Source organism: Mesoplodon densirostris, chromosome 1, assembly GCF_025265405.1.
Source record: "Mesoplodon densirostris isolate mMesDen1 chromosome 1, mMesDen1 primary haplotype, whole genome shotgun sequence".
Lineage (NCBI taxonomy): Eukaryota > Metazoa > Chordata > Mammalia > Artiodactyla > Ziphiidae > Mesoplodon > Mesoplodon densirostris.
Window position 1 is genome coordinate 22,210,926 of NC_082661.1, and position 288,358 is coordinate 22,499,283.

Consider the following 288,358-nt stretch of genomic DNA (forward strand, 5'->3'; position numbering starts at 1 on the left):
GTAGAGAGCAGTGTTATTGACTAAACAATAGTAAAAGATAATTAAGGAACTGGTTTGAATGTGGAAAGAAAGATATTGGTAAGGCAAAAATGGAAAACATTGAAAGAGAATGTGATTCTAGGTAGGAAATATGCACATAATTGAAATAACATACGATGGAACCTAGATTTGGGCAAATGAAATCAAAAGGGATAAGGAGTGTAATGCAGTTAGAGATCAAGGCGGCACACAAAAATAGATCCAGCGGATATTAGAGAATGGAGAATGTTAAAGGCAAGAAGATCCTCTTCTCAGTAGACTGAGGCTCACACTTCCATTTTTAGCCTTGGCTTCTGTGACTATATACATCTAAATGACTCCAAATCTTATACATCCTCAGTCCTAATCTCTCTCTAAATGTTCAACATCATATTTAAAACTATTTTCTTTATCTCTTTACCTCACTTTTCAATAGCTATCCCAAACTTAATCCATTTCTCAAACTGATCATGTTATTTCTGACCAGGGATAGTATTCAAAATATTCACAATCAATATAACACAGGTTCATTTGTGTTCAACTAAGCAGAATGGACAACAGTAAGAAACAACTCACCAGTGTCAGTTGTAACAGACCATTGTGTACCAGCTGAGTAGCAAACTCTTTTCCTACTATTTTCCTTTGAAAGTCCTTGTTTACACAGTATCATTTGACTGTGCCATTATTGAGTCTCCCAAGGTAGAAACATTGGAACTATCCTCTTTTTATTCTCACATCCATCATCAAATCTTGCTGAATCTATGGCAATTTGTCTTTTTTTAATTCTTCTTCTCCATTCCCATAGTGTTTAGTCCAGACCTTAATTATATCTTAAACTATTTCACTAGTCTTTTATCTGGTCTCCAAACACATAATCGTCCACACTTACTTTACTGCTACTAAAAGGTCTTCTTTCCACTTCCTTGCCCAGCAGATGACCACTCACTAGGCAAGAACCAAATTCAATGTATTTTGATGTCCTTCTAAATACTCCTTATTCTGGTTCAGCCTTCTAGTTTGTTTAAAACTCTTTCAGCCATCTCTGGGACACATTAAAATTATATGTCCACATCTATCTTCCCAAAATAGATCCTCTGACTCAAAAAGTGTGACTTATTATCACATACCTGGTTACTGAGTAAATACTGATTTATTTTTCAACAGGAAGGAAGGAGGAAATAGGAGGCAGAGAGCAAACATGTTGGATATGGGTAATCCTGAACCTGGAATTTTGTGGCTGAAGCCACCAACATGGTGTCAAGACTTAAGGACAGTTTGAGAGGAGCTACAATAGAAGAGTGGTGAGGGTTACCGGAGTTGAAAAGGCAGAATTGTGAAGGTAGGACATTCCTGTCAACATATTGCTAGAATCTCAAAGAGATTAAAACTAAAAGAGGAGTTGAGAGGAATATCACAGTCCAAGAAAGATATCATACAGGAAGTTTAGAGACAATACATCCAAGTAGTAGACAGCAACACTGAAGATGGAAAAAAGGCTCATTTTAGCATATGGAAAGGGATACTGATCTGCATTGTTAGGATGAACAAGTTTGATACCCAAGAGTCCTGGCATCTGAGTTTTGTAGTTCGAGAGAAGCACATGCTTCATTATTTTACATGTAGAAACAATCTTTACTCATCCCCTATTACAGTCTCTAGTTATCCCCTATTATACACCTATTTAGAGAGTTCTGTTATAACTCAATTTTAGAGACAACAAAAAAATACTCCTACAAGAAAAAAATATTGCATTGCCTTATTTTCTGCTTCATATGTTAAGAAGAATGAATTTCATTGCTTGAATTCATTGGGGTAGGTATACTGGAACAATGAATTAAGTCATTTGGAACAGTTGTGCACAGAATAAGGCATATCTTAAGAAAGCAGGCTCTGGAGTCAGTCTTTTTCTGTCACTTACCATCTCTGTAATTTTGGGTATGTCATTTTCTTGGCTTTCTAATTTGAAAATGGGGATAACTAATTAATCTGTGGTGATGTTATGAGAATTGAATAAGTAAGAGAAACTGGCATGTAGAAAGTACTCAATAACTATCCTTATTGGGTATGTTGGCAACTATAACAATGTCTACACATTTGGCTGGAGAGATAACAGATACCTAGGCAGGTCATCAGGACCCACTGCCTGTTTTGTTCACAGGCATTTCTGGAAGAACTCAACGAACTTTGCAAAGGTAGGAGGAGGCAGACATTCTAAATTCAGAGCTCACTCACATCCCTACTCTTCTCTTTTTTGGAATTGATCAAGATTGTGTTTTCTAAAACTATAAAATATAAGCTCTACATATAAAAGAAAAATTACTGTTACCCTTTATTGCCATGCACATTTAGACAGAAGCAAAAGTCATGTTCCCTGGAACATTCTCGTCCCTAGGATTTTTTTCCCTTCCTTACTGAGAAGATGCCTGCTGCTGAGGATGATGCAAGGCCCTTCTGCATTTTTTCTGTACCCAAATAACAGCATTTGAAACGATTATCTGGGGGGAAAATTCAGTGCTGAAAAACTTACCTGAGGAAATAAATATCTGATTTGAATTAGTTCTGACTTACTGGAAGAATGAATTCATACTCACTTTCTATAATGAGAAGCAAGTTAACCCACCCTTACTGACTTCATTCTCATACTTCATAAGTGCTCTTTAAGGGAAGGTTTTATATATCTTATTCAGAAACTATAGGTTAACAAACCTTCCTGAAAGTTATCATTGAAACTCTGAGATTCCTCATGTCTTATCAGGCTGGTGCACATACGGCATTATAATAATAACAACTCAGATTAACTGGCTGTGGCCTCAGCTCTAATGCTCAGGATTGTCCTCTTACTCCCAATTCCTACTTTCTGTCCAAGAAATTCTGAACACTCAAGGATGATATTTAGCATGTACTCACAAACAAGTCAACTCCTCTTGGAACCTGCTGCTGATGCATGCCCTTCAGTCTCCTCCAGGCACGTTTTGAGTTCCACTGTGCCCAGAGATGATGCTCTTTTTGCTAGGTGTTTACCAGAAATTACCACGTCCTCTGACTGCTGCTAAATGAAGACATGAGGTCCTTTGAGATACTTAAATTGTAAGGCATATTAAGGTGAGAAAGAACAATTTCTACATCCTCTTTGGTTGCATTGTTAGAGGTAAATTCAAGGACTGAATTGTTCTCTACCACACTACAGATATTTTAGTAAAATAATGTTTGCTTTCCTGTCTTTACTTTTTAAACACCTGTTCTATATCTAAGTTAGAATAGAATCCACTGGGGATTGGATAAAATTAGTGAACAAACTCCACCTGTGCTCAAAATCGTCACACAATTAAGACTCTGTTTCTGAGTTATTGTTCCCTTAGAACAAGGAGCCCCTGCAGAGCCATGAAAATAAACTCATGGCAGCTCCATGTAACAAACTAGGGAAGAACATCTGAATCTCTCTAAGACTTCCACTGCTTTTATTTCACCCCATTAACCTTATTATTGCTCTCTTAAATATGGGACTAGTGAGGTCAGTTAACTTGAGAGAAGTACCAAAGAAGGAAACTTTTTGTGATTAATTATCAAATGGTTCATTCAGCCAAGTTTGGAAATAGACCATAAGCCTAGGACATAGATCTAATCTAGCTGCCATCTTATAGACTAACCAACTCATCAAGATGGAAACCAGAAAAGACAGTAGCTCCTCAGTTCCAAAACTGTATGGTATTTTAATACAATACAAATTCTTTTGATTTGTCATATCAGTGTCTCTGCCATACGGCAAGTTTTGCTTCAGGTGGGAGGACAAAGTGTCACCCCCTGAGAATAAAGCAAACATTTGAGTAACATAGAATCAAGTACTCAGTTGGTTACAATGAATTTTCATTCTATGGAAATGCACTAGAATTTGGAGTAGTCATGGAAGTTTTTTATAGTGCAGACGGGAGCAGGGTTTTAAAGTAGGCATCAAATTTAAATAGACAGGAGGCAGGGATATACATGCTAAGAGAAGAAAATGACATTTTCATATTCTAAAAATATCTGTTGGTTCAGATTTCCTTGGTAAGAATTCATTATTGGTGATATATGTCAGGTAACAATAAAAGTAGGTTAAAATGGGAGTCCATGAGGACTAACATGGAAAAGCCTACCCTTGTCAAATAATGGGGAAAACAGCTTCAGTATTAAGAGCAATGATCTATAAAATAAGAGTTCTCTGTCTGTCATTTGGGCTTTAATGATTTCTCCACATTTTGTACCTTCTTGTTCCAACTATAGACATAGGTTTCCTCTCATGTCACTGAACAATTTCTAAATAAGTAATAGTTGATTTACTAAGATCTTAAAGTGTAAAGCAAAGCTTTCCAAATTTTAAACCCACTTGGCTTTGCTTCATAGAGTAACTGAAGCCTATTATCTTTTAGTTAACATTTTTCACCTAAAGTATCTTACTTTAATAGCCCTGATTCTTTGGCAAAACTAAAGAAAAACAGTTTAATACATTCTTTATTTTGCAACCCAATAAACTCACTAATACATTGCAAGAACACATCATTGTTGGACTAAAACCAACAATATAATTAGGCTGGTTTACCCATGGGCTTCTAATCACAGAACAGTCATTCATAAGATGTGACACTGGAAATTTTTAATAATCAAAACAGTTTCCGGGGCAGACCTTCAAGATGCTGGAGGAGTAAGATGAGGAGATCACCTTCCTCCCCACAAATACATCAGAAATACATCTACATGTAGAAAAACTCCTACAGAATACCTAATGAACTCTGGCAGAAGACCTCAGATTTCCCCGAAGGCAAGAAACACCCCATGTACCTGGGTAGGGCAAAAGAAAAAAGAAAAACCAGAGATAAAAGAAGAGGGACGGGACCTGCACCTTGGGGAGGGAGCTGTGAAGGAGGAAAGGTTTCCACACACTAGGAAGCCCCTTCACTGGTGGAAATGGGGGGTGGCGGTGGTGGGGAAGCTTTGGGGCCAAGGGTGAGAGCACAGCAACAAGGGGGCAGAGGGCAAAGCAGAGAGATTCTCCCACAGAGGATTGCTGCTGACCAGCACTCAACAGCCTGAGGGGCTTGCCTGCTCACCCGCCGGGGCAGGTGGGATTGGGAGCTGAGGCTCGGGCTTTGAAGGTCAGATCCCAGGGAGAGGACTGGGGATGGCTGCGTGAACACAGCCTGAAGGGAGCTAGTGTGCCACAGCTAGGCGGGATGGAGTCCAGGAAAACGTATGGACTTGCCTAAGAGGCAAGAGACCATTGTTTTGGGGTGTGCAAGGAGAGGGGATTCAGAGCATCGCCTAAAGGAGTTCCAGAGACAGGCGGAAGCCACGGCTATCAGCACGGACACCAGAGATGGGCATGAAACACTAAAGCTGCTGCTGCAGCCACCAAGAAGCCTGTGTGCAAACACAAGTCACTATCCACACCTCCCCTCCCGGGAGCCTGTGCAGCACACACGGCCAGGGTCCCATGATCCAGGGACAGCTTCCCCAGAAGAACACACGGTGTACCTCAGGCTGTTACAACGTCACATCGGTCTCTGCCGCTACAGCCTCACCCTGCATTCCTTACCCCTCTCTCTCCCCAGCCTTCGTGAGCCAGAGCCCCCTAATTAGCTGCTACTTTAACCCCATCCTGCCTGTGCAGGAACAGACGCCCTCAGGCGACCTACACACAGAGGCAGGGCGAAATCCAAAGCTGAAACCAAGGAGCTGTGCGAACAAAGAAGAGAAAGGGAAGTTTCTCCCAGTAGCCTCAGGAACAGCGGATTAAATCTCCACATTCAACTTGATGTATCCTGCATCTCTGGAATACATAAACAGACAACAAACCATCCCAAAATTAAGGAAGTGGACTTTAGGAGCAACTGTAGACTTGGGGTTTGCTTTCTTCGTTTAATTTTTTTCTGGTTTTATGTTTCTTGATTTAGTATTTAGTTTATTATCATTGGTAGATTTGTTTATTGATTTAGTTGCTCTCTTAACTTTTATTTTTATATATAGATACAGATATTTTTTCCTTTTTCTCTTTTTGTGAGTGTGTATATGTATGCTTCTTTGCATGAATTTGCCTGTATAGCATTGTTTTTACCATTTCTCCTAGGGTTCTGTTTGTATGATATTTTTTCTTTTTTAAAAAATTATTTTCAATTTTTTAATTTTTTATTTTAATAACTTTATTTTTCTTCCTTTCTTTCTTTCTTTTCTCCCTTTTCTTCTGAGCCATGTGGCTGACAGGGTGATGGTGCACCGGCTGGGTTTCAGGCCTGTGCCTCTGAGGTGGGAGAGCCAAGTTCAGGACATTGGTCCACCAGAGACCTCCCAGCTCCACATAATATCAAATGGCGAAAGCTCTCCCAGAGATCTCCATCTCAATGCTAAGAACCAGCTCCACTCAATGACCAGCAAGCTACAGTGCTGGGCACCCTATGCCAAACAACTAGCAACAAAGGAACAAAATCCCACCCATTAGCAGAGAGGCTGCCTAAAATCAAAATAAGGTTGCAGGCACCCCAAAACACACCACAAGACACGGTCTCGCCCAGCAGAAAAACAACATCCAGCCTCATCCACCAAATCACAGGCACCAGTACCCTCCACCAGGAAGCTTACACAACCCACTGAACCAACCAACCTTAGCCACTGGGGGCAGACAACAAAAATAATGGGAACTACAAAACTGCAGGCTGCAAAAAGGAGACTCCAAACACAGTAAGATAAGCAAAATGAGAAGACAGAGAAACACACAGCAGATGAAGGAACAAGGTAAAAACCCATCAGACCAAACAAATGAAGAGGAAATGGGCAGTCTACCTGAAAGAGAACTCGATTAATGATAGTAAAGATGATCCAAAATCTTGGAAAAAGAATGGAGAAAATACAATAAATATCTAAAAAGGACCTAGAAGAACTAAAGAGCAAACAAACAATGATGAACAACACAATAAATGAAATAAAAAATTCTCTAGAAGGAATCAATAGCAGAATAATTGAGGCAGAAGAATGGATAAGGGACCTAGAAGATAAAATAGTGGAAATAACTACCACAGAGCAGAATAAAGAAAAAAGAATGAAAAGAATTGAGGACAGTCTCAGAGACCTCTGAGACAACATTAAATGCACCAACGTTCGAATTATAGGGGTCTCAGAAGAAGAGAAAAAGAAAGGGATTGAGAATATATTTGAAGAGATTATAGTTGAAAACTTCCCTAATATGGGAAAGGAAATATCATTCAAGTCCAGGAAGCACAGAGAGTCCCACACAGAATAAATCCAAAGAGAAATATGCCAAGACACATATTAATCAAACTATCAACAATAAAACACAAAGAAAAAATATTAAAAGCAGCAAGGGAAAAGCAACAAATAACATACAAGGGAATCCCCATAAGGATAACAGCTGATCTTTATTTATTTATTTATTTATTTTTGTGATATGTGGGCCTCTCACTGTTGTGACCTCTCCCATTGCGGAGCACAGGCTCCGGACGTGCAGGCTCAATGGCCATGGCTCACAGGCCCAGCCACTCCACGGCAGGTGGGAGCTCCCCAGACCGGGGCACGAATCCATGTTTCCTGCATCAGCAGGCGGACTCTCAACCACTGCGCCAGCAGGGAAACCCTGACAGCTGATCTTTCAGCAGAAACTCTGCAAGCCAGAAGGGAGTGGCACGACATATTTAAAGTAATGAAAGGGAAAAACCTATGAACAAGATTACTCTACCCAGCAAGGATCTCATTCAGATTTGATGGAGAAATTAAAACCTTTACAGACAAGCAAAACCTAAGAGAATTCAGCACCACCAAACCACCTTTACAACAAATGCTGAAGGAACTTCTGTAGGCAGGAAATACAAGAGAAGGAAAAGACCTACAATAACAAACTCAAAACAATTAGGAAAATGGCAATGGGAACATACATATCGGTAATTACCTTAAATGTAAATGGAATAAATGCTCCAACCAAAAGACATAGACTGGCTGAATGGATAAAAAACAGGATCCATATATATGCTGTCTACAAGAGACCCACTTCAGACCTAGGGACCCATATAGACTGAAAGTGAGGGGATAGAAAAAGATATTCCATGCTAATAGAAATCAAAAGAAAGCTGGAGTAGCAATTCTCATATCAGACAAAATGGACTTTAAAACTAAGACTATTACAAGAGACAAAGAAGGACACTACATAATGATCAAGGGATCAATCCAAGAAGAAGATATAACAATTGTAAATATTTATGCATGCAACATAGGAGCACCTCAATACATAAGGCAAATACTAACAGCCATAAAATGGGAATGAACAGTAACACAATCATACTAGGGGACTTTAACACTCCACTTTCACCAATGGAAAGATCATCCAAAATGAAAATAAGTAAGGAAACACAAGCTTTAAATGATACATTAAACAAGATGGACTTAAATGATATCTATAGGACATCCATCGAAAACCCCCAGAATACACTTTCTGCTCAAGTGCTCATGGAACATTCTCCAGGACAGATCATACTTTGGGTCACTAATCAAGCCTTGGTAAATTTAAGAAAATTGAAATCATATCAAGTATTTTTTCCAACCACAACGCTATGAGACTAGATATCAATTACAGGAAAAATTCTGTAAAAAATACAAATAAATGGAGGTTAAACAATACACCACTAAATAACAAAGAGATCACTGAAGAAATCAAAGAGGAAATCAAAAAATACTTAGAAAAAAATGACAATGAAAACACAATGGCCCAAAACCTGTGGGATGCAGCAAAAGCAGTTCTAAGAAGGCAGTATATAGCAATACAAGCCTATCTCAAGAAACAAGAAATATCTCAAACAAACAACCTAACATTACACCCAAAGCAATTAGAGAAAGAAGAACAAAAAAAACGCAAAGTTAGCCCAAGGAAAGAAATCATAAACATCAGATCAGAAAAAAATGAAAAAGAAATGAAGGAAACAATAGCAAAGATCAATAAAATTAAAGCCGGTTCTTTTCAGAAGATAAATAAAATTCATAAACCATTAGCCAGAGTCATCATGAAAAAAAGGGAGAAGGCTCAAATCAACCAAATTAGAAACAAAAAAGAAGTAACAACTGACACCACAGAAATACAAAGGATCATGAGAGATTACTACAAGTAACTATATGCCAATAAAAAGGACAGCCTGGAAGAAATGGACCAATTCCTAGAAAAGCACAACCATCCAAGACTGAATCAGGAAGAAATAGAAAATATAAACAGACCAATCACAAGCACTGAAATTGAGGTTGTGATTAAGAAACGTCCAACAAACAAAAGCCTAGGACCAGATGGCTTCACAGGAGAATTCTCCCAAACATTTAGAGAAGACCTAACACCTATCCTTCTCAAACTCTTCCAAAATATAGAAGAGGGAGGAACACTCCCAAACTCATTCTACGAGACCACCATCACCCTGATACCAAAACCAGACAAACATGTCAAAAAGAAAGAAAACTACAGGCCAATATCACTGATGAACATAGACGCAAAAATCCTCAAAATACTAGCAAACAGAATCCAACAGCACATTAAAAGGATTATACACCATGATCAAGTGGGGTTTATCACAGGAATGCAAGGATTCTTCAATATATGCAAATCAATCAATGTGATACACCATATTAACACACTGAAGGATAAAATCCATATGATCATCTCAATAGATGCAGAAAAATCTTCCAACAAAATTCAATGCCCATTTATGATCAAAACCCTCCAGAAAGTAGGCAAAGAGGGAACTTATTTCAACATAATGAAGGCCATATATGACAAACCTATGGCCCACATCATTCTCAATGGTGAAAAACTGAAAGCGTGTCCTCTAAGATCAGGAACAAGACAAGGTTGTCCACTCTCACCACTATTATTCAAAATAGTTTTGGAAGTTTTACCCACAGCAATCAGAGAAGAAAAAGAAATAAAAAGAATCAAAATTGGAAAAAAAGAAGTAAAACTGTCACTGTTTGCAGATGACATGATACTATACATAGAGGATGCTACCAGAAAACTACTAGAGCTAATCAATGAATTTGGTAAAGTAGCAGGATACAAAATTAATGCACAGAAATCTCTTGTATTTCTATACACTAATGATGAAAAATCTGAAAGAGAAATTAAGGAAACACTCCCTTTTACCATTGCAACAAAAAGAATAAAACACCTAGGAATAAACCTACCTAAGGTGACAAAAGACCTGTATGAAGAAAACTATAAGACACTGATGAAAGAAATTAAAGATGATACAAATAGATGGAGAGGTATACTATGTTCTTGGATTGGAAGAATCCACATTGTGAAAATGACTATACTATCCAAAGCAATCTACAGATTCAATGAAATCCCTATCAAACTACCAATGGCATTTTTCACAGAACTAGAACAAAAAATTTCACAATTTGTATGGAAACACAGAAGACACCGAAGAGCCAAAGCAATCTTGAGAAAGAAAAATGGAGCTGGAGGAATCAGGCTCCCAGATTTCAGTTTATACATCAAAGCTACAGTAATCAAGACAGCATGGTACTGGCACAAAAAACAGAAATATAGATCAATAGAACAGCATAGAAAGCCCAGAGATAAATCCACACACATATGCTCACCTTATTTTTGATAAAGTTGGCAAGAATATACAATGGAGAAAAGACAGCCTCTTCAATAAGTTGTGCTGTGAAAACTGGATATGTAAAAGATTGAAATTAGCACACTCCCTAGCACCAAACTCAAACATAAGCTCAAAATGGATTGAAGACCTAAATGTAAGGCCAGACACTATAAAACTCTTAGGGGAAAACATAGGCAGAACACTCTATGACATAAATCACAGCAAGATCCTTTTCCACCTGCCTCCTAGAGAAAAGGAAATAAAAACAAAAATAAACAAATGGGACCTAATGAAACCTAAAAGCTTTACACAAGAAAGAAAAACATAAACAAGATGAAAAGACAACCCTCAGAATGGGAGAATATATTTGCAAATGAAGCAACTGACAAAGGATTAATCTCCAAATTTTACAAGCAGCTCATGCACCTCAATGTCAGAAAAACAAAGAACCGAATCCAAAAATGGGCAGAAGAACTAAATTGACATTTCTCCAAAGAAGACATACAGATTTCCAACCAACACATGAAAGCATGCTCAACATCACTAATCGTTAGAGAAATTCAAATCAAAACTATACTGAGGTATCACCTCACACTAGTCAGAATGGCCATCATCAAAAAATCTGCAAACAATAAATGCTGGAGAGGGTGTGGAGAAAAGGGAACCCTCTTGCACTCTTGGTGGGAATGTAAATTGATATAGCCACTATGGAGAACAGTATGGAGGTTCCTTAAAAAACTAAAAATAGAAATACTATAAGAGCCAGCAATCCCACTAGTGGGCATATACCCTGAGAAAACCATAATTCAAAAAGAGACATGTACCACAGTGTTCATTGCAGCTCTATTTACAATAGCCAGAACATGGAAACAACCTAAGTTTCCATAGAAAGATGAATTGATAAAGAAGATGTGGCACATATATACAGTGGAATATTACTCAGCCATAAAAAGAAACAAAATTGAGTTATTTGTAGTGAGGTGGATGGACCTAGAGTCTGTCATACAGAGTGAAGTCAGTCAGAAAGAGAAAAACAAATACTGTATGATAACACATATATATGGAATCTAAGAAAAAAAAAAGTGGTTCTGAAGAACCTAGGGGCAGGACAGGAATAAAGACACAGACATAGAGAATGGACTTGAGTACACAGGGAGTGGGAAGTGTAAGCTGGGACGAAGTGAGAGAGTGGTATGGACATATATACCAAATGTAAAATAGATAGCTAGTGGGAAGCACCCACATAGCACAGGGAGATCAGCTAGGTGCTTTGTGACCACCTAGAGGGGTGGGATATGGAGGGTGGGAGGGAGATGCAAGAGGGAGGGGATATGGGGATATATGTATATATATAGCTGATTCACTTTGTTATAAAGCAGAAAGTAACACAGCATTGTAAAGCAATTATACTCCAATAAAGATGTTTAAAAAAAGAAAAAAACAGTTTCTGTTAAAGAACAGAACTTTCGGAATGGACCTTATACTGACTGTCATTATTATTATTTTTTTTTTACAGGCAGAAAACGTTTGGTAAAATATAGTGATTCCTAAAGTAAAGACAGAATTATATGACATATCTGTATAAAAATAAGCATGAATTTTGCCCTTTTTATTAATTATTCCATTAAATACTCTCACTGTTTTATTTTATAATGTCACTTATAATAATATAAGTCATGGGGAACTGACTGCTTTCCATTAACAGTCTCCTTTAATTTTTAGTTGTTAATTATTATTTTTATATATTAAGAAGGGAAGGTAGTGAGGTTTAGTGAACTTGATAGGTATCGTGGGTGAAGATCTGCCACTCTTGGGTACTTACATAGATGAATTCAGCTGCAATAGTGGCCTGAAAGAGACTCAGCAGTTGAAGCAGGAGGTCCAGATGAGCATGCTGTAGAAGATCCCATCTTACAATAGTAACCAGAGCTGGCAGAAGAACATCAAGTACTAATGGGTGTAGAACTATCTGCACAACATGATGGAAAGGCCCCCAAAGTGGGTGTTTATCTACTACATGTTTGTAATAAAGAGATTTACATTTCTGGCCCTCCATCTTAAACAATTAGTAAAAATCCAAAAAGATATATGAAACAAAGTTTTTCAGAAACTGAATGATAGACAGTGCAATATTATGATTCCTACATGAAAATGAAACATGAGGCCAACCTTAGGATTGCCCAGTTAACTGCTTAGAGGCAGTTTCCAAACTGAAGTAGAGGAGAGGGGAATCTAAACAGATCCATGTAATCTTTCTCAGTTTAGAAGACACAGTTTGGAGTTTAGAGAGTCCAGAGTAGCTAGAATACGTGGGGCAGACTATTCTAGAGGGAGGAATCTTTTGGAAAGAAAGTTCTGGTGATCTGAAGGCCCTCCCTGAATGCTTGAATGAGTACTGAATTTCAAATTTGTGAGAGGAAATAACCACAAGAACAGAATGCATAGAACTATTCTCAGGACTCAGGTAGGGCTCGGTATAGTTGATGATTCTACCAACCAGAGTGTGAAGACCTCATGGTAAATGGACATTAGGTAAAATCATCAGAGAAATACTGAATTAATTGTGGAAGAAAGTTAGCCCTAAATAAAGAGTGATCTTAACAAACCTTAAAAAAATTAAAAGCAGGTCTTAGAAGGGCCAAACTGATTCCAAGTAGCTTAGCTTTTGACAACAAAAGTCAACTTTAATGGGATACAACAAAACCTAATACTCACTATAAAATTTTAAGATGCCCATCATCCAATCAAAAATTACTAGTTATGCAAAAAATCTGGAAAATATAATTTTAATTATGAAAAATAGTCATTCAATTGAAATTGATACAGAATTAATAAAGATGATGAAATTAAGTGACATCAGTAATAAAAACAGCAATTATAAATATGCTCCATATACTCAAGAGAGCAGAGGGAACCTTGAAAACATGATAGAGTGAGAAAGGACAAATGCAAAAGAGATCAAAAGGAAACTCTTTGTGGTAAAATGTGTATTAAATATATATTGGATAAGAATAATAAAAGATAGACCTTATAATGGAAAGCCTTAAAAAGACACCCTGAATCTAAAACTTCAAGACATAGCAGTGGGAATTATAAAACTTAAGCACAGGAAAAAAAAAACAAAAAAAGGAAATGAACAAAGCACCAGTAACTAGTAAGACAATAGTATATGATAAAACATACATGAAATTGGAATGTAAGAAAATTAGGGGAAGACAGTAAAAATATTTGTAGAAACAGAAATCATCTAATGATGAACTATATTATAAACTGAATGGCTGTCAAACTAATATTAACTGCAGACCAAATTCAGCATGTAGCCTGCTTTGTATGACTCCTGAGCTATAAATCAATTTTGCATTTTAAAAAGTTGAAGAAAGAAAAAAATATGTGACAGAGTTGCTATGGGGACACAAAACCTAAAATAGTTACTATGTGATCCTTTACAAAAAGTTTGTTAATCACTGAGATAAACTCTCAACCAAAGAACAAAATGAAGTACAGGCCAAATTAATACAAAGAAACAATGCCAAGTACACCCATAATCAAATTATTTTTTAAAAAATACAAAAGACAATCTTCAGACAGTCAAAGTGTTATGTACAGAGGACTAAAGGCATGATAGCAGAATGCTTTTCAAAAATGGTACAAGTCAAAAGAAATATTTTTAATGTACTGCTAATGGAAAAACAAAACAAAAACTGTCAAACTATCAACCTAACATTCTATATCCAATGGAAATTTCTTTCAAAGATAAAGTAAAATGTTTTAAAGAAAAAAAAATTGAGAGAATGTATTGCCAGCATGTCTGCACTACAAGAAATGTTAAATGAAGCTGACACAGAAGAAAACAAGAACAGACAAAATATGGGTCTACAGAAACACATGAAGAACACTGGAAATACTCAATGCATAGATAAATATAAAATATTTTTTCTCATTATCAAGCTCTTTAAAAGGTAGTTAAACATTAAAGAAAATGTGTTACAAAACTTATAGCATGTGTAATATAGTGTATGATAATGTCACAAAGTATGGGAAGGATAAATGTAAATGTTCTGCTATTGTTTCTTACATTATAAGTGAAGATGTATAGTATTTTTGACTATAGACTATGATGATTTAAATTGTATGTTGTAATTGTGTATACCACAATGTGTGTATACACACAGTGTGTGTGTGTTTTTGTATAATATGGCTAAGAAAACAAATTGTGTATATGGAATTATATAATTTTAAAAAACACTTAAATACAACAGAAAATAGTAGAAGATGGAAAAAAGAAAGAATATATGGGACAAAAAGAAAGATTTAGATATAACCCATATTGATTACAGTTAAATATAAAATACAAAAATTACCAATAACAGGAGTGAAACAGAGGTATCACTACAGATCCTACAGGTGCTAATAGGATAATAAGAAAATATTTAAAAATATTAAAGTTTCCTTCAGAAGTACTGAAAATCTGAATAGTATCATATTTATATTCAACACACAGATACAGAGATATATAGATGGAGATGTTAAATAAATTGAATTTGAATTTTTATCTCAATACTTTCCAACAAAGAAAACTTCAGGCCTATGGCCTCTCTTGCAAATCCAATCCTATACAAATTCTTCCATCAAATGGAAGTGAGAAAAATTTCTAATTTATTGTGTGGGGTTAGCCTCCCCTGATACCAAGTGAGACATTATTACAATAAAGAAAATCACACAAAAATGTCCCTCATAAACATAAAAGCAAAAATTCCCAATGAAATGGTAGCAAATTAAGTCCAGCAATAAACAAACAAACAAACAAAAAAAACATTATGACTGTACTGTTTACTCTGAAAGTGTAAGTTTGGTTTAATATCTAAAAAATAATGTAGCTCACCATACCAACATTATAAAAGAAGAAAAAAAAACATGTGATCATTTAAAACAATGATGTAAAACATTTGAAAAAACTTAACATCCATGGTCATGACCAAATGTTTCAGCAAACTGAGAAAAGCAGGACACTTCTCCCCTGTGATAAAGAACATCAACAAAACATCTATAGCTACATCTTATTTAATTGTGAAAAACAATATTTTCTCCCAAGATTCACAACAAGGAAAGGATATTCACTCTCTCCTATTCACCATCATCCAGGAGGATCCAGCATCTCAATAATGAAAGAAAAATAATTAAAAATTCAATAATTTGTAAGTAAGAAATATAACTCTTGAAGATAATACAATGGTCTAAGATATTCCAAAGGATCCTACAAAAATATTGGATCTAATATGTCAGTTTAGTAAGGTTAAAGGGAACAAGATCAACAGAAAAAAAATATGTTGTATTTCTATCTACTAGCAATAGCAATTGGAAATTAAAAGTTAGAATTTATAATATTACTAAAAACATTAAATACTTAGGTATATATCTCAGCAAGTATTTATAAGATTTGTATGCTGAAAACACAAATCACTGATCAAAAAAATAAGACCTAGATAAATGAATTTATATTCTGTGATCATGGATTGTAAAACTCAGTATTGTTAAGATATCAATTCTCCTAAATCTGATCCATAGATCCAATCCAATCATGGTCAAAATTCCAGCAGGATTTTGGTAGATGTGGAAAAGCTATTTCTAAAATTTATATGGAAAGGCAAACGCTCTTGAACAGTAGGAATAATTTTTCATAGGAAGAACAGAGTCGAAGAATTCAATTTACTTACAATCTATGTGATTTCTGAAATGCCCCCAAATGATCTCAGCACTGAGGACTTTGAAGATCTAGAGGGTTCTAAGCCAGGATAAGGATCTGCATGGTAGGACTTAGGTACTTAGGTTGAAGGGCCACATTCATTAGAGGTGCAGCACTGATCCTGGATTGTGTGCATCTGCTATGGCCCTAGGCAAGGTCAGGGTTTACCTGTGTCTTTCTGGTCCCCAATTCTTTCACTCTTGTTTAAATAGACATTCCTGGCTCCAAGTCTAGACACTGTAATCTCCTTGCTACTTGCCAATTAAACTGTGCTTATTTGGGTTATTCTTTTTGCCTTTCCACACACCTCTCACAGGTGGCAGCTTTCTACCATCCTTCAAGACATAGCTCAAGTATCATTTTCTTTGTGAAGCCATTCCAGTCTCATATCCATATAAGTTATCTTTACTTTATCCCCCCTTCTACACCAGGTATCACATGGAATTCTTTCTCTTCCATCTCTCCTCTGTCTCTTTCTTTTCTATTTCGCTTTTTTTTTTTTTTTTTTAGAAAAGTGAAGTTCTCAACAATTTTCAAGACAGGGTTATTGCTGTTATTCAAGCATCTAGCTTAGGCCCTAACACACTCGACATCCATTAAAAATAATTATTACAACAGTTAATCCTCAGATATTTAAGTACTCTGTTAACTGCTTTACATGCATCTTTTAAAAACTACCACACACTCTTAAGGTAGGAAACAATAATAAAACCTATCTCATAAATAAGTAAACTGAGGCATGGAATAAGGTAACTTACCCCAATTCACACCACTAGTAAGCATCATAGATGATTCTGAGTCTGTTGAACTCAAGAATTCTTATCAATTAAGCTAAATTATTTTACATATAATTCTGACACCTAACACCACTTTCAGCCCATAGTTGGCACTCAGTAGATGCTAGTAGATTAACCAAATGAGCACAGAGCAGGGCTTAGTGATAACAATTACAAACAGGAATGCCACTAGTAGAAATTATTTGTTATTACAATAGTGCAAGCTTCAGCCTCTATATATAGCTATTATTTGAGAGGCAGTGATGGACAGAGATTGGTAATTTTTTATTTCTTTCACATACACAGCAAACTTCCCCACCCTCGGACTTTAACTTTCTCTCTAAGCTTCTGGTGAGGTCCTAGGACTAGGACTCAGTTAATGAGTTTCAGAGCAATACAGCTATGAAGTCCAAGGGACAAAAGATAAAAACAATTGCAAAAGAAACTTATCCCCCCTGTGTGTCCTAGACCTGGATCTATATACCTTATTAGCAACTAATGAGCATTTCACGTTCTCCAATTTCCCTCTACTAATGGCCTGCTTCAGAGACAATTCAGAAAAATAGAAAAAACCACAATGCAGAATATTCTCATGCCTCAAACAGCTTTTGTATCACGAGGGAAATTTAGCTTCATGATTAGGAACAGAATTGAGATAATACAACAATCTCAAAGGATCTGAGATACAAAAATCTCAGAGATATTTTTCTCATCTTACTTTTTGACAAACATAAATACATTCCCAGTTTACCAGGTTTAAGACAGCTAGACAAGATGCTTAATCATTTCCCTTGTGTATGTTAAGTGTCATAAACCATTTATGAACATGAGAAATGAAGAATTATCATTTTTTTAAAATCAAGCCTCGACTTCCCCACAACAGCTTTGTTTTTTACTCTTAGATATATCTCATATGGACTAAAAGCTACTGAAATACCATCTTCTATGATGGTCATCACAAGAACTTTAATGTAACAACCACCTTTGGTAGCAAGCAACAGCTGGCAATTTATTTATGCTGCATCACTTATTACACTTAATAGCAACCCTATAGGTCTTGGCATAACTGCAGTTTAGTAAAACTATGTGGTAAATGCATGGATACTAGTCTTTGAAATGAATTACTTACTCAGACCTAATAATTAGCAGCATAAACTATGCTGAACTTATACAGAAAAAACACGATTGTGTTGTTAGCAAGATGTACCAATGAATCACCATATTGCCTACTTTCTACTAACTTTTATTCCTTCCTAACACTTAAACTCTCCATAAGCATCATTTATTATTCTTATATACTTTACAATGCACTTTTTTACATTAATACTGACTTTGCATTTGGTCTTCGGTTAGGGAAGAAGCTGTTTTTTACTTGTATTAAGTTCAGGATACCCTAGGGGATTTTTAAAAGCTGAGATAGCATAAAGATTTCCTTCTAAGAGCTGGCAACAGGTTTGTGCAATAAGACACAGGCACATTAAACAATAGAAGGATAATTACAAAGCAAATGTCAATAAAACAAAATAAGGCACTCTAAATTGAATACATAAGTGGGTCAATTAATTATGCCTTTCCTCTATCCTTGTAGTTTTTTTCTACCATTAAGTTACTCCATTCAAGCAGAGGGCGTAACAACCTGTAGAGACACATATGACTTAGTTCAATAATAACTATTTCATTGTTTCTTTTATTCTATCTGTTCAGTAAGTCATTATTAAAATAAATCCTTAGTAAGTTGAAACTCAGGGTAATTTATCTCATTCGCATCTCACTCATAGCTCTAGAGATTCATGTATAGTGATGGGGCTAATGTTTCTGTCATGCTTAGTGATTCTTTGGATACGTATTATTTTTAATATAAGATCATAATAATGAACTTGAAGACAACCTCTGGGTATCAAGAGACATTCACAGACTCATAGGCAAGGGTAATGAAGGGACTGTTTCCATAATGAATATTCTGTACTAGGGTTTAATTACCAAGGCAGGAACCTGGACTTTGATGCTTTTTTAATAGAGGGTAGAATACTTTTCTAATTTAGCATCTTTCATTTTAAAAACTCATTAGCCACAACATTCCACAGTATAAAGTCTCATCCAAGTAAGATAACGTGTAGAGATATTCAAACTACATTCTCAGTGGAAGCCCTTCTCAGAATATGCTACATTTTTCCTTGCCAATATTTCTCTTACCCAATAGATGGTGCCTGGGCCCAATTTGTTCTGTCCTCACCATGCAGTAATATACTAGCCTGCAAACAGAGAACTCTGTATCACTTTACTTGGTACTAGGATTATTTGGTTTGCCGCCAACTCTGAGATATCAAATTCGACTGAGAAAGAGTTCAAGCTGAGTCTATTGCCTCAAGGATCCAGAGATTTTATTACTCGGCTTACAAGTCTCTAGGACTTCAGGATTTGACATGATGACTGAAGGCAATATGATATAGCACCCTCCAAAATAAGAGTTCCAATACCCTGTTTTCTACTACACACACACACACGCATACACGTACGTACACAATTGTAGAACCTCTTTCTGATTTTATTTTAAAAAGATATGCAGTATATACAGAAGATGGAGTACATGGGTTACTGTCAAGACAAGATAAATAAAGGAGGAGGGAGGAAGAGTGGGAAGAAAAGGAGAGAAGGAAGAGGAGCAAGAGTAGGAAGAATAAGAAAAATTACTTATCAGGAGCAGTCATTAAAGTCTCAGTTAAAGTACTACCAAGTGTCTTTGCTACATGAACCTTGCTCGTATTAGTTCTCCAGATAAAATTCATAGGAAACACTTCATTAAGGATGAATTTCATTCTTTCTACTTCATTCACTTTTTCATTGGTTTTATTCATATTGTCATGATAGATACATATATACATACACACACATATATAAAAGAAAACATATTTCCACTCTATTAGAGTCATTTTAATGTTTCTTAAACATATTATTTGAATATTTGGTTATAAAAATGGATAAGTGCTGCTTGGAAAGATTTCTACAAAATGAAAAAAAGGCAGGGGTATATTTATAATTATAGAAACATGCACAATATGTCTTAAATACTCAAGAGAGGTATAATTTAATCATTTTCTGTGATAAAGAGTTAATGGGAATAATTGTCCCTTTAATATTAAAATTCACTAGTTTTTTTGTTTGTTTGTTTGTTTTGCGGTACGCGAGCCTCTCACTGTTGTGGCCTCTCCCGTTGCGGAGCACAGGCTCAGCGGCCATGGCTCACGGGCCCAGCCGCTCCGTGGCATGTGGGATCCTCCCGGACCGGGGCACGAACCCGTGTCCCCTGCATCGGCAGGCGGACTCTCAACCACTGCGCCACCAGGTAAGCCCTAAAATACACTCGTTCTTTAATGGAGATGTATTGCAAAATGTATCTGGAGGTTATACTTTTAAACGGCCAGATTCAAAGCGGCTATAAAATGACTTTTGAAGACTTGGCTCAATTGAATCTCATTCAACCAATCCATTTCCCTCAAAATAGTATTTTCTAAGTGAATAAGGGAGGGGGGTGGGGACCTGTTACAATAAGTCACCTAATCCAGCAATAGTCCATTGTCAACACACAACTATTCCCTACAGTAATGTCTGAAGGGTTTTGGTGAAACTGGTTTTAAACTGATTAAATATTTAATGAAGCACACTGATCTCAGTACTCCTTTCCCCCCACCAATCTTTTATGTAGCTTTAATCCCTATTTTCTCTCAGGAGTAATGACCATTCTGACTACCTATTTATCTTCCATTATAAAGTATAAAGAAAGGAGTTTGTTGAGTGATTAAGCATGGAATGGATTTGATTCATATAAACTAGGCAACATCAAGGGAGTAGTTGAGGGCATAAAAATGCATTTGTGCTTCAACTCAGGTGATGAAATAGGCATTATTCTAAAGAAGAGCCGACAATATAAGGTGCAGCATAAGGAAACTGGAAAGCAGTTGTATGGACTGTATGAGTCTCATCTATGGAGAAGACTAGCACTTCCTTCTGCCAGAAATAGAACTGCAGTTTGGGGGCATATCTTCCTGATATCACACCATTCAATAGTGAGATCCTATCACAAATCAAATCCCAATGGCCCAGATGACTGCACTGGTAATTAAACTGGGGGAAAAATAAAAATTCTAAACAGTGCTATACACTAATAACATGATCTGAATCAACATCTTCCATCAAGATTTCTTAAAATCCAGCCACGACCAAGTTAAGTTTTGTTATTGCTTCCTGTACTATTAACTCCTGGTTTTTCTCTACATTACTTTATACACATTCTATAGAAAATGAGAGAACTCTGTCCAATGTGAGAGGATAATTAAAATTTCTAAGAGAGCTCTCTAAAATAGAACCAGGAGGCCAATAAAGAAGTGTGCCTTACACACATCTCAGCTTTGATGGAAGTGGAACTTTTGACCACATATGGTCCTAATGCAGTCATCCAGAACATCTGCCAGAAACTCAAGATACTTATTACACTCTTACCCTAAAATAACTTATCAAAACCCTACCCTAAAATAATTCGTGATTCCTTTAGGATAAATATCTCCTGACTCACGTTAGTCAGTCAATTCTTACGAAGCAACTTTTTTTTCCTTCCAGTTTTATTGAGATATAATTGACATAAAGCACTACATAATATTAAGGTGTACAGCATAATGATCTGACTTCCATACATCATGAAATGATTACCCCAATAAGTTTAGTGGACAGTCATCATCTCGTATAGGTACAAAAATCAAAGAAACTGAAAAAAATAATTTTTCCTTATGATGAGAACTCTTAGGGTTTACTTACTTAGCAATTTTCATAGAAAACATAAGAGCAGTGTTAATTATATTCATCATGTTGTATTTTACATCCCTAGTAATTATATCTTATAGCTGAGAGTTCATACATTTTGACCTGCCTTCATCCAATTCCCTCTCCCCACCACCCCACCACCTCTGGTAACCACAAATCTATTTTCCTAAGAGTTTGTTTTGGAAGGGCAATTGACCTACAGTACTATGTTACCTCCTGTTACACAACAGAGTGATTCAATATTTCTATACATTACAGAATGTTCACCAGGATAAGTCTAGTTACGATTTATCACCATACAAAGACATTGTATAATTACTGACTATATTCCCCACACTTTATATTTCATATCTGCATCTCATTTACTTTGCAACTGGAAGTTTGGACCTCTTAATCTCCCTCACCTATTTTTCTCCTCCTTCTTCCCCTCTCCTCTCTTTGTCAATCACCTATTTGTTATCTGTCTCTATGACTGTTTCTGTTTTTTGTTTGTTCATTTGCTTTTGTTTTTTTTTTAGAGTCCACATATATGTAAAATCATACAGTATTTGTCTTTCTCTGTCTGACTTATTTCATTTAGCTTAATACCCTCTCTAGGCCCATCCATGATGTCACAAATTGCACGATTTCTTTTTTTTATGGCTGAGTACTATTCCATCATATATGCATACCATACCTTCTTCATCCATTTATCTATTGATAGCACTTAAATTGCTTCCATCTCTTGGTTATTGAAAATAATGCTGCAATGAACATAGGGGTGCATTTATCCTTTTTAATTAGTGTTTTTATTAATACCCAGAAGTGGAATTGCTAGATCATATGGTAGTTCTATTTTTAATTTTTTGAGGAACCGCCATACTGTTTTCCATAGTGGCTACACTAACATACATTCCCATCAACAGTGCACAAGTGTTCCCTTTTCTCCACATCCTCGCCAACACTTATTATTTGTTGTCTATTTGATAATAGCCATTCTGACAGGTGTGAGGTGATAAATATTTCACAGTGTTTTTGATTTGCATTCCCCTAATGATTAGTGATGTAGAGCATCTTTTCATGTTCCTGTTGGCCATTTGTGTATCTTCTTTGGAAAAATGTCTCCTCAGATCCTCTGCTCATTTTTTAATTGGGTTGTCTGTTTTTCGTGTTGAGTTGTATGAGTTCTTTGTACATTTTGGGTTATTAATGTCTTATTGGATAAATTGTTTGTAAATATTTTCTCCCACTCAGTAGGTGGCCTTTTCATGTTGTTGATAGTTTCCTTCACTGTGCAAAAGCCTTTTAGTTTAATGTAGCCCTTTATGTTTACTTTTACTTTTGTTTCCCTCATCAGGCAGCTTTTAAGGATCTCATGGCTTTTGGTCTTCATGAGCTTCTGACCACTCTCTTCCCCAGAACACCCTTTCCAGTTTTACTGGAATCTGTGTCTCCTGAATTTCAGTTTTTAAGACCCCAAATAAACTATTTTCTTACTTGCAACCTCTCGTGGTGTTTTTTGGTTGACACCACCATGGCATTGTAGCAGACACATAAGAAAGGGAAGCAACAAATGAGAAAGAGAGATGGACCAAAGGCAGAAGAAATCTGTGAATACCACATTCCAAGCATTTTAGATGCCATGCCTTCCTGTCTTAAATAGTTATTTCCTGATATTCCATGTGTAAATTCTTTTGTAAACTTAAATCCTGTTTGAACTAGTGCCACAGTTCGGTGAAGAGAATGTTTAGAAATATCTGAAAGGCATTTCTAAATGGATGTTGAGAAATTTCCAGAAATGACTGAGGCACATTCTAATGTAAGAGAGGGCTAATGTGTAGCAAGAAAGCTGATGGGCACTGGGAGATGCTGTGAGTTCGACAATAAAGAATTAATAGGATCTCTTTTTTTTCCCAAAACTCCTTGAGGACAGGAACTGTTTCAATCATCATTGCATCTCAAACCTAGTACAGAACTTAACATGGAGAAGGCACCAACAAATAACTGTTGATGAATTAATGCCCATGTATTAACTTAACACATTTATATTTATATTATTCCACAATATGAAATATCTTACTTCACTTTAATTTTTTTTGTAGATAATAGATGTAATAAATATCTCTACTCAAACTGTGTCTTCATTCCCTTCTGAGATGTTTATTGGGATAAAAATGATACTTCTTAATATTCCATGAATTCTGGCAAAAATGTGATAATAATCTAAGAATGAAAGAGGTAAAACTATATCAAATGGGCAGGGAAAAAATGAGGCTGAATCAATGAAATTAGCTGGGGCTGAATTTCCAGTGTTAGAAATAAACACAGCCAATACCCTTGGATACCTACCTGAAAGGGCTCTTATATAGCCCTCAATTACTGTCTTATCTTTGGAAATGTAAAAGGAGTGAAGAAAATTTCTCTCAAGGAGAGGACTCTGTATGGTTGGAAAAGCTGTCCAATATAATTCTATATTGGGTAGGACCTGTGCTTCCAGGAAGTAAATACTGGTAGGTAGCAACAGAGGCTCATCAAACTGCCTTCTGTGTCAGCTGGTTCTGGACACTGTGGATCAATGCTTTTGTTTGGAGGAGTATGCAAACTTCTGGCAGAGCTGAACTCAGGATAACAAAGAAGTGCCTAATCCATGCCCACGTTCTAATTTCTGGGTCTTCCCCAACACATCATTTGAATATTTTCAGAAAAATTTTTACAAGTTATAGACAACTAGCTTAAAAATATTACTTTGAGGCAGTTGACAGATTGTTGGTCCACATCTATGTTTGATCTTTCCAAGAGTATACAGTAAAGAGTATACAGTAGTTTTCACTAAGTGAACAATGTCTAAATGAATTGACAACGAATGGACACAAGTTTTAACAGACTTATGGCAAATGAACCAGTCAATGATGGTTTGTTCCAAAAGTGCTTATTCAGAGCTCTGTAAGGAATATAGAGGTATCTCCTAGCTCAGACCTGCTTCATACTAGTCCTCCTCTCCCTCATGTGGGGACCTAAATTGACCTTGTTCTTGGCCCCCTCTACCTCTTCTCCCAGACACCAAAAATAGAACCTATTTAATCCAGAAATATTTTTCATCAGTTTTCTTTCTTAATTATCTTTGTTACCAAGAAATAGTCAAAATAAAAAGAGAACTATATTAGGGTCAAAGTTAGTTGCTACTATTTTATACCTAAGAGTGGCAGATTGAGGAGGTTCCATCAAAGGAGGAGGGAAGAATGTGGGTATAAATGAAACTATCTATTTGCAGTTGTAATATAGAAGATATTATTGAGTCACAAAAGAATTAAGTTAATTTTAAAGACATAGCAAAGCATGGCCAAGGGAAATGAATCATTCAGATAACAAGGTGCAGCTGCCACTGCATTAAAAGTGAGTTAAAGAGAACTTAAAAGGTTTACCTCACGGTAATTAGCATTGGTGATTTATTTATAAGTACTCAAAGCACTTCATTTTTTCTGATTCCACTGAGGGATCAGCCACAGTGAGAATCAAAATAACTTACAGTCAGAATGGCTTGAATTCAAAAGGGTTGCCAGCCCACAGCTCTAGAGGGAGGTCCTGTGGGCTTTCAGACACTGGAGTACAACAAGGTCTGGACACTATGAAGGAGAGGCAAAGGTGGCTACCGGCCACTATAAGTAGAAGAGTGGGGGATTGAGCTTATGGATTGACCATTTGACAAATAATGTGGGTATATTTTAATATTTCAAATACAAGGACAGCCATGGGGAGGCATTCTGACTGTGATCTGTCCCCTAGGATCATAATACACATGTTCATTTAACAGAGGAAACAGTGAGCCAGATAAGGCTTCTCAGGCATTTCACAGGTAACAGAGAAAACAAAATCTGGTTTCTTTCTTGATAGAGGTGTTTATATTGTATATCATGGCAAGAGAGAGGACTAACGAAAGACTGCAGATTTACATGACCTGAGAACATAAAAAAAATGGAGTCATCATTAACTGAACAAGTTTGCAGAGGGAAGGCTTACAAGGACAAGATGTGAGGTGGTGATAAGCATTTGCTTTGATAGACTACACATGAGATGTCTACTAACATTTAACTGAAAATGTAGAGTAGAACATTAGGTATAAGGCTCTAGAGTTATAGTAAGGAGTCTGGATTAAAGGCAGAAATTTGGGAGTAATCATAAAGTCACAAAATTAACTGAGAATATCTAGGGTGAATGGATATGTAGAAAAGAGAAGAGTCCCAATTACTGAATCCTAAAGTATTTGAATACATGGATAAATATAGAGCAATCAGCAAAGATTAAACAGAAATCAGAGACAAGAAGAAACAAGGCTTGTGGTGACTTGGAAGACAAGTATAAAAATGTTTCATGGAGGACTGATTGGGTCATAAACTGCTGACTGCTGATAGAGTGACTATATAATTTATTATCCAAATGCTCAAATGAATCGGAGAGTTTAAGTGGAAGTAATAAATCATTAAAACAACACAATAGACACAAATTAGGATTGTCTCAGGAAAAATGGAATGTATAGTTAAACTATTCATAGATCAACTTAGATGTGCTGAAAGCTGATCGTTATGTTCAGCAAAGTAAAGATCATTAGAGACTGTGATAAGAGTAATTTCAGAGGATTGGTGGGGATTGAAGAATGCTCAAGAGAAAACGGGGAGGCAGAAATGGAAGGGCAGTGACTACAGACAACTCAACAAATCAAGGAAAGGAGAACAGTGATAGATGGGGATTGGAGAAGAGAGTCCTCTGTGTGTGTGTGCGTGCCTGCATGAATATATGTGCTTTTATGTGGGGTTCTTTTATTTAACAGGATAAAGAATAAGCCATTATTCCTAGTTTCCAAGTGGACATGTGCTGCAACCATGCCAAAACAATCCGTGTCCAGGACAGGGAGCAGCCAAATGAAAAACCAGCATTGGCTTCACATGGCTGGCAGGCTGTATTTTATACATGGATGCTTTCATGCTCTGAGCTTGTGCAGGGCCATTGGGAATATTTTGTTGCTTACCTCTAGTAGTAAAGTTTAGTACCTTGATAATATTAAACTTCCCAGTCTTTTCAGGACCTAAAATGCTATTAGTCTGACCTGAGTGCTTACCCCAGAAGCACTAAGCCTCACCAGCATGACAAATGAAATAAATTAGGAAATGCTGGCCTGACAATATCCCCTAAATTCTACATACCAGACCGTATTAGGTATGCAAGGGAAGCAGTATAGTCAAGAGCAAAACTAGACTGCAGTTAAACTGTATAGGTTTGGACCCTGCCTCTAACCAGTTAGCCGTGTAAACTTAAGTGGGTTTCCAAATCTTTCTGATTCAGTTTTCTAAACAGAAAAATTGAAATATAACAACAACAGTACCCTACCTGTTCTTGTGAGCAATAAAAGAGTTAACATCCATAAAGCGTTTGCAAAAATAATAAATGCTCAATTAGACTAAGCTACAATAATTTGAATGTTGAACTGAGCAATAGGGTCTCAGTCTTTATTATCAAAGAGCAAATAGGTTCTAATTTCTAGAAACAGTTCAAAAGCTCCAGAAAGAACACCAGAAGAACAGTGCAATATAAGAGGTAAGAGCCCAGGCGCTGCAGTCAGAGAATCTGCAGCAAATACTGGCTCTATTCTCAGTTGTGAGACTTAACTACTCAATTTCCTCTTCAATAATTTGAAGTAAGTGTCTAAACTCTATAGTGTTGTTGAAGATTACATGAAAAATGTCTTGTATAGGGGTGTAATTATTTGATATTAAATCATGTGTTTTTGTTTTCAATTATTTTTTTTAACCTTATATTCTTCCCTCCCCCCCTTCTTCCATCCAAGCATATGTGAGACCATAAGATGTGGATTATCTTCAGGGTATACAAAAAACCCAAAGAACCAGGAGTCAAATAACAACTTTGAATCTGCTAGTGATACTTAGGTAAATCTGTAGTCATGACTTTTTAAGAGGTGCTTGATAACAAATATGTTATTCTTTATCCTCTACATTCTGATTCTATTTATTTCCTTTAATCTTAATTTCAAATTTTGGCTTTAAATATAAAGAGCCAGTGCATCAAAACACAGAGTTTATACAACTACTAAGTGAGAAACAAAATTCATAATAACTTAAGGACCAATTTCTAAGCCAAAGGCATTAATTTTAAGGAGTTAAAGGGAAAAAGAATCAGGAAAAAGTGATCAGGGTTTAGAAGCTTGTGTTCTCTAAACAGTAGACTTCACACTGTGAAGTAGTTACTTCACACATACACATACTTCCCAAGATGATAGAAACCAGATAGAAATATCATTAAGGTTTAGGGCATCACAAAACAGAACTGCAGGAGATAGTCCCTTATAGAGAAACCTTATGTGCTACATTGTCTGAGTAGCAGAATGTCAAAGTCTGAAGGAGCTATCTAGGCAGGGGGATATGGCACCTTCCCATATAGTCTTGCTCAAATTCTGCATCTGCAAAGACTAGGCAGAGTGGTTTGGCACTGGGGATGGAGGCGAAGGGTGGGGAAATGGACTTGAATGTACCATATGACAGAAGTATGGGTAGAAGCTGTCTCTGAGACCATTCCACTTAGGAAGCAACTAGTTAATGTTTATTTTTAGCAGCAGAGACTTTACTCCTAAGAATATATTTCTAGTCATCTAATGACATCTACGTGGTCCAAACAGAAATACTGCCTTCGGAATCATGGGTGTGATTCATACTATGCAATGCATTACTCTTTGGCAATGCTGAGCTAAGGCAAGCAGTGTGAACAACCACAAACTCATTGAATCACAATATAATAATTTAATTCTTTATGCATTCAACAGCATTATGCTCCCACTGTGCAAATATCGGAATTTTGTTAGGCATGAAAGATATAGGGAAGAATAAAATTTTATTCTCACTGTTAAGACAGAGAGCCCAACAGGTCAACAAGTCAGAACTTAACTTTTTCTGGGCCCTAGACCCTTCCTAGAATCTGAAGAAACTACAGGCTCTCTCACTAGAAGATGCCTCATTTATATTTGCCCTGGAACTCTAGCACATTTCAGGGGATTTCCTATTAAGGAAAATAAAATATTTTGTAAAAGTTTGGCCATAAAAATATGCTTTGAGAATAATGAGGTGGTGTCCCTAATACTCCTTAGGAATAAGAAAGTGTTCCCTAGAGATATCTCCTAAAGTGAGTCTTAAAGTATAGGTAAGAGTTAGCTGGATGAGGAAGGGTATAAGGAACATGCTTAGCAGATAGAGCTATAATGAACAAAGACACAGAATCTAGCAACAGCACAGCAGGCCAATTAAGCTGGTGAAATAAATATAGGCTAGGGATGGGGGAGAAGGAAGTCAAGTCACAGTTAACTTGTTTGTTATGTAAAAATATATAGTTCAAATTATTTTTATCAGTTCAGAATTTTGATCTAGTGAAATTTATACAGAATTCTAGTTTATGAAACAGATTTTTAAAAAATAGAGTTTCTGTTGTTGAATTGGTGTGTGCTTCAGGGAAACACCGTATTTATCACATAAAATTGCTATCTATGGAGGGATGGGGTTAACTTATTTTTTTTAATACATCACACTGTTGACCTTGTGGCATGGATTTGAAGGAAATGATTGCAAATAGAAACTAGGAGGCTCTGGTTGTAGTTTAGTCCAAAAGAGGTAAGGACCTGGAGTATCTCTATCCTTTACCCATTTTTTTTAAGTGAAAAACTAAGTCAGACAGTACATCTTTCCTTCAGTATTTAAAATCTTATATTTCCTGTAAAATGTCCATCTTCAAGTCTTTAATAGCTCAAATCTGTAGAAGCCTAAATATGAATATCTGAGTCCTCAGATTAGCTGTATAAAGGCCACTGTTGAAGGCCAAAATTTGGCTGTTTTCCATGACAGGAGACCCTAATATGAAAATCTGTTAATTTAACTTCTAGCTTAAGATAATACCAATTTTAAGTGAGATTGGAAGAAGAAAATAATAAATTTATAGTCATTATATTTAATGGCAAGAACTAGGTTTAATAACACTTCTAATCAAGTAATAAGAATGTTGTAACAAATTTTAAATTATACTTTCCTGATCAGTAAAGTTTGTTTCACTCTTTGAAAAATCTGTTTCATGTATCTGGTCTATAACCTGCTGGATTAAGGAATCCAAGTTCACATTACCAGCTCACCATATCTTCAGTCATATTCAAGCATATCTAAATCCCAGTAATGAACCCAACCTAGACTCAAACTGCAGCTTCCCCTGTCTCACGACCCCATCCCCACACTCATCTTGATATAGCCCTTACATAATATAGTACATTCAATGATATTGTTGAATTGAGAAGTTGGCTCCTTAAATAGTTGATTAATAAATCCATCATATTGAGATTCCAATCTCAAATCATGTTAATGATTACTGGAATACTTCATTTCATGTAATATATGCATGACACATTCTTGAAATTCACATAAATTGGTTTTCTGAATACAAAATATTTTTAATGAACTCTGAAGAAGGTTGTGGCACATCCTTTGGGGAAATAAATTCATTCTTCCTAAGTTATATAATTCATAAATTATTTTTATAGGACACTTTCTTTTTTCACTGAAGCCAACCCACTGAGATCATTTGGTCAAAAGAACAGGATGTCATGTACCCACACATTCCCATTTACAGTTGAGAGAAGATTGAAATTTGGGTTTATTAAAAGTGGGTTCCTGGAAAGACATTACTAGACACCTCATTTTTTACAACACTTACTTCTACTTTATTCACTTCAACAGTCTACACAATGATTCCTTCAAAACTACAAAGTTAAAATAGTCCCTGGATGTTAAGTAGTAGATCTACTGTAAACTACTACTATTTTTTCTGTCATTTTGTATGTGCATTAGAAAGATATGTTAATTGGAATGTATCCAGAGATTGTGACAAAACTGACAGGAAACTCTCTCCTACATGGAATAATTAATGGAATAAAAAGTATTTAGCTTAGGGAAGAAAAAGTTCAGTACAGGCGTAATAGCTCTTTAAGAATATCTGAAAGGTTATTTAATGGGAAAAAGGAGCAAGCTTATTCTAACCCTCCAGAAACTAGACTCACATGTAAGAATTAGAAAAAAAAGGAAAATTAGAACTTCAAAAAAATTTGTTCTAAATGTGAAAAGGCTGCTTCTCGAAGTAATGAGTTTGTAATTAATGGAAATGTTCCAAAACAGCTGGTTAGTCATCTCTCCAGCATCCCTTAGATAAGGAAATGCATCTTTAAGTGCTCCTGATAAATTCCAGCTCTACAAGTCTCTGTATGTAGCAGATTGTAACAATGTCCGTAGTATGTCATAGTTTCCTTTATCAAGGCATGAAGTCTAGTTCCCATTACAGACTAACTCTGGACTTGGTCATATGACTTGTTTGGTCAGTGAGATTTCCAAGCAGAGTCTTGGAAAGAACTTGAGCAGTCAGGCTGGTCCTCTCTTGCTGCTTTTGGAAAACTCTACTGTGTAAACAAGGTCATGCAACCCTGCTAGATGCTGCTGTTAATGCATGGAAGAAATGAGCCACTCCAGCTCAACACCCCCACTACCACCATCATGACAAGTCATACTCCAGCTAAACTGGCATCTGGATGTAAATGCATGATTGAACCCAGGATACCACCACCATCTCAGAGAAGCCCAGACAAAATTTCCAATCTACCAAATCTAGAGCTAAAAAATTAGTTACCACCAGCATCCACAGTTTTTTGTAATGCTGCAATTTTTTAAAATTGATCACTATATACAAAGAAAACTAATCATATAGGGAAATATGTAGTACTTGAGTAAGTGGTGCAGACAAAAAAAAGTAATAATCTTCAGAATGGAGGAGGTCATGGAGTCTTGTGGTTGTCAGGGATTTCTTGAAGAGGAAAGACCATAAATCAGAGCTTGAAGAAAGGGCAGAGCATGAATAAAGGGATAATTAGAAGGTACACAGTGTGGAATATTATGAAGAATATTGGCCCAGTTAGGGTCCTTCGATTACAAGAAGAGAAAGTAACTTTGGTTAAAGTAAAGAGAAAGAGGAATATATTGGAAGGATATGAAGGTTAGGAAAAAGACAATGGAGAATCTGAACAAACAGTCCCTTAAAAGGGAAATGCAATAATAGGACAACTATGAGGATCTGAGTGGCAAGGACTGAAGTACATTCTCTTAAGAATACAATTCATGGTATATATTACCTTCAACCTGTTCTTCCAAAATCTGTCCTTGTGTAACTGCTCAAGATTCAAACTCTTAGGAGAGAAGTTCTGACTTGCCTAGGATGTTCACTCATTCACCTTTGCCTAGAGGAGGAAAGGCATCTCAACTGATAATGCAATGAGAGCCATGTATAATGGAGAAGTGGCTCCAAAGGAAATTCAGGAGATTGTTATCAAAGTAAGGAGAAAGAGGTACTCAAGAAGCAACTCAACTGGAGTCCACTACATGTGATTGTTACAGGTTAATAATAGTTAAATTATAATAATGGCTAATGCCCAATGCCACTTTACGTTGAAATATTAACTCAACCCTAGGAGGAATGGTACTAATATCAAACTTATTTTACAGATATGGAAAGGGAGGCTATGTGATTTATCCAAAGTCACAGAACTATCAAGTGGGCAGAGCTGGGACACTACTCCTGGCTGCCTGACTCCAGATTCTACAATGATAGACTTCTATTCTGCCTCTCAAACGTGAAAAAACTTGTTCAAGGAAGTAAAATAGATCAGTAAGTCTGGAGGAAAGGTAAATGAGAAAAGAAGAGGTATAAATGCAGCATACAATTCCACATACACAAATTATATATCCACAAATTAGTCTATTTACGGAAAAGATTTTTTAAAACATTATTTTAGAGGTCAGAAGCAAATCAACAACCTCTATTTCACAAAATTCTGTAAAATTAAATACACACATGCATGCACACTCACTACACGTAATTGGGAGTATGGGGTCTGTTCTTTTAAATGTCTACTATCTTCTCATTGAAAATATAGAGAATTCATTTATTACATATTACCAAAATACTTCATTCCATGTTTATTCATATATTAGAACTCCTATAAAGAAGGTGAGATTACTAAAACAGTGTCATTTTATGTATCTCATCAAAATATTGAAGAGTCAAATAATTAGAAGCTTAGTCAAGCATAATACATGGTTAGCAGGTGATGGTGTAATCAATCAAATACCACCCTACCTTTGTGCTTGCATATCAAGACACTGTGCTTGCAAATAGAGTGGATAGAACTGATCAGTCTTGATATAGGCAAAGAAAACAAAGCCTTTAAAGAGGGAGACTTCACAATGTGGCAGTCATACCAACACAGCAAATGACTGCAGTAATAATTAGAATTAGTCAGTCTAAGATCTATGTTACACAGTGTAAGAATTTCTTATATCAAATAAGAAATTTTTACTGGATTGGACTCCAAAAATGGACAAATGTACAATAGCAGAGCTGATGTAAAAACTAGTTTTTCACCAACCATTAAACAAGATCAATGACCTATTGTCTCAGTCTTGCTAGCAGTGAGTTTTCTTTATAGTTTGTGACCTGCATTTTGGACATTCTACTACCAAAGTCAAGGTTTGAATGAAATAGCTAATTTTCACACAAACAACATTGACATGTTTGTCACTAATTGAAAAGTGTAACATTATGTCAAAATGACTTTGTCCTTTAACTCAAAGACTACTCCAACTTTCTGAATTTTCAATATATTCACTTAATGAGTAGTATCTATATTCAGCTTAATGCTTTTAGAGCCAAAACATAGTAGAGACTTGGATGATCTTTATTAAATCCCCACTTAAGATGAATTACCACAAAGCCCTTTGTGTCAAAACACACTTTCAAACTCATTTCCCATAGGAGTGCAAATCTTTTCATTCTCCCCCTCCTTTACCCACATGCACCACCATGAGCATAGTCAGCAGAAGTCCACAAAGTAAAACTGTTAGAGAATTTTAGAGAAGATGGGGTTGGGATGATTTATGGAGAGTGAGTAGCATTAAGTTACATTTTTTTCTCTTTTACAAAATTATAGAAAGCTTATCCATAAAAATAAATGTGGAGAATGGATAAATGCAATCATAATGATCACTTTAATGTCTCTAATATTATTTTGTTCTAGGAAAAGTCTTCAGGTTGGGGAGAAATGCCAGGCCTTGTTAATAAAGAAAACAAATTATGGGGAAAATATTCAACTGAAAGAGAGATGACAGAGAGACCATCTAATCTCGATGTATTTTCTATAATGCTTATGAGGCAAAGTGTGTAATTTCTCTTCCACAGTTTTAAGCCAAAGTTCCTGTAGTATTAGGATCTAGTCCGAGGAATAGCAAAAAAAAAAAAAAAAAAGAAAGGGAGGCTGAGTTAGAACTTAAGCTTGAGAAGTCAGAGGAAGAGAAGAGTATAAGTTTTGAAATAAATTTTATTGAAAAACAGACATTAATGAAAATAAAACAGGCTAAAAAAAGTCAAGAAAAAGATGGGGAGAGGTAAGACTAGAAATAAGCTGTTACATTTGGATAAATACACACTGAACTGTTCACAAGAAGGTTCATAAAGCCACTGAGCTAATTAACAAATATGAGAGAAATTTTTGTAAATGCTCAAACTTTAAAATCAGAGTATTTGTAAGGTATTTTGGAAATTGGGGGAAAAGAGAGAGAAAAATCATTTATACCAAAAAGAATTGTTACACAGAAGAAATATTTATGTCTTTATTCAACACTCATTAAACCATACCTCAGCAGTTTATTAAAATCAACTGAAAAACAGAGATAAAGAGAACACGGTAAAATGAGCCAGCACGAAAAACAACACCCATCTCCCACAAGGGGGAAACAATAAGAATGATGCCTGAATTCTCAAATGAAACAATAGAAGCTAAAAGATAATAGAATAATTTCTTTAAAAGAACTGGATGTATGGTGGCAGGGTGGTCAAACTAGAATTCTATATCGAGCAAAAATATTGTAAGAAAATCAAATAATATTTCAGAGTAACAAAACCTCAGATAATCCATCACCAGCTGATGTAAACTATACAAGACATGCTAAAGCAAGTTTGTTAAGCTGAAGAGAAATAAAATTGAAAGGGATCTACAAGAAGGAATAAGATAACTGAAAATGGTAAATACTTGGTTAAATATACTATTCTCTTCTCTTTCCTTAAAGTTTTTAAAAGACAATTGACACTTTAAAAAATTAGAAGGATGTACTTCTGGATTTACAACATATGGAGAAGTAAAATGTGTGAAAATGCCATAGAAGATGGAAGGAGGATGTAAGGTGAATTGTACTGTTGTAAGGTTATTCTATAACATGGGGAGTGGTATAACATCAATTCAAGATAGACTGAATAAATTAAGAATACATGTTGTAACCACCAAAGCCATAAAAATAACAGCATGAAAAGAGATATAGGCAAAATGCTGATAAAGTAGGTAAACAGCTAGAAATAATTAATGTGAAAGAATATGGGAAAGGAGAATCAAAGAAATCAAGAGGAATAGGGACAGAGAACAAATAGCAAGATGGTGTGAATCTCAAATATACCAAAAATTATATTAAATATAAATAGAGTATTTACTAAAATTAAAAGGGAGAGATTTTATGAATGAATTGAATGTGACGATCCAACTACATGCTATATATAAGTGATGCACTTTTCATGTAAAAGCATAATAAGGTTTGAAGTCAGAGGATGGGGAAGTGTGTTCTATGTAAACACTAAGGAGTATTATGAGATAAAGAGTGACAATTCAAAAATAACGAAGTAGAAAATCAAGAATACAATCTTAAATGTTGACATAATTAATATGAGCTTCAAAACAAAAGTAGAAAGAACTAAATGAGAGAAATAGACAAATTCATAATTACAGTTGGAGTATAAAATGTTACACCACCTCGGAGAACCTTTTGGCAATTTCTTACAAAGTTAAATACACACTTACTCTATGATCCAATTATTCCACTCCTAGGGATTTAAACACAGAAATGTAAACTTATGTTGGTGACATATGCTGTACATATTTACTGCCCCCAGGTTCGAGTGAGGAGGAACACACCTGAGTCTTGGTGCAAGCACAATGCAACCATGAGGAAAGCATCCTGAGAATGAAATCAGTACACAGAGACAAGTATACCTTGGGGGGAAAAATAATTCAGAAAAAAAAGGAAACTGGCATCTTGACTGAGTGAAACCTGAATCCCACCCTACCTCTAGCCTTGTTTAAGCAATTCTGAGATTGTTTCCTTTTCTGTTTTCTTTTTAATTAATTTTTATCGGAGTATAGTTGGTCTACAATGTTGTGTTAATTTCTGCTGTTCAACCATAATTCTTTTAGAAAACCAGAAATATTCAAGGCTTTCCTTAGATGTGCTTTCCTCATTCATGAAATAAATGTTTGAATAATCAGATCTTCACAAAGATATCCCCTAAAACATTAAATCCATAATTCCACACAACACTGTCCAGTACCTGAATTATCCTCTTGTTGCCTTCAAAGAACTCTCATATCCCTATATAAAGAGACAAAGTAATTTATGAGATGGGATTGTTTAGTCATAGAACTGCTTAATAGCAACTCCATGGTCATATATTTATCATTAGATCAGATTAATTATATCCTTTCCAAATAAAGTTTACTTTTTTATTCAACCTAAGGACCAACCTAGATTGATCACCTAGATTATAGTTGCAAGAAAGCAACTCATATGACAGGTGATAGAATGTCCCCAACTTTCTTGGAAATGCCAGTTACGATGGTGTCTGGATGATCTCTGGAAACATATGCAGTATTAGAATAAGCAGAACCAGTTGCCTTCCTTACTAAATGATAGAATAAAAAAGTAAAGAGGGCATAAATCTCCCTTATTTATGAGCTTCCATCATTTTCTCAGTTTCTAATATCCTGTGATACTTTTATTTACTGATTTACAATGCATGAAAGGTGAAACTAACTTAATACATACTTCATGTGTACATGTGCACTTCTATACACACATTGCATGTATTGGACACGTCCATAAATTTGCTCCCTTTCATATCTATACTGAGGAATAGAATTTTTAAGCAAGAGCTCAGATGAAAGAAAAGCCTAAGTGGTCACAATACAACTTGTCTATTTGGAGGAGACTTAATTTTTTATTCCCAAGAAAATGTAGATCTCCTTTATATAGGGAAAAAACACCCAAATGCAAACCTCCCTATTTGTTATCATGATAACAAACAATGGTGTCCTTACACATAAATAAAATAATTATTTTCCCGTGTGAGGTCACATCAAAAGCACGGGAGAGTTCTGCTGATCCAAAAATATTTTCCCAAATGCCAACTACACCACATAAAATATCCAAAGAAGGATAGAAATTCCCATTCATCAGGAAGTTAGAACCTTTAAAATATAAGCAGATCCCCCTGTGAGGAGAACAACCATATCACTGCTGAAATTTACATGTTAGGAAAATACTTGGAGCCAGAATAGTTCCTTAGGACGTGTTATAATTGTAGGGGGCTTAGTAAAAGAGCACTGCATAGAAACAAAAATATTGCCTTTGCAATCATGTAACCCTAAATTAAGATCTCACATTAACCTTTTTATGAGTTTGTGACCTTGAAAGTCATTTAACCTTTTTGAGCCTTGAAGGGATGCTGTCAGGGTTGGATAAAATTTAAAACACCTATCGGAGTCTATGACAATCAACAGTCAATAATTATTCAGAGAGAGCGGCAAGGCTTTGAGGACCTAAAGGGAAGAAAGGAAGCAGCCCTGGAGAAAGAAGAGCACAAAGAATAGGAGAGGCTGGAACGTGAAGAGAGAAAGACCAAACACACCCAGTGATAAGTTCCACTTATTTCCTACTGTTGCCAAGGCCACCCCTGAATGAAACGCGAGTGCCCAGAGTGAGCCTGCAAGACCTTGTCAGCCCTGCACTCTCTAGCTCACTCACTCACATTCACAGGTCACAGTATGCTAACAACCTTCATTTTAATTTTCAATTGGTTGCTAATATTTGGGATTTACTGTGCTGGACCCTATCAGGTATTGTTAAGGCAAAATGTCATTTAGTGACAGTGATGGGACCATGAGTTTCCACTGATAAAACAGAAAGAAGTGTAAGAATTAATTTTCCATGAAATGGAGGATAATTGTTATCTACAAGTTGATCAGAATGTGGTTTAGGAGACTGTCATTGGCTAAACATAAAGCAGAGAGCACACACTCTAATCCATTATCAAAGTCATTCAAGGTCAGACAGTCACTAGTTCTTTTAAAAACAAAATTTTAAAATAAGATTTTAAAAAAAGTAAGAACATAAAGTCAATGTGTCTAAAAAACATTATTTGGGAATATTAGATAATAGCCCAATGATGAAGACTTTTGATGTTATTTTTAGGTAAACATGAGTCAAAGTACAACATCCATTACTTAGTATCTTTTCAGTCTAGAAAAAGTTGCTGAACTCTAACTGTCAACAAACTCAGGCAAAATGGAGGTCACTGTAGTTTTAAATCTTAAAGGACCATTGTGGAAATCAAATTTTAAAATGCAGGTAAAATATTATAGTGCATGCAGAAATACAAAAGATCATGAGAGATTCCTACAAGCAACTCTATGCAAATAAAATGGATAACCTGGAAGAAATGGACAATTCTTAGAAATGCACAACCTGCCAAGACTGAATCAGGAAGAAATAGAATATATGAATAGACCAATCACAAGCACTGAAATTGAAACTGTGATTAAAAATCTTCCAAAAAAAAAAAGCCCAGGACCAGATGGCTTCACAGGCGAATTCTATCAAAATTTAGAGAAGAGCTAACACCCATCCTTCTCAAACTCTTCCAAACAATTTCAGAGAAGGAACACTCCCAAACTCATTCTACGAGGCCACCATCACCTTGATACCAAAACCAGGCAAGGATGTCACAAAGAAAGAAAACTACAGGCCAATATCACTGATGAACATAGATGCAAAAATCCTCAACAAAATACTAGCAAACAGAATCCAACAGCACATTAAAAGGATCATACACCATGATCAAGTGGGGTTTATTCCAGGAATGCAAGGATTCTTCAATATACACAAATCAATCAATGTGATACACCATATTGACAAGTTGAAGGAGAAAAACCATATGATCATCTCAATAGATGCAGAGAAAGCTTTCGACAAAATTCAACACCCATTTATGATAAAAACCCTGCAGAAAGTAGGCATAGAGGGAACTTTCCTCAACATAATAAAGGCCATATATGACAAACCCACAGCCAGCATCGTCCTCAATCGTGAAAAACTGAAACCATTTCCACTAAGATCAGGAACAAGACAAGGCTGCCCACTCTCACCACTCTTATTCAACTTAGTTTTGGAAGTTTTAGCCACAGCAATCAGAGAAGAAAAGGAAATAAAAGGAATCCAAATTGGAAAAGAAGAAGTAAAGCTGTCACTGTTTGCAGATGACATGATACTATACATAGAGAATCCTAAAGATGCTACCAGAAAACTACTAGAGCTAATCCATGAATTTGGTAAAGTAACAGGATACAAAATTAATGCACAGAAATGTCTGGCATTCCTGTACACTAATGATGAAAAATCTGAAAATGAAATCAAGAAAACACTCCCATTTACCATTTCAACAAAAAGAATAAAATATCTAGGAATAAACCTACCTAAGGAGACAAAAGACCTGTATGCAGAAAATTATAAGACACTGAGGAAATAAATTAAAGATGATACAAATAGATGGAGAGATATACCATGCTCCTGGATTGGAAGAATCAATATTGTGAAAATGACTCTACTACCCAAAGCAATCTACAGATTCAATGCAATCCCTATCAAACTACCACTGGCATTTTTCACAGAACTAGAACAAAAAATTTCAAAATTTGGTTGGAGAAACAAAAGACCCCGCATAGCCAAAGCAATCTTGAGAACGAAAAACGGAGCTGGAGGAATCAGGCTCCCTGACTTCAGACTATACTACAAAGCTACAGTAATCAAGACAGTGTGGTACTGGCACAAAAACAGAAAGATAGATCAATGGAACAGGATACAAAGCCCAGAGATAAACCCACGCACATATGGTCAACTTATCTTTGATAAAGGAGGCAGGAATGTACAGTGGAGAAAGGACAGCCTCTTCAATAAGTGGTGCTGGGAAAACTGGACAGGGACATGTAAAAGTATGAGATTAGATCATTCCCTAACACCATACACAAAAATAAGCTCAAAATGGATTAAAGACCTAAATGTAAGGCCAGACACTATCAAACTCTTAGAGGAAAACATAGGCAGAACACTCTATGACATAAATCACAGCAAGATCCTTTTTGACCCACCTCCTAGAGAAATGGAAATAAAACCAAAAATAAACAAATGGGACCTAATGAAACTTCAAAGCTTTTGCACAGCAAAGGAAACCATAAACAAGACCAAAAGACAACCCTCAGAATGGGAGAAAATATTTGCAAATGAAGCAACTGACAAAGGATTAATCTCCAAAATTTATAAACAGCTCATGCAGCTCAATAGCAAAAAAACAAACAACCCAATCCAAAAATGGGCAGAAGACCTAAATAGGCATTTCTCCAAAGAAGATATACAGACTGCCAACAAACACATGAAAGAATGCTCAACATCATTAATCATTAGAGAAATGCAAATCAAAACTACAATGAGATATCATCTCACACCAGTCAGAATGGCCATCATCAAGAAATCTAGAAACAATAAATGCTGGAGAGGGTGTGGAGAAAAGGGAACCCTCTTGCTCTGCTGGTGGGAATGTGAATTGGTACAGCCACTATGGAGAACAGTATGGAGGTTCCTTAAAAAACTAAAACTAGAACTACCATATGATCCAGCAATCCCACTACTAGGCATATACCCTGAGAAAACCATAATTCAAAAAGAGACATGTACCAAAATGTTCATTGCAGCTCTATTCACAATAGCCCGGAGATGGAAACAACCTAAATGTCCATCAGCGGATGAATGGATAAAGAAGATGTGGCACATATATACAATGGAATATTACTCAGCCATAAAAAGAAAGGAAACTGAGCTATTTGTAATGAGGTGGATAGACCTAGAGTCTGTCATACAGAGTGAAGTAAGTCAGAGAGAGAAAGACAAATACTGTATGCTAACACATATATATGGAATTTTAAAAAAAATGTCATGAAGAACCTAGGGGTAAAACAGGAATAAAGACACAGACCTACTAGAGAATGGACTTGAGGATATGGGGAGGGGGAAGGGTAAGCTGTGACAAAACTAAAGAGAGGCATGGACATATATACACTACCAAACATAAGGTAGATAGATAGTGGGAAGCAGCCGCAGAGCACAGGGAGATCAGCTCGGTGCTTTGTGACCGCCTGGAGGGGTGGGATGGGGAGGGTGGGAGAGAGGGAGATGCATGAGGGAAGGGATGTGGGAACAGATGTATATGTATGACTGATTCACTTTGTTATAAAGCAGAAACTAATAAAAAAAAAGGGAAAAAATATTATAGTGCACTGACTACACACATTAAATGCTTAGTAATTGATAACTGTTGTTATTCTCACTTGCCTATCAGTGCTGAATACTGATAAGCATAAATATAACATTTAAATTGCATAAAGACAAGCATAAATATAACAATATGTACTAAGCTCAGACTAGGAACAAAAATAAACCACCTTTCTTTTTTTCAGTCTACGGTCTTACCCATGTAGCATCTATTAATGAAAGTTTAGTCCATTCTCATAAGTTGTCATTCATAAGCCTAATTTAAAACAAATATTTGAATGTTTTCTTCCTTCATATTAACTTTGAGAAATGTTCTCCCAAAATTGACATTTTATTTATAAAAATACACAGAGGAAATGTGTTTAAAATTAGCATTCTAAGACCTCATTTCACTTGCTGAATAGCCTGACAATTACCATTGCTTCTTGAGAAGCATGATTATTCCCAAGTTGTTCATACATCTAAACAGATAAAATTGCCATAAAATCAGAGAACATACCCTAGTCAAGGGTATGAAGATAAAAGATCTCTCCTGGGAGAGATGATTATTGAGCAGTGTTGCTGGCTGTATAACGATATGCTTTAAATCTTAGAAAATGATCCCCCAAACTTATGTTTACTAACTACAATAAAATACAAGAAACTCCAGGGTTCCATTTACCTAGTAAGATACAAAACAAATGAGTGGAAAAAAATGTCTTCTGTCCAGGATTGTCAGAAACTACATATGGAGTGAGAAATGAGAAGGCCAGCTAGAGAATTTAACAAAAAACTGTTTGAACAGTTAAAGAAAACACACAGAATCAGAATTGTTGTCTTATTTTAAATAATGTTATTTTGTTTTTGTACAAATGATAAATAATGATTATAAATATTTGAAAAGTTCAAAAAGAATTTAAAGAATTAAAATATCATTATTACACCGAAAAATTGCATACTCTAACACTTTCAACATTATTACAGACATTTCTTGTACTCAAGCCCCATGTAGATGCATGTATATAATTTTAAACACAGAGAACTATGCCATATATGCTATGCTGTGATCAGTTTTTTAAAAAATAATAGTCATCATGAACATGTATTTATGTCAACAAATAGAGCTTTATACAATAATTTTAAATGACAGGATCATATTCCCTTGTATTTATATTCATTAATACTGGGTAGTGATTTTAAAAGATTGTAGAGGTAGTACAGCCCCATATTTGCAAAATGTAGCTATATCTAAATCAAGTAAACATAATTTCACATAGAAAATATGTGCATTAAAGTTACTTTTTTAACTCTTCTCCATTTTCCAAATTTCTACAATTTATATATATGTATAATAAAAAAATAACCAATATTTTTTCTAGCCCCATTGTCAGTAGTGGAACTTGGGGAGCATGATTATTGCTGTCCTGATATAGCCACTCTGCAGTACACTTAACACTGTCATTTCATCCCAGCTAACAAACAAATCTAAACTCAAGTGTTTTCAACTCTGAGTCAGGATCAAAAAAGGTGCCCATCTTGGTCAAGTCTTCTAACCACAGATATTGAATATTTCAAAGATGCTCCCTTTCTGATTTCCTTCCATATATTAATGACATAAAACAATATTTTTAATGTAAAGTAGATGTCCAAAACCTTTAGAATGTTGCCTCCAAAGAGCCCAAATAAAATCCATGGGAAATAAAAGATGTCCACCCTAAACAGGAAATTCCTTAATGTACAGACTCTTAAAACACCATTGTTTCTTGATGATCTCATCCATACGTTGCATGAATACCTACTAAAAATTTCTCCAGATCATCCCTCAAGGTTAACTCTGTAGTCTTTGAATTGTATCTTTTAAAATTATCATCAGGTATAAGATACCCCTGAAAATGACAGAGTATAGGAACATACATGATTCAACATGAATCAAGACTTCAGATATACTTTGCTGGACTCAAAGTGAAGTCCTTTTTCTCCTTATATTATCCATTATTCAATAAGATTTTGTATTACTATTTAATTATTTATTCATACTAACTAATCTTAACTATTTTTCCCTTGGTACAATAAATTCCCATTTAGATTACTTATATTACTGTGTTTTTAGGAGTTAGGGCACAATTCTCATTATTCTCCTCACCCATTCAATTCACAGTACAGTTTTACAATTTTATCTCCTTCCATCACATAAATAACATTATCAATTAATCATGATGAAACAGGAATCTCTCATCAATATGCTGCTTAATAATACCCTACTGAAAAAAAATCCCTATCCCCTCACTAGATGACATTTACTACTACTTTTATACTAACAGCAGACATTTTGAGAGAAATTAAGTGTTATCACATTGGAGAATTTTAAGTATACTGACATATGAACATGACCAACACAGGGCACATCCAGGAATCATCTCAATATGATGATGCACTGGAAACTCAAGATGCATTTAGTAAACTATTTAGAAAGGTAAGTTATTTTATACTAACATTAAGCATTTCTAAGTAGAATATTTGACATAGACAGAACATTGAAATTACCAAATCCAACATCCTCCCTTATTCACCACAGGCAAAAATGAAACAAATCAACTGTAGAAACATTCAGTCTGAATTAAAATGAGTATCAGAGTTGCTATGGGAGAGCACTGTATTCATGTATACTAATCTGCATGATCTTCTCATGATAATAACACTTCTGCATTGAGACCTGAGGTCTCTATTCCCTCTCCTTGAGAACAACTGAACAAGTCTGTGATTATGACAGATATTAAGTGGAGCTACTTCCAAGATAAAGTTAGAAAATGTGATAAAACCTCCTCTCTCCCTCTTTCTCCTTCCCTCCATCCCCCTTTTCCCTCCTCTGCCCCGCACCCTGGGTGTGGGTATGAGGGTAGGTGTCTTTGGAGCTCTGAGCTGCCATGTAATGAGACACTATCTTGAAGCTGCCATCCTGGAAAGAAGGTGCAGGGTCCACAATGAGATAAAGATGTGCAAACAAACCCAGAAGTTCTAGCCCCTAGCAGTTCAAGTACTCCCTGCCCAGGCACCAGACATGAGTGTGAGTGAGCATGCAAATGACTAGAGCCCCTGGCCTTTGAGACACTCTATTGAATCTAAGTGGAATAAAAAGTCTAAGCTCTGCCCAAAATGCAGATGTGCAGGCAAATTAAATGTGTTCACTAACTATGGGTTTATTAAAAAGTCTTTGATGCCAGACCAGAGAGGTCTTTACAATGGGTTGAATGTTTATGATTTTCAAGAACCATCCCAAATTACATAATTGGGGCTATTTTGTGAAAAGTTGCTTCCTGACTTCTTTTGCAGATAAAGAATTCTACAATCTATCATTAGATCCTAAAGAAATTCATAGAAAACACACCCTGCTTTCCTAATCAGATAGAGTTATAGGAAGGAGATACAATGCCTAGTTCCTACATCTCAGTTGGTGCTTGTTATCTAGAAGACACAGTGTGTTGCTGGGAAATAGAGAGACTAGATTAACAGAGACTGGTTGCTTTCTCCACTGGATTGATATATGACCATGAGTAGATGCATAACCCACTTGAACCTCAGTTTCCTCACCAGAAACGTGAGGATAAATGCACTTGCTTGGTTTTCTTTCCAGGATTATTGTCAAAATACTTTTAAACCTCTACATTCACATAAAATGCAAAATTTATAATTACATAAGATTTTTTGTTTTAATTAGCTCAAAGAAATGTGATTCTTATTAAAGTTATTTCTGTAACTCCAGTCACCAAATAAGTAATCATTTCTAACTGTAAATAACAGAAACTGCATTTCCTAATATCTAAGAAATGTTGGACTCATAGTCCATAGTACTTGGTTATGACAAAAAGAATATATTTGTTTTCCTATGATCTCTTGAAAAAGCCTATTTTTATTACCTGCTGAGTTTCACTGTTGATTTACATACTGAAGTTCCCTTACAACACCTGCAAAAGTAATTATGGAAGCCATCTGGAACAAGAGCACAGGGGCACAACTGGCACCATAATAGATGGTGTGTCAGAGGCACAGTATTAACAAACCCACTCTCATTAAGGGAGGGAGGAAAGTGATTTACCTAAAGGAATCACAATTGTGCATTACAAGGCACAATGGAATCATATAAGGATCCACTGCTAAAACAGGAAAAGTTTCATCTCTTTTGCTTTATTGAGTCACCAACCTGGGGCCCTTAGTTCATTCATCATGGGGAGCAGTTCAATCTAATGGACTGCATGCGACTGTGCTGGATGATAACTCATTAAGTCACCTTGCAGAAATTAACTCGTGTCTTCAGAATCCTGGAGCCATTGAAAAAATACGTAATTTCACCACCAGCTGACCCCAAAATGTCACAGTATTATTTGTGAAAGACAGTGAAATATTAATAAGCTAGACCTTGTGGTTGGGAAAGTAAAGAAAAACAAAAATCCAAAATTCAGAATCTTCCCAAACATGTTCTAGCTACTAAATTCCACTTATGAGGGTACTTTTACCATGCAATCATCAATTTCAAAGTAGCCTTCCATATTTTCTTTCCTATCAGAATCCTCTTATTTGATTAATTGCTTCACAAAACTTTGCTGTCGTTTTCCCTGAGCACTGTGAGAAAACAGTAGGAGTAGCTACTTTCTTACATTAGAAATATATCTTGATTTAAGGTGGTGACAGCCTTGCTCAGACAGCTAAAAATACTATCAAAGCTGCATCTCAAGTCATCTCAAGCCTGGATCCCCTCCACCTGGTAGAGAGAACTGTAGATGAAAGACTTTGGGCTGAGGCAGACTTTATCCCTACTTCTGGTTCACATCATGTGCTCAGATGGCTGAATTATTGGCTCAATTTATTCTTTAGAAACGTTGTAGTCTTAATTTTCATTAACATTTGACTTGGGGCTGCCCCCAAACCTAGCTTTGCTTTCCTGACTTCAGAACTGCTTCTTTCTTATGACCTCTTACAACCAGAGGATTCTGTAGAACTTCCTTGATCCCCCAAACCCAATGCACACCTATGACACAGAGTAATTCAGGATAAGACCTAAATGTTGTTAATTTCATGGTCCAGTTGTCCATTTGGTATGGGAAAGAAATCACAAACTATCATAACACTGAATCATGGAATGTGTAATGAAAGGTGAATGATTTAGAGAGACTACAGTGAAGACCCAAGACCTGTAATGTGTCTTTACTCAGAGTTTGTAAGCTCAAATACCCACAGAGACCATAAATGTAGCACAAAATAATGACATTACAGAGAGGTTGAAGACCAAAAGAAACATCTGACAGAAGTAGCCTTTTAAAACACAATCTGGGCCAATAAAAGTGTCATTCAAAACATGTCTGTGAGTCACACGTGTGCTTTATATTCCTCAGTGTGGTTAGTATCAAGGAAGGTCACACAGTGACGCAGCAAGCTCAGTCCAGATAGAATGCTGGCACCTGCTTCAGTTTCTTCCTTTAGCACTTTCTAGATCACCATGACTAGAACCAATGATGTCTCTATCTGTAGGCTCAGAACTCTACTATATGTGGGACACCTCTGGGATGCAGGAAGAGAGGACTTTAGTATCTTTAGCTATCCTTCTTGTACTCCTCCCCAAATCCACTGCATCTTGCTTAAGTTCCAGACTTCTTTCTGTTTGGCCTGACTGACCATCATGCAGGAACCAGGGCTGACCCTAGGACTCCTAATTCTTCCCAGAGACAACACTTGCCCTTCAATATATGTCTTTCAGTTCCTCATATTTTTCTCCAGTCTGCACCAAATCCTTAACCTGCTTCTGCACCCCAGCCCTTAAAATTATACCCTGAACTCTCTCCCACCTAACCTGGCCCATTAACCCTATTTCTTAAGAAGAGCTTCTTATTGGTACTTATAGAAGTTTTACCCAACCACTGTCCTCATAATGTATACAAAACTTTCTTATACTCCTTAAACAAAGAGAAGGATTTAGTGCAAACTTTCCTGTGAAAAGCATCTCTCAACCAATAGGTTCCATAGACTGATTTAGAAAACATTTCTGTGTGATCTGGTTGCAGGTGAGAAAATGCTCCATGAGTCTTATTTGAAGCTCTGAGTAATATACCAGAATGCATTTTTGGTATTTTAATTGCACTAGACAAAGCTTAAAAATTTTTTATTACTTTTTCTGCCAATGATTTTTTCTTAGACACCAACATGCTATACACTCAACATTCTATTATGTGCTGCAAAGCATATAGAAGAAAAGTGATTCACAGTCTTGCACTCAAAGAGCACCTGTGGAACTCTTTAAATGTAGTTGAGGCCACAAGACAAATAGCCATGAAACAATAGCACAGAATATATGGCAGAATGTAATCACAATGTTTAGCACTATTGAGTTTCTACTGAATTAACTGTGCTGCGTAAGTGATTTCCCAGTCTCAAGACTGCTTATTGTAACACTTCTATCGAATTCTCAGCCCAAGGTCATACAATTGGCAAATGGCACAACAAAGGATGTCTGACTCAAAAGCTGGTGTCATTTCTGCTAAGCCAATGAATTGATTCTTCTCTGTCCATTAATAATCTTGAGTATATTTTAATAATAGAAAGAACAGGGCCACATCATCAGGGATTCCGATTCAGATGAAGATGGAGCATGGGTAAGTTTTCAAAGGGCCACAAGCTATTATGATAAGCCAAGGTGGAGAATCACTGCACTAAACCTTATAACCAGTAGATGGCCCAAACTCTAAAAGGTGATTATTGTCAGAAGAGTTTTCAGAAGGTAGCAATTTACAGTAGGTGAGCTGAAATGAGACAATTTGCCTCTAAAACCAGTTTTGGGGCTTCCCTGGTGGCGCAGCGGTTGAGAATCTGCCTGCTAACGCAGGGGACACGGATTCGAGCCCCGGTCTGGGAGGATCCCACATGCCGTGGAGCAACTAGGCCCGTGAGCCACAACTACTGAGCCTGCGCATCTGGAGCCTGTGCTCCACAACAAGAGAGGCCGTGATAGTGAGAGGCCCGTGCGCTGTGATGAAGAGTGGCTCCCGCTTTCCACAACTAGAGAAAGCCCTCGCACAGAAACAAAGACCCAACACACAAAAATAAATTAATTAATTTAAAAAAAAAAAGAAAAAGAGAAATGGTCACATAATTACCATTAAAAAAAAAAAGAAAAAAAAACAGTTTTGCCATCCAGAAAAGCTTAACTTTCACTTAAACTACTTCAAAGTCACAAAATTAGTTCCATCATTCTTCATCAGGCTCTGTTTTATTTAAAAAAGACAACTGTCCTGAATAATAGGGATACATCTCAGCCTACAACTGGTTTTTATATATAACGTCTTATTTGAATATGACAACAACCTGAAGATGAGGAAAGGGTGTGGCACAGGTAAGACATTTCATGTACCAAGGAGAAAACTGAAACCCAGTGTGGTTACATAACTTACTGAAGGTCACACAACTAGCTAGTGATGCAAACCAGTTCTCACTTCATTATACAACTCTGGATTAGTAGATTCACACCATTATAACCTCAAGTTACCAAGCGTCCTCAGCAAATTGATGTATTTGATCAATAATTCAAGAAACTACTTTTTGAACAGGGCACAGGATGTATTTAAATTAATCACTTATCTAAGGGACACCATAAAAGCTCTTATAACAGATACAACTCAACCCACATTATCTTAAATAGCCCTCCAAGTGAATTATTTAGACCACAGGACACCTTTGCCCATTAGCTTTTGGTGAAATGCAAATAAACACATTTCTTTCCAAGTTACTTGCTCAGAACATTAATATATATATATATTTTCCCAAATGTAATGTACTTAATACATTTCAATCCCTAACTACATGAAGACATCAGAAATCTTCATTTCAGCAAAGGAAAAGTCCCAAATTGGCTTGTTGCTCTCGACAAAACTACACTTTTGGGACTATGTTTTCAACATGTCATTTTAGGATTTAAAAAAAAAAAAAAACTACAGAGAAACACTTCACAGATGGTTACAGAGCAGAAAGAGAAGCTAAAATAAGTGCCTAGTGGTATTATCAATGAAAAGCAGATGTTTGCAGGTGAGCTGGGATCTGAGATTTAAATTCCCAAAGTAACATGATCTTCTGCAGTGGAGAAAAGACTGATGTTACCAGACACACTTGTAGAATCACTGAACACCAAAGAACAAATTAAACATGAGCATCGGCTCCAATCTGTGTGAGGAAGCAAAGAGAAACCCGAAAATTTCTCTTTGTTCATCATTAATGATTTAACATTTCTAGAAAATCTGATAAATGGGAATTCTAGTACTAGAATATTCAAAGAAAATCTTCCAAAAGGGGAATTATATTAGTAATTGGGAAGTGGAGGAAAACATCCCCGTGCTGGAGTCTGTGATATATATTTCTTATTAAAAATCACAATATTTGGTCTTCATCCCACTTTTTGGCACAGAACTCCTAAAAACCCTTAGAATGTAAGTGATGAGAGGGATACAAAGGTATCTTTTGTTATGTTAATGAGGAGACTTTTGGAAAGCCCCTAGGTAACCTCAGGATGGGGGTGGGGGGGTACTGGTTGTCAGCGAAACCAATCCTTGAGTGGAGAGTTAGAACTTTCAGTCCCACCCCTTGACCTCCAGGGAGGGCAGAGAGGGGACAGGAGTTGGAGATTGAGTTTAACCACTAGGGTCTGATGATTTAATTAGTCATGCCTGTATCATAAAGCTTCCATAAAAACCCAAAAGGATGGCACTCAGAATGCTTCTGGGTTGACACATGGAAATGTGAGGTATGCCTCACATATGCCTAGAAAGGGCATGGAAGTTCTTTGTTCCTTGCCTGTAACATCCTATGTATTTCTGCCATTTGGTTGTTCCTGAGTTATGTCCTTTAATAATGAATAGGTAATTGGTTTATTCTAGTGAATAAACTGTATTCCTGAATCCTGTGAGCCATTCTAGAAAATTAACTAAACCCAAGGAGGGAATCGTGGGAATCTCTGATTTATAACCATTAGGTCAAAGGCACAGATGACAACTTGGACTTGCCATTGGAACTGGGAGTGTGTGTGTTGGGGTTAACACTGGGAAGTGTTATAGGATTGAACCCTTAACCTGTGGGATTTGATACTGTCTTCAGGAAAGAATTGAGTTGAATTGTAGGACAACTACCTGGCATCTGAGAATTGTTTTTTGGTGTATATACCACACACAGTGTAATTGGTGATCAGATTAGAGCCAGAGCAATCTCTCCACATCCTTAGAGCCACACTTTCCATGTGGTCTGTCATCCTCAAGTGGGCTGGTCAGAGCTTCTTCACATGGGCCTTCTTCTCAGGACCACAAGAGGGTACAAGGCTTTTGAGGCCCAGGTTTTGGTCACATAACATCACTTTGGCCAAATTGTCTTGGTCAAATCAAGCTACAACTTTGCTTTTTAATGGAAGACCTACAAAGTCACATTGAAAAGAAAGCACACAGGGGAACGTCTTACTTATCATTACAGTCCACCACAGTCCCATCAATTGTAATGTCTGAATTATCCATAACATGACAAGCAAATTGTCCACCTCTTCCCTTACTGCTCTATGTGCTCACTTCCTAAAGCTGCTTCCCTGCTTATAGATGACAGCCCTGCTAAATTGAAAAGGATCACTTGAAGCAGCAACTCAAATTATTTCAGAGTGATCAAATGATGTCCTTAATCTCTTGAATAAGATCTAACCAGAATAATTTAAAAATCATTCAAAAAAGCCACTCCACAAATTCAGCATGGAGATTCACAGCTTCACAGATGAAAATAACTGGGTCAATCATGAGATGGCTTTGTATCAGTCAGGGCTTAATCATGGAAGTAGAGCAACTTTATTATGGGCATAAGAGATGGATAATGGTTATTAGATATGATTAAACATAGGAGGAGATGGCAAAGTAAAGTCTAAAAGGGCGGTTCAGTGGATCAGGAAAAGAATCACTAACCAGTCTACCTGAAACACTAACTTGGGTGGATAAGTTGAAACCTGTAGGGAAATCTTCGAAGCCAAACATATCTAGGAGGGGGAATGGGATGGTGGTGGGATTCATGGAGATGAACACAGGGAGATAATGCCTTCCTATGGCTCATGACTCTGTGAATCTTCAGCTGTCCATCGGCTGATAGGCTGGGGCCACTGCTAGTCTGCAAAAGCAGCTGTTGGGGAGACAGAATGAACACGGAGAGGAGGAAAATTAGGAGAAGCTGGTACCTGCAGAGGAGTTCATCATTACCTCCTCACATACCTAACTGTAATGACCTCCCAAGAGTATTGACTTCCTGCACTGCTGCTTTTCAAATCTTGTGTAACTTCCTTTTTATCGCCCAACTTGAACACAAAACCATATAGAGAAAAGTATTCAGAAGAGTGTAGCACTTAGTCTTAAACAAGCTGATACAGCACAGTCTTGCACACATTTTTCAAAGTCATATTTCTATAATAATATAAATATATATGATTTTCGTAACCAGAAAAAAAGGATCCAAATTTAAGGATTAATGTCTCTTCCAGAACAACACAAAGATTTTACATGGTTGTTCATTCCATGTTTGCTCCTCTTTTTTTTTTTTTTTTTTTTTTGCGGTATGCGGGCCTCTCACTGTTGTGGCCTCCCCCATTGCGGAGCACAGGCTCCGGACGCGCAGGCTCCGGACGTGCAGGCTCAGCGGCCATGGCTCACGGGCCCAGCCACTCCGCGGCATATGGGATCCTCCCAGACCGGGACACGAACCCGTATCCCCTGAATCGGCAGGCGGACTCTCAACCACTTGCGCCACCAGGGAGGCCCATGTTTGCTCCTCTTGTATTATCTCTAAGGCTTCAATATTTTCTTTTTTCTCTGCAGATGACCAAGTTTTCTTCTCATTAGAGTAGTTGTGATGGTTAAATTTTATATGTCAACGTGATTGGGCCATAGTGCCCAGGTATTTGGCCAAACATTGTTTTGGATATTTCTGTGAAGGCGATTTTTAGATGAAGTTAACATTTATTTTTTTTCTTTTTGGATTTTATTTTTTATACAGCAGGTTCCTATTAGTTATCTATTTTATACATATTAGTGTATATATGTCAATCCCAATCTCCCAATTCACTCCACTGCCACCACCACCCCACTTTCTCCCCTTGGTGTCCATATGTTTGTTCTCTACATTTGTGTCTCTATTTCTGCCTTGCAAACTGGTTCATCTGGATAAAGAAGACGTGGCACATATATACAGTGGAATATTACTCAGCCATAAAAAGGAACAAAATTGGGTCATTTGTAGAGATGTGGATGGATCTAGAGACTGTCATACAGAGTGAAGTAAGAGAAAAACAAATATTGTGTATTAACACATATATGTGGAATCTAGAAAAATGGTACAGATGAACAGGTTAACATTTAAATATGTGAACTTTGAGTAAAACATATTACCCTCCATGATATGGGTGGGCCCCATCCAATCAGTTGAAAACCTTAATCAAACAAAGACTAACCTCCCCTGGACAGAAGGAATTCTGCCCGCACACTGCCTTTGTAATTGAACTATGGCTTTTTCTCAGTTCTCCAGCCTCCCAGCACACAGCCTCCCTACAGATTTTGGACTTAGCAAGCCTCCACAATTGCATGAGCTAATTCCTTAAAATAAATAAATAGATAAACAAATCTCTCTCTCTACACCCCTCCCCCACCTTGTTGGTTCTGTTTCTCTGAAGAACACTGACTAAATCGGTAGCCCTCTTGTTCCTTATTCTAAACTCCTTATAAATCATTGTCACTCATTTCATACTGTTCTGACAACCAATCTTCAGTGCTGACTGTGACCAAAAGGCTCTAGATCTGAGTTGTCCAATAGGGTGGCTACTAGTCACATGTGTGGTTCTTTAAATGTCAATCTAAGTAAGTTAAAATGAATACAATTATAAATTCATGTCTTCCCTCACACTAGTCACATTCCCAGTGACCAATGAACAGAGACACACTCAGGTTTGCATGCCCCCTAAGCCTTCACTGTTTGTGACCCCCATTCTGTGCAGCTATCATTCATCTCCTAAACAGTGTCAGCCTCTATGATGCATGAGACACTGTGTTAACAAACAGTCCTTACTTCAACATAAGGAACAGAGATAGGATAATGAGATATAATGCCAGGTAACACATCTGTACTCTTCCTAAAACAGTTTTATTTACTTAGAGAGTAGAAAGTATGACTTAAAATCATGTTTTGCCAATAGTCAAGCATTTTTTCCAAGAAGCAATCTCCAAGTGGAAAACTAATTTTAATTATTTATAATTGCCAACTCTCTGCCTTGGAGGAAATCATTCAAATTTTGCTCCAAGTATCTTTCCATCATTTCAACAGCAAACACTAAGTCAGATTAAGGAGAAAAACCTACAAATAAATAAGCAAATAACAAAACTATTTTATGACATGTATAACTTAGATTTTTTCTATTCTCTATCTTCAATTAAATTGTGCTTAAAGATTTTTCTTTTCTTTTCTTTTCGTTACAGCATTGACTAAATGCCCCCAACCCCTTCATTGTTCAAGGATCAACTGTAAAATGAGATCTCATTTCAAGGGTGAGGACATACATTGTGAAATAAATATCATTATCCCTATTTTCTAGGTGAAGATGCTGAGTCTTAAAGAAGTTACATATGTCACCCAATTTCATACAGCTTGTCATCATTCAAACCCAGGTAACCTCACACTATACAGCCTCAACCAAGACCGATTAAAATGCAATGTAATTTACATAAATTAGCAATTATCATATACTTAAACTCAAAAGCGGGCATTATTTGTTTAATAATGGTAAGTTAAAACTTATTCTTGGGCCTCCCTGGTGGCGCAAGTGGTTGAGAGTCCGCCTGCCGATGCAGGGGATACGGGTTCGTGCCCCGGTCTGGGAGGATCCCATATGCCGCGGAGCGGCTGGGCCCGTGAGCCATGGCCGCTGAGCCTGCGCATCCGGAGCCTGCGCGTCCGGAGCCTGTGCTCCGCGACGGGGGAGGCCACAACAGTGAGAGGCCCGCATACCGCAAAAAAAAAAAAAAAAAAAAAAAAAAAAAAAAAACTTATTCTTAACTGTCACAAATGTTATATATTTTGTATTTGATTTGTAATGCAATTTTAATGATATAGTCAGTGATCTAAAACATATTTATCAGATGATATTTAAAATGTAAAATATAAGTAATACTTAAGGGTCTACATATTACTATTATGCTACTTAGTGTAACTACCCTTATCTGCTATGTAAACATACCCCCGAATCATTCTAGCTTAACACAATAAAATGCATTAATAAGCCATGATTCGATAGCCACAAGCTCTTGAAATGTGGCTAATCCAAACTGAAATGTGCCCTAAGTATAAAATGCACGTCAGGGGCTTCCCTGGTGGCACAGTGGTTGAGAGTCTGCCTGCTAGTGCGGGGGACGCGGGTTCGGGCCCTGGTCTGGGAGGATCCCGCGTGCCACGGAGCGGCTGGGCCTGTGAGCCACAATTACTGAGCCTGTGCGTCTGGAGCCTGTGCTCCGCAGCGGGAGAGGCCGCGATAGTGAGAGGCCCGCGCACTGCAATGAAGAGTGGCCCCCACTTGCCAAAACTAGAGAAAGCTCTCACACAGAAATGAAGACCCAACACAGCCAAAAATAAATAAATTAATTAATTTTAAAAATGCACGTCAGATTTCAAAGACCAAGTAAGAAAAATGGGTGTAAAATATCTCACTAATACGTTTTTTGGTAATATTGATTACACGTTGTAATGGTAATGCTTTACACATACAGTGTTAAATAACATATATAATTAAAATATTTTTTAAAATAACCCATGAATCCCAGAATCCCCAATGAGTCTCCCATGTTTTTCACTGTTGCCTCCCTTTCCATAGCCCTAACAGGGATTCAGATTTCATCTGTCTTCAAGTTCTTCCCTCCTTTATATTCTTGTACAGGATCCTCTACTTTTAGTAAACAAAAAGGGTAAGGGAGATAGGAAAGGCATAGAAGTGGACTATATTACTTCTGTCTACTTGCCATGGACCAGGAGTTAGTCTCTTGGTCACATCCAATGGAACGGGTCTAAGGAATATGGACTACTATGTGGATGTCAATGAGTGTCTGTCATGATTATAAAAGGTACTTATAAGTCAAAAAGTTTGGATAACACTCACCCATTAAAGCAGGAATTTGTTTCCTAAGACCCATTTTAGTTTTTCCATGATGCTTTTTTCTCACAGAGATATGGAAAGTTTAAAATGAGCTCCTATGTCAACCCTTCATTTGGATATTGCTCATGTATTCCCTAGAGCAATCACTGAAGTCCAAACTATGGCTAAAGTCCACAGTAAAGAAATCAGAGTTAAGAATTTTCCCTTAATTTTCTATTCTCAAAGCTGACTTACTCTTTGATCTCAATGGAGTTTTTGCTTTGTTTGAAGTTATTGATTAGACTCCTGGATATGCAATGCAAATACATTTGTATGTTCCAAAGCTAGGGTTCAGAGGATAAGTACAATATTATCATTGATAATGTGGGCACAGATGAAGACAATGATAACTAGTAATCATGAGTACTAAGTCTGAGATGATTACCATATATTTCTCCCAAACTGTCTCAATCCCTTGTAACAGTTTTCCTCATCTGTACATCATCTTAATAAGGCTTACAAGAATTAAATATTATCACTGCTTTTTTTTTGTAATTTCCCAAATATCCTCCACTCTGTACTATTTTTGGAGTCTCCCTTCTCAAGACTGTTACAGAGAATATTTGAGAATGAACAGAATGATCTAGGACTTTAAATTCACAAAAATGACAGCCATTTGTAATCAGCCCCACACAGTCACTGTGTCCCCAAGATAAAAAATGCATTTGCTCCTCCAAATAGAAACATATGGAGCAGAGACTTACCTATTTTTTCAAGTCTAAGCCTGAGTTAATGATGATAAGAGTGAATGAAAATAAAAGTGATAGAAAGTAAGGGGTGGTTAGATCTGCCAACAGAAACTGATTATTCACCCATGTCATTCAAAGTTCTCTTCCAGTCTTAATTCTTTAACCCTTTCTGAATTCTAGACAGAATTGGGTAAGCACCTACTATTTACATGGTGCTTTACAGGAAACTCTCCAGGAATGACTAAGGAAGAGACGGCACCACTGTCATTGTCATTATTATCTTAGCAAACATTTATTGTATAATTACTGTGTGCCAGGCAACACACTAAACCTTCACATGTATTAATTCATTTAATGCTCACTGTAAGCCTATAAACCTACAAGGTATTATACTAGTCAGGACTCTTCCAGTTTGTGAGAAACTCCAACTCAATGTAGCTTAAGATAAGAAAGTGGTTGTATCAATAGTTAGCAGATAATGGCAGTTCAGAATACTGAAAGACGACATTCAGTCTGATACTCAGAATACTTATGTATTCTATTTTTCTCTCTCATTCTCTCCCTTTAGATCAGGCATCTTTCTTTTCTTACAAGAACATGACTCCTCTTCGTGGCAGGGATGACAGTCATCTATAGCTACAAGAGGTAAGTACCCCTACTTATTCTAGCTGAGAAGCACCAAGGAAGAACACTAATTGGCTTGCCTTGGGTCACATGTTCATTTTTAAACCAATATCATAGTTTGGGGGAAGACCTTTTCTGGTTGGCCTATCCTGGTTCCCATGGCAAGCCTTGAGGTCCAGGGTAAGTCCCTTTACTGTTGACCACTACGTCAGAATCATCTGGAAAAATATTAAAAGTGTTAAACAAGGGCTTCCCTGGTGGTGCAGTGGTTGAGAATCTGCCTGCCAATGCAGGGGACATGGGTTCGAGCCCTGGTCTGGGAGGATCCCACATGCCACAGAGCGGCTGGGCCCGTGAGGCACAACTACTGAGCATGCGCGTCTGGAGCCTGTGCTCCACAACGAGAGGCCACGATACTGAGAGACCCGCGCACCGCGATGAAGAGTGGCCCCCACTTGCCACAACTAGAGAAAGCCCTCGCACAGACACGAAGACCCAACACAGCCATAAATAAATAAGTGTTAGAAAAAGCATATGTCCATTACAGCTAGGCTTTATTGTTTCACTATATTACATTTGAAGAAATGAAGCTTAGAGAGGTTAGGTTATTTGCCTAACATCATCCCTGTATAAGTTTTGGGGCAGATTTGACCCATTTAAAAACCCATGCTGTAAATTAATATGCTGAACTGTATTTCCAAATTCTGACTTGGAGCTAGGTATACTGGGAAGACTATCAACGCAGTGTGTGTGTGTGTGTGTGTGTGTGTATGCCACACTCTTCACTTTAATTCTGGCTGTATACAATATACCATAAGGATTTAAGATATATTTTTGAAGAAAGAAACTTAGGTGTATTTAAAGAAGGTTTGGAATTGGCTAACCAGAAAGAGGAAAGCACTACTTTTAAAACATCATTAATATATTTAAAAGACAATCAGGGTTTTCTTTGTTTTAGTCATTCTGAATCTTGACATCTAGTTGAGAGAACTTATGAGTTAAAGAGAGTTCAAGTTCAGGCTCAGTACAAGTAATGTACATTCTGTAGGTTATCTAAACCTTCTACCCCACCTATTTTATGCAGTTATTCAAGATTAAATTTATGAAGCAAATCTCAACATTTTGAAAAGTTAAAAATATCCCCCAGATGATAGTATTACTATTTTGTATTATTTATGCCATCTATGCAGAAAGCATGTCATTGTAGTCTATGGATACTTTTCTAAAAATCTAAAATATTACAGCACTTCTATGAGCTGGCAAAGTTTACTCCAGCTAATTTACGCCTCAATTCCTCTTTTGCTAAGTTGTCATTGCTGCTGCTGTCATCCTCCTCCTGTCCTCCTCTACCACCTTCTCCTACTTCTTCTATTCTTCCTCTTATTATTAAAATTTCATGAGGTTGTCTATGGTGTCTAATCCTCTGGGTAAAACTCTCAGATTAAATCCTCTATGCTCAGTGAATGGTTTTGTTTACATCCAAATTTAAAAGTTTCCTTCTGATTAGATCTGTTGACAAAGGTATTCTACTGGTTTTCTCCACACTAGCCATGAATGCGTATTCGTCTTTACTTTCTCTACCAAGTCTTTTTCTCTACAACTTAAACAATTCTTTTCACTTTTCCTTACAAGAAATCTCTTTTTCCCTGTAATATCTTCAGTCAGCCACAGGTTTACTCCAGATGAAATTTGGGTATTGATTTATAGTAAGCCTTCATCCATTGCCCTAAGGAGATGAGACAATAATGCCATTATTTTCTGATAATTGGTTTAGAAAGTCAACCCCAAGTGCTGCAGGGTAAAACAATGGGATTTATGCTGCACCTCATTTATTGCGACAGTTGTAAGATTCCATGTCTGATTATACATTTGGTGCCGTTAAGATGCAGGCAGATGGTAGAGAAAAGGAAAGACATGTTATTGTCAAAGCAACTCTCACAGCAACTCAAAAATCGTTTAATTTTGCCTGAGATTGCTGGTCATGCAGCAGATTATGCATGTTTTTCCATGTCTTATCCTATAATGGAATAAGTGAATAAAAGCAGTGACATGTGGAACCCTGCATTTCCACTAGCTCCCATCCTTGAGATCACTGAATGACCTTCGGTATTGGATCATTGTCTTCTTTGGATAGACATTAATCCTAAGGGGACCAGAGCACTGAAATGAGAGGCAGAGGGATCCCCATTTCCTCATTGTCTTTCACCAAATTTCTCTCTTTGAACTCAATATCAAGAGAGAAATAAGAGGAGAGATGAGCAAATTACAAAGACAGTTCCTTAGTGGATAAACCAAGATATAGTGATAAGAAAGTATTATAAAATTATGTGTTAACCACCATGGCACTAGAGTCAGAAATGTTTAATAATGGTTGCATTTATGGGTAAGACTGCGGGTGGGACGCAGTGGTATGAAAAAACATTGCTTTTAATTATGAACTACGGCATGTCCACACACATACACACACGCACACACACGTTTGCTATACGTATGCATGCTATTAATAAAAAATATATTAATAATGGTTTAAAATATGGTTGTGGACCAAAGTGACTGAATTTGACATGAAATATGAACTAAGTCTAAAAATAATGAAACCATCTTCCACATACAAACCATATAATACCACTTCGGGGAGGAAAAAAAAGACATGGTTGATGATTTAGGCAAGAAGCTGTTAAACTTTCCAACAAGTATCTATCACAGATAGAGGAAAAATAGTGATTATTCCATGGGAACGGACAGAGAGGTTGGAAGGCAGAGATGCATAGTAGTAGAGCAAAAACAGACACAAAGGCAAAGACACAGTAGGAAGTCAATGCATACAGAATGTTTAGCTCTTTGACTCTCTAGTAAAAATAAAGAGAAGAGGCTAATAAATTCTTTATTTCAAGAACCAGGAATCAGAGAGTCCTGTCACAAATTTTGCTTCTCTACTATGATTTCTCGGCTTCCACAAAAAGGTGTGTGTGTGAGTGTGTTTGGAAAAATATCTATGGGGATGCGTGTAGTGTGAATGTGAAAGTGGCTCAGAGGAGCTACTGAGCAACCCCCTATATCCGCTAACTTTTAAGACTATATTTATTAAAAAATGAGAATTTTTCACTCTTGTTTTGTAAAAAGATTTTATGCCTGGCTTAAAGGGATTTAGAACATGTTTATGGGCTCTTTTGTTGCATGTTTCTTATTAAATGAAAAAATAAAAATAATGCAGTACTAGTCAGTTTGAACTCCGGGAGCAAAACACATCTCACAGGTGTTAGAGCACTTATAAAAGTGAGAATTATTAACAAGGTGCTTCAGTTTTCTATTGGCTTGGAACTAATAAGAAGATTATATTATCCACCAGGAGAAAGTTTTCATTTTACACCTTTTGCAGAACTGATGATATTCACAAGGCTGTTTGTATGACTTGATATTTTCAAGTTTCCTGATGCCTGTGGATCTGAGCGCTGTAGTCTGAGGCTCTTTTTAGAGCACACAAGGTTGTGGCTGCTTTTCTGATGCATTTATTTATAAGACATACTCAGCTTATTTGAAATAGTTAAGGAGAACTTGCCTTTGTACCAGCTCTCTGGCTGAGAGCTATAGCTGGTTCCATTCATCCCAACCCAGCAGTAGCTCTGTTTGTGGGAGTGGGTGGCGTGGGTCATATGAGGGTGGGCAAGGATTGTCAGTTACTCCTTCAAAACTAAAACCTTATTAAACCTAGAAAGAATTTTTTTTCTATTTCTATCCCGTTTAAAACTCCTATAGCAACAGGCACAAAGTGGGCTATTGGTTGTGAAGATTTTGTGAACCTCAGAAGCAAGGTTAGCAAAGCTTCTAAACAAAGCAAAGTTTTCTAAAGGAAACTCCACTGGATTTGATTCAATGCATCTTGGGTCAAGCTGAGGAATCTCGGTGTTTAACCATCATCTGAGGTAAATCTGGGAGCTGGGATCTACTTTTTGAGAAATACTATTGTTAATACTTAGAATGATTTTCTAGTATCTGCACTCATTTGCTGGTCAGCCCCTGCTCTTTGAGTCCACTCACTCCCACTCCCCATCCAGCCCTTTACAAAAATTTCTCTTGGCCTTTTGCATGAGGATAAACTGCCCTCAAAGGGAAAGGGTACCCTACAAGACTGAAATGCCTGTCCTGTGTGATAGTGATACAAAAAATAGGTCCAAAGAAAAAAAAAGATTATCTCATTGTATTTACAATAGTCTGTGAAGAAATGCTTGACCTTCTCCTTTTTATAGTTGTGGAAACTGATGTATAGGAAGCTCAAGTTACTGGGTCAAGGTCCCACAGTTAAGAGGAAGGGGAGAGGCACTGACAGAGGGACCGTAGAGAAAGTTGTATAATATTACAGGAGGGCAGGTTGCAGAAGTCATCATGGGCTGGAGGTCTTTGATTCTCAGTTTGAGGGGTCCATCTCTAGGTAACAACAGATGGATCATTAGTTCTTCAGAGATATCTGTCAAAAACTTGTCTGTGCTACATGCAGCGTGGTTTTGAAAACAAAATTAACAAAAACTTAGTTTTATTTACAAAATCATAAGTGAAAGCCATTCAAGGTATAAAAATCTAAAATATGAGGTCCTAGTCTTTTATTTACTGACTGACAGGTTATGCCTAGCTTATTTGTTTGTGTATGTATGTGAGACAGAGTAAGGGAGAGTTGGGGGAAGGGAGAGAAACTTATAGCAAACAAATTTGGTTCATATTAAAGCAAAGAAAATCTGAGTTGGAGTGTATCAAAAGCTGCCATCTGACATAACACCTAAATAATTATATCTGCTGTCTGTACCTCTCTTCTGAAAGGACACAGGTACATTACAAGTTTCTCAGATCACGTGAAAAAACTGCAAGTCATTTTTTTTTTTTTTTTCCCAGTACGCGGGCCTCTCACTGCTGTGGCCTCTCCTGTTGCGGAGCACAGGCTCCGGATGCGCAGGCTCAGCGGCCATGGCTCATGGACCCAGCCGCTCTGCGGCATGTGGGATCTTCCCAAACCGGGGCACGAACCCGTGTGCCCTGCATCGGCAGGCGGACTCTCAACCACTGCACCACCAAGGAAGCCCTGCAAGTCATTCTTATTTCAAGTCTTGGTCACTCTCCAACACATCTTTACTCTATCTCTAAAAATCAATTTGCATTTCACGCTGTGGGGTTGGCTTACTGTCTTCAATAAATAGAACAATGAGGGTGCTTCATCCAGCACCTCAGCTGTAAAATATGAATCACATTTTAATCCATTAAGATGAACAGGAAAAAAAAAAAGTGCTTTACAAATTTCAAGTTTAACCTATATTTAATTTTGGCCAGTACAAAATTCCTAGGTAGTTATGTTTAAACTGCTTTACACTAATGGTTCTTAAGGGTCTTAAGTAATGTTTTAGAAGGAGTATAGTTGTATTTTATAAAACCAGGTTATTGATTGTCTAAGGACAATTGAAGATGAGATTTAAAAGTGAGAGGGTCTTTGTGGCAGCATATAATGAGACTTATCTCCTATAGCTGCAGGGCAGAAAAAAAGATGTTCTGGTTTAAAGAGGAGAAAGCTTCCACCAGAGGAGAAGAAGACAAACCTTAAGGTTTGGCTCTTGCCCAGGCACTATAAGCTACTTCTGTGGAGAGACTAGTAGACAAAGAAAGAAGTCATTCATCCGGGTGGGGCAATTAACCTCAATCAAGAGAAAGATGAGGGGTTGCTGTTACACAATGGGGACAGGGAAGAAGAGTTTAGATTTCTGTCGTATGATGAAGCAGGAAAGCTCAACGTTTCCATGTAGCTGTTCTTGGCACTCCCCTATCCCATTTTTATGGTAAATTGACAAGTGCAGTGGCCATGATCTGAGAAGGACGTGGTTATCAGGGGTTCTCCCACCTCAGTGGGAAGGATCTGATCACCCAACCAGGTAAGCCACTTAGAGCAGCAGAGGCACCAACACGAGTGAGGGAAATCTAAATGTGCAGAAGGAAAATTCAGTGGCAGTGCTAGTCCCCAAACCAGTCCTAGCCAGAGGGGTAAAGTCTGTCTCAATAACCATTCTCTTGAAAATTTCCCCAGGAAGAGTCTGACGAGCATCCTAGAGAAGCAGTTTTCAATGGAATTTAGGGGTGCAGAGGGGGAATGTAGTAGAGGTTGTACGTTGCCCATAACTCCTATAGTATCAATTCACTTACTTTCTCAGCTGCCAGGATGATTACCTGCTGAAAGTTCAGGTAAGTCCTCCTCAAGAAGTGCTGGGAACTGACTCACCTGAGGTTAGACTCTTTTCCCCCCAGAGGAATCCCCTGTCAATTATTGGCCGATGTGCCCGATTTTCCTCCGTTTGGAAGGTCTTTGAAAAACCATCCCAATGTCCGTGTCCCTGCGGGAATGGCTGAGGCCTCTGTTGCATCTACATTCCATCCACCTCAGTTCTCTCCTCACTCCTTTACAGGTATGGTATCTTGAAAGACTTCCCAATAAACCTCCTGCAAGCAAATTTCAGCCTCAGGGGCTATTTCCTTTGTCAACCCAATCTATGATACTTCCTTTGATTTTTATTTTTCCTTTGTTTAAAAAAAAAAAAAGTTTCCACTTTCTACTCAGTTTTGGAAATTGAACACCTGAAAAACCATATTCAACACCTCCCTCCCCCTCAGTTTTGGCCAACTTCATCCAACCTATAAATGAGCCTGATCAGTTTACTTAGAAAATCTTTCTGAAAACTACCTGTTCTCCAATATCCTAGTAGGAGCTATCATTATCTTTCTTTGGGAACTTTTATTTTTATTTTTATTTTATTTTTTTTTTTTTTTGCGGTACACGGGCCTCTCACCGTTGCGGCCTCTCCCGTTGCAGAGCACAGGCTCTGGACACGCAGGCTCAGTGGTCATGGCTCACGGGCCCAGCCGCTCTGCGGCATGTGGGATCTTCCCGGACCGGGGCACGAACCCGTGTCCCCTGCATCGGCAGGCGGACTCTCAACCACTGCGCCACCAGGGAAGCCCCTATCTTTCTTTATTGCTTGAAATGTTTCTCCTCCTCTTACCCTTTTAAATTCCTCCTTCACGCTGTGGCGAGTGCTCTTTCCAACAGACAATGGATGAGACACTAACCCTTAACCTGACCTAGAGACCCTGGTTGTGCCAGCTCTGCCAGCAATACGGGCCTCTGCTCAGCTCTTACCTTCATGTCCTCTGACTTGCCAGGTTTCTTTGAGTTTTGGACCTTTGCACATGCTGCCCCCTCTGCATGGCATTCTCCCTCCAACCAAGTATATGTAAACCTTGAAAGTCTCAGTCTTCTCCCCCATAAAAAGGGACTAATCTGCTATTTATCGGGGCTATTTAAAGATGAAATTAAAAAGCATATACCTGACATATGTTAGTTTTAAAACATTTATTCTGGAATTTTAAGTTTTGTCCTTTAATCTTTTCCTTGTCATTTTTGAGAGCCTCAATGTTAAAGGCAAACTTTAAAGGAATGATTTATATCAGTTAAATTCATAACACACCTTGCTGTGAAGCACTTTCAGTCAAATTATTAATTGCTGTCAAGTTAATAATATCCCCTAGAATTTTGTGTTTTTTTCAAATATAGATGTTGGCCTGCTATAATTTTCAAAACAACTACTTCACTTGACAATCTGTTTAAAGAGCAGATAAAAGCCGTTAATGAAATTTACACACTTTCAGGGGCCCTGAAGAAAAAGGAAGATTCCAAATAAATGAGCAAACAAAAGAACATTAATTAGCATCTAATTAGTAATAGCAGATTGCAGTGCTCAATGATTTTAAAATAAATGGAAACTCTGTAAACGTATGTATAAGAGAACAGCTAAGTTCTCCTTGAGGTAAGATTAATGTCACTGTAATATATAAACTCTCAAAAAAAACCCTGTTTTTGTTAAAGAAAACAAAGTTTCATTTTATAAGTAACCTCAGAATCAAGACATAATCAACTTGTTACAGCAAGAAGGAAGGACATTTAAAGGACTACATAAGCCTGTAAAATGTAAAAGTACAGTGTGGTTCTGAACATAAAAAACACGTATTTAAACCAGCAGCAATGATGTTATTTAAAAATATTTAAATAGAATATTCTATTAAGGGGCTTCCCTGGTGGCGCAGTGGTTGAGAGTCCACCTGCCAATGCAGGGGACACGGGTTCGTGCCCCGGTTTGGGAAGATCCCACATGCCGCGGAGCGGCTGGGTCCGTGCGCCATGGCCGCTGAGCCTGCGCATCCGGAGCCTGTGCTCCGCAACGGGAGAGGCCACAGCAGTGAGAAGCCCGCGTACCACCAAAAAAAAAAAAAAAAAAAAAAAAAAAAGAATATTCTAATAAAATATCAACACTGTCAAAAAATTAAGAGAGATATATATTTGATTTTGATCATTAGAAATCATTGATTTTGATATCAGAGCTAAATTTAAAAAATGCACCTTTAAGGAATAAATTCAATGTTCAGCAGCATAAAAAGTTCCCCTTGGGAGAGCCCTTAAAATTTTCAGCTCTGCATGATATGAATCGCCCTAGCAAACAACACTCTTCTTTTAGTAGGAAGGAGTCATCAAAATAGATGGCAATGACAAAGATAAAGGGATCTGAGCCAGCAGTTTTGAGCCCTGTCATAGTCCCTTCAACTGAGGGCCTGGACTTTGCACTCAGGAAGATCTGGGCCAAATCCCTCCATTTTTCCTTGTTGGCTGTATAATTTAGCCTGGTTACCTGCCACTTCTAAGCCCCAGTTTCCTCATCTGTTAAATAAAGGTAATAATACATGCTCATGGTATTGTTGTAAGGATGTAATAAGTACATAAAATGGAGAGCCAGATTTAAAGCCAAGCAGTGTGACTCCAGGGGTTTTACTCCTTTTTTTCTGGTTTTATTGAGATATAATTAGCATGCAATATTGTGTAAGTCTCAGGTATACAAGATGATGATTTGATACACCTATATATTACAAAATGATTACAAAAATAAAGGGAGTTAACACCTCCATACCTGACATAATTATCTTTTTGTGTGTGTGTGAGAACGTTTAAGATTTACTAACTTGGCAACTTTCAAGTATATGATATTTTTCACTATAGTCACCATGTTCTACATTAGATCCCCAGAACTTACTCATAACTGAAGTTTGTACCCTTTGACCTACATCTCCCCATTTCCGCCACCACCCAAGCCCCTGGCAACCACCGGGTACTGTTCATTTCTATAAGTTGAGCTTTAATAGATTCCACATACAAATGATATCATGGAGTATTTGTTCTTCTCTTTCTGGTTTATTTAGTTTTGCATAATGTCCTCCAAGCTTAATCATGTTATTACAGAAAACAGGATTTTCTTCTTTTTATGACTGAATATTATTCCATTGCACGGGTGTATGAGTGTTGTGTGTGTGTATCACATTTATTCATTTTTCATTCATCTGTTGATGGACACTGAGGTTGTCATGTCTTGAATATTCTGACTAATGTGGCAATGAACATGGAAGTACAGATATCTCTTCAAGATAGTGATTCTGTTCTTTTCAGATATATACCTAGAAGTGGGACTGCAGGATCATATGGTTGTTCTATTTTTTAATTTTTTGAGGAAACGTCATACTGCTTTCCACAGTGGCTTTACTAATCTACATTCCCTCCAATAGTGCACAAGTGTTCTTTTTTCTCCACATCCTCACCAGCTCACTTGTCTTTTTGATGATAGCCATTTTAACAGGCATGAGGTAATAGTTCATTGTGGTTTGGATTTGCATTTTCCCACGGTCCACACCCTTGACCCTTACCATAAACTTACAAGTCCTGCTACATATTAAGTGGGCCTAACACCCAGGAACTGCAGGATAGATGCAGGTACTAGTATTTAAAACATACTTGTTTCAAATCTTTGAATACTTGTCCAAAATTGGTCAAGATGATAAGTATTGGGCTGGCCAAAAAGTTCGTTTGGTGTTTTCCATAAGATGCTTCTAATAGTGCTTAGTGGTCTTTAACTTCATTCGAAACAATTTTGTTAGAATGTATTGTGACAGCTGTCATAACACTGAGCATTTTAAAAAATATATCAAAATTGGTGAATTATTGTGTAGCCATTTTAATATTGAAGATGGAAGAAAAAAAGCAACATTTTCCGCATATTATGATTTATTATTTCAAGAAAGGTAAAAACACAACTGAAACACAAAAAAAGATTTGTGCAGTGTATGGAGGCTAATTGCTTTGATGTTTGGGTTCCACATAAGGTAAGTGAAAAAAACTTTCCTGACCATATTTCTGCATGTGATTCTCTACTTAAATGTAATGAAAATATTCTGTTTTTTTTAAAAAATTGTGATGTGTGATGAAAAGATGCTGTACCATAATGTGGAACAGAAGAGGTCATGGGGCAAGCGAAATGAACCACCACCAATGACAGCAAAGGCTGGTCTTCATCCAAAGAAATGATGTTGTGCATATGGTGGGATTGGAAGGGAGTCCTCTATTATGAGCTCCTTCCGGAAAACCAAACGATTAATTCCAACAAGTACTGCTCCCAATTAGACCCACTGAAAACGGCACTTGATGAAAAGCGTCTAGAATTAGTCAACAGAAAACGCATAATCTTCCATCAGGATAACACAAGATGACATGTTTCTTTAATGACCAGGCAAAAACTGTTACAGCTTGGCTGGGAGGTTCTGATTCATCTGCCATATTCAACAGACATTTCACCTTCAGATTTCCATTTATTTTGGTCTTTACCAAATTCTCTTAATGGAAAAAAATTTCAATTCCCTGGAAGAATATAAAAGTCACCTGGAACAGTTCTTTGATCAAAAAGATAAAAGGTTTTGGGACGATGGAACTTGAAGTTGCCTGAAAAATAGCAGAAGGTAGTAGAACAAAATGGTGAATATGTTGTTCAATAAAGTTCTTGGTGAAAATGAAAAATGTGTCTTTTATTTTTACTTAAAAACCAAAGGGACTTTTTGGCCAACCCAATAATTGAGCTTGGTCATAATATGTCATACTCAAAGACTGAAAAATAGTCTGGGAAAGAATCAGGTAATCCTGGGAGTGAAGAGAGGGGAAGAGAGGAGAACAAAGCATGAGTAAGAGATAGAATAAGGAATCCAGTTGCTTAGGGCACTTATGAAGTCAGTATGTTATATGTCTGTGTTATTCTTTTAAAATTTAAATAATCAGACAATAAAATGCAGGGCTCTTAAGATCTGAAGACCTCATTCTAATGAGGAATTGGTTGCAATGGGGTATGGGGGAAATTCCTAGGGGGTGGAGATGTTCTATACATTGTTTTTCATAGTGATTACCTGGGATGTGTACAGCTGATACAACTCATTAAAATGAGTGAGGATAAGAATATTAAGTACTTCATACGCTTTCAATGAATAAGCTAATACATGCAAACCATTCATAACAATAGCTAGGATATAGCAAGTAATCAATGACATCCGTTATTATTATTCTCCATATGCTAGTATTGAGTAGCATTCTGAGTGTACAAAGGTGAAAAATTAAGCTTAAGATCGGGACAAGGGGTTAGATCAAAGAGAGACCCATGGGTCAAAACAAGGAGTTTGTATTATGGTCAGATAGCAGCAGGGAGTGTTTTCATTGGAGCATGACATACACAGATTTTCTGTCACTTGGCCTCACCCTAGCAGCAGTGTGGAGGATAGTTTGCAAAGTGATAGACAAACATGGAGTAAGTCATTCAAAACATCTTGGGCATTGCTTTCCTCATCTGTAAAATAAAGATAATACTAAGTGCCTAATATAATTCACAAAGATGGAATTGACAGAGAAAATGATGGAATGTATAAGAAAGGATGTTGACAAATATTAAGTTCTCTGGAGAACAAGGGTCAAAATTTTGGATGTGTGATGACATCCGGATGCACCAGATTTGCTTACAGATTATGAGCAAGTAGCTCTGATCCAAAGGAAAATATTCAGTAGTAAATAAGCCTAACACTTCCCATTTTCAGCTGCCTATTGGTTCCACTGGTGAAACATGATGGAGGAGAACAATTATATAGCTGTGACTATATTAGCATATTCTAGGCACAAAAAGAATAAAAGAGAAAGGAGAGGAAAAGTTTACCCTGTGCAAGCACTGACAGCTTGCAGGACATTCCAGAACTTTGCAGAACTGTGTAAACTATTGCCTAAATAACTTATAATAATGACTGTAGAAGGAAAACTTGCCCCAGGAGAGGCTCTGAAAATGCCCAGCTAGCCCTTTGCCACTGGTTTCGGTGGCTGTTATTTCTTCTTAACAATTCTTGCTCTGGTGTTGATCATGTTTCAAAGAAACAAAGTGAAGTGAAGATTTCTGTAGTTATAGCCTGAAGTAACTCAATTATCAGTAATTTTAACTTTCATCTTTCTTTAACTAAATGGAAAACTTCTCCATTGCCAAATATATTATCTCTTGCCAATTAAGTCATTAACAGAGGCTCCAGGGCTGAATTCTCCATTGAAAGAAACAGCTTTCTGACAATTCACTTTTGGATTGAGCACTGATAAGCCTCACCTAAATTTAAGCCAGGCAAACTGAGCAGTTTGAAAGCAAGTCTGAAAAACAAGAATATTGGGTATAGATTTGTGCTGTCCTAGACAGTAACTAGTAGCCAACTATGCCTAGCTGGTACTTGAAATATGACTAGTCCAAGTTGGAATGTGTTGTAAGTGTAAATACAAATTGAATTCTGTAACTTAGTACAAAACTTAGGATATGAAATATCTCAATTTCAGTATTGATTATATGTTGAAATAATATTTTAGATATATTCAGTTAAAATGTATTATTAAAATTGACCTGTTTCTATTTATTTTACCTTAAAAAGTAGCCACGTCTTAATGTGGATGCTAGAAAATATTAAATTACATATGTACAAATGCATTTGTGATTCATGTATTTCCTTTATATAGTGCTAGTACAGACCTTCTATGGTTATATGAGATATGAAATTAAAAGTCACTACAGGGCATTACATAATGATAAAGGGGCCAATCCAACAAGAGGATATGACATTTGTAAATGTTTACGCATCCAACATAGATGCACATAAATATATGAAATAAATACTAACAGAACTAAAGGGAGAAACAGATAACAATATAATAGGGGACTTTAATAACCCATTTCCATAAATGAATAAATCATCCAGACAGAAAAATCGTAAGAAACATTAGCCTTGAAGGACACATTACACCAGATAAACTTAACAGGTATATACAGATCATTCCATCCAAAATCAACAGAAAACACCTTCATCTCAAGTGCACATGGAACATTCTATAGGATAGATCATATGTTATGCAACAAAACAGTCTCAACATATTTAACAAGACTGAAATCATGTCAAACATCTTTTCTGACATCAGTGGAATGAAACAAAGTAAAATACAAGAAGAGAACTGGAATATTCACAACTATCTGGAAATCAAACAATATGTTACTGAAAAACCAATTGATAAAAAAAATCAGAGAAAAATTGAAAAAAATTGAGACAAAAAATGGAAATGCAACATACCAAAACTTACGGGATGCAGCAAAATCAGCTCTAATGGGGAAGTTCATAGCAATAAATGTCTACCTCAAAAAACAAAAATCTCAAATAGAAACATAACTTTATGACTTAAGGAACTAGAAAAAGAACAAATGAATCCCTAAGTTAGTAGAAGAAAGGAAATAACAAAGATCAGAGTAGAAATAAATAAAATAGAGACTAAGAAGACAATAGAAAAGATCAATGAAACAAAGAGCTGGTTCTTTGAAAAGATAAAACTGACAAACCTTTAGCTAGGCTCACCAAGAAAAAAAAGAGAGAGGATTCAAATAAAATAAAAAATAAAAAAAGGTGATGTTATAACTGATACCCCAGAGATACAAAGGATCAGTAGACTATTATGAATGATTGTATGCCAACCATTAGGACAACTGGTAAGAAATGGATAAATTTCAAGAAACATACATCCTTCTATGACTGAATCATGAAGAGGCAGAAAATGTGAAGACTGATTACTAGTAAGAAGACTGAATCAGTAATCAACAACCTCCCAACAAACAGAAGTCCAAGAAGAGATAGCTTTATTGGTAATTCTACCAAATATTCAAAGAAAAATTAATATCAATACTTCTCAAACTCTTCCTAACACTAGAAGTGGAGGAAACACCTCCAAACTAATTTTACAAGGTCAGCATTACACTGATACCAAAAGCAGACAAGGACACCACAAGAAAATTTAAAGCCAATATCCCTGATGAACGTAGATGCAAAAGTCCTCAAGATATCAGCAAACTAAATTCAACAACACATTAAAAGGATAATTCACCATAATCAAGTGGGGTTTATTCCAGGGATGCAAGCATGGTTCAACATCTTCAAATCAATCCATGTGGATGACAAAATAAAGGATAAAAGTCATATGATTATTTCAATAGATGCAGAAAAAGCTTTTGAAAAAATTCAACATTCACTTATGACAAAAACTTTCAACAAATAGATATAAAGGGACATGATAAAGGCCATATAGGAAAGCCCATAGTAATATCATACTAAATGGTGAAAAGCTGAAGGCTTTTCCTCTAAAATCAGGAACAAGACAAAGATGCTCATTCTTGCCACTTTTATTCAACACAGTATTTGAAGTTCTAGCTAGACCAATTAGGCAATGGAAACAAAAGCATCTAAACTGGAAAGGAAGAAGTAAAACTGTCACTATTTGCAGATGACATGATATTTAGAAAACCCGAAAGGTGCCACCCCAAAACTGTTAGAATAAATTAATTCAGTAAAGCTGCAGGATACAAAGTCAATATATAGAAATCTATTGCATTTCTATACACCAAGAACAAACTTATCAGAAAGAAAATTTAAGAAAACAATTCCATTTACAACTGCATAAAAACAAAATATCTAGGAATAAATTTAACCAAGGACATAAAAAAACAGTATACTGAGAACTACAAGGCACTGATGAAATATACTGAAGAAGTCAGAAATAAATAGAAATATTTTCTGTGCTCATGGATTAGAAGAATATAAAAATGTCCATACTACCCCAAACAGTCTACAGACTCAATGCAATCCATATCAAAATTCTAATGGCATTTTCACAGAAACAGAACAAACAATCCTAAAACTTTTACAGAACCACAAAAGACACTGAATAGCCAAGGCAATCTTGATAAAGAAGAACAAAGATGGAGCAATCAGGCCCCCTGATTTCAAGGTATATTACAAAGTTGTAGTATTGGAAACAGTATGGTAGTGGAATTAAAAACAGACACAGAAATCAATGGAACAGAATAGAGAGCCCCCAAATAAACCCGCATATATGGTCAGTTAATTTACAACAAAGGAGTCAAAAGTATACAATGGGGAAAGGATAATGCAAATCAAAACCACAATGAGATATCATCCCACACCTGTCAGAATGACTACCATGAAAAGGACAAGCACAAGTGTTGGCAAGGATTTGGAGAAAAGGGGAATCTTGTGCTCTAGTGGTGGGAATGTAAATTGGTACTGCTACTATGGATAACAGTATGGAGGTTCCTCAAAAAATTAAAAATAGAATTATCATAAGATCCAGCAATTCCACTTCTGAGTATTTAACTGAGGAAAGCCAAAGCACCCTCTCAAAAAGATATATGCACGCTCATGCTCATTTCATCATTATTTAAAATAGCCAAGATATGGAAACAAACAAAATGCCCATAAATGAATAAAAGGATTTTTTAAATGTGGTACACACCCACAGACACACACACACACATATGTACGCCCACACATGATAGATTATTATTCAGCCATAAAATGAATGAAATATTGCCATTTGAGACAACAGAGATGGACCTCAAGGCCTTTATGCTAAGTGAAGTAAGTCAGATAAAGAAAGACAAACACCATAAATCCAACCTCAAAGATACAGAAAATAGACTGGGATTGGTGAGGGAGGGGGCGAGGGGGGGGGCAAAATGTATGAAAAAAAGGTCCAAGGTCCAAACTCCCAGTTATAAAACAAAGTCAAGAGATATAATGTGCAGCATGGTGACTATATATTGTTAATAATACTGTGCTGCATATTTGAAAGTTGCTGAGAGTAGGTCTTCAAGTTATCACAAGAAAAATAAATTCTGTAACCATGCATGGTGATGGATATTGACTAGACTTATGGTGATCATCTCACAGTATACACAAAGAACAAATCTTTTTGTTGCACACATGAAACTAAAATGTTGTATATCAAATATACCTCAATAAAAAAGAAACTTTTTTTTTTTAAAAAAAGAGAATGGTTTCCTATGGCCAAAGGAAGAATGCAATTTGAGAAGGTACAAATGGTCAATTGTTTTAAAAGTTGTGGGTTGTACTACTTCATCATGGAGAGTGTTGACACAGAACATTTTTGTCAGAGTATATTCTGCTACAGAGTCAGCAGTTTGGGGCTTAAACTCATTAGCTGCTTCCTCTGTCAAATGAGAGTATGAAAAAGAAGAAAAAAGGCAGTACATACATGGATATATATCAGGCTGGTGTAGGATGAGTCAAGGGCAAACTATAAGAAAAGATTTTAGAGCAAAGGACACTGGCAGGAAGATTCTGGCAGGTGGCCTGATTGCTGACAAAATTCTGAGTTTAGGGACATCGACTAGAAATTAAAAGTCTGATGGGGGTGGCATATCTAAATGAGCAAAACCAAAAACGTCAGAGAATACTGTGGTTTTTACTGCTCAGGGCACACGATACATGAATGCTCATTCTTGAGCAGAGCCTCTTTACTTTAACTCCATTTCATTCTCCCTGTTTCAAGTGCATATTTTTTTGCATTTTTAATGAATTTTTATTGGAGTATAATTGCTTTACAATGTTGTGTTAGTTTCTACTGTACAGAAAAATGAATCAGCTATACATATACATATATCCCCTCTTTTTTGGATTTCCTTCCCATCTAGGTCACCACAGTGCATCAATCAGAGTTTCAGGGGGTGGTGGTGGTGTGATGAACTGGGAGATTGGGGTTGACATGTGTACACTAATATGTATAAAGATAACCAATAAGAACCTGCTGTATAAAAAATAAATAAAATTCAAAAAAAGCAGTTTTAAGTGGGCATTTTTATATGTAAAATAGATCATGCCATGCATAAAATCAGGTACCTTGATTTTTTCACTCAATATCATACTCTGAACATTTTCATACATTAAATTGCTTTCAAACTGCCATTTTAATGAGTTATACAATCATTTATATAACATTTTTATTATTATTGGGCATTTGTATTATTTCCTAACATTTATTACTGCAGAAAATATCACTGTGGCCAGCAATATCGAGCCTCCATTGCCTTTGTAAAAAGTGAGCAAGTACCACTCTTTGTGGATTAAATGAGATAGTTAATATTGCAGAGGGCATAACAGGTAGTAGAAATTTCATGAAGTTTTCCTTTTCTCCTTCCTTATAGGGAAGCATCTGTCATTTAAGAGCTGGGGGGACTTAAAGGAAGCCTTTAATTTACCTTAATTCTGGAGAGCAACAGCTTATTTGAGGTGATCTCTGAAGAATCAGCAGCCTTTCTTGGTAACTGGTCCTAAGGATTTTATGTTTCCTGCCTCGCTGCATCCATTTCTCATCCTACTTCCATTCTTTTTTTTTTTTTTCTTTTTTCAATTAGAGTGTATTGATCAAGAGTACAGATGCCAGAGTCATACACCCTGGGTTCAAATTTCAATGCCACCATTTACTAACTACAGGATAGCAGTCACATCTGAAGGATAGTAAGGGCTAACAAGTGCTCAATCAATGTTTGCTTGAAAGATAAATAAGTTTATACTTATGCAAGGAGCTAAGTCTAAGATTTACGAACTAGTCTATGGCCTAGCTCATAAACTGGTCATCTCTAGCATGGATTATTGCAATAATCCTCTCATAAGCCTCAGCTGATTTGTAGGGATTAAATGAGCTAAGACATTTACAGATTTTAGCATAGGACTCAACACAGAGTGCTCATTATCAGCTAGTTAATACAGTGATGATCTAATATGCAAAACACAATCATTTATTATAACAAATTATTACGGACTGAATAATATATCTAAGGCAGGGAATAGGTGCTGCGGGAGGTACTGGGTGGAGCCTCTGCTATTCAGACACAAACAGTAGATTTGGGGAGAGGGTTAGGGCCAAGAAAAGAAATTCCCAATAATTAAATGGATCATTTCAAACGAAGCAGATCTTTGATACAGTCCTGACATTGAGTCACATTTTAAGAGAACTCATTATGACAATCAAAAATGACTTCAAATTAATTTAAATCAAGCTTGTAGTCTCCTTATAAATACCAAGGCGAGTTATTGAAACCACTCAGAAAATTTCTTTATTTTTTCAAATCTCTCTCATATGTAAGTTTCCACACTCGTTGTGGAATATCCTCAATATATTCTCTTTTCCTCTATCTCTTCTGGGGAGAAAATATCTTTTTAACTTAGCACCAGACAGGCAGGCTCTTATGTTTTCTCCCTGCATCATCTCTGGCAGAGCCACTGGTCATTTGTATCAACTTAAGCTCCTGCCCTTTTTAAAAAAAAAAAAAAAAAATCTTTATTGGAGTATAATTGCTTTACAATGGTGTGTTAGTTTCTGCTTTATAACAAAATGAATCAGCTATACATATACATATATCCCCAAATCCCCTCCCTCTTGCATCTCCTTCCTACCCTCCCTAACCCACCCCTCTAGGTGGTCATAAAGCACTGAGCTGATCTCCCTGTGCTATGCAGCTTCTTCCCACTAGCTATCTATTTTACATTCAGTAGTGTATATATGTCCATGCCACTCTCTCACTCCGTCCCAGCTTACCCTTCCTCCTCCCCATGACCTCAAGTCCATTCTCTACGTCTGCATGTTTATTCCTGTCCTGCCCCTAGGTTCTTCAGAACCTTTTTTTTTCTTAACTCCCAGATTCTGCACTATAAAAGAAGATCCAGGATCTGACACAGAAATCAATAATTGCTCCATTAGAGAAGGAATCACAAAGGGGAGGGAGGAGTTCAAACACTTATAAATAAGTGAAAAGTATAAAAATGCTACAAAGTAAGTACACATAATAGCTAGGGAAAATATCCTGCATGCTGAGGCTGCGTGGAGGTGACGAGCATTCTGTGAGTGTGAAGTAGGGGTGGATAAGGCAGGAGACTAAGGTTAATCATTCACACCCCCAGCTAAGAAAAGAGGGGCTGGGGCTGGGTTCCCTTCAGGGAGGGTCATGTTTTCTAGTTACAAATTAAATGACGTTAGGACTAATAAAAAGTAGGCTGAGAGAGAAGCTGAAAATTACAGCAGTAGCCAGCGTCCCTAAGTTAACAGCAAGCTTCAGACAGACATGTGACTCTTGAACAACCAAGTCTGAGTTCTCGGTTCCCTCAAAGCCCTGCTCCCAGGCATAATCAGGCAACACAAAGTACACTGGAACCAGAGTCCTTCCCTGGGATTTTCTCACCTGCAGTGGTGGGGAAAAGTTCTCTCATATGTTCAGAAGTTCTACATCTGTAAGTACAGAACTACCTGCAACCATAGGTCCAAGTTTGTTGGGAAAAGAAGCCTGAAAGAGGAAAGTTATATTCAGAAAAGAGAAAAGAGAGGCATGAAAGAGAGAAACAAGTGGTGATTCACTGTTAGAATGATGGGGCACAGTTTTCCCTGAAGCCAGCCCTATGGTTGACTATGCTGGTTTTTGCTTATCTAAGCCAGTAGATTTGACCCTTGTTTTTGCTTATACTTATTCCACTAGACTTCTCTCACTTGTAACCAGAACAGCCCTTTCCAAAACAAAGGACTTGTAATATTCACAGTAAAGCATTTAAAGGTGAGAAAGATTTGGTGAGGAAATCAAGTAAGCCTTCATGGAGGAGGTGGCATTTTAAAAAAGGCATTTCCCATGGTAGGAAATGGGAGGAGACGTATTCCTGGCACAGGAAATAGTATGGGCAAAGCCAACATAGTTACAAAGAACAGAGTGTATGCAGGGTAGAGACAAATTTGGTCAAAGTCTGAGAGCAAAGACTGTCACATCCTCCCATAGATGTTCCTGTGGCTGACACTTTCTCATCTCTCTGATATCAGCTCAAAAGCTACTTCCTTAAAGGAGCCTTCCCTGACCATCCTATCTAATGTCCCCAGTCACTCACTGTCACATATTTGTTTTGTTGAATTTGTAGCACTTACGCCAGGTGCAATTTTCTAAATTGTTGGTTCATTGCTCAATTGTCTGTCTCCTCTACTGGCCCCTGAGGTCCATGGAAACAGGCGCTTTGTTCATCTTGCACACCCCGGTCCCCGGTGCCCACCAAGGAGCCTGCATGAAGCGAGTTCTCAGTAAATGTCTGTTGAGAAAGTGAGTGGGTGATTGAGGGTAGAAAGAAAAGCTGGAGCCAGAAGGTGGGAGCTGCAGAATCCAAACTTTATGCAGAAGAAAATAAAGAACTGGGGCTAAATTGTCAGAGCCATGCTTTTGGGAGACTGACTCATTTGGTGCGTAGGAGGCAAAGACTGAGAGAGGACTGAAAGGTTGGTAGGCTGCCACCGCAAACACACGGGCAAAAGGTAATGTTTGCTGGTTGTGTGAGTTACCTGAGGAATTTTGATTTGTCATAATCACAACAAAGAATGATAAATGCATCATGTCTTTTTCCTTTCCTCCACTTCTCAGAGCTAGACCTCCTGCAGGATCCCATCTTCTTTCAGACAATGTTTTTCCAACAAGCATTTTTAATATCAATCTACAATGTCAATCCCCTCTCCCCCTTCCCAAAAATAATGGCTTTAAAAAGAACAGCAGTGATGGCTATTTGATCAGATAATAAAAGCACCAAACCTGCATTCATGGGTTCCCCAGGCTTCCTGTGTCCCTGGTCCAGAACAGGCTACATAAACTTTTGCTATTCCAACAGCAACCCCTGTACTGCCCTCCTAGATCATGTATGTTCACTTTATGTGTTTTTTTTATTTTGCAAGTCTTTACATTTGTTATAAATAGTTTCACTTGTCATAAATAGTATATTGCTATATGGCAAGGTTTTGTTCTTCTTTCAACATCTGATTTTGGGATTTAGCTAAAGTAATATATAACTTGAATTCATCCATTATCATCGCTGTATAGTTGCCCACTGGGCGAGTTGTATATACAAACTTAAATATTTTCCTATTGAGGAACATTTTAGTTCAATAATTTTCTTTAATCTTCCACACAATGCAACACTGAACATGTCTGTATATGTTTCCTTGTATTCTAATGTAAGAAAATCTCTAAAAATTTCTAAACATGAAACTGCTGGATCCAAAGTATGGAAATATTCTACTTGATTAGTCATTATCTTATTACCTTCAAAGACTGTCGCATCACTTATATATTCTTCAGCAGGATAAAAGAGCTCCTATTTTTCCCCACATCCTTGTTAATTCCTTGGAATTACAAGACACTTAATTTTTTTAATATATTTTTACATAAATGTTGGGGATGAATTATTTCACATTTCCTTTATCTCGTCTATTCAAAAATATTATAATTCTTGGCCATTTGTGTTTCCTCTTTTGTGTCAATTTTTCTATGAGGTTATGTGTCTTTTTGTCTTTGTAGGATTTCTTTATAAACTTTGAGAATAATCCCTTCCCAACACTAATGCAAAAATACTCTCCTCTATTTTCTTCTTTTAGGCCTCTAATACCCCAGAATTTAATTTTGTGTTAACCTTTTCCTACTCTTCTTATAGTCTCTGTATTTCATTTCCTTCTAACCCCCCTCCAACTTTATCTAATTCCTGACTCTCTACAGGACAGTTTGATTCCCATTTCCTTCATGAAGCTGCCTAATTGCTCCACCCCCCACCCCCCCACCCCTGCTCCTCCTTCCCTAGAATCCTAAAATATGTGTAAATGCGTTAGTGACTTAATTTTACCTAACACAAGAGTTGTAAACAGATACCTGCAGCATCCAGACAGGTAATCTAAATGGATAAAGCAAGCCTGAATTAAGGCAATTGGGAGTTTGGGAGACTGTTAAAATGGAGAGCAAATGCTCTTGCTAAAAATGCTGAATATTGCAATGACAGAATGTAGGCCTAGTTTTGCCAGATCCTCTGATATTTGTTTTTTCCTGCCAGGAATATAGATTTTTATGTGTAATTCAAAAATATCTGCAGGTAGTGAAAACACTTTTAAAAAGTATTATGTGGGTCAAAATAAAATGTCTCTCTCAGGCAAGATTAGTTTTTTGGCCTCTGACTGTTTCTAGTGACACAGTGATTTGTGAACATTATTTAGTTCCTCAATTAAACCATAACCCCTTTGTGTATAGGAATACTCACTTTGTATGCACACAGACCTCCCCAGAGCTGAATATTGCAGTGTTTCATAGGGGATTCCACAGGGAGTTAAAATGACCCACCGCCTGTCCATCCACTTAGTGTTTCTCATTCCATCCAAACTTATGTCCACAGAAATGGCAAAGAGACGAGCACATGCTCCCAATGCCCAACACCTTCCTTCACCCAGGCAGCTGAGACGTACTCAAGCCCCAAGCTTTTAAGACAGTTCTGGCCTTCATGCTGGAAAAGCAGTTGCACAGTCCTTGGAGAAGCAAGCATAGGGGTAGAGAGGAGTAGAGTAAGGATTCACCTGCATTGCCTTCTGGAGGAAGGCGATCTCGTTTTTAAGGAAATTCAAAACATCACCATTGCAGTTTCCCAGTCCTGGATCCTTGCCTTCAGAATGAAGTCTCTCTTTCCCACCTGGTCCAACTCACATACAGCCAACGGGGTGATCTAAAGGTCCATTTTCTGGAGACATCAGTCACAGGACTGAAATCAGTACACTGGATCCCGGGCTGCCTTTCCCCATGAGGGAACTTGGCTAATAGGCTCTGCCTCTGTGACATCCAATCAACCCCTATCTCAGGGAGTCTAGAGACAGGGTCTGACGCTAGTTAGGATCACAGCTTCCCATGCCAGTCACATGTGACATTGTATCTCAGACACTCTACTTTCTAGCTGGGTGTAAGGGGTTGAATGGTGACCCCAAAAAAGATATGTCCACGTTTTAAACCCCAGAACCTGTGAATGTTAACTTATTGGGAAAAAGATCTTTTCAGATGTAATTAAGGATCTTGAGAGGAGATCATCCTGGATTACGCAGGTGTGTCCAAAATCCAATGACAAGTGCTCTTATAAGGTGTACAGACAGAAGAGGATTAGACAGCCACACAGCAGAGAAGGTGATGTGAAGACAGCGGCAGAGGGTGGAGTGATATGGGCACCAGCCAAGGAAGCCAAGGAATGGCAACAGTAATCAAAAGCTGGAAGAAATAAGGAAGGATTCTCCCAAAGAAACTCCAGAGGCAGTGAGGCCTTGCCAACACCCTGCTTTCAGACTTCTGGTCTCCAGAACTGTGAGAGAATACATTTCTGTTGTTTAATGCCACCAAATTTGTGGTAATTTTTTATATGCAGCCACAGGAAACTAATAAACTGGGTGACCTCAGAGATATAATTAACCTCTCTGAGGCTTTGTAGTAACAACTTTTAAAAAGATACTATAATAATAGTACTTATTTAACTAGGATTTTCCAAAGATCACAAAAGATCAAAGCTAGGGACTTCCCTGGTGGCTTAGTGGATAAGACTCCATGCTCCTAATGCAGGGCCCCAGGCTCGATCTCTCGTCAGGGAACCAGATCCCACCTGCATGCCACAACTAAGGAGTCAGCGAGCCGCAACTAAGACCCAGCGCAAACAGACAAATAAATAAATTGAAAAAAAAAGAGATCAAAGCTACAAAGCTCTGTATAAGTGGTAGGTGTGATTAAATAAGCTGTTGAGTATGAACTCACATTGTAAATGTAAAGAGAGCCACGCAAATATTATTAATTAACATGGTGACCTGCTATTTTGATCTGCTCACCCATCTGTCAGCACCCTAAACCAGGTGACTTTTTTGTTCCCTTCCCAAGGCTGCAAGGTCACAGGAGGCAGAAATTCTCAGCAAAATACCCTCTCCCTTTGATTTTATCACAATTCAGTATGGAGGATGATTTACAGTAATTAAGTCACCTGGTGTAGCAAAGGGATGACTCTCCCCTTTCCTGCTCGAGGAAGACGATCCATCAAAGGAACCTATAAATCAACAGCCTCCAAATTAACTCATGGAAACGGAGGAGAAAGTCCCTTCCCAGCCCACCTTCCTTCATTTCAGCTAATACATGTCTTCCTTTCATTTATAGGATGTCTAATTAAGAAGCTATATTCCTGCTTTAAAGTCCATATAAACTCTTTACATCCACTTCATATGTTTGACAAAGAGCACATATGGGTATAATAAAACAAGTACTTCATAACAATTTAAACGTGTGTTTTGGAGCATTCTTTGCAGAGGAACAAAAAGAGGAAGACAGGAAATAAGACAAAATTGCTAACCTTGCCGAGTTAAAATCCAAAAGAACAGAAGGAAATCTCAGATGCTTAAAATGTGGGATGCAAGGATCTGGTCCATAACAGATCTTTGTGAAAATTAGAGAAATGTTTTCTTTTTCTTTTTTTTAAAACAATCTTCAACATACTTTTATTTTATTGTATTTTACTTTATTTTTTAACTTTATTTTTGGCTGCGTTGGGTCTTTGTTGCTGTGCACGGGCTTTCTCTAGCTGTGGCGATGGGGGGGGTCTACTCTTCATTGCAGTGCACTGGCTTCTTTTTGCAGTGGCTTCTCTTGCTGCAGAGCACGGGCTCTAGGTGCATAGGCTTCAGTAGTTGTGGCACACGGGCTTCAGTAGTTGTGGCACACGGGCTCTAGAACCCAGGCTCAGTAGTTGTGGTGCATGGGTTAATTTGCTCTGCGGCATGTGGGATCTTCCCTGACCAGGGATTGAACCTGTGTCCCCTGCATCGGCAGGTGGCTTCTTAATCACTGTGCCACCAGGGAAGTCCCTGTTTTGCCTTTTTCAAGTTTCAGCTTCTGCCTGCCTAACTGGGTTCGTGTTATCTGGCAGTTGGCCTCCTGCTGTCCTGCTAGATGGGATGATCAGCAGGGCAGGCTGCCTGTGCGTCCATGTGACACTTCTCCACTCCCAAAGTCCAGCTCACACCCTCAGAGAACACTAAAAAGTCTGGGGACTTGGACTCTGTCACATTTATTAGGTATTTTTTTAATGTTTCTTGGTACCTAGAACTACCCTGAACAGTATACCAAGAACATAGTAGGTGCTTTATAAATATTTGTTGAATGAATAAATGTGTTACTGTCCAATGACAAGTTGGACCTGAATGGGCAACTTGGATAACAGATCTCTCCCAACAGGTAAGAAGCCAAAGAGCCAAGGGGAAACTTTTCTTCCAAATTTGTCAGCAAGGCAACATTCCTTGGAACAAAGTAGTTTGGAAAAATCACTAAGGGGTTAGAAGTAGCAAACACAGGACTGTGATGATCAGCATTAATTGCTGATATCAACCAGGACAGTGAGTTTGGAGGCTTGTAAACGGGAAGAGGCCAACACCTGTTCCCATGAGAAAGAAATTCAGTTTCCTGCTCTTTCCTCACATGATCCAGTTGAATTTTCTTTCCCTCATTTCAAACATATCTGTCTATCCAAACAGCTTGTCCTGTGTCTTCAGGTTCATAACCAGAGTTAGAACAGACAGACAAACTGAGACCATCTTACCAGCTTCCAAAATTGTATGTGACCAAATTGTCATAATAAATACATTGTATTATATCATCCCCGATAGTTCTCTTTCTCTCGTTGAACTCTGGAATTGATACTGGAAATAGTTTCAGAGGAAAAGAACTTTAATGACACGTTCTCAGAATTAATTATGGGCCATATGGAAGTTATTCCCTGATATGATTAGATTTAGAGACTTTAACTTAATCTGTTCTCAGTAGTAAGTCAAACAGCATTGGTCTAGATGATAATTAAATGATCATCAAGTTAAAGATTGTAATCAAATACCTATAGAAGTCGATGCTGTCCATAAAACATTTTAGTGAAAATAAGGAGTAATTGTGGTTGATTTGTTGCTTTCAATTCACTGGAAAACTTAGAATAAAATTATGAGCTCAGGGCTTTAAATTTCCAGGTCAATGACAGTTTCAGAGACTGAGAAGTTTCTGTGACTGCTCCAAAATAAAACTCATTATCTGTAGCTGCAGGATTGAGAGTTCTGAAAACCAAACTCAAAGTCTAATCAGGCAGATTACTGAATGACAACGCATTGAATTTCCAACTTTGTGATGTCTTTTATGTCAAAGTTAAGGCATCCGTTGGGAAGGAATGGGGTCCTGGAATTGAGAATGGGGGCGTGTGGGAAGAGTCTAATGAAACAGGTACATTTGACTTGTAAATGCAAAGCAGATCTTCCTCCTCTAAGTAGGATAGTCTTCCCACTGCCTAAAAAATATTTAAAGCTCTTCTATGAAGTAGATTTGGTACAAGGAAGTGATTATCCTTTGCATTATCTATACACACCACCCCTTACTGCTTTAAGACCTATAACAAGACCCAAGTCTCAGCAGACTATGAGGGTGAGGTACAAAGTGTGACCCCTGAGAAGCTGCAATATATACCAAATCAACTGCATTATTTTGAAAATTTATATGTAAAATGCCTGGGAAATATGTGTGAAAATAAATCCTAAAGATGTATTAGGATTAAAGGAATATTAGTTGGAAAAGGATAAATTTGGGCTCATCAAAGATATTTAGATTTAATATGTTCTTCAAGTGCTTTGAGGAGAGTTTCTAATAGTTTGCTTCAATAGTTGAATTAAATTTGACCTCTATATGGCCTATATTAAATAAATTTGAAATGTCATACCCGTTTCAGTAAACTACAGAGAAAGTTAGTTAAAAGTGTAGCAAGAAGCTTTGTGTTAAGCTCAGAGTTGTAAAGACTTAGAAGTAAACATTTCTATTCTTTTAACAAGAAAAGTATAAAAATGGAAAAACAAAACCTGTTTTTTTGTCTCATCAGATAACTGAGGTTTTAGGGCAAACTACCATTCCAAAATCTGGAAAGACAGATACATCTAGGAAGACATAGGACCTGAGAGTTGCTTATCTGGATTCTGTACACCTTTAGATACATAAAGGTAAAACAAAAAAAAATTGATAAACGGTTAGTGGCTAAGTGTGTATCAGTGTAAGAAGAAGGTACTGGGGGCAGCAGTCACAGGAAGGTCTCCACAATTTTGCAATTTTAATCCAGTAAGTAGCAGGAAGCAGTTTAAATATAAATGGTTTATACTCACCAAATATAAGGCAGATTTTGCCAGATTAAAAAAAAATAAACAAAACTCCTTACATATAAAGCCTCAGCTAAGCTAAAAGTGAAGGAATGGAGAAAGACATACCACGCCAGTGGTAATCAAAAGAAAGCTGGAGTATCTATATTAATTTTACACACTAGCTATTTTCTGTGGAAGAAGTAGTATGACTCAGTTATTAGAGCCAATTCAGAAGGTAGAGCCAAGAGTTTTGGAACATAATTCCCTGTAATAGAAATTAGACTTTATTAAGGAACTCCCAACATGTGCTCTGTTGGATTTCAAAATTACTATTATCTAATGACTCCAAGTGCTCCTATTTTCTCCTTTTTTACATTAAAAGGTCTATGGTGATTAGCCTTTATGTCACATGTGTGTATTGCATGTGTGGGGGACAGGTAGCTTGTGTCTTTTGTTCATAAGTCTCCAGATGTGTAGGAGCTGTATTTGAGGAGTGGTATCCAAGAATTCTTTTCTGCACAAGGACTTGACTTAGATGATGGAATAATGGATTTTTAGGTGATGTGGTACTGAGATTAGGAGTTTGGAGGCTTTAAGAGGTACTGAGTGTACTTTTCATGACAGGAGATTGTAAATCACTGAAGTCGGAGGGCAGTCTCTGGGAGCCAGCCTATAGGATAACTCCTAATTACCCTCATCTCCTGAAATTCATGCTCCCCAACACTGAACTAGGACTGATGGTATGACCATTAGAATATGGTGGGTATGAAGGTGTATGACTTTTGAGTCTAAATTGTGAAAGGCACTGTAGCTTCCACCTTGGCCTTCAGGGTTGCCTGCTATGGGGGAAGCTAGCTGCTATGGACTCTTAAGCAGCCCTGAGGAGAAGCCCACACAGAGAGAAAGTAATGTGCCAGCACAAACTTGTCGGCCGTCTAAGTGACTCCCATCGACAACTAACTGAAGTCTCATGAGATACCTCATACCTGAAATACCCGATAGGGTGCCTCACAAACTCTTGACCCCAAAAAACAGAGGAAAAAAACAAATGATCATTTTTCAGAGTTACTAAATTTTAGAGTGATCTGTGAAACAAAAATAGAAAACCAATTTGAATAGATAAAAATGCTAGTTAATATTTCTTGAATCTTCACTATGTACTAGACACATTATTTTCACAGTCCTAGGCTTCATATGGTTGTCAAATTTTATTTTCTTGTCTACCTAATGAAGTAGCTATAAATTACACAAATTTCACAGCTGAGAATAAAACCAAGGTCCAAGAAGTTAAATAAGTACCTAGGCCCACAAAACTAGCATGTGAACGAGACAGGATTGCAACTCAGGCCATGTGATTCCAGAACCCACATGATTAGACAGTACAGTGTTTAGTTGCTTAACACAAAAGAGTTACATATTATCACTTGTAACAGAGAAACTGATAAATGTGGAGACGTGTAGAAAGGGGTTACTTGGAAATTTTAGGAATAATTTCGTTTGTATTCCATAGGCTAAGCTACTTAGGACCAACACAAAATGCCTTCTGATCCCCCAAATTTCAGCAGTGACTTCACGGGGAAGACATGGGATTGCATTGCTTAGTGTTTTAAGTCATGAAGGATGGCACCTCACGAAACTTTAGAGTGGGCAGGAGCCCTAGAGACTGTCAGTCTAGGTTTTTCATTTGATAGTTGAGGAAACTGGTGCCCAGAAATATGAAGTCATGCATTGAGTCACTCAGCAACTTAGGGACAGGACCAGGATGAGGTCTACATAGTCCACATCTACTGCTTATTCCACCATGTGCTTTCTTTTTTTCTTAATTTTTTTTAACATCTTTATTGGAGTATAATTGCTTTACAATGGTGTGTTAGTTTCTGCTTTATAACAAACTGAATCAGCTATACATATACATATATCCCCATATCTCTTCCCTCTTGCATCTCCCTCCCTCCCACCCTCCCTATCCCACCCTTCTAACTGGTCACAAAGCACTGAGCTGATCTCCCTGTGCTTTGCAGCTGCTTCCTACTAGCTATTTTACATTTGGTAGTGGATATATGTCCATACCACTCTCTCACTTTGTGCCAGCTTACCCTTCCCACTCCCCATGTCCTCAAGTCCATTCTCTAGTATGTCTGTGTCTTTATTTCCGTCTTGCCCCTAGGTTTTTCATGACTTTTTTTTTTTTTTAGATTCCATATATATGCATTAGCATACGGTATTTGTTTGTCTCTTTCTGACTGACTTCACTCTGTATGACAGACTCTAGGTCCATCCACCTCACTACAAATAACTCAATTTCATTTCTTTTTATGGCTGAGTAATATTCCATTGTATATATGTGCCACATCTTCTTTATCCATTCATCTGATGATGGACACTTAGGTTGTTTCCATCTCCGGGCTATTGTGAATAGAGCTGCAATGAACATTGTGGTACATGACTCTTTTTGAATTATGGTTTTCTCAAGGTATATGCCCAGTAGTGGGATTGCTGGGTCGTATGGTAGTTCTATTTTTAGTTTTTTAAGGAACCTCCATACTGTTCTCCATAGGGGCTGTATCAATTTACATTCCCACCAACAGTGTATGAGGGTTCCCTTTTCTCCACACCCTCTTCAGCATTTATTGTTTCTAGATTTTTTGATGATGGCCATTCTGACCAGTGTGAGATGATATCACATTGTAGTTTTTATTTGCATTTCTCTAATGATTAATGATGTTGAGCATTCTTTCATGTGTTTGTTGGTGAACACTTGCATCTTTAAGTCATTTCTCTCTTCTCACATTTTACTACAGCAGTCAAAAGGAACAAGGCTGCTCCTTCAACAGTTTGCTTAGAAATTTCCTCATTCAAATATCGTTTCATCACTCACAAGTTTTACCTTCCACAAAATACTAAGACACGAACACAATTCAGCCAAACTCTTTTCCACTTTATAATGAGGACTGCTTTCTTCCAGTTGTCAATAATATGTCCCTCATTTCCATCTAAGATCTCATTTGAATGACCTTTACTGTCCACATTTCTACCAAGATTCTGTTCATGACCACTTAGGTATTCTCTAAGAAGACAGAGGCTTTCACTACAGCTTTTTTTTTTTTTTTTTTCTGCGCTCTCACCAGAATCACCATTAACTGTCCCTTCACAGCAGTAAAACTTTTTTCTACCATGCATCTCAAAACTCTTCCAACCTCTACCCTTTTCCCATTTCTAAAGTCACTTCCACATTTTAGGTATTTGTTACAGAAGCACCTCCACTTCTAGGTACCCATTTTCTTTCTTAGTCTTCTTGGAATACTCGAACAGACTGGGTTGTTTACAGGCATAAATTTATTTCTCACAGTTCTGAAAGCTAGAAGTCCAAGATCAAGGTGTTAGCAGATTCAGTGTCTGGTAAGATCCTACTTTCTGGTTCACAGACAGCACCTTCTAGCTGTAACCTCAAATGGAAGAAGAGTTGAGAGAGCTCTCTTGGGTCTCTTTTATAAGAGCTCTAATCCCATTCAGGAGGGATCCATCCTCATGATCTAATCACCTCTGAAAGGACCCCACCTCCTAACTTTGGAGGACAGGTTTTGACATATGAATTTTGGGGAGGGGGGACACAAAGATCCAGACCATAACGTGCATGATTTAATCTAATGTTAAAAATTATAGTTTTAGATTTCAGTTACTAATATGAAAGACTGTTAAATCATATCCCTCCTCTCTAAGGAAAGTAGACAAGATAACTCTTTGAATATTTAATATTTGCTAAGAAATGATCTTCTAATGATATCACTGCTAATAGTACTGCTTATAGAGTTGTGTTTGCCTTATACTTCTCTTTCTACAGACTAAACAAGGTATAAATCAGACAGCAATGAGTAAGCAGTCTCACATTTATCCACATAAGGGGAGCTCCGACAAAAATACACAAACTTAAGCAAAGGAAAAATGGAAAATCAAGTTGCTGGCATCTTGAATCTGAAAAAAATAAGTACCCTTTGGTGAGATGTGGAGGGATTGTGAAAAGTGGAGAGGGTGACTTAAGTTGTTGTTTCAACTGCAGCTTTCAATGAAACGACTTAAAGCAGGGATATTGCACAAAACCTAGCTCAGCCAAGAGTTCTCAAGGGGAAGAGAAAAAGCATGGTGTTCCAGAGACTCTAAAATTATATCATTTTATGCTTTTTATGCCTTCCTTTACCCTCCTCCCTCTTCTTTTGTCCCCAACTTCCACCAACCACTGTCCTAGAACATGAAACCTCTAGCTAAACAGGAATCTAGAAACTCCAAGTGGATATCATGGTGTCCTAGGAATCAGTAATATCAATCCTCACTCCCATGGTCTGACATATAAATGGACAGAAAATTTATTTTTTTCTAAATATCTAAATGCCACTTAAAAATATAACTTGCCTTATTTATTTTTAACTGCAGGGAAATAAACATAAAATTCACCATTCTATTTTTAAGCCTACAGTTCAGAATCATTAAGTATGTTCATTCATATTCCTGTAAAACCATCACCATCATCCATCTCCAGAACCCTTTTCATCTGGCCGAATAGGAACTCTATACCCATTAAACAACAATTCCCCATTCCCCATCCCCTGGAGCCACCATCCTACTATCTGCCTTCATGAACCTGACTACTCTAGGTACCTCATATAACCAGAATCACACAGTATTTGCCACTTGTGACTGGTTTGTTTCACTTAGCATAATATTCTCAAAGTTCATTTATGTTGTAGCATGTGTCAGAATGTCCCGAATGCCACTTTTAATGTGGGCTTTCCCTGCTGTAATTTGCTGGCTTAGGGAGAAAGATAAAAATCAGGGCATATCCATCAGAAAATAATGGATTTATACACGACCAACACCAAAATGTCAAGTCCCCAAGGGTCTTCAATACAACTCCTTCAGAACCTTCTTCAAAATCAACTCTGAGGGAGACAAGCTCTTGGATATCCTTGTAACAGAAACAGTTATATGTGTACTAAGAACCTTTTACTACAGCTGAAAAGCTTCTCCCACAAGTAATAAACTCATATCCCACGAATAAGACCTCTGTGTTAGGATCTAGCAGAAATTATTGTAAATTCCAAGAGCAAGCAGGATGACAGATCTGAGTTATTGAGCTTGGAACTTATGTGTAGACATCTCTACTTAAATAATTTCCTCCTGGGCTCCCCTGGTGGCCCAGTGGTTGAGAGTCTGCTTGCCGATGCAGGGGACATGGGTTCGTGCCCCTGTCCGGGAAGATCCCACATGCCGTGGAGTGGCTAGGCCCGTGAGCCATGGCCGCTAAACCTGCGCATCCGAAGCCTGTGCTCTGCAATGGGAGAGGCCACAACAGTGAGAGGCCCATGTACCGTAAAACAAAACAAAACAAAATTTAAAAATTTAAAAAAAATAATAATTTCCTCCAGACACTTCTAATTCCAAGTGAGTAGTGAAGTTTTCCTTGTCTCCCCTATCTGCAAAGGACCACTGGACTGTGTGGGTCAACTGGCAAGCACACACATGGATAGGGAGTACTTAGAAGGTTAGAATTCATCTCTACTGCTGAAGTGACCAATATCCTTCCCAGGTGGTCCCTCCCCCAAAGCATCCACACTAGCCTAACAACCCATCACAGTTCATCAAACTTTGAGTATCTATCTCTCCTCAGAATCCACACTTTCTTTGCTGTCTTCACTGCAGTAGTTTCCCCCTCAACATCCAACTCTTGAACAAAACTCTCCCAGGTTCCCCTACCTCTTGGATCAGAGATATTAGGGGTTTCTTCAAAGTCATTTAACTATTATGGATATATTTGGGATTTGAACACAGATCTGTCTGATCGATACCAATGTTCATCCGTACACATAACTTCCTGTCCTAGTAAGAGACAGAGGTGGGTTTTTAATGCAGACAGCCCAAGAGCAGAATTCATGCATATTCTTAATCATTTAATCACTGTGACCTCTAAAAAGCCCTCTCAAGTAGTTGGTCAGACTCTGAGTAGTGAAATTACATTGTCACACACAGCTTCTCTTTTCTCATAATTAACGAAATAATATATTTGTGAGAGAAGGTGATGGATATTTGAAAGTGGATAGGAAGAACTCATAACACTGGCACACGAGGTAGTGATATCGTCATAAAGGAAAACACCAACCGGTGGCTCCAATGGCAGTTGATAACTTGTGTTCCAGAAATGTTCTAGGCAAGGAGATATTATGTTAGGTTCAAAGCCCAACTAAACTGCTGAGTCAAAGTTTTTACCACATGCTTTATTCTTTCTTCTTTATCTTCCTTGGCTCCTCGTGAGTATTTGCTGGAGGATGTTGATGAAGTTCAGGAATAAGAGGGGAAGGCAGCTAATGTGGTGGTGGCCTGATCTGATTTAGAACCGAGTAAGGAAGGCAGCTAATAAAAACAGTAGCATGGCAAGATTTGGAGACAAACAGGAAGAGGGCTGAGTGAAGGAGTGGACCACCAGGATTTGGGGCTGAGCAAAGTGAGTATCTGAGCAAGTTTCACTCTGGGTGTTCAGTGCACAGCAAGAACACATATAAGTAGGGTGGCTGTCCTGGTAAGGAGTTGGTAGTGGATTAGAAACACACAGCGTAATGAGCAAATAAGAAAATATACTGAGGATAATGGGAGACAGATTTCTCACTATTAGAGAGTTACAAATGTGGAAAGTAGCAGCCTAGAATGAACCACAAGTTGTTGGATTTGAATTGGAAGTACAGATACAGATATAAACGTAGGAAGAGTATGTGTGTAATATATACACACATAATATTTCCAGCTTTATCCACTGAAAAGTCAGTAGAAAGAGCAAACCTAAATAGCAAAGTCAGTAGAAATAGCAAACCCAGATCTTGATTTTTAAATCCATTTTCCATTAAAATGAACCAGAGCTCATTGGAGAAATAACATTAAGACTTGGATAGTGAACGCACAGATGAAACTGGAATAACTTATTGTGCCAACCAAGAAAAAGAGTTCAGAGAATAATAAAAAGCCCAAAGGACAGAGGAGTGTCCTTGCAAGAGGTTTCTACTGGTCATTTTGGGTAATTTGAGTATAAGAATTAATAATGATAGCAAACAATTAAAATCCATTAAGTAAAATAAAAACCCATGAGTGCATATTGATATAAATATATGTTTAAATAGATGAAGAGGAAACCCTTCTTTAGAGCAAAATGCCCACTAATAAATGTAGGAGGAATGACAGTATTATAAACATTTGATACCTTCTATAGCAATAATTGATTCAGGCAAGAAATAACGATGTGTCAAAACTAATGAGAAATGTAACGAGAAAAAAGAGTTGACAGAATTTCAAATATGTCCCCATAAAACACTTATGTTCTTTTCTCTTTGGAATAATTAATTGTACAAAGGAGAAACTGAAACAACCTTAACCAAGCGACACTAATGTTAGCACAAATTATGAGACAAATCCATTTGTAGTGGCATCAGATATGATTCAACAAGAACACAGTAATATTTCTATGATATTTGGGCCAAAATATGTAACCTGGATCCAATCATGAGAAAACTCAAATTGAATAGTGAGCAACATTTGACAAAATCACTTGCCTGTAATCTTGAAAAAAAAATCATGAAAGATTAGAAAAAATGGAGAAATGATCCTCAAACACTAAAAAGACATAACTGAATTAAATACATTATCTTATACTGGGTAATTTCTTAGAGAAACAATGTCGAACACTTCTGGTTTCCAGTTCCACATGGGAGGACCTTGGAGGTTGCCACTCCATCCTATCAAGTAAAAAGCTGAACAGACTGAAAACTCAATCATCCTTGGATCCATAAGAGAATGGGAGGACACAGGGCCAGTCACTGGTCCCAAGACTGGAGAAACAGACAGGCAAATACAGTGAGTCACAGCTTACCAAAACCAAGACTTGCACACTGAAATTTCTATGGGAACCAGTGCCTGCATAGGAACACCTGAACTGTAATTGATGAATTACCTGAAGTTCTGTGCAGACAGCTCTGAGAATTAAAAAATCCAGGGAGACCCAGTCATAGGAGGAGCCACACAATTTTATAAGATTTACCTCCAGGAGCTCAAGCAGGTTCTCACAGTATACAGAGAAAAATTCCCTCATGCTTCTGGCAGGGGGCAGAAGAAAGGAATCATTTTCAAATACTCCAAGATCACTCTGTTCTTAACAAGGACTGTCCTTGAGAAAACTAATTAACCAGAGCTTAACCTACTGGGGTACTATCAGAGCCTAAGTGACTTCAGGAAAGGGAAATATCCAACTTCAGTCCCCTCTAGCCTTCCTGCCCTACGTAAGAGGGGAGAAAAAAAGAAACAAACGCTTGTGAAGTTCTTAGTCCAGAGCACAAGCTCACTAAGAACTTACACCTAATCACATTATTTCCCCATCCCACCCCCCACCATCTCACCACCACATTACTAACAGCCTATTCACAGCAGTTACCTTTACCTGGTTATGTCCAGCTAGCAAAAAATTGCAAGGTATACTAAAAGACAAAAACACAGTTTGAAGAGGCAGAGAATCATCAGACCATACATGAAGGATGTTGGAACAATCAGACCAAGTATTTAAACTTATAATTAATATGCTAAGGGTATCTGGATAAAGTAGATAGCATGTGAGAACAGATGGACAATGTTCACAGAGAGATGTAAATACTAAGCAAGAACCCAAAAGAAATGTTAAGATCAAAAATATTGTAATAGAAACAAAAACTTTTTTGATTTGCTTATTAGTAGATTGGACATGGCAGAGGAAAGAATCTCTGTGTTAGAGGATATATCAATAGAACCTTAAAAGCCAAAAAGCAAAGAGAACAAAGACAGAAAAAAAAAACACACCAAACAAACAAAAAAGAACAAAATACCCATGGACTGTAGGACAACTACAGAAAGTCATAACACATGCATGCAATAATACCAGAAGGAGAAGAAAGAGAAAGGAACAGAAGAAATCTTTAAAATAATGTCTGAGAATCTCCTAAATTAGTGTCAGACACCAAACCACAGATGCAGAAAGCTCGAAAAACACCAAAACTCTGACAACACCAAGTCCTGGCAAGGATGTGGAGGAAAAGCAACACTCATTCTCTGCTGGTGGGAATGCAAAATAGTACAGACACTTTGGAAGACATGTTGGCATTTTCTAACAAAACTCAACATAATTTTACCATAACATTTAGGAGTCAGGGTCCTTGGTATTTACCCAAAGAAATTGATAACATATGTCCACACAAAAACCTGTACAAAGTTGTTTACAGTAGCTTTATTTATAATTGTCAGAACATAGAAGCAACAAAGATGTCTTTCAGTACATGAGTGGATAAACTGTGGTACATCTATAAAAGGGAATGCTATCCAGCACTAAAAAGAAGTGAGCTCTCAGGCCATGAAGGAAACTTACATGCATACTACTAAGTGAAAGAAGCCAGTTTCAAAAGGATACGTGCTGTATAATTCCAACTATATGATGTTCTGATAAAGGAAAACTATGGAGACTAAAAATATTAGTGCTTGTTGGAGAAGATGGGGAGGGAGAGTAAAACAGGCAGAGCACAGAGAATTTTTAGGGCAATTAAAATACTCTGTGTTATTATACTGAGGGATATATGTCAAAATATCTATGATATTTTCTGTAAAAAAACAATATTGATAAAAATTGTCCAGATTATTGATAGCATTTGTAGATTAGATGGTTGTATTTATTAACATTAAGTTCTTGATTTTGATGTGTTTTATGGATATTTAGGAAAATGTCCTTTGATGTAAAGAATGCACATGAAAAGTATTCAGGGTAGTGAAGGATCATGTCTATAACTTAATCTTAAATGGTTCAAAAATATTGCACATACACACATATATTTATGGCAGATTTAGAGAATTATAAAAGAAAAGGTGGTAAAATGTCAAGAGTTTCAGAATTTAGGTGAACGTTATAGGGAATTTTGGTGTATTACTTTTACAATTTTCCTATAATTTTGAAATTGTCGAAAAGAAAGAAGCAAAATAAAAGTTGTTAAAAGTGCTATCATGTTGATAACTGACAACTTTTCTCCTGGAGAAACATTCATGGGACAAACTACTTCAGGGAAACAACATCTTTTGTATTTTTCCCTGACAAATCACAGCTTAACACACACTGCTATTTTCTGAAGGGCACTAGATGATCGATAAGGCCTTGCTGAGGGAAATTCCACCTACTTTCCTTGATGAATGTAGCAAAGCCACTGCTCAAAATAGGTCACATTTTAAACCTAAACTGTGCAGACAAATTTCATCTGGGTTCACTTTCTAGGGATGCTAACTCCTGTGTCTGAGGATTATAAACAACTGAAATATGGCTTTAAGAAACTTCCACAGATATTTCGTAAGAGGTTTTGAACTGTCACTGCTACATAATTTAGCAGCTTCCCAGGACACTGGCCTAGCAGGAAATCCCTTGCAAAGCTTTTAATTCTGCTTGAACTCTCTGGCACCACCTCATTTCATCTCCGTAATAGCTGTCTTAGTTATCAATATATCGATTCATTAACCTTCAGAAAAGAAACGGTACTCCAACTTTTTTAATGACAATATTTGGTATCAAACCTAACTTCAAGGCTGTGTTGAAATCTCTGTGGTCCATTTTCACAATTGTGCTGTTCTTTGTTCACTGCCCCAAATCCCATCTATCCTATAATCCTAATTAAAAATTCTTCTACCCTCTGGAAGAAATCCCTCCCCAATTCCAAAGACCATTGCCCTTTGCTGATTCTTATCCTCTGTGCTTCATCCTCAAGTTACATATTTACACGTTATCTTCTTTACTAGACTGAGACTATAAGCTTCTCAAAAGCACGTTGAGCTTTGTTCATCTCTGTAGCTTTCACTTTGCTGAGAAGATCCCAAAACATAGAACTAATTCAATGTATTCTTGTTAAATCAAGGTTATATTTCAAAGATCAACAATTTAAAATCTGTGATAGATTTTAGGGTGTCCTTCTTGATCCCTGCCTCCTAGGATTCACACCCTTGTGTAATTTTATTTTCTAGCTGGCAAGACCAGCTACTTGATTCTAACTGATAGTGTCATAAAAGTGACAGGATCCATTTAATTATGTATACTTGGCTACAATAGGTAAGATTATAATAACCATCATAAAAGCAGGCTCTCTCCCTGGCTGACTTTGAGGAAGGAAGTAGTCCTGTTGAGAAGGCTTTGTAACAAGGGGTTGAGGTAACAGTCTGCAAGAAAATGAGGCCCTCAATCTCATAGCTTGCAAGAATTAAATACTGCCAACAATCATGTAAACCTGGAAGCAAATCTTTTTCAAATTGAGCTTCAGATAAAACCATAGCCCCACCTGATGCCACGATTGCAATAAAATACTGTTAAAGTTGACTTCATTTTCCATTTCTATGTTTCCAGTCCCCTGATCTCATTTTTGAGACAAGACCCTCAACCTATTTTCCTTTCCTCATCTCCCTACCCCAAAGAACCAGTGACTCATAGAATCCAGATTAATTATAAAATGTGTTTTGCCATTGAAATAAAGTTTCCAGGCAAAATTCTGGAAATGCGGTTGATAATCTCCCTCTCGTTTGAATCTCAAGCACTCTCTACCTTTAGAACACTTTTCTTTCATTTGAAATATATATTTTCTGTCCTTGTCCATTCTTTAGTTTGTCTCTATATGTTATGTCTTCTCTTTTCAGAGAGGCAAAGTGGCTCTTTGGGATTAAGTTCAGTTTCTGGCAGAGAGAAAGTCCTCCACACACTTTTTTCCAGATAAAAACTCAGAGGTCAACAACTTTGAAATCATATAATGGTGTTGTCTAATCTACCCTCTATTACAGAGACCAAATAAAGCATAGTACTGAGGTTGGAACCTAAAGTTTTCAGATTCTAGAGAGTTTCTGGAAATGCTTGTTGGTAAATAGAATACTACTGCTCTTTTAAAATGCATTGGAAAAGTGAGAAAAACCAATGCCCAAATAAGGGTAGCAAATGCAGACCCATGATATTCATGAAGAATTTGCCATAGGTGGAACAGTTTATGCTGCTGTCTTATTCTTTATGGTCCTTGATCAAAGGCCAGGGATGAGCTGGGAGCTCACAGAGGATCACTTATCCCTAAGATGTTTTGTTCTATCTTGGAAGGTCAGTAAAACTGCCTTAAGTATAGAGTTCAGGCTCATCCCTGAGTCTCATGGGGCCAAGAGAGTCTCTTCCCTTGGAAAAAAACACAGTAATGAGGATCAAAGTAAATCAGCTATTCTATCTTGTGTTTCATGTAAGCAAATAAAGCTGCGTACATCTCTCTATGGTAGAGATGAAATGACAAGATGTCAATGTATGTGGTAAATGATAAAAGAATAGGTATAGCTGGAAACTGTTGTTAATGTTAATTATTACTAGTGAACACTGACTAGGTCCTAGTATAATATTATGCTGGACATTTAAGCACCTAACTCACTTTATCTTCCCTGAAACTTTATGCAATTAAGTATTATCAGTACAGTACAGGTGAGAAGATGCAGGCACAGAAAGACTGCAGTTTAAACCTTTCCCAGGCCTAGTGAACACCAGAGCCAGGATTCACACTCAGCTTTCTCTGTTCCTCAAATCCACATTCTATAAATTGTTCATTTATTTTGTCTTGCCATTATCTGCCTTTGGATTCATATTTACCAGGTAAGAAAATCCATTAAAATATATTAAAAATTATTTTCCAATAAGGTTTTAGGACTGAAAGCAGTATCTACCCTCCCCGAGTCTTCATGCCAATTCATAAAATAAAACCACGACCATGAGAGTCTCACTGCGATGCTATCAAGACTGAACTTTAGAACTTAATGGAGATGGGGGCATGAGACATACAAGGGAGCAGCCGAGATGAGTAAGAAGGTGTCAATTTCACATGGTCCCATCTTGGATTATAACTTTACTCCCTGTGATGCCTTCCCATTCCTCACCTTTGAAGGTATGGGAGTGAGGAGAGGTTCATTAACATAAGCCACTGCTCCTGCCTGCTGAAAAGATGATGGTCATAAACTGCAGGCTAGGCCCCTATGAAAACCAAAATGAGAGACCATGACTCCCCTGAGAAGACTGAGAAAAAGTCTCCATCTATTTATTTGAGAGCTGCTCAAACTATCCTGAGGAAATTTCCTTTTCTGGCCAAAAGCTACATTCTCTGAGGTAAGACTATCATGTCTCTTATTTTAAAATACACGTGAAAATATGTTCATGAGCACATACATGGGAACAAACACAATCACATACATGTGCACACCATGTACATGCACCCTAACTTTATCTTGGAAAAGAGAAAGCACCGACAGGCATCATCTCCCAGAATGTGAGTATGAAAGAATCGAGCATTAAAGCATGGGGAGAGGTGGGTCTCTGTCTAACAGACTGCAATTCAAACTCTAGCTCTTTTATATATTATCAGTACAACCTTGGAAAATAACCTTGTCTCTGATTCTTAATTTACCATCTATAAAAGTAAGGACAAAAATACCTACCTCCTGGTGTTGCCATGAGGACTTAGTTAAATAGAAGAATGTATGTTAAAAAAGAAAAAATATATATTTAGCACATAAGCTGGCATGGAGTAATCCCTCACAAATGCTTTTCTTAGAGTGTGTGAGTTTCTGATTTCCAATGAAGAGATAGGCTTCTATAAGTGTGAAAGGGAAAAGGCTGGGTTTTTGGTTCAAAAGAGAAAAATGATGACAAGGTACCAGCTTGCAGGTCCTGAGACATGAAGTCTCTCTTGCCTTCTGAACCAGCTTCGTTTCAGCAAACGTGTATTGAAAAGCCACCATATGAAGTTGATGGTTTGTATTTCTTACACTTCTCTTCTTCAGTGTTCCCTCCTATTGGTCTCTAGGACCACATTTCTGGCTTTCCTGGGGGAATTCAATTTGCCTCCTTTTCAGAGATTAGATCTTTTAACATAGTTGCACAAGTAAATACATCATAATATTTTCCCACAGACACAGATGTTTTATTTCTGGGGCCCCATTTGCTTCTAATAAGGATGCCATAAAAATGAACTGAAAATCCAGAGAAGCGAGAGGACAAGGTAAAAAGGAAAGGAGAATAAAACAAAGAATAAATGGTGGGGACAGAGATGCCCAGAATTGCTATCCTCAATCAGTTCCATAATGGCAGGGACCACATCTACTTTCACCATCTCATCCCTTTAGTTCTAGAACATGGTCTGAACAGGTCCCTGTTGTAAGAACAATAAAGGTGAAAAGAACAAGCCACTGTCAGAGACTGGAAAAAACAATTTTAGCAAACTAACTTATTTTTTCAGCATTTATAGTCATTGTGTCTGTAATTATTTCCTTTTTCTTGAAAAGAATCTATAACTTGAATTGAAGATAGGAATAAGAGCTCAGGGGTCCTGGCTATAGGCAGCTGGCACTGTGCACAGTAGGGGACAAAGAAAACTGGAAAGTCACAATCTCAGTTATATGTTTGCCCACTGGACATACCTTTTCCAATAAATCCTCATTTCCAGGGATAAATTAGCATTTTATGGTTCTCCTATAAAAATATACATAATTTTTCTCTTGCCTGTATTTTATTAATTTTAACTTGTTTGTTTTTCAAAGCACAGGCAGAGATTTTGAAGAGCAGGGAATAAAGGAAATAAAGTGCACAGTTGTATGCAAAGATGTCTTCTGAAGCACATATGCCCCCAAATGAATGAATGCATCATTTAACTCAGTTTACCCCACTGAGTTGTATCCTCTTTTGGACCAAAGGAGGGTCTTATTTCAGTAATTACCTCATGTTTTTCTTTGCATAGATGTCTTTTGTGAGACACTTCAGTATGAAAGCAGGAGACGAAACATACTATCCACAAAACAGGGAACCCTGAGTTTGTCATCATTAATGTCAACTAGCCAATCAGTTCCTGGACAGACTTCAGCACCATGTGCTGGGGTAATGAACAGAATAAGTATAAAACATTAGAGAATTCCAGCACCCAAGACATTAACCGGCAAATTAACCCTGCATTAGATATCCACGGCCTCTTCCAGGGTCAAATATAAGCTCATATCCTTTACTGTGACTCCATTACCAAAGCCATCTTCCAACCAATGCAAATTAGTTCAATAACCCTGGACCCCAATTGTAGGTGGCACCTCTGTATCAGCCAGTGACTTGGCATCAGATAGCTGGATCATGACTCAGGACATGCACAGATTAGCCCTCATTTTCATGATTCTGCAAATAATTTACAACTTTTGCTCATCTGCAACTTTTTTCTTTTTTCTTTTTTGTACCAGCCACTAAATCTGCATTTTCCTGTCCCACAATTTCCATTGAGCTTCATCTCTCACTCCTCTAATTTTTCATGTTAATTTCATGTTGGGCATCTACCGTGCAGCAGGAACTGTGCCAAGTACAGGGCAGAGAGTTAGAAAGACAGCTGCAGTCCTTAGCCTTTGGAGTTTATATTTTAAATCCTGAAATAGGAAGGAAGGGAGGAAAAGGAGGAGGACAGTGATATAAAAATAAAGTAATTAGTGGTGATAACTTTTAATTAACCCCAGTCATACCTTGCCTCATGCTTCTTTAAATCTGTGATTTTATTTAGTGACCCTTATGCACCCAGTATTTACAGATGGTAGTTCAATAAATCCACCCAACATCCCTAGAAAGTGATTCCCATTCCCATTTTATAGATAAAGAGATTGAGTTTCAGAATACTAAGGAATAATAGCAACAGGAGCCAAGCTATTTATAGAATCTGAGATGTACCAACACTGTAAGACATGCCAAGTATTTACTCACACTACCTCATTCAACCTCACAATAATCTCGTGAGGAGGCACTATTATTATCCCCATTTAACAGTTGAGGAATGGAAGTTCTGATTGTTCAGCAACTCTCCTAAGGCCACAAAACTATCAATTAGGAAAACGAGAATACAAACCCAAGTCAAACTACTCCAAGTCTTCATTCTCAAGCACAGACAAAAAATACTGAGGCCTAGGAAGTCTAGGTCTTGTCCTATAATCCACAAATAGAGGAAAATTTGAACCTAAGCCCATCTGACTCCAAAGTTCCTGTTCTTCCTCTTACCCATGAAAGATTAATCTCCTCCAAATTCTAAAAGTATACCTTGAAGATATTCCTATTTTGATCATTCATACCCTGGATATCTCCAGTATGGAACCTCATCTCTCAAGCAGATAAAAAAATAGGCATGGCTGCCACCTGTCTCAGGCTTCTCACCTGAAGCACAGCTCTTCCTCCCTCCCCCTCTGCCAGTCTCTGCATCTCCTTGCCTCTGAGCCCTCTCTCTCCTCTGTACTACAGCCTCCTTCCATTTTAGCACATGGCTGGACACTCACTACTCTACATCCCCTCAGCTCTCACCAACTGCTGGGGTACTGTTGTTCATTTGTACCAATATATACTTCTCTGGCCATGTTCTTTGGCCATGTTCCTGTGTATGTGCACATACACACACACACACACACAAACAGAACAGTCACAGCCAAGGACATCAGAGGACAGCAAGATAAATAGAAAGTAGCAGGTGACAGAAAAGGAAAAAAGGACATATCACAGAGATAAGAGGAGACTGTGGGAAGTCATCAAAGCCAAGACCTTTCCAGAAGCAAGAGACAAAGAGGATGATTTCCTCTTACTGTGCTAGGCATCATACCAATTACATTAGAAACTTTGCTTTTGAACCCATTTATATCAACCCTGTATGGAAGGTACTCCTATTGTTTCCCACTCTACAGAAAAACAATTTTACACACGTGTTAAGGAAGTTTTCCAGTCATACACCTAATAGGTGAAGGAGCCAGGATTTATACCCATATGGCTCTGTTGTCAAAAAAGAATGTATTCTAAAACTGTAAAAAGAAATAATGTTTTCTAGACCAATAGTCCCCACTGTGGCACATACAACAGAAGGATCAGTGAGGCTGTAGACTAAGTGCCTCTGTCATTGGTGACTAAGACATAGGCAATCCTACAAGTTATCATCCATATCAGGATACTTTGGAGACCAAAAACAGTGCTCTTAATAATTATGCTAAGACAATAGGTGTAAAAGGGGATGTGTAGCCACCCTACTGAGAGGGAATTGGTGAGTTCCTAAAAGATAGTTTTAGTAGAACAGTGAGGTGCCAAACAGTTAGCAGTGGACCAAAGAGGTAAGAGGAGATAACAGTAGAAAGCGAGGAAAGTGGAAAAGAGCTGGGTCCTTTGAAAGTGGGATTTTATTTTTTTTAAACACTTTAAGGCCTTTTGTAGTCAAATCAGGGATTCAACTTGGGGAGGCTATTCTTCCAAATAAAATTTTAACTATGCAGCGGCCACACCATTATTCTTCACACTACTTGTAAATTTCCAATAAAAGAAACAATGCCCAGGATTAAACCCACTTCCCCAACTCTTTTCAGGACTTTATGAGACTGAAAATCTGAAAAAAAATGTAAATTTTAGGGAGCTTGCAAACCCTGAAGGAGCATAAAATGTAAAAATACAGTGAGTGACTATAACTGCAGTATTAAAATTCTTCCTGGTTGACCTAGGATTGTTTATAGGCTGCTAAATTAAACAGTAACCTAGTTCAGCATCAGGGACCCCTGGAGGCTATTTTTTATCTTATCAAACTGTACCTACAAACTGTGAAAGGAAGCACAAATATGGAGGCTTTTGCCCTTGCGATGCATGGGGTAAACAGAAGCCCCTCTCACAGAGCCCAACTTGCTCTACACAAAGAGGTCAGGCCTGACATTCAGCATTTCATTTCATTTAATTCTTACTACAACCTTCTAAGATGGGTTCTATTCTTATCTATTTTTCAAATTAAATATCTGGATTTCGGAGTAGTTTAAGCTATTTGCCCAAGATCATGCAGCTAGTAATTGTTGGCAGTTCTGCACACTTTCACTGCTATTCTGTAAATATGTTAGAAATTTTGTTCATTGATTTTATTAATAATTTATTAAGTATCTTCTACACGTCTGACACTGTGACCCAAGAAGCTACTACTATCATTGGGGAGACTTGCAAAAAACCACATGATAGTAAAATGGAACGGTTGGCTAAGATTCAAAAGGAAAGTAAATGCTAAAGAGATTTAGGGGAGTGAGTTTCAATTGGAGCCATCAGGAAAGATTTTAAACACACAACTTGTGATTTGAAATAGACTCCACAGGAAGGATTTGAAAAGATACATAGGAGTTGGTAGCCTTTCAGGAGAAGGATTAGAGGCAGAGGATATACCTGTATCTGTATTGTAAGGCAGATTTGGGGCATTCTAGGGCCAAAGGAACATCACCACCTGTTGTGAAGAACTCTGCATTTAGAGCCAGGAGACTAGGAATCATTATGACATTGAACTATGTCTGCAGTTCTGACCTGTTTTCTCATCTGTAACATGAGGACATTGGCTGGATGACACACAGGTCCCTTTCAACTTCAAAGCATACTGTTGTTTAGAGACCAACAATGCAGTCAGAAAACAGAACATCCAGGCTTAAAAAGAATTCCTCTGCTCTGAGATGGATCATGATCAGTGTATCCTTTCAAAGGTACTGTGATGGGAATATCTAAGTCTTAGTAGCTACCACTGACAACTTCAGTTGTTACTATGGTTGCTTCTTGGTAATAATCTATTCATTTGGAAAACATTCACTCAGCATCCTGTGTAACAGGCCTTGTGGAAAAGGAGATACTTTTGTACCTCCTCAAGAAGCTTGCAGTCTAAGAGGTCATACTTAACCTGGAGCCCATGGGCCAAATTCAGGTCATGGATTATACTATTAAACTGCTCAGTTTTTAAATGGTGATCAGTTGCCAACATTTAAAAATTGCACAATTTCTCATAAAAGACCCTGTTGCTCTAGTTGGATAAGCAGTAATTAAGAAGGGGTTGGGAAGGAATAACCTCTCTCTGGTACATCCTTCATGGATAAGAAGCATTTTTTTTTTTTAACCAAAGGCAGAAATGACTCCTATGAAATTAGTAACTTGTGTGTTGAAGGAATGTATCCTCATATCTGAACTCCTTTGTGAAAAGGATATAAACTTCACAACAAAGATAAAGAAAGCAAATCAAATAAGACCTACCTTCATGGGGTAACTCTCCAACTTTAGTCTAGTAGCCACTTTTTCCATCCAAAATTTTGTATCATTTATATAAAAGTGAGAAAAACTATTTATTTTGACTCACATTTTTATTACCCAATCTTCCCTTTGTGCTCTTGTGAAATTACAGTTTTATCCTGGTTCTCAATCTTTATAGGGCCATGTTACCTACTTTATTTCTTTTGAACCTAAATGCCAAAAGCCAAGGCAAACCCAAGCATGAAGCTTCAGGCATAAAGCATCTGGAAATTTTTGTTTCTTTGGGCTTGGCCAATTAAATCAAACTTTGCTCTGAAGCCTGCCTTGGGAAGTGACAGTCTTAATGGCCTGGTGAACAAACATTGGAGTTGCCAACCCACTTGAGTTATGGTCTGTTTAAACTACAAATCGGCTGCAATTCATAGCTTCCATTTTCTAAGAAAGAGAAACCTTCAGGGTATCCTAGAGGAAATAACAACTGAGTTCTAAAGAGGAGGTCCCTAGACTTATGGAGAAGGGGAGGGAAGTGACTGAATGACATGATCAGTATGTGTCTAATTATTCAAGGAGAAACCTTTTCTTTAAGCCAACTCTTATGGAACAAATTAAAAATGCAAGCAATTATAAACCAAAGGCATCTAATGACTGATCTATAATGAATCAAATATATCCTGCAAGTTTGAAGTATCATTTCCATTCTTCCTTGTCCTGGTTACAAATATAACTGAGAACTAGCTCTGAACCTTCCTTTCACCTAGACATCAAGTTGAAATCAAGGATTCTTGGAAAAAGAAAAAAAAGGAAAATAATTTTTCCTAGATTATGTTTAAGTATTTATATAATATTAATAAGCTCTTATTGTTAGCATAACCAATATTGTTTCCATTATTCATCATAGCTCTGATGATAAATACACTTTATCTGCAGTCCATAAACACAGCCCTGCCCTTGTGTTTCCAGATTTTTTGGACATTTTTTATAGTGCTTTTTCAGATTAACAATATTGCTTTAAATTTTAAGAATACCTAAAAGGTAGAGGTTGAAGAAAATCAGTTTGAGCATATTATTTCAAAGTATGGCTAACATGTTGTTTAAAATTAGTTTAGTCCATGTTTCCTGATTTTTGAACTTCTGCTAGATTAGTTTATTTCATTTTCTGGGCCTCCAGTTGGAGCAAGCGACAGACATGGCCAACTTTGCTTTAGTGAATGACCAAAGGTAAGTTTTGGTTCATTTTGTTTTAAAATAATTCAAATCAGAGTTTAAGGTTTAATGAAGATAGTTAAATAAATGAGTTTATAAAATGAATTGTATATAGTCATTAAATAGCATGAGGTAGACATAATTATCAATATGGAAGATGGCTAAAAAATAATACCAAGTGAAACATTAGGTTATATGTGTATATTATGATCCAATTTGCATGTTTGTGTGTGTATATAAATTTAAACATATATATTCACATGCAGTATGTTTATCCACTAACAGAAAAAAATCAGAAAGGCTATATATATAAGCTATATGAAAGTTAAAGATTTTCACATTAAAGTTTGCATATCATTTGTTTATATCATGAATATTTTTTATTTTAATAGTTATTTTATTTTTTGTCAAAAATTTATATTTTTGGTGGGAAGTTATATTAATTTTAACACATGAAAAAATTCTTGTAGCCATCATTACAAAAATATATTACAAAAAGTATTTGTCAAAAATTATTTTTATAATGCAAAAAAAAAAAAAAAAGAAGTTACAATAAATCCAGGCAAAGTGCTGGGATTCTCGAGGCCTCTGCCCAGAAAACCCCCTGCAACTGAGGCTTCCTCAGAGACCCCCATCAGTAGCAGCTGTTCCAGCACTTCCAGCCTCCAGGCCTGGAAACAGCTCAGCTGACACACAAAGAGCTCTGTGGGAGAAAGATGACTGGGAAGGCACACAGCTTTGATATTTTTATTTGCCAATTATAAATACATTCTCATGACAATAAAGATGTTTCGAATACCATTCTAGCAGTTGGAATTTGATCATTAAGACTCTGATAGTTTTGCCTTCATTGGCTAGAAAACCCTGGCTTCTGGTGGGGGGAATGCCCCTGCCAGAGTTTTCAGCTTCATACAGTGCATGCCTTTGCTGTAGCAAGATTACTTTTGCATTATTCTTCAACAATTAAAATAAGAAGATCAAATTTGTACAGAAAAAATATTAAAGCAGTTTGAGGGTTGTACTTAGAATCTGAAAACCAGAACAATAACAACAAAAAGGTAGGCACCAGAGAGAAGGATATGCAATGCCAGGGTGCTGGCTTGTGCCCTGCTTTCCCCAGAGCATCACATCTAAAAACTGGAATATATGTGGATATAGGTTTGGTCTCTCTAATGAGGGACCAATAACCTCCTGGTGGCCCTGTTTCTGCAGCTCCTTCCTGTGTACATCTCTAGAGAGACACTGATTGTTGGTCACTGACACTGCAGAGGGACAGAGAGCAGACCTAGGATTCACCACCACATCTTTATTGAGAAGTCACCACAGGTGACACACTGAAAACACCATCCTGGCACTGAAATGACAGAAGCATCAAGGAGCTAAGATGCTGTCCTTGCTCTGCTACCATCAGTGAGCCAGGCAAGCTGAAAGGGTTCCCAGTTGAGAGAATCCAAGCCATTGCTGCTGCAGGAGAGAACCACTGAAATGTCCTCTTACTCCTCCTTCCTCAGAGGCATCTTTATTACTACTCAGAAGACCCAATCAGGCCCCAACTAAGGATAAATCCCCACTTTAAGAGGTGTGCACATACTCCTGGGATGAAGTGCCTTCCTCATATAAATAGAAATTTTGTGTTTATTTCATTTCTCCGGAGTATCTATTTACTCGCCTCTGCTCCTTTAGTTCCTGCCAGACATTTGAGTTTTGCCCAGAATTTCAACCACCTGCCTAGCTCTGTCCTTTGGAATTAGTGTTCATATGGCTGCTTCTGCCTGACTTGGGATTCAGGTTGTCTGCCTTGTGCTATGTATGTCTCTCCCAGTTGTGACCCATGACTTGGCGAAGCACCTTTGTGATCCTGCAAGCCCTGCTTCAGATCCCTGGGACCCCCTCATCTGGCACCCTGGATACTTGCACACAGACCAGGATAAGACATCAAGACTCGGCTTCTGGTCTCCTGGCTTTTGTTTGGAAGGTCTTGACTTCCCCTGTGTGGCCACTGTGGTCTTAGGAGAGTGCCCGTACCACCTCTCTCCTTGTCCACGGGAGACCTGGCACACTAGGTAAGGCTCTACTTCTCAGTTCCTAAATGCTTCAAGGAACACAGGAAGATTAAGACTCTCTTATATACAGTGTCAGGAGGCCTCAGTATCCACCAAGCTTTCTGTACAAAGTCACATGTTGCTATTTTTGCTACATATGCCTCAGCAGAGCTGCCCACAGGCATCTGCTCTTCTGCATCTCATCACTTACCACTCCCAGCTGCAAAACTTAAGAGCTCTATAATGGCTGGGGGAGAAAGAATCTCTCTAGGTGATGGCCTAATAATGAGATCTATTACTTTTAAATGATTTGCTGGATCTTCTAAATTAAAAAAAAGGATAATTGTGTAGAGAACCATACTTCCCTTTCCATCACAACCCTGCATCCTCATAACTTTCCTCTAACCACTCTCCATAAGAGAATCCACCTCTCTCATTGTGTTCTGTATTAAAACCAAAGTTAGAGATTCAAACATCAGAATTTTCTGGTTTTGAAAACACATAAAGTATTAAGAAGAAACAGGTTATACGGCTCTTTACCACAATTAACTACCCAAAACTCCATTTTGCCAGAGATGAACTCCCTTCAGTCTAAAACAGAGGGCAGGTGTAAATAGGAACTAACAGAAGGTGTTTCATCAATTACAGAGGCACATTATGTATGTGACTAACAGCTCATTATCCACAGGCATTGCTCCTGCATTACCAAGAAAACACGAGCAATATTTGTAAGGGATCTCTGCACCAGGACCAGGACGAATACCTACTTGTGCTGAAGAGAAAGCATAGGTCAGACGCAGGCACGCCTGAGCTCTGGGTGATCTTTGTCGTTGGTTCCTGAGACCTGTTCAGAACTAAACCTCCAGAAGCATTTTTTTTATCTTTTAGAATTAACCATGTGTTCTGCCATTATAACAATCAGAGCTCCCCAAATATAGGATCAGCTATGTCCTGAGGCGGCACTCTCTCCAGACAGGATGGTGTTGTTATAAGCTATAGGCTCCCTTGACCAGATGCTAACAAGCGGAGAGATCAGAGATGGCTGTGTTACACACCTATCATTTTACTTCTACTCTCTCAGATCTAAGGACCTAGAGTAGTGAAGTTGTGATTTAATTGCCATTATTATAAACAATAAGATACTCATGACTCCTCCCATTACTGTCATTAGTGGCAAAACCTGGACCAGCCAAAACCTTATTGACTTTCAGCCCAATGCTCCGTCTGCCAGCATTCAAGCAAAAGGCTACATTCCCAACGCCAAGAGGTCCACAAAGTAAAACCCAGCAAAGATTGAGAGGTGGCACTTACCTAATATTGAAGAAAGTCACAGAGGACTGGCAGCAGCATCCATCAATCCCTTGGACTCCATCTCTGATTTTTTCTTCTCTCCAGGACCATGACCTCATGTTTCATCCAACATCATAATTTCTAAGAATTCACTACTGAGGCCACATCCTAATCCTAAATCCCTAAAAGGTCATCTCAGTTCAATCACACCATGCAGCACCTCCCCGTGACCTGGCTGATCTGAAGCCGGCTGGGGGCAGACACAAGGAGGGAAAGAACCTGCTTCCACTCCAAATCAAAAGAGATTGCATTCCATGAACTGGAAAATAATCCTGGTGTAAGAAGAACCACATACCTTTGGTTCCAGCTGGGGAGAAGTCTTCTGCACCCATAGTTGTATGGACCCCGAAGACACATGTGCAATATTCCTGCCAAAAAATCCATAAGGACACAGCTGCTTATCAGGGGATGGATCTACTCCCTCATCATCATCATCTCCTCCTCTTTCCCTCCATTTCTCATTCTGCTCCTCCTTCCTTCTCTTTTCCCATTTTCTCCTGTTTATTTTCTTCCTAGCAGTCCATCCTCAGCATATATAGTATTCATAAAGTGAGTTCAAGTATTTTGATCTACCACACAGATAATCAGGGAAAAAAAAAACACTATCAGACAGATTTCACTAAATCTTCTAAAAGGGGACTTGGTAAAGAGAGCTGTCTTCTATACAACCCCATAAAAGCACTTGAAGATTTTGCCTCGGATAAACTAATGTGACGTAGGTATGACTATTATGTTCACTTTACAGAGAAGGAAACTGAGGCACACAGAGCTTAAGTCCTTGTCTAAGCTTCTATAGCATGCAACAGAGCTAGGTTTCAACTCAAGAGGTCTCACTCAGAGTGCAACCATACTACATGGTTATGTGATTATTTGACAAATAAGGAATCAATGCTGAAAAGCTTATCTAATTTGCTCAAATTCACTCTGCTAATCTGGAGTGGAGTCAGAATAAAACCCTATTCTCCTGAATCTGGTCTAGTGATCCTTCCTCAGAATAAAAACAATACCCCAGACACAAAGCCTAAGTTCTCTAGAGTACTAGTTCACACATACAGCTCAGAGATGAGTTGATAAGCATAGGTTTGCCCTATTTGCAAACATGAGACCCTTATTACTTGGAGACACTGCCTGAAATTACTCTTTTGAAGAAAATACATTACACAGAGAGTCAACCTATGAACACTGCGTGGGCAAGAAATCCCCAGGTGCTAGTTGCTCCCATATCTTATGACACCCTTGCAACCTCCTAAGAAAGTGGATAGTAGTATACAGTCATTTTCCACAGATGGGAAGAGAGGAGGTCACAGAAGATGTTACTGATGACAGGTCATAGAGCTGGTAAACAGCAGATAAGACCTGAGGCCAGATCTCCTGACTTGTGGTTCCAGATTTCTCCCATTCAGTCTAGAACATGCCAGAATCTGAGCAATGTATGCCAGTTAAGAGGGTATGAATGAAGATACCTCAGTAAGTGGAGTCTATAATTAAGAGTTTGAAAGAAGAATAAAGGTTTTTTTGCAATCTGGTCTAGATACTGTACAGCAAAGAGTCCTTCACCTCATTCCTCATCAAGGACTACAGTTCTAGTATCAAGACAGAAGATGAAGATATTTAAACTTGAATCTTAATCACCTTGACCTTAACAGAATGCCTTTACAATTTCTGAAAATGTCTTACCCTTTAATAATTAATTATATAGAACTCATAAAATGGATAAGCCTGACTCTACACTAGTAAACTGCTTTACTGCCCTTCATATAATCTTACTGATTCCTACAAACTTGTTTTATGATAGCAATGCTCTACTTAAGAAAGCAGAGTGAGTTCGGATTTTTTGCCTCCACATTGCCTTCTGTAGACTGTGGTGGGAGAGTCCCCAAAAAACACAATAATGTATGCCAACTCTCTCTCTCTCAAAAAAAAAGATAAAATTTGTTTTTAAGTCAAAATAAGCCTCTGTTGAAGAAAGAACAAAGTGAAATTAACTGTTAACTGCACTGGGTGGACCAGTGTAGTAGTAATGAACTCAGCCAGCCTCTGACCCACACTCCTTGGCTTCAATGGGTAATTTGATTCTTGGAAGATGCTGCACCTAAAACCATCTGGTGGGAACTTGTAGCTTCAAGTCAAAGTAAAATAGAACTGTGTTTTGGACAAAGTAGACTAGAGCTATAACCCAATTCCTGTTTTTGTGGAGGGGAGGTATTTAAGAAGCAGAGACCTGAGGACACTGCATGCTGTACCATCACTTACAACATCTGCATTCATGATCCCTGCAACAGAAAGGATATTTTGGCATTTTGATATAATTTATATGTGAACAAAAATTCATATAATTATCTAAATGACCTGAATATTTTGGGTTGAAGCTGTTACTATAAATAATAGATGTCCAGTCTTGCAGTGACTAAGCAGTAGTTTCCACATAATTGGTTAAACTCAACTCTTAATTAGGTTTTCCATTAGCCACAGTGCTAACTTCACATTAAAAGGCATGGCTCTGGTCCACCTGTCAAAGCACTCACAATCAGTCACACTCTGTTTTCCTTCCTTATTTATACACCTGTTCTTGCTCTCTGTCTCTCATTGGCTTTCATATCACGACCCATTTCCAACCCTAGATTCTTCTCTGTGATCCTATCATAGAAGATGACTGTGAAAAAACAAGAAGTGAGAGGAAATAAAGCAATTAAGCAAGTTATCCATTTTTACTCTTTCAAGTATTTAATCTAACTTGAATAAATGAATCCCTCATTTCACAAGGACACAGGACAATCACAGGAACAAAAAACAGACTGACAATGGATAAACTGGACTATAAGTCTCTAAAATGATTCCTATAAGCCTACTTTACTTAACGTGAAACAATTCCTCACCGGGAAAAAACATTTATGTCCAACAGTTATTTGTGGGAACAGAAACACATCTATGGTATTTCAACAAGATGGCTGAGATTTATAGCAAACCAGGTTCACATTATTTTACTGAGCAACTGAGCCAATGAAGTCCACCTCATCTAGGGACAGAGTCTCAAAGACTAGCCCTAGAAATGTAATTAAACTTAATTAAACTATCCATACTCTCCTACTGTTCAAAGAACCAGTCAACATATCTCTCCAACCAGATGGTGAGCCCAAGGGAAGGAGTGATAACATATTTCTTTATATCTCCATCAATATACATCTAAATCAAATCAAGGACTCAAAGAGAATTGTAGAACCTATTTAAAAAAAAAACTGAGCTTGTTTGTCATGGGGATTGGGAACAAACAAGCAAATCTGTGAATTATAAATCTGTGTCCACATTTCTGGCAGTTCCAGGCTCCAGCCAAAGCCTCCAGCTCATTCCTTCAGCCCTGATTCCATGAGATGTATCCAATTTCTTTTCCAGATAGGAAATATGTGAATTATTTTCCCACTTTGACAGATACTGATATAATGATTTTAGTCTGCTGAAAAGCAAGTGAGTCATAGATACTTTCATGTTAGAATACATTTTTCAAAATTTTAAATGTACTTTTAAAAATGGTCCTCTTTCAGGAATTCCCTGGTGTTCCAGGGGTTAGGACTCACTGCCATGGCCCAGGTTCAATCCCTGGTTGGAGAACTAAGATCCTGCAAGCCGTGCAGCACGGCCAAAAAGAAACAAACAGATCCTCTTTCCCCACAACATCACTGAGTATGTATGTGTAGTATCACAAAAGACAAAAGAAACAGAAAAAAAGGTACCATCTAAATATTAACTAAAATTATTCATTAAAATAAGCTCAACTATTGAAATTAAAATATCACATCAAAGTATATTATTGTACCACCTAACTAAAATCATCCCATGCACCATGGCATTACATATAATACACTTGGAAGGAGTTGAGGAAGATGGCAGAAGAGAAGGCACGGAGATCACCTTCCTCCCCACACATACATCAGAAATACATCTACACGTGGAACTGCTCCTATAGAATACCCACTGAACGCTGGCAGAACACCTCAGACCTCCCAAAAGGCAAGAAACTCGCCATGTACCTGGGTAGGGCAAAAGAAAAAAGAATAAACAGAGACAAAGAATAGGGACGGGACCTGCACCAGTGGGAGGGAGCCGAGAAGGAGGAAAGGTTTCCACACACTAGCAAGGCCCTACGAGGGTGGAGACTGCGGATGGTGGAGGGGGAAGCTTCGGAGTAGCGCAGGAGAGTGCAGCCACAGGGGTGTGGAGTGCAAAGCAGAGAGATCCTGGCACAGAGGATCGGTGCCCTCAGGCACACACCAGCCCGAGAGGCTTGTCTGCTTGCCCGCCGGAGTGGGCGGGGCTGGGAGCTGAGGCTCGGGTATCGAGTTTCAGTCGGAGCGCAGGGAGAGCACTGGGGCTGGCGGCGAAAACACAGCCTGCAGGGGGGCTAGTGCTCCACGGCTAGCCGGGAGGGAGTCCGGGAAAAGGTCTGGAGCTGCCGAAGAGGCAAGAGACTTTTTCTTCCCTTTTGTTTCCTGGTGCGCGAGGAGAGGGCATTAAGAGAGCTGCTTAAATGAGCTCCAGAGATGGGCGCGAGCCGCGGCTATCAGCGCAGACCCCAGACATGGGCATGAGACGCTAAGGCTGCTGCTGCCGCCACCAAGAAGCCTGTGTGCGGGCACAGGACATTATCCACACCTCCGCTCCCGGGAGCCTGTGCAGCCCGCCACTGCCAGGGTCCCGTGACCCAGGGACAACTTCCCCAGAAGAACACATGGCAAGCCTCAGGCTGGTGCAACGTCACACCGGCCTCTGCCACCGCAGGCTCGCCCCGCATCCATACCCCTCCCTCCCCACGGCCTGAGTGAGCCAGAGCCCCCGAAGCAACTGATACTTTAACCCCATCCACGCAGAGGCAGGGGCAAATCCAAAGCTGAGCCCCGGGAGCTGTGCGAACAAAGAAGAGAAAGGGAAATCACTACCAGCAGCCTCAGGAGCAGAAGATTAAATCTCCACAATCAACTTGATGTACCTGCATCTGTGGAATACAAGAATAGACAACGAATCATCCCAAATTGAGGAGGTGGACTTTGGGAGCAAGATAGATTATTTTTTCCCCTTTTCCTCTTTTTTTGTGTGTGTATATGTATGCTTCTGTTTGAGATTTTGTCTGTATAGCTTTGCTTTCACCATTTCACCTAGGGTTCTGTCTGTCCGTTTTTTTGTTTGTTTGTTTGATTTTTACTTAAAAAATATTTTTTTCTTAATTATTTTCTATTTTAATAACTTTATTTTATTTTATCTTACTTTATGTTATTTTATTTTATCCTCTTTCTTCTTTCTACTTTTTCTCACTTTTATTCTGAGCCATGTGGATGAAAGGCTCTTGGTGCTCCAGCCAGGAGTCAGTGCTGTGCCTCTGAGGTGGGAGAGCCAAATTCAGGACACTGGTCCACGAGAGACCTCCCACATCCACGTAATATCAAATAGGGAAAATCTCCCAGAGATCTCCATCTCAACACCAAGACCCAGCTTCACTCAATGACCAGCAAGCTACACTGCTGGACACCCTATGCCAAACAACTAGCAAAACAGAAACACAAAACCACCCATCAGCAGAGAGGCTGCCTAAAATCATAATAAGGCCACAGACACTCCAAAACACACCAACAGACGTAGACCTGCCCACGAGAAAGACAAGGGCCACACTCATCCACCAGAACACAGGCACTAGTCCCCTCCACCAGGAAGCCTACACAACCCACTGAACCAACTTTAGCCACTGGGGACAGACACCAAAAACAATGGGAACTACGAACATACAGCCTGCAAAAAGGAGACCTCAAACACAAAAGATAAGCAAAATGAGAAGACAGAAAAACACACAGCAGATGAAGGGGAAAGGTAAAAACCCACCAGACCTAAAAAAATGAAAAGGAAATAGGCAGTCTACCTGAAAAAGAATTCAGAATAATGATAGTAAAGATGATCCAAAATCTTGGAACCAGAATACAGAAAATGCAAGAAACATTTAACAAGGAACTAGAAGAATTAAAGAGGAAACAAGCAACGATGAACAACATGATACATGAAATTGAAAATACTCTAGAAGGGATCAATAGCAGAATAACTGAGGCAGAAGAACAGATAAGTAACCTGGAAGATAAAATAGTGTAAATAACTACTGCAGAGCAGAATAAAGAAAAAAGAATGAAAAGAACTGAGGACAGTCTCAGAGACTTCTGGGACAACATTAAATGCACCAACATTCGAATTATAGTGGTCCCAGAAGAAGAAGAGAAAAAAAAAGGGACTGAGAAAATATTTGAAGAGATTATGGTTGAAAACTTCCCTAATATGGGAAAAGAAATAGTTAATCAACTCCAGGAAGCACAGAGAGTCACATACAGGACAAATCCAAGGAGAAACACGCCAAGACACATATTAATCAAACTATCAAAAATTAAATAAAAAGAAAACATATTAAAAGCAGCAATGGAAAAACAACAAATAACACACAAGGGAATCCCCATAAGGTTAACAGTTGAACTTTCAGCAGAAACTCTGCAAGCCAGAAGGGAGTGGCAGGACATATTTAAAGTGATGAAGGAGAAAAACCTACAACCAAGATTACTCTACCCAGCAAGAATCTTATTCAGATTTGATGGAGATATTAAAACCTTTACAGACAAGCAAAAGCTGAGAGAGTTCAGCACTACCAAACCAGCTTTACAACAAATGCTAAAGGAACTTCTCTAGGCAAGAAACACAACAGAAGGAAAAGACCTACAATAACAAACCCAAAACAATTAAGAAAATGGGAATAGGAACATACATATCAATAATCACCTTAAATGTAAATGGATTAAGTGCTCCCACCAAAAGACACGAACTGGCTGAATGGATACAAAAACAAGACCCATATATATGCTGTCTACAAGAGACCCACTTCAGACCTAGGGACACATACAGACGGAAAGTGAGGGGATGGAAAAAGATATTCCATGCAAATGGAAATCAAAAGAAAGCTGGAGTAGCAATTCTCATATCAAACAAAATAGAATTTAAATTAAAGACTATTAAAAGAGACAAAGAAGGACACTAAACAATGATCAAGGAGTCAATCCAAGAAGAAGATATAACAATTGTAAATATTTATGCACCCAACATAGGAGCACCTCAATGCACAAGGCAAATACTAACAGCCATAAAAGGGGAAATCAACAGTAACACATTCATAGTAGCGGACTTGAACACCCCCCTTTCACCAATGGACAGATCATCCAAAATGAAAATAAATAAGGAATCAGAAGCTTTAAATGATACATTAAACAAGAGAGACTTAATTGATATTTATACAAAATTCCATCCAAAAACAACAGAATACACATTTTTCTCAAGTGTTCATGGAACATTCTCCAGGATAGATCATATCTCGGGTCACAAATCAAGCCTTGGTAAATTTAAGAAAATTATAATCATATCAGGTATGTTTTCTGACCACAACATTATGAGACTAGATATCAATTACAGGAAAATATCTGTAAAAAATACAAACACATGGAGGCTAAACAATACACTACTTAATAACCAAGTGATCACTGAAGAAATGAAAGAGGAAGTCACAAAATACCTAGAAACAAATGACAGTGGAGCCACGATGACCCATAACCTATGGGATGCAGCAAAAGCAGTTCTAAGAGGGAATTTTATAGCAATACAATGCTAATTTAAGAAACAAGAAACAGCTCAAATAAACAACCTAACCTTGTACCTAAAGCAATTAGAAAAAGAAGTACAAAAAAACCCCAAAGTTAACAGAAGGAAAGAAATCATAAAGAACAAATCAGAAATAAATGAAAAAGAAATGAAGGAAACGATAGCAAAGATCAATAAAATTAAAAGCTGGTTCTTTTGAGAAGATAAACTAAATTGATAAACCATTAGCCAGACTCATCAAGAAAAAGAGGGAGAAGACTCAAATCAATAGAATTAAAAATGAAAAAGGACAAGTAACAACTGACACTGCAGAAATACAAAAGATCGTGAAAGACTACTACAAGCAACTCTATGCCAATAAAATAGACCTGGAAGAAATGGACAATTCTTAGAAATGCACAACCTGCCAAGACTTAATCAGGAAGAAATAGAAAATATGAATAGACCAATCGCAGGCACTGAAATTGAAACTGTGATTAAAAATCTCCAAGAAACAAAAGCCCAGGACCAGATGGCTTCACAGGTGAATTCTATCAAGCATTTAGAGAAGAGCTGACACCTATCCTTCTCAAACTCTTCCAAAATACAGCAGAGGGAGGAACACTCCCAAACTCATTCTACGAGGCCACCATCACCCTGATACCAAAACCAGACAAAGATGTCACAAAGAAAGAAAACTACAGGCCAGTATCACTGATGAACATAGATGCAAATATCCTCAGCAAAATACTAGCAAACAGAATCCAACAACACATTAAAAGGATCATACAACATGATCAAGTGGGGTTTATTCCAGGAATGCAAGGATTCTTCAATATAGGCAAATCAATCAATGTGACACACCATATTAACAAATTGAAGAAGAAAAACCATATGATCATCTCAATAGAAGCAGAGAAAGCTTTTGACAAAATTCAACACCCATTTATGATAAAAACCCTGCAGAAAGTAGGCATAGAGGGAACTTTCCTCAACATAATAAAGGCCATATATGACAAACCCACAGCCAACATCGTCCTCAATGGTGAAAAGCTGAAACCATTTCCACTAAGACCAGGAACAAGACAAGGTTGCCCACTCTCACCACTATTATTAAACATAGTTTTGGAAGATTTAGCCACAGCAATCAGAGAAGAAAAAGAAATAAAAGGAATCCAAATTGGAAAAGAAGTAAAGCTGTCACTGTTTGCAGATGACATGATACTATACATAGAGAATCCTAAAAATGCTACCAGAAAACTACAAAAGCTAATCAACAAATTTGGTAAAGTAGCAGAATACAAAATTAATGCACAGAAATCCCTGATTTCCTATACACTAATGATGAAAAATCTAAAAGTGAATTAAGAAAACACTCCCATTTACTATTGCAACAAAAAGAATAAAATATCTAGGAATAAACCTACCTAAGGAGACAAAAGACCTGTATGCAGAAATTATAAGACACTGATGAAAGAAATTAATGATGATACAAATAGATGGAGGGATATACCATGTTCTTGGATTGGAAGAATCAACATTGTGAAAATGACTCTACTACCCAAAGCAATCTACAGATTCAATGCAATCCCTATCAAACTACCACTGGCATTTTTCACAGAACTAGAACAAAAAATTTCACAATTTGTATGGAAGCACAAAAGACCCCGCATAGCCAAAACAATCTTGAGAAAGAAAAACAGAGCTGGAGGAATCTGGCTCCCTGACTTCAGACTATACTACAAAGTTACAGTAATCAAGACAGTATGGTACTGGCACAAAAACAGAAATATAGATCAGTGGAACAGGATAGAAAGCCCAGAGATAATCACATGCACATATGGTCACCTTATCTTTGATAAAGCAGGCAAGAATATACAGTAGAGAAAAGACAGCCTCTTCAATAAGTGGTGCTGGGAAAACTGGACAGGTACATGTAAAAGTATGATATTAGAACCTTCCTAACACCATACACAAAAATAAACTCAAAATGGATTAAAGACCTAAATGTAAGGCCAGATACTATCAAACTCTTAGAGGAAAACATAGGCAGACACTCTATGACATAAATCACAACAAGATCCTTTTTGACCCACCTCCTAGAGAAATGGAAATAAAAACAAAAATAAACAAATGGGACCTAATGAAACTTCAAAGCTTTTGCATAGCAAAGGAAACTATAAATAAGACGAAAAGGCAACCCTCAGAATGGGAGAAAATATTTGCAAATGAAGCAACTGACAAAGGATTAATCTCCAAAATTTACAAGCAGCTTATGCATCTCAATAGCAAAGAAACAAACAACCTAATCAAAAAATGGGCAAAAGATTAAATAGACATTTCTCCAAAGAAGGTATACAGATGGCCAACAAACACATGAAGGAATGCTCAACATCATTAATCATTAGAGAAATGCAAATCAAAACTACAATGAGATATCATCTCACACTGGTCAGAATGGCCATCATCAAAAACTCAAGAAAAAATAAATGCTGGAGAGGGTGTGGAGAAAAGGGAACCCTCTTGCACTGTTGATGGGAATGTAAATTGATACAGCCCCTATGGAGAACAGTATGGAGGTTCCTTAAAAAACTAAACAAAGAACTACCATATGACCCAGCAATCCCACTACTGGACATAGACCCTGAGAAAACCATAATTCAAAAGAGTCATGTGCCAAAATGTTCATTGCAGCTCTATTTACAATATCCAGGACATGGAAGCAACCTAAGTGTCCATCAACAGATAAATGGATAAAGAAGGTGTGGCACATATATACAATGGAATATTACTCAGCCATAGAAAGAAACACAGTTGAGTTATTTGTAGTGAGGTGGATTGACCTAGAGTCTGTCATACAGGGTGAAGTAAGTCAGAAAGAGAAAAACAAATACCATATGCTAACACATATATATGGAATCTAAGATGAAAAAAAAATGGTCATGAAGAACCTAGGGGCAAGACAGTAATAAAGACACAGACTTACTAGAGCAGGGACTGGAGGGTATGGGGAAGGGGAAGGGTAAGCTGTGACAAAGTGAGAGAGTGGCATGGACATATGTAAACTACCAAACATAAAATAGATAGCTAGTGGGAAGCAGCAGCATAGCACAGGGAGATCAGCTCGGTACTTTGTGACCACCTAGAGGGCTGGGATAAGGAGGGTGGGAGGGAGGGAGATGTACGAGGGAAGAGATATTGGAACATATGTATGTGTAGCTGATTCACTTTGTTATAAAGCAGAAACTAACACACCATTGTAAAGCAATTATATTCCAATAAAGATGTTAAGAAAGAAACAGAAAAAAAAAAAAACAGAACAAAGACCATCGCTCATAATCCAGTTATACAAGGGTTATGTAGCAACCTACTGCAGTCACCCACCCAGTGTGGACAGATTGGAATTCCGGATGAGAAGTAAAAACAGGATGAAGCATCCTGTGCTTTGGATAAACAGACCTCTAGATAACTTAAAATGTATCTCTCAGGAAGCATTTCCATGTGACCCCCAATTCTCACATCTTCCCATATGCAGAAAAGGACTAAAATCATTAGCGTGAGGTATCTGTTCTTTGTGATTTGCAGTAATATTTTACCAAGATGTGTTCTTGAGTACACATATTTCTTAGTCAAAAATTCGTATATATACTGGCTCCTCTCCTACCTCTTCAGAGAAGTTTACTCAGAGCTACTGAAACGCTGTCTCACAGGCTATAATCCTCAGTGAGACACTGAATAAAACTTAAGCCCACTACTCTCATGTCGTGTGTTTTTAAGTCAAAAATCACAACCTTAATATTATGCTAGGAGTACTAGCAAATGAAATAAAACAATGAACAAAGATCCTGTGAAGTTGAAAAGAATAAAATTATACTTTATAGAAGACAAGTCTGCTTATCTAGGAAATGCAAACTAATATGCAAGGTAAAACATTAACATTAATTGGTCTATGTAGCGAAGTCACAGAATACATGGTTAAATATTCCACCATTTTATTCTACCCACACAACTAGAAGAAATTGTAAATGATACCATTTACAATAGTGTTAAGTTGTAAAGAAAACATTCAGAATCAAACATCTAGAATTAACATACACATAAATTACAAAATTTGTGTGAAACTTCTCTGCTAAAAACTAAAAATATTAATGACAAAACTCTAGGAGAATGAAGTCAAAGAAGAGATACCAAAGATTCATGATTTGGAAGACTCTATTATGTACCAATAAACATTGTCCCCAAATCAATCTGTAAATTCAAGGCACCCCAATTAAAGTTGCAACAGTTTGTGTGTGTTAGTGATTGTGGAAATTGATGAGTTAATTATAAAATTCAAATGGAAATTCAAGGACCCAAGATCACCAGAGGCAATGTTGAAGAAAACTAGCAAATGTACAGTACCAAATAGCATTATTTACTTCAAAGTTGTGGTAGCATGTCATGATCTTAGTATAAAGGTTAGATATACAACCAAGGATACAGAACCTAGAAAGTCCTCTCACCTATAAATTCACCTGGTGTCACTGTAGTAAGGTGAGGAAAAAATGGTAATCTCAACTAGATAAATTAGATTAAAAGATATATAGAGAGACATTAATTTCACTTAAAAGTAAGTTCCAAATTGATGTCAGATCTAAATATGAAAAGTAGTAAAAAAAAAAAAATCTTTTTGAACAACAAAAAAACAGAAGACATCATTTTGACTGTAGAGTGAGTAAAGATCCTTAACAGGATACAAAAACTGTAACAAGAAAGCAAACATACCAAACGTACTAAAACAAAAACTTATGTTCCTCACAGGGCGTTAATAAGTGATAAAAGGCAAACTACTGGCAGAATATACTGACAGTAATATATATGACAAAAGCACTGTAATTTATCATATATGAACAACATCTACCAATCAATAAGAAAAAGTCACACAACCCAACAGAAAAATGGACAAAAGCCTTCTCACTTTACAAAATGTATACCAAAACAGCCAATAAATTTATGAAGAGATACTCAACTTTAGACATCATGGAAGTATAAATTAAAATGTGAATGGTTAAATGAAAATAAACACCAACGATTGGCTGTGAAATATTATTGATGCTATGAATAAGTCAGAGCCCTAGCATACACTGCTGGTGAGTTAAGCTGTCACATCCATTACACTGTTCAGGATAATCTAATAGAGCACATGCTATGGCCCAGCAAGCCCAGGCTTATACACACCAGAAGTATTAAGCAAAATGCAAATATCGGAATATAGCAATATTTTTTATAGAAAAAAACTATTCACATCAACATTAGAATTGAAAAATTGGAGGATATTCTCAAAATGGCATTATTTCATATCAACAGAATTACTAGATGAGTATGATAAATATATATTAAGAAAGAAAGAAGGCAAAGTAGATACTGCATTTTCCATTTTTATAAAGTAAAAAAACAGACAATTATCTTTATTGTTAAAAAGTAGGACCTTTGTGGGCTTCCCTGGTGGCGCAGTGGTTGAGAGTCCACCTGGTGATGCAGGGGACACGGGTTTGTGCCCCGGTGGGGGAGGACCCCATATGCCGTGGAGCGTCTGGGCCCGTGAGCCATGGCCGCTGAGCCTGAGCGTCCAGAGCATGTGCTCCGCAACGGGAGAGGCGACAACAGTGAGAGGCCCACGTACCGGAAAAAAAAAAAAAGTAGTAGGACCCTTGTAAACCACAGGGGCTTGTAAAGACTGGAAGACAAAAAAAAAAAGAAAAAGCAAGCTTCTGGGCAACTGGTCATATTTTAGGGGCTGGTTATATAGAGGGTGTTGTGTCTGTAAATATCCATTAAGCTGTAAACTTATGATGTATGTGCCTTTCTCTGTTTATAGTATTTGTCAACAAATAGGAAAAGAAAAAGTATTTGACACAGTGGAACATGTCATGGACTCTGAAAACAATGCCTGGGTTTAACCTAACTGCCTAAGTGCTTACTATTTACTAGCTGTGTTTCCTTGGGCAAGTTTCTTAGTACCTCAGTTTCATCGCTTGTGAAGTAGGAATCAGAAGAAATTATGCACATGAATCTTCCCTTAACAAATTCCTGTTAAGGAATTTGATTATTACAGCAACAGAAATGGAACAAACAAGAAAAGCCATACATATGCCTCTTTATAAAAGTTCTCACTTATACAAAAGAGAAAATACAAAGAACTTAGGTTCAATGGGTGAAAATGCAGACCGTGACAAAGAACAGTATTGGAAAGACTACTAAAATATTCCCATCCCAAAGGAGTTTCAGGAGTTAGAGGTATACATGGCTGAAAAATAAATCCAAAAGGGGAAAAGAGAAACAGGGTAAGAGGATAAATGACAAATAAAAGCATCTAAGTGAAGTAACAAAAGACTGGGAAACAATTAGCACTGAAACAGCATTTAAACTGTAGAAAATTAATAAAAACTAGATACATTTTTAGATTCTTCAGTACAGGAAAAAAATGAAGGCAAAGATGGAAAATCTATTGAACAGAGATAATACACTGATAAATATTGTCCTTGAACAGACAAGTTACACAGAAGCAACTACCAAAAGAGTAAACTACAATAATGTAAAACACATTCTTAAATAAAGCAAAATTCATGACATCATTACAAATTTAGCAAATTTTAAAATCTAAAGTGTTATGAATATTTAGGGAAATAAATTAGACTTATCACAGTGCCAAGCATATTAGAAGGGATTTAATAAGTTTCTATTGAATTAACAAGTTATTAACTTAAAATGATACAAGATGAGTAAAAATCTTTCCCAAAATGCTTAAAATTGGCTGAGGCAGGTACACAGGCAGTGTTCAAAGTGTTTTTGTGTTCAAAGTGCTGTGTGTAGTAGAATTAGCAAAGTTCTAAAGTCAGAATTAGATGTGATTTTTTTCTTTCAATTTTTATTGCGGTAAAATACACAAAATTTACAATCTTAACCATTTTTAAGTATTCAGTTCAGTGGTATTAAGTACATTCATATTGCTGTGCAACTACTACCACCTTCCATCTTCAAAACTCTTTTCACCTTGCAAAACTGAAACTCTATAGCCATTAGACAGTAACTACTCATTCCACTTTTCACCCAGCCCCTGGCAAATACTGTTCGACTTTCCATCACCATGGTTTTGACTACTCTAAATACCTCCTACAAGTGAAGTCATACAATATTTGTCTTTTTGTGACTGGCTTATCTCACTTAAATGTCCCCAAGTTTCCTTTGTAGTGTAGCATGTCAGAGTTTCCTTCCTAAGACTGCATAGTATGCCATCGTACATATATATCACATTTTGATTATTCATTCATGTATTTGACACTTTAGCTGCTTCACATTTTAGCTATCGCAAATGATGCTGCTATGAACAAATCTCTCTTCAGAACTCTGCTTTCAATTCTTTTGGGTATATACTCAGAAGAGGAAGTGCTGGATAATATATCTATTTTTAAATTTTTGGAATCACCATACTCTTTTGCATAGGAACCATATCATTTTACATTCCCACGAACAGAACACAAGGGTTCCAGTTTCTCCACATACTTGCCAATGTTATTTATTTATTTATTTATTTGGATTGGAGGCATCTTAATGGGAATGGACTGGTTTATCATTGTAGTTTTTGATTTTCACTTCCCTAATGATTAGTGATGAACATCTTTTCATGTGCTTAGTGGCAACTTGTACATCTTCTTTGGAGAGATGTCCTTTTGAGCCCTTTACCCATTTTCAATCAGGTTGCTTTTTGTTGTTGAGCTTTAGGAATTCTCTAAATATTCTGGATATTAAACCCTTATCAGATATGATATTTGAAAATATCTTCTACTTGATGGTTTTTTGGGGTTTTTTTTACTCTGTAGATTGTGTCTTTCAATACTTTAATTTCATGAAGTCCAATTTCTCTATTTTCTTTTGTTGCCTTTACCTTTGGTATCATATCCAAGAAATCTTGCCAAATCCAATGTTGTGAAGCTTTTGTCCTATATTTTTGTCAAAGGTTTGTGTAGTTTTAGGTCTCAACCTATTTGTGGTTTTTGGGTCTAAAGTGACTTAATATGAAAGCATATAGTTGCATCATTTTTTTAAATCCCTTGTTCCAATATGTCTTTGATTGGAATGTTTAATCTATTTACATTTAAGTAAGTGATAAAGGACTTGCTATTGTAACTTTGCTGTGTGTTTTCTATATTCCTTATAGTTTTGTCTTATGTCCTATTTCTTTTGTAGGGAAATATTTTAATTCCCTTCTCATTTCCTTTTTTGTATATTCTACAGCTGTTTTCTTTGAGCTTACCATTGGGATCACATTCAATATCCTAAAAGTATAACATTCTAATTTGAATTAATATCATCTTAACTTCAGTAACATACAAAGTGCTTCTCCTTTACAACTCTATTCCTACCCCTTCCAGATGTCAAGATATTACATCTTTATATAGTGAGTCTCCAAAAAAGTGAGTTTGGAATGCATTAGTCTTTTAAAGTAGGTAGAAAACGAATGTGGGCTTACAAACCAAAATTACAATAGTACTAGCTTTTATAATTGCATGTATATATAACCACAATCTTTATTTCTTCATATGTTTTCAAGTAACTGGTATCCTTTCATTTCAACCTGCAGGGCTCTCTAGCATTTCTTGAAGGGCAGACCTAGCAGTAACAAACTCCCTCAGCTTTTGTTCACCTGGGAGTATCATAATTTTTCCCTCACTTTTAAAGGACAGTTTTGTCACATGTAAGATTGATTCATAGGGTTTGGTTTTGTTTTTTTTTTAAGTAATTTAAATATATTAGCCCACGGCCTTCTGAGCTTTAAAATTTCTGATGAGAAATCTGATACTGGGGATCCTGTTATGTGACAGTCACTTCTTTGCTGCTTGCAAGATTCTGTTTCTGGCTTTCAGTAGTTTGATTTTAATGTATATTAGTGTGGTTGTCTTTGCAGTCACCCTGCTTGGAGTTAGTTGAACTTTTTAGATGTTCACCTTTCATCAAATTCAGGAAGCTCTCAGCCATTATTTCATCTAATATTTCCTCTGCCCTTTACCCTCTTCTCCTAGGACGCCCATAATGTGGGTGTTGGCCAACTCTATGGTGTCCCACAGGTCCCAAGGCTCTGCTCACTTTGTCAACCTCTCTATTTGCTTCTCAGACTTGGTAATTTAAATCACCCTATTGTTAAAGTTTTTCTGCTTGCTCAAATCTGCTTTTGGATCGTTCTAGTGAATTCCTCGTTTCAGTTATTGTACCTTTCATCTCCATAATTTCTTTTAGGTTTTATATTTGAATTTTCTATTTTGTTGATATTTATATTTCATTCCTGATCTTAACTTTTTACATGTCTTTCTTCAGCTTTTTGAATATTTGACAGTTTTTTTTTTTTTTTCTTCTTCTTTTTGCGGTATGCGGGCCTCTCACTGTTGTGGCCTCTCCCGTTGCGGAGCACAGGCTCCGGACGCGCAGGCCCAGCGGCCATGGCTCACGGGCCCAGCCGCTCCACGGCATATGGGATCCTCCCAGACCGGGGCACGAACCCGTATCCCCTGCATCGGCAGGCGGACTCAACCACTGCGCCACCAGGGAGGCCCTGACAGTTTTTTAAAGTCTTTGTCTAGTAGGTCTGCCATCAAACCTTTCTGTGGGACAGCTGGTCTGATTTTTTTTTCCCCTTGAATTGCCAATACCATACCATTTCTTTGTATCCCTTGTGATTTGTTGTTGAAATGTTGAACATTTTAATGTTTGGAGGTACAACAATAGCTACTGCCTTTGTGTCTCCATGATCAGAGCATAGATCTTTGATATTTTTAGGACAGAATTTTTTGCCCACCTTGGCTCCTACAAGATATGTTAAAGCTGCTCTAGAAATACATGCTTGGCTGCCTGCTGTGAGCTGTATTGCCTCAGTGATGGATAGCTGCTGCCTATCAAAGAGCTGAATTTGACTGAAATTAACTGCAATTTGCCATTCAAGACTTCCCCTGGAAGTAGAAGGGCTTTAATAAGACTAGAATTCAAAATAGTTAAATGAGACAGATTCTGACAGTGTAATTGTTGAGATGGGGAGACACATTCCTGCTCTGCCATCTTCCCACAATCCCTTCTCTGGATGGGATTCTGGACTATGACTCTTATTAAATGATTTACTTTTTCAAATTTCCAAAGCCCTGACTCTCATAGCTTCCCTTCTTACATATGAAGAAAGATAACAATGATTGTAATAAGAAACACTTAAACAAGGTCTTACCATGTGTTTAAGGTAAAGTGCTATGCACTTTAATACTAGAAAATTCTATATGGTCAATGACACTGGAAGACACTTTACACATGAGAAAAGAGATAATCAGAGAAAGCAAAAGAATTTCTCAAGGACACTGAACTAGTATATTAAGCAGCAAACTACTCCAGGAAACATGGGCACCTATTTTGCCTTGCAGGTATATGAGGTACATGTAAGTTTCCTGGCACAGTTCTAAGCATAGTGTTGATTCTCAGTAAATGGGAGCTTGCAGAGTAATGACAGTGGTTATGGCAGTACCTGTACCTAATGGAATTATGTCCAAGTGTTGCAAAGGCCCAGTTACATGAGGGAAAGCATCTTACCCATCTGGACAAATGAGATGATGAATAATGCAGTCAAAGCTTATTTGATACATTAAAAACTTTAAGAGCCTTTAAAGTATATATTTCCCCTTAAAGTAACAAAATAACAGTTTTCACTTTGCTTTGCCTACCCCATCCCAAGAACAATGAAGCTACCAAGCGGGGAAAGCATGATACTCTCCCAGTTCTTGACATAGGCGTAGCTCAGAAAGATGAGTCCAGAAAACTTCCAGGTAGAAGCCTATGTTGGGACACAGCATGGCTGGTCTCCTAGTTTGCAGTGCATATGACCCCATCACCTTATGGAATAGGAAAATGCACCATTTTTCCATATAGGAAAACAAATACACCTTATTCTTTTGCTTTTTTATCTAAAGCAGACTACTTTGATATAAATAGCAGGGTAGGTCAGGAATAATTCTTTTTCTAGGTCTCCCTTTCTCTTTGCTTTCTTCTGTAAAGTTTGGAACATTTAATATTTGCTCTGAAGAAGACACAGTATATTCTATTAGGCAAATTTCAAGTGTTCTAAGTGTTTCCCTTATGATTTTCTTTTTGCTACTTTATACATATGTGTATAAATTTGCATATGTTTTAGGAAGTTTCCTTGAATATAAATACCTCATGCTTAAATTTTAGCAGAAATTATTTAGGATAAAATTGAGTTTTGTATAAAATTTGGAGGAATAATCTCAAAGCAATATGAATCTCAGAGACCCAACTGACACTTTTAGGTGATCAGTTCGAGAAGATTTTAAGAGAAACATTAAGACCTTTCTCTCATACTCAGGGCCAGAAAAAACTGGGCCTGAAATGTTCTTCCTTCTAATGGAGGACTTGGGAGGGGGAATTTTTCACATCTCTAGGAGAGGGCCAATTCTGTTTTCATGTAACTGGTTACAAATGAAGAGGCAGTTAATCTGGAAACAATTATATACCTATTCAAATAGGTTTTTCCAACTAACAATTTTAGATGGCTTAAAATTATACTGACAAAACTGCAGCAGCTATTAAACTAATGACAATCCCATGAATAATTTCCTCTAAATAGCACAGAGATGTTAGTGGATAAATCTTATATTATTGCAGAAAACTATTTCCCCTCAATGAATTCTACATGCTGGAATCTTAGTGCTTCATAGACCAGGTAAAAACTTTCAATTAAAATAAGGCTGAAGCTGGCTCTGAACCAAAATCTAAACCCTAAAGCTGAGATAGCTGTGAATATACTTAGACCTTTCTATTTTCTATGACCTCCTGTGTTTCAAATGTATTTCTGCACGTAGCAACTTTGTAAAGGAATCCACTGATGTAAGTGGCTTTAAAGATTTCTCCAGATTCCATCGCTTAATATGAATTGGCTTTTACTGATGAGTTACCAACATGCAAATATCTTAACTTCACCTTCCATCCCTTGCAGTGCTTTCTGAGGTTCAGTATGTATTAGATATATAGGTATTGGATGAAAAAAAAAATCAAGACAAACTGTCAGTTCTTGGGAAGCTATTACAGAAAGCATACACTGTAGCTCCAGATAAATTTAGAAACAAAAGACTAAAGCTAATAAAGCATATTTTTAATTGCCGGTTTTAAAAAAATTTTTATGACAGTATTTTCACTGAAAATGGGACAAAATTTAATAGGGGAATTCTATTCTCTTTTATTTGCCTACCTGTCCTCTTTGTTTAGTTTGGTTCCAATTTGAGAAATAAGAAATCTTCCTAGGATAAACTTGAATGTTACAAAATTTTTACAAAATTGCATATTACATAGGGAATCAGGCTCTAATATAGATCTAACATTCTTTCCTTGAGTTGTAGGTTCAAACCTACATCTGGTCTTATGCTAATTTTGCTGTGAGTGTTGCCCTTGCAGACACATTATATGTTTATTCTGCTTCAGGGTCAATCCCGTCCCCCAGGAGTGTTGAGTACATTAATGTCTGATCACAACAAAATGGCTTTGTTCAATACTGGCCCATGACAGGTAGAAGCAGTTACTGGTGATAGAGTTGTTTTAGACAGGTTGAATTTAGGGGACTTGAAGCATGTAATACATAACCTGCAATAGTGGAACCACAGCCAGGGAACAATGTATTTGTGTGTGTTTTGATTTCTAGGATCATCTCCCTATCCTACAAAGATAAATGCAAGTTTAACTGCAAATATACTGTTTTAGTCATTGCCAAATATTTGGCATAATGTCAATGTCAATAACAGGATTAGAAGCACTGTGCTACAAGAATAAAGAGAACTGGGTGTCTGTCCCAGCTCAGCCACCCATACACACACACACACACATGTAATTGTGGTATCTTGCGATTTAACCAAGACAGGTCTCCATTTAGTGCCCACATCCGAGAAAAATGAGAACTTTGGGCAGAACAGCCTGAACTTCTTTAACAATCTGGACCTATGAAATATAATTTAACACATTTTAAACATTTCTATATGTGAATAATCATCTAAGTAAATTTCTTCTGTATCCCAGATGTCAAATAGAAATTTAATACAAGAATTACATCATTTTGGCCATAAACAATGTGTGAGCTTTCTGTATGGTCTGTAATGTGATGAGGGACAACTTTAAAAGTATGAAATATAATATATGCACGTCACATCTTATTTTGTTTTGCCGCCAAGTTTATTTTTGTTATCATTAGGCGAGCTATAAAGTATTGTAACATGTTATAGCTCTTTGGGTAAAATTTCTAGGTAATGATCTCCCTGAGCCTCCTCCCTTACTCAGTTTATAGTAGCATCCTCTCATCAGCTGTTTGACATCCAATAAATCCTTACACCTCTTTGCCTTAGTCATCTCTTCTGTGAAACTATTTAGATTCTATTAGACCTGTACTTTCCCAAAGTATAACTTACTGTTTGCAAAAAAAAATACAAAAAAGGAACTGTGACCTATATGGTTCTATGGACAAAAATGTTCAGAAGTGCTGCAAACTCCATCTACTCTCAGATTTGCCATCACATTAGCATTCTAAAGACTGAGAATCCTGCACAATGGAAACCTGATTCATTTAAATTAACCTAGTGTCCTGGACCCATCTATTCATGAAATCTTATTTGAGTAACAGTAGTTAAACACCTCAGAGAATTGGGTTGGGACATTTAGAGAAATTTCAAAAACGAAGAGACCTTTTCCAAGGTCTCTTGAGGTAGAATATCTTATGAAATCATGAAGGACAGTTCTTGACAGAAATTAAATGTACAGTGAACTCAGGAATCTACACCCTGTGGGACCTCCCCACTCCTCCATTAGCATATTATTGGACAGGTACCTAATCTAATAAGATAGGTTAAGTCCAAGTGCTAGAGATAGACGAAGGATCATTAGCCTGGAATCCAAGTATCTGGTTCCATGGTTGAAACTCAGTCTTGAAATTGCCCACTTGAAATTTTAGGCAAATTGTAACACCTCCATTCTTTAATACACTTACCTGAAAATATACTCAGAACAAGACATAATAAAAAGGCAGACAACACAACAACTTTCACTCTTTGTAGAATTTGGGTGATTATACAGAATGTTTGAAATAATCTAGGTTTGAGTGGGAATGCATGTCAAGTTAATGAATTTTACCATATCCTGGGGTGAAAAAGCAAGGTGTCTAAGTAAAGAGGTTTATGCCTGTAGTGCTGGTTTTGCTTTACTCCCTATACCCCCCTCACTTTTTGCCATGTTTCTGGGAAATTGGTTATTTGTATACTATTGCTTAACAATTTTTAGAAAGTTAATGCAATTATTGAATAGTTGAAAGGACTTTTGGGTTCTGTCAGGTAAGGAGCTTGGAAGTCACTCTGCCCTAACTGATAAAAGCCAAAGAAAGTAGAAAAGAGTCATCTAAGATCCACAAGAGTAGGAAGATCACAATGTAAACCATCCACACACACCCCTCAAAAATAGGGAAAGACAGGTGGGATACAGAGAATCATGATTTACCAGAGAAGAAACATACTAGCAGAAACCTCTGTGGGAACCAGTACCAGGGCAGGAAAACCTGAGCTATAATTGATAAATTACTGGAGGTTCAGTGTGGACAAGAGTGACAATTAAAAACTCCAGGGCAGGGCTTTCCTGGTGGTACAGTGGTTAAGAATCTGCCTGCTAATACAGGGGACATGGGTTCGTGCCCTGGTCCAGGAAGATCCCACATGCCGTGGAGCAACTAAGCCCATGTGCCACAACTACTGAGCCCGCGTGCCACAACTACTGAGGCCCATGAGCCTAGAGCCCATGCTCCACAACAAGAGAAGATAATGCAATGAGAAGCCCATGCACCACAACGAAGAGTAGCCCCAGCTTGCCGCAACTTGAGAAATGTTGTTTTTCAGAGTGAAGGAAAATGATGTAGGTCATAAACTTAGACAGAAAGGAAGGGCACTGGATAAGGAAAAAGGTAAAAAAAAATAATATAATAATAACATTTTTCTTATTCTTAACAAATTTTTCTCAAAATAACAGCAATAATGGATTCAATTATGTATGCTTATATGTTTGTGTGCCTAAGTATGGATGCTTTTGTGTAAGTGAAATGAATAATAGCAAAGATACAAGGAATAAGAAAGAAAAGTTAGGAATATTTCATTGTAATAAAGGTACCTGCACTACCAATAAAAAGGCATAGTGTTATTTGAAAGTGAACTTAGATTAGTTGCAAGTGAATATAGCAAACGCTAGGGCAACAACTAAAAAAAATTTTTTTTGAAGTATAATTGATACACTATGAAGAGAGTTAACAGTCATAAGGTGCTCAAAGCCACAAAAGGAAGAAAAAGTGGAATATAAAAATAAGAGCAAAGTATAGTTAATGGTAACAAATATGGTAGATATTAATCCAACTGTATCAATTTTTAACAGTGGTGGTGTAAATATACCAATTAATACAGATTGTCAGAATGAATCAACAAAAGACAATTACATGTTGTCAACAAGAAACCCAATTTAAAGATACATATATTAAAAAGAAAAAAAAAAAGGAAAATGGAGAAACACACCAGGCTAACACTAGTAAAGAAAGCTGAAGTAGTTGCATTCATTTCAGATAGAGCCAACTTCATGAAGAGAAAGTTTATCGGGGATAAACAAGGGCATTACATAAAGATGAAGTACTTAATTCTCCAAGACGACATAGCAATCCTTATCATAGAAATCCTTAAGAAGAGAATTTTAAACATGGGGCAAAAACTGATAGTAGGAATATCTATTTCTCCTGCAGTTCTATCATAGTTGGAGACTATCAGAAATAGATATAGCAATCAAAATCATAGGATATAATTGAACTTGACAGCATCATAAATTAACTGTATATAATTGACATCTATGGACTATTTAATTTCCAAAAAATAAAACATACATTATTTAAGCTGATATGGAAAAGTCACCTGATATAATCCAGATGGATAACACAACTGAACAAATGAAAAACAATCATATAATGTCTGCTATCGGACCACAATAGAATTAAACTAGAAACCAATAACAGTAATAACTAGAAAATCCCAATATGCATGGAGATTAAACAAAAAATAAAACTTGTAAACAACACATGGGTTGAAAGAAATTATTCTGCACCAAAAAATGAAAATACAACTCATCAAAATTTGTAGGAGGCAGTGAACACATAGGTTAGAAAAGGATGATATAAAAATCAATAATCTTAACTTTCTCCTTCCCTAAGGTAGAAGTTCAAAGCAAGCAGAAGAAAAATAAAGTTTACAACAGAAATCAAGGAAATTGCAGACAATCAGAGAAAAAACAATGAAACCAAAAAGTGGTTCATTGAAAATATCAATAAAATTGATACACCTCTAGATAGCTTAACAGAAAAAGACAAGTTGCTGTTATCAGAAACAAGAGAAACATCACTTTATATCCCATGGACATTAAAAGGATAATAAATATGAACAATTTTATGCCCACAAATTTGATGACCTACATAAAATGGACTAATTCCTTGAAAGGAAATATATCAAAACTCACACAAGAAGTAATGCACAGCATGATTAAGATAACACTGCTGGACATTACTATGAAAGTTGTTAAGAGAATAAATCCTACGAGTTCTCACCACAGTGGAAAAACATTTTCTGTTTCTTTAATGTTGTATCTATTTGAGATGATGGATGTTCACTAAACCCATTGTAGTAATCATTTCCTGATGTATACAAGTCCAGTCATTAAATTGTACACCTTAAAGGTACAGTTATGTATGTCACTTACATCTCAATAAACCTGAGAGAAAAAAGAGAAATATTATCCTCTTCAGATTACAAAAGAAAAGAATAATTTTCCAAAAGGGAAAACATGTTTCTCAGATGAACCAACTGGTGAATTCTATTGAAAATGATACCACTTCTCTATAATTTTTCAGAAGACAGAAGCAGAGGAAATATTTCTTAACTCATTTTTATGAGGCCATCATTACTCTAACACTGATACCAGGCAAAAATGAAATTTTTCAACTAGAAAACTACAGACCAGTATCTCTCTTGAAAACAGATGCAAAAATCCTCAACAAAACAGTAACAAATTGAATCCAACAATGTATACAAATTATACATTACGACCAAGTGTGATTATATCAGATACGCAAGGATGGTTCAACATTTGGAAATCAATATAATCCACCATATCAACAGGCTAAAGATAAAAAAAAATATGATTTTATCAACAGATACAGACAAAACATTTCACAGGAAACAACAACAACAAAACCTGTTCATGAAAAACTCTCAGCAAGCTACGGATAGAAGCGAAGTTCTTCAACATGATAAAGAATATCTACAAAGAACCTACAGCTAACATTGTGTTTAATGGTTAGACACTAGAAGCATTCCTGCTAAGATCAAGAACAGGGCAAGATGTCCCCTCACACTACAACTTTTCAACACCTGGAAGTCCTAGCTAATGCAGTAAGACAAGGAATGAAACTGCAAGGTACAGAGATTAAGAAGGAAGAAATAAAGCTGATTACAGATGACATGACTGTCTACATAAAAAATCTGAGACAATGACCAAAAAACTCTTGGAACTAATAAGTAATTATAGCAGGGATACAGGATAAAAGGTCAATATATCAAAGTCAATTACTTTCCTACATACCAGCAATGAAGAATGGGAATTAAGCTAAAAACACATTACCCTTTATATTAGCACCCACACCCCAAAATGATGCAGGTATAAAGCTAACAAAATGTGTACAAGATCTATATGAATAAAACTCTAAAGCTAATCAAATAAAGCAAATAACTAAATAAATGGAGAGATAGTCCATGTCAGTGAATAGGAAGACTCAATACTGCAAAGATGTCAGTTCTTCCCCAAATTGTCTATAGATTCAATGCAATGCAAATCAAAATCCCAGAACATTGTTTTGTGGATATCACCCAACTGATCCTAAATTTATACAGAGAAGCAAAAGATCCAGAATAACCAACTCAACATTAATGGAGAAGAACAAAGACAACTGATACATCCCAATTTCAACACTTACTATAAAGCTTTAATAACTAAGTGTGGTGTCAAAAAAAAAAAAAAATTACCAGTAGATCACTTAAACAGCATGAAGAGCCCAGAAACAGTCACATAAATGTAACCAACTCATCTTTGACAAAGGAGCAAAGTCAATACAATGGGGTAAAGATAGACTTCAACAAATGCTGTTGGAACAAGTGGACATCTACATTCAAAAGGAAAAAAAAACTAGACATAGATCTCACTTTTCATGAAAATTAAGTCATAAAGTTGATCATAGACCTAAACATAGAACACAAAACTTTAAGACTACTAGAACACAGGAAAAAATTTAGATGACCTTGAGTATGGCAATGACTTTTTAGATACAAATCCAATGGCATAATTCTAAGTAATTGACAAGCTGGACTACATGAAAATTAAAATCTTCTGCTCTGCAAAAGAAACTGTCAAAAGAATAAGATACATCACAGACTAGAAGAAATCTTGGCAAAAGATGCATCCTATAGACAGTTGTTATTTAAAATATACGAAGACTCCTAATTGAACACAAATATCAGTCACCTGCTTAAAAAGGTAAAGAGACCTGAATACACTTTATCAAAGATATACTGATAAAAAAAGGATATACTGATGAAAAATGTTCAATGTTATATGCAATTTATTTGCAATTAGAGTACTGCAAATCAAAATACAGTAAGATACCACTACCCACTTATTAGAATTGCCAAAATCCAAAACAGACATCCACCAAAATGCTGGTGAGGATGTGTAATAAAAGCAACTCTCACTCATTGCTGGTGGAAATGCAAAGTAGTACAGACACTTTACAAGAAACTGCCAAAATGTCTTCCAGAGTTAAACTTACTCTTACCATAAGATCCAGCAATCATGTTCCTTTGCATTTATCCAAGTGAGTTGAAAAATTATGTCCACACATAACCTGAACGTGGACCTTTACAGCAGCTTTATAATTGTCAAAGTTTGGATGCAACCAAGAATTGTCAAAGTTTGGATGCACCAAGATGTCTTTCATCCGGTAAATGGCTAAATAAACTGTACTGCATCCAGGAAATGGACTTAGTATTTTCAGCACTAAAAAGTGAACTATCAGGGCTTCCCTGGTGGTGCAGTGGTTGAGAGTCTGCCTGCTGATGCAGGGGACACAGGTTTGCGCCCCGGTCCGGGAGGATCCCACATGCCGCGGAGCGGCTGGGCCTGTGAGTCATGGCCGCTGAGCCTGTGCATCCGGAGCCTGTGCGTCCAGATCCTGTGCTCCACAACAGGAGAGGCCACAACAGTGACAGGCCTGTGTACAGCAAAAAATAATAATAATAATAATAATAAGTGAACTATCAAGTCATGCAAAGACAGGGAGGAATATTAAATGCATATTCCTAAGCAAAAGAAACCAATCTGAAAAGACTTTATACTGTGTAATTCCAACCGCATGATATTCTGGAACAGGTAAAACTATGGAGACAGTGAAAATACCAGTGATTGCCAGATGTTTTGTTTTGGGGGAGGGTTGGATAGGCAGATCAGAGGACTTTTTATGGTAGTGAAACAATTTTCTGCAACAGCAAAATGGAAGATAAATGTTATGTATTTATAAAAACTCATAGAATATACAACACCAAGAGTGAAACCTAAAGTAAACTATGGCTTGCGGGTAAGACATGACAGTGTAGGTTCATCTATTATAACAAAGATGCCGCCCTGGTGCTGGATGTGGATAGTCGGGGAGGTTGTTTCATGTGTGTGGGTAGAAGACGTATGGGAACTTTCTGTACTTTCTTCTCACTTATGCCGTGAACCTGAAAATACTCTAAGAAATAAAGTTTGTTTCTAAAAATAATTGGATACTTTAGATATTATTAAATACCCATGTATCTGATAGATTTATAATCCCAACTGAAATTTAAGCTCTTTGAGGAAAAGGAGGATGGCTTATAATTCTCCTGTTTCTTTCTCAGCTACTAGATGGTGGTCTCAGCCAAAGTAAAAGCTACAAATAATAAATGAGCATGTGGATAAATGGATAACTAGGTAAATCCAAAACTGATTTTTCCAGATTTCTTTAATACAAAAGACATACAAAAAAGCACAATGACTAATGAGTAATTGAACACATCAGACTCATTGTAAAACTGTGCACCCCTCCCTCAATTACTCAGAGGAAATAGCTATAATGAGTCTGATGTTTATCATTCCCGTTCATCTCTTTCCCACTCATGTAGATTCTTGTAATATAGGGCATTCCTCTTCCTTGTTTTTAAGCTTTATGAAATAGTTTTATTTAGTCTCTACAACTTGTTTTTTCACCAATAATTATGCTTGTGAGGTAAATTCATGTTTTTCTATTTCATTCATTTCCACTACTTTTCAGTATCCTTTCTATGATCATACAAATTGTTTTTTCTATTCTTATGTTAGTGAAAACTAGAAATAACCCTAATTCCAGTATTACTACCATGAACATCTGTATACATCTGATGTCTGATAAGCAGTTTGCTCTAGGTCATGTCTAGGAGTGGAAATGCTGAGTCTTAGCCTGTATAAATCTTCAGGTTTAAGTTTTTCCAGAGGGCTCTCCGAAATGTTTGTACAATTTATACCCTTATGAATCCTTTTATAAAACTGCAGTCTTCCAACACTAACTTAGCCATTTAGGCACTGATATTTATATGATACTGTTTGCTGTCAATTTTGTTGAAGGAACTGTTCTCAAAATTCCTAATTCACTCTGGTGTCTGTTCAAGATCAAGGATTCAAGATCACCATCTTTCAATGGATCCCCAACTCTTATTTCATAGCTCAGAGCCACCAGAGTTCCATGTCCAAAACTAACGAGTTACTTCTTCCTAACCCTCAACTATTTTGAACACTCTCATTTTAAACACAGCTTCTATTATAATTGAAAATTTGGTTTAATGACAAATAAAGGGCTACATTTATCTAAATGTGATCTGGTTTAACAGGATGTATTACACTCTGATTCATATGCTCTAGTCTCCCTATGTCCTGACAAGCTTAATAACCTGTTTCATGGTGATGTGAAATAATAGATCCACAGGGCAATAATATGGCTGCTAAGATTCTAAGGTCTCGATAACTATCTATAGGCTTCTGCTAATGCCTCAGATTTATTATATAATGCCTCAGCACAATTTAACAAAATAATGAAGATTTCAGATCTTATCTCCAAAAAAAGTCCATGTTGAGTCATTTAAATAAGGATTAATGATCTAGAATGGCCCATTCTGGTTTAACACTGAGGTTACTACTGTTATTATTATTATTTTTTTTACTAACAGTTACTTTTCACCTCTGATTTTCTTTGGAAACTGGTAACCCCTGCCAATATGATCATGAAGCAGGATAGATAGAAATATACTTTTATTTGACCTTTTGTTCAGTAAGGATTTGAGATGGCTACTAGAGTTCTGTAGTATGTTTTTTTCTTTAAGCACAAGATGTAGAAAACTACAAGTATACAACTTGATGAATTTCCCACCCAAGTGAATACACCCATGTAATTGCCGTTCAGATGTAGTGAACATTACCAAACTCTAGAAACGTTCTTGAGCCCTCTTCCAAACATCCCTACAAAGATAACTACTACCACTTAAAATATAACTTTATAGATCAAATACTTGTCTAAACAGAAGAAGTAGTTTCTTATGAAATCAAGTGAGAAACGGTTTAACTCAGGATCATAAAAGACAGAATAAGAATTAAGCACAAAATTAGACCTCCTGATGCCTTTCTAGTGTCTGTTCTATTACATTATACAGCCACTCACAGCTCACTTTCATTTCCATTTAAAAGAGGTGAGAAATTCAGTAATATCTGAATGATGTTATATTTTCTTTGCATTATAGAAAATGATATTCTCCACTCTGGTTGGGAAACTTCTACCCCAAGCAACTCTCCACTACTAAAGATTTTTGCCCTTTGGACACTTACATGTTTCAAGATCCTATACACTCCGGCCAGTGGTGAGCCCATGCTTCCACAGAAAGATTTGAAACAAGCATCCCATCTTTTCAGACCCTTGTCTCTGCCCTGGAGATGCAGCTGTGGCCAGGGCACCTGAGAATCTGCAGACTGCCACCACTAGCTGTATCCTCTGGGGCCTCTGGTTAGTTGTATTATAGTATATGTCACTGTAGAAAATGTCACATTTAGTCACTTGGAGCCCATTCACCTGGTGACACTGTTTACTCCCAACCCCTTTCCTGAGCATCCTTTTATTTCTCTTGTCTGAGAACAGTACTCCTATTAATCTATTGTAGAGCAACCCTCCTGACTCAATACCATAACATGATGTCATTGTTCAAAATTAAGTATTTTTGTGCTAAATAGCAGTCTCTTGCATCTTCCTGTACATAGAAAAGCACTAAATTCTTCAGCTCGAGATGTCTGGTTTTCCTTAATGAATGGTAATCTTTTGATGTTCTGATTACCTGGTCTTTGTTGCAAAAGCTGCTATATATCCTGGCTTCCCACCCTTCCCTCTTCAGAGCAATTTCTCAGTTATCTGAGATGCTGTGTCCCAGGCTTAAGTCCTCAGTTTTGTCAACTGAATAAAACATAACTCTCAACTTTCAGGTTGTACATTTTTTAATCAGTTGACAACACTTACCATGTGACTAAGCAACTCTACTCCCAGATTACTTAAGAGGAATGAAAGCATGTCCATATAGAGACTTATATATGAACTTCAGCATTACATATTGTAGTCCCAAAGTGATGACCAAAAGGCCAAATTCTACTCAATAAAAAATGAACAATAGATATAATCAACATGGATAAATCTAAAAAATAACTATGTTGAGTTAAAGAAGCTTAACCAAAAAGACATTGCATTTTAGGTAAAATTCCATAAAATGTATATTAATCCATTATGACAAATTAGTTGTTTCCTGGGAAATAGGAAGAGGGAGTAGAGAGGGCCAAGACTGAGGAACTACAAATGGGTACAAATCAACTTTTGAAATAATAGCTATGTGCATTATAGTAACTGTGATGGTTCCATAGGTACATGCATATGTCAAAGTTAAATTTTACATGTAATTATGTGCCATGTGTGTCATAGCTCAAAGTTGTTAGTAGTTTATCATAAAGTAAATAAGAGTATTGTTAGAAAGGAAATTTCCTCTTAAAAATTGCAGTGCTCTCATAAACATTTCCAACGTTCTTTTAGCTCTCTGGCTTTCAAGTCTTGATAAGTGTCATTGTGTTAACCATGCCTTCTGCTTTCTCTGTTCTGATGCTTTGACATCTGGGGCTTTGCTGACCCAGGAGGAACTGCTCTTCCCAGAGGTAGCAAAATTCCTGGAGATGGTAAACAACTTACCCAGTGAGAGTGCTTTTCAAATGCAAACAAACTATTCCAGAGCCCATACCCCCACCTACCTGCTTTATGAGGCTCTCACACTGAGCCACTATCCACCTGCCCTGATCACCCCAGGGCCAGGTATCAGACAACTAGGGACCGCTCCTCTGCCCCAGAGCTCTCTGAAGCTATGCAGATTTGTCATTTCTAAACCTGTTTACCCTGTTTCACCATTCTTTCCCAAAGAAACTACAAGGAAGGCTCTTGCCCACAGGCACCTCCTCTTCTCTCCCCCCAGGTCATGGCATGTTCCCTCCTCTTTGCAACTGTGAATAGCAAACAGTCTTTACAGTGGCAGTCACCTCCTGATCTGTGGGTCTTACCATACTCATGTAGTAAAATCTACCAAAGACAGTCATCTTCATTTTGTAGTCTCCAGTTTGTGACAGAAATATTTATACCTGTTTTCAGTATGGATAACTTGCCTGGTTAATGGTATCTCATGAATTACATTTAAAAATGGCATATTAACAAAGTTTCTAATTAACTAATGTCATCAAATGATATTTGGTAGTAAAAGCAATGTATTTATGAAATATTAAGTGTTTTTTTGAAACAGCCCCCCAAAATCCACAGTATAGTAATTATCCTATCAAAGAGTGCATAGATTTTTCTCTCGGAGCCATTTATAGCCCTTGATTTGGGTTTCACAGGCTGTCATGCAGACTGTAAGATTCACACCTCTTCTAACTACAGCAAGACAGTCAGTTTTATAGAAAACATATTTATGAGAACCACTTTTCAGAAGATTATTAGTGAATTAAATGCACAATTATTGGAATAGCTTAAATGCTTGGGGGGGCACACAAAGGAATCAACTTTTTGGAGCTCTGGAGTGTGGTCAGCTGTCTTAGAACATATATCTTCTCACTAATTAAAAAGTCACCAGTAGTTAAATTGTGTTCCTTCCAAAATGATTTTGTCCCTATTTGGAGCTCAAAGGAACTATTCTGAATATGTGGAATTTGACCTTTTCTGTACCAATTTCCAGGGTTTGCATTTTCATGAATTAAATATAGAGCATACATTATTGAACCTTAATAGCTCTTTAAATGTCTCTGAGTGGCCTCCTCTCAACCACAGATATTTCATACATGAATGATTAGACACACATGGTGATCTAGTGCTTAGGACCAGGGCTTAAAATCCTCACTGACTTCTCTTCTTGTTTCTATTATTTGTGTTTCTATAGGGTGATTTGGCTGGTCTACATTTTCTCTAGTTCCTCAGATGTTCACTTCTGGTCAATATTGCCTATTTGATGGAATTTGGGAGCACACAGAATTTGTTTTGTCCTAGATCCTGGGGGAATATGCAAAGAGCGTATGATCTAACCCAGGTCTAAGAGTGCTTAGACTAACACTAGAGAATTAAACTTGTGTTAGAGAACAAAATACTTTATTTTGAATATAGTTACATGTGTTAGTGAATCCTTTAGTAAAAGCACAAGAACAGGGCAGTGTTCGGAATCAGGTTTCCTGCATCTGAAATCTGATTTTACCACCAACTAGCTATGTGGCCATGGGCAGTCTGACTACTATCTCCCTGTCAAATTTTGTTTTGCTATCAACTGCATAAGCTTTGTGAAGATTAAATGCAATAATCTATATAAAATGCTCAGCATAGAACCTGGTCAAGTATCTAAGTCTTACTCAGAAACAGGAGCTCCACACACAGTCTCCCTTTTTCAATGACAACCCTATCAGGAAAGGACATCATTCTGTATGAAACGAGGTTGGCCTATAGAAGCAGAAGCCAGATATCTGGGAGAAGACTCAAATTAAAGTTGTTATCATGGTCAAAGAGTGTTGACTTCCATGGGATAGGAAAAAAATTGAACCAAAATATTTAAAAATTTATAAGTCCTCAAAAAACTTGGAGGTAGGGTAACTTATCAGAATAGGAAGGTAGAACTAAGACCATGAACCATATTGGAATATCGAGGGACAAGCTTACCTGGAGATGGCAGCATGGTATAGGGGTTAACAGTCCCTAACTTTAGGGAGTCATGCTGAATTAAATGAGTTTAAGACATTATTTTGTTTCAGGGAAGTAAAAGCAACATCATATGTATTGTTTAGATTAATAGCAACAGGGTCAATTCTAGGCCTAACATTCTAAGAAAGAAACTAGAGTGTATATTATATATAAAATGTTAGTGAAAGTTATAGAAACCTGATCACATGAGAAACAATTGAGAAACCTAGAGATACTATGCAGACCATTTACAGGGAACAAATGAGGCCTAGCCTAAACTATAATACTTGCATGAAATAGATGTTTAATTATAAAATTTAAATAGTAATATTAACAGCTGCTAACACATATATAGTATTTACTATGTGCCAGGCTCCCTAACAGATGCTTTCTATATTTTAAGTAATTAAATATTTTTAAGCTTAGAACATATATCTTCAGCATGGGTACACAACAATAACTATAAAAGTGTAGCATTATTTGCAAAAGGAGTTCAGAGGAAAGAAGGCTAAAGAGGTGTGCAGATGTTGGCCCACAGATATGTGCTTAATCTAAACAGACAGATGGAGAGCTTGGAGCTATATTCCTAAATTACTTGTCAGTAACATTGCCACCACCACCACCAGCATCATCGCCATCCTCACCACCACTGTTAATATTTTCTGAGCACCTATTTTGTGCTGGACACATTTAATACACACCACAAATCTGGTTAGAAGAATTCTCCTACCCTCTATTAATGTCATAAATGAGGCTCAGACTGTATACGTAGTTTTCCTAAATTCACAAAAATAAGTAGAAAAAGAAAATCAGGATTTGAATCCATATCGGCGGACTTAAAATTCTACCTATTTCCCCTATACTTTACATGATTTTTAAAGCAAGTATAAAGATGGAACTACCACCACAGGATTTGCTATCCCACTTGTAATTGTCCCTTTTTTCTTTAGAGACACCAGGAGTTACTAGAAATAAACAAGATTAGTATACACGAATTTAAGTAAAAGACATTTGTTATAAGGACTCAACTCTCCAATAAGAGAATACTGTCTCTCCATCTATGTCACCAAGATCTCAAATCTGTTATTCATAGCTGCAGCAAAATGGTGAAGCCAGAGCTGCTCTGCTTTCACTAAGGCTATAGAAAGCTGCAGAGAAATGTTATCCCCAGTCTAACAACAAGCACAAGCTCAGTGGTCAAGAAAATCATACATATAAGGGGCACAAGAGAACTGAATTCACAAGGCAACATAATAAAGTGATATCCAGAGGGTAACTGGCCCTCCAACTCCCCACCTGAAAAAGAAATGTAAGGTGCAAATCTCATCACCTTTGGCAGCAAAGCAGGGCTAAATTATAGCCAACATATAAGTGGGTAAAAATAAGATATACAAATTAATAAGCGGAAACCTCAGTAGAGTTGGGAGACCAGAAGGGGGAGTACACACACCTTGTGAGGGTAGCAGAGCCCAATGGGAAGAAGACAGACTTCCTTCCTGGCAAGTACTCAGCCAGTGAAAGGCCATGGACACTGTTTACTCGACCTCTCCCAACGTCCTTTTCTTCTCTGTAAATGGGTTCTCCTTTCCTGGTCCTGGCCGACTAGCCATAGTTGCAAACCATGGATTACAGGTCTCTGTTGATCCCAAATAAACCGATTTTTGCTAGAGAAATAGCTGGCAGTCTGTTTAAGGTCAACACCAACTTCCAAATTCTTCTCCTCTTCTAATTGTCTTTCCCCAAACAATTATGAACATAGACCATAATCTAGCATTTGTTTTCTTTTCAGTTATTTAATGGTTTATGCCACATTTCAAAATGGGTTCTAGTCTGAGGGCAAAAAAACCAAAAACAAACAAAAAGTCTTCTCTTACATCCTATTTTTAACAATGTTCAGACTAGATACTCTAAACTGTTGGGGAATACCTTCAAGAACACTGGTCATTGAATATTTGGTTTTTCCCCTAAAACAGATATGGACTCCAGAGTTAAATGGACACAGGTTTATATGGTTTCTGCCATTTACTGTGTTCTTATATAAACATTTAATGAACAAATTCATTGTTCATTACGTAGTTTTAAGGTTAAAATTAAACATCATGGGTCTAACACAGCACAAGTGTATAACACACCAACTGTTTTCAAACGGTTCAGTGACTGCAAAAGCAGGCATTCAACTGCTCCCTTTCATTCTTTTCCTTTGCAGACTTTTAATTATTCATAGCATATCCCACCTCCGCACCCTTGTCCCACCTCATTGAGCCAGGCAGAGCCTCAGATTCCTCTCACAGATTCATGCAAAGACTATCAACTAATAGGAGCTGGCAAGTGGCTTATAACCTCTAACATCTTTGAGTCTAATTAGAATAACAGTGAAGCAAATGGTATAGTGGGCTGAAAAGCATGAAACTACAGAGTACATGTTGCAAACAGGCTAAACAGGTGAGGAATGGCTTCTCAAATGAGTTGATATGACAGGAGACACAGGATTATGTCAAAGTTCAATGAAATGAAAATTCTGTTTACAGAAGTGAAGTGTACATGGGTAATAAAGAGATAAAGAGTCAAGGGAGCCAGATAATACCGTTGAAAACTGGAATAAAGTTCAAACTACTTGGCACAGAGGATTTTCAGCAGGGGGATGGGTCAAATGCATTTTCAGAAAAATGTTTAATGTGCAGAATTAATTGGCTGGGAGGTAAACTTGACAGAGTAAGATCAGCTCAGAACTACTGTAAAAACATAGATAAGAGGTAAATGATGGCTTTCACAGTGGGAATCAGGAGAACTAAGGTAATCATTACTGGGGATGTCAAGTAGGTAATGTTTAGAAACTAAAACGTATTTCTAAATACTAAGAAGTATTTCTAAATATTTTGTTATCTATATTCCTAGCTACTTCTCACCCCACCATGAGGTTCTTAAAACAAAGCAGGCTCATCTTTTTCTGGTGGGTGGGTGAAGAGATCTACTCATCTTGTGGACACCCAGGGCAAGCCACGTAAATTCCTTTGATTAAACCTGCCACCTACCAATCTTCCGTGGCCTGCCACTTTCTTTGGTATCGCAGATTTCAGGTGGAAAACACCCAAGGCTGTATCTTATTAGCTTTGGATAATAAGGGGAGGGAAGTGTTGATGAAAATAATCAATGAACAATCCATAATGGAAATAGAAAAGAATTTTATTTGAGCCAAACTGAGACTATAGCCTGGGAGACAGATTCAAGAAGCACTTGAATTGTGTTCCGCAGGACTACGAAATGGGGGAGGCTTATACACCACAAGGGTAAAGTTAGTTATAGGAGTTGTTTATCAATTATAATTGGAGCTGGCAAAAACTGAGCGTGCTTGTTAAGCAAGTGTTGGCTGTGGTCTGAAATGGTTGCATAGTTATAAGTTTAACTTGAGACCATAAGGTTATGGCAGCTGCTAGCAGACTTTGAGAATGGGTGGTCATGCCCTCAAGTCTGATACAATTCAGAAAATTTGAGTTCTTAGAAATGCAGGAATGTGTCTGAAACCACATTCACAATGGCCATCCAGCTCCATTTTGAATGCCTGAACCACACATTACTCCATTTGATTTTTAAATACATTCTTTTAATTGTTAAAGCAGATGTACAAAGTCTGTTTGATGGGCTGTAAGACAGGCAATTCCAGTTAAAGTTCTAGCCAAATCAGGCATAAGCCAGAATGACTTCCCCATACAATATGTGAACATTTCTTCCATCAGAACAATGTTTGGATTTATGGATCTTATCAGGTTAGAGGATAATGTCTTTTGTTGAGATAGAAATCACTGGAGAAGTGGAAACTTTGTTAGAATAGAAACAAATGCTGTTGATGTTTTCTGAACATGCCTGTGTGATTTTCTGGTGCATAAGCACCATAGTTGGGTAGTGTCACCAGTGTGTAGCTCAGAAGGTAGATAGCAGTTTTCAGTTTTGTAATCTTCCAGTCATGGCTTATGATTAAAATGAGTGTATGAATTTGCTCATGGTAAGTGTCTAAAGGGAGAAAAGTTGAAGATGCAATAAACATATTTTTAGGCATATTAGAGAAAGTCTTGCATGAGATATTTTAAGACTATGGACCCATGATATTCAGCCATATAAACAGAATGCTGTAAGAGGAAGAGAAATAATTGATTTTTATTAATGAGGTCTGACAAGCCCTCTTAAGAGGTTAGAAGCTGTACCCTAAAAACAGTTAGGGAACTGATATATGGATACAGGGGAAGCTATCCAGGCCTATGTGGAAGCACTTGTGCAAATGCAGAGAAAAAAAAAGAATAGAATGTGTTTGATGGTTCCCCCAAGCAGTTAACAACAATAGGAATTTGATGTAATGATTAAAAATTTGTTTACATCTCAAATAGGAATCTCCTCACTATAAATATTATAGTCACCATCTGCCACCATATGCAAGAATGCATCTTGATTCTTATTGACTGAGTTCATTCACCTACAGGATTGAAGGCATGCTGCTCTAAAGGCCATTCTGTGTTGCCTCCCATCAACTTAAACCCAAACTTGTCAAACGTGCCCTAGAGAACAGCAGTGAATTGTTATAAATAATTTTTATACCATTAATTTGTCTAAAACTTGATGATAGTATTTCAAGGACTATATTAGGAGGGAAATGTTACTACTATTTTAACCATCACTTAAATATAATTAAGAATATCCTTCGAATTCTACACTTCCTAATTCATCCTATGAGGTCAGCATTAAACAAAACCAGATAAAGATATAGCAGGAAAGGAAAACTGTAGACCAAGACAATGATCAGGACAAAGGAGGTTATGTAGACCCATTAAACTCAAGATTTCACCTGACCAATTCCTGAATATAATGAATCATTATAGTCAAGTTGTACAAAAATGTTTTATGAAAATACTTTGTCCTTTAACGCAGTTCTTCTAGAGACAAAAGTTATGGGTGAGAGTAGAGGATGACTGAAGAAAATGTAATAATATGAGTGCTCAATGGAGCACACTGATTTTGTATCAGTGGAGAAAAAATTAAACCTTGGCACCTGGGCAGTGCATGTAACTGGGGTGGGGGAAGGGCATTAATTTTTGTTTTCTTTTGTTTTGTTTTTTAGAAATGGTCTGGGGAGCTTTTCCTCTTTCTTCGAGGAATACACCCCATGCTGCTGCATGTCTAAGCTTTGTGAGTATTTTGAATTAAAACTGCTGGAAAAAAAAAAAGAATATCCTAATTCTAAATTCCTAAAATTTCTCAACAGGGATTCTTACGATGTTATACTTTCCTAAGTTGTTACAGAAATAGAGAGCACTCATTCAGTAATAGATCTTTCTGAAATCATGGTTAGTGATCAATTGCTTCTATTAATAACTGAGTCTCTCCTCCTGATTAGAGGGCCTTTTTATTCCTCTTCTGTTTCTAATATGAATACCATATCATATGCATTCAGACCAGGCTCTCAGTCAAGGTTTAGGATTCTCTAAAATAAAAGTTGCCAAATGACTCTCAGGGGGCCAAATCTGGTTCAGAGGAGAGGTTTGCATGTCCACAGAGGTAGACTTCTTAGTATTTAACTTTTAAAAAAAAGAAAAAAGAGAGTAACCAATATTTAAAGATTAGGAGATTCAAATAAGAATTTCTGGTTGCTTGTTAAAAAAAATCCACAAATACCGAGCCTATGTTTCCCATATTAGCAGTCAGCTGCAGCTAATAAGAGGCCTACTACTGTAATATGGAAGAACAAGTTTGACAAATCTGACTCCATATTAGATCTGTTCCTTTTTACTTTAAACTTGTGCTTTACTGCCTGTGCTTAGTCATGCTGGCTCTGTATCTTTTGTAAAATAATGTTGCCTATAGCCAGAAATATATAGGACAGCCTATTCTCAGGGCTCTGACCTTTAAGAGTACATTCAAATAGAGATAAAAAGTTGCACAATCGAGAACATTTGGCTTGTTGGAGGTTTACAGGAACATCATGACCTGACCTATGTGGACAGCTGCAAGAATAAAGGATTTTGACACCAAGTTTGCAACAGCTAACCACACCCCTCCCTCACCTTACCTTTAAAAGTGCTTTGCTGAAACCCTTCAAGGAATTCAGAGTTTTCTGGGCATGAGACACCCATGTCCTCGCATGGCCGTGCATAAACCTTTCTCTGCTCCAAATCTGACGTTTCGGTTTGTTTGGCCTGTTTGTTGGGCACTTAAACTTGTGTTCCGTAACACTACCCCTTGTTAAAGTTCAGCACAAAATGGAGACCAAACAAATTCTGAGCAGATGAGACCAATTTAGCCATGTAAGCAAATCTAGCTCTAGTTTATGTCATGAACATAAGTGCGACTTAGGTTATTTCTTGTGAATGCCTCTGATAATCATGAAAGACATCTAATTCATCTTTCTAAAATGGTATAAGATAAATCATTTTTAATCATTCCTCTGCTGTCTAGAAACCCCAATTGTAATTACCAATCATTGTAAAGGTTAAAGGACTTTCTTATTTTCACCTAAGCCATTCTGTAACATTATGCCTCTGAGCTTCATATCAGTTTCAAATTTGAAGACTTCCAGTTCAAACTGTTCTATGTGTAAACTATAAGTAAATGCTATTTTAACAATCTGGCTTTAACTTTTACTATTTCTGGATTTGACACCCTTTAGAGTACACTTTCCAGTTTTCACAATTGCTACTACTCCTAATTACTTCTCAACTTTGAAGCCAAGAGATGGTTTTCCTTTTATATAGCTGTTACACTTAAAGTCAATTACATGCATACCCTGGACATATCGAGGGTTTGGTTCCAGACAACTGCAATAAAGCAGGTATTCCAACAAAGGGAATAGCGTGAATTTTTGGTTTCCCAGTGCTTAAAAAAGTTGTTTACATTATACTGTAGTTTACTAAGTGTACAATACCATTATGTCTAAAACAATGTACTTACCTACCTTAATTAAAAAATACAATATTGCTAAAAATGCCAAAATATTAACAAAGATCAATGATCACAGATCACCTAACAAATTGTGAGAAGTGACAATACTCACAAAAAAACGTGACACAAGACACCAAGTGAACAAATACTGTTGGAAAAATGGCACCAACAGACTTGCTTGATGCAGGGTTGCCACAAACCTTCAATTTGTAAGAAACACCATATCTTCAATGTGTGGTAAAATGAGGTATGTCTGTAGTTTTAAAAGCAAAGGAAAATATTTGATTCATGTCTCTAGCAGAAGTGTGACCATTAAGTTAGACCAAGAGAATAAGATGTTTATAAATAAGATGTTTATAATGATGAACAACCAAGACACCAACTTTTCCATAGCAGTTAAGACTATGCCTGTGTGTTGAAATGTGCAAACCAAATGTGAGTATGTTGGGGAACAGGGAGGAGGGAAGCAATCCCGGTTTACAAGTTTACTCTATCAATAAGGGTCGAAGAAAAAAAACGCATGCCATTTAGGCAGAAGTGTTATTATTTGGGTACTGAAGAACTGAAAAGATAGGAAGAACACTAATGCATCATGACAAGACCTGAGATCCAACAGAAAACAGCTACACAAACCATCTACTGACCCAAAGGTTGAGAAACAATAGGAAGAGATTGGAATTAATTAAACCTGTAAATTCAGATTCCTGCAGAAAAGAACTTCAGATCTGTGAGAAGAAGGGGTGGTGGTGTTGTCTTCTCTAAGATGAAGTGCTCCATTTGGCTGGGACCTAGAACTCTGAAGAGGTACTGGCAGGAGGGTGCTGGAGTCTGAGGGATGCAATGAAGGTAGTTCTGCAACCATTGGGAAAGCTCTGTGGAATCAATTGCTGACACTGGAATCTGCTACCAAAAGGGTGAAGAAATTTTGCTGGGGTGTTGCTAACAGGATAGAAGTTGAAAAAGGCAAGAAGCAAAAGGATAATAAGAGGCAAACAGAGAAAATCCTTTTTCCTTTCTTCAGCTTTCCAGTCCTTCATTACTGTGCCCCATCAGAATTTAACAGGACACAGCTGGCAAACCAGAAATGCAGTATAAGTCCCAGCTCCAGCTGGGAGACAACACTCTAATAACTGGCAGTTGCCTAAGTAGTTATCACTAACTGGTGTTTTGATCTACAAAGTTCTTGCAAATATGTACGTCATTTAGCGTTTTTGAGCTCCACATAGCAGACATGACAACATCAATTTTCCACATGAAGGAACTGGGTTAGGGCATATGACATTTACATACCCAACATCATATGGGTTGAAGAGTCAGCATTAGAACCTAGGAACTTTGTCTACCCTTCCGTTGTTCTAGTAATCACAAGATGAAAATCCAACAGGCAACTGGACACAAGGCTAATTGATCCCGTGAATCTCACTCCCCTGCATCTCACTCCCCTGCAACAATAGAAAGCTGGATGTTTGGGATGCCCTAAATCACAGATGGTAGCCATTTACTGACTTTTTAAATTAAAAAAAATCTCAGCTGAAGATATGGGATATCCATGGGCAATTGATTAATGTTCACTGAAACATCTATACGCCTTTCAAAAATGCCTGAAGAATACAATTCAGTTTAGCACCTCAAAGTATCTCTAGGAGAGGCACCACCCTTCCCCATTAAGGGTATAGATTCTAGTTGGTTTAAAATATTTTCGTCACCCTGCCACTACCCTACAAGGTAAACTACTGTGACTTCAGTAAAAAAAAAATAAAATAAAAACACATTTCTCCTTCAACTGACGGTATTCCTTTTCGCCATCTGCCAAAAAACAAACAATAGTTTAAAAGATACATATGGAGCTTCCCCGGTGGCGCAGTGGTTGAGAGTCCACCTGCCGATGCAGGGGACACGGGTTTGTGCCCCGGTCCAGGAAGATCCCACATGCCACGGAGCGGCTGGGCACGTGAGCCATGGCCGCTGAGCCTACGCGTCTGGAGCCTGTGCTCCGCAATGGGAGAGGCCACAACAGTGAGAGGCCCGCGTACCACAAAACAAAACAAAACAAAAAAAACATATGTTTCCAATAACTACAAGGTTAATGGCAACCAGGAGCCTTTTTCAGTTGCGCACTCTAGAGCTTAAACAATTCTAACTGACCACCTGTTTTCCACAGAACACTAGTTATGTAGGTCCCCTGACAATTTTTTTTGGGGGGGGTACGTTTTTATAAGTTTAGCAAGCATTTACCTTAACTGCAGGACTTACCAGTATCTTTGCTATTTTAATGTGCACTATGGAGCTTCACTTATTCTCCAAATTTTTGTGCCAAAATACAAGCAAAGACTTTTGAGGAACATCTGCAGAGATTTATGCTAATGGTCCAGGAAACAGATTTGGAGAAACACTTATTTAAGGAAATAACACCCCTGGTCCTATCTCCAATACCCTTGTCTAACCCTTACTGAAGATTTGCTTGGGAAGAAAAATTCCACTTATTTTCAAGTTTCCTTTCTTCTTTTTCTTAATTCCCCTTTTACACACGCACACTTAGGTTGCTTTTACTGTTCAGTACACAACTGTAGTTCTCCTACAACAAACAGACAAAAACGCCCACACAAAATTATAGACTGAAAATATGCCAAAGAGACCTCCTCAAAATCTAGTATTTTTCAGCAGGGTTGTTTCAGGGTAAAGGTAATTTCAAACTTCCACAACAGACTCTCTTAGCTCTTCAAATATTCATTTCTCTTTTCTTCCTACAAACCTAGCCCCTTTCTTCCACTTTCTAAAAACATGCTTGTTATTTGTGACATGAATGTACAGAGGAAATCTATCAAAACTGGTATTTTCACCCCTTGATTTGCAGCCTTCCTTGGCCTAGGCATCCCTCAAAGGCAGAAGACATTTCGGGGTGACTATGGGCTTTGCTTTCTGGATGGCAAAGAAGATGGACACAGAAAAGGAGGCATAGAATTTGCAAAGATAATTACATCTTTTCATTCCAAACTGCTTTCTCCTATCCCAGGGTATTACAGCTAGAAAGGTCACCCAACTCTTACCTTGATACACTGAAGGAATGGGACGGTGAGGTGACTTATCCAAAGCCCACCAGTTAGTGCCTAAAGCAAAAGTAAAACTGAGCTCTCCAACACGCTCTCCCCTGGTCAGTGCTATTTATTCAATGAAGAACCTTCTTCAGGTGAGCTGGGTTTGGCTAGGATGATTTGAACAAGGCTTAAATCAATGCTCTCCGAGACTAGTTAATCATAATATTCACCTGGGTTTCTCTTACACCTATAGATTTCCAGGTCCCATCCCAAACTTTGTAATATCTAAATCATGGAGTCTATACTTCTCTAATCTAAATTCTGTCCCAATGAGTCTGAGATCATAAATGTTGGATAACTCTGGAAAAGACTATGGAGTATGAGAATTATAAGATATAGCTTCATTTGTCCTTTATTCTGTAAGTAAGTTAATATAAGAGATGGACCTTTCTAGGTGGAGTCAAGGGTATGGATGCTACTTTAACATGCCTAACTAGACCTTGCTACGTGACCTATGGTAAGTTGGTTATTTTTTTTCAAGTCATATCCATTATGAAACCTGGTTCACAGTGACCTGTCTCTGGGTTCCTATCAAAGCCCAATTAATTATTAGGAGAAAAGATCTTTAACCTTCCAATAAAAAGTATCAAAAATTTAATGCCTCTCTCTTTCTTTTTTTAAACAGCATTTTAAATTCCAAATATGCCGAGATGAAAGAGCAACTTCTATGTAATTAAAAACATTCAAACAAACAAAAATGTAAACAAAACAAAACAAAAAGCCTGATCTACACATGGGCCCCCAAATTGGAAGCTTCATTTGAAACATTTGTTTGGAGAAGAAACAGGTGCTATGCATTCTAAAAGCATATATCACCCTAAGTAGAATCGTCTCTCCTATTTCTTTCTCTCTCTCTCTTTAAAGTTGGGCTATCTTACCTGTTTTTTTATAAGAATAAAAGGACAAATGGTATTTCTATTACAAATAAGAAATATATATTTTTAGGCATACTCTGGGACATTTACCAGCTGGGCAATTATGATTAGAAATGAACTGCCATGGAAAATGAAATTCCACTGAGGTCCCTTAAGTATATGCATGTTTTAAAAGATGCTAGTGTTTATACTGATGGAAAATGGTTTTCAGATCCTGCAGACCAAAAGATCCAATTTAAACAGAAGAAAAAACCAATAGCTGAAATCTGACTTCTGTCATAAGTCTCTTGTGATTTTTTTTCTCTTTCATTGTAGGTCTGTAGAATCTAAACTGTGTTAGGAATTCTTCATTTAGCAATAATTCACTTTCCTGGAACTTGAGGTGAGAACAGTTTTCCTTCTGGGCATTTTGCAAGTCAATATTATTAGCAGCCATCATTATTATCAAGAACAAAACACCCTTACTGGGTACCTGCTCTACGTGAGAGGATTACAGAATCAACCAAACACTGAGAAATAGTATAAAGTGGTGGTAAGAATATGAGTTCTGACACCAGACGTCCTGGAACCAAAGTCTGACTCCATCATTTTATCAAGTGTGTATACCTGGGCAAGTTACTTAACCTCTCTATGCCTTAGTTTAGTCATTTGAAAAATGACAGAGGATGTGGTATCTCCAACTTGGAAATTTTTTCAAGTGTCGGATCATATACTGCAGCGGTCCCCAAACTTTTTGGCACCAGGGACCGGTTTCGTGGAAGAAAATTTTTCCACGGGGGTGGGGGGTGGGGTGGGGGGAGGGGAATGGTTCAGGCAGTAATGTGAGCGATGGGGAGCAGCAGATGTATCATCGCTCGCTAGATTGCTCCTCACCTCCTGCTGTGTGGCCTGGTTGCTAACGGGCCGCGGACCTCTACCAGTCTGCAGCCTGGGGGTTGGGGACCCCTAATACACTGCATGAGGAATACTCAGCAAACTATATGTTTGAGTAGTGGGCACCCAATAAATGGAAATTATTGATAATGAAGAAAATAGAAACATAATTCTTGAGTAAATTAATAGTAATTCCAGGGAATATAATATTCTAATTTAACCAAATCACTTAACAAGTATTTATTGAGCTTTCTACTATGTACCAAGCATTGGGCTATAAGGTAAAGATGATATAAAAATGAAGATGGCACTTTCTTGTCTCAGAGAGAACCTAATATATGTAAGACGTACATGTCTCAATGAGGCCACAAAGCTGTCTGTGTGAACAATTGCAAACAAATAGTCAGACAATAGATGATTTAACTCACAGGAGGAAGGGAGAATTCATGGATGAGGAAACACTAAAGTTTGACCTTAGAGGAGGTATAATTTGGTCAGAAAGAGAATGAGGGAAATGATATTCTAGACCCAGGAAACAGATTGAACAAGAGTATGGTATTTGGAACAGGCAGGTGTATTTAAGCAACAATGAGCAGATCCTTTTGAATATAGCAGATTCCTCTTATTCTGAAAAACAAAGGGAAACAAAATTAGCATCCTGGCTTCATGTACATTGAGAGGCAAGCTTGAGCACAGTGTAGACAGGAATTGCCTAGTAAAGGAAATGTCCAGTGTAGGGCTTCAGGGAGCTCCCCAGTGCCAAAACTGACATAGGGATGTCTTAACCTTGAGTGGGAGATGGGTGGGTGTCCTTTGATGTCTTTCTGATGTTCAAATTTGTGGCTTGGCTTTGCTTGCCATGGAAGGCAAGGACAAGCCACCAGAATAGGAATAACAAGATGAAAGAGGTGATTTCTGGCCTCTGCCCTGCCAGATATTCAAAGTGTAACCATGGGCAAGTCCCTCTCCCTTCCTTAGACCCCTACAGCCTTCACAGCATCTCTCTCACAGACTGGCTGTGAGGATTCAAAGAGCTAATTCCTAGGACAAGTGCCTTGTGACTTGTCAGGGGCTGTGTCAATGAAAGAATAAGGAAAATAAGATAAATTTGATAATACCCACTGAGAATCAATTTTGAGAAAAAGGCAGAACAAAAATCCAACATTCAGCACCCCTTGTCTCTTCTTTCCCTCCTAGCCCCAAACCTGTCAACACCTCTAATCTCCCTCTCAGTTTATGCTGTGCTAAGTGCCTTCTAATCGTTATTTCTGTTAGCCAGCACAGCTGCCCTGTGAATTGGATGCTATTGGTATCTCAGTTTACAGATCAGAAAACTGATGCCCAAGGCTATCTAGTCCACAGTGGACCAAGCCATGCCTAGAAACCAACCCAGGTTTCTGTGATGCCAAAACCTGTGTCATAAACTATTTTTGCACTGAGCCTCCAAGTTTATACCACAAGGACCCTGAAGCCATCTGTTCCTTAGGACCTGGACTACAGGGTGACCAGGGCTGCCCACTGCTGCCCTCTTCCCCTGTGTTACCCTCTTGGACTCCGGGTGCCTCCAGTTTGCCTTTTTGGTTGTCAATATGTTCATATAAAAATACTAGACTAGAGCAACTCCCTGCCATTGAGAGAACAGAAGCACTTATTAAATGGGCCTTTGGTTAGATGGCCTCTCCTGATGCAGTGGAAGGAGCCATCATGAAACATCCCACAGAGAAACTTCTGACTCTTGACTCAGCCACCAACTTCCTATGTTCCCTCAGACAAATAGTTTAACTGCTTTGAGCCTCAGCTTCTTCATCTGTAAAAGAGAACACTGCCTGCCATTCCTACTTGCCCGAATTCCTTTAAGGATAAAATTAGATGATGCATATTGAACAGGTTTATGAGCTCTAAAGCACTACCATGCTAATCACTGTTGTTTAACAGCAGTTATGGTGTGATGGAATGGTATAGATAAACTGAACTTGAATTCAAGTCCAAGGATGAGACTTAAAACTCTGGGATATTGTTCAGGTGAATTCTAGTCTCTGAACCTCAGTTTTGTAATCTGATAACAAGGGATATAAAACCTACTTTTTACTGTGGGCCTGTAAAGAGAAAAACAGGAAAATTGCTTAAAACTGAACTCTACACATCCTTTTAATATATGCCATAATTGATTACTGTTAACAGTTAATATACATTAATTTTTTTCTAATTATTTAAAAAACCTAAAACACATTAGTTGGGTTTATTATGACTTGTCAAATGGACTCAAGGTCCATTTTTTAGGGAAGCTGTTAAAACACAAATAACCTATCTTAAGGGGTGAGGGGAGGGTTGGAGAAGACACAGCAGCCTAAGATGTAAAACCTCCTTTTAAGGATGGAGGTTTAACAAGACTTAAAGAATGGACACTATTAATGACACAGACTGCTCTGGGCAAGGGTTAGGCCACCTCCTGGTATTTCTCTTGGCAGGGATTTCTAGGTCTGCTTGCATCAGTCCTGGCCTTTTCACCCTTGGAAGAGCAGCTACAGCAGCTTTTTGCTATGAGGGGCCCTGGTAACCAAGTTCTTGGAGTTAACATCAAGACTTCCTTGCAATCCGTGTTGCCCGCTCCTTTGATATTTTCCTGGGCCTGAGCTTGCTCAGGGTTGGGACCTGGAGGCCCCTACCCTGCATGGAATGAAGTGAAGGTGGCCCTTCACATGCTTGCGGTCCCCAGTACCTCCAAACGCCTGACTCCAGAAAAATGATGAGGAAATTTGTGTGTTCTGAAAGGGAAGAAGTAGCCTAAGAGAAAGCAGGTGGTCCCACTTAAGAAAGCAATGGTTTATAGGTCTTACATGGATTTGGGGGTCGGCCCCATCACTGTCTAGATTTGTATCTTTAGGGCCTTATATAATCTCTCTGGGTTTCAGTTTCCTCATCTGTTCAAAGAGGAAAATAATGGATAAAGGAATTAGCCTACCAATGAACTCATTTTGAGTATTCAAATACAGTTGCTTTATTATTGTTTCTTTCCCTTTGCAGATCATAGATGTATGCGGGGACTTTACAGCAAGCTTATGCTGCTTTGTGTCTGAAGAGTTTTCTTTAGCACTGATCTCAGGCAAGAGGACTTACTAGAAGCTGTGGGGAATACAAAGATGTTTACCTTGTGGCTCTGTCTTTAAGTAGATGGTAAGATGGAGCATATGCAGAGAATGAGATCTAATAGAAGGAGATACATATGGGTGCCTAATGAGTGGCCCAGCTGGCAAATGCTGCAGGAACTGGGAGGTGGGAAAGTCACTTACTATGGGATGGAATTGTTGGAAAAAGTTTTTTGCAGAAATTAATTCTTTTAGTCAGTGGGTCAAGTAGCTGCTATCATTGAGTGTCCATATGGTTCCATAAACTGTGCTCAGAATTAGGTTTGAGTTGAGCCTTGAAGGTTAAGTAGGAATCTAACTATTATACGTTGTCTTCATTTCCTTGGCTGCAATTTCTTTTGGCTTTTATTCATCTCTCTCCACTCCCCAGCCCTTCCTACTACCTCTAAGCGATGTCCATTTATCACTATGTTCTGAAGGAATTTCAAATTCAATATACTCCAAGCTGAGATTATCTTTCTTTCTTACAGGGCCTGATCTAGAATTTCTATTTCATTTCCCATCCCTGTACATCCAATGTCCCGAATTATGAACCTTAAAATCAGTTCTAATTCCTTTATCATTCTATGTTTTGCAAACAACTGCTCAGACAATGGAGATATCAAAACTCTAAGGCAAGTAAGATGTCTTCTGAATTTTGTCTCCTATCCTTATTGTCACATCCATTTTCTTAATTCAGGCGTCATTCGTTTGGGGAGACAGTAGTACGTAGCGACTAATTCTTCAGACGTGAAGTCAGACTAAGTGTGAATCCCAGAAATGGCTGTTTGGCCTTAAGTAATTACTTGATATCTTTCTGCTTTGGTGTCTTTCTCTGAAAAATGGCAAGCAATTGTCATTAGCTTAGGAAGTCGTGGTGATACATATGAATTTAAGACAGGAAAAGCACTTGTAACTGTACCCAGCCCTCAGTAATTGTCCAGAAAGTCCTATAGCTGCCTTGTTACCTCTATCCTAAACTCTTCCACATGATTGCCCTGCACCATACGGTCTTCAGAACTGTTTTCTTAAAAGGTAAATCTGGTCATATGGTTCTGAGTTTGACAATATCTCTACTGATTCACACTCGAGTGAAAATGAGGTGACCAAATCTCACACTCTTTGCTTTTCAAGATCTGGACCCAACCACCCTTCTCCTTCAAATACCCCTCCATCTTCACCTCACTTAAGCCAAGCTGAACAGTGAATCTCTTCCTCTCCTACTAATGTGTCAGATACTTTCTCAGCCCTTTCAAAGAACTCCTCCCTGGTTCTTCCTCCTTTTTCACCCAAACTCCTTTACATACTTCTGTTATGGCCACAATTTGTATGTGTCCTAGTACTGTGGCTGGTATATATTAAGTGTTCACTAAATATTTACTAGGTAAGTAGATGAATGAATGAATGAATGAATGAATATATTTAATAACTGAGTAGTTTCTAGAAGAATCCCATGATAGTAGGTATTTCCCATTATTATAGACTACATAAAAGTCCAATGTCTTAAATAAGCTTGTGGATTATTTTCATACTCAGGAGAAAAAAAAAAACCCAAAATAATTAGTGACTTTTTTTTATGTACTTATGTTTTATTTTCTGGAGAACAGAAATAAGTATAAGTTCATCTTTCCTGGAACTTGAACAAGTTGGTTTCGATAACATGTTGTCACCACATCTCATTATAAGTAAGGGAAACTCATATCCTGGCTTCCCAGGAGGGTCCCAATTTATGCTTGTTATTCTGTATTAATTTTAAAAAGCACCTTCATTCCCTTTCAAAATATTCTGATTTGGGTGATAAACTACAGTGTCACCCTAATTGTAAAGAAGATTCACTTTTAAGATTTTAGGCATATTAAAGGTTTGTGTAGAAGGGGGTCCAAAGGTAATTAACCCTGTCTACACACAATATCCCAAGAACATGCTAGCATAATTTACATCATACACAATATACAGCTTATCTTTCAAAAATGTTTATTGGGTGTCTTCTGTGAACTTCTGTGTTTTATACTTTTCTAGATGATGGTCTGCTTATTTCCTGCCCCATATGCATTTCCTTTCTTCTTCTTCCTGTAGCTCGAGCCATGACCACATTCTACAGACACTGGTTCTGCAAGATTTAAGGAGCACAAGTTAAAAATTCAGAACAACTCTTCACCATTTAAGTGATAAAAATTCAAATCACATTGACTATGGTGAGCTGAATAATGTGACCCCCCTCTAGCCCCCAAGGATATCCATCTCCTAATTCCCAGAAGGTATGAACATGTTACCTTATATGGCAAAAGTGACTTTGCAGATATGATTAAGTTAAGGATGAAGAGATTATTCTGGACTATCTGTGTGGCCTAACATAACCACAAGGTCTGTATAAGAGGGAGTCAGGACGGTCAGATTCAAAGAGGTATAAGGATGGAAGCAGAGGTCAGAGAAGAGAGAGATGCTACACTGTTTATTTTCAGCCTGAAAGAAGGGGCAGTGAGCCAGGGAATGTAAGAAGCCTACCAAAGCAAGACCAAACCAGGAAACCAATTCTTCCTTAAAGCTTCCTGAAGGAAGCAGCCCTGCCAACTCTTTGACTTTAGCCCAATGAACTTGGTTTCAGACTTCTGACCTCTAGAGCTATATGAGAATAAATTTGTGGGTTTTAAGCCACTAAGTTCTTGATAATTTGTTATTGCAATCATGGAAAACCAATATACTGACTAATTGGAAAAGGGGAGGTTATATGCTACTATAAGTCAAAATTTCATGGACACCTTCTTTCAAATATAGCTGGATTCTGGTGTTCAAATAATGCCACCAAAAAGCTTTCTCTGTATCTCATTTCTGCTTTCTCTGGCTGGCATTTCCCACATAGAAGCCTAGAACCTCCACAATGACACTCTTATAACTGTAAGCCTTATAATATTCTTTATTTCCTTGTAACATAGACAAAAACCTAATAATAAAAATTGGCCTAATTTGGGTTAGGGGTCCATTTATCACTGTGGAGGAGAGGAATTTGTTGTGGTAGTTTTGATCCCTGGGTCATATGCTCATCTCTGAATTTGGAGGGAGATGGGGGTCAACCCAATGAAACTACATGAACTAAAGACAGAGGTTTCCCAGGAATACTGGGGTAGTGCTATTAGGGGAATGGAGTTTGATAATACTGGGAAGACAAAAATCCACACAAGGCATAACTATTAGCCTGTGAGCAGCCTTGTGTTTGAATAGTAGATTAATTGTTCTAACACTGGAAAATGTCCATGTCTTATTACAGTAAAATGTACTTCTAACACAATGGTGTGAGACAGGTGTTCCTGGTTGGGTAGGTTTTGTTTGTATGGGGGAACATCCTGGAAAATTCTGACAACTAGCAAGTGTGTGCACACTCTTACAAAAAATATCATTTGTTTATGAACCTTTAGGTAACAATAACTCACTCTGATCAGGTACTCTGAAATTTCTTTGTATACTATTCTTGTTACTATACAATCATACACTTGTACATGGCTTAGCTCCCTGCTTTCAGGTGATTAATCAGAAATAGGGTGTTTCCAGCCTGAGAAGACATCACAACCTCCTACTATGGGAAACTGAAGGATCAAGAAAAAGTAAATGAAAAACAAGTGATAACTGAGAGAAAATGGGGAAATGAAAGAAATAGAAGATAGACTATAAAGAAGGCCTTTATAAAAGTATGTATTTTCACCAATAGCCATTGATTTATTCGCAGGCTTTTATTGAGCATCTAGTATTTCCTGCATATGTGTTTTACTAAGGATACCAGGCAGGATTTTTCTGTGAAAAAATTAAAGACAGTAACCACTGAGTGACAAAGGGTAGGGACAGATTCTCAAAGGCTGAAACTTTCTAGAAGGAGAAGTCTGTTCCAAACTAGAAAACTCAGAGAAAGTTTCCTGGAGAAATGAAATCCAACTAGGGCTTCAAAGGCTAGGGAGAACCTGATAAACATAGTTAAGGGATGGAGACTTATTAAAAAAGGAAAAAGATAAAAATACAAATAAAAGGAGATCTAAGTCACAGAACCTATAGTGTATGAGCTTGGAATGATTGAGAGGACAAAGAGTGGTAAAGAGAATGAAAAAGAAACATAAAAGCAGATGTGACAGTAAAAAAAAAAGAAGAAAACAGTAACTTGATAAAGAATGAGGAGGAAAAAATGGGGGGGGGGTAGAGAAGAGTGAGAGAGAGGAAAACGACCAACACAATTTTAGATGTTCACAAGTTGCTGCATTTGAACCCACCATGCTGGTGTCAGAAAGGCTGGTACTACCAAAGAGTTGAACCTTTGTCCCTCTGCTCTTCTTCCAGTTTTCCATATGGCTTGTGGGCAGCGAGTTCCAAGCTGACTTGGTTGTGATGTCTTGAATCACAGCTCCAAGTATAACAGAAGATATTTTGTAAGCCTAAACAAACAAACAAGTGAAATGAGAGAATTGAAACAGGAATATGTAAATTCATTCAGTGATGAGTGGGAGACTTTCTATATTATATTAAATTTCCTTTTAAATATTCTACTCTTTTTTAAATGGTAAAACTCCTGATAGTTAAATATACACCATGATGGTGTAATTTTCTTCCAGTCCAAAATTAAATAAATAGGAGAGGGTTTGTTTCAATCTGTTTTGCATACTGGTTACTAACGCATTTAACAAATTAGTTATTATTGAGACTCACTTGTGATCTCAACTGTCAACATTTACATGTTGAAGAAAAACAAGACAAAACTGAAGATGTATCTATTATACATATCTTTCATAATACCCAAAAACTTTAACATGGCCTCATTGGTAGTTTTGCATTGTGACAATTTAGCTAAAATGGAAGTATGTTTCCTATAATTCTCTCCCTTTAGGCTCTGTGTTAGGATTATTCACAAAAGAAATTTGAGTAAGATTTGGAAGGCAGATGTGAAAGTAACAGTGATACCTGCACTTGGAGAGTCGGTGTGGAATCAGGTGCTGTTGTAGTTTGTGTATATTGTTGCTGATCTTCTGGCTCTGTGAAGAAGAAAAGACTGGCAAATGGTATAAGGAATGTGGGATTATAGCCATATAGGTGGATTATAGCCATATTGGAATTCCTTTATTTCTTTACATACTATTTCATTTAAACAATTTGTATTGAGTGCCTACTCAATGAAAGATACTGTGTAAGGTTCTAGTGAGGAGAAGGGGGAGAGTACTAAGATGTCCTTGACAGTCACAAGGCTTTGCAAGAAGAGAAGGGAAAAAAAGATATGGCCCTGGGATAAAATAACGTGAGGTCTGAGTCTTATGGGATATACAGACCACGAAGTACAACATTTGTTCATTGGTCTCTTACTGCAATTAATTTAAGTTAAGAACCTCCCACATGTCCTGTTGCTGTGATGGCACCAAAGCTGCCAATCTGGGGAAGGCAGGACTGTTGCTTTCAAATTGTAGAGACCTTATGAGGTGATCAAGCAAAGCTTCTCTCTAAGCAAAGCTTCTTGAAAAGGTAATATCTGGATTGAGGTAGGATTTTAATAGGCAAACGGGGAGGGGAGAATACCCAAGAGAGTACCCAAGAGCTGAAGATGGAAATTCAGGAGAGGGCAGTGTCTGGTACAACCTGAATTCAGAAGATTTAGGAGAAGGTGGCAAGCAAAGGAGGTTGAGATAACACGGACACAGGGGCCAGTCTTTGTCTTTAAAGATTTAGAGAGTGAGTTCATTTGAGGTCAGTCTATGTGTTTGATAATGAGATTTGAGAGTCTTAGATCTTCCCTGTGGTTTGATCCATTAATGGCTTACAGTAAGGTCTCCACCTCCATGAACCCAGACAGGAGAGTGTAAACAGTTCCAGGTTGACTTTAGAACCTTGAAGCCAGAATGTCTTCTCCCAGAACAGGAGGGTTTTCTCTGGGAGACAGTTGTTCAGAATGTCACATTGATTCCATTGATTCCAGGCCATATTGACAGGGGAACAGACAGAAAGAATAATTTCTGCAATAAGCACAAGGTTTTACTGTTTCCCACAAAGGATGAGGAAGACTGTCCTGCTGCAGCTCCTTCCTAAAGAATACACTTCTTCTCTCAATTTTGCCAGCTTAGAGATGAGCACATGCCCCCGTCAGAGAAGGTTGTCCCTGAAAGAGTTTAAAATTCTCTCATCCAATCACATTTTAATCCCCAAAGCTAGTTAATTTGGCTAATTAACTCTTTGTGGTGAAATACACAAAATCTAAAGTTTAATTTTCACATGTGAATTCCTGATAATAATCACTAATCTCGGGGAAAAAAACATCTCAAGTAAAAATAGTGTTGTCATAAAGAGAGAAGCTTCAAAAACAAGTTTTTCTTCAAATAGTTGTATTGAATATTTAATATGAATTGTTGAAAGAAAATCTAAACATGAAAATCAATGAGAAAATAAACATAAAAACCAATCATACTCCCTCCACCTAAAAAGAACTTCTGTAGACACTTTGGATAAATACACATAGTATCACCTACCTACATACATATTTCCCATTAAAAATACTCTTGTGCTCTGCTGCAATGCTTTTAACTTTGTTTTAAAAGCAGATTAAAATGGTCATTTTCATATTAATGATTATACTGTTGTAACATCATACATTTAAAATAAGTAAGTGTTAAAATAAACTGTTTAGATGCCCACGTTCATAATTTACCCCTCTGAAAGCTGTGGCAGGAGGGATGGTAACAGGGCCCCATTCATTTTGATGTATTTCTTCAAATCTTTCTGGGCCAGCAGAATCAAGATGTCTTCCCTCAGGTAAAAAACCCCATTTTAATGACACAATCTCTGATGAGCAATGGCTTCCATCATGTTTAGGAAAAGGCAGCCTAAAACAAACACATGAATAAACTAACAAACAAAAAGAAAGAAAGTTCAAGTAGCTTCAAAGAACATCCTCCTGGGGCAACGTGGGGGCCCTGAACTCCCCTATTATCACTCTTGATTGTACTTGAACTGTCCAAGAATTTTCTATCTGGAGCCATCAGAGGAAGAACTACATCTCTAAAAGGCTGACTTGCAGGGAAGTGACTAGAGGGAACCTTTCCAGGGCTACACATTAACTTCACACAGAATAGTTCATGATTAAAAATAACCTTTGTTTGTATGGGAGTTCTTCTTTTGTAGCAGGTACCATACTGGGCTACAGATTTTAATGTCATTTGGGTCTTTCTTTATATGAGGGTAAAAAGTGCATTCCTGCAAGGTTGGGGGTGATTTCGATTTTTAAAAATTGAATTATACTTAAAATGAGATTTGAGAGTCTTAGATCTTCTTTAAGATCTTAGATCTTAAAATTATACTACCATAGCTCAATCTTTAAAGAAACCCTGCAGTGTATCCCTTGGACACTCAAAGAATCCTTGATTCTGAGAATAACCATGGTTCTCGAAACTTTACTGCATTGTTTGTGTCAGTTCAGATTTTCATACTGAAGGAGGGGAGTCCATGGTTTTATCTCTGGTCAATTTTTGTTCATTAATGTTTATGAGATTCTTGATTTTAAAAGGTGAGTCTTTGTTTCCGTTTGTAGCCACTATGATTCTTTCCTGAAATGTGATTATTTTCAGTTGGCATCATTGTTAATACCATGCTAAATATTTCATATATTCATATTGTAGATTATATCTGGGAAAATAGAGTGACAATGGAGCCAATTAGCACACATATTTATCATGGTTTGAGAGCAACACAGAAGCACTGTTATTATCATATCAACAAAGATACCCTGTTCCCAACTGTGAGAGGAAGAGAAGATGCTCATACCAAGGAAATGCATCACAGACACTAGTGGAGGATGAAGAACTAACCATGCAAAGCCAGTTACTAAATTTACTGACTTTTACATTATTTGCTTCTGGTGGAAAAAAATAGACAAAAGATTAGCAGAAAAGGATGACAAAAAAGATACATCTTTTATAAAATTTTAATTTATAAATTGTTTAACAAATAGTTGGCATCTAGATTTATTTATGGAACAAACTTCAAAACAGAGAAAAACATTGTAGATTTTTTTCTTGTTATTACTTTAGAATTGTGCTGCCATAAATATACAGATTTCCACTGAAATTGGTCACATTTCCACCAGCCCATTATGAAGAATGCAAAGTATCCTTAACAGCGTGAGGGTCCAAGAAATATGCCTAGGATACTGTGGCCAGCATCTGTCATTGCAGGCGGAACAAAAAAGAAAATACTTTATACCATAGATTATTATATAATATTAGCAAAAAAATATGTGAAACAGTACATTCTTTGGTATAAATACACATAATAAATTCACCCCCCACCCCCACCCCAAGCTACGTCAAGAAGAGAAATCAGGTTTAGCTGGGAGTTGGCTGCAGATTTGCCCGAGATCACGTGTCCTTCCTCCCCTCCTACATTGTTTCATCATCAGCTGCCAGAGGAGGATGATACCTCATAGCAAGGGCCTTTCTTCTAATCATTGTGGGCTTCAGGCAGTCACGAAGCAGCACCTGCATCTAGAAAGACTGTGAGTCTTCCTAGCCTATGTGAAATCCATTTATGCTATGTACATTCCTTTAACAAACACATAGCAGTTACAAATATACATTCAATGTTAGGAATATTCAATTATTCCTGATTCTGTTACATAAGCTCTTTGAGTTTAGGGACCCGGTGCTTTGTTCACCTTTGTGAATTCTGTCAACCAGGCTGGCAACTGTGAAGATAGGTGCTGGCAATGAGCAGCTGCTTCAAATTAAGAGAGAACATTTATTTACTCTGGAAGCCCACAACAAAGATGGGGAAGCAGAGCAGAGGGTCCACTCCATGTCCTCAGGCAGGACAACTGACTGAACGTTTCAGCCTAGGGGCCTGGCAGAGCTGACCTTGGGAAGAAAACAATGCCCAGCTTTTGGGGCCATGGGCTGCCTAGAGCCTAAGATCACTGCACAACTTGAGGATGGTTTGATTTAAGGCTAATTACATTTCAAATGTTTGATTCCATTCCTGACAGGTTCTTATGGCAACTCCTTGAGGTCTTGGGCTGTATATTTGATGTTCCTTACTGATGCATCAATGCCCAATACATGGATGGACCCCAAGTACAGAGGCTGGTAGACTGATGGGGACTTGAAAAGCTTTTATTACAGAAGGACTATCCAGGGTAATACAATTTCTGCTTCACTCTTAGCCTCAACCAGATGTATCCAGTTAAATGAATTGGAGGTCCTGGAAGCTGCTCAGGGCAGCTGAATTTTACCAGGATTTTTTTTTCTAAGTTGAATGGCTGGGACAAGGAGGTAGGGCAGAAAAATAATTTTATATCTGCTTACATGGTAAATCATCCTATGTGTGTCAATATAATTATTCTGAGCAAGTTGCCCAGTGACATTAAAGAGACATTCCCACATCGTATTATGAAAAAGAGAAAAGCACATAGGAAAAAAGTGAAAAGCAAAGGGCTTCTCCCTCTGGGACATGCAAATAATGAGAATGTAAAGGAGGGAACCTCACATTCAACCTGCACATGCCTACCCACAATATTCTCACTAAGTGAAGGGTATCAGAGAAAGAAAATGGGCAAAATACATGAAAAAAGTCTCATCAAAACATCTATTAATAGCTAGTAAGCACATGAAAAGATGCTCAACATCATAACTCATTAGAAAAATGCAGTTTAAATCACAACAAGATATTATTTCACACCTACTGGAATAGTTAAAATAAAAAGAGACATTTTTGAGAGGATGTGGAGAAACTGGAACCCTCTGGTAAGAATGTAAAGAGCACAGTTACTTTGGTAGCTTCTTAAACAGTCAACTATAAACTTATCATATTAACCAGCAATGTCCCTCCTAGATGTCATTCCCAGAGAAAGAAAAACTTATGTTCACACAAAAACTTCTATACAAATTTTCATAACAGCATTATTCCAAATAGCCTAAAAGTGGAAACAACTCAGATGACCATCAATTGATGAATGAATAAACAAAGTGTGATATATCTATAAGGTAGAACACTATTCAGCAAGAATAAGGACAAAGGATTGATAACAAGCTACAACAGATCAAAAAGCAAAATGCTGGCTGAATGAAGCCAGGTGTAAAAGACCGCTTATGGTGATGATTGCATTTATATGACATGTCCTGAAAAGGAATATCTACAGAGACAAAATGGACACAGTGTTTGCCTGGGGCTAGCTGTGGCAATGGGAAGGGAATGCCAGTGTGGACTAAGGATCTTTTGGGGGAGATGGAAATGTTCTAAAAGTGGATTGTGGTAAAAGCTGCATAACTGTAAATTTTCTGAAAATCTTTGAGTTGTACATTTAAAATTGGAGTATTTTATGGTATGCAAACTATACTTTAAAAAGTGTAAGATTAAAGAAAATAGCTGTCTTGTAATCCAAAAGTTTGTAAAACAAGAAATGAATTATTTCTCTATCTACACAAAACCAGAACTGAGACAAAAAATATATGTTCTAAATATAGTTAAATGTATAATTATACACACAAACTACACATTCATATAACTACACAGATATTTTAAATTACAAACTTTTTGCAATATTTTTGATGGGTTTTGCTTTGAAAAGTTTAGAGCAATGTATCAAAATAAATTTAATATGAAAAAAGTGATTACTATTCTTCTCCATGCAATTCCATCATAATCATTATTATCAGATTTAATAATAATTGTATGTACTAACCTAACAAACACATTCAGTGACACTTGTGGATACAACCAAACCATTCATCTGACATCCTCATCAAGGATATCTCTTCAAAGATTAGGAATGTATTACTTCCTGAGGCAACACATTTCATGGCACTCTGAATACCAGTAAAACATAATCAAGTTTCTAACAAATATATTTACTTGCATAATCTAGAGCAATGTTGTCCCATAGAACTTTCTGTGATGATATGTTTTATAATCTGTGGTCCAACAGAGTGATCACCCACTAGCAACTTATTGCTATTAAGAACCTGAAAAGTGGCTAGTGAGAATGAGGTCCTAAGATTTAATTTTACTTAATTCTAATGAATTTAAATTTAAATAACCATGTATGGCTAATGGCTACCATATTGGACAGCACAGGGCTAGAGGCTCATCCAATTTAACTGAATAAGGAAAACTGAAGTCATAATCTTTCTTGAAAAATCTACTTCTCCTCTTGTTGTATTCCCCATCTCAATGAAAGTTACAATCATTCATCCATTCCAGAAACCTTGGCATCATTCCAGAGTTATTCTCTGCTTGCCATCTGTTGTCCAACCCTAGAAATTCTACCTTCAGAATGACTCGTTAACTCTTCCTTGGCCTCTGTATTTCACTGCTTCTTTTTCATGCCTCCTTATTTCTTACCTCATCCTGTACCAGTCTGTTTTGTCTCCCTGTCACTTAGTTCACTAGCCTACAACCTCTTTCTCTGCATGACTGCCACAGTAAGCTTTCTACAAGCCATGTCTGAAAATGCCTCTCTACTCTTGAAATCCTGCAGTGTCCTCCATTGTATTCTAGATATAATCTAGATTTTATTTGAGATGCTTAGTGACCTGGCCCCTTCCTGCACTTGTTATTACTCAGCTTTGCTCCCTCACATCATTTGCACAGTTTGTCCCCTGATATCATATTAGAGACTTTCTTCTATGTTATTACAGGGAAGGCAGGACCCACAGACAAGAACAGATGCTCCAGACCCAGAATGCCTGGGTTAAAATGTTGGGTCCACCACTTAGCTTCTCTCAGGTGACACTTCCTTACCTGTCAAAGTGGGATAATAAAAGCAACCACCTCTTAGAGTTAATGAGATAATACTCATAAAGCATAAACAGTATGTTTGAGACTAAGTAAGCATTCCACAAATGTTTGCTATTGTTATTAATATTCATGACTTGTCCAACTTACAGATCCCTACTTATATATCAAGATTCAGATACCACATTGTGAAAGATATCATTTGTAATGGCCTTCTTCCTCCTAATCAGTTCTTCACCCTAAGCTATAATTCTATAATTAAATTGGCATGCAGTTTTATGGCTCTTAATGTATAGAAGATAATTATTATTTTTTATATTTATCTACTCTATGAAGCCTGTAAACATCGGACAGTAAGAACTATGGCTCATTCAGGTATGACTCACTTGTGCCAGCATCAAATCTACTATACACATTCAGGAAATATGAACTTCCTGTATGAAGTTAGAAAAAGAGTGCAGTTTTTCAGGGATGAGTATGGGTCTCCCCAAATGTGGAGGCTGCTATGATACTGAAATTTCTAGGATTGATGGAGGTTAATTATTCAATAAGCTTCCAGATCAGTTGTTGAAATGTATTATCTACTAGTACTGCTTTGATTACAATGGAGAACCTGTAACTCAAGCATTCCACATGGGCTTTGGATCAAAAAGCTGGGATGCAGCCAGCCTCGGGTCAGACTAGGTACAGCTGATTTTATTCCAGGCTGTTCATTTAATTCTAAACCAAGTCTTCATCAGAATCCTACTGGGGATAAAAGTGCTAACTATGAATTTCCTCTGATATATCTTGCCCCTAAGAAGTCAACACATGGGCAAATATGAGAGGCTATCCTCATTAAAGTCAAGATGGAAATATGATCTCCTCACTTTTGTTGAAGCTGTTATCTTGTCTACCTGTTCATAGTGGCTCTAAACTCAGCCCCTCACCAGTTTTTCAAACTTTCTCTTCTACCATGATTATTCTGCCATAGTTAAGGATACTATATTGAAACCTATGATGGTTAGTTTTCTTTGTTAACATGTCTAAGCTATAGTTCCCAGTTATTTCATCAAATACTAACCTAGGTGTTGTTAGGAAGGTATTTTATAGATGTGATTAATATCTTCAATCATTAATTTTAAGTAAAGGAGATTACTCTTGATCACGTGGGGCCTCTGATCCCAACTGAAAGACCTTAACAGCAAAGAAATGTTTCCTAGAAGAAGAAATTCTGCATCAAGATGGCAACATAGTTTCTTTCTGCTTCCTGAGCCTGCTGTCTTGTCCTATAGACTTCAGACCTGCCAGGCCCTGAAATCTTGTGAGACAATTTCCTCAAAATCCCCCCCCCTCCATTGATAGATAGATAGATAGCTAGATATAGATAGATAGAGCTATACATACATACATATATATTTATAGATAGAAGACACCTATGTATATGTATTATATATCCCACTGTTTCTGTTTCTCTGGATTAACTTGCTCATGAATAAGGGAAAGTACCAAGGGGATGAATCTTTAAAGTATGATTAGCTTCCAATCTGTCTAGGAGGATTTATCAATGCTTCAAGGCTCATTTTCAGAAAACTTGCTTTTGTATCCCAACAACCTTACATCCAACCTTTCTGATGATTCAAGACCACCTGGCAAAAACTTTTTGAAGGCACAAGAACTTGATAGACCCAGTGTGTGTGCATGAGTGTTTGTGATTTTGGCTCTAAAATCTTAGCTCTACCTCACTTCCCATCTTATTCATCCTCTTTAAACCCTTTCCTGAACGATCCTGTTTCCAACTTAATTTCTGAGGACATGGGTGATATATAATACTTAACTCTTGCAAAAATGCATCTAATCCTTTCTATTTCTATAAATGGATACTTTTACTACTGTTTATGTAACAGTATATCACTAGCTGCAGCATATTTTTGATGGCCATTTATGTTAAACACAATGAAATACCCAAGTGAGAAATCAAAATGGCTTTACTCTATTCTTCATGTACATACTAATCAAATAGCTTATTGTATGTGGGTAACAATACACCATTTTATTATAAATAAGAAATGCTTTTAGAAAAGAAAAAGCTGTTAAAAACAAACTCAATACATTCTTATTACCTCGCAGTTATACATTTAGGTTTATGTTTGACGACATTTTGTATAATGATTTATTATATTGCACTCTTATGTTTATATCCTTGAAGCAATTTTATAGAAATTGAGAATCAATATGATTTAGGGAAAATGTGAATGAGAATTTAACTTTCTGTTTAAATAACAGCAATGCCATGCAGAGATAAGTATCCAAAACACATAGCATGATAGGTTTTCCTCATTTATGTTCTAAGAAGACTAACAATTTTATGAAACATGGTTTTTTTTTTTGCTATATATTTTTATATAACTACAGCATATAAAATACTTAGATTCATTCCTTCTCTGTTCCTGTAGCTCCACTGTTGGATGATTCCTGAGATGCTTTCTTATGCTTATATTTACACATCCCTCTCCAATTTGTGGACAAATATGGTTAAAAGACTCATTCTTTCTTCAAAGAAAAAGATGTGGGAACCAAAAGAACACCTAATGTGTCAATAATTAAGTTGTTATATCTCATCTACTAATGCACAGGCTGCTACTCTGACTGTCCTCTGATTTTAAAACTGTGATTGTATGAAGAATGGATCTAGGAACTGCAGCATCAAAGGTAAGATACTGGGAATGATCTGGTAATGGCTTTGGCTCTGAACACAGTGCTAAGCTTCTTTCTAATAGGAAACTGGATACTGAAAATCCAAGTCATGCAATAGACTCATGATGAATTAAATCACTGCTTTTGATTAATTGTGATTAAGTGCCTACCTAAATAAGAGTATGAGAGAAGCAAATAACCATTAAGTATGTGTGTGGGAGGGAGGGGGGAGGTTAATAACATATGTGTCTTATGTACCACAGGGCTGACAGAAGCAAAGTAACAAACTCGGCTTAAAATTTCAGCATGTTACATTAAAAGAAAAAGGACTTAATGATTCTGGCAAGATGGGAGTATTCTCATCACTTCCAGGTCCATTCTTTTAACCAGAAAGCTCTGAGAATAGCACAACAACCAAGGAAAGATTCAAAAAGGTGAAAATAAGAAGGCATACTGGGTTCTCTGGGTTTCCTAATTGCCTCCCAGATATTAGGACATGGCACTTCACAAGTCTTCAATCCAGAACTGCCAACGGGCACAAACAACAAAATCTTTAAGAAAAGCCTTCTCATATCGAAAAAGACAAACAAATAGAGAGGCACACTGTGTTCATGAATTGGAAGACTCGACATAGTAAACATATCAGTTCTCCTCAAAATTGATCTCCAGGCTCAATGTGATTCCTATAAAAATCCCAGCGTGTTTTAGTGGATAAGGACAAGCTAATGCTAAAGTTATATGGAAAGGCAGAGGTCTAAGGATAGTTAAAACAATCCTTAAAAAAAAAAGAATAAAGTGGGAGAAATTACTCTACCCAATATTAAAGTCTGCTATACAGCTACAATAAGCAGGAGAGTATCATAATAGCAGAGGTATAGACACACAGATCAATAGAATGGAATAGAGAAGCCACATATAGACCCACGCAGATAGGCCCAAGTGGATTTTGATAAAGGTCCAAAAGCAATTCAATAGAAGAAGGATAGTCTCTTCAACAGATGGTAATGGAGCAACTGGATATCAATAGACTAAAAATAAAAACCTTACTTAAAGCTCAGACCTTGTACAACCATAACTCAAAATAGATCCCAGATTTAAATGAAATCTATAACACTTTTAGAAATCAACATGGGAGAAATTGTGCAGGATCTAGACTAAGGAAAGCATTCTTAAAATTGACATCAAAAGCACAATCAATAAAAGGAAAAAGTGATACATTATACCTCATCAAAATAAAATCACTCAAATCTCTCAAACAGAAAAATTCTAATTAATTTATATAGCTACTCTGTCTTCCATGAGGTTGTTTATAACTCCCTAGTCCTTAAGTGACTTTTTTTGGTGGGGAGGTTAACTTCACAGGAGAGGAAAACTAATAAGCACCACCTCAGTCAGATGATCAAGGTTCATAACAACTGTGACAAGTCATGTTAATAGCATTTACTCTTGACATGATGTCATGAAAATGGTACATTATGTCTATGGTCTTCCTCCCCCAAGCACACAAATCCAACTTAAAACTGAGAAAAACAGACAAATCCCAATTGAGAGACATTCTTCAAAATTCCTGGCTAGTACCCCTCAAAACTGTCAAGGCCACCAAAAAACAAGGAATGGCTGAGAAACTGTCAAAGCCTAGGAGATCCTAAGGAGATACGACTACTGAATATAATGTATCCAGAATGGGATTCTGGAACAGAAGAAAGGATATAAGGTAAATAGTAAGGACATATGAATAAAGTTTAAACTTTAGTTAATAGTAATGTATAAATATTAGTTCATTAATTGTAACAAACACACTATAGTAAAGCAGGGTGTTAATATTCAGAGAAAACTGGGTGCAGAGAAAATGTACTTTCTTCACAATTTTTTCCTAAATCCAAAACTGTTCTATAATAAAAAGGTATTAAATAACAAAAATAAAATATTTTAATCTGTAAAAAATTTTTCACAGATATACTCACTGCAAATCACACTTAATGTTTAATTGTGCTGGTTTCAGTACTACATAAATGAATTTACAGATCCAGTTATGTTTACTTGCATTCCACATCCTAAATTCATGTAAGTTTCAGAATTAACCTCTTCCTCAACCAATTAGCTGCCAGATTCTACTAATGATTAGCTATTTAATCAGTTTCTTCTATTTTCCTAACATATGCTTGGCCCAAATACAGCTTCTGAAGCATGCTTCACTGTTAGATTTTTCCTACTCCATTTTAATTGTCCCCTAAATTATTCTCCTATTTCTTTCCTTCCTTTTCACTTCAGAGTATAGTTATTAACAGAAATCTATCCAATCTCTCTAGAGAGCCTACACATTTTGGGTCATAAAAAGGGTATCAACACAGACAAATACCTAGTTAAGAAGGAAAGTACTATAGCATGTCATAGGGGCTGTGTGATTTTTAACACTTTTGTATCTGGGAGAACCAAAGCCTCTGAGTAAGCAGAACTGTACAATACAAGTGCCTCATTGTCTTCTGCAGGAAGTCATTATCTCTAAAGTTAATAGTATGGTATTAAGTCTAATGAGTATATTTACAGTGTTGTTATGCATATCAAATAAATATATGCTGAAGTAAATAATAATTGCATCTTGCCTCTGCTGTTGATAATTCTGGATATATATTCTATGCTTCACTAGCCCATACTGATGGCATCTGCAAGCATCTTCATTTAGTAAAAGAGCCAGGAGCAAAGACAGCTAGATGTCGATTTACTGTTAATGAAGAAAGTGTCAAAGCTGGACTGACCTTTACTTATCCAGATTCCATTTTAATTTAGAAAAATTCACTTGGCTTGGAATGGAAAAAAAGTGAAAACGTTATTTTCTTATTTCCCTTTCCTATCCTAGGGGAAGGAATAAAGAAGTAAACAGAGCTGCCTGTTAATTATAAAGTGCCACTCTGCCTTACTTTGATGTGGAGACATGGGAAATTGAAATTTACAGCACAGAGGACACTGCTCCCTTCTCTGGATTTGGTCATCCTGATTGTGTTTGTATTATTGGCTTGCTTTACATGTTCATCACATTTCTGCCCAACAAGCTCATTTTGAGAAAGTTCTGTATTGCACTGAAGACAGGGTTGCATTACACATGGGCAGGCAGCCCAGGACATTAACTGGATAAATATCATTACATTTTGCAAATAAATTTTTCTCAGATTTTCTTTTGCCTCCTCACCCTTGTCCCTTTGTCCCTGACTTTTGAATTAATTTTACTCATAAACTCACAGAAGCCAGCTGAGATGACAGGGCCAAGTTGGGAACCTGGCAATCTCAACCGTTCCCTTTGAGTGTTCTGCTCACAAACCTGTCAAAGATATTGTTATTTTCCTGGGGGTGCACGTTTTACCCATTCTCCAAGAGCACCCCATGTTTTCTAGGCAAAAAAAGATACTGTATGCAGTATGTGTAGTGATTGAGAGGCTTTGAAGTCAAAATCGTCTAAAATAAAATTTCTGCTACATCACACACCAGCTACATAATCTTTCAAAGCCTCACTTTTCTAATCTGTAAATTCCAACATACTGCAGAAAGATGGGATAAAGGTAAGATAATATAATTAATATAAAGAGAAATATCACAATAACTAGGCCAGATGGAATATTTTAAAGGGAATCTCTGGGTTAGAATAGGCTTTAAGAAGAACCTACTTACTACATTATTCCAATGGGCACTCAGACTTGAAATGGGGACATTTGGCTGGACTGCAAAAAGCTAAGAAGCTTTAACCTCTAGTTTCTCATTACCTATTCCTCACTCACTATGTCTAATGCTAAAATCTCTTTTGGAATATCCCTAACAAGTGTTACTTTGATCATCATTTACATATCTCTACTTATAGAAACTTACCACTTCTTAGAGGAGAAGCCTTGTCCATTTTGAACTGGTTCCTTCATTTTAATTCATGATCAGCACACCTAAGTCAAAATTATCTTATAAGGTTGTCCTGCCTACTGACAATCACTCCCCTTTACCTCTGGGATAAAAATTCAACAACATCCATCCAAAATCAAAGTCTCCCTCATCTGGCATAACCATGCTGGTCACTCTTATTTCCCTCTACATCCCAAGATGAAGACTGAAGCAGCCAAACTGATCCCTCCCGGTCCATTCTTCAATATTCTGCATCAGTAGAGATATTTTCCAGGTTTACAAATTCTTATCCCATTTCCCTATCCATCTAAATCACTTGTTTAAAAGATTCCACTGAAATGTCATGTCTTTTGAGAGCATGTCCGTTAGAAACACAGCCTATGCTTATCTCTATAGAGATAGGTAGGCACTTTCTACAACTCATTCGACTCAATATATTGTTAGATATCTTTCTGAATGTATATTATTATTAGGAGGGTAAGAAGGTCTTCAAGGTAAAACTTCTGCTTTATTTGTGTTTGATCTATTGTCAAATTAAAAAAAAGCTAAACGCATTGAACTAGAACAATGAGAGAATTGAATACAGTGTAAGTTCCATGAGTAATTAAGACAATCGGTGTTTATTAATGACTTGGCTGTGAGATATCACAGTTAAACTCTCAGGTTTAGGCACTGGGGCATTTTAGTTTCAATCCAAGGATTGCTTGACAGAGCAAATATTTCTGAGCCTTAGCTTCCTATTATCCATAAAATGCAAATAAGTCCACTTCTTCCTAGTTACAGGAGAAATTGAGCAAGTAAAATAATTGAAGCTAAACTGCACAGGACCTTCTTGAATGACATCCTGTTTGAGCCCAGAAACCTTGGGGCAATTACAGAGTGTATGCTCTTGAGATATTCCATACTGTATCCGAGGCTTTGAGAAGCCTCTAATCTTGGCAAATACTCATTAAGGCCTGGAGACCCTGGAGAAGATCTATGTCAGGAAGCCAATTAGCTTAGGTCGCCCCTGACTCTGCTCAGTAGTTGCTCTAAGACTACTTCCCTATTCCCTTTTTATAACCTGTAATTAGTTACTGCGCCATATAATTTCCATGACCACAGGAAGCATTTAACTGCAGCATCAGGGCACCTGAGAGAAAGATACATTCTTGGGAGATTATATGTTGAGTGATTAGAGCACCTCAGGCAGAATATCCCAATTGTCTGAGATATGTCCCTAATTTGAAGATCAAAGAAAGATTCTCTGTTTTAATGTCATAACAAATACCCTCCATTACGGCTGTGTCATCCAGCTGAGAATAGCATGGGCTCCTGAAAGAAGTGTCATTATCACATCTGGTTTCTAAGGTTGTAACCAGATGCTGGATTTGGTTCTATAAGAAATATGACCATTTTCCCTTCACCAAACAACAAAAGAAGGCAGTTCAGAATCTCATTTCAAATTATGACAGAAGTGTACTTTAGTAAAATAGTGAAAGTTGGTTAACTTGACATCTAAGTTGCATCATCCATCTCTCCCTCCCTCCCTCACACACACACACACACACACACACACACACGTTGCTATCTCATAACCCCCCACCTGCTTTCAACTTTTCCATATATTTGAAAATTTCAATAACTAAGTTACTTTTCACAGGGGTATATTCCTTGCTATTCATCCTTTCACTTTTATTGAATCCTTACTATTTGCTTAGCACTCAGCCAGTAATTTTGAAAGACATTTAGATCAAACCACAAAAGGCTGCTGCCTTTAAGGAATGTTCTATTCAGGTTAGTAGGAGGAAGGTAAAGCCAATATCTGTAGCTCGCTCCTGTGTAAGGGGCATGGCAGTTTATGTGCATTATTTTGTTTAATATCTACCATAAAGTATTATTACTCCCATTTTTTTTTTTTTTTCAGTACGCGGGCCTCTAACTGTTGTGGCCTCTCCCGTTGCAAAGCACAGGCTCCGGACATGCAGGCTCAGCGGCCATGGCTCACGGGCCTAGCCGCTCTGCGGCATGTGGGATCTTCCCAGACCGGGGCACAAACCTGCGTCTCCTGCATTGGCAGGCGGACTCTCAACCACTGCGCCACCAGGGAAGCCCCTATTACTCCCATTTTTAAAGTAAGGGAACTGATATTTGAAGAGGTTCAATGAATACTTAAAGTTCACAGATGTATTAAAGTTAGAGCTCTGATTTGAACTCAGGACTGTTTGTCTCCAAAAATCCCTGTTCATTTTACTACAGCATTGTTTATAATAATTGTAATACAATATTTTTAAAGGATATAGCTCAGTTAAGAGAGGAACTATCAAAGCGGAAATTATGCAGATGTTGTCTTTGTTTGAAACTGTATCTGTTCCAAGTATGAAACCTAGAATAAAAAATTAATAGAAATTGGGCTTCCTTGGTGGCGCAGTGGTTGAGAGTCCGCCTGCCGATGCAGGGGACATGGGTTCGTGCCCCGGTCCGGGAGGATCCCACATGCCGCAGAGCGGCTGGGCCCGTGAGCCATGGCCGATGGGCCTGAGCGTCCGGAGCCTGTGCTCCACAATGGGAGAGGCCACAACAGTGAGAGGCCCGTGTACAGCAAAAAATAATAATAATAATAATAATAATTTGTTGAAAAAATATGACAGAGGAAGAAATGCTTTGTGGTCAGGACATATATCAACTGAAATCATGCATTCCAGGAGTCCCAGGTAAGGCTGGCCCTGAAGAGTTCCTCCTCTCAAACACATAAGAGTTTCTCTCCTTTAAGGAAACTTCTTCATGTACAGACATTTTTGTATATTAAAAAAAACACATTTGTGAAACACACAAATCATAATTGTGGGTCAGGCACAGATAGGAAGAAATTACCTACTCATATCTCTGTATAGGAGGTCACCTCAAAGGGTTTTAACGAGGGAAAAGATATAGAATAGAAGTGGTGGAGGGCATTTTACACACATACAAGAGGGCATTCTAAGCAAAACTCATATAAGTAAGAATGCATGTCTTTCTTTACTTACTAAGAATGTGGCTCCATCTGCCTGGTAGTAGATTCTATTCAACACCATCACTCTTTATAATTCTATTCCATTCTAGTTCCTTAAACTGGCATATTATTCAAAGACTCTAGCTCTCCTTCCTTAGAAGTTAGAGCTCCTATTATCTGCATTACTTATTTGCAGTTGCCATCACAACTCTCTTTTGCAGATAACAGATGTGGATTTAAAAATAAATTCAAGCAAATTATGTGAAGCCCTGCAACCTCAAAAATCATGAGGCCCTTGCTCTGTATCTGTGGCTCCAGCCATTTTTAATTTTGTTCTACCTCCAAAACCTTGAATCTCTTCTATGAGTTCACAATATATTTGCACATGCTCTTTCCTTTTTATGGTGTGCTCTATCTGCATTATTTTTCTAGCTAACCCAGACCCTCACTCCTGGAAAGCTTCTGTGGTTCCCTGAATCTGGGTTGGTTTAGATGCTCCTCTTTTTGTCCCTATAGCATCCCCTCTGTGTGTGTGTGTGTGTGTGTGTGTGTGTGTTATACCTATTTCTGTGTCATACTCCTTCTTGAAGAAAATTATATCATATGGTGGCCCCTGCCTAATCATCTCTGAAGAAATATAATTTATTTCTTATTGTTTCAAATAAGATATTCTTGAAATTTGTCATTGTTCAAGCTTGGGAATATGCCTAACCCTAGAACCATAACTGGAATCTAATCCACCTGAAGCATTTGGACAAAAAGGAGAAAGGTGTATGGGTAGGGAAATGTTTCCTAAAGGGACATTTATTTTCTGTTATCAAGGAAAGATGAGAGGCAAACATTAGAGGGGATAAAATAAGTTGATTGTCTGTCACCTTGGAAAAATAAGAAATTTGACAACACTTCTACTATACCCTAAGATGGACACCGACATCCTTCACCAAAGAATCGGACACCCCTCCTGTACAGGGAAGTTCCATTTTTGTTTTTTGTCTTCATTTTAAAAAGCAAAGAGATTTTCCTGAAATGATAAGAGAAAAAAATAAATCCCATATTTCTTTTTGAGGGATGGGCAGTGCCAGGAAAGAATTAGTCTTCACTGACCTAGTAAAGATTACATTTTATATATCTCACTGGTTTGTATGATTCATTATGTATCTCATTTCTCTTTTGACAGTTTTTTATAAGCTAGATGCTTTGTGCACTTTTAATCATTTAATGAACACTATAACCCTAGGTTGTCAGATGAATAAACAGTTTCAGCAATACTGTGAAATACACCCAGAGTCACTTAGCTGGCTAGAAATGCCACAGGATTTGAACTTGAGTCTGTGGAAGCCCAAAGTCCTTGCTTCCTTCACTATAGCATGGTGCTTCCTTCCCTTGTCCTTTTTATCATTTACAGTTGCCGTTATAACTAGATATTTTTGGTGCTTTCCATTTGGTACATCAGCCTTATGCTCTTTTCTGCCACTCTTTTGTTATACGACATTTTCTTTCTAGAAATGTGGTATAGAAATGACTAGATTTCTGCCAAAAGAGCCTTCTTCCCAGAATGCTCACTGTCTCTTAGATGAAACAGCAGAATAATTACAGGAACTAATAAGAGTAGTTCCTGCCTTTCCAAAGAGTGTATCTGTGAACAACAGTGGGAACAGTCAGCTTTTACCCTGTTAAGAATAATAATGTCTGAATTTGAAGGATTATTGATGTGGTCCGTTGCTTACTTGTACGAGTTACGGACCATATGTATGGAGTTTTCTAGGAAAAGGACTGAGGATGAGCATAGCATGATTTTTGACCTCACTCATCAAAAACAGAAATGGTACTTTAAAGTTCTAATGAAAATAAATCAACCTAAACTAGTTTTTAAAGAGATAATATGTGAGGGAGTGGAAACATAGCTGACAGAAGAGCTCCCTCCTTCTCTTTGCTAACGTTTTAATTTTCATTACTGGTTTTGGCTCTTAACATAAACCATACAAAGCTAGCAAAAGAGAAATGAGATACATGATGAATTATAAAAAACAGTGAGATTTTAAAATATTTACTTGAATTATAAAAACCAGTGAGATTTAAAAATATTTACTTGCATCAAATCTGTGTTTGATATTATAACAAAGCTATAACTATAGCATTCCACTACTTCCCTATCTCCCCTATGTGGATACTTCAGCACAATCTTATTGAAAGATTCCATTATAGAGAATAAACATGGACCTCCAATGTGTTGCCCAGTTGTTCTGTTCTCCAAAATGTAATTTAAATGTAGTCACGAAAGACAATTGGGGCTACAGTTGTTTCTTAGTGTGTGCATAAATTCCGTTTTAACTGTTTGCCATTGATGATGACAGTCACTGTTTAGGAATATTCAGTTACCCAATAGAATCATTGTGGAGATGGAATGAGACAGTGCATGTAAACTGCCAGAATTTGAATGAGTTGGTAGAGAGTCTGGGAAGAAAGATCAATTTATGAGTTGCTGACTGTCCCTACCCGACTATCCTGCATTGTTATCTCAATTAGTGCTATTACCTAACAGCAGAGTAGTTAAATAAGCTTTGTAACCACGAGAAATTATTTCCATTCCCTAAGCCTGTTTCCTCATTTATAAAAGCACCTAGTTCATTCACAATGTTGTTCTCAAGATGAAAAAAGAGAATACATACAAAGAACTTAGAACAGTGTCTGACACATAGCAATGATTAGGTAAATGTTAAGGACTGTTACAAAGATTGAGGATTTGCAAAGGTGTCTGAATGGATTTCCTAAAGGATGGCTAGGGCCAACGTCTCTCTTCTACCTCATGTCCATAGCAGTCATCACTATTTAATCCTAGCACACTTTCTGAGCCCAGGCCAGATCTTAGAGTCCCTTTCAATATATATGATAATTGAATTAGAGCACATGAGAGGTAACCTATTTGACATTACTTCCATGGAAAGTCAGTCTGATGCCATTAATCTGAATCACAGCTGAGAGGGAGTTGAATTAGAGAAGAGGGATGGAGTAAAGGTGGACAGAAAAATAATTTTTAAATGACTATTATTCCTTTGAACATCTTCTAAGTCCTTCCTCTATCATGAATATAGATATATTCAGAGTCATAATATGGCTCTCTCAAAATGGCAGAAAATCTCACTTATGCAACTGGGGAGAGAGCAGAGAATAATTCAAAGAATTCCAACTGATGCTTTTATTTAATGTGGCTAAATTTGCCCTTTCTTAAACATTTGCCTTTTAGACTCTACTGACCACCCTTTTATCCTGGATAATAGTCCTGCATATGATGAAGTCATCTCTCCCATGTCTTCTCTTCATTGGACTCTTGGTCCAAATCATCCCAGTCTGAAGTCTTTCTGGAGATCAAGTCTGCATACGTTTTCATAGGTCAGTAGCTCTTCAAACCTGTTCTACATTTGTGAGGATACTTGAGGGAAGAGTTGCCCCTTGAAAGGGACACTAGTATTGTTGTTCCAATCTCCTCCCCACTTGAGTAATTTCTGTAAAAGTTCTGGGACAAGAAACTTACATGGGCATTCTGGGGTTAATCCAAGCAAAGTTACAATAAAGTTGTTACTAGGAAGCTTATTTATGCTTTTGTAAGTCCTGAGGCTCTTATTTCATTACTGCCTACTCAGAGCACAGAATCCGTCTGGAATGATAAAGGATCATTCTAATTATAAACCCAAATTTACCTCCCTTCCACTCATTACATCAACCTTTATTAGAGTAAGATATGACCATCAGAAACCAGAGCTTCTCAGCAAACTTTACCTTCATTTAACATTGGATGCCACTGTAGCTTTTGGTTTATGTGTAGAATAAAGAATGGAAACTGTGCCATTCAGTGGATACATAGCACAGACATCATGATACTCCCTTAATAAAATAAATTGCAGTTCACCTATAAATCATTGCTCAGTTCTTATTCCCTCTCTCTCTCTGTCTCCCTGTCTCTCTCTCTGTCTCATAGAAATAAGACAAAAGGGAAGAAAGAGAAAAGAGAAAGACTGACTGATGAATGGACAGAGGAGATGAGGGGATGCAGATAAGGGAGGTGGTGTCTATTTTGAAAGCAGCAGTTTGTGGATTGACTAATAAAATAAATCATATTGCAGCTAGTGTAAGTTAAATAAATTATGCTTGGTTATTGAAAAATGCATTTCTTCCCAATATCTACCAAACTTTAATATCTTAAAAAAAATAAAGTGAACCAATACTGGTCTCAGGTGCTAAATAATAAATATTCATCTTCTCCTGTATTATCTTTCACCTAGAGATCCAAAGTTTGCTTGGCTAGGCTAGAATTTTGCAGGGTCTCATTAATGGAGGTAAATAAAAATATTTACTGAGTGGGTTCTTAAAGTCAAATGAGTTTTTTCTCTGTAAATGTGAACATATTAGGGATATCCCTCCTCAATAATTTCCCCAACTCCTCTGCTGGAGAGTCCCTGCCCTTCAATCAATTCTTGTTCCTTCCTTTCTTTTGTACTTTGCCAGCCAATCTTAATTTTGTTACTAGTGACAAAATACGATCTAAGTCTTCTTTTATTTTTAAAATTCAAAATAAATAAATAAAAGGAAATCTAAAGGATGTTTCTGGAAGCAGGTATTCAAAACCATACTTGGATCTCTCTGCCTATTTATGACCCTTGCTCCTCTGGTGGTAGTAAGCTAATGCCCGAGAGCTTCAGCTAACGCCTCTATGATCCTTACCACCTATGATCCCATATAAGAAAAGTCCATTTCAATCTCCAGACAGGACTCTACAGTTTTTCCACAGTAACTGACATAGTTCCAATCCATCCTCCTAACATTAGTATGTACTTTATAACTCTAATTGGAAAAGTTACCATGTGGTTGGCTGCTTTCCCCACATTAATATTTTCCTTATGCTTTTGTTTTTCCTGTAAACCAGCCTATCCCCTAATGGGTGTCCTCTAACAGATCTCTGTATCCGTTTAACCTCATAAAACAATCCGCATCATGCAACTTTTTGCTTAATAATAGACTAAGTTCCTGATATTTTATGTGAGTTTGTTCCTCTGCTTCTCCTTTGTTTCTCAGACAGACTGTAAATCCATGCACTACCACAACTCCACTCAGCTTGTTCATACAGTGCATACTGTTTACAGTAACTGGACACTTAAGGATCATAAATATTTTGTATTTAGTGCCTAGTTTATTCACTTGGAGCAATAATTAAGGTAATGTCTACAAGGGATTATCTAGAGTAAGTATGCAATTATATGTACATATATATTAACAACATTCCTAAGGGCAGAGCTCATATCTGTTGCCTCATTATAATCCTAAGGATTATAATGCCAGAGGTGGCATACAGCAAGCATCTAATAGGCGCATATCACTGTCCAATTGTCACACTGAGCTTTTTCTCTTGCTATTTTCCTCATGCTTACGCATCAGGTAGAGTGACTGCCAACATAAATATATCCTTTCAGAACTGAATTTCTTTCTTTAAACTGAGAGACATTTGAATATTTTATTATTTATTCTAGAATGTATAACCCAAGGTCATAGAGAAAAGTTTGGAAGCACACTGTATAAACATATGCTAGTTGAAGAACACATGAAAATTCCCTCCAACATTTCTTCTGAAATCTGCGTGTTAGCAAAAACTAGGGGTTTGAGAAGGAGAAAGGGAATGACCGGGATTTCAGGATGCCAAGGAAATTGCATGTTTTTATTATAATGCTTTTATGAGTCTTTGAAATTTTGGCTGCCCTGAAAAAATCCAAGGATTAAATTTAATGAAAATAAATCATTTTCGAGAATAGAAACAGAGGAGAGATCCAATAGCGTCTTTAAAAAATAAAGATTGAAAATATTCAAGGAAAACATTTTAAGGTGAAACCATGGAAGTGGGAACCTTTACACTGACAATTCTCTGAGTCTATTTTCATTGGGTGGAGGTTATAATGATGGTACATATTGAGAATGGGAATCTGAGGATGAAAATCCATTCTCCCTGAAAGGTTAATTATTTTGTAAAAGGCACCCAAAATTGCCCAGTATTTTATTACTCCCATCATGCCCCATAGGAGCAAATGTAGCACAAGGATATAAGTCATGGCCTTGGAAATAGACAAACTTGAGTTTGGGACTTGAGTCTAGCACTTCCTAACTGATTATGGGCAAACTCTTTTTGAGTTTCTCATCTCTAAAATTGAGATAATAATAGTACTTCTTATATCAAAATAATCGAAAATTAAACTGATTAAACAAGATAATATATGTAAATCATTTGGCAAAGCAGAAGGTACACAGTAAGCCCCTAGTAAATGCTGGCAATGTCAATGATATCAGATTTCCCACATAAAGTATGGCCTTAAGGAATTTTTTTAAGGGAAATGCAAATTTCACAAATGGTTCTTCAGACCTGGAAATTTTAGAACGGAATAAAATGCTCAGAAATCTATGAACAAATTTTTTGAAAAAGTATATAGTGGGGAAAGGCTTAAAAGGTCGGAGTAAAAGGACCTTGAACTTACCTCCTGTCATAAGCGCACCAAAATCACAACTAATTGCTGAACAAATATTGACACAGAAAAAAAAAAAACTGGAGCCCACCACAAAAGATATTCTACATCCAAAGACATATAGTAGAAAATCACTGAGACAGTAGGAGGGGTGCACTCGCAATGTAATCAAATCCCATACCCCCGGGGTGGGCAACCCATGAATTGCAGAACAATTATATAACAGAAGTTCTCCCACAGGAGTGAGCATTCTGAACCCCATGTCAGGATACCCAATCTGGAGGTCCGGCACCAGGAGTAGGAGTCCCCAGAGCATTTGGCTTTGAAAGCCAGTGGGGCTTGAATGCAAGGAGCTCCACAGGATGGGGGAAACAGAGCCTCCACTCTTGGAGAAGACACAAAAGGTCTTGTGCATATTGCGACCAAAGCAAAGCAGTGACTTCTTAGAAGCCTGAGCTACACCTACGTGCTCGTCTTGGAGGGTCTCCTGGAGAGGTAAGGGGGCAGCTGTGACTCACTGTGTGGACAAGGACACTGGTGGCAGAGGTACTGGGGAGTAGTCACTGATGTGAGCTCTCCTGGAGGCCGCCATTTTGGCACAAAGACTTGGCCCCACCCAACAGCCTGTAGGCTCCAGTGCAGGGACATCTCAGGCCAAACAACCAACAGGGTGGGAACATGGGCCCACCTCGGCAGACAGGCTGCCTAAAGACTTCCTGAACCCACAGCCACCTCTAGACAGACCCCTTGACATGGCCCTGCCCACCAGAGGGCCAAGATCTAGCCCCACCCACCAGTGGGCAGGCACTGGCCTCGCCCACCAGGTAGCCTGCCCAAACCTCTAGACCACCCTCAAACACCAAGTGGCAGACACCAGAAGCAAGAAAAATACAATCCGGCAGCTTGTGGAACCCAGGCTGCAAGCACAGTTCAGAACTTACTCTGGGATCAGTTGGTCACTGGTCCTTGGGTGATGAGAGGGGAGTGTACTGCTGGGACACATAGGACATTCTCCACAGAGGGCCACTTCTACAAAGTCGAGAAAAATAAATAACCTTCCACATACATAAAAATACAAATAGAAATTTAGACAAAAAGAGACAGCAGAGCAATATATTCCAAAGGAATAAGATAACACCCCAGAAGAACAATTAAGTGATGTGGAGATTGGCAATCTCCCAGAGACAAATCTACGGTAGATTAAAGATATTAATAAGACAGAATAATTAAATACAAAACAGGCATTTCACCTTCCCAGAGCACAGATTTGAAAGTCTTCATCTCTGGGGAATGATGAAAAAATAAAACACATGCCACATACAGTTACAGCACTAAATGGACAATTGAATACCTGATATTTGATCAAAGGGATCTGGAAAGTGAAAATAATGTTTACCTCAGGCACTCTGCTCTTCTCTGGACACACTTGCCTCTTTCTAGAACACATCTGGCACGACCCTACCTTTGATCTGTTCTATTTCCTCTTGCTCCCCCCCCAAGCAGGCATGACTTGCCCTCTTCACCTCCTTCAGCTCTTTGTTCAAATAGCTTTTTCTGACAGTCCTATTGCATCTGACACTCATCTCTATTCCGTCATCCTGCTCTGCTTGACTTTTCTCCAGGTAAGTTTTACACTAACGTACTATATCTTTTACTTATTTATATTGTATATTTTTGTCTCCCTATGCCCAGAATATAAACACTGTGGAATGCTGGAATTTTGTCTATTCTCTTCACAAGTTTTGAGTACCTACTATATTCCAGCATTCTGTTGTGTGCCGTGTTCCTAGCCTGCATGGAAGTTTCAGTCTCCTAGCCTATATAGGCCTTTTCACAGCCTAGAAGGGAATTCTAAAAGAATAAATGTGAACTTAGCAAATTCTTTGGCTTGTGACGGCCAGGAGAATTAGCATAATTCTACCAAAGAGGTCATATTCAGGCTTTACAGCAGAAGTTTTACCTTTCTTCTCCCTGACTAATTATGGAATTTAGATATAAAAAGTCAGAAATTAAAATATAGTCACATCATTAAAAGTCCATTATTATAGAGTTATCATTTTTTCTAGAAGTATTTGCATAGAGATGATGCATTTTACTTGGTATGGTACTTAAGGAAAATCTTGTTGGAAGATAGGAAGAAAAAACCCCACAAGATCAGATGTTAAACTCTCTTAGGAATCTATCTTCTTGCTGTAGCTATGATGCAATGAGGAACCCCAGTCAACTGTCTATGGCTTGGACAAAGTTGACCATCCACCCACTTACCATTACTGCTCTGGATGTTAGATGTGCTTTATATTTGAAATTGCACTCTTGACTCATGGTTAATAAGCCATTCATTTCCAAGACTTTTCCTACAGGGCAAATCCTTCTGTACTGGACCAAATATGCTGTCTTCCCCCATTTCTCTTCATGGAACAGTCACCCTACATTAAAAATGACTGGTGAGGATTTGATCTGCAGCCTTAGGCCAGGGAACAGTATAAAGTTAACTGAGCCCCACAGCAATTGAAGCCTTCACTGTTGATTCAGCATTACATCACCTTCAATCTCTAATAGCATATTTGAGACAGAATAGTACAGTTCTGATGTCATGAGTTAATGGAGAAGTGCCTGTTTCAGATAAGGGTTTTTAAGAGTATCCCCTGCACAGCTGGTGAGCAGCAGGCTGGAACCTGAGTACTCGCTTTACCTGAGATCTGAACTAGAATGGTGGTAGAACTTCCTGAAGAGGCCTGTTTCCAAGACTGGATATCCTGCCACTTAGATAAAAATTGAGACTCTCCTATACATATCCAACTACCCATTCCTTCTCTCTTGCCTCAGTAAATCCAGCCTCACTCATTACTTCTTTGCTGTTAGTTCCATGATAAACTGGGCAACCAGAAAGTCACTGCCTGTCCCTCTGTTTATTATAAAGACTCCCTAGTACATGACACAATACATCGGCAAGATTCTGATGACCTCGATAGGTCTCTCTCACTCACTGAATGCACACACAGTGTTAACAAATATTGAAGAATATGTCAAACAACATTAACAAATATTGAGGTAGCCCAGCAGTGTCCCGAGAGTGATGAGTCTGGGTTAAAATGGAAAAAGCCTACAGAGAGCACTCTGGGGAGATACCAGCGAACCTTAAAGAAACACATCAAACACATTAGAGCTCTGAGGCAAATATCAAAATTAATGAAGTGTTTGTAAAGAGATGTGTATTTGCCAGGAGAGCAGGGTAAATGAGGTGTGGGCCAAGCAGGAAGTCTCTGCATGTGGTTTTGAGGCAAAGGGCTGGGTAGGAGGAAAGCACGATCTTCCAATCTTCAATTCTGGCAAAGTTTCTGACAAGTAAAGTCAAGAAGATTAAAGCATAGATTGAACACTTGTTCTTGTCTGCCTGGCATTCATCCCTTCCGCATTTTCTTTTTGTAAAACGCATCTGCCACTTGAAAATCATGTTGTTGACATAGAAGGGTTTGCCCCATCCTCAGCTCCAGAGATTGGCATGTGATTCAGGAATGGCCCATCAAAACATCATAGCTGACTTCCGGGTAAGATGGCGGAAGAGTAAGACGCGGAGATCACCTTCCTCCCCACAGATACACCAGAAATACAGCTACACGTGGAACAACTCCTACAGAACACCTACTGAACGCTGGCAGAAGACCCCAGACCTCCCAAAAGGCAAGAAACTCCCCACATACCTGGGTAGGGCAAAGTGGAGAGATTCCTGCACAGAGGATCGGTGCCGAGCGGCACTCACCAGCCCGAGAGGCTTGTATGCTCGCCCGCCGGGGCGGGCAGTGCTGGAAGCTGAAGCTCAGGCTTCGGTAAGAGCGCAGGGAGAGGACTGGGGCTGGCGGAGAGAACTCAGCCGGAAGGGGGCTAATGAGCCACAGCTAGCCGGCAGGGAGTCCGGGAAAACTCTGGAGCTGCCGAAGAGGCAAGAGACTTTTTCTTCCCTCTTGGTTTCCTGGTGCATGAGGAGAGGGGATTAAGAGCGCTGCTTAAAGGGGCTCCACAGATGGGCGCGAGTCACGACTGAAAGAGCGGAGCCCAGTGACGGGCGTGGGACGCTGGGGCTGCTGCTGCTGCCGCCAAGAAGACTGTGTGCGAGCACAGGTCACTGTCCACACCGCCCTTCCGGGAGACTGTGCAGCCCACCACTGCCGGGGTCCTGGGATCCAGGGGCGGCTTCCCTGGGAGAACGCACGGCGCGCCTCGGGCTGGTGCAACGTCACGCCGACCTCTACCGCTGCAGGCTCGCCCCGCACTCCGTGCCCCTCCCTCCCGCCCGGCCGGAGTGAGCCAGAGTCCCCGAAGAGGCTGCTCCTTTAACCCTGTCCTGTCTGAGCTAAGAACAGATGCCCTCCGGCGACCTACACGCAGAGGCTGGGCCAAATCCAAAGCTGAGACCCAGGAGCTGTGAGAACAAAGAAGAGAAAGGGAAACCTCTCCCAGCAGCCTCAGAAGCAGCGGATTAAAGCTCCACAATCAACTTGATGTACCCTGCATCTGTGGAATACATGAATGGACAACAAATCATCCCAAATTGAGGAGCCAGGAGTCAGTGCTGTGCCTCTGAGGTGGGAGAGCCAACTTCAGGACACTGGTCCACAAGAGACCTCCCAGCTCCACATAATATCAAACGGCAAAAATCTTCCAGAGATCTCCATCTCAACACCAGCACCCAGCTTCACTCAACGACCAGCAAGCTATAGTGCTGGACACCCTATGCCAAACAACTAGCAAGACAGGAACACAACGCCACCCATTAGCAGAGAGGTGGCCTAAAATCATAAAAAGTCCGCAGACACCCCAAAACACACCACCAGACGTGGACCTGCCCACCAGAAAGACAAGATCCAGCCTCACCCACCAGAACACAGGCACTAGTCCCCTCCACCAGGAAGCCTACACAACCCACTAAACCAACCTTAGCCACTGGGGACAGACACCAAAAACAACGGGAACTACGAACCTGCAGCCTGCAAAAAGGAGACACCAATCACAGTAACATAAGCAAAATGAGAAGACAGAAAAACACACAGCAGGAGAAGGAGCAAGATAAAAACCCACCAGACCTAACAAATGAAGAGGTAATAGTCAGTCTACTTGAAAAAGAATTCAGAATAATGATGGTAAAGATGATCCAAGATTCTATTTCCCAGATCCAAAATCTTGGAAATAGAATAGACAAAATGCAAGAAACAGTTAACAAGGACCTAGAAGAACTAAAGATGAACCAAGCATCGATTAAAAACACAATAAATGAAATAAAAAATACTCTAGATGGGCAGAATAACTGAGGAAGAAGAACGGATAAGTGAGGTGGAAGATAAAATAGTGGAAATAACTGCTGCAGAGCAAAATAAAGAAAAAAGAATGAAAAGAACAGAGGACAGTCTCAGAGACCTCTGGGACAACATCAAACGCACCAACATTCGAATTATAGGGGTTCCAGAAGAAGAAGAGAAAAAGAAAGGGACTGAGAAAATATTTAAAAGATTCTAGTTGAAAACTTCCCTAATATGGGAAAGGAAATAGTTAATCAAGTCCAAGAGGGACAGAGAGTCCCATACAGAATAAATCCAAGGAGAAATACGCCAAGACACATATTAATCAAACTGTCAAAAAGTAAACACAAAGAAATCCTATTAAAAGCAGCAAAGCAAAAACAGCAAATAACACACAAGGGAATCCCCATCAGGATAACAGCTGATCTCTCAGCAGAAACTCTACAAGCCAGAAGGGAGTGGCAGGACATAATTAAAGTGATGAAGGAGAAAAACCTGCAACCAAGATTACTCTACCCAGCAAGGATCTCATTCAGATTTGATGGAGAAATTAAAACGTTTACAGACAAGCAAAAGCTGAGAGGGTTCAGCACCACCAAACCAGCTTTACAACAGATGCTAAAGGAACTTCTCTAGGTAGGAACCACAACAGAAGGAATACACCTACAATAATGAACCAAAAGCAATTAAGGAAATGGGAATAGGAACATACATATCAATAATTACCTTAAATGTAAATGGACTAAATGCTCCCACCAAAAGACACAGACTGGCTGAATGGATACAAAAACAAGACCCATATATATGCTGTCTACAAGAGAACCACTTCAGACCTAGAGACACATACAGACTGAAAGTAAGGGGATGGAAAAAGATATTCCATGCAAATGGAAACCAAAAGAAAGCTGGAGTAGCAATTCTCATATCAGACAAAATAGACTTTAAAATAAAGACTACTAGAAGAGACAAAGAAGGACACTACATAATGATCAAGGGATCGATCCAAGAAGAAGATATAACAATTGTAAATATTTATGCACCCAACATAGGAGCACCTCAATACATAAGGCAAATACTAACAGCCATAAAAGGAGAAATCGACAGTAACACAATCATAGTAGGGGACTTTAACACCCCACTTTCACCAATGGACAGATCATCCAAAATGAAAATAAATAAGGAAACACAAGCTTTAAATGATACATTAAACAAGATGGACTTAATTGATATTTATAGGACATTCCATCCAAAAACAACAGAATACACATTTTTCTCAAGTGCTCATGGAACATTCTCCAGGATAGATCATATCTTGGGTCACAAATCAAGCCTTGATAAATTTAAGAAAATTGAAATTGTATGAAGTATCTTTTACGACCACAATGCTATGAGACTAGATGTCAATTACAGGAAAAGAGCTGTAAAAAATACAAGCACATGGAGGCTAAACAATACACTACTTAATAACAAAGTGATCACTGAAAAAATCAAAGGGGAAATTAAAAGATACCTAGAAACAAATGACAATGGAGACACGACGACCCAAAACCTATGGGACGCAGCAAAAGCAGTTCTAAGAGGGAAGTTTATAGCAATACAATCCTACCTTAAGAAACAGGAAACATCTCGAATAAACAACCTAACCTTGCACCTAAAGCAATTAGAGAAAGAAGAACAAAAACATCCCAAAGTTAGCAGAAGGAAAGAAATCATAAAAATCACATCAGAAATAAATGAAAAAGAAATGAAGGAAACGATAGCAAAGATCAATAAAACTAAAAGCTGGTTCTTTGAGAAGATAAACAAAATTGATAAATCATTAGCCAGACTCATCAAGAAAAAAAGGGATAAGACTCAAATCAATAGAAGTAGAAATGAAAAAGGAGAAGTAACAACTGACACTGCAGAAATACAAAAGATCATGAGAGATTACTACAAGCAACTCTATGCCAATAAAATGGACAACCTGGAAGAAATGGACAAATTCTTAGAAATGCACAACCTGCCAAGACTGAATCAGGAAGAAATAGAAAATATGAACAGACCAATCACAAGCACTGGAATTGAAACTGTGATAAAACATCTTCCAACAAACAAAAGCCCAGGACCAGATGGCTTCACAGGTGAATTCTATCAAGCATTTAGAGAAGAGCTAACACCTATCCTTCTCAAACTCTTCCAAAATATAGCAGAGGGAGGAACACTCCCAAACTCCTTCTACGAGGCCACCATCACCTTGATACAAAACCAGACAAGGATGTCACAAAGAAAGAAAACTACAGGCCAATATCACTGATGAACATAGATGCAAAAATCCTCAACAAAATACTAGCAAACAGAATCCAACAGCACATTAAAAGGATCATACACCATGATCAAGTGGGGTTTATTCCAGGAATGCAAGGATTCTTCAATATACACAAATCAATCAACGTGATACACCATATTAACAAATTGAAGGAGAAAAACCATATGATCATCTCAATAGATGCAGAGAAAGCTTTCGACAAAATCCAACACCCATTTATGATAAAAAACCCTGCAGAAAGTAGGCATAGAGGGAACTTTCCTCAACATAATAAAGGCCATATATGACAAACCCACAGCCAGCATCGTCCTCAATGGTGAAAAACTGAAACCATTTCCACTAAGATCAGGAACAAGACAAGGTTGCCCACTCTCACCGCTCTTATTCAACCTAGTTTTGGAAGTTTTAGCCACAGCAATCAGAGAAGAAAAGGAAATAAAAGGAATCCAAATTGGAAAAGAAGAAGTAAAGCTGTCACTGTTTGCAGATGACATGATACTATACATAGAGAATCCTAAAGATGCTACCAGAAAACTACTAGAGCTAATCAATGAATTTGGTAAAGTAGCAGGATACAAAATTAATGCACAGAAGTCTCTGGCATTCCTATATAGTAATGATGAAAAATCTGAAAGTGAAATCAAGAAAACACTCCCATTTACCATTGCAACAAAAAGAATAAAATATCTAGGAATAAACCTACCTAAGGAGACAAAAGACCTGTATGCAGAAAATTATAAGACACTGATGAAAGAAATTAAAGATGATACAAATAGATGGAGAGATGTACCATATTCTTGGATTGGAAGAATCAACATTGTGAAAATGACTCTACTACCCAAAGCAAACTACAGATACAATGCAATCCCTATCAAACTACCACTGGCATTTTTCACAGAACTAGAACAAAAAATTTCACAATTTGTATGGAAACACAAAAGACCCCGAATAGACAAAGCAATCTTGAGAACGAAAAATGGAGCTGGAGGAATCAGGCTCCCTGACTTCAGACTATACTACAAAGCTACAGTAATCAAGACAGTATGGTACTGGCACAAAAACAAAAAGATAGATCAATGGAACAGGATAGAAAGCCCAGAGATAAACCCACGGACATATGGTCACCTTATCTTTGATAAAGGAGGCAGGAATGTACAGTGGAGAAAGGACAGTCTCTTCAATAAGTGGTGCTTGGAAAACTGCACAGGGACATGTAAAAGTATGAGATTAGATCACTCCCTAACACCATACACAAAAATAAGCTCAAAATGGATTAAAGACCTAAATGTAAGGCCAGACACTATCAAACTCTTAGAGGAAAACATAGGCAGAACACTCTATGACATAAATCACATCAAGATCCTTTTTGACCCACCTCCTAGAGAAATGGAAATAAAGCAAAAATAAACACATGGGACCTAATGAAACTTAAAAGCTTTTGCACAGCAAAGGAAACCATAAACAAGACCAAAAGACAACCCTCAGAATGGGAGAAAATATTTGTAAATGAAGCAACTGACAAAGGATTAATCTCCAAAATTTATAAGCAGCTCATGCAGCTCAATAACAAAAAAACAAACAACCCAATCCAAAAATGGGCAGAAGACCTAAATAGACATTTCTCCACAGAAGATATACAGACTGCCAACAAACACGTGAAAGGATGCTCAACATCTTTGCTCATTAGAGAAATGCAAATCAAAACTACAATGAGATATCATCTCACACCAGTCAGAATGGCCATCATTAAAAAATCTAAAAACAATAAATGCTGGAGAGGGTGTGGAAAAAAAAGGAACACTCTTGCACTGCTGGTGGGAATGTGAATTGGTACAGCCACTATGGAGAACGGTATGGAGGTTCCTTAAAAAACTATAAATAGAGCTACCATATGACCCAGCAATCCCACTACTGGGCATATACCCTGAGAAAACTATAATTCAAAAAGAGACATGTACCAAAATGTTCATAGCAGCCCTATTTACAATAGCCTGGAGATGGAAACAACCTAAGTGTCCATCATCAGATGAATGGGTAAAGAAGATGTGGCATATATATACAATGGAATATTACTCAGCCATAAAAAGAAATGAAATTGAGCTATTTGTCATGAGGTGGATGGACCTAGAGTCTGTCATACAGAGTGAAGTAAGTCAGAAAGAGAAAGACAAATACTGTATGCTGACACACATATATGGAATTTAAGAAAAAAAAATGTCATGAAGAACATAGGGGTAAGACAGGAATGAAGACACAGACCTACTAGAGAATGGACTTGAGGATATGGGGAGGGGGAAGGGTAAGCTGTGACAAAGTGAAAGAGCGGCATGGACATATATACACTACCAAACGTAAGGTAGATAGCTAGTGGGAAGCAGCCGCATAGCACAGAGAGATCAGCTTGGTGCTTTGTGACCGCCTGGAGGGGTGGGATAGGGAGGGTGGGAGGGAGATGCAAAAGGGAGGGGATATGGGAACATATGTATATGTATAACTGATTAAATTTGTTATAAAGCAAAAAATAAAAAAATAACATTAAAAAAAAACATCATAGCTGATTGGCTGAAGTGTAGACATGTGATCCAAGTCCAGACAACCTGAGTCAATGAAACTTATTTCATAAACCTTTATCAGAACCACTGAGAAACAGAGCATTTATTTTGCTGGCTTGAAACTAATAGGGTGAAAATCTTGAGCTGCAGGGACCACCATAAAAGGGGAATGAGCTTTATAATAATATCAAAACAATGTAAAAAAGAAAGATGGAGGGAAGTGACTTTTATTAAGACATAACTTGAGCCTTTGAATCCAGCCTTGTCATAAACCTTTTAATTTGATGAGCCAATACATGTGTTTTAGCTTAAACAAGTTGCAGTAGCTTTCTGTCTTTTTCACCTGAGTCCATACTTCTAACAAGTATTTATAAACTTCTTTCCCATCGATATCTGAACTCTATGCATTTCCTATGCATCCTTGTTTATATTTCCTGAAAATGAGAGGTTTCTGAACCTAAAAAGGATGGATTTCCTTCCATATCCTTACGTGTGAAGTGTGCAGCATCTGTTGTAAAAGTACACAGTGTCCCTTATACTATGAGGTTAGAAAACTATCGTTTTCCTCTAAGCTGCCTGAAATTGTTTACTTTATTTGCCAGGATATCCACACTGTACCTTCTTATCATCTTCTTCCAGAATCTCTAAGTGCCTCTGACCACTAACAGCCTCCTCTAAGGATTAAGTTTCCTGTCCCCATATTATGACACCTCAATTTAATGAATTAAATATTTGAGCTTCTTCTACTTTTTCTCAACAACTGAGACTTGCCTCTTCCTCCAAAACAAACCTGATAATCTGCAGTCTGGAAGCTGACCTCTGCTAAATTCAAGTTTCTTAATCTCCAACTTCTGTACTCACATAAGGCACTACTGTCCCTCCATATCATGAATAAGAACCGGTCTCAGTGGAACAAATAACTCACCATTCCTAACAGACAAGACCTGGTAAGAGTTTTATGTAATAGCAATGGATGCTAAACAGGTGCTTGTTTATATTTACTGAAAATGAGAGGTTTTTCCCCTGAAAGAGAACTCAGTTTTCATAAACAGAATATTAAATAAATAAACATTTAAAGATTTTAAATTAGTACGTTTCCTGTAATAGGAATGCACCATCCTCTGCATCCCCCTGAAAGAAAGACTTAGAGCACAGCTACAGGGGATGTGGTCAGCAAAGAGCCTCCAGCTTTTCAACTCCTTCAGCATCTTCTACGGCTGTAGACAGTTACTTGAAATGAAGAAACTCCCTTCTCAGGGAAGTGCTAGACATTTTGATCCAACATGGGACAACTCTGATGAATAATATTTGCTCAAAATATTCTTGCCAAGTCAACTGAGATTTAAGAAACTACATTACAGTTTAATTTATCAATTTTCTCAATTCTGCTTTCTCTTCCATTCACAGGTATCAATCCCTTAAAAATATCTTACACCCAAAGTCCATCTCAGCATCTGCTTCTGGAAAATACAACCTTCAATAGTTGCTACCTTCAATAATTGCTACTTCAATTCATTGCTTGAGAAAACAGGCAATACAATGAAACTTCATGGTAGGTTAATCACCAGTCTGGCAACCAAGATAACATCACTAGTAGTAGGTGGAAGACAGATGGCTCCTACAACAAAGTAGAACCTTAATTGTTAAAACTTCTACCGGTAGACTGAGTTCATATCTGCAGCGCCAAGTAGTAATCCCAACCAGTTTTTTTCATCTGCAGTAACATCTACAGGGCTCTCTCTGACCAAGGAACTTGGCAGGGTAAAGATCTACCTAATTCAGATACTCAAAGGAGGAGTTTTGTCCACACCCAGGCAAAGAGCTGAATCATCCACCACCCCACTCACTGTGAACACTGTTTTCTGGCCCCATCTGACCAGAAGAGCTGGTGACAAAACCTGGAAGTAGTGCAGCCCAGCAGAGCTTGAGCCAAGAGGGAGGCAAGCAGAGCTAATCTGTCCCAGAGCAAAATCTGTACCAGTTGTGGCCCATTCCCATGTTACACACAGGCAGGAGGACTAATTCATGGCCAAGGCTGAGGGTAGCTACTGGCCCCTCCAATTCAGAGAGCCTGTTAGGGAAATTGAGAGTATCTTGGTGTGGCCCCTCACCCCTCCCACCTTGGCAAGGGAGCTGAAACACAGCCCCACCTACTGTAAAGAGTGTCTTTTGGTTTCATCTGATGAGAAGGGCTGGCAACAACTGGAAGCTGTACAACCTAGCAGTGCTTGAATCAGGATGAGGACGTGCAGAGCCAATAGTTTGCAGAGAAAATTTGGTAACTCTGTTCTGTCAGGGAACTTGGGTAAAGGTCAGCTTGAGTTAAGACAACAAAGAGGTTTACAGGCTTTATAGCTGCTTCTCCTGCTATTCATAGCCCTGCCATCACTGAATACAGCCTTCAGCCTGTCCAACAGGGAATGTAACCATAGCACACTGGATGCTGCATAGCCCATTCAACAACTCCACATCCAATGGCGTTTTAAAAGAGAGCACAGCCCATGGCTTCCCTGTCTGCCTCACTAGACCAGGGAATTCAATGCATGCTTTAGCCTGATTCACTTCCCTAAACAATGAGCTGTACAGCCCCTGGGTCCTGTTCTGCTGCCCTACCAGCACAGGGAAGCTAATTTATAGTCCCATATACTACTGAATATAGTACCCCAGTCCCAAGCAGCTTGTAAGCCTGACCAGAGAATTCAGGCAAATGCAGAGCCTATTCTACAGTCTCACTTGGGTAGGGAACCAAGCCATCAGTCCTATCCAAAAGTTTATAGCCAGTAACATACCACCATCCCCACCCTCAGAGTTCAAGTAGTTGTCCCAACCCAAAACAGACCATAATAGTGGGCCCCATCTACCCAAAGACATTACCTGGAGCAATACTCAGGAACCCAAAGTGAGATGACTGGTGAAGACCTGTCTTTTCAAAGAAAACCTGTAAGTCTGGAAGAGGAGCCTGATTACTCAAATGAGCAGATAACAATGTAAGGAATCAAGGATCCCAAAAAATCAGGAAAATATGACAACACCAAAGGACAATAATACAGCTCCGAGTACTGACCCCATAGAAACGGAGTTCTATAAACTGTCAGACAAATTCAGAATATTCAGCTTAAGAAAGTTTAGTGAACTATAAGAAGACAACTAAGTGAAATTAGGAAAGCAATGCATGAACAAAATGAGAAGTCTGACAAAGAAATACCAATCATCAAAATAGCAACAAACCAGAAACCCTAGATTTAAAAATACAATAACGGAACTGAAGAATTAAATTTCAAAAGTAGACTCAACCATGCAGAAGAAAGAATCAATGAATGCCTGGAGAATAGGTAATTGGAAATTACCCAGTCAAAGTAGAAAAAAAAAAAAAGAAAGAGTGAAGAAAGCCGGCGGAAATTATGAGACACAATGAAAAGAAACAACATTTGTATTACAGGAATTCCAGAAAAAGGAGAGAAAAAGAAAGATACAGAAAATGTATTTAAAGTAATAATGGCTGGAAACTTCCCAAACCTGGAGAGAGAAATAGACACCTGGATCCTCTAGGCCTAAAATAAAAGATCCCCAAATGGTTAAACCTTAATAGGACTATACTGAGACACATTACCATTAAATTCTCAAAATTCAAAGGATTTTAAGAGCAGCAAGAGAAAAAAGAGAAGATACGTGAAACAGAACCCCTATAAGACTATCAGTAGATTTCTCAACAGAAACTTTGCATGTGGTGAGAGAATGGGATGGCATATTTGAAATATTGAAAAAAATAACTGTCAACCACGAATTCTATACCTGGCAAAGCTGTCCTTCAGCACAAAGGAGTAATAAAGACTTTCCTAAATGAACAAAAGCTGAGGGAGTTCATTACCACCAGATCTGCCTTATAAGAAATGCTGAAGGGAGTTCTTTGAGTGTAAGTAAAAGAAAGCTAATTAACATCATAAAAGCAAAAAGTGTAAATCTCACTGGTAATGGTAAATATATAGTTATAGTTAGATTCTGCAATATGGTAATAGTGGTACATATTTTATTTACAATTATAATTTAAAAGATAAAAATAAAACATAGTGAAAATAACCATAATTACAATAAACTGTTATTAATTACACAATATAAGAAAAAAAAGTAAATTGTAACAGCAATAGCATAAAATGTGAGGGGAAGGAGAAGTAAAAGTGTGAAGTTTACAAATACTATCTAAGTGAAGTTGTTATCAGTTTAAAAGAGGGTATTATAAGTTTAAGATTTTTTAGGTAAGCCTCGTAGTAACCATAAGGGAAATTCCTGTGGTAATTATACAAAAGAACATGATAAAAAAGAAACCTTACTGATATCAACAAATATCTAAACACAAAAAAAAGACAGCAGGGTAAGAAACAAGAAACAATGGATCTGCAAAACAACCAGAAAACAAATAAGAAAATGGCAACAGTAAGTCCTGACCTATCAATAATTAATTTAAATATAAATGGATTAAATTTTCCAATTAAAAGACATACAATGCTTGAATGAATAAAAAAACAAGATCCAACAACAATGCTGCCTTTAAGAGACTCACTTTAGCCCTAAATACACACATAGATTGAGAATGAAGGGTTGAAAAAAAACATGTCAAGCAAATGGTAACCAAAACAAAGCAGGGGTAGCTATACTTATATCAGACAAAAGAGACTTTAAACTAAAAATGGTAAAAAGAGACAAAGAAGGGCATTATATAATGATAAAGTGATCAATACATCAAGAAAATATAATGATTGTAAATATTTATGAACCCAACATTGCAGCACTTAAGGATAAAAAGCAAAAACAAACACAGCTAAAGGAAAAATAAAGAGTAATATGAATCTAATACTCGACTCTCAACAATGGATAGATTATCCAGACAGTGAATCAATAAGAAACCAGCAGATTTGAACAAAACTGTAGACCAAATGGACATAATAGACATATCTAGAACATTCTATCCAAGAGCAGCAGAATTCTTCTCAAGTGCACATGGGACATAATAAACTGAGATAGAGTAGCAGGCAATTGAAATCCAGAGGGACTCTCTGGTTGTCTATGAAGATTTTATCTCCTATAGTTGGTGGACAAAGAAAGAAGAGGACCAAGATTGGGGCTAAACATCAATGACATGAAAAACTCAACCAAGACAGTTTTCCCATGCCATACCCTGGGGCTTTGTTAAGAAACTATGGGTCTCTGACACATAGGAAGGGGAAATATGGGTAGATGTTTCCAAAGAATTTGTTCCTTTGAACACTTTGAGTCTGTAGAAGTGGCATACCCATTCCTTTTAAAAACTATCATTCCCCCTATTCTGGAAGAAAATGCAGATATCTCTCTCCCAAAAGACAATCTGTGTGCCATTCATCATCCACTCCTATCTCCACTCCTGGCCACTAGGTCTAGAACTAAAGTAATATGATCAGGACAACAGTCAGGGTCAGGATGAAGTTCAGGATCAGGGCCAAGTCACTGCTCCAAGTACCAATGCTCTGGTACCATTGCACCAGCATCTTTTTACTCACAGGGAGTCCTGGGAGACCCATGTTTCCTCTGTAACCAGGTTGCCCTAGAGAACTCTACAAAAGTAGTTAGGCATGTTGAAATTAAGTCACAGCATACCCCAGCTGGGGACATGCAGAACCAGATAATGGAGCTGCAAGTTTGATTGGGCAAGTACTGTCATGAACCAAAGGGACTGCACTAGGTGTTTAAGACATACAAATGCCTAGGGCTCAAAAAATTCAAGTTATTTCAGAGAGCAGAATAATAAATGGGAGCCTATACTAGGTCAAGACACAGTTGTTCTCAAGTACTTTTTATATAATGGGCACATATATATATATATTTCCATCAAAATATGAAGTGTCTACTGTTCTCAACTGACTATGAAAGTCCAACAACAATGTTAAGTTTCTTGAGGCACAAAATTAAATCCTGAATGCCACGTGGCTGATATATGAGAGTCACTAAACTTAGGGACAAATCTAGCTTCTGTCCAGCATTCAAATTGCAACTAGTCAATGTGGTGACTGGTGAATAAGGACTCCCCTAATTATTCATGGGTTTTTTAAAAGCAACTGATTCCAGAATGACAGTCATAGCTACAGAATGAGCTCTGGTCATTGCTGATGTACAGGCAGCAGGGTTGGAGCAAGAATGTCAACACCAGTCCATTCACCATATTTCCCTAAGACATTGTTTTGAGCCAGATTCTGAGGCCAGGCCTTGCCTCAGTGCCAAAGATTAATGTTGGATAAAGAGAGTGTAGTTTCTGCACAGGAGTCCTGCAGTCACTGTCATTAGCAAAGGGTGAGAGGGATATTATATTTCCTTGGGTACCACCATAAGGAAAATATAAAGCAAAGGCTTTCATTCATGTCATTAATTCAGCAATGCGATCATAGAGGAAGGATGACAAGGGAGTTAAAGATAGAAAGTTAACAAAGAGGCATCACTGAGTTGCTTACTGCCATGGGATACTTATGTTTGATCCTAGGAAATATTATATGAAGACATCAGAAATACATCTTAGAAATTTTCACCTGAAGAATGACAAGGGAAAGAATTTGACAAATTTCTTTCATGACCATTGGACAGAGGTGATCCAGTTGTTGTGTGGGACATGAAATGAGGCTCTCACAGTTTTTACCCACACAAAGCAAGTTCAAGATTATAAGGAACAGTATCGCTGCAGTTAGTTGTATAAAATGTGGGGCTAGGAGGATACGAAATTGTATGGAAGAAGTGATACAGATTTTTATCCACCTTTTTAGGGTTAACCTTCATTATAGCCAGTTCTGGCTCTTTCTTCAAATCTCACCATTTAAAGGAATGATGAACAACTAATGTGAATTTCTCAGGAATTATATTCCTTAGATCCATAGTCTAATAATTCAGTTCAAATTCAAATTTGATCTCTGAGCACAGTATACCATGCCTTTCAAACTTGAGACATGGCTACAATGCAGGAAACAATATCAATGACATAAAATTAACAATGCAGCATGCTAATAAATTAGGATAAAACAACACTCCTTATAAAATGGATATTACATGATATATACTTATTCTTTTCTGGAAAATATGATTCCCACATGATTTTGAGGAATTGTACAATAATAATAAAGTAGACACATAATAAATGTTGACATATGAAGGTAGTCCACAATGGGTTATAAATTTGTACCTTTGTTGTCCATACATTTTCAAGGAAATTGCAAAGTTTTAGAATTTTTTAAGATAGAATAGTTTTATTTCTTTCAGCAATAGTGGAGTAATTTTCTTATCTATTATTAGAATGTTTTAATACTTTCATTAATCCATGCATCATAAAGCAGGAAAGGATTTTTATAACTACACTAATCAGTCATTTTTCTTGTTCCATAAAGCAAAACAGCTGTTTTCTGCTGAATCCAAAGATGGAATTAAGACCAATGTGTACATGAGCCACTGCAGTTACATGGCAGGATTTAAAGATAGAGTTGCTATTGTTATCATCTCTTCTATGGCATGATTACGATGGTTACTACAGGTAGGAGAATGCATATGGACATGTTAGAGACCTTGACTTTGCAGAAAGATAAAGAAACCTGATATTGGGAGCGCAGTCAGTAGGGCACACTGATTTCCTCATTAAGCACATGAGGAACCTAAGGAGTTGTTCATTTCACCTCTTGCTCCTTAATGCTCAGGCAAAAATTATCATTTGCTGAGCAGCTGGACCACGTTTGAAATACACAGATCAAGATCAAGAAAATTTTAGATTCTGTTAGGTATAAACCAGTATGCTTTATCTGTTTCCCTGCAAAGAACACTTGGATGTTTATACAAAAAGTGCCATAGAAAGGGAAGAGGCACTTAAAATGCTATAGTATCAATAATAAAATTAGAAATTCCTAAGTGAAGTGGGCTTCTGTGGAACATCCTCACCTGAGATTGTTTTCTGAGAATGCTATAGTATATAAGAGATAGTGCATAATAGAATAAAGGACCCTGATGGCTGGAAGACTGGCCAGAATTTAAAACAATGACGTTCAAAAGACTAAACTGTGTTATGAAATGGAAAGTTTGAATATGTCTGGCCTCAACTAAGACTTTTGGGAAAGTAAGGTCTCAGTTGCTCTAAGGAATGGTGTGAAGGACCCAGGGTTAAAGACACAGGAAAGAGAAACAGGGAGAAAAAAAATCAAAGGACGTTAGGTTATGACATGGATGGAAGATACAGGATACAAATGCCACCACTCCAACTTCCCACACATGGCAGAAGTCATCAATTTATCATAAAAGACTTTTACCTTCTGAACGCTAATAAAGTCACAAAATTTGTGTCAAGAAAGCTCTCCATGCAAACACAACCAAAATTTCAAGGACAACCTATTTGTCATCTCTGATGATTTATGTCCATAATCAGTGTTATCTCAGATATTCTAAATTCAAAGTACACTAAGCAGGGGCCTCCCTGGTGGCGCAAGTGGTTGAGAGTCCGCCTGCCGATGCAGGGGATACGGGTTCGTGCCCCGGTCTGGGAGGATCCCATATGCCGTGGAGCGGCTGGGCCCGTGAGCCATGGCTGCTGAGCCTGCGCGTCCGGAGCCTGCGCGTCCGGAGCCTGTGCTCCGCAACGGGGGAGGCCACAACAGTGAGAGGCCCGCATACCGCAAAAAAAAAAAAAAAAAAAAAAAAGTACACTAAGCAATTGGGGCATTTGAATGGATAGTAAAGGATTATTGCATAAACCACCTATAATTGTTCATATGCTCCATTTTTAGAATACTTCTTTTCTAACCCCTCATTTATCACTTTGTCATGTAAGTACTACCTTGAGAATTTATCCCTTTCTCTAGTAAAAGTATTTAGCTAAACTCTGTTTTATAGTTCATAAAAAGACTTTCACATGAATTACTACTTCTGATGATTATGACCATGCTATAAGGGAAAAATTCTAGCATAATTTCTTCCCCACACTAAGGAGTAAAACATGGGGATGAATGAAGTTAAGAAACACATCAGATTATTATTTTTAGAAACAAGAATAACTAAGATAAAAAGTTGGAATTTCAATCAGAGTAGTTCTTTTTATTAATTTTACATATTGGAAAGCACATCTCAGAGTAATGTTTAAAATAAGTTAGCTAATACAAGGACTTTGAGAACTGTGAGAACAAATTATTTATAAAGTGTCTTCCCAAAATGTCACCTATTGTTGCTGTGGTTAAGTCTAGAAAGGGTTTTCCTAGCATTCTTGAGGGTTTCAATCTGTTCTTTAAAGTTTAAACTATTAGTTCTCTCCCAACATTAATACTATACCCAAACTCTAAGAATAGAGTAACCATGAAATTACACAATGATATACATAGAAAGGAGATTAATTCCTGAACCTGCAGGCATTTGTTTTTGCACTTAAACAAAACTATTTGATTTTTTTAAAAAGCTGTCTTAAGTACAATGACTACAAATGTTATTATACACCAGGAAATTATCAGGCTTTACTAAATTTGCAGGAACAATGTTCAGCTTAACGATATTTTCATGCATCATTAAAATGTGTCACTGGTGGTAACACTGTAAGCAAATAATCTTAGAAAAGGGCTATGGTCGGGCTTCCCTGGTGGCACAGTGGCTGAGAGTCTGCCTGCCGATGCAGGGGACACGGGTTCGTGCCCCGGTCCGGGAAGATCCCACATGCCGCGGAGTGGCTGGGCCTGTGAGCCATGGCTGCTGAGCCTGCGTGTCCGGAGCCTGGGCTCCGCAACGGGAGAGGCCACAACAGTGAGAGGCCCGTGTACCGCAAAAAAAAAAAAAAAAAAAAAAAAAAAAAAAAGGCTATGGTCAAAATCAATAAATTGCCCTCTTTCCTTCAAGTCACAGGTTCTTCCAGAAACAATGAGCCCAGAATTCTTAGCATAATAAATCAGCTTAAAATATGTTCTTTAAAAGAAGAAACATATTCCAGAAGGGAAAAATTCAATAAAACATCCTCTTGGACGTTGCCAGGGGTGGGTGTTGAAGGTGGGCACAATGGGTGAAGAGAGTCAACAGCTACAAATTTCCAAGAGGGCAGACAGCAGAAGCAAGAAGAACTACAATCCTGCAGCCTGTGGAATGAAAACTACATTCACAGAAAGACAGACAAAATGAAAAGGCAGAGGACTATGTACCAGATGAAGGAACAAGAAAAAGCCCCAGAGAAACAACTAAATGAAGAGGAGATAGGCAACCATCCAGAAGAAGAATTCAGAATAATGATAAGGAAGATGATCCAGGATGTCGGAAAAAGAATGGAGGAAAAGATTGAGAAGATGCAAGAAATGTTTAACAAAGACCTAGAAGAATTAATGAACAAACATCTAGAAAAATTAAAGAACAGACAAACAGAGATGAACAACACAAAAACTGAAATGAAAAACATACTAGAAGGAATCCAAAGCAGAATAACTGAGGCAGAAGAAAGGAAAAGTGACTTGGAAGACAGAATGCTGGAATTCACTGCCATGGAACAGAATAAAGAAAAAAGAATGAAAAGAAATGAAGACAGCCTAAAAGACCTCTGGGACAACATCAAACACCTCTGACACCAACATTCTCATTATAGGGGTCCGAGAAGGAGGAGAGAGAGAGAAAGGACCTGAGAAAATATTTGAAGAGAATATAGTCAAAAAATTCCACAACATGGGAAAGGAAATAGCCACCCAAATCCAGGAAGTGCAGACAGTCCCAGGAAGGGTAAATCCAAGGAGAAACATGCCAAGACACAGTAATCAAATTGACAAAAATTAAAGACAAAGAAAAATTATTCAACACAACAAGGGAAAAAGGACAAATAAAATATAAGGGAACTCCCAAAAGGTTAACAGCTGATTGATCAGCAGAAACTGCAAGCCAGAAGGGAGTGGCACAATATACTTAATTAAAGTGATGAAAGGGAAGAACCTACAACCAATATTACTCTACCTGGGAAAGAATCTCATTCAGATTCGAGGGAGAAATCAAAAACTTTACAGACAGGTGAAAGGTAAAAGAATTCAGCACCACCAAACCAGCTCTAAAACAAATGCTAGAGGGACCACTTTAAGTGGGAAACACAAGAAAAGAAAAGGATATACAAAAACAAACCCAAAACAACTAAGAAAACGGTAATAGGAACAGACATATTGATAACTATCTTAAATGTAAATGGATTAAAAGCCCCAACCAAAACACACAGACTAGCTGAATGGATACAAAAACAAGACTCGGGCTTCCCTGGTGGCGCAGTGGTTGAGAGTCTGCCTGCTAATGCAGGGGACATGGGTTTGTGCCCTGGTCTGGGAGGATCCCACATGTCGCCGAGCAGCTGAGCCCATGAACCATGGCCGCTGAGCCTGCGCGTCCGTAGCCTGTGCTCCGCAACGGGAAAGGCCACAACAGTGAGAGGCCTGTGTACCAGAAAAAAAAAAAAAAAAAAAAACAAAACCCAAGACCCGTATATATGCTGTCTATAAGAGACACACTTCAGGGACACATACAGACTGAAAGTGAGGGAATGGAAAAAGGCATTCCATGTAAATAGAAATCAGAAGAAAGCTGGATAGCCATACTCATATGAGATAAAATAGACTTTAAAATAAAGAATGTTACAAGAGACAAGGAAGGACACTAAATAATGATAAAGGGATCAATCCAAGAAGATGATATAACAATTATAAATATATGTGCACCTAACAGAGGAGCACCTCGATACATAAAGCAAATGCTAACAGCTATAAAAGAGGAGATTGACAGTAACACAATAATAGTAGGGGACTTTAACACTTCATGTACACCAATGGACAGATCATCCAGACAAAATTAATAGGGAAACACAAGCTTTAAATGACACAATAGACAAAATAGATTTAATTTATATTTATAGGGCATTCCATCCGAAAACAGCAGATTACACTTTCTTCTCAAGTGCACACGGAACATTCTCCAAGATAGATCACATCTTCAGTCACAAATCAAGCCTCAGAAACTTTTAAAAAATTGAAATCATATCAAGCATGTTTGCCGATGATGATACTATGAGATTAGAAATAAATTACAGGGGAAAAAGCATTAAAAAAACACAAAGACATGGAGGTTAAACAACACATTACTAAATAACCAAGAAATCACTGAAGAAATCAAAGAGGAAATCAAAAAAATACCTAGAGACAAACGATGACACAATGATCCAAACTGGGATGCAGCAAAGGCAGTTTTAAGAGGGATGCTTATAACAATACAATACTACCTCAAGAAACAAGAAAAATGTCAAATAAACAATCTAACCTTACTCCTAAAGGAACTAGAGAAAGAAGAACAAAAAATCCCCCAAAGTTACTAGAAGGAAAGAAAGCATAAAGATCAGATCAGTAATAAGTGAAAAAGAAATGAAGGAAACAATAGCAAAGATCAATAAAACTAAAAGCTGGTTCTTTGAGAAGATAAACTAAGTTGATAAACCATTAGCTAGACTCTTCAAGCAAAAAAGGGAGAAGACTCAAATCAAGAGAATTAGAAATGAAAAAAGGAGGGCTTCCCTGGTGGTGCAGTGGTGGAGAGTCCACCTGCCAATGCAGGGGAAATGGGTCCGCGCCCCAGTCTGAGAGGATTCCACATGCCGTAGGCGGCTGGGTCCGTGAGCCATGGCCACTGAGCCTGTGCGTCCAGAGCCTGTGCTCTGCAACAGGAGAGGCCACAGCAGTGAGAGGCCTGCATACCCCATAAAAAAAAAAAGAAGAAATGAAAAAGGAGAAGTAACAACTGACACTGCAGAAATACAAAGGATCATGAGAGATTACTCCAAGCAACTATATGCCAATAAAATGGACAACCTGGAAGAAATGGACAAATTCTTAGAAAAGCACAACCTTCTGAGATTGAACCAGGAGAAATAGAAAATATAAACAGACCAACCACAAGCATTGAAATTGAAACTGTGATTAAGATTCTTCCAACAGGGCTTCCCTGGTGGCGCAGTGGTTGAGAGTCCGCCTGCCAATGCAGGGAACATGGGTTCGTGCCCCGGTCTGGAAAGATCCCACATGCCGCTGAGCAGCTGGGCCCGTGAGCTGTGGCTGCTGAGCCTGCAGGTCCGAAGCCTGTGCTCTACAACAGGAGAGGCCACAACAGTAAGAGGCCCGCATACCGAAAAAAAAAAATCTTCCGACAAACAAAGGCCAAGACCAGAATGTTTCACAGGCGAATTTTATCAAACGTTTAGAGAAGAGCTAACACCTATCCTTCTCAAACTCTTCCAAAATATAGCAGAGGGAGGAGCGCTCCCAAACTCATTCTATGAGGCCACATCACCCTGATACCAAAACCAGACAAAGATGTCCCGAAAAAGGAAAACTACAGGTCAATATCACTGATGAACATAGATGCAAAAAATCCTCAATAAAATACTAGCCAATAGAATCCAACAGCACATTAAATGGATCATACACCATGATCAAGTGGGGTTTATCCCAGAAATGCAAGGATTCTTCAATATATGCAAATGAATCAATGTGATGAACCATATTAACAAATTGAAGGAGAAAAAGCATATGATAATCTCAATAGATGCTGAAAAAGTGTTCAAAAAAATTCAACACCCATTTATGATAACAAGCCCTCCAGAAAGTAGTCATAGAGGGAACTTACTTCAACATAATAAAGACCACACATGAAAAACACACAGCCAGCATTGTTCTCAATGGTGAAAACTGAGATCATTTCTACTAAGATCAGGAACATGACAAGGTTGCCCACTCTTACTGCTATTATTCAACATAGTTTTGGAAGCTTTAGTCATAGCAATCAGAAAAGAAAAAGAAATAAAAGGAATCCAAATCAGAAAAGAAGAAGTAAGGCTGTCAATGTTTGCAGATGACATGATACTATACATAGAGAATCCTAATGATGCTACAAGAAAACTACTAGAGCTAATCAATGAATATGGTAAAGTAGCAGGATACAAAATTAATGCCCAGAAATCTCTGGCATTCCTATACACTAATGATGAAAAATCTGAAAGGGAAATTAAGGAAACACTCCCATTTACCATTGAAACACAAGGAATAAAATACCTAGGAATAAATCTACCTAAGGAGACAAAAGACCTGTAAGCAGAAAACTATAAGACACTGATGAAAGAAACTAAAGATGATACAAACAGATGGAGAAAGATACCATGTTCTTGGATTGGAAGAATCAACATTATGAAAGTGACTATACTACCTAAATCAATCTACAGATTCAATGCCATCTCTATCAAACTACCAATGACATTCTTCACAGAACTAGAATGAAAAATTTCACAATTTGTATGGATATACAAAAGACCCCGAATAGCCAAAGCAATCTTGAGAAAGAAAAATGGAGCTAGAGGAATCAGGCTCCTGGACTTCAGACTATACCACAAAGCTACAGTAATCAAGACAATATGGTACTGGCACAAAAACAGAAATACAGATAAATGGAACAGTACAGAAAGCCCAGAGATAAACCCACACTCCTATGGTCAACTGATCTGTGACAAAGGAGGCAAGGAAGGATATACAACAGAGAAAAGACAGTCTCTACAATACGTGGTGCTGGGAATACTGGGCAGCTCCATGCAAAAGAATGAAATTAGAACACTCCCTAACATCATACACAAAAATAAATTCAAAGTGGATTAAATACCTAAATATAAGAGCAGACACTATAAAACTTTTAGAGGAAAACATAGGAAGAACACTCTGACATAAATCACAGCAAGATCTTTTTTGACCCACCTCCTACAGTAATGGAAATAAAAACAAAAATAAACAAATGAGACCTAAGGAAACTTAAAAGCTTTTGTACAGCAAAGGAAACTATAAACAAGACAAGAACCTTCAATGGAAGAAAATATTTGTAAATGAATCAACAGACAAAGGATTAATCTCCAACATATATAAACAGGTCATGCAGCTCAATATTAAAAAAACAAACAACCCAATCATAAAATGGGCAGATGACCAAAACAGACACTTCTGCAAAGAACACATACAGATGGCCAAGAGGCACATGAAAAACTGCTCAACATCACTAATTATTAGAGAAATGCAAATCAAAACTACAATGAGGTATCACCTCACACTGGTTAGAATGGGCACCATCAGAAAATCTACAAACAACAAATGCTGGAGAGGGTGTGGAGAAAATGGAACACTCTTGCACTGTTGGTGGGAATGTAAATTGATATAACGACTATGGAGAACAGTATGGAGGTTCCTTAAAAAACCAAAAATGGAATTACCATATGACCCAGCAATCTCACTACTCAGCTTATACCCAGAGAAAACCAAAATTCAAAAAGGCACATGCACCCCAATGTTCATTGCAGCACTATTTACAATAGCCAGTTCTTGGAAGCCACATAAATGCTTATTGACAAACGAATGCATAAAGAAGATGTGGTACGTATATACAGTGGAATATTACCCAGCCATAAAAAGGAACGAAATTGGGTCGTTTGTACAGACGTGGTTGGACCTATAGACTGTAATGCAAAGTGAAGTCAGAAAGAGAAAAACAAATATCGTATATTAACGCATATATGTGGAATCTAGACAAATGGTACAGATGAACCTGTTTGTAAGGCAAAACTAGAGATACAGATGTAGAGAACAAACGTATGGACACCAAGAGGGGAAAGCGGGGTGGAAGGGGATGGTGGGATGAATTGGGAGCCTGGGATTGACATATATACCCTAATATGTATAAAATAGATAACTAATAAGAACCTGCGATATAAAAAAAATTAAATTAAAAAAACCCATCCAATCTGGATTGATATAAAAAAAACTTTCTAGTTATAACAGAAATGAGTCTTGAGGATGTAATGTGCAGCATTGTGACTATAGTCAGTAATGCTGTATTGCATATTTGAATGTTCCTAGGAGAATAGAACTTAAAAGTTTTCATCAAAAGATAAAAAAATTCTGTAACTATGTCTGGAGATAGATGTTAAGTGGACTTATTGTAGTGGTCATTTTGCAATATATACAAATATTGGATCATTATATTGTACATCTGAAACTAATATAATGTTATATGTAAACTATACCTCAATTAAAAAAAATAAAATGTTGTTAAATCCAGTGGAGGAATGACCATGACACATTGTATAACAGTCTTTCTGTAGTAAAGCACTCAGGTCCTCTTGTCACAAAGGAAACAGAATTAAAATGATCTAGATCCATCTCTAGAAATGCTTCTTAAGAATTCCTTTTTTCCAAAAATATGCTTACTGACCACCATTTGTATTTGTTCCACTGTGCTTGCCACTTTTCTTATATTATCTCATGAAATTTTCACAACTGTGATGCAATAACTTTGGGGGACTCAGGTCACTCCCTCCATAAGAGAAATCTTTTTAGACATCACAGTATTTTGACTTATTTATTGATTTAATTATAGAATCATCTCACCTTTTCTAAGATGCAAAATAAACATAGGGTCAGCATAGAATTTTAAAAAGAGGGCTAAGTTTAGAGTGGAAGGTTGTGGGGATTGGAAAGGAAAATTTAAGAGGTGGATCCAAAGATGTCAAAGAGAACTGAGAAAACACACTTAAATGTGTTTCAGGCAGGACAACATGAATGTTCTCCTTGGGCATTTCTTGGCTGTATCATTCTCTAATGCTACAACATACTTTAAAATGTGTATGTCTGATGTCAATTTGATGAGAAGTCCATTGCCAAATTATAAAACTTTCTTTTTTAAAGAATCTTTCATTTTTATGGATGAAGGCTTAGAAGGCTATTTAACAGTATGTAGATGCATATATCAGAGTAAGAGCAAATATCAACACTCAAAATCATATGCATGACATCCAACTAAGAGAGAGAGTGAATACCAATACTTGAAAAGCAAACAAGAGGAAATTGATCATTGATAGATAGAGATTTTTTGAATTTAAAGCAAAAAAAGTAAGTTCATAAGTCTAAGGTTGAGGAACCTCAGTTTAAGAACAATTCACTTTGTATAAAACCCAGAAGGGATCATTTACCTCTGGCTGATTATGAACTTGAAGTCCAATCAGCAGAACAATAAGGAAAAAAAATCCAAGATTTTGACATGTTTAGCCTTCTTCAGAGCTATGTGACTCCTCTGTGCCTAGCATGGTGCTAGGCAATTCACATAAAAGTATCATATAATCCTCACAACAATCTTATGGTATTAATATTGTTATCCTTATTTTGTAGCCAAGTCTGCTGATGCTTGAACTCATGCTCTTAATGCCACACTACACTGTTCACTAGGAATGTTTATCAAGGTTACCATGCCCTGGACATTTCAGATGACCTTGGGAGCAAACTAGATATAACAACCCACATAGGATAATAAATATAAGAAAGGGTTTTGAAAACTGGTCCACATACAAAATAAATTTACAATTCTTAAGTGAATAAAGTTACTCTTTAAAAAAGTGAATGATTTGTCTAGAGAAGATGGTGTGCAAAAAATACAAGTAGTCATTATGTAGACATTGAGCTGTCAGTGAATTGATATTGTTCTGGGAATCTGGAAAATGTTTTGTGGAACATTGTTGTAGAGAGGTGAATTTTGCCTCGGAACAAAGAAATAATCATTTCAAAAGCCATACAATATAATGAGTAGCTTTGCAAAAGAGTAAACTCCCCATCATTGGCAATGTTTGAGAAAACTCAAGAAGACACATGTTAAAATTGCCTCAGAAAAAGAACAACGATCAATTTCTCTGTTCACTGATTTATCCACTTCTCACTCAACTCATCAGATCAGGTTTCTATACAATGTTGAACTTCTTTAGCAGTGTACACAGGGTCAGACAATAATAGTTTGAGGCTGTGTCAATTATCATTGAATTAATTGATCACTATCAGTTTATTTTTTTGCAACTACATCTATATATTTTTATTTAGCTCATCTTTAAATAAATGTCTCAAATAGAGTAGTTAAAGCAGTGGTGTCCATGAGTGGTGCAGCCATGCCTTTCCTCACTGTGTACACCTTAGCACTGTAACAGTGTAGAAGCATATTTTTCATCACCCCTCACTAGCATTTTATTTTTGTGGAATTTTATTCGAAGTTTCTGGCATGAAAATTACACAAGTGACCTAATTAATTACAAAATACCAATTTCACCTACCGGAGGCTGAGTACAGAACCCGTTTGCCACAATTTAACACTCTCTACTAGATTCACCTAGCTGCTCTAAAGAAACCTAATACTAACGTGCACAACTGCTTCTGCTCCCCACAACTTCCATTCCAATCTCTCTCCAAGTTAACACTGGTTTCTGAATTCTCAGTCATGATTTACGATGTCACCAACTATTCAGTTTCAATAACCAGAATTCTAAAATGTGCCCTGAAATTCATCTTTTCTTTTGCTCCCTCCCCCTCTAACAGTACTAGCAAATCATCATTAAGTCCTATTGACTGTACCACAAAGTATCTCCTGAATTCTGGTGCACCTATTTTGGGCACTGTCACTCTCTAAATCAGGCCTCTGTTCTCTCTTTTACTCTCACAATAGTCTTCCTTCTGGTGTCCTCACTTCTACCCACTTCCTCCTCTAGTCCATCTAAGTTCAGAAGATATCATTTCCAGACCTATCTTCCTAAAAGTAACAACCGTTCAAGCCTGTAGTTTTAGTCCAAACACTGCACTTGGCATACAAGGCCAAATGTCATCTTTCCCCCACCCCCACTGAAGCCTACCTTCCTTCCCACATGGGCTACGTTCCTACCCAAAGGCACCAGCTGGGAAGCTGACCAGGATATCCATCCATAAACTGTTGTTCAAATGTAACACAAAGGAGAAATCTATACTGACTAGATCTCCTTTCAGGGAAAATATGGCATTGATTGGAAGTAACATTTTGGTAAGCTGCTTGGGGTCTGGATTTAGTCTTCTAAAAGTCAAGAATGAATTACAGGGAGGGTGTGACTGATTTACTGAAGCACTTTTGTTCTTCTGAGAGGGGATTTTGGTGTGGAGGTGAACAGCTCAGGAAAATAAGAGACCCAAGCATTCCTTCAGGAGTCCTTTTCCTTGATCAAACTCATTAGTGACAACCCACTACTTTCTAAATAAGTAAATATAAAGAGATATATAAATGAATAAATAAATAAGAACTCAAGCAAATAATGCCAGCTTAAAGGAGCTCCTAGTTATGAGCCACCCACGCATCCACCTGCCTTGCTCTGGCCCTATTCCTGTGTGCTATGAAAGTGCTATGCCTTTGCACAAGCTGTTTCCTGAATCACGAATGACCATCAACTCTCTTGATTCTCCTATCCCACTGTTAAGAATAGCCTTCTGTTACATGGATAAATAATATTGCATTCTATAAATATATCTCATTTTCTTTATCCATTCACCTGTCTATAGACACAGGTTATTCAATCTTATTGTGGCAACTATTTCACAATATATATGTGTATCAAATGATCACATTGTACACTTTAAACCTACATAACATTATGTCAATTATATTTCAATAAAGCTGGGAAAAAGTGAAAAAACAAACAATAGCTTTCTCATCTCAATGAATGAACTGAAAAAATATCAGCTTTTCCTGATGGGTGCAGGCATCTATTTGTTCCTTCCTCTGTATCCTCACTGCATTTGTTCACACTGCCGTACTTTTTACTCTCATCTTAAATGTGATATATATTTTCACAAGTCTATTTTCAATAATGGTCTTCGAGTTACTCCCAGGCAGGAATAATGTCTTATTTATTTTCATTTCCCCAGTGCTCGTTCAGTATCTTGCATTGGCTAAGTGCTCAATTAATTTGTGTTGGATTAATTAAACTATTTTCTGCAATGCATTACCTCGTAAATTGTATACTGTGCTTTCTAGTCTTGATTGAGTCACTTACCTTCCCAGTAACTTCAAAAACTAGGAATGAGATTCCATACATATAAAAAGAAAGTCTGAAAATGGGCAACATCAGCAGAGACAGAGAAAATAAAAATGGCTTCGAGACAGGTCTTTGAAGATTCTTCAATTACACAGTACTCTCTTGATATAGCATATGCAGGGGACAGTCACCACTAGGTCACAAATGATATAGTTCCAAATTAAAAATTAAGCTTTATTTGCCACTATACTACTAACCAAACAAATGAAAACAAAATTAGATAAATGAGTCAAAAAAGCCAAAGCCCGTTTCACTAGTCTATTTATTGCCTAGTATTTGTGAATATTTACTCACTTTATTTGCCCAATATGTGTTATCCTGTTAAATATCTTTGATTTTCAGAGTCTGCCAACCCCCTTATCTCAACCACTTCTATTTGAGTTGGACTGACCCCTAAAAATAACCATGTGATTCAGGCCATTTTGTTTTTTTTTAACATCTTTATTGGAGTATAATTGCTTTACGATGGTGTGTTAGTTTCTGCTTTATAACAAAGAGAATCAGCTATACGTACACATATATCCTCATATCTCCTCCTCCTTGCGTCTCCCTCCCACCCTCCTTATCGTGCTCCTCTAGGTGGTCACAAAGCACAGAGCTAATCTCCCTGTACTATGCGGCTGCTTCCCACTAGCTATCTATTTTACATTTGGTAGTGTATATATGTCCATCCCACTCTCTCACTTCGTCTCAGCTTACCCTTCCCACTCCCCGTGTCCTAAAGTCCATTCTCAACACCTGCATCTTTATTCCTGTCCTGCCCATAGATTCTTCAGAACCATTATTTTTTAATTCCCTATATATTCGTTAGCATACGGCATTTGTTCTTCTCTTTCTGACATACTTCACTCTGTATGACAGACTCTAGGTCCATCCACCTCACTACAAATAACTCAATTGCGTTTCTTTTTATGGCTGAGTAATATTCCATTGCATATATATGTGCCACATCTTCCTTATCCATTCATCTGTCGATGGACACTTAGGTTGCTTCCATGTCCTGGCTACTGTCAATAGAGCTGCAGTGAACATTGTGGTACATGACTTTTTGAATTATGGTTTTCTCAGGGTATATGCCCACTAGTGGGATTGCTGGGTAATATGGTAGTTCTATTTTTAGTTTTTTAAGGAACCCCCATACTTTTATCCATAGCGGCTGTATCAATTTACATTCCCACCAACAGTGCAAAAAGGTTCCCTCTTCTTCACACCTGCTCCAACATTTATTTTTGTAGATTTTTTGATGATGACCATTCTGACTGGTGTGAGGTGATACGCCATTGTAGTTTTGACTTGCATTTCTCTAATAATTAGTGATGTTGAGCATCCTTTCATGTGTTCGTTGGCCATCTGTATATTTTCTTTGGAGAAATGTCTATTTAGGTCTTCTGCCCATTTTTGGATTGGGTTGTTTGTTTTTTTGATATTGAGATACATGAGCTACTTGTAAATTTTGAAGATTAATCCTTTGTCAGTTGCTTCATTTGCAAATATTTTCTCCCATTCTGAGGGTTGTCTTTTCATTTTGCTTATGGTTTTCTTTGCTGTGCAAAAGCTTTTAAGTTTTTTAGGTCCAATTTGTTTATTTTTGTTTTTATTTCCATTTCTCTAGGCAGTGGGTCAAAAAGGATCTTGCTGTGATTTATGTCATAGAGTGTTCTGCCTATGTTTTCCTCTAAGAGTTTTATAATGTCTGGCCTTACAGTTAGGACTTTATTCCATTTTGAGCTTATTTTTTTGTATGGTGTTAGGGAGTGTTCTAATTTCATCCTTTTGCAGGTAGCTGTCCAGTTTTCCCAGCGCCACTTATGGAAGAGGCTGTCTTTTCTCCATTGTATATTCTGGCCTCCTTTATCAAAGATAAGGTGACCATATGTGCATGGGTTTATCTCTGGGCCTTCTATCCTGTTCCATTGATCTAGCTTTCTGTTTTTGTGCCAGTACCAGACTGCCTTGATTACTGTAGCTTTGTAGTATATTCTGAAGTCCGGGAGACTGATTCCTCCAGCTCCGTTTTTCTTTCTCAAGATTGCTTTGGCTATTCAGGATCTTTTGTGTTTCCACACAAATTGTGAAAATTTTGCTCTAGTTCTGTGAAAAATGCCAGTGGTAGTTTGATAGGGATTGCATTGAATCTGTAGATTGCTTTGGGTAGTAGAGTCATTTTCACAAAGTTGATTCTTCAAATCCAAGAACATGGTATATCTCTCCATCTATTTGTATCATCTTTAATTTCTTTCATCAGTGTCTTACAGTTTTCTACATACAGGTCTTTTTTCCCCTTAGGTAGGTTTATTCCTAGGTATTTTATTCTTTTTGTTGCAGTGGTAAATGGGAGTGCTTCCATAATTTCTCTTTCATATTTTTCATCATTTGTGTATAGGAATGCAAGAAATTTCTGTGCATTAATTTTGTATCCTGCTACTTTATGAAATTCATTGATTAGCTCTTGTAGATTTCTGGTAGCATTCTTACAATTCTCTATGTATAGTATCATGTCATCTGCAAACAGTGCCAGCTTTACTTCTAGTTTTCTGACTTGGATTCCTTTTATTTCTTTTTCTTCTCTGATTGCTATGGCTAAAACTTCCAAAACTATGTTGAATAATTGTGGTGAGAGTGGACAACCTTGTCTTCTACATGATCTTAGAGGAAATGGTTTCAGTTTTTCACATTAAAACCATGTTGGCTGTGGGTTTGTCATATATGGGCTTTATCATGTTGAGGTAAGTTCTATGCCTACTTTCTGGAAGGCTTTTATCATAAATGGGTGTTGAATTTTGTCCAAAGATTTTTTCTGTATCTACTGAGATTATCATATGGTTTTTAACCTTCAATTTGTTAATATGGTGTATAACATTGATTGATTTGCATATATTGCAGAATCCTTGCATTCCTGGGATATACCCCACTTGATCATGGTGTATGATCATTTTAATGTGCTGTTGGACTCTGTTTGTTAGTATTTTGTTGAGGATTTTTGCATCTATGTTCATCACTGATATTGGGCTCTAGTTTTCTTTCTTTGTGACATCTTTGTCTGGTTTTGGTATCAGGGTGATGGTGGCCTTGTAGAAGGAGTTTGGGAGTGTTCCTCCCTCTGTTATATTTTGGAAGAGTTTGAGAAGGATAGGTGTTAGCTCTTCTCTAAGTGTTTGATAGAATTCATCTGTGAAGCTATCTGGTCCTTGGCTTTTGTTTGTTGGAAGATTTTTAATCACAGTCTCAATTTCAGTGTGTGTGATTGGTCTGTTTATATTTTTATTTCTTCCTGGTTCATACTCAGAACATTGTGCTTTTCTAAGAATTTGTCCATTTCTTCCAGGTTGCCCATTTTATTGGCATATAGTTGCTTGTAGCAATCTCTCATGATCCTCTGTATTTCTGCAGTGTTAGTTGTTACTTTTCCCATTTCATTCCTAATTCTATTGATTTGAGTCTTCTCTCTGTTTTTCTTGATGAGTCTGGCTAATGGTTTATCAATTTTGTTTATCTTCTCAAAGAACCAGCTTTTAGTTTTATTGATCTTTGCTATTGTTTCCTTCATTTCTTTTTCACTTATTACTGATCTGATCTTTATTATTTCTTTTCTTTGGCTAACTTTGGGGTTTTTTTGTTCTTCTTTCTCTAATTGCTTTATGTGTAAGTATAGATAGTTTATTTGAGATGTTTTGTGTTTCTTGAGGTAGGATTGTATTTCTATACATTTCCCTCTTAGAACTGCTTTTGCTGCATCCCATAGCTTTTGGTTCATCGTGTTTTATTGTCATTTGTTTCTAGGTATTTTTTTATTTCCTCTGATTTCTTCAGTGATTTCTTGGTTATTTCGTAGTGTATTATTTAGCCACCATGTGTTTGTATTTTTTACAGATTTTTTCCTTTAATTGATATCTAGTCTCATAGCATTGTGTTCAGAAAAGTTACTTAGTATGATTTCAATTTTCTTAAATTTACCAAGGCTTGATTTCTGATCCAACATATGATCTATCATGGAGAATGTTCCATGAGCACTTGAGAAGTGTATTCTGTTGTTTTGGGATGGAATATTCTATAAATATCAATTTAGTCCACCTTGTTTAATATGTCATTTAAAGATTGTTTTTCCTTATTTATTTTCATTTTGGATGATCTGTCCATTGGTGAAAGTGGGGTGTTAAAGTCCCCTACTATGATTGTGTTACTGTTGATTTCCCCTTTTATGGCTGTTAGCATTTTCCTTATGTATTGAGGTGCTCCTTCGTTGGGTGCATAAATATTTACAATTGTTATATCTTCTTCCTGGATTGATCCCTTGATCATTATGTAGTGTCCTCCTTTGTCTCTTGTAATCGTGTTTATTTTAAAGTGTATTTTGTCTGATACGACAATTGCTACTCCAGCTTTCTTTTGATTTCCCTTTGCATGGAATATCTTTTCTCATCCCATCACTTTTAGTATGTATGTGTCCCTAGGTCTGAAGTCAGTCTCTTGTAGACAGCATATATATGGGTCTTGTTTTTGTATTCATTTGGCCAGTCTATGCCTTTTGGTTGGAGCATTTAAACCATTTTCATTTAAGGTAATTATTGATATGTATGTTCCTATTATCATTTTCTTAATTGTTTTGGGTTTGTTATTGTAGGTCTTTTCCTTCTCTTGTGTTTTCTGCCTAGAGAAGTTCCTTTACCATTTTTTGTAAAGCTGGTTTGGTGGTGCTGAATTCTCTTAGCTTTTGCTTATCTCTAAAAGTTTTAATTTCTCTGTTGAATCTGAATGAGATCCTTGTTGGGTAGAGTAATCCTGGTTGTAGGTTTTTCCCTTTCAACACTTTAAATATCTCCTGACACTCCCATCTGGCTTGCAGATTTTCTGCTGAAAGATCAGCTGTTAACATTATGGGGAGTCCCTTGTATGTTATTTGTTGTTTTTCCCTTGCTGCTTTTAATATTTTTTCTTTGTATTTAATTCTTGATAGTTTGATTTATATGTGTGTTGCTGTGTTTCTCCTTTGATTTATCCTGTATGGGACTCTCTGCACTTCCTGGACTTGACTGATATTTCCCTTTCCATATTAGGGATGTTTTCAACTATAATCTCTTCAAATATTTTCTCAGTCCCTTTTTTTTTTTCTCTTCTTCTTCTGGGACCCCTATAATTCCAATGTTGGTGTGTTTAAATGTTGTCCCAGATGTCTCTAAGACTGTCCTCATTATTTTCATTCTTTTTTCTTTAATCTGCTCTGCAGTAGTTTTTTCCACTATTTTATCTTCTGGGTCACTTATTCATTCTTCTGCCTCAGTTATTCTGCTTTTGATTCCTTCTAGAGAATATTTAATTTCATTTATTGTGTTGTTAATCATTGTGTGTTTGCTCTTTAATTCTTGTAGGTCCTTGTTAAACGTTTATTGTATTTTCTTCATTCTATTTCCAATATTTTGGATCATCTTTTCTAACATTACTCTGAATTCTTTTTCAGGTAGACTGCTTATTTTCTCTTCATTTGTTTGGTCTGGTTTGTTTTTACCTTGCTCCTTCATCTGCTGTGTGTTTGTCTTCTCATTTTGCTTAACTTACTTTGTTTGGGGTCTCCTTTTGGCAGGCTGCAGGTTCGTAGTTCCCATTATTTTTGATGTCTGCCCCCAGGGGCTAAGGTTCGTTCAGTGGGTTGTGTAGGCTTCCTGGTGGAGGGGACTGGTGAATGTGTACTGGTGGATGAGGCTGGATCTTGTCTTTCTGGTGGGCAGGATCACTTCTGGTGGTGTGTTTTGGGGTGTCTGTGACCTTATTATGATTTTTGGCAGCCTCTCTGCTAATGGTTGGGGTTGTGTTCCTATCTTGCTAGTTGTTTGGCATAGGGTGTCCAGCACTGTAGCTTGTTGGTCACTGAGTGGAGCTGGGTCTTAGCATTGAGATGGACATCTCTGGGAGAGCTTTTTCTGTTTGACTTTATGTAGAGCCAGGAGGTCTCTGGTTGACCAATGTCCTGAACTCGGCTCTCCCACCTCAGTGGCACAGGCCTGACACCTGGCTGGAACACCTAGACCCTGTCAGCCACATGGCTCAGAAGAAAAGGGAGGAAAAAAAGGAAGGAAAAAAATAATAAAATAAAATAAAGTTATTAAAATAAAAAATATATATTAAAAATTAAAAAATTAAAAATCATTAAAAAAAGAAAGAAAGATAGAAGAGAGCAACCAAACCAATAAACAGATCCACCAATGATAAAAAGTGCCAAAAACTATACTGAAAAAAAACAAAACAGGGCTTCCCTGGTGGCGCAGTGGTTGAGAGTCTGCCTGCCGATGCAGGGGACATGGGTTCATGCCCCAGTCTGGGAAGATCCCACATTCCACGGAGCGGCTAGGCCCGTGAGCCATGGCCGCTGAGCCTGCGCATCCGGAGCCTGTGCTCTGCAATGGGAGAGACCACAACAGTGAGAGGCCCGCGTACTGCCAAAAACAAAACAAAACAAAACAAAACAAAAAACAACAACAGACAGACAGAACCATAGGACTAATTGTAAAAGCAAAGCTATACAGACAAAATCACAGGAAGAAGCATACACGTACACACTCACAAAAAGGGAAAAAGGAAAAAATATATATATTTCTATATATATAAAAAAGGAAGTGAGGGCTTCCCTGGTGGCGCAGTGGTTGAGAGTCCTCCTGCCAATGCAGGGGACATGGGTTCATGCCCCGGTCTGGGAAGATCCCACATGCCGTGGAGCAGCTGGGCCCGTGAGCCATGGCCGCTGAGCCTGCGCATCCAGAGCCTGTGCTCCGCAATGGGAGAGGCCACAGCGGTGACAGGCCCACGTACTGCAAAAAAAGAAAAGAAAAAAAAAAAAAGGAAGTGAGCAATGAAATCAATAAACAAATCTACCAATGAAAATAAACTCTAAACACTAAACTAAGGTAAACATAAAACCATAAACAGATTAGATGCAGAAAGCAAACCCGAAGTCTACAGTTGCTCCCAAAGTCCACCCCCTCAATTTTGGGATGATTTGTTTTCAATTCATGTTTTCCACAGCTGCAGGGTACACGATTAAGTTGATCGTGGATATTTAATCTGCTGCTCCTGAGGCTGCTGGGAGAGATTTCCCTTTCTCTTCTGTGTTTGCACAGCTCCTGGGGTTCAGCTTTGGACTTGGTCCCACCTCTGCATGTAGGTCGCCTGAGGGCATCTGTTCTTTGCTCAGACAGGACGGGATTAAAGTAGCAGCTGATTCGGGAGCTCTGGCTCACTCAGGCCGGGGGGAGGGAGGGGTACGAAATGTAGGGTGAGCCTGCGGAGGCAGAGGCCAGCGTGACGTTGCAACCCTCTGAGGTGCGTTGTGTGTTCTCCCGGGGAAGTTGTCCCTGGATCACGGGACCCTGGCAGTGGCTGGCTGCACAGGCTCCCGGGAGGGGTGGTGTGGATAGTGACCTGTGCTTGCACACAGGCTTCCTGGTGGCTGCAGCAGCAGCCTTAGTGTTTCATGCCCATCTCTGGTGTCCACGCTGATAGCCATGGCTCGCGCCCGTCTCTGGAGCTCGTTTAGGCGGTGCTCTGAATCCCCCCTCCTTGTGCACCCCGAAACAATGTTCTCTTGCCTCTTAGGCAGTTCCAGACTTTTTTCCAGACTCCTTCCCAGCTAGCTCTGGTGCAGTAACCCCTTTCAGGCTGTGTTCACACAGTCAACCCCAGTCCTCTCCCTGGGATCTGACTTCAGAAGACAGAGCCTCAGCTCTTAGTCCCCATTCACCCCGGTGGGTGAGCAGACAAGCCTCTGAGGCTGGTGAGTGCTGGTTGGCAGCGATCCTCTGTGCAGGAATCTCTGTGCTTCACCCTCTGCATCCCTCTTGCTGTGCTCTCCTCTGTGGCTCCAAAGCTTCTCCCCCGTCACCCCCCGACTCCATCAGTGAAGGGGCTTCCTAATGTGTGGAAACTTTTCCTCCTTCACAGCTCCTTCCCTGAGGTGCAAGTCCCATCCCTATTCTTTTGTCTGTTTTTTCTTTTTTCTTTTGCCCAACCCAGGTACGTGGGGAGTTTCTTGCCTTTTGGGAAGTCTGAGGTCTTCTGCCAGCGTCCAGTAGGTGGTCCGTAGGAGTTGTCCCACATGTAGATGTATTTATGATGTATTTGTGGGGAGGAAGGTGATCTCTGCATCTTACTCCTCCACCATCTTGAAGGTATCCTAGCCATTCTTCTTGCCACATAAAGAGTTCTTGTGTAAATAGGTGACCTAAGCTGTATGATGAAAATCTTATACAATCCAGCCTAGCCACTGCAAAAGAGACACTCCCTTGTTGCTAGGATTGTCAAGTAGTTGGGATGTAGGCTTGTATTCTACCTACTTGACAACCTTTGGAACAAGGTGACCACTTCTCCTCTATGTGTAAAGAACTTGCTTGAGGATTAACTGAACCTTGAGGGAGTAAGGTGAGAGACAAAGACAGAAATATTCCAAGGGAATTATTTCCAGTTCCTGAAACATGAGTCATTTTTTCCTGTTAAAAGCAGTTGTACTTAGTTTTCTGTTATATGAAACCAAAAGATTCTTGACTGACATACCCCTCATGATCTTATATGAAGTCCTTTCTCTGGAGCTTTGCTCACTCTCCCCCATTTATACATGGAAGCTTCCTCCCTGCCTTTGCCTCAAGTCTCTCTTCAAGGCCCACCTCCTTTAAGAAGCCTCTTCCCAACCCACCACACAGTGATGGCTTTGCCTTTTACCTCCCAGAGCAGTAGTCATCTCAGGTTCTTGGATATACTTACTGTGAGGTTCAAGTTGAATGAGCCATTCTCTTGGAATCCAGATGTCTGTGGGAGACCCCACCCTGCCTTTTCTCATCCTACCCCCCATTTCTCCACATCTTGCTCCTCCTAGATTTATATCAACTTGGGTGAAACCACCACAACAATTAAAAGCCCTCACCCCTCTCATGATCTCTGTAAGTCAAGGGACTTAATTTACCCTGAGCCCCTCGAATTTCATTTCAGGGTATGCACATGGTGATTATGCTTACATCCCTTTTAGTCTTACTTATTTTTTAATTAATATTGCCTGGATGCCAAGGATTGGAGAATTAAGAAATCTAAGGTGTAGGTGTGTGTGTGTGTGTGTGTGTGTCTTAGACACTGCAGAGTGAAAGTTTTCATCATCATACTGGTCTCCCCACTTCTTTCTCCTCCAAATGCTATATTCATTTGTCCCTACCCAATTTCCCAGGATAAAAATAAACTGATTATTTTCCCAATATTCTTAGTTTAGTAAATACTTTTTCCCCTGAACATACACAATCCCCAGGACTTTGTCAAGCATTTCTCCTAAAATCTACCTTGCTCTTCCTAAGGGAAATTCCAGTGAATAAAATTATTTCCACATCACTACTGTTTATTCATGTGTTGTTTTTCTAACTAGACTGTAAGGCCTTTTAAAAAAGTGTAAAGGGGTCCAGGTTTATAGACAATCATTCCAGATTAGAATCCTGGCTTTACTGATTTTCATCTGTGCGATCTTTAGCAGGTTACTTAAGTTCTCTAACCTGGGGTCTAACCTACTGAGATAATAAAATTTATCTCAAAGTTGGAATAATGCACATCAAATGTTGTGCATATAATGGGGCCTAAATATATGTAATTTTCCTAATCTATCTGAAGCATGCGTCATGTCTGCTGTGTGCATTTACCACTTAAAATATTCTTCAGCACAGCCGAGTTTTTGATTAAATAATTAACAGTGTAATGACTGTGGTGTTCTGGAATCACAGCATAGTGGTACACTCTAGGCGAAAATCAGGAGCATCCACACTCTGCCACTATGATCGCTCCCTGAAGGATATCTTATCTCTTATCCCCTGATATGTTCAATGTCCTAGAATAAAGTGTGTCAACATGTTGCTTTAAATTTAGTGACTTTACCAAAAACGACAATTTATAAATCTGAATGAGAATATCAAAATGAAAATTGAAGTTTACTCTCTCTCTCTGTGTGTGTGTGTGTGTGTGTGTGTGTGTGTGTGTACAAACTGGAAGGACTAAAAGGAAGACAACATCTTTATGAAAAAAATCTCCTTTTAAGAAATATTTAAAATACATACTTTTTATAATCACACCCTCAAAAATGACTACCTATACCATTACCCTGTGAAATTCCTCTATAATGCTAAAGGTGTTATAATAATTAACACTAGTGCCTAGAGAGGCAGGTGGTCCATCTTTAATACTCACTGTACCATTAAGTATGCCAAATTAAATCTTCCTTCAAAACCCAAATCCTTATAACGTTTATGTAATGGAAAGAGCAAAGTCACAGTCACAGGCAGAGCCGAAGTTTGAAGGAGTAAAATGCAAGAGCAAGTTTAAAAATAACGACATCAGCAGTATTATTTCAGGACACTGTAATCAATTAGTACTTTGTTTTACTTCCATGAAAAGGATGACATCAAAAACAAACACCAAAAAAAAGAACTACATGAACCATGGGGCTTGATGGTCCTATTAGAAAGAAAAAAATGCTTCAGTAGGTGACTCTGTAGATGAATACACTTAATTTGAGAAGGTGAACTTTTCCTTGAAACACTAAATACAAAGTGTATTTGTACAAATGCAAAGAGAAGTCTCTCCCCCCACCTCTCTCTTTCTTCTCTCTATCTCACACACACACACACACACACACACACACACACATAAATATACACACACAGAGAAGGAAGGAGGGAAGGAAGGTAGGTAAGAAGGAAGGAAGGAAGGAAGGAAAGGAGGGAGGGAGGGAGGGAGGGAGGGAAGGGAGAGTGAGAGAGATCACAGAGGAAGGGAGGGACATACCAAGCTTTGTAATTTGATTATAAAAATTTTCAGTTTTCTATGTTTCTCTGTACACAGACTTTGCAGCCAGCTCAACAAAGATGCAGGAAGAAAAGGTAAGAACCACTCATCTGGTTCAGCCCATTTTTCTGACCCATAGAGTATTTAGCTAAATAAATAGTAGTTATTATAAGAAATCAAGTTTTGGGGAGGTTTATTAAGCAACAGCATTATGGTGTCAATAGGTAACTGGTATCCAAGCTTTCATATGATAAATATGTTAATGTCTTAGTCCATCCAAGATCATGGTGCCAACATGGTCAGGTGAGGGCCCTCTTCCAGGTCCATGTATCCTTACATGGTGGAAGGGGCAAGGGAGGTCTCTGAAGCCTCTTTTATAAGAGCAATAATCCTATTTGTGCTCTTATAGGCTCTGCCAAAACACCTCCCAAAGTTTCCACCTCCTAACACTATCCAGCTTTGGGGATTAGGATTCAAAATGTGAATTTTGGGGGGATACAAACATTCAGACCATAGCAGCCTATTTTTATGATTAATCATCAGGGCACAGTGGATGATAAAAAGTGAACACAGAAGACAATATTAATCCCATGCTGCTGACAGTCTTGCTGGTAAGATAAAGCCCCGGGCACCATTTTCCATTGCTGCTGTTGTGCCTATGTCTGCATGTGTAGAAGTGGTGTTCTACAACCTTCAGAGATGAGCTGAGCCCATGGCATCCTGTTTTTGCTTAAAGTTCTTTTTCACTTGTTCTCTGCAAATACTCAACTAAATGTAGCATTTTGCATACTGAATTCAGCCATCTGATAATGTTTTGCATGATCTGAAGTGACCTCATTTTCATTCATGCATTCATCTATTCAATCATTCAGTATTCCACAACTATTTGTGGGGTCCAACTATATGTGAATTTCTGTGGAAGATTTTAGATATATAGCAATAAAATATAGACAAGAATCAACCTCAAGAAGCTTCCAGAACAGGAGAGATAGATAATAGGCAACTGCTATATCATGTGGTCAGTGCTGAGATGGAATTACGGTGGATTCTTTGTCCATAATATATGGGGCACCTGACCCGGTCTTGGAAAGAGGGTGGTCAGTGAGGTCCTCTAATAATCAAGTTTTTTAAAGATTGATCTAAAGGCAATGTTTCAGGGGGGAAAGATTTAGGATCTTGTTAAATGCAAATCCTAGGGCCCCAAAACAGATCTAATGTATCTAAATCTCTGAAGCTAGGGCTGAGTAACCTACATTTTAACAATTATGCTAGGTCATTCATGTGTCCAGTAAAGTTTGAGGACAACTCCTCTAGATTAACTGACATCTACTTGGAGACCTGGAGGGTCTTGATTAAGTTCAAGATTTGTTTCTTCCTCAATGTACATAAATAAGCAGACATAAAGTTAAAAATGCAATTCAGCGGAAGAGATTTCTGAGACAGCATTGATTCAAATGTAAATTATTAACAAACTGATTTTTTTTTTCAACGATGGTTAACAAGGATGGTAACCCACTCCATAACTGGTGAAAGCACAGAGGGCTGTAGAGGTTATTGGTTAAGAGTTCAGCCTCTTGGGCCAGATATCCTGTGCTTAAATTTTAGCTCTGCCACTTACCATCTGTGTAGCCTGAAGCAAATAACCTAACCTCTCTGTGCTTCACTTACTTTCAAGTGTGAAACAAGGATCACAGTGAGATACTTACCTTATGAGCAGCCATGAGAACAAAATAAATTAATATACATAAAGCACTCGATATACGTAAGTTAATACAGGTAAAGTGCTCGGCACATGGCAAGTACAATAACATTGTTAGATATTATCTTTAATCTCAGATTCTTAATTCATTGCTTCTCTAGGCCTAACTTAAACTCACTACATTCTCCTTCCTTGCACATCATTCTCCTGTTGTCTCTTCTCATGGAACTTATTTCATGTAAGTCAGGAAATGCCTGTGAATCAAGTATGTCTGATCTTCACCTGAGAATTGCCTTAAGGAGAGATTTGTTCCCAACAGAGTGTTGGTCTCATCCTGGGTCAGCAAGGTCCTTTGGAAAAACAGTTTATCCTTAGGATTATAGAGATCTAGAAATCTGATACAGTAAGTCCCCTACATACAAACCTTCAAGTTGTGAACTCTCAAAGATGCAAATGTGTGTTTGCATGTCTAATCACTAAGTTAGTTCAAGTGTCTGATGTATGTTGTCCTGTGTGTGCATCCTCTACAAGTGATTGTGCTTTTGTGTACTTTACTGTACAGTACTGTACTCTGTACTGTACAGTTTCTTTATTTTAACTCTGTAGTACAGTTTCTTTATTTTAAGCCCAGGATTTCTGGAAGCAAGCATAAAAGCAGCAGTGATCCAGACATCACTGGATCGTTTTTTCAAGAGAGTAGATAGAAATGAATCCAGCAAGGAACCAGAACCTGTGCCATCAAGGTCAGGCATGTGTGAAATTGCAGCTTGCCCTCTGTCTCCTATTGCTGACAACTCTTCAGCTCTACAATCTCCCACCTCCTCTCCCTCCTCCAGTCAGTAACTCTTCTTGTCTGTTCACTTGCTGCCAGGCCCTGTATGCCAGCTGTTGTACTGTACTACTGTACTTTTTAAGGTACTGTAAGATTAAAAATGTTTTATTTTTGTGTTTGTTTTTTATGTATCATTTGTATGAAAAGTATTACAAACCTATTACAGTACAGTACTATATAGCCTATTGTATGAATTGGGTACCTAGGCTAACTTTGTTGGACCTACGAACAAATTGGACTTACGAACATGCTCTCAGAACTAAACTCAGTCATATGTAGGGGACTTACTGTACTTCATTATTATCTCTTAAGACCAACAAATCACCCCTTTCCACTTCAGTAGCACACTCCCTAGTACTTCAAAATGAAGTTACTGAAAGTGAGGAAATACTGAAAGTACAAAAAATTAGGCAGTTGGCATTTACACCCCCTACTTACTTGTATGTAATGAAATGTATCTCCTGGCTCTTCATTAGGGAGCTACTTGAAGCCTCTGCTCTTAGTAACTCCTCACTGCTTCATGCATTCTTCTGATAATGTGCCTGTAAAAGGGGTTTGGGAAAATTGAATCTTACCACATATCCACTATTCTACAATTTTTTAAAATTCCAGTGAAATTAAATGAAATAAAATAGTACAAATTGAATATTTTAATTGCCAACTAAGAAAATTTTGAAAATAAATCATTGCTTTAGAAATTAAACCTCTTTGATTAATGAGAAGAATTTTTAAAGCTATGTGGTTTTTTTTTTGTTTTCTTTTTTTTTTTTTTTTTTTTGCGGTACGCGGGCCTCTCACTGTTGTGGCCTCTCCCGTTGCAGAGCACAGGCTCCGGATGCACAGGCCCAGCGGCCATGGCTCACGGGCCCAGCCACTCTGCGGCATGTGGGATCCTCCCAGACCAGGGCACAAACCCGCGTCCCCTGCATCAGCAGGCGGACTCTCAACCACTGCGCCACCAGGGAAGCCCTAAAGCTATGTTTAAAGGTTATTCACTCGTGTATTTTTATCAAGTTCTATGTCTTACTAATAAGTTATGAGTTCTTTATATATTATGGATATAAGTACTTTGTCACATATGTTTTCCAAATATCTTCTCCTAGTCTGTGACTTGCCTTTTAATTTCCTGAAGAGCATCTTTGAGAAAGCAAAAGTTTTTAATTTTGATAAACTATTATTATTTTTCACTGATTCATACTTCTTGTGTCCTGTATAAGAAATCTTGTTGTAATCCAAATCACAAATGTTTTCTCCTATGTTTTTTCCTAGAAGTTTAATAACTGTAGTTCCCATATATAGACCTAACATCCATTTCAAGTTAAAATGGGCAAAATATTTGAAAAGACATTTTGCCAAAGAAAATATGCAAACAAAAACTAGGCAAAGGATAAGATGCACAATACTGTTAGTCATTAGGGAAATCAAATGAAAGGCATATGAGATACTACTGTACCCCTAGTAGAATAGCTAAAAATCAAAAGACTAACAAGGGTTGGTGAAAATGTTGAGTAAATGGAAATCCCATAAATTGGTGATGAGAGGCAAAATAGTGCAACCACTTTGGAAAGTAGTTTTGTAGTTTCTTCTAAACTCGACCATAAAATTACTGCATGATCCAGCAATTCCACTCTTAAGTAACTATATAAGAAAAACAAAACAAAACAAAACAAAACAAAAACTATGTTCACACAGAGACTTGTACACAAATGGTAATGATATCACTGGAAAGAACCCAAATGTATTTCAACTTGTGAGTATAACAAACTATGATATGTCCATAAAGTAGAGGACTACTCAGCAATAAAATAAGTGAACGACTGGTACAGCTTGGTGCTTTGCAACAACCTAGAGGGGTGGGATAGGGAGGGTGGGAGGCAGGCTCAAGTGGGAGGGCATATGGGGATATACATATACATATGGCTGATTTACTTTGTTGTACAACAGAAACTAACATAGTATTGTGAACAATTATACTTCAATAAAGATCTATTAAAAAAAAGAAATGACATGGATGAATCTCAAAAGCTTTGTGCTAAGGGAGAAAAAACATACACGAAAGACTACATACTATATGATTTCATTTATGTGAACTTCTAGAAAAGGTAAAACTACAGTGACAGAAAGCAGAGAAGTAGTGTCCTGCTGAGGCTGAGAGTGGAAAGAAAGCACGGACTGACAAGGGGCTGAGGGAACTCTTTGGAGTGAGGAAAATATTCTTTATCCTTATTGTGGCAGTAGTTGCATAATTGTATGAATTTGTCAAAATGCACTGAAGTGTGGAATTGCTGAAGTTTGTATGTAAATTACTGTCTGATAAGCTGATTTTAAAATGCAGTTAAATTAAAATGCCTTTAAATTGAAGAAGAGTGATTTACAAAATCTCATTTGTCCTCTCTCAAAAATAAATGAAGTAAATGTTCTTTTGTGTACAGAAACATAGTTTTTGGTATTTATGTTCTGCTGGAGAAATCATACCAAAGCTTTTAGCTCAATGTAAACACTGACAGTTTTAACAACCCCTCAATACAAACTGATTAAATCACCAAAAGGAAGTAAGAACTTAATCATCTAATTTGAATTTTTTAAAGTATTTAAAAACATTCACCTTGTCTTCTACTGAAAATGTTATGTAATTTGCAATGGCTATGGCAATTTTCTCTGGGGAAGTATGAAGCAACTGGAATTATCTATTCTGTAATGAAATGTCTGAAGATCAGTTCAAGTAAAAATCCTCTGAAAAACATGATATTAGAGTATCATGATCTTCATTAAGATAATTATTGTCAGTAGGTCCTGTGCTCTTTAAACCACTTAAAATCCTTTTGGAAACAAGAGGAAAGAAATGAGAGTAAAAGGGGACACTGGGGATTCCCTAAATATATAAAATGTCCTATGGGGCTACAAACTAACAAGGAGTTCATAACATAGATTTGGAAATAAAAACTAACAAAATAAAATAATATGACATTATATACTCAAGACCCTGTAGTCCCTGAGCTGCCTAGAATAGGAAAAGGAGAATTAAAATATTAAAACATAGCATGGCTTATCACACAACTTGTAGTATTCAAATGAATACTAGAATGAAAGAGCAAACTATTGAGAACCCAAAAAGGCAGAATGAGAAATTTACAATGCCTACTTTCCACTGCCATGGGTGTAACAATGATCTAGTGTGAGAAACTTACCAGAGGATTTCAGAAAGAAGAGAAAGGGACTATGATAGTCAGAGGCCTTCTTAAGGGACATGGGACTTAAGCTGGCCTTGTTGGACTAATAGAATTTGGGATGAGTTGAAGGGAAAACAGAGACAGGATTTGAAAAAAGATATGGAGAATGGACTGTGTGTACCATAGTGTAGAGAACAGAGTGAGCTTGGCAGCCACTGCCATCATGCCAAGCAATGTCTCCAAATCGTCAAACCAGGAAGGATGGGGGTGAATGAAAATACAGTTTCCAAAGGATATAATTGGAGTTAAAATAAACAAACAAACAAAAAACAAATAAATAAAACTACCATAGGCTGCTGACTGAAAATGATGGCTTTCAAAATAAATAAGTAAATAAATTTACTAGCAATTTTTCATAACTGAATGACATTCAAATTCAGGTTGAAAGAGTCCAATGAGTGTTCACCAAAGTGAATAAAATGAATCCAAACCAAAGCACGTATTTGGGGAATTTCAGAATGCCAGGGATAAATAAAAGAGCCTACAGGCTTTGAGACAGCTAGATCAATAAGAGAACAGAAGGGCAATACCATTTTCTCTGTCACAGCTGGAAGCTAAAGACAACAGAGCCATGTCTTCAATTATTAGGCAGGAAAATTAATTTCAGATTAGAATTATGTACTCAGACACACTTTCATTAAATGTGAAAACATAAAATATTATTTACACATATTTTGGTTGTTTTTTGTTATTTTTAATTTGTTTTGCTTTTGTTTTATGCTTCCATGCATTCTTCACAAGAAGCTACTGAGGAGAAACCGCACAAAAATGAGGTCAGTTAACAAATAAAAAGAAACAGGAATCCAACATTCAGAAAATAGCTCTAAAAGTAGTTGGTAGAAATTTCAGTATTTGAATGGAGGATGGAAACTTGGATAGAGCTCAGAGGAAATAAAACTGGAATCAATTCTCAGAAATGTTTGAGCCATTAAAAAAAATACTGTTAGTCATATGATGGTAATGGTAGACATAAATTATAATGGGTATATTAAAATTATGCAAGTGACAAGAAAAGAAACATGATCTTAATGCATTATTTGACTCTGCAGGGGATAACACATACAGACGCCTAATAATATAAATATTGGCATTTAATAAAATTTTCTTTAGTCGGAGAATAGGAGAAAAATAGAATCTGGGGATGAATTATTATATGATCATGATAGTACTTAATCTTCACCTATATTAACAAAATATTGACAGATAATGTATAAAATAAAGCAAGAACATATAGATATAGCATTATAAATCTATGAATGCCAAGATAATTCCACATCAATAATTTAAAAAAGGTTTCTTTTGGGAACCTAACTGGAGAATTTGAAATGGTGAAGCAGCTCATACAATTTTATAATAAGTATTTTAGTATTTTATTTTTACTTTTAAAAGTAAAAATAAAATACTAAATTTCTTTATTTTTTTTCCACTGAAGAAAAATGAGAGATCATAGAGTTTATAATATTGGAATTCTTTACAAAAATTTAAACAGGAAACTGTTGATGGCAGTTTTATAAAACAGTTAATTAAACAGTGAGGTTGATGGCAGTTTTACAAAACAAAGAGATTTCCTATGATGGGAATTATGTGACAATAGAGGTCTGAGCATTCTGTCCTTGTAGTTACTCAAGGAGATCCAAAAATCCCCAGGTGTCACCCAGTACAGCTGTTCTAGCCTCTAAGTAATTTAAATATTCTTGCCTTTTACTCTGTTCGGTTCTACCATGTTTGAGCTGTAAAGGACTTTCAACACTTCCTCCATTTTACAGATCAACCTCCTCCATTTTACAGATAATGAAAGGACCAGAGGTATTGAATAGACTCAAGGTCAATGACAAATGAAATAGAACAAGTAATCAAGTCTCCTTGAATATAGTCCTATACCGTTTTGCCTACTTATTGCTGCTTTAACATGAGTCCAATCCAAAAAAAAAAAAGAGGAAAAGGCACTAAGGTGCAAATAATAAAACTATATAATAAAATAAAAACATAGAGATGAACAGTTTGTGACAAGAGGCCTGTCCTCCAGTCCTGGAGGACAGCACAAAACAGTACTATGGCTCTGCAGTTTATACTTTCCCTCTGGCTTCCTTTGAATGGAAAGTCTAATAATGAGCCTAGTGCTGTGCTTAGCAAACTTTTTTCTATAATGGATCAAATAATAAATATTTTATGCTTTGTAGGCACCATTTGTTCTCTGCCCTGTATTCTTTGTTTTGGTTTGTGTGTTTACAACCCTTTAAAATGTAAAAAGTTATTTTTAGTGCAAAGGCTGTGCAAAAATAGGCCACTGCCACATTCAGCCTACAGGTCAGTTTCCTGACCATGAGCCAAGGCTGCTAGTAAGAGAGAGGAGAATAATATTTTTTGAGAGACAGAAGGCTGTGGATAAGAAAGGAAGCTCCATAAGACAATGTAGATAGATGATCTTATTGTGAGCAGAAAATAATTTAAGGATATCTAAGCTACTAAAAAGTCCTTGCAAATCTGTTAGAAAGGAAAAAAACAGTAACAGCCAGAGAAGAGAGGCAGGCAACCATATGCCAATGGACCATGGGTGATTACTGAGACATGATTAGCTTTATGCAGAGTAACATTGTTAGTGGCTTGATGTGATATCAATTAACGCCATAATATGGTGATTATAAAGTAATTATGATTAAATCTAACAATGAACTTCATGGCAAAAGGAGATGAAGGAAATAAAATGCATAATTTAGTACTGAAAATGTTGTTTACTGAATCATTAATCAAGAACACAAAAAATGATGAGGATCTTAAAAAATCTCCAGTGTCACAGGAAGAAGAAAAAGACTCCAGTATGCAGTCATTAAGTAGGTGATATTTTTTCCCCTCAGTGAAAAGTTAAAAACAAGTAAACAGAAATTAAAACCACACCTGTCCTTCTGCTCAAGTATTTTTGCAATACTCCTAAATACTGAGCTTCCTGTGGGCATAGTCTGGAGACAGATGATTAGATAGATAGATAGATGATAGATAGGTAGATAGATACCTAGGGAAATATAGAGATAACTTTATACCATATACTCTACAACTTCACATACATTAATCTTCCCAAATAAAATTACACAGTATGTATTATATTCCCCATTTTAGAGGTGGAAAACAGAGGTTAGGTAATTGTTCAAGGTCTCATAGGCAGAAAGTGCTGGAGTCAGGTTTTGAATATTGATTACTCTGATGCCAAAGCTTTTGTTCTCTCACCATCTCTGGCTGCTTCTCTTACAGCCACCTTCCATCTCTGGTCATTGCAAGAACTTCCCAGGTTCTATATTCTCTAATGCAAACACAGAGACTGCCTATGTCTTTAAGCTTCAAGTTAACTCTAATGTAGCATCACTAACAGGGTGCCCTAACACCCTGCCTCCTGGTAGATAGATGAAGACTTGGAGAAAGGAGATGCCTTGGAGGTATAGCTGGAGACATGGTGTTGAGAGGAAGTGTGATAATGAGAGAGGTTGTGCATGAGCAAAAGGAACCAGCTGACTTTGCCTGTACCTTGATTCACTGATTCGGCTTTAATGTAATCTACAGGTGTAACTGCTTCCTGCTCCAGCTCTTAACCTCTGACTCTGACCATTAATACTGCTAAAATAACAACAACAACTTTTTCAACAACAATGTTTTAGCTAACAGGTTTTAGTTATTAAAATCTTCACAGAGTGATCCCATGATCTTCGCAGAGTTTGTACTCTTTCAGGGATTTTTATTTTGTCTTAAAATAACAGAATTACTTCCCCTTTGTTCCTCAGACATAAGAGAAGTCTAAAGCACCAATGGATCAAGCAAGTGGGGAAAAATACCCTTCTTGCTTTCTTAGGACCATTACATTCTTATTAATATTTAAATTTAAGATAGGAGAATGGCAGCAATAGGAATACATTCTTCATCAAAGTCCAGAAACACCAGCAGAGAACACAGAAGCTGGAATGAGGTGGAGGCACCTAGTGAAAGAAGCCAAAGAACAGAATTTAAAAGTAGCAAGGACAGCAGGAGTACACTTCAGTCAAGTCAAGGGCTGAACCCTCACATTGTACCACAGGAGAAGCATGGCTGATAACTACAAACATTCCGCAGCTTCAAAGTTGAGACAGATCTTTCTCTGGAAGACAACCTAATGGGCAGGAACAAATTCCCCTCTTTGAGTAATCCAGACTTTTAAATTAACCTCAGTGCATTGAAGGAGTACATGTACATGTGCTTCTTCAACAGCCCGGACACATATAACTTAGGAACACACATCTGAAATTTAGAGAAAACAGTGAGAAGAGAGTCTACCAGATAAACAGTTATACCAAATAATTGCAAATGATGAGATGCAGAATTAATTGTGTTTGAACATGGAATCATGGAAACAACCAGCTTGAGAGCAAAAGAGACTCAAATTCTTTCACATGAGAGATGTTGTAATTGAGAGATAGCATAGGCTTTGACAAGTAAATGTCATTTTTTTTCAGAGGAGTTGAGTTTGTTAACAAAAATTTCCAAATTATCCTGGAAGGATGGCAACAAGGAAAGAGAAAACCTGTGTCCCTAGGCATCACCAAGCAGTCGCATCAGCCTAAGTCTAAGGTGTTCAGAACTTCTGAGGTAAATGTGATTGACTCTTGTCCTTAAAAAAATACTGTGTGCGTATGTATTTATTTAAGAGTTTTGAAAATTAATTTCTTTTATTAAAAAAATCCTTCCATTTCCCCCAAATACCAATAAGGAGATTCCTTTTTTCTTTGCTCTCCACTTTTTCTCATGGATAGACTTGTGTCTTATTATTTCCTCATATAAAAGACACAACAAATATATTAATCATGCAATCTCCTACAGTATAATCAACCCCTACTCCTTAAAGGCTGATAAACATAGGAGCCTCTTTACAAGATGTGACTTACAGAATCACGAAGATTTCCCAAAGAAAAGTAGAGCTTTGGGGGCAGGAATCTGATTAAACAATCCAGTCCTCTCCATACATTACTTATCTTTGTTTAAATTAGCAAAGTAAGTGGGCTCCTTCCACAGTCAGTAAGAAAGCTTTGGATTGACTATTGTGTTGAGTTCCGTTAATATTAAACACAATTGCTGGCATTTTTATCCTGGTGGTTCATTTTATGTGGCCCCAATCTTTTTAATGTCTTATTACTTGTTCTTGAGAGTGGCTAGGATCTTATAGATGAATATACACCCATACATAATTTTCATTTTTTTAAGGTTTAGTTGGTCCTTCAAGGGTAATTATCCTTTCTTCTAATATATTCTCATGCTCAATCACGATCAGAAGACACAAAAATATGCTAATTTCATTTGGATTGTAATTTAAACTTGCGTGTAAGTGTACTGCAGCTACAAAAGCTAAGGCTCTCAGGACTAAACAATGATTACTTGGAAGGAGCTCAAGATGCTAAAACACAGTTCTAAGAGGAATTTCAAAAATACATAAATATGCAAGAGCAAGCAGCAGGATAGTTACTCTGATAAAATAAGAATTGGAATGAGTGCCCTAAATTGGAGACTTCAAGGACCCACACAATGGACAAGGCAGTGCACTTCCCCTGGAGCAGAAGTTAAAAGCTCTTCCTCAACTTGGCTCTTAGGGCTCATTTCCTGGAATTGCTGTTTATCTTTTGTCACACATATTCCTTTTCCTCTGACTGGGTTAGATGCCTCTCATGAGCAGGTTTTCCATGTATCTTCAGTTTCTAGGCTTCATGATGCCATGAATGCCATTGAAACTCAATAAAGCTTTGCTGTTATGCAAATGGAATAGATTATAGCTTCTGTAATTTATGTTGACACATAAAATTTTTTTTTATTATTTGAGAATTATTAAAAAATAGGAAAAGATGTTGAAAATATTTTACATATTTTATAGAAAAAATATTAAAGCTTAAATGAGAAGTTAAACTTATTTGCACTACAAACAATGTAAGTAAACAAATCATATTCTGAGGCAAGGTAATTTCATTCTTTAGCTGGGCTGCTGACTACAGAAGTCAGCCTAGTATTCCCCTGCTTTCTTCCACAGATATTAACAATTTTGTAAAAAGGAAGTAGTTTAATAAAGTAACAGATCTGACCTGAATGTTTTCTTCTGTTATTTTGCTAGCTAGGCAGTACCACTGTCTTACTTTAGAATCAAGCTTAACCTTATTTTCTATTATGTAATTACTGTTGTTCCAAAACAAGATAAATTTATTTTCTGCAAGCCACTGAGCAGCTGCCATTAAAATAAGATTGATTCTGAATCTCTCTAAAGCAAACTTACCTCGTATTTTATTTTTCATCGGGTAATGAAACCAGAGTGTCTCAGTAAAATTCAATGTAAGATATCTTTTTCCACATGGAGTGTTTTAGATACTTAAAAATCTCAATTCTTTCTGAAACATAAGAGTTAGAAAAATCTTTTTTATATACAATATTATTATTATTATTATTATTTTTTTTTTTTTTGCTGTACGCGGGCCTCTCACTGCTGTGGCCTCTCCCGTTGTGGAGCACAGGCTCCGGACACACAGGCTCCGCGGCCATGGCTCGCGGGCCCAGCCGCTCCGCGGCATGTGGGATCCTCCGGGATCGGGGCACGAACCCGTGTCCCCTGCATCGGCAGGCGGACTCTCAACCACTGCGCCACCAGGGAGGCCCTACAATATTATTTTAAAATAATATTCTAGCAGGAACATGAGGAAAGGGAAGAATTACTCTATTCTCAAATAAATCCTTTATGAGGAAATGGACAACAATGAATCTTCTTGATGGTTTCTGGTTATTTTTACTCAAAACAATCAAAAGTGGAACATGCTCTTAAGATAGTTTCAGTAGTTTGCTAAAAACTAGTACTTACTGATAACTAAAATGTAAGATTTATTTGTTTTACTTGTGCTTACAAAATGAAACATCCTTAGAAACCACATTTTGAAATAAAATCTCCAGAAATAGACATTTTGCCTGTGTACAATAAACTTTAAATCCTAGTAAATATTCCACTGGCTAAAGAACAGTAGCATAATTTACATTATTGTCACCCATTCAAGCTTTTACCAATAATTCACTAAACACTTACTATATGATAGGAGAAATTACAGGTTCTATTTAGTTCTACATTTATGTTCAGTTTTACAGTTTGCTTTTACAATTGTCCTCTCTAAACTAAAGAAAAATTTTCTTGTTCCCAAGACTTGTGGATGGTTCCTTAATCAATTCTTTTAAGATTAAAGAGTTTGTACTGTCTTCGATGATTCCCTTGGACACAATATATTTGAAACATTATTCAAAATTATTTAAAAATTTAAAATATGACCCATGTCAATATAACAGTGTTGATTACAGTTATTAATTAAATGAGAATTATTTAATCAAGTATTAATAGAAAAAATATTCTGGGTTTTTCTGTATTAGATTTCTCTAGTTTGTTTTTTCTGAATACATCTCCATTCAGGTTACTGAACATTTATCTAACATCGTATTTGGCTTTAAAATATAGAAGTCACACAACCTGAGTCAAAATTGTCCTTTCAAGAGTCAAATGACATATTCCAGTAGTTGACTGGAGAAGAATTTTAAAACTTAGAGGTCTGCTCTCATTAATACACTTATTAGAAATTTATTTTGCCTATATTTTAGCCTCCATTATCTTTACTCTGAACACTGCTAAAATCTCCCTCTTACAGTGTTTCTGTACATGTGTGATTATGCGTGCATGTGTCATGTGTGTGCATGCACATGTGTGTGCACATACTGTGTGTGTATGTGAGCGTGTGTCGAGCAGCATACAGCCTTAGGTGCTAGAGGAGATCATAAAAAGGATATATCAGAATCATGGAGCTGAGAGGTAAATTCTAGGAAAATATGTTCTTCCAGGAAACAATAGTTTGCCAATATTAGCAAAATATAACTGGGATATCACTTGTGAATACCTGGGGCTGTACATAAAATGATTTGGATGAAGACATTGTGTAATAATTTTATTAAAGCATCAAAATGTAGTGTTAAAATCATGGTTAGGACCCATTCAAAGAGGGAAAGAGTCTACTGTATTCCAGACCATCATTGAGAACTACAATTGTATTCTACAGGAGATGAGCAAAAAAGATATATAAACCAAAATTATGTCCACAATTTGAATATGTATGGTTAATGTCACTCACATTATGTTCTCTAGACCCTTGTGTGCTGGTTCTGATACCTGGAAGACAAAGTATGTTTCCCTAAGCTTAGCCATGTCTAAATTACTCATATTCTATCTGGATAACAATCCATATCTTAGGCACAGTGTCTTGCTTGACTGAAATGTCAGGTGGAGACAGAGCATGAGTGTGGCTGGCTTTGGCCCTGAAATGCTATATGGTCATGAGATATGTTTTTGTTTCCTACCTGTGGGACACTGCAGTTTCATATCCATCCTCTCATGGTGCTCAAGATTGCCTTTCTTTCTTTCTTTCTTTCTTTTTCTCTTCCTTTTCTTTTCTTTTTTCTTTTTTCTTTTTTCTTTTTTCTTCCTTCCTTCCTTCCTTCCTTCCTTCCTTTCTTTTTCTTTCTTTCTTTTCTTTCTTTCTCTCCTTCTTTCCTTCTCTCCTTCTACCCTTCCTTCCTTCCTTTTTCTTCCTTTCTCTGTCTATATTTATTCATGTTTATATTTTACCGTGATTTTTACACCATTATAGATCAACCAAAACCTGAATTTATGTTTCATCCTAAACTAAAATGTGGTAAGTCAGACACAGGGGTTGAGAGTCCTGTGCAGGGAATATATGGGGCTTCAGTGTTATATCTAGATCCATTTATCTCTAATTAGAGAATTATACAAATAAAGTAGCTTAATATTAGTGCATAAATTTTCTCATATAATAAGGGGAAGAAAGTTCCAAATTGGTTAAACAGGCAGTTCAGTTACATCATCTGAAACCCAGATGCTTTCCTTTTCCATTTAACATCTTCAACGTATTGGCCTTTACACCCAGCCTTGGTCCCTTCAGCTCACACAGTATGTTCACTACTCCAGCCATTATGTCTCACACAAATATGTCCAAATGCAGGAGGGAGACTATTTCCTTGCACTAGCTTTCTCAGAAGTCCCTCTGTAGTCTTCCTATCGGGCCTAGATTAGGTTGCATGCTTATAGTCCTAACTTCAAAAGAGGTTAGGAAAATGAGAAAACTATCTGTCAAGTTCAGCTTTTATATGAGAATTGGTCTCTATTATAAAAAGGAGAGGTTATAAACCAGCAGTATCTGTCATAATTAAGAGAGAGAGAGAAGCAGACTGAGAAAATGCCTCAGACTAAATATTATATTCTATCGTTATTAACCCTTGTGATTCTTTGGGGGGATAGTGGACACATGCCTGAAGTAAAGAAGGGAACTAGGGAGGTCTTTGGAGATTTTCAGCCTAGCTCTAAAATGAACAGTTTAAATATAATTTTTATAAGAAGGAGAAAAACTCATTTCACTATTTTATACCCCTTTTAATTCTAGGACTCTCCGTTCCCCATAAGGGCTTGACTTGTATAATTGGAGTATATGAACTGAGAGATGTCTCTCAGAAGGTTCCTTAATTCTGCTTTGAGTTTTCAATACCATGTGACCTTCAGCCCATGAGTTCTCTGAGGTCCAGACTGTATTAGACTTAGTGGTATTTTAGGTTCCTCTTCTCTGTCCAGAATTATTAGATCAGATAAATGTCCAGAACTCCAGAGAACTTTCAAATCAACAGAAAGAAATGCAAGAGTATAAGACAAAGAGAATGAGAAAATAAAGGTTGTTACTAGATGGTTAATTTTAATAGATTAAAGAAAACATCAAAGAGAAGGTGCAGCAGTATTTAACCCTGAAGGCAAGAGCATTAAACACCTACCTCTTTCATGGGGATCCTAGAATAATCTTCTAGTTTTATCTAATAAATGCTAATAGTCATTATTGTCCATTTCCCTTCATTTCTCCATTTAACTATATATGTAACATCCATTATAGCCTGATTATCAACTTATTCTGGGGATTGGGGGACCATTCAGGGTGGTTTTCTCCATGTTCTACCATGGGCGAATGGTCAGGAGTGATGCTGGCTGGTGAAATTTATGTGGCCTGTATGAGGCTTTGTACCAATATGCTGTCAGCTGTGTCAGTATGCCTTCCCTATCATGTCATTAAGGACCATATACAGGTCAATTTGAACTGACAGTCATCTTCTTGCATATTTAACTGAAGTAAGCCAGAGAACCTTTCTATCTAGACTTTAGTAATGGTTGGCAAGAGACTGGGGAGACATGAATCTTCTTTGCCCCCAAAGTTCCAGTTCTAAGAATAACATACAAAAAAGATGCATAATGATGTTCATTGCAGTATTGTTCATAAAAAAGAATACAAGCTAGATATGCATCAAAAATAAATTATGATATAGATACAGGGGGATATAGTACCAGTATTTAATAACAAAAAGGTAAGATGCTTCCATTTAGTCATATACAGAAGATATTCATGGTAACTTTTTTGAGTCCTTAACACGTGCAGATATTGTGGCAGGCTTTATAAAGTATGCAATATTATTATGCTCATTTGCAGCAACATGGATGGACCTAGAAATGATCATACCAAGTGAAGTAAGTCAGAAAAATACAAATATCATATGATATCACATATATGTAGAATATAAAATATGATACAAATGAACTTACTTACAAAACAGAAACAGACTCACAGACATAGAACACAAACTTATGGTTACCAAAGGGGAAAGGAGGGGGAGGGATAACTTAGGGATATGGCATTAACAGATACACACCACTATTTATAAAATAGATAAACAACAAGGATTTACAGTATAGCAAGGAAATATATTCTATTTCTGTGAAAAATTTCATTGGGAATTTTGATAGGTATTTCATTGAATCTATTGATGGCTTTGGGTAGTATAGACATTTTAACAATATTAATTCTGCTGATCCATGGTTATGATTAAGTGTTACATATTTCTGGGTTTAAATTACTACATTTTTGGAAAATCCCTGGTGGTCCAGTGGTTGGGACTCCATGCTTCCACTACAGGGGGCACGGGATCTATCCCTGGCTGGGGAACTAAGATCCCGCATGCCACGTGGCGCAGCCAAAAAAAAAGTTACTACAATTTTATTAAAAATGTTTGCATTTATGCTTATAAAGGATATTGTCATACAGTTTTGTTATGTCTTTTCTTTCTTTTTTTTTTTGTTTCAGGTTAATGTTGACTTCATTAAGTGAGTTTGGAAAATTTTTTTCATCTCCCATTTTCTGGAAGAGTTTATGTATACGTGGCATCACTTTTTCCTTAAATGTTTAATAGAATTACCCAATAATTTCATTTATGCCTACAGTTTTCTCTGTGGGGATATTTTTAACTATTAATTTAATCTTTTTAAAAAACATACAACAATTTGAATTATGTATTCTTAAGTAGGTGTTAGTAGTTCATGTCTTTTGAGGAATTTTTTTCTATTTTATGTAAGTTTTTAAAGTTATTGGCATCAATTCATTTATATTATTATTTTAATATATGGTGAGCCTAATGTTATCAGCTCTTTCATCCTTGATATTGATAATTTTTCTTCCTTTTTTATTATCAATATGTTTAAATGTTTGTCAATTTTATTTATTTTTGAAGAATACATTATTGTCTTTCTTCTACTTTTATTTCCCCTCTTTTTTCTACCTTTATCTTTATAATTTTATGCCTTGTGATTAGTTTGGGTTTAATTTACTTTTAATTTTCTAGTGTCTTATAGTGGAAGTTTAGATCATTGTTTTGTGCCCATTCTTCTTTTCCAGTATAAGCAATTAAAGATATAGATTTCTCTATAAAGCACTGCTTTAGCTGTATCACAAAATGTTGGCATATTTTGTCTCTATTCTCATTCAAGTCAACTTATTTTCTAATTTGCCTTGTGATTTCTTCTTTGACTCTTTCTCTTTAGCAGTGTGCTGTTTAATTCCCAAATAGTTGGGGATTTTTCAAATATTTTTGTTGTTTCTTATTTCTGATATAATTATATTGTGGTGAGAGAAGTTACTTTGTGTAATTTCAATTCAATCCTTTTAAATTAGTTGAAAAAATGTTATGATCCAGAATATGGACTATCCAGGTAAATGTTCCATGTACACTTAAACAGAACATGCATTTCTCCTGTTTTTGGATGAAATATTTGAGGTCAGTTTTGTCTGGTTGGTTAATAGGGCTGTTCAAGTTTTCTATAGTATAATTAATCTTCTCAATACATTTACCATTATTTAGAAAGTATGAAATTCATTAACTGTAATTGTGGATTTGTGTATTTTTACTTTAATTCTACTGGTTTTGGGTTATGTAATTTAAAGGATTGTTATTAAGTACCACACAATTAGGCCTCCTTGTATGTTTGTGTGGTGTGTTTATCCCCTCCTCATTGCCAAGAGACTCCTGGGAAGCTTTTGACTTGGATCCCAGTTGAGAACAAAACTCCACCACTTACCAGCATCGCCACAAAAGACAAATTCTTAACTTCTCTTGGCCTCAGTTTGGCCATCTGAAAAAAACAGAATCATGTGTTTTATCTCAAATTGTCATTCCAGGACCTTAATTTAATAAGAAAAATTCTGTAAAGTATTGAATACCTAGCATAGTTTCTTTCCTCTGGCTCCTGTCTAACTCCCCAGTCTCCTCTAATAAAGTACGGCCCCACCTGGCCACTAAGCTTAAAGCACAGTAAGATTCTCATCATTCTCATAGCACATAGTCAATTTTTCAATTTTGTGTATTTTGTACATACTGTTCTTTCTGCAACAAATGTTCAGCTATCTTTATTCATCTGGCAAGCTCCTACTAATCCTTCAAATCCTGGAGAATTGTAACATCTCTGATAAAGCCTTAGTTAATTCTCCTGAGTGGGTAGGATAATTGCTACCCTTATCTGTAATCCACACATCACTTTTCTGCCCATTAATTACACTTATGATTTAATATTGAAGTTTGTGTATTTACATGACTCCATCAGACTGCAAACATTTTGATTGCAGAAGAAACAGGGTTGGTTTGTTCCATCTTTGTATGTGCAGTAAGTAGAACTTATTAATTAGCTGTGGACCTTAATGTACATGCATATTTCATAATTCAATCCCATGTATTTACTGGGCATCTGTGTGAGCCAATCCTTGTTCTTGACATAAAGATGGAAATAAAATTATAAAACCCATTAAAGAAAAGTGGAAACATTTAAACTCAGAATCTCTAAATTATTGCTGGTTGTGTAATATTGGACCCCAGTCTATTCATCTTTCATATGGAATCATTAAGGCATCCTTCCACACAGGATTTTTTTTTTAAAACACACATGAAATTGTGGCTATAAAAGTAAATTTTTATAGTTGTTTTAAGACATGTTTATTTGACTTTATGGAATTCCTAAGACTTACATTGAATATAATTGGGATTAATAATCCATATATACCCAGAAAAATGCCATGATTTCCATAACATGATAGTAATATAAGATACTATAAGGTGTGTCCAAAAATGGAGCCATTAGTTTTGGGTTATTTTTAAATAAATAAGACAGAAATGACAACTGGGAGTTGAGGCATTAGGGGAGCACACATAGAGGAGTCATGACTAGAAGAACAGGTAAGATTCAAACATATGGAGTGAAAACTAATTGTTTTTCTGGGGCTCCAGGTCCTCCAGCACAATGTGAATTTGCAATGCATCCAATATACAGTTTCAAAAAACGCCTGCTGGTTTAATTTATATGCAATGATGGGAAACAAAAGGCAGCTACAGGTGCAAAATAAGAGCAGTTTCCTCTTGTAAGATGGTAGTTGCCAAATGTCACTATTCAATCTGATATGTAGCTAGAGAATGGCTTACATGAGAATGTGGAGATCCCAAGAGGAGGTGGATGAAGAAATGGATACTGGGGGGACACCAGAGTAGCCACAGGTTCCTAACTCTTCACATCAGCAACAAAGAGCCTTCCTTGCACCTATGCATTCACTTAAAGGCAATTTCTGACTCTTGATTATGTTGGTTTTACAGGGCCCAAGTCAGTGATTCTACTCTCCCCTTTTCTCTCAGGAGTGCTCCTGCTCATTCTGAATAATGATGGACTTGTTGAATAATTTAACTAGACATTTGCATGCACACTGCAAGCTAACACTGCCTTTACAGGATGGTCAGTGTTAAAGTGAGGTTTTTCACCACCAAACACAATAAAAATAGGGATCAGAAGCAAGCACCATGACCAAGAACTGAGTAAACTTGTTGTAGCTGGTCTTAATGAAAATTAAGACTTCTGCTAACTTTCCTTCCCCAGACACTGAATCATAAACGGCATCCTTTCAAATCCCTGCAGTTCTCTGTCTTCCAATTACAGACTTGAAAGTTATCTTTCCATTTCTTTTTCACTGGTATGACACCCTAATCCTTTGTGTAGATAACACACAATCTGTACACCTAACAAACATGTTCAGAAATCATTACATTTTGCTTTAATTCACAGTAATGTAATTTACTGCCTAGGCATTGCACTTGGCAATCATGCACCTAGAGACCTTAACACAATGAATAAATATGTCCTTTAAATAGATAACAATGTCCAGAAGAAAAACAGTTAAATAAAAACCTACTTGGAAATAATTCTGATCACTTATCACAATTTCATGTGTTTATCTCCTTGACTCAGCCCAATGAAATTGGAAATTAACAAACTGTGTTTCTCAAAGAGCCAAGGATATTCAAAATAGATATTTGGAAAGAGCCCATTTCTTATACTAATACACAGCTGACTGGTTCCAGCCTTTTTCTGCACAGAGCTGGCTGGAAGGGGCCCACTTCATGCCGGTGCCTGATGGTCTTCAAGAATTAATAAAATATTGGCAAAGAATTGTCCAGAAGCACAGAAGTTTCATTGAGAATGTTCCCTTCCTCCTCTATCTTAGCCTTGAACTACTTGCTTTTTCCTTCTTTAAACCAACTCACTTTCATGGAAGGAAGATGGATTGTTATTTTCCAGACTTTTATGAATAGACGCCATATATTTAAGTCCATGATAGAAACAATAGTGAGCATATTCACTAGCACATTCACTATTCATTTTCTTTACTAAGCCTGTTACAGACATTATTTCATTTTATGTCCAGCAATCCCCACATCTTCAGCATTATTTCCACACTCCTCAGTTTTCACACTTCACACACACACTGGCTAGTTTCTGCTAGATACCCTGCTCTTTCTTACCACATAGGCTTTGAACACACTATTTCCTAAAACTAGAATCCCCTCTCTCTTCTTCCCCTCTCCATCCCTTATCACTAATATATTCTCTTAAAATTTTCATGTCTTTGTTAAAATATCGTCTCATGGAAAGTTACATTCACCTATTATACACATACATACAAATTCAGGGACTCCTCTGTGGAGCTTTTATCACATTTTTAGTTACTTTCAATGTTGTCTTCCCCGATACAGTGTAAATGCTGTAAAGTTAACATCTACGTCTGTGTTGATCAGAATTCACTTTCTGACCCTAAAACATTCTTCAAAAAGGTCTGTTTTACTAGTTTTAGTTACATGTATCTTTGCAAGTCCTGTTTAAAACCGTTTTTTTTAAATACTTTTTATAAGAAAAAAACAAATAAAAGTTCTTAGAGAATAATTATATGTAGGCCATCTGAAATTCTAATTAAAAACTTAAGTCCTAACAATCTTGTATGTTAGAATGTCCAATACCCTTAACAAAAATAATCAAATGCATATTTCTGTGAGTAATCTCCTTTTAAGTTCTATGTAAAATATTGCATTTCACTTTTTGTTTTGATTCTCAGGAATTTCACTTTATCTTTTTACCTTGTGAGAATACCTTCAATAAGCTTTAATTTTCTGATCAATTATTTTTTTACTCTCCATCATTATATTTCAGTTTTCTCCTCCTCCTTCTCCTCTTGTTTCTTTCTCTTCCCCTTCTCTTTGTTTAAATCCTAAGCTTCATGCTGTGACTTGTGCAAATGGCCTTTTCTTTCTTGTCCTTGGCAGTGGTGTTATTTTGGCTGGTTTCTTGGATGTTTTGTCTCGGTAACTGGACATTTTTTAAATGGTCTTTTAAATATTTTGGAGTGCTCTTTAATGAATAAGTAATACTTGTAAATAAGCTATAAATTCATAGAAAAATATACATATGCACACAAAGTATTCATACACACACACAAAAGTAAATGTACTAAACAGATTGTCTTGAGAGATGGCGTTAGGTGTAATTCATGTTTATATGAGGCCCAGCGCCTACTGTAATGGCTTCTACATTGTAAGAGCTCAGCCATTGCTTGAAATTGGAAGTTATACCATCAGTTCGTTGCACTGGGATGTGAGATGCAGGGAGGTACAGAAAGGATTGCTTAACTTACTAATTTCTCAGATGTGACCCATGTTCTTCTTCGCAGTATAACTGCGTATATGAATCAGTATAGAGTTACTAAAGTTTGTCAAAAACTCAAGACAGGTGGGCAGATTCTGAAAGTGGAGGCCTTTGGAATGCCTAGGTTTGGGTTCTAGCTCTGTCACTTACTAGCTGTGAGATCTTTGAGCAATTCACCTCTCTGGACTTAAATTTGCTCGCCTGTAAAATGAATACAGTGCCAGTAATAGAATCAAAATGAATTCAGACTTTCATTCAATCAGCATTTATTGAGTGCCTACCACATGCATGGTGCTATGCATGCATTAGCTGATGTAGTCTTCATATCAGCTCCATGGTTTGGTGTCACCCATTTTACAGAGAAGAGAAACTGAGGCTCAGAGAGCTGAAGCAAGTTGCCCAAAGTCACACAGTTTAAAAAGGAACATGAGGGCCTCCCTGGTGGCGCAAGTGGTTGAGAGTCCGCCTGCCGATGCAGGGGATACGGGTTCGTGCCCTGGTCTGGGAGGATCCCATATGCCGCGGAGCGGCTGGGCCCGTGAGCCATGGCCGCTGAGCCTGCGCGTCCGGAGCCTGCGCGTCCGGAGCCTGTGCTCCGCAACGGGGGAGGCCACAACAGTGAGAGGCCCGCATACAGCAAAAAAAAAAAAAAAAAAAAAAAAAGAACATGATTTCTCCTGCTCATTAAGTGTTCATTCAGAAATCACCATTTTAAAAGGCATCTGCACATTGTGCTCCCATAGCAGCAACTTCTGTACCCTATTTCGGTGTTAATATCACATTATACTACAATTACATGTAATAAAAATATGTTATACTACAATACATAGTATATGCCAAGAACCTTGTGAAGTCCCTTGTAGTATCTCATGTCATCTTACTCTCCTATGAGATAGATACAATTTTTATGCTCATAATTTGAAAGAGAAAACTAAGGCACAAAATTTTAGGTGAGTTCCCTGAGGTCATATATCTAACCTCTGGAATAATTTGGATTTTAATCTCTATCTCTATCTGACTCAGATAGTTGAAGTCCTTAATAGTTGCTAAAATTCAGTTTGCAAAGACTTTTTAAGGACAAAAATGATAGACAAAAGGAGATCCAAGTGGAAAATTAGTCAAAGTGATAACAACTGAGGAATATAATAAATAGGTAGAACACCCACATCATTGCAGGTTGTAATAGTATAGTCAAATAACAAAGGAATATGTTTTCCAAATTGCACTGCTATCTCTATAAATCCCTGTCAACACAGGATACAAGTAGATCAGATGAGACCCCAGTAGTAGCAGTAGGAGAGAAATTTTAGGTGTTCAATAAGTATGTACTGCTTGATTGATTCATCCAAGCTTTCCTGCCCTACTCTAATAGGGAGTCTCTGAGAAAACAAAACCATCTAGCTGTTTATCTGCAAATAAAGACCCCCATTCTCCTAATGCAATGAATGAAGCTATAAAATATCAGGTTGGTGTGGATATTTCCCCTCAGCCTATTAGACCCTGCTGGTTGTAGGGAGGATCAAAAATGGAGGTAATGACTTATCTAACTGGATGATAGTTTGCAACACTCACTTGTTGCTGGGAAGCATACATGCAGATTTATAAATGTGTATGTATTCTTCAAAAAACTTGTGAGATGTAAAATCTTCTCAAGTATTAATAACCTTGTGAACAATTTTAAAATGTTACCCTTTTCTATGACTGCATTTTGCATTCTTCAGCTTTAACCACAAAGAGACTTTATTCTTCCATTACGGAAACATCCTCTTATTGGTGGTCCATTTGGGGTGTTTGTGTCACATGAGTGTGTGAGGATTTGGGTACAAGAAATTTCCACTGCTGCTCTAACAAGAGGATATAATGTATTTATTTATTACAACAATAAACACAGCTGTAAAATGGACCATAAAAAATAAATGACATGAAAATTTCTGTAACATGTGTCAGCTGTAATTGAGAAATAAAAGATCCATCTGCTTCCCACTGTTGATTCTACTATCTTCTCCAGTACTTAGGATATTTAAAATGAAGTCAGCATTATTTATACTAATTATTCATTAACAAAAATGCCACATCGATATTGACACTGTAATGTAATTTTTGCCAATCCTTAACATACTGTTGTTGCTCTTTCCAATACACTCAAATCTAATGAGCATATGAGCTCCCTGTCCCATTAATGTTGTGTTCCTCTTCAACTTATACCATTATCTGTGTCGGTGACTTACAGGCTTTTGTGTAATAAATAGAACAGTAATCTAATCTATTACTATGGTTATGATTTCAGAGAGTAGAAATAAATAAGTAAATGAACAAATAGGTGTGTTTCATGTGTGTTAAATCATACAATGTAAACTTTGTGCTAATCTGGTTTAATCGTGTGGGTCAAAATAGCTGTCGTTGGAATTATATCACACACTTCTCCTCATTATTAAGAATCCCACAATGAGATAGTATATATCAGCTAAGAGAAAACAGCCAGGATTTATCTTTTATCAATTAAAAAATTTAACCCTTTCCTTAATGCTAAAACCATTTTTTTTCCTTAAGTCCCCAGGCATATTCATGTCTCAGCCCAGCAAATTATTTGCAACATTTTGGAGAGACAATGGGAATGCAATGCTGCCTTTGTAAATGCTTTTTCTTCCAATGTTTTATTAATTTAATTATATAAATCAATCATTTTTACAGTACTAGTAATAGAAAATATAGTTAAGAGAAACAAAATAGAAGTCATCCAGATATAACAACCCCTAAGAGCTTCTTGTATGTATACCTCAATTATTTATTGGTACATTGGTTGGCCAAAAAGTTCCTCTGGTTTTTAAGTAAAAATAAAAGATGCATTTTTCATTTTCACCAAGAACTTCACTGAACAACTTATTCACTGTTTTGTTCTCCTATCTTCTGCCATTTTTATGCAACTTCATAATTCTGTCTTCCCAAAACTTTTTATCTTTTTGACCAAAGAACTGTTCTAGGTGCCCTTTACAGCCTTCCAGGGAATAGAAATTTTTTCCATTAAGAGAATTTTGTAAAGACGGAAATAAATGGAAATCCGAAGGGGCAATGTCTGGTGAATACAGCAGATAAATCAAAACCTCCCAGCCAAGCTGTAACAGTTTTCGCCTGGTCATCAAAGAAACATGTGGTCTTGCATTATCCCGATAGAAGATTATGAATTTTCTGTTGACTAATTCCAGATGCTTTTCATCGAGTGCTGCTTTCAGTTGGTCTAATTGGGAGCATTATTTGTTGGAATGGATCGTTTGGTTTTCTGGAAGGAGCTCATAATAGAGGACTCCCTTCCAATCCCACCATATACACAACATCACCTTCTCTGGATGAAGACCGGCCTTTGTTGTGGTTGGTGGTGGTTCATTTCGCTTGCCTCACAATCTCTTCTGTTCCACGTTATTGTACAGTATCCATTTTCATTGTCCGTCACAATTTGTTTTAAAACAGAACGTTTTTGTTATGTTTAAGTAGAGAATAGCATGCGGAAATACGGTACAGTGAAGAAGGTTTTTTTCGCTTAGCTTATGTGAAACCCAAACATCAAAGCGATTCACATAACAAAGCTGGTGCAAATGATTTTCAACGTTTGATTTGGATATTTTGAGTATATCGGCTATCTCTCGAGTGGTGTAACGTTGATTGTTCTTAATGTCTCGATTTGATCACTATCAACTTCAACTGGTCTACTTGATGATGAAGCATTGTCCTGCGAGAAATATCCAGCAGAAACGTCACAAACCACTTTTGACACGTTCAATCAGTCATAGCACCTTCTCCATACACTGCACAAATCTTTTTGTGTGTTTCAGTTGTTTTTACCTTTCTTGAAATAATAAAGCATAATATGCTGAAAATGTTGCTTTACTTCCATCTTCAATATTAAAATGGTTACACAAAAATTCACCAATTTTGATGTTTTTTAAAAAATGCACGCTGGTATGACAGCTGTCACAATACAATCTAACAAAGCATTTCAAATGAAGTTGAAGACAACTAAGCGCTACTAGAACCATCTTACAGAAAAAACTGAAGAAACTTTTTGGCCAACCCAATGTAACAAAACACTGCAAAACATGGTAACTTAAAACAATGACAATTATTTTGCTCATAAGTCTGCAATTTGTGCAGGACTGGTGGGTTCAGCTTCTCTTTGCTCATTGGCATAGGTTGGAGTGTTTTGTGGGTTTTTTTTTTTTTGCTGTGCGTGGGCCTCTCACTGTTGTGGCCTCTCCCGCCACGGAGCACAGGCTCCAGACACGCAGGCTCAGCGGCCATGGCTCACAGGCCCAGCCGCTCCGTGGCATGTGGGATCCTCCCGGACCGGGGCATGAACCCATGTCCCCTGCATCAGCAGGCAGACTCTCAACCACTGTGCCACCAGGGAAGCCGGGTTGGAGTGTTTTGACTACTGGGACTGGAACCATCTGAAGACACCCTTGCTCACATATCTGATGCTGTTTCTGGGCCCTCAGCTGGAGCTGTGGCTGAAGAAACTCCACATGTCCTTCCTATGTAGCTGTTTGGCTTCTTTGCAGCATAATAGCTGTGTTCCAGGGGCAAATATGTCAACCAGCTCAAGCAAAACCTGTTTTGGCCTATTTTTTGGAAGTTTTTACATTAAAAAAAATTTAACATGTAAAACTGTTGCAAATTTAGTACACCAGAGTTTCTGAATACCCTTCATTCAGCTGCCCCTAATGTGAATAATTTATATAATCATGGCACAATTACCAAAATTCAGAAATTAGCATTGTTACAATACTGTAACTAAACATTAGACTTTATTCAGACTACACAAGTTTTTCCATCAACGTCTTATTTTCTTTTCCAGAATCCACTCCAGTATACCACGTTACCTTTATCTGTCCTGCCTCCTTAGTCTCTTACACTCTTTAACAGGTTTTTGGTCCTCCTTTGTATTTCATGGTGTTGATACTTTCGAAAAGTTCTGGTCTGTATATTTTAGAATGTCCCTCAAATTGGGTTTATCTACCTTCTCTCATGGTTGGATTGAAGTTATGCATTATTAGGAAGAATAATATAGAGGTGATGTGCCTTTCCCAGTACATAATATCAAGGAGCTGATGATGTTGATATGTTTTTTAACATACTGTATCTTGATTGCTTGGTTCAAGTGATGTTTGCCAGGTTTCTGTATTGTAAAGTTTTTATTTTTCCCTTTGTGATTAATAAATTCTTTGGGAAAGATACTCTGAGGCTATGGAAGTATACTATTTCTCCTTAAACTCTGCCCTCTAAATTTAGCACTTATTGGTGATCTTGCCTGTTATTTCTATTATTTTACGTTTTACCATTACAATTTAGCCTTGGAAGTCACAGTGTCAATTCAATTCCAGTTACAGCCCCTCTCTGATTGTGAGATGAATTGTACTGGCTGGCCATCTTTAAAAATACAGTCTGCTACAGGAACTTTCAGTATTTTTTCCTTCTGCATTTACAGTTTCTTTTTCACACACAAAAATGGAGTGGCGGGCTTCCCTCGTGGCGCAGTGGTTGAAAGTCCGCCTGCCAATTCAGGGGACATGGGTTCATGCCCAGTCCGGGAAGATCCCACATGCCGTGGAGCAGCTGGGCCCGTGAGCCATGGCCACTGAGCCTGTGCTCCACAGCAGGAGAGGCCACAACAGTGAGAGGCCTGCGTACCACCAAAAAAAAAAAAAAAAAAGGAGTGGCATAGTGTTTTCTTATACTTTCTTTTCTTAATTAATAAAATAGAATGAGGATATTTTCGTATCAGTGAATATAGATGGCCGTGATGATTTATTTTGGGTGGGAAAATATACATAATATAAAATTTATCATTTTAAGTGTGTAATTCAGTGGCATTAAGTACATTCACAATGTTCATAGTCATTAATAAGCACCACCAGTATCCATTTTCAGCACTTTTTCATCATCTAAAACAGAAACTTTGTACCCTTTAAACAACACCTCATTCCCTTCAGCACCTAGTAACCACTCTAGAAACCCCTATGCCACTGCCTATGAATTTGCAGATTCTAGATACTTCATATAAGTGGAATCATACAGTATTCGTCCTTTTGTATCTGGCTTATTTAACTTGGCATAATGTTTTCACGTTTCATCAGTGTTGTAACATACATCAGAATTTCACTCATTTTTAAGGCTGAATGATATTCCATTTTAAGTATATACTATGTTTTGTTCATCCATAGATCTTCCTATAGAAATTTAAGTTGTTTCCACCTTTGGGCTATCGCGAACAATGCTGCCATGAACACTGATGCACATGTATCTCTTCAAGTCTTTACTTTCAGTTCTTTTAGTTGTATACCCAGAAGTGTAATTGCTAGATCATATAGTAATTCTATGTGTAACTTTTTGAGAAATGACTAAACTGTTTACCACAGTGACTGTATCACTTTGCTTTCCCTCCACCAATAAACAAGTGTTCCAATTTCTTCATGTCTTTACCAACATGTATAACTTTTCATTTTTTGGTAACAGTCTTTCTAATGGGTGGGAAGTGGTATCTTATTGTAGTTATGATGTGCATTTCCCTAATGACAAGTGATGTTTTCATGTACTTATTGGCCACTTGTATGTCTTCTTTGGAGAAATGTCTATTCAAGTCCTTTGCCGATTTTTTAATTTGGTTGTTGTTGTGATGGCGTTTAATGGTCGCATAGCTATTAGTTATTTAACCAGGAGTATATTTCTGGATATATACTGTAACACATTAAAAATGAGGCTTCTGTGGTGGACCCAGGATCCATTCTGCACACACCCCAACTTGTGGCCTAGATCACACTCCAGTACTTTTGGGCTGTCTCTGCACAGGCAACTCCAGTCCTCTCCCTGGGTCTGTCCGCTGAAGCCAGAGTTTCAGCACCCAGCCCTTGCACGCACCAGCAGATGCACATCTCTGGCTGGGGAGTGCAGCAAGGTGGCCAGGACCATCTGTGCTGGCTTTGTCTGCTGCAGGAGGCTGCTGAACTCGTCTCTGAGCCTCTGAAGCTCCCTACTTCTCCCAGCTGATCTCCCAGCTGTGAAGGGGGTTCCCAGGGTGAGGGAATCTTTCTTTTTAACAGCTCCCTCCCGGGGGCACAGGTCCCATCCTGATTCTTTTTCTTTTGTCCTACCTGGTTACTTGGTGATCTTTCTTGCAGCTTTGGTTGTATGACATCTGCTGGTGTTCAGTGGGTATTCTGTGAGAATTAGGTCACATGTAGATATATTTTTGGTGTACTTGTGAAAGGAGGTGAGCTTCATGTCCTTCTATTCCATATCTTATCTCTGCTCTAGGTTATATATATTTGAAAACACACCTCATTTTTCACATCTCTCATGTGCTTGTTGGCCATCTATATGTATGTCTTCTTTGGAAAAATGTCTATTCACATCCTCTGCCCATTTTTTTTTGTTTTGTTTGTTTGTTTGTTTTTTTGTGGTACGTGGGCCTCTCACTGTCACGGCCTCTCCCATTGCGGAGCACAGGCTCCAGACGCGCAGGCCCAGCGGCCATGGCTCACGGGCCCAGCCGCTCCGCGGCATGTGGGATCCTCCCAGACCGGGGCACGAACCCGTGTCCCCTGCATCGGCAGGCGGACTCTCAACCACTGCGCCACCAGAGAAGCCCTGCCCATTTTTTAATCAGCATTTTTTTTTCTGTTGAGTTGTAAGAGTCCTTTGTATATCTGACATATTAATCCCTTATTAGATATATGATTTGCAAATATTTTGCAAATATGTGAATGGTTATGACTTGGAATAAACAGTAAGACCTGAACTGAAAGCTCAAGTACTTAGTTTCTTCTGCTATAACAAATGTATCATCTGTATATCCTGAGATCAAGGGTAGAAAAGAGGGAACAGAAGAGAAATTTTCAAAAAGAGGCCAGATAAAGGAGCTAAAGGGGAGCTTAGTGTGCTGCCTTGGGGAAAGCCAGAGAGAGGGACCCTGTAAGCAGAATTGCCCAAAAGTCCCTTCAGAGTATAGCAAGCCCAGGAAGGAGGAGCAGGGATTAGGTGGTTAGATTTCTTTTTTGGGGAAGTGTGCAATGCAATCCACACCCAGCACCCTCCAGCCCAAGTGCGTTATCTCCTTCTATATTGCTCATTAATGCTTTGAAAGTGTCTTCTTCTGGATCCAATTTGACATGTGAACCAAGCCAAGGAGAGGCTGTATCACAGATTTCAAGAGCAGCATAAAGTGTGAAGTACTGAATGATTGGACATGAAACTATGAGAAATAGAAATAAAAAGAAAACTTCTCGCTTGTGTTAATGCTAAAGCATTTGCTTCATGTTGCACTAGCCTCATTTTATAGATGGAACATAAAACTAACAATGTGTGTGTTTTGCGTTTGTTTCAGTTCCAGAGCACACACCTCTTGCTGCCAAATCCAGATCCTCACTTGGTCTGCTTACATACAGCCCATTTCTTTCCCCAGGGAAGAGCATCTCTTACCTGGAGTAAGATGTGCACCTAATATCCACCTGGAACTTGTGGGCCAAATCTTCAGAGCCCTGTGAACATATAAGTTTGCAGAGTCTTGTCATGGTCTAAGTCACAAAGACTGAGCTTTCAGGCAGCAGTACACTAGTGCAGAGATGTCACAGCCGCCTGCTTGACTGTCCTATATGCTCAAATCCACTATTGTCTCCTAGATCAGAGCAGTCCCTTCATAAGCAGCGAAATGACTTGGAAACATTAAGCATTGGTGATACTCTTCTCAGTGATGCCATACTTTTCAAATTTAATGATAGAAGAGGGGGAAGATGATTACATTTCCTTTGCTTTGCACGTTGATGATCCGAACTCATTTTTTATTTAAAGCTCTCTCTTGGGCATCAAACAATTTACATGAACACAATTAAGTGATGAGTCATCCTGTCTTCTCTGTCTTAAAACAGTCTTGTTCTTGGCAGCTTGTAACTTAACCATGCAGTTTTCTGCCACATCTGAGGCTGATAGAAGCAGGAATTATGCAAGGTGGTGATGGTAGCAGCTCAAGGCTGCACAGGAATTGGAATCCAGTTGAAGCAAAGAATGTATCAGGTTTCAGGGGCCAGAGCAGACACAGAATAAACTTTGAGAAGTGGGTATGTCTGGATGAAATTTGTGAGTAATATCTTACTTGTATCTCATTTGCCAGTTATACTTTGGAGTTACTCAGTTTTATTGTTATTTGTATGTAAGGTTAAAAATTTGAATCACTTTTTATTTGCACAATTAATTTCAGTCTATTCTATATGCCAAAAGCCATAACAATTTTTTTTTCATACATGGCTCTCTGGATTATGTAACTATCAGGCTTCTGTAAGACTTCATTTTCAATAATTCTAAAACCCAGCTGGATATTTTTGTACAACTAAAGGGAGCTGCAAGATGCCACCTTAATACTTTCAGAGATACCAGAAAAACATGATAGTCACATCCTTGATTCCTTGATGATGTCTTTTATCTTAACAGTAGTGCTCTGGAATCCTTTTTTTTTTTTTTTTGAAATTGCTTCAAAAATCACACATTTACTATTCTACACTTTCTGAATGTCAGGAGTCTGGGCATTGCTTAGCTGGATCCTTTGCTTCAGAGTGTCTCACAAGGTTGCAGTAAAACTGGTAGCCAAGTCTGGGTTCTCATCTAAAAGCTTGACCAAGGACAGATCTACTTTGAAACTCACTGGGCTGCAGGCAGAATTCAATACCTCAAGGGCTGTTAGACAAAGGGCCTTAGTTCCCACTGGCTGTTGGCTAGAGGCTTCCCAAAGTCTCTTGCCATGTGAACTTCTGCAGTATGAAAACTTGCTTCATCAAAGTGTAAAAGCCTAGTGGGCAATACAGAGATTCTGAGAGCACAATAGAAGCCACAGTCTTATGTAGGCTAAATATGGAAGTGGCATCCCATCACCTTTGTCATGTTCTATTGGTTATAACAAGTTATTAGACTACATTTTGGGAAAGAAGATTATCCAAGAAGGTGAATAGCAGGATGTGGGAATAATTGAGGTGGAGCATTCTAGAGTCTATCTGCCACAACAATTATGCACTTACTATTTTAATTATGTGGTTCAGTTAATATCATAAAGTATTGATTTAAAGGTATGAAAAGAGAATTGTTGGCATAAAAACTGTTGTGTACTTTACGAAGACATGATAAACACACCTGCAAATTTTTTCACATGTCCAATTTCTTATTATACTTTAAAGAAATAGGAATTAGAACCATAGATGATCCATTATGTGATTTATGCAACAAAAACTATATAGAAATTCCATCAGCCATACTAAAAAAGGTCATGTAAATGCATCAAAAACATGGGCAGCCCTAAATATTTTAAACAAATTAACTTTTGGAGTGGATATTAGAAAAAAATATGGAACCCACATATTAAGTGTCAATTAGGAGAAATTACCTACCAAGATAAATGCTCCTTAGAGATTTAAAGGCATCTGTCAGTAAAATTGGATTAAAGGGCAACCTTACAAAATAAAATGAGTCTAAATTAATATAGATTATATTTACCTATAAAAGTATAACATCGGGCTTCCCTAGTGGCGCAGCGGTTGAGAGTCCACCTGCCAATGAAGGGGACACGGGTTCGTGCCCTGGTCCGGGAAGATCCCATATGCCGTGGAGCAGCTGGGCCCGTGAGCCATGGCTGCTGAGCCTGCGCATCCGGAGCCTGTGCTCCGCAACGGGAGAGGCCACAACAGTGAGAGGCCCGCGTAGCGTAAAAAAAAAAAAAAAGTATAACATCATAAAAATCAGAACAAGTAGTTTCTATATTCAGAAATCCAAATAAGAAATTATTTGGATTTGTTTTTGGTCCTAAAGTCCATAGAATTTAAATGTTCATAGTTTTTAAATATCTAGAGACAGCTTCATTTTATAACATTGCAATTATCATATTTCTGGGCTCTCTATATTTAATTTCAATTCTGTTCATAAACAGAATTGTTCCTGAGCTTATCTCTTCCTTAGTGTACCTTATCAAATTCAGCTAATAACAGCTTACCTTTTCAATATTCTGCCTTGAGACTCCCTCATACAGTGCTTTATGTTCATGAGGTACATTTTTGCTTTCACACTGTTACAAATATATTGATATTTTTCTAGCCTCCTGTTATAGTTTCCATACCACCTATTGTCCTTTCTCAGTGCTAATGCACTGCATTTTAAGTTTTCCTACAGCAGCACACAACTCTCAGTACTGATTTCTTTACTGGTTGATTATTATGACAATACTACTGCAGAACAAGCTACCCCAAATTTAAAACAGCACTATTATGTTCATGGGACTGTAAGTTGGCTGTAGTTTAGCTGATCTAGACTGGCCTCAGTGTTAGGCCGCTGCTTCAGTTCATGTCTACTCTGGGTGTGTCTGTTCAGAGACCTCAGCTGAAAGTACAAGAGTTACATGGAACGTGGTCTTCTCATGGTGGATCGTCAGATCACCAGAGAAGAAGTCCACATGTGCAAACCTATTACAACCCTTTACCTGTGTCATAACTAAACCAAGTCACATGGTGAAGCCCAGACTCAGTTGGGAGAGGGATGTATATTCTGCCAACACTGTGGCTGTGGCAATGGGGAGAAAGTGTGACTCTGTTACATGGTAGTAATGAAAGGGAAACTAAACCATTAACCTACCATTGTATTAGACCCAACTGGGTCAATCAAAGTCCTTTCCTTGGGAATAGAGACTGGAAAACTTGCTTTTGTCAGTATCATCTATACAGCTGAGCACAACCCATTCCACAATAAAATTTTGGCAAAGACAACCTAAAGAAAGAGAAGACTGAGGCTGCTTTTATTTGTCTCTGAAACACCTTACATTACAATTTTTTAATCTTAAACTAGCTCAAGTGATACAGTATAACTTGAAACCAAATGTGTTCAACTAATATAGAAGGGCAGGGTGCTCTTGAGGCCAAAGTCATGAATCAGTTCTCCTAGAGACAAGTTTTCCAGCCCCAAGCAATAAGAGTTCAGACTACGTGCTCTCTTTGGTTTCCTTTACTTGTAAAAGTCAATGGAGGGAGCCTCTGAGTGACCTCATTGTCATAGGGAATTGGTATCTTCTACACAATAGCAAGTGAAGGCCACCCAAGGGTGAATGAATTATACCACCACTCCATTATTAGAAAAACAACTCAAAGTGCACACTCTACAGGCAGCATGAGTGACTAGTTAAGCATTCTCTGAGTCTTTTCTTTCTGGGACCAGTTCTAGCATGCCAACTTCAGGATTATTGAATTTTTCTTATGTATGTGAAAAAAAGCAAGAATAAGCAACAGAATGAACAGGGAACAAAAATAGTTTACTTAATAGATTTAAATGGGCTTTACAGGTTGCAATGATTTTATCTATAAAAACACTGCAGCTTGAGGTTGGGGTTGACTGAATCCTTTCATGATATACATCTTTACATGAAACTTTCTGCAGTCCTTCTTGTGCTATTGGGTTAGGAAGTCACTCACTGTGTAGTCATCACATTAAACCCAATAACTTAATGCAGTATATAGAGTAGAACCTAAAGTTGTCCTACCATAAGTGAGGGTGGTTCTCTTTGGTTTTGGATCAGGCAGAGCACATTGTACACTTTCCAAACACTCTAGCCCCTGTGCAAAATCCATGAAGTCAGTGCCAGCTTAAGGGTACTTACTAATGAACCTGCCATGTGTATGTGTATATGTGCATGTGATGGGGTTGATGAAGTCTGCTATATACAGAATCCCAGCAGCCAAATTTTAGAATATGTCTTTTCTCTTGATATCTACTTTACAGACTTTTATTCCTACAAGGGACACTTCACTATTTACAGAAAATTTATTTTTCTAGGCTAAATGTCAGAAGACCAATCCTATTATATTTGCCCAAGCAATGGAGGCAGGGAGTTTCATATAATATCATAGATCCTACTGATTGCATGATGATTAACTTTTCTCATCACAAAGACAGATTGAATGAACTCGATAGTGCCATAAAAATAATGAAACAGAAGTGCCGTAGAGTATTCCCTACCACAAAAAAAGTCAACATCTCATGGCTCTTATACAACATTTCTTCTAGTATTTTCAGAATCTCCTGATTTAATGTTGAAAACACAACTGCTTTTCTTAGTTCATTCCATACTGAGTATAGGAATAGTGTCTTTAAAATTAGAAAGGTATAAGTTTAAATATAAGAGCACAACTTACTAGACTTGTCACTTTATTCTGTCTAAGCCTTGGTTTTATTATCTGTTAAAGAGGAGATAATAAGGCCTCCTTCTTAGACTTGTTGTAAGGATATTAATAGGACACTATGGGAAATTTTTTTTAGCGTAGTGTCTGGCTCTAACAAATACTTCTTTCTGTGGTTACTACTCTATCATATTTTATTTAATTTGCAAAGTAACGTTGCATATGACTCTCACATTGTTGAAAATTAACTTGTATAGGTAGAAATTAAGGACATTACCTAGTGGCATGTATCTTTCATTCATTCATATACAAATATTCACTAGACTAGGGTAGGTCTATTCCTCGTCAGGCTTTGAGTTGTTGAGCCATGTGTTTATAGGATTTTAAGTTAGAAAAGGTGTTAGAACTAGTTTATTTAGTCTAAACTTTCACTTTATAAATGAAGAAACAAAGACCTCAAAAGATACGGTGAATTTTTTTCAGGGGAATTAAGGTGGGTAGTGACAGCTATAAGTAGAATCTGTCAGACTACTGCAGCAAAGATACTCGATCTGTTGATGCCTCCCTATGTCCATGCAAATGTCCTGGGTAGTCTCCTTTCACTGTGGCTCCGGGTTTAGATATGTGGCTTCCTTTGGTCAATTTGACAAAGAAATCTGGCATATGTAGAGGCTCGAAAAAGGATTGTGTATTGGAAATTGAAGTACATGGAGTGATCCCTACTAAAAAAAAATGAGGCAGCATTTCACTGTCTTATCCATCACTCCTTGATGGGTCTTGGGATCTTGCTACTTAGATATAAAGAGGTCCAGCTACTGGTAGATAAGAGACTCTGTGGAGAGAGACACCAGTCATCCCAGGTATTCCAGACATTCCACTCATCCTAGCCAAGGTCTCATCCAAAAACAACTAAGCCAGGACCCAAGAAGTAGGACAGCCTGCGGAGTTCAGCCCAAGCACGTTATCTCACACCAATATAAGAAGGTGTTTTTTAATGTCATTCTGTTCTGGGGAAGTTTGTTACAAAGCAAAATCTAATGGTTATAGAACTGACTTCAGTTTATCTTGTGTTCTGCCATCTAACATAGGGGCTGAAACTGAAGATGTTATGATTTTCTCTGAATTGACTTCCTACTAATTATTTTGCACTCACTTAAGTGGATTAACGATCTGATTTATTTTGTTCACTCTTCTTAGCTCCAGATTATGCACCTAAACTTTAAATTTCAAGTCTCATAGGCAAGAGGCAGGACAGTGGTGATTATGAGTTTATTTCAGACACTAGTACAAAGTAAACATATCTATTGGTCCCACAACTTCTAAAATAACAATTGTTTTGAACAGTTCACCACAGGTTCCAATGTGAAACTGAAAATATCCTCTCAGAACTCTCATACAGCCTAGCATACAGGAACACCTAGCAGGAAACCAAAGGTATAACCTAGAAACAAGCCTGATTATGTAAACACTAGTGAACAAATCTAGATCACCTGCACTGTCAAGATACAGGGTTTCTTCAAAGCAGAGAGAATAAAAAAGAAAGACAATTCATCTATTGTAGTTCCATGAGAAACATGCTGTGACTGCTATGATATTCCACCAGAGTATCTGCATCACATAGCTAGATGTGAAAATATCTGTTCTGCTGGATGTCCAGCACTAGAACCAACACTTTAACAGGACAGATTTCTAGACCTGCACTTGGGCATAATGATTGTGAATTGGATATATAACAAGGCTACTTCAAAACTTAAGACTCCTTTACAGGCACCATGTTTTGGACCATGTACCATGCTGGCCAAGAGAATAATGGGAGGTGGACCATAGTCTCATTGACCCTGGTCTACTTGACCTTTCTGGATAGATGAGGCTGACTACACTCTAAGGATAATGATCTGAAAAATCTGAAAGAGAAATTAAGGAAACACTCCCATTTACCATGGCAATGAAAAGAATAAAATACCTAGGAATAAACCTACCTAAGGAGACAAAAGACCTGTATACAGAAAACTATAAGACACTGATGAAAGAAACTAAAGTTGATACAAACAGATGGAGAGATATACCATGTTCTTGGATTGGAAGATTAAACATTGTGAAAATGACTATACTACCCCAAACGATCTACAGATTCAATGCAATCCCTATCAAACTACCAATGGTATTTTTCACAGAACTAGAGCAAAAAGTTTCACAATTTGTATGGAAACACAAAAGACCCCGAATAGCCAAAGCAATCTTGAGAAAGAAAAACACAGCTGGAGGAATCAGTCTCCCTGACTTCAGACTATACTACAAAGCTACAGTAATCAAGACAGTATGGTACTGGCACAAAAACAGAAATATAGATCAATGGAACAGGATAGAAAGCCCAGAGATAAACCCACACACATATGGTCACCTTATCTTTGATAAAGGAGGCAAGACTATACAATGGAGAAAAGAGTCTCTTCAATAACTGGTGCTGGGAAAACTGGACAGCTACATGTAAAAGAATGAAATTAGAACTCTCCCTAACACCATACACAAAAATAAACTCAAAATGGATTAAAGACCTAAATGTAAGGCCAGACACCATCAAACTCTTAGAGGAAAACATAGGCAGAACACTCTATGACATAAATCACAGCAAGATCCTTTTTGACCCACCTCTTAGAGAAAGGAAAATAAAAACAAAAATAAACAAATGGGACCTAATGAAACTTAAAAGCTTTTGCACAGCAAAGGAAACCATAAACAAGATGGAAAGACAACCAACAGAATGGGAGAATATATTTGCAAATGAAGCAACTGACAAAGGATTAATCTCCAAAATACACAAGCAGCTCGTGCAGCTCAATACCAAAAAAACAAACAACCCAATCCAAAAATGGGCAAAAGACCTAAACAGACATTTCTCCAAAGAAGATATACAGATTGCCAACAAACACATGAAAGGATTCTCAACATCACTAATCATTAGAGAAATGCAAATCAAAACTACAATGAGGTTTCACCTCACACCAGTCAGAATGGCCATTATCAAAAAATCTACAAACAATAAATGCTGGAGAGGGTGTGGAGAAAAGGGAACCCTCTTGCACTGTTGGTGGGAATGGAAATTGATACAGCCAACAGAGAACAATATGGAAATTCCTTTAAAAAGTAAAAATAGAACTACCATATGACCCAGCATACCCTGAGAAATCCATAATTCAAAAACAGTCATGTACCACAATGCTCACTGCAGCTCTATTTACAATAGCCAGGACATGGAATCAACCTAAGTGTCCATCAACAGATGGATGGATAAAGCAGATGTGGCACATATACACAATGGAATATTACTCAACCATAAAAAGAAACGAAACTGAGTTATTTGTAGTGAGGTGGATGGACCTAGAGACTGTCATACAGAGTAAAGTCAGAAAGAGAAAAACAAATACTGTACGCTAACACATATATATGGAATATATTTTAAAAAATGGTTCTGAAGAACCTAGGGGCAGGACAGGAATAAAGACACAGATGCAGAGAATGGACATGATGACACAGGGAGAGGGAAGGGTAAGCTGGAACGAAGTGAGAGAGTGGCATGGACATATATACACTATCAAATGTAAAATAGATAGCTAGTGGGAAGCAGCCGCATAGCACAGGGAGATCAGCTCGGTGCCTTGTGTCCGCAAGAGGGAGGAGATATGGGGATATATATATATGTATAGCTGATTCACTTTGCTATACAGCAGAAACTGACACACCACTGTAAAGCAATTATACTCCAATAAAGATGCTAAAAATAAATAAATTAATTAATTAATAAAATGATCACCTGAAGTATCAAAACTTCATTACCATCTGAGTAAAATGGACAGTGAATTCAAGGGGTATCCAGGTGAAGGGACTACTCTTTGTTGGAGGAATGATGGAAGTCTTCATGAATTGGTTCCGTTAGCCCATTCTCACTGAAACTCCCTTGGTGAACCCTCCTATTTGCCCATTTGGTCTTGGCAATTCAGTTTGGGGTGTATGTGCTTTAGCTACTGCTGAGCTTCATATCTCAACTTTGGGCATTAGAAATGTTGCAACTGTAAGCTCCTGTTTTCAGATCTACCATTCTGAGTGTTCAAATATCTGCCCTAGAAGCTCTTCCTCAACTCAATCTTAGCATGATGATAATAGCTATGCTCCTACTTCCATACATGTTAAGCCCTATTGTCTTCCTCTTGGGGACCTTATCACTCTTCATTCATTCCCACTTCTCAAACTTTTAAGGTGCATTTATCCTAATAATACCTCTACTGCAGTTATGTTTTCCTCCCCACACTAGCATTGCTTATTTTTACATAAACCAGTGGAATTTCTATTGATCTTTTCCTTTTACTCATAACTTTGAATAAAACAACTTCTGAATGATAAACGATTTTTGTGTATCTATGAAATACCAGAGAATCTCTTTACTCTTGTAAAGCACTTGTCAACCTGAATTTAAATAGCACAGTTATCTATCCACTACAAAGATAAAAGTATTCTGAGATCCTCTTAAATTTCCCAAGATATATGTTGTGGCTCTTATCCTTAAATAGTATTGTAAGCATTATTTAATAGTGCAGTGACTGCTGTGGGGGAAACATATATAAAATGAGGAAAACAGATGGAAAGAATGTTGAGGAGAAGTTAAATGGTTATGTGGGCTTATTTTAGCTGTGTGGTGGGAAGCACGTGTATTTGCTTTTTAGAGCATGACTATGATGACTCAAGCAGACGGCAAACTAATTTACTTTTGGGAAAGACTTTGTTTACTCATTTCAAAACCAGTGGTTATTAAAGGTTCTATTCAGCTATTCCCAGATGTGTCACACCTTGCTATAAATAACCACTTTTTATTATAAGCTATAAGATGCATACTTATTCAACAAAAGAATGCAGGGCTCCATAATGCAACAGGCACTGAGCTGGCACTAATGGTATAACAATGAACAAAAGAGACAAGGACTCTGGCTTCATGGAGCTTACATTTTAGTAAGGGACACATTCATATGTTTTCTAGTGTGACTGTACTTAATTACACCTATTTTACAGGAAAAGGGCTGTGTCATATGGGAACTCACAACAAAATAAGGGAACCCAATCTGATGGTGATTTTCCTGAGAATATGAAAATTAAGCAATTCTCCCAAAAGTAAGTAGAAGAGATAAGAGGATGAAGGAGGGCAGGGGAGTAGTCAGTAAAACCCGAGAGAACTGTAGCACGTGGGACTCCTGAAGCAGGAGGAGACATGGAACATTTGACGAAGTCCACACTGGGCCAGTGTGGCCAGAAGGCAGGTTAGAGTTGTCAGAGGTGAGTCTGGAGAGACAGACAAGGGCCAGATCACGCAGTGTTCTCTTCATCAAATGGACAAATTTGAGTTTTAGCCCAAAAGCAATGTGGCCCAGTGGATTTGAACTTTCTGGGGTCTGGAAACTTCAGCACATTATGTATATATATATATATATATATATATATATATATATATATATATATATATATATAAAATATAGCAAGACTTAACTTTGAATTAAAGCATGCCTAAATTTGGCTTGCATGAATAATACTGAGAATTTCTTTCCTTTTTAGATGTCTTTCCCAAAGGTACCCTAAATTTTTATCTGATACTTTTATCTTTATACAGTCCATCGAGAGAAAATGTTCTTGACCACTGGAATAAGCAGGGAAAGAAAAAAAAAAAAAAGAAAAAACAATGGCTCCATAGAGTTGTCTTGTCTTCTGTATGTCTGCTCTCGTATTACTACTTTCTCAAATGCACTGCTTTGAGGGTGAGGACTCAAAGTTCAAAGAAGATAATCATGGAAATGTGATGAGAGAGGTGGAGGTAAGAGGGTCTCAGTGAGAAAGTAACAGTTTTATTAAAGCCTGGAGGAGAGTTAAATTGTTTTCTTCACTCCCACCCCAAATGCTCCCACAGCTGATGTCTGCCATGTTATGCCTGTTAACCTGGATAGAAACGGGTTTTTAAATGGATTAAATATTAATTTGAGGTTAACAATATGAAAATTAAACACACCCCTAGATGTTCCTAAAGTCAGCATCTTGAGGATTATTTCAGCTAAGAGAGTGCCATCAATTAGGGATAGCATTTTCCATTGATTCCAGGGGTGGTGTTGCTTTCTAAGATTCACTTGGAGGAATGATTTTTCTCTCCAACCAGTCTTTTCTTTTGATGTAAACTGACTTTGCCCACCTCTTTTCTTCCCTGGCAGGTGTTCTATCAGTGCTGCTTCCCCCCACCCTATTCCACAATGCCCTCATCCTATCCACCTGACAAGTACTTTCTTTTCTTTTTATGACTCCCATTGATTTCTTTATGGAGGTGAAATTGTGCAGAAGAAATTTTCCCAAAAATTGAGCCCGGGTATATTGTATCAAGAAGAACTTCCTAACATTCAGTTCTATTATATGCCAGAACAAGTTCCCAGGAGCAATTGTAAAAGGCCAATAAAATGAGTTATTTAAAACTCAACTGGACAAAGTTATGGTGGATGTGCTGTCAGGAATTCCCTAGTTTTAGCCACAAGAGAATTCAAAAGACAAAGAGATCATAAAAATATTTTTTTCTCTTCAGTTCAGTTTTTCTCTAAGCTGAATTCTGTAATTTCTGTTGAAATCAATAACATTAATAGACAGCAAGAGTCTCTGCTTTTCTGATGTCAAGTTTATCAAGAACTGGAAGGAAAGAAGGATGGGGATACTAAGGGAAATCATTCACTAGAAAGAAGTGACGTGATCTCATGAATGACTACCTGAACGCAGTGTTTGGGAACTCGTATCCTAATTCTAGTTCTCTTTCTGATTGTGTGATCAAAGAAAAAAGTTCTGTGGAAACAGACAGTTAAGTCCTGCTAACATCTTCTAATAAACTCCTCTAATTATGTATCACTTCCTGCACTGTTCATGTATTTTGTCAACCAAAAAGTATAAATAACCTTAAACTAGTATCTGTTTTGCCATTAAACGTTTAAGATGATTTTTCTCCGATACATTTACTAGTGCTAACTACTACTATTACTACTACTACTATTACTACTACTACTGTAAGACTTTGATTATGATTATGGTACATACCAGCCTTGAAGAACATTCCAGAAAACTTCCCTAACCCAAAGATGTATAATATATACTCTGAACCTTTAATAAAAATCCCACTGTGGTTCAATTAATCAATAGTGTAATTAAATGGAACTCTTCATTGGTGGAGCAGTTTGACAGGCACCCTCTCATTTAACCCTCTGGACAACCCTGTGTGGTGGGTTTTATTACCAGTTTTATTGACAATGAATAAAACTAATGTTCAGAGAGAGGAATGGTTTGATCAGAGAGAGAGTTAAGTCCAAACTCAAACCCAGCTTGGATTCCAAAGCCCTTCTGCATATCTGCCCTTCTCAAACATTTTGGGGGCTTCATCATCTAAAAAATATTCAGATGACAAATTGTATATGTTAATTACACTTTCTTTCTTCCACTTCCTCTTCTCTACATTCTGTTCCAGAACAACACACATAAATATATACAGTATTTTAATCAATGGCTCCGAGAAAGGAGGCTTATTTTCAAGTATTTTATTTTTCATTCACAGAGAAATAAACATGTAAATTCCTTTGAACTGTGTGCCTTTTGGTTGAAGTAATTAACCCTTCTCCTTATTACCCCAGAACTTAAATTATTCTGTCTGATCACTCTGCAGGACTCTCCGACCCCTACTTTTCTTAAACAATTCCATTCACCCACCAGGTCAGAGACCATCACATGTTTCACTGTGATTTGAGAAAAGAGTATGTAAGTGAAGAAACAACTAATAATTTTGGTTAGTTTCAAAGGTAGAGATCATAATATATATTTTCACTAAGTGTGAGCAAGACACATTTGCATCTGGCTGGTATTCATTGCTTATGTCAGGGAATCATCAAAAACTTTCAATCCTGATCTTAAAAATGAGAAAGAGTGGGCTTCCCTGGTGGCGCAGTGGTTGAGAGTCCGCCTGCCTATGCAGGGGACATGGGTTCGTGCCCCGGTCTGGGAAGATCCCATGTGCTGTGGAGCGGCTAGGCTCATGAGCCATGGCCGCTGAGCCTGAGCGTCTGGAGCCTGTGCTCCGCAATGGGAGAGGCCACAACAGTGAGAGGCCTGCATACTGCAAAAAAAAAAAAAAAATGGGAAAGGGTAAATTAAATAAACTGGTGAAAAAAGAAATAATGCTTTGATTAATGGGAATACAGATGAAAAGAAAAAGTTACCTCAATAAAGATCATAGTAAGAAGTTTTCTTCATTGTCAGGATGAACTAGTTCTACATACCCAATAATGTAAATGAATGTCACAAATATTATATTTAATAAAAGAGGACAGGCATAGAGTACATAGTTCTATAGATGATCTTCAAGAAGAAATAATTTAAGGTGATTGAAGTCAGAATAGAAGATACCCCTGGGGAAACACTGGCTGGGAAAGAGCCCAAGAGGGTTTTATTGGATACTAGAAGTAATCTATATCTTGTAGGTGCTTACATAGGTATATGCATGTAATAATTTATTGAGTTTTATACCTAAGATTTATGCACCTTACTCAATGTATTGTATAGTTCAAATATGAGTGAAGGGATAGATCACGAAAGGTCTTTTCATTTATGTGTAGGACTTTGTCCTATAGAAAATGGAAATCGCCAATATGTATATTAATCAAGTAATTGGTTAAATTTGCATTTTGAAGACACCTTTTTGGATCTCTGGATCATCGCCTGGGAGAGTAGAGAAGCTGGAGTCAGATACCTACTCCAGAGGCTATTTAAATAGGCCAAGTGAGAAGTGATGAGACCAGAGAAATAGAGAAAGGAGGAGATGATTATTAATAGTAACTAATTAATACTTGGCTTTGGAAAACAGTAAAAGAAAAGTTAAGGGCTATTTTCGAGGACTTTGTGATCATCTTAACAGAGATAATTCAAACGAGATGATCCAATAACTCATCACATTTAAAGATAAGCTAATTGTCTTCCTCCTATATTTCCTGTGAAATGTGCAAATATGAGTGTGATTCACCAGGGAGATGTCTTGGTTGGTGAGGTAAGCTTGTGAGTCATTAGCACAAACATATTTTAAGTCATTGTCATATTAAAGATTGTCCAGATGTATTGTTTAGTTAGAGAAAGAGGATTAGGGATGAGAATTTGTAGAGAAAAAAAAAAGGATGGGCAAAGAAGTAGAAAATGAGGAAGCAAAACAGAGGAAAAATTAGAAAAACAGAAGATTCAGATGGTGACAGAAGTCAAGGAAAAGGAGATTCGAAGATTAAATGGTCAGTGATATTTGGTATTAAATTTACATAGTTTGAGTAATATACGGACTTTACCTTTTCCACTGAATTTGGGTATTAGTGGTTATCAGTGATTCTTGCAAGTGAAGAGAAGCTAAATTGGTAATGTGCGTAGAGATGGTGAAAGGTTTATAATGAACCATGGGAGTATATGGAGGTGAGACACAGGAATAGCAAAAATGACTTGAAATAACTTCGAAAATTTTAAAAAATTGAGGTTTAAAACTAGATTCATGAGGTTTTCAATTAATGCTTCTTTTATAATATTAGATAGACTTGTGGAACTATACTTGAGTCTAAACTGTAGTTGAAAGAAAAAGATAAAAAGAGAAGATGGAAGAGCATGGGATTCAATGCGTTGGTGGAACAATTAGTTTTGGACAGAAGTGTAGCCTTCTATGCCTTTGACGTTGTAGACAGAGATAGATTGCAAACAGAGACAGAGGAGACAGCATGTTTTAAATTGTTCAAGAAGGAGGAGGTGAGGGTGTAAGTCTAAGATATAGAGAAAGTAGAGCAGGTTTAGAACAGACACTGAGTAGAATGTCAGAGAGATTACAGGAATGCTCTCCACCTTTTACCTTTCTCAGGATTTCAATACCTGGCTTGAAATACTGAGACATGGTAGTAGATAATCATTCAAATTTAAAAAGTAATTGTAATATAATGAGAATAAAATGCTACAACCGTCTAAAAAAACATACTGACCGTTCACCGACCTGAATTCCAAGTAACTGCAGAACCGGATGTTAACCAATCCCCCTCAGTCAATGGCAGCCTTACTTCAGTATCCCTGCTTCAGACAAGACAGGACTAGGGTGAGGTGAGTGAGGCACTCAACTCAGACACACAATTTAAGGAGATACCAAATAACTCAGTAATCAGGATAACGGCATGCCTCATTTTACTGTGCTTTGCTTTACTGCACGTTACCAATATTGTGTTTTTTTAAATAAATTGAAGGTTTATGGCAACTCTGTCTCGAGTAATGCTATCAGTGCCGTATTTATCAACAGCATTTGCTCTCTTTGTGCCTCTGTGTCACATTTTGGTAATTCACACAATATTTCAAACTCAATACTATATTTTTATGGTGATCTGTGATCAGTGATCTTTGATGTTAGTATTGCAAAGAGATTACAACTCCCTGAGGCTTAGATAATGGTTAGCATTTTTTAGCAATAAGGTATTTTTTAATTAAGGTATGTACGCTGGTTTTTAGACAATGCTGTTGCACACTGTATAGACTACAGTATAGCGTAAACATAACTTTTATATCCACTGGGAATCCAGAAAATCTGTGTGACTCACTTTATTGTGATATTTGTTTTATCATGGTGATGTGGAACCAAACCAATTACTATCTCGAAGTGTGCCTACATTATAAAGCAATATCTTTAAAAAATCAAAATTACTGCAAAAAAGTCATACTGAACAAAATACAATTTTAATGAAAGATAGGCTGCGGCCCTAGATCTCATGACCCTGTCTCACTCTCTTCACCCTAATTTCTACCCTGCTTATGAAAGTCAGCCAGTCTCTAAACCAGCCTTCCATCACTGTGCCTCTAAATGTCAGGCAATCCCTGAACCCATGCATCCCCAAAATACTATATAAAGTTGGTTCCCTGCTTTGTTCTAAATGACTGAGTTCTGCAACCAAAGTTGTCCTTTGCTTAGCAAATAGAGCAAAAAATAGAGCTTTGTTTCAGACATATTTGCTGATCTTTTTCCTCAGTCCAAGAAAAGCAGCAGGACATCTGTATTTTCTGTGTTGGACAAGGGTTCCTCCCAATCTTGCTGTTAACATATTCTGGACTTGGCTAAAATTGTCCTCTCTGAGTATCTTTTTTTGCCCCCGTTAAGCATACTCTTGGATTTGTAATAAAAAAGATTCTTTTGGATACCTTTAATGGAGGAGGTTATTGCAAGGAGTCACAGAAATAAACTTGTGGTTGCTGTGGTCATGGCCTTTTAACTGTGAGGGATAACAGCAAGCCTTGGAAAACGCCCAGAGAAATAGTTTGGCTTCTTTCATGATGAAGCCAAAGCACTGGTTACTTTCTTTTATTCTTTAATATTGAAGACATAAAAAATTAAAGGTAGGAATTTCTTTGACAGTTATCTCTCATAAAAGAGGAAGTTAATCTTTGAGAGCTTATAAATTATGTCTGATTATGACACACTTGGGTATTTTTCTGAGTTTTTTTCTATTGAAGTATAGTTGATTTACAACGTTGAGTTAGTTTCAGGCACACACCAAAGTGACTCAGATATATATATATATATGTATGTATATATATATATACATATATATATATATATATATATATATACATACATATATATATACATTTCTTTTTTTTTCGGATTCTTAGATTCTTTTCTCTTGTAGGTTATTACAAAATGTTGTGTACAGTTCTAAATTAGGAGGTTTATTACTCTTTACTGATTTGCTTCATGAATAAGGGAAAAGGTAAACCAATAATCTGTCCATCCAGTGTCCAATGCTAATAGTATTTGACTTCTGGTTCTGTCACATCCTCTAAACTCCAGGCTTTGGCTGCATGACTCTTAGATCCCTGATATTCTTTCCCAGAATAAAGTAATGGAATTCAGAAAATGCCACTCAGAACTGTTTGTGTCTATATTCTGTAAACTGACTGGTTAATAGAAGAATTGTGGAATAGCCACAAGAGAACCAGGATTGCAATTAAGTCATCTTGAGGTCTCAGTTTCCTACTTGCTTTGTGACTTTGGGCAAAGCATGTCACCTCATGAATATCATTTTTCTCCTCTATAAAAGGAATAGTTTGATTAAAAGGTCTCAAGGATATCTTCAAGATAAAAAATATCTGAATCTATGGTTGTATACATGTCAGTAAATTTAATTTTCCTCAAAATAGTTTTGCTAATGGACGCTTGGCACCTTAAATATGGCCGGGTCATTCTTGAGGATGTGCTCTGACTATTCCAGTATCACTACTACTGTGACATGACAGCTACTTAACAACCCTATTAATGTGTCATTGATTTATTTGTGTGTACACAGTCAGCAAATCTTAGACGCCTGGAATCAAGGGAAGAGCATGGTACTTATGTCATGTAAGCTCTCTTTGCCTCAATTTCCATAACAATAAAATTAAGATAGTTATACCTACTCCTATGATTGTCATGAGGATGACATAATATGTGTGAAGAATTGAGCACAGTGCCTGTACTATACTGGTACCCATAACAGTCTAGGGTTTTTTTTTTCTTCCTGCCTTAATAGTGAAGCTGGCCAGGTCTTATAAGATCAATAATTATCCAGTTCTCAAATAAAACCCTTGTCAAAACTTAGGCTGAATGAATATCTCTTCCTCCCGAGTTCTTTGCCTCAGGATTCAAAGATATAAAAGCATTGGAAAACATTAATGACATTCCTCCCTCTACATGCATAGATAGTAAAATAAATTACTTTTAATGTTTTCCAGGAAAAACAACAAATTACATTTGAAAAGTATATGTTTAGGATGATAGAATCCAGAATTTTTGATGCAACATTATAAATACTGTCATTTGACAGTTATTAGTTTACAGATTTTTATAATTATGGTTATTACAACAATTTATATTTCTTAAATATCATCCAGTGATTCTCCATTATGTCAACATCCTAATACATATTGCATTGGGATACATATTTATATTGTCTTTATTATAAATACACATATACATTTACAGAAAACTGAAAGACATGTGTCAGAACCTTAGATGTTAAGTCTTTCAGTCACCATGTGTTATATAATCTTGAAAGTGACAAAACCCAGGGTGTGTGACTAACACTCCTGATATTACAGCCACCTGAGTCTCCTGTAAGAGCCCACATTAACCCTGGTTCATGATGAGAAAGCATTTCCCTGTAGCCCTTCTTGTTAGACATCCGTATTCTTGACCCTGGGCATTAATCAATGAGTAGCTAATTTTTTTTTTTTTTTTTTTTTTGCGGTACGCGGGCCTCTCACTGTTGTGGCCTCTTCCGTTGCGGAGCACAGGCTCTGGACGCACAGGCTCAGCGGCCACGGCTCACGGGCCCAGCCGCTCTGTGGCATGTGGGATCCTCCCGGACCGGGGCGCGAACCCGTGTCCCCTGCATCGGCAGGCGGACTCTCAACCACTGTGCCACCAGGGAAGCCCAGTAGCTAATTTTTAACAGGTCGGGGTGTCAAGTCTGGCAGAAGTATTTCCTCAAGGGCCCCATCACCACTTTCATATTTAATTTGAATTTCTTTGGGTCAAATGTTTAACTGCTCTTGACATTCTCCAGAGCAGTTATATTCAATCTCAATCTGCATAATAGATTGTAGGGAGGGCAAGTCATTTTCTGTCTCAATTTGGTCAAGCTAGCAAAAGTAACCTGTTGCTTTGATAGCTATGGGCAAGTACCCCTACCCGTTTTGATTTTATACCATCATCAATAACATAAAGGAATTAGACTAATTCCCTTTTGCCATTACATCATCTTCTGATATTTTATAACTCCAAGTATTTTTAAGTAACTCTTTTTAAGTATCAGGTTCCAAGGGTTTCTAATGGAAGTAAATGCCACTGGTCAAAGAAGTAATTAAGATTCTCCTATTCAGTGAATATGTGGAGGTACTGCGGTCATGGTTCAGTCAACCAGGGGAGAATGGGAAGGTGGAAGTAATTGTCCTGGCTTATGTATCTTCTTGCCCTGAAAGCACAAACTAGGAAGTACTTAGGCATGCCCGTGCTGTCCACACAAATAGATACTTCTGTTTCCTTATTGAAGGTATATAGGGACAGTGAAGAAGCTGTTGACTTGAGTATGAATTAGGGGGAGCTACAATCTCCTCCCAAACCAAAATATCTTCACCACTTACTGACCATCTCTTTGAGACAACAAATATTTAGTGAACAGCCATTTTGGCCAGACATTTTGCCTGCTGCAGAGCATTTGAGAACAAATGAGATACAACTACTGCTCTCCGAGAGCTCAAAATCTGAGACAGCAACTATTCCTGCAGGAAGGAAAATTGGCTCCTGGAAAAGTTAACGCATTAAGTGTGGTATGTTGAAAAGGCCTGAGTTCAAATTATCCCTTGTATCTGTATGAGTTGAGAACAATTACTTAACTCTCTGACCCTCGGTTTCCTTAACTGTACACATGGCTACTAATAATGTATTTCTTTCAAAGACCTTAGTGGGGAGCAGGGCAATGAGAGGAAAGAGCTTCAGAGAGTTACATGATTAGAGCAGCTGTGGGTAGGAGATTCCGGGACCCAGGCAAAGATATGGTTTAGGTATAAAACAATTTAGCATTCAAGGCTGAATGGGGATTTATTTAGAGTGATTCAGAATATACTGTGTCATCAAAAGTGTGACTAAGGACAACCTAAGGTATCACTGCAGGGTTCTTGGTAGGCTCTTCAGAACTCATGTCAACTATAGAACTTCTGAGATACTAAGTGAGTTAAGCATGGATCTCAGTTACTCAGTCATGGCCTCAGGTTTTTATTCTTGATGTTTCATGTTGCTTTGATATGATATAGTACCTGCGAATGAGGCCAAGGCAACAGACTGGGAGTCAATATCTTCATTTAAAATTTTGCAGCAACATGGGTGGGCCTAGAGTTTGTGCTACTGAGTGAAGTAAGTCTGATGGAGAAAGGCAAATATCATATGATATTGCTTATATGTTGAATCTAAAAAAATTGTACAAATGAACTTATTTACAAAACACAAATAGAGTCACAAATGTAGAAAACAAACTTATGGTTACCAGGGGTAAAAGGGGTGGGAATAAATTGGGAGATTGGGATTGACATATACACACTACTATATATAGAATAGATAGCTAACAAAGACCTACTGTATAGCACAGGGAACTCTACTCAATACTCTATAATCACCTATATGGGAAAAGAATCTAAAAGAGCAGCATTGTGTATATGTATAACTGATTTACTTTGACGTACACCTGAAACTAACACAACATTGTAAATCAACTATACTCCAATAAAAATTTTAAAATAAAATAAAATACAATTTTGTGAACCTTGGGATACATTTGGGAGGAGAGAGAGGGAGGAGGGAACAGGTTAGTTGACTGTAAAAGCCACTGTATTTCAAGAGAACGTGGAAGTCTTAGGAATTCATTCTGGGGCTAATAATTACAACCTGGGAATCTAAGGGAGAGGGAAAGTTCTCAAAAAGTCCCCTGGAGGAAAGACAACACTTCATCATCTGATAACATGGCAGGGATGTAACTTCTTGAGAGAATATAAGACATGACTTTCCAGTTAACTTTGGACTCCTCACTCTGGCTGTTTAGCTGCTGCACCATCTGGCCTTGGGAGCCCACACACCTCATGCCCACACAGAGGATAAAATGGAGATACAGGGATGAAGAAAGGGGCAAATTTGTTCAGCTTGAAATAGTTGGCATCTATTTTTATCATTTTAATTCTTGTTTTGAAGCCTGGCTGCCTTGGATGCTCCTTGACGTCCCTGTAGAGGTAGCTGGGCTGAGGAAAGCCAGTGCTTGCTAACCAGTGAGCTTTACTTCAGGTTGTTCTTGAACACCTGGGGCCTTCCTGGTGACCAGAGGGCACCAGTTTCCCCTCTAGAACATGGCTTTGCTCCAGGCACAGACAAAGCCAGCTTGGGGTGCTCTTGGTCAAGGGTGTGATGGGCCCTCTGGCCTTTTTAACCTGGTCCTGAGGGAAACAAGAGCAGTTACACACCCCCCTCACCCTGGCGGAAAATTCACCTCCACCCAGGTCATCCTTACACCCTCTCCTCGTAGGAAAAGGCTGGTCAAGGCTGCTGGGTCAGCCTTGACCTCACACACACAGACAGAACCTGTGCTCAATCTGGCCCTGTCAAGGGAACTAGTGTCTCACGACTCTTCTTGTTCTGCTGTTTATGTCTCTAAAATAACAGAATGACTTGCTATCTCTCTCATACACACACACACACACACACACACAGAGCTTAGTCTCATTGTACAAAGTTGTAACAAAGAAAAAACATTCCATGACTTTAGAGCATTTCCATGAAGGTCAATTATTTAACTTATTTTGACATTATTAACTATGCTAATAAAAGCTATTAAAAACTGCATTTGCAAGTGATCAGGTGCATGCTTGAGTAAAACTACTACTTAGGGTTAGGTGCCACCTAGTAATGGTTATGCAGATGTGGGTGGACCTACACTGTTACACTTTTAAATCCCCTTTTGTTTGCTGCCCAAATCTAAATAAATACTTTTGTTAGTAGATAATTGTTCTTTTACTAAGAGATACTCCTTACCTACAGAAATGTATTTTGGGAACTTATTTTACACAGCAATTTTTTATCCATTGAAACTAACCCTTATTGTTTAGATATTTTAAACAGTACTTTTTTGTAATTTATGTTTTAAGAATCATGCCCAATTTTATTATTTCACAAGAAGGAAGCAAAGGATAAAAGTAAATTGAACACTTCCTGGCTGTTGATTACCGGCAAGCTGCTGGCCACCTGCTAGACAATCTCTACGCAAATGATGCTCCTTATTCACCAGAGTACAGAATTTTAAAGGCAGTTACAATATGAACATGAACATGCGTATAATCTGTTACACATAATAACAAAAGCTGGTTCTGTCAACTCCAGTCTCATCAGAAAATTCCATCAGAAATAGCTAAATTTTCCCTTGGTGGATCATGCCTTCTCCACTCTTGGCCCACATGTTTTGGTCAAAAGGGACCTAACTCACAACTTCAGGAATAGATATTGAATAGCATATAACTTGCTTCTTGAAGTGTGGCAGTGAACCACATCATGAGTATCACTTGGAAACCTATTACAAATGTAGTGATATACACACACACACACATACACACATACAATGGAAAATTACTCAGCCACAAAAAAAGGGTGAAATGATGCCATTTGCAGTAACATGGATGGACCTAGAGATTACCATACTAAGTGAAGTAAGCCAGACAGAGAAAGGCATATATCACATGATTTCACCTATATGTGGAATCTAAAAAATGATACAAATGAACTTATTCATGAAATAGAAATAGACTCACAGGCATAGAAAAGAAAAAAGAAAAGAAATGTAGTGTCTTGAACTGCGGCGCATCGGGGCCACAGCTCCAAAACAAAGGGCAGGCATTCCCAAAACAATGTGCTAACCTGACTCAGGCCGGTGGGCCCGGCCTGCCGCAGGCGTCCGGGGTCTTTCAGTGTGGTCACCTGTGGCGTGCTTCTCCTGGGACCCCAGCGCTCGGTGGCAGGAAGAGAGGGGAGTCTAGGAGAGAGGAGGGCACGGGCCAGCTCCGAAACTCCTTCAGACGAGGTTACTCCCGTGGCCAGTAGCACGAGCTGACTGGGGACAGAGGGGCACAGGCTAGCGGTGGGTGGAGGCCCCGCCCCTGACCCCGGGGACCCCGCCCCTGATCCCCCCGCCCCTGACCCCGGGGGCCCCGCCCCTGACCCCAGCCTCTCCAGGGCCCAGAGCCCTCAGTCCAGGCACTGGGCTCCCGAAGGTCTGGCCCATCCTCTCTCCTGGCCTTCCCTGGGCGCCCTCCCTGCTTGGACTCGCAGCCTGCACTGTGGGGAGAGTCGTGCCCCGCCCTGGGCGCGGTGTCGTCCGTGCTGGTGCCCAGATGGCCTGGACGCACCTCAAGTTACCAAAGAAGCGCTCGGCACAGCGCGAGCCTCAGGCTGCAGGCGCTCTGCCTCCTCCCCGACCCAGCGCGCAGGCGCCAGGTGGCCTCCAGGGCGCAGCCAAGCACACGGGGCCCGGCTTGCGAGGAGCCTGAAGCCGCGGACACCTGAGGACTGGCCCTCCGTGAACCCGCTAAGGCCCAGCCGGCACCGTTCTCAAGGAGTGAGTCACTGAGAACCGGCCTGAGCCGGTGTTTCTCTTCTTGGTCGGGCTCCTCCCCAATCTTCAGCCTGAGGCCCCGGGCTTCTCCCGAAAGATGCTTCCTGACCCGGAGGAAGCTCCTGATATTCCTCTGCCCGGCTTCTGTATATACTCAACTTATATTTAAAGTTTTTGTATGTTCTGGGCCCGTTGACTGCTCCTCCGGTTTGAGCACTTGGGTTCTGTACCGTCTCTGTGGTGGCGTTGAAGCGTTTTGGACCATGACGACTTGGTATTTTTGTAACCGATTCCAACAAAGACTCTTACCACAGTTCTTGGTGGTCTTCTGCAAACTCCGAGCGCCTTTTGAAACCAAATGAACTGACGGTGAGCAGGCTTCAAGGAAGGCTACTCATGAGACCACAAGCAGATGTGCTGGTAAAGTGCTGGAATGTTCCACCCTTTTAAATTCCTAAACGGTAAATATCACCCCGTGACTTTTATTTAAATTATTTAAATATTTTTCCTTGAAAAGAGTGGGAAGTGATGCCAGGATTATAAATGCATTTAAGTTAAACTATGTAGTGTCCTCTGCACAGTACATTTGCTTTAGAAATGTGGTATAGTTCTGTTGCTGTTTTATATATACACATATAGTATTTTTATACCTCAACACTTATTCTTGATGGTATCTGTCAGATATTAGGAGGGATCAGAAATGGGAATTGTTTCAAAAGTCCTTTAATTGGGCTTCCCTGGTGGCGCAGTTGTTGAAAGTCCGCCTGACGATGCAGGGGACACGGGTTCGTGCCCCGGTCCGGGAAGATCCCGCATGCCACGGAGCGGCTAGGCCCGTGAGCCATGGCCGCTGAGCCTGCGCGTCCGGAGCCTGGTGCTCCGCAACGGGAGAGGCCACAACAGTGAGAGGCCCACGTACCGCAAAAAAAAAAAAAAAAAAAAAAAAAAGTCGTTTAATTAACCTGATGACCTCACCAGGGACTTACAAAATCTGTTTTTAATATCTAGAACAGTACAATTTAAGCTCCAAAACGACTTAAAGAAATGTAAACCCTCATTTATCAAAGGCTCTGGGCAGACCTGTCCTCCCACTGTGGGTGGTGCCCTAAGTCTGCAGCCCAGAGTGGCCAGACTTCCCTTGGGGCAGGTGGGCAAGGCCGCTGGACGGATGGATGGACAGAAGCCCAGGCCAGCCCGAAGTTTTATCCCTTGGAGCAGGACTGCTAAGCTCATGTGCACAAGCTTCCTTTTGGCCCAGTGTCCAGTCATCCAGTTCTCCATGCTCTGTCTGTGTGAGGTTTAAAAATAAAGCTTCTAATGTCCAAAAAAAGAAAGAAAAAAGAAAGAAAAGAAGGAAAGGAGGGAGGGAGGGAGTGGGGAAGGGAGGAAGGAAGAGGAAGGAAGAAATGTAGTGACTTGGGCCCTGCATCAGACCTACTGAATCAGAATCTGCCTTTTGAAATATTCCCCAGGTGAACTGTATAAACATGAATCATCATAGTCCAGGTCTAAAGCAGTGGTTATTCTGGATAAACGCTGAAATCACTTAGGAACTTTAAAATATACTAATGCCTGATTCTCACTCACAGATGTACAGGCTTAATTAGTCTAAAGCTGGCCCCCAGCATAAGTATTTTTTAAATCTCTGAAGGTGATTCTAATGTGCAAACAGTGATTTTCCACCATTGGAGAGCTTACCTCCCTACCTAGTTTAATTGTTTCAGATGTAGTCATTTAATCTAATCCAACCTATGAGAGACTAACCTTGGACATTTGTCTGATTCTGAGGGAAAGATAAATTCTCTTTCAAGCTGGAGGTGAAGCTAAAAACATATGAAATTCAGAGCAGCTGTACACCTCCGAGGACAAAGATTATACCTGCCTACATGGAAGAAACAGAGCTGAGAAGAAAGATGGAATAGGGTGGGTCCTGGTGATATTTTTCAAGCCCCACTTTAAGTCATTCCTTTAGCCATTTAAGCTTTACCTTTGTAAGCTTTTTTGACATAATCACTTGGTTGATTTTTCTATTTTGTACAACAGAAAGTAGCTTATTTGATAAACTCTGACCCAAGGAATCTCTTGGTGGACTCAATCTACACAGGAAAATACTGCATCAATCCATAATAGCTATATAATTTTAAAACTTTAAAGAAACATATTGAGTTCTGACTCAATACAGTTACTTTATAATTGAGAAGACTAAGGACTACAATGGATTGGGGAAGAGTTCACTACAAGTGAGGATCAAGGCTGGTCGATAGCACCTGGCTACAGAACAGCAAGAGTAGAACCCACTGCCTTTACAGGAGACTTGTGGTTTCCTGTTTGCAGTAGTCGCCACCTCATTGGTATTTCCTTTTAAAATATTTGAGTTCTGATCTAAGAACTAGTAACAACCTGGTAGATGAATACACAACAAAGGGAGTTCTTCGATCAAATAAATTTGGCAAGTGCTTTTTAATAACTTTTGCCTCCTCCGGGAGCACCTCGATTCACTTAAATTTCTAATAAATGCTTGAGCAAAAACAACTGTTTAAATCTTTCTCCTCTCAAAAAATACCTATTAACAGCTCTCTGGATTGGACTTTTAGAATACAGTTGATGTCTATTAATATGACTTTAAAGGAGTTAAAGTTCATAAGAGAGGAAATGCCTGGCTTCTGTTTCTCCCAAAGCAAACCGTGACAAAAAGACTGAAATAAAGTTATTTGTTTAGGAGGTGATCTCAGGGAGCTGAGCAAGGGTGAGGGAGTAGGTGAAGGAGGGGTGGGAGGAAAAGCCAACCGAGTATGTGGAATGAGTGAGTCATGACTGTTGGCAACTGGAGTTCCATCCTGTTGGGATGGTTGGGAACTTAGGTTGAGGGTTGTCCTGAGTGTGTTAAAAGCCCTCTAGTTCTGGTCTGCTTTGCATATTTCGGAGCAAGCTCCCATGTCACTGCATGAAATCCTCATCCAGAGAAGCAGAAACACACAGAGCTTGGAAGCTGTCAGTATCCTAGGAACTTTTCTCTGCAGATGGTGGAGACCTTACGAGTGACAGAAATGGATAAGGGGGCCATACGGCAACATCATGTACTATAGGAAGAGTCATAATACATTTCCCCCAACTAGGGCCTCAGGTAAAATTAATAAACAATTTGGGAATGATGAGAAGATAGATATAAGGTGTATTATATATGTATATATGGAGAATGAAAGAAGACAGAGAACTCTGTGCTGGCATCTCATCAAAAATGAAGGTTTGGAGAATTAGGCCAAACAAAAATTTTGCAACTGTCTATGTGGTCAATCGCAGCAAGAACCAAATAATCCTGCAAATAATTAAGCAGAAACTTGAGTTCGATATGCTGTCAGTGAGTGTTTCTTCTTTTGCCCGATATGTTACATTATGAGGAATGTACCTTTGACATGAAAATATGTCAGTATGAGAGCACATGTCTTTCAACCTACTGGGTTGTGTGTTTGTAATAAATTCTGCTGGAGCATTTGAGGATTAATGGTCACCTTCTTATCCCCAGGGTGAACTCAGACTGATTAGTCAATTTCACATACATAGGTAAGCAAATAGTCATTTGTTTGCTGACTTCATTTTTTTCCCACCTTGGCAGATGTCATTCAGAAAAGAATGGTTCTGCTTTATGCTATAGGCTTGGCTTAGTACAATTTCAGATAATTAGTAGGTTATAATAATTTTTGACTAGATGGATTTAGTGGGGCTTAAATTTTTTATGAGTTATTCCCCCCCTCCAATACTGAAATAAAATGTTAATTTAGAAAAAATTTAAATACAAATTGAATAAAGATATAGTAAAATGACCAAGAGGAATTGAGGTTAATAGTAGCCTTTGACACATTTTCTACAGGTGTTTTTCAAGGCTTATTTTAACATACCATATATGATTTTGTATATTGAATAACATAAATTTATAACAGAATTATAAAGAGTCTATGCCAACATTTAAAATTAACCTAAGCAAACTACTAAAAAATCCATGAAAGTTAAGATGTATAAATAAAATGTGGCATAGTCTCTCAATGGAAAACTATAGTAGTGAGGATGAACAATCTAGAACTGTATGCAAAAAGAGAGATGGATCTCATAGACATAATGTTGAGCGAAAGAAGCCAGATGTAATAGAAATGCTATAGCATTTCATTTATGTTAAGGGAAAACATTACACAACTAATCTATGCTGTCGTGAATAAAAATATGTTTACCTTTCCAGGAGTAGTGACTGGGAAAAAAGAGAGCTTCTAGGGTGCTGGTAATGTTCTGTTAATTGGTCGGAATGCTGGTTACATGGGGTGTTCAGTTTTTTAGAAAATTTCAAGTTGGGTACTTGTGTATACTTTTGTGAACATACTTTATATATAAATATGTATCTATATCTATACATAGATATAAAATATCATTTATAAAGAAAAAAATTGCCTAAGCAGTTATTTCACAGCCTTTAGTGAGCAACTACCCCTGAAGACTAGAGACCCGCCTTCTGATTTCTCCCTCAATAATGGCTGAATAATTTGTCTCCAGTCTCTTGCCCCCCTTTTTTTTAACCTCTTCAATCACTATTAAATTGTTAATTTAATTAACAAATTACTGAAGTATTTATTATGAATTATTCTTTATTCTTTATTATATCTTGCAGGTAGACATAACCCTTCCATTTTGATAACTTTATTATAAAGCCCTTAATTCTGAATCACAGTCACAGATAAAATTAAAATCTCTACCTTGCAAAAGGTAAAGTTTCCTAATTGTTTTCCTGATCATATTTAAGGAGTGTTCTAAGCCTGAGACCTGGAATAAATGACGCAGATCTCTTGTTTTTACTTGACTTCAGTTGGCTCAGAATGCATGTAGTGTAGTTTTGAATTATACAATATATTGAAACCAAAAAACGTTTCTGTTCAACAAGGGAGGTTCTATCCATATAGTTGAAAGTACCAGGTCAGCAACAACCTATGAGTATGTGTTACACTTACATTTGATTCAAATTAGCTTTGGGGATGCATTTCAACGTGGATTATGATAATGGAGTTTCAAAAACAAAAAAATTATCCATTGTAAAGTTAATGATGCATTTTCCCCATTCAGATTAAACTTTATTATTTGTATTAAATTGTTTCCTCAAAGAAAACTTGCTAACTGATTATTATGAATGCTGGAAAATTCTTTTTGTGACATAGATTGTCACATATGGTGACTGAGAGACATATCTTGGGAGAGTCCTTCACAGTTGGACATGTGTCCTTGATGCTAATAAATTTAACTCATAAGGAGACAGTCCCTGGCTTCCTATCCCGAGGGTTAGAGGTAGCCTTCTGATTTAAAGACCTCACTAATTTTTGGTGGCATAACACAAGCGACCTCCCAAGGACTGTTGCCAATAGAGTCTCTCTTTCATGCTCATAGCAGCTAAGCAGCTTTTACTCAATTTAAAGGTCATTGTGGGGAAAACCTGGTAAATTGTCCTCAGGAAAATTAGAGACAGAACATGTTCTTGCCAAGTAATCTTGGAATTTCTCAATATATTTTAACCCTCAGCAACCCAGGCATTTTTCTTAACCACAAAACGCAGTAGTGTGCCCCTGATGAAACAGGTCTAAAAATTATAACCCTGATAAGGAAGACAGCAACAATAACAACAAACAAAAGAATGGAAACAAATATGCTATCTGTAGGAATCTCAATCATGTATGATCAAGAAGCAAGTGAGCTAGCTGGTATGAACACAAACAAAATATTATGACATTTATAACATGCTTTTCGACAAGGGAGAAAAATTTTACTGGATATTTAATACATATCTTGGTTTGATTTATTGAGAAGTGAGGTGTGGAACCAATGAATCCTATCAATCAACAAATGATGCTAAAGTAATTTAAGGATTTCCTAACAGTTCTCCTAGATTTAACATTCCCTAAATTTACTAATCAAAGGACAATTTTAGTTCAAAATATCATAGAGTAGAAGAAAAGCGAAATTGTGTTAAGTTTGGGTTAAAAGAGGGAGAGTGATCTTTAAAATTATTTTTACAGTTAGATTTTGAACATAAAAGAGGAAATAAACATCATTTACCTTTGTGCTTTTGCAACTGAAGTGCAGTACCCATGAGGGCATGAAGTGGTATACTAGGGATTACTAGAAATCAAAGGCTAAAACTGCTTCAGCTTTCAGGAAGATTTATCTTCACTTAGAAGATTTTATACATAAAAATGTATTTTACATTAGAACAAACATGGGTAGATTTTGAGTTAAAATGAGGGATGTGCTTGAATTTTAAAAAGTAAAATTTGAGATATCATAGAAACTCATTGATTGTTGTAGAATCCATAGGCTGTGCCTGGGTTTAGACTTTGAATTGCTTTTGGCATTAGGCTGAAGCACAGAGTGAGTTGCCAGCCTCGTCACCATTTTTTTAGATCAGAAGAAGTGGGACCTAGAAAACCAAAATGCCTTGTCCAGACTTTGTAGCTGACAATAGCAGAACCTGACCTGGATCCCCATTTCTATATCTCTAGGACTCTTCCCCTGCTGTGGCTTTAGGAGGATGCTGAGCAGAACTGGAATAGAGGTAAGTGCTGAACCACACATCTGCCCCACTCTTGTATCTCGAGGTAGAAACACATTTTCTGGAATGTTCTTTCATCAGGATATTGATCTCTAGGTTAATGTTGCCCTGTCTCAGATTTTAAACTGTTTATTCACCCTCAAAGCACACTCCCTGTTGAATAGACCCAAGGTACACTTCTGTTTGAATATGTGACTATTAACATTCATTCAATTATTTTTATTAAACAGATGTTTGTATGTTGCCCATTATATGTTAGGCTCTGTGCTAGGTTAGAGTAGTTTCATAGAGCTTATTATATTGGGTAGACTAGCAGGAGAGAAGAATGAGCATGAATATATTCAGCTAACATTATTTTACATTCCTCCTTCCCTATCCTAACCCCAGTAGGAGTTTTAATGGCCCAGCCATTCTAGTTGCAGTGCCTTGTACCCCACCTCAAGACTACCAAAGAAAGTACTGGCTTGTTTCTGTGTTGTTCCCATGCCCACAAAATATATCTGCAATAAATTTAGAATTGAAGCTGTGGAGGTGAGTTATATTTGCAAGCATGGGGCCATCAGTGGCAAACCTTGGGAGTACAGTATTGGTGTTACCACCAAGATTCAAGTGCCATTTTGTTCCTTGTTTTCCCTTGTTTCCATGTATCCCCTTGGCCTTAGTAGTGTGTTCTTTCCTCTTGACTCCCAGCTGTGTCCATGTGAGCACAGGATGGGTATTAAGGCCACCAAAGCCTAGATAACCATTCCGACCAGCAGTAACAGAGGTGACCCACGGCTGTCCTAATCATAGTGATTTTTCTCCTTGGGCTCCTTCTATGAGTCAAACCCAATCCGATGGTCTTTCTAATGCCTCATGTGATCCTATATGGTATTGAAGGAGCATGCACCTTGTTGAAATCAGTTATTCACCTAGATCCTCTGAAGGAGGAAATGGTCCTACATTTCTGAAGCAGACTTGACATGTAAAGAATAGGCTTGTGACAGAATGAGTGTTTCTAAGTATTTTTTTAAATGTGGCTTTTGTTTCAAAGTATGTCTTCATTTTGCCATGCCTTGCATTTCTCCATACTCTGTATCTTACTTGAAAACAACAAAAAATATAAATAAATAAATGTAAATAGCGGGGCTTCACCTTTCCCTTTTTGATTCAGTATATGGTGTTTGTTTTTATCTCCTGATGAGCAGCTTGAGGTTATGCATTAGGGTTTTCACAACCTAGATTCTTGTTTTGTTGATGAGCAATTATATGATTTCTCACAAAGATTTTCTTTGTTTGGGGGATTATAATAACTTCTGACATACACATGATTTGTTAAAATTATTATTTGTATTTTCTTTATATATATATATATATTTTATTTGTTTGTGCTGGGTCTTAGTTGCAACAGGTGGGCTCCTTAGTTGCGGCTCACCAGCTCCTTTAGTTGCAGCACGTGTGCTCCTTAGTTGCGGTTGGTGGGCTCCTTAGTTGCAGCTCACAGGATCCTTAGTTGTGGCATGTGAACTCTTAGTTGCAGCATGCATGTGGGATCTAGTTCCCTGACCAGAGATCGAACCCGTGTCCCCTGCTCAGAGGTCCTAACTGCTGCGCCACCAGGGAAGTCCCTATTTGTATTTTCATTATCTGTTATTTATTTCACTGATCTAATATTCCGTGAGATGGACAGCATAGTCACCATTATATCATGTTACTGAGGAAGATCATTATTCAACCATTTTATTAAATGTCTAGGAGTAAATGTATGATGGGTGATATGGATGGCATGAAATCAAAGTTGGGCAAGGCACACTTTATGTTTTTAAGACACATATCTGATAGGGCCAGCAAGTATGTAGACAAAAAAATCACAAGAATGTGATTATTGAAATCTATTGCCACCATAACATTTTATATACCCAGTATAAATGTTAGAAGTTGTCATTATTGTTGAATATATTTTACAGTCATCTCTAACAAAGAAGAGCCAGAAAAGATCTAATGAGGCATTGCTTGAGTGAAGACTTGAAGGAAAAGAAAGGATATACTATAAGTGGACCTTATGGAAAAGGGAAGAATGATTTTCCTGCAAAGGGAACAGCTTGTGCAAAGGCATGGGAGCATTAAATAGTTTTCATCAAAGTGTCTTTCATGGAACTTTATGGTAGTAGTAGTATGATTTGTCCAGGGTCATGCAACTCTTTAATGACATTGCTTAGGGTCAAGTTCACTGCTCTTTGCATAGTGTCTTTCTCCCTGTTTCTAAGTGTCTGGACTTTGCCTAAAACATTGAGCTTCCTGAATGGAATGTTACCCTACAACTGTATTCTCAAGAAAATAATGTTTCATATTCTTGATTTCAAGCCACATATCCTTGGGTGACTCTCTATAGTGACAGAATGAAACAATTGTGATCATAGTAATAACACTGTAAGAATAATCAAGTGCAATTGATTGAAGTAAAAATGCATCATTCTAGCCTGCATTTCTGCTGTTGAACATTTTAGTTTAATGCCTTTTTTTTGATAACCTAGGATCCATGAAAACTGCCTCTGAATATGGTTTAGTTTAGCAATTAGTATTACCCCCATCCCTCAAATTCAAAAGGGAGGGAAACCAGCCCTCTTTTTGAAATCAGATCATATGCAAACTAAGCTAGGGCTAAAGAAATGAAGGCAGGTAATTTATAAGTAACTATATTAAAAATATTATCACTGTTGGGCCAAAATTGAACTATTGTAAAAGAATGTGTAAATAACCTTTATTTAATGAGGAGTTCAGCAGCTTAGTCCTTTTCTCAGTTTCCTGAAGCAAGGAAGATGGAACAGTCTCTTGTCTGTTGTTCATGCTTCAGTTCCAGCTCCTTTGGTAATTCACATAATTTTTATCCAGACAGCATCTGCTAGGCTTGTCAGTGACGCTACAACAATTGTTTTGGAAGTGTATTTGAATATCTGATACTGTTTCTGTTTTTTATTTTTAAAGATTGTGTGCTTACTTGAAAAAGTTTGGGAAGTAGCTAATGGAGCACGGAGTGGTAGAACTAGAAATCTCCCAAGTCACTTATAGTGACAACACTCAGAGGCCAGGTTTCCTTCTATCCACAGTGAATGCATTGAGCCTTCCTGGTGGTTGATCTTTTACTGTAATTGAGCAGCTATGTATACATCCTGCACAGAACCAAATTAGAGACAACACTCAGGCTTTGTGACAGTTTACACCAACAAATTGGGATCCAGTATCTCCCTCCTGGCTTCACACACTCATGTACATGTGGAAAACAAACAGAAGTTTGTTCCCCAAACAGAAAGCCTGCTGGAGTGACTGAGCATGGGGAACATACAGACATGAGTAAGAGATAGCCATGTCCCCAAAGTGTTTTGTTTTAGGTTAAAAAGTGCTCTACTTAAAAAAAAAAAAAAAAAAAGTGATGTTTAGTTAAGTGCAAAATCTAGCAGCCATTCATATTTTCAGGTGAATCAGTTTAACCAGATTGAGTTATTCTCACTCAGCAGT